Source organism: Vulpes lagopus, chromosome 17 (genome assembly GCF_018345385.1).
Source record: "Vulpes lagopus strain Blue_001 chromosome 17, ASM1834538v1, whole genome shotgun sequence".
NCBI lineage: Eukaryota > Metazoa > Chordata > Mammalia > Carnivora > Canidae > Vulpes > Vulpes lagopus.
The window spans coordinates 22,461,887-22,750,244 of NC_054840.1; the positions used below are offsets into that span (position 1 = coordinate 22,461,887).

Here is a 288,358-nt window from a genome sequence, read left to right on the forward strand (position 1 = left end):
ACCCCACCCCACACTTCATGGCACTCTTTGGATACTTAAAGGCAGCAGCTATTACAATCCTCGGAGCTTTCCCAACCCCATCTCAAGGCACAAGCCTCAGAAATGGCTTTATGACTAACTTCCATTAAACACAGGATGCTAAAGTTATAGGGTCTCCAGGGAACACCTCCATATCTGTAGCTTCCTGCCATCTTCGAGGTATTAATTCATGAAAACATCTCTGGGGAAAGGCCTCTTGGGCTTCTCTTCCACTCCATTCTATCCATTCTATGCTTTATTCCAAGTCCTTAAAAGACCTTTACTTTGAGAAATTGGCACTTCTTTATTCACAATAATCCGGGGCTTGAAGACCTGCACAGACTTTAAAGGACAGCTGAGGGGATCCCTGGGTGGCTCAGCGGTTTCGCGCCTGCCTTTGGCCCAGGGCGCGATCCTGGAGACCAGGGATCGAGTCCCGCGTCGGGCTCCTGGCATGGAGCCTGCTTCTCCCTCTGCCTGTCTCTCTCTCTATCATAAAATAAAAATAAATCTTTAAAAAAATAAAAATAAAAATAAAGTACAGCTGACCCCTGAACAACACAGGTTCAAACTGTGTAGGTCCACTTACGTGCAAATTGTTTAAAGATTTGTTTGAGGGATGCCTGGGTGGCTCAGTGGTTGAGCATTTGCCTTCAGCTCAGGGAGTGATCCCAGGGTCCCAGGATGGAGTCCCTCATCGGGCTCCCCACAGAGAGCCTGCTTCTCCCTCTCCCTATGTCTCTGCCTCCCTCTGTGTCTCTCACAATGAATAAATAAAATCTTTTTAAAAATTAAAATTGAAGATTTATTTATTTGAGAGAGAGAGAAAGTGTGCACACATAGGGTGGGAGGGGAAGGGCAGAGGGAGAAGGAGAGAGAATCTTGAGCAGACACACCAGTAAGCAGGGAGCCTGATGCAGGTCTTGATCTCAGGACCCTATGACCTGAGCTGAAATCAAGAGATTAACTGACTGGGCCATCCAGGCGCCCCACAATTTTTTTTGATAAATATAAGTATGCATTTTCTCTTCCTTGTGATTTTCTTATAACATTTTCTCTTCTCTAGTTTACTTTCTCATAAGAATACAGTATATTAAAACATATAACATACAAAATATGTGTTAACTGACCGTTATCAGTAATGCTTCTGGCCAATGGTAGTCTATCAGGAGCTAAGTTCTGAAGGAGTCAAAAGTTATATATGAATTTTTGACTGGGCAGGGGATCAGCACCCTGAGCCCCCCTACTGTCCAAGGGTGAACTGTACTTCCTAATGACTCCCTCTGTCTACATTCTTGCTGCCCTATACCTCACATCTACCTATCAAATCTGGTCTCTCCCAGGCCCAGTTCAAAGCTACCTGCACCCCTGGAGAGACTTCCCAGATCCTCCTCTGAGGACGATGTCTCCCTTCTTAATTGTTTTCTTGATCCCTCTTTATTTTGGTCATTATTACTTTGTACCTTGTATGAAAAGCAAATCCATGTTTAACCCTCTGTCTCATTCGTCTCTATGGCTAGAGAATGGAGTGTATTGAGGGGATGGTTCTAAAATGTCTCCCCTTTTTTTTAAGTAGGCCCCATACCCAATGTGGGGCTTGAACTCAAGAGACCAAGACCTGAGCTGAGATCAAGAGTCAGACACTTAATCAACTGAGCCACCAGGTGCTCCTAAAACAACCATAATAGGTACATCCCCAGATATGACTCTAGTCCTCCCACCCCAGATTCTCCCCCTTTCTGTGGATGCTCCCATCTCTCAGCTGAAGATATTAAAAATGTTGATGGCTCACTGGGAATTGTCCTTCACAGTAGACTCCCCAATGCCAATGACTGCCTGATTCAAGGATCCAAAGTCTTGCCCTCCTTGCTTGATTTGTGACAACTCTGAAAGGCTATCTCAGGTCCCGAGCTCCCCTTAGGATCAGCCGAGTCTCATTTGCAACGACATGGTATAACAGTATCTTGTCTATCCAATCCCGCCTTCCTCACCTCCCAACAGGGTTAACTTCCAAGAGCACTTCCCCGTAAACTCTGCCTGCAGCTCTCCCATCTCTGAGCCTGTTTCCAGGAAACTCAATCTGAGGCACCCTTAGACTCAATACAGAGTCACTGCTGCCCCACACCTGGTGCATCCTGCCTTCTTTAACAAGCCTCAACAGGTGAGCATGAATCCAAGGGAATCGGATGTAAAACATCAAGTAAATGCTGCCAAGAAAGGAGCTGCAGGAAGAGCTTTCCCCCAAAAGGCTCCAGGACAAAGAGGACCTAGAACTTCAGAACCCAACAGTCCCTCCATAACAGGAGATAGAGAACAAGGGGAAGAGATTTAAAGATGTCCACCATGTCATCCTCAGCAGGGGCTACATAAACTGAGAAGGGTAAGGGGAAGGAGGGAGAGTAAGATGCAGAGGGAGGGAGGGCAAGCAGAGGGGAAGAAAGAGGAGAGAGTATGGATCAGTGAAGGACTGAAGAGAGAGACAAAGGAGCCACAAGAAGAAAGCAAGAGTTGGAGAGAAAAGAAGGAAAGCACATTCTTCTAAAGCATGATTCTGATTCCTATAGTAACTTCTTTTGAAATGTATGCTCTTGGGATGCCTGGGTGGCTCAGTGGTTGAGCATTTGCCTTTGGCTCAGGTTGTGATCCTGGGGTCCTGGGTTCAAGTCCCACATCGGGCTCCCTCCACAGGGAGACTGCTTCTCCCTCTGCCTGTCTCTGCCTCTCTCTGTGTCTCTCATGAATAAATAAGTAAATAAAATCTTTTTTTAAAATAAAAAAAGATTATGCTTTTTTACATAAAAAGCATATGCTCTTTTTACATCTTTAGAATATTACTATGCTCTTTTTACATCTTTAGAATATTACTGTGATTTTTTTTTGTCTTTTTTTATAGATTCCATCAGGATTGGGCTTATATTTTCCTTTGGCTTAATTTGGTTGTTTTCCTCATTGCTTAAATTTGAAAGAAATCCATGAAGGTTCGATGTCTTCCATCAGGCAGGTGGCATGGATTCCCACCATTCAGATCATACCATGGATGGAGGTGATTACCCTATAGACATGCATCAGGGGGTGACTCACCCAGACTAAGAAGGACTCTTTCATTTCTTCCACTGCCTGCTTGGGAAGAGGAGATGAATTTGGATCACCTTATAATCATTCATTAAACAGAGCCACAGTAAAAAGATGCACCGTTAAGAAAGGCATTGAAAGTTAATGTCTATTTTCATTGACATCTTTCTGAGAGGTGCCAGATGGGGAATTATTTTGTCACACAAAACAAACACACCACCATTCACTTCCCACTATCATAACAGCTATTTCTCTAAAACCTTTTTCTTTTTATTTCTCACAAACCACACGGAAACCCACCCCTTTGGGTAGACTGGCTTTCCTAAGTACCTCCCCCCAAAACCTGTTGACTTGCTAATTCTCCCTATCCTTTATTCACATTGGTACAACTAAAGCAAGGTGTAGGAGGGAGGAGTAGGGCAGAGCTGTCTCAGGAAACCAAGCCCAGGAGTGCACTGCCTCTAGGCTTCGATTTTCTGTCTGGCTGATTTTATATCTTGTACCAGGAAAAAACAGCACAAACTCTTCCACTATTTTCCTCCTCCCCACCGCCTCCCCATTCCCTCAGAGAATTGCTGTGGTCATGGATGTGGTAACTTAGGGATGGCAAGTTTGTGTGGCCTGGAGAGAGGAATTGGATATAGGAGTGTCAAACCTGCTCTCTGGCATCATTATGACTCACTTCACTGTCGTTTCAGAGGTCAAAGTGAAAAGTTTGTCATTTTAAGTCCTTCACATCTCTCTCCATTGGATATTTCCCAGACACTGGCAAATGGTGAATCACCATCCTTAATTCCCAGTGCTATGGCAGTTGTGTCCTTTGTGTTTTATTGGCACATTTTGGTAGGTAGTAGGGGGATGTCATATCAGGGATGGGTAGACTGATGCTATCTTAGACAGCAATATTTTAGGAGGTGTAGTTTGAAATGAGAAACAACGGAGTGGCCAATGGTTAAGAACAGGGTGGCCAAAACACAATGGTTAAGAGCATACACCTTAGAATCAGAGACAAGGCTGAAATCAAGGTTCTACTGCTTATTAGGAGTATAACTTTGGAGAGGTTTGTATCCTCCAAAGCCTTGTTTCCTCATTTGGCTGATTTGGGGTGGGGACAAGAGGAATAAGTGTTCCTGCTTCACAAGGCACTGGTAAGGATGAATGACATTAATACAGTGGGCACTTGAATGATGCAAGGGATAGAGGCACTAATGTCTGCATGGTCAAAAATTTGCATATAATTTTGACTCCCCTAAAACTTAACTACTAATAGCCTACTGTTGATTGGAAGTCTTGCCAATAACTTAAACATGTCAGTTAACACATATTTGGTATGTTACATGTACTATACATTGTGTCCTGACAATCAAGTAAGGTAGAGAAAAGAAAATATTAAGAAAATCATAAGGAAGAGAAAATATATTTACAATACTGTGCTCTATTTATCAAAAACAAAAATTCTGCCTGTAGGTAGAAGTTCAAACTTCACACAGTTCAAACCCATGTCACTTAAGGGTCCACTGTATATGGAAGTTCTACATTTACCTTTAAAACCTTGAGGTGACAGAGGAGTCCAAGATGGCAGAGAAGTAGGAGATCTTAGTTTTGTCTGGTCCTAGGAATTCAGCTAGATAGCTATCAAATCATTCTGAATACTTGCGAACTCAACAGAAGCTCTAAGAAAAGAATAGTCGCAGTTCTACAAATAGAAAAGTGACCACTTTCTGCAAGAATGACAATACAGAAAAACTCACCTCAAAAAAAGAGAAAAACAGGCAGTACTGACTGCCACGAACCTAATCAGTATGGATATAAATAAAATGTCAGAACTAGAGCTCAGAATAACAATTATGAAGACACTAGCTGGTCTTGAAAAAAGAACAGAAGACACTAGAGAATCCCTTTTAGGAGAAATAAAAAAACTAAAATCTAATCAAGTCAAAATAAAAAAAGGCTATTAATGAGATTCTATAAAAAATGGAGGCTCTAATTGCAAGGATAAATGAAGCAGAAGAAAGAATTAGTGATATGGGAAAAATGATGGAGAATAAAGAAGCGAGAAAAAGAGATGAACAACTACTGGATCATGAGGGGAGAATTCAAGAGTTAAGTGATACCATAAAATGAAATAATATTAGAATAATTGGGTTCGGGGCAGCCCTGGTGGCACAGCGGTTTAGCACCGTCTGCAGCCGGGGGTGTGATCCTGGAGACTCGGGATCGAATCCCACATCGGGCTTCCTGCATGGAGCCTGCTTCTCCCTCTGCCTGTGTCTCTGCCTCTCTCGCGCTCTCTATGAATAAATAAATAAATCTTTAAAAAAAAAAAAGAATAATTGGGTTCCCAGAAGAAGAGGAAAGGTGGGGTGGGCAGAAAGTATATTGGAGCAAATTATACTGGAGAATTTCCTTAATCTGGGGAAGGAAAAAGGTATTCAGTCCAGGAGGTACAGAGAACCCCTCCTCAAAATCAATAAAAATAGGTCAACACCTCAACATATAATAGTGAAACTTGCAAATCTCAGAGACAAAGAGAAAATCCTGAAAGCAGCTCGAGAAAGGAGGTTCATAACCTACAAAGTCCATAACCTCTAATAGAAATATTAGAGACACCTGGGTGATTCAGTGGTTGAGAAACTGCCTTTGACTCAGGTCATAATCCCAGGGTCCTGAGATTGAGTCCTGCATCAGGCTCCTCTGCCTCTATCTCTGCCTCTGTCTCTGTGTCTCTCATGAATAAATAAATAAAATCTAAAAAAAAATAAGAGTAGAAATATTAAACTGGCAGCAAACCTAGCCACAGAGACCTAGCAGGCCATAAAGGACTGACATGATATATTCAGGGTACTAAATGAGAAAAATATGCAGCCAAGAATACTTTATCCAGCAAGGCTGTTTTTCAAAATAGAAGGAAGAATAACAAGCTTCCAGGACAAACAGAAACTAAAAGAATTTGTGATCACTAAACTAACCCTTCCAAAAATATTAAAGAGAATCCTTTAAGCAAAGAGAGAGTCCAAAGGTAACAGAGACCAGAAAGGAACAGAGATAATATATAGAAACAGGGACTTTATAGGTACCACAATAGCACTAAATTCATATCTTTCTCTTTTTTTAAGATTTTATTTATTTATTTGAAAGAGAGAGAGAGCCCAAGCAGGGGGAGCAGCAGAGAGAATGAGAGAAACAGGCTCCTCTCTGAGCAGAGAGCCTGAAAGGGGCTTGATCTAGGACCAAAGGATAATGACCTGAGCCAAGGGTGGCCACTTAACCAACTAAACCACCCCAGCACCATAAATTCATATCTTTCAATAGTCACTCTGAACGTAAAAAGGCTAAATGCCCCAATCAAAAGAGACAGGGTATCAGGATAGACAAAAAAAAGCAAGACCCATCAATATGCTGTCTGCAAGAGACTCATTTTAGACCCAAAGACGCCTCCAGATTTAAAGTGAAAAAGTGGAAAACCATTTATCACGTTAATGGACATCAAAAGAAAGCTGGGTGGCAATCCTTATATCAGACAAATTAGATTTTAAACCAAAGACTGTAGTAAGAGATGAGGAAGGACACTATATCATAATTAAAGAGTCTATCCAACAAGATCTAACAATTGTAAATAGTTATGCCCCTAACATGGGAGCAGCCAAATATATAAACCAATTAATAATGAAATTAAAGAAACACATCAATAATAATATAATAATAGTAGGGGACTTTAACACCCCACTCACTGCACTGGACAGATCACCTAAGCAGATCAACAAGGAAACAAAGACTTTGAATGACACACTGGACCAGATGGACTTCACAGATATATTCAGAGCATTCCATCCTAAAGCAACAAAATGTACATTCTTCTCTAGTATACATGGAATGTTCTCCAGAACAGATCACATACTGGGTCACAAATCAGGTCTCAACCAGTACCAAAAGACTGGGATCATTCCCTGTATATTTTCAGATCACAATGCTTTAAAACTTGAACTCAATCAAAAGAGGAAATTTGGATAAAACTCAAATACATGGAGACTAGAGAACATCCTACTAAAGAATGAATGGATCAACCAGGAAATTAAAGAAGAATGTTAAAAATTCATGGAAACAGATGAATGTCACAACACAACTGTTCAAAACCTTTGGGATGCTGCAAAGGCAGCCTTGAGAGGGAAGTATATAGCAATACAAGCCTTTCTCAAGAAACAAGAAAGGTTTCAAATATATAAGCTAAAGGAGATGGAGAAAGAACAGCAAATAAATCCTAAACCCAGCAGGAGAAGAGAAATAATAAAGATTAGTGCAGAAATCAACAAATAGAAACCAAAAGAATAGTACAACAGATCAAAAAAACTAAGAACTGGTTCTTTGGAAAAATTAATAAGATTGATAAACTGCTGGCCAGATTATCAAAAAGAAAAGAGAAAGGACCCAAATAAATAAAATCATGAATGAAAGAGGAGATCACAACCAACACCAAAGAAATACAAGCAAATATAAGAACATATTATGAGCAACTATATGCCAACAAATTAGGCAATCTGAAAGAAATGGATGCATTCCTAGAAATGTATAAACTACCAAAACTGAAACAGGAAGAAATAGAAAATCTGAACAGACCCATAACCAGCAGGAAAATTGAAGCAGTCATCAAAAGTCTCCCAACAAACAAGAGTCCAGGGCCAGATGGCTTCCCAGGGGAATTCGCCAAATGTTTAAAGAAGAAGTAATACCTATTCTTCTGAAGCTATTTCAAAAAATAGAAATGGAAGGAAAACTTCCAAACTCTTTCTCAGAGGCCAGTATTACCTTGATCCCAAAACCAGACAAAGACACCACCAAAAAGGAGAATTACAGACCAAGATCCGTGATGAACATGAATGTCAAAATTCTCACCAAAAACTAGCCAATAGATTAAAAAGACTATTCACTATGACCAAGTGGGATTTATTCCTGGGCTGCAAGGGTGGTTCAACATCTGCAAATCAATCAACGTGATACAAGACATTAATAAAAGAAAGGACAAGAACCATATGATCCTCTCAATAGATGCAGAAAACGCATTTTACAAAGTACAGCATCCTTTCTTGATTAAAATTCTTCACATGAGGGGCATCTAGGTGGCATCTGCCTTTGGCTCAGGGCATGATCCCGGGGTCCTGGAATCGAGTCCCACACTGGGCTCCCCACAGGGAGCCTGCTTCTCCCTCTACCTATGACTCTGCCTCCCTCTCTCTGTGTCTCTCATGAATAAATAAATAAAATATTTTAAAAAGTGAATAAATAAATAAGGTGGATCCAAAGCTGGAGTTCATGCACAAATGAATCCCATGTGCTCCTATTACACGTGTTACAGGAGTGGCCACAAAAGTGGTAGCCCCCAGTGTGAAAAAGGAAAGAGTGGGGAGAAGGTTCTCAGTGTCTGTACAGCAAAAACAAACAAGACTTTCAGGTGCAGCACCACTGCCGAGGCCGAGTCCTAAGCAAAGCCTCTCCTATGGGTCTTCATTAGAGAGCCACTGAGAGGTGCCCTGAAAAGCACCGTCCTCAACAACACGTTCAAAACAAACCCAGGAAGGCTTCCCTGGGGCCGTGACTGACCTCCCGGGCCTGCACTTCACCATCTAGCTCTCTGTTCTCTGACACTCTGCCCCTCAGGACAGCGTCCAGCTCAGGCCAGGGAAGCAGTGTAGACTTATCTCCCACTCATTCCCCTCCCTGTGCTCTGAAATGCTCTGGACTGAGGATTACTCTGTTTGTTCTTCTCCACTGGGAAGTCCTTGCAGAGCTCATAGCTAGTCCTCTGCACATCCTCTGAAAGAATACAGGAGGGCCGCATTACTATGGTGCCCCAAGAGGGGCTCCACTGCTCCGTGCTATTGATTTGCTAGTGGTTTCCACACTGAGCTCTGTTTGAAATCAGTTGAACAGGCTCCTACCTCCAGTAACTTGACCAGCCAGATTTTTCTATCTTTGAAAATAAAATTAAGATTTTTATTTGTCATTAAGGAATTCAAATCGAAATGCATACATTTTCACCCAACTTGGATGGTATGTTTGGAACAGTCTGATCTGAGTCAGAAGCTGAGTGGTATATATAAAAGTTACAAAGGGCCCTGAGTGATAGAGGGAAGGAATAATCATCCTTCAGGGTGGCTGGAGCAGGAGTACAGTGACATTGAAAGGCCACGATGAATATTAATCTGGAGAGACATGCCATACATGCAAAGACTCCAACAGAGAAAGCAGAGGCTTCACTCAAAACTACAAGAGCAACGTGGGAGCAAGGATATGTTTGCTTCAGGACAACGCTGGAGAAGGCAGCTGGATCCACTTCCTGAATCTGACCTCCATGCCCACACCATGCCTTTGACTCCTTCATTGTTTTCTTAGACGTAGAAACTGGCATCCTGACAGGTAGAGTGACCAGACAATGTCACAGCCACTACTGGGCAGAACTGGGATGCAGGATGCAGACCCTGTTTCTTGGACTTTAAACAGGGTTTCATACCCTGCATGAAACCAAGACAGTGCTGGGAAGAGAGGGCATGCAAATCAATAAAAGTCAGGAGAGGAAAAAGGCTGTACAAGGTAGAAGAAGAGGCTGGGGACATCCTATACTTTGCCAAGTGCCAAGCTGTGAAAAAGCCTCACAACATTCCCCCATGAATTGGGATCAGGGATGCTCCAGAGGGGGTAGGGAAAGGCTAGAAAGAAGAGTAGGCATAAGGTAAGGCTACTCCAACTCCCTAATTTGGACCCAATAATGCCACCTGCCTTGCCTCTTTCCCCCATATCAGTCCTGAATCCACCTGTCATTGGCATTCTGCGGGATGGATGGGCTAAGGCAGCTGAGGGCTTGGCACTTTTGTATATCCAGCCACCACAGAATCCATCCAAGCATTCTCATCTCTAGTAGTTGACTGAGGGCTCTGACAGTGTATACCAGGAGACAGACCCAGCAGGGGATAATCACAGTCCTCTGCCACAGTCCTTGTGAGATCCCTGGTCATCCTCACTCTGAGCAGATTTTAGATGCATTACACATATGACAGACAAAGAGAAAATCCTGAAAGCAGCTCGAGAAAGGAGGTTCATAACCTACAAAGTCCATAACCTCTAATAGAAATATTAGAGACACCTGGGTGATTCAGTGGTTGAGAAACTGCCTTTGACTCAGGTCATAATCCCAGGGTCCTGAGATTGAGTCCTGCATCAGGCTCCTCTGCCTCTATCTCTGCCTCTGTCTCTGTGTCTCTCATGAATAAATAAATAAAATCTAAAAAAAAATAAGAGTAGAAATATTAAACTGGCAGCAAACCTAGCCACAGAGACCTAGCAGGCCATAAAGGACTGACATGATATATTCAGGGTACTAAATGAGAAAAATATGCAGCCAAGAATACTTTATCCAGCAAGGCTGTTTTTCAAAATAGAAGGAAGAATAACAAGCTTCCAGGACAAACAGAAACTAAAAGAATTTGTGATCACTAAACTAACCCTTCCAAAAATATTAAAGAGAATCCTTTAAGCAAAGAGAGAGTCCAAAGGTAACAGAGACCAGAAAGGAACAGAGATAATATATAGAAACAGGGACTTTATAGGTACCACAATAGCACTAAATTCATATCTTTCTCTTTTTTTAAGATTTTATTTATTTATTTGAAAGAGAGAGAGAGCCCAAGCAGGGGGAGCAGCAGAGAGAATGAGAGAAACAGGCTCCTCTCTGAGCAGAGAGCCTGAAAGGGGCTTGATCTAGGACCAAAGGATAATGACCTGAGCCAAGGGTGGCCACTTAACCAACTAAACCACCCCAGCACCATAAATTCATATCTTTCAATAGTCACTATGAACGTAAAAAGGCTAAATGCCCCAATCAAAAGAGACAGGGTATCAGGATAGACAAAAAAAAGCAAGACCCATCAATATGCTGTCTGCAAGAGACTCATTTTAGACCCAAAGACGCCTCCAGATTTAAAGTGAAAAAGTGGAAAACCATTTATCACGTTAATGGACATCAAAAGAAAGCTGGGTGGCAATCCTTATATCAGACAAATTAGATTTTAAACCAAAGACTGTAGTAAGAGATGAGGAAGGACACTATATCATAATTAAAGAGTCTATCCAACAAGATCTAACAATTGTAAATAGTTATGCCCCTAACATGGGAGCAGCCAAATATATAAACCAATTAATAATGAAATTAAAGAAACACATCAATAATAATATAATAATAGTAGGGGACTTTAACACCCCACTCACTGCACTGGACAGATCACCTAAGCAGATCAACAAGGAAACAAAGACTTTGAATGACACACTGGACCAGATGGACTTCACAGATATATTCAGAGCATTCCATCCTAAAGCAACAAAATGTACATTCTTCTCTAGTATACATGGAATGTTCTCCAGAACAGATCACATACTGGGTCACAAATCAGGTCTCAACCAGTACCAAAAGACTGGGATCATTCCCTGTATATTTTCAGATCACAATGCTTTAAAACTTGAACTCAATCAAAAGAGGAAATTTGGATAAAACTCAAATACATGGAGACTAGAGAACATCCTACTAAAGAATGAATGGATCAACCAGGAAATTAAAGAAGAATGTTAAAAATTCATGGAAACAGATGAATGTCACAACACAACTGTTCAAAACCTTTGGGATGCTGCAAAGGCAGCCTTGAGAGGGAAGTATATAGCAATACAAGCCTTTCTCAAGAAACAAGAAAGGTTTCAAATATATAAGCTAAAGGAGATGGAGAAAGAACAGCAAATAAATCCTAAACCCAGCAGGAGAAGAGAAATAATAAAGATTAGTGCAGAAATCAACAAATAGAAACCAAAAGAATAGTACAACAGATCAAAAAAACTAAGAACTGGTTCTTTGGAAAAATTAATAAGATTGATAAACTGCTGGCCAGATTATCAAAAAGAAAAGAGAAAGGACCCAAATAAATAAAATCATGAATGAAAGAGGAGATCACAACCAACACCAAAGAAATACAAGCAAATATAAGAACATATTATGAGCAACTATATGCCAACAAATTAGGCAATCTGAAAGAAATGGATGCATTCCTAGAAATGTATAAACTACCAAAACTGAAACAGGAAGAAATAGAAAATCTGAACAGACCCATAACCAGCAGGAAAATTGAAGCAGTCATCAAAAGTCTCCCAACAAACAAGAGTCCAGGGCCAGATGGCTTCCCAGGGGAATTCGCCAAATGTTTAAAGAAGAAGTAATACCTATTCTTCTGAAGCTATTTCAAAAAATAGAAATGGAAGGAAAACTTCCAAACTCTTTCTCAGAGGCCAGTATTACCTTGATCCCAAAACCAGACAAAGACACCACCAAAAAGGAGAATTACAGACCAAGATCCGTGATGAACATGAATGTCAAAATTCTCACCAAAAACTAGCCAATAGATTAAAAAGACTATTCACTATGACCAAGTGGGATTTATTCCTGGGCTGCAAGGGTGGTTCAACATCTGCAAATCAATCAACGTGATACAAGACATTAATAAAAGAAAGGACAAGAACCATATGATCCTCTCAATAGATGCAGAAAACGCATTTTACAAAGTACAGCATCCTTTCTTGATTAAAATTCTTCACATGAGGGGCATCTAGGTGGCATCTGCCTTTGGCTCAGGGCATGATCCCGGGGTCCTGGAATCGAGTCCCACACTGGGCTCCCCACAGGGAGCCTGCTTCTCCCTCTACCTATGACTCTGCCTCCCTCTCTCTGTGTCTCTCATGAATAAATAAATAAAATATTTTAAAAAGTGAATAAATAAATAAGGTGGATCCGAAGCTGGAGTTCATGCACAAATGAATCCCATGTGCTCCTATTACACGTGTTACAGGAGTGGCCACAAAAGTGGTAGCCCCCAGTGTGAAAAAGGAAAGAGTGGGGAGAAGGTTCTCAGTGTCTGTACAGCAAAAACAAACAAGACTTTCAGGTGCAGCACCACTGCCGAGGCCGAGTCCTAAGCAAAGCCTCTCCTATGGGTCTTCATTAGAGAGCCACTGAGAGGTGCCCTGAAAAGCACCGTCCTCAACAACACGTTCAAAACAAACCCAGGAAGGCTTCCCTGGGGCCGTGACTGACCTCCCGGGCCTGCACTTCACCATCTAGCTCTCTGTTCTCTGACACTCTGCCCCTCAGGACAGCGTCCAGCTCAGGCCAGGGAAGCAGTGTAGACTTATCTCCCACTCATTCCCCTCCCTGTGCTCTGAAATGCTCTGGACTGAGGATTACTCTGTTTGTTCTTCTCCACTGGGAAGTCCTTGCAGAGCTCATAGCTAGTCCTCTGCACATCCTCTGAAAGAATACAGGAGGGCCGCATTACTATGGTGCCCAAAGAGGGGCTCCACTGCTCCGTGCTATTGATTTGCTAGTGGTTTCCACACTGAGCTCTGTTTGAAATCAGTTGAACAGGCTCCTACCTCCAGTAACTTGACCAGCCAGATTTTTCTATCTTTGAAAATAAAATTAAGATTTTTATTTGTCATTAAGGAATTCAAATCGAAATGCATACATTTTCACCCAACTTGGATGGTATGTTTGGAACAGTCTGATCTGAGTCAGAAGCTGAGTGGTATATATAAAAGTTACAAAGGGCCCTGAGTGATAGAGGGAAGGAATAATCATCCTTCAGGGTGGCTGGAGCAGGAGTACAGTGACATTGAAAGGCCACGATGAATATTAATCTGGAAAGACATGTCATACATGCAAAGACTCCAACAGAGAAAGCAGAGGCTTCACTCAAAACTACAAGAGCAACGTGGGAGCAAGGATATGTTTGCTTCAGGACAACGCTGGAGAAGGCAGCTGGATCCACTTCCTGAATCTGACCTCCATGCCCACACCATGCCTTTGACTCCTTCATTGTTTTCTTAGACGTAGAAACTGGCATCCTGACAGGTAGAGTGACCAGACAATGTCACAGCCACTACTGGGCAGAACTGGGATGCAGGATGCAGACCCTGTTTCTTGGACTTTAAACAGGGTTTCATACCCTGCATGAAACCAAGACAGTGCTGGGAAGAGAGGGCATGCAAATCAATAAAAGTCAGGAGAGGGAAAAAGGCTGTACAAGGTAGAAGAAGAGGCTGGGGACATCCTATACTTTGCCAAGTGCCAAGCTGTGAAAAAGCCTCAGCAACATTCCCCATGAATTGGGATCAGGGATGCTCCAGAGGGGGTAGGGAAAGGGCTAGAAAGAAGAGTAGCATAAGGTAAGGCTACTCCAACTCCCTAATTTGGACCCAATAATGCCACCTGCCTTGCCTACTTTCCCCCATATCAGTCCTGAATCCACCTGTCATTGGCATTCTGCGGGATGGATGGGCTGAGGCAGCTGAGGGCTTGGCACTTTTGTATATCCAGCACCACAGAATCCATCCAGAGCATTCTCATTCTCTAGAGTTGACTGAGGGCTCTGGACAGTGTATACCAGGAGACAGACCAGCAGGGGATAATCAGCAGTCTCTGCCACAGTCCTCGAGTGAGATCCCAGGTCATCCTCACTCTGATCAGATTTTAGATGCAGTTACACATATGACTGAACAATGCACTTAGAAATCCCTAGCCTGGGGCACCTGGGTGGTTCAGTTGGCTAAGCATCTGCCTTCGACTCAGGTCATGATCCTGGGGTCTGGGATCGAGCCCCATGTCTGGCTCTCTGCTCAGCAGGGAGCCTGCTTCTCCCTCTCCCTGTGCTGCTCCCCCTGCTTATACTATCTCTCTGTTGAATAAATAAATAAAATATTTTTTTAAAAAAAAGAAAGAAGGGATCCCTGGGTGGCGCAGCGGTTTGGTGCCTGCCTTTGGCCCAGGGCGCGATCCTGGAGACCCGGGATCGAATCCCATGTCGGGCTCCCAGTGCATGGAGCCTGCTTCTCCCTCTGCCTATGTCTCTGCCTCTCTCTCTGTCTCTCTGTGACTATCATAAATAAATAAAAATTTAAAAAAAAAAAAAAGAAAGAAAGAAGTCCTTAGCCCTGCTTATACTATCTCTCTGTTGAATAAATAAATAAAATATGTTTTTTTTAAAAAAGAAAGAAATCCTTAGCCTATTGTATTTATTTAGGGAATTGGGCACAAATATTCAAAAGCCTTCATCATTTCCAGGGCCACTTATATATTACAGCCTGCATCAACTAAATAGTTTCATCATCCTCAACCTCAACACCCTAAAATAAAATGGCATTATTTATGTGACAGTTAATTTTTTGTTAATTATTTAAGTGACAGTTAATTTACTGCAATGGTTAGCTGAATCTCTAAATATTTGGTCAAATATTATTCTGGAGATTTCTGTGAAGGTGCTTTTGGATGACACCAACATTTAAATCAGTAGACTCAGTAAAGCAGACTGCTCTCCCTCATGTCGGTGGGCCTCATCCAATTAGTTGAAGGTCTGAAAGAAAAAAAGGCAGACCCTCCCCTGAATGAGAAACTTCTTCCTGCCAAACAGCATTCAAACTAAGACAGGCTTTTTCCCACCTTCAAATCCATTAACCCTTCATGGATTTTGGACCTACTAGTCTTCAGTCCAGAACAACACCAGTGGCTCTCCTGGGTCTCCAGCTTTCTAACTCACCCTGATGGGGGACTTGCTGGCCTCCATAACTGTACGATCCAACTCCTTATAATAAATCTTATATATATATATATATATATATATATATATATAAATGTGCATATATTCTATTCCTCTGGAGTACCTGACTAATAAAGTCTGTAATTAAGGAGTATCTATTCATTGCTTTATAACATGAAGCTATAAACATTCATATGAAGCTTATTTATAATGTTGGAGTCCATAGGATGTGGGATAATGTTTTCTATATATCAGTTATTTCTGAAATGCCATTTGTTTTTTTAGTTTTTTCTTTTTTTTTTTTTTTTAAGTAGGCTCCACACCCAGTACAGAGCCTAACACAGGGCTCAAACCCACAACAATGAGATCAAACTTGAGCCAAGATCAAGAGCCAGCACATAACTGACTGAGCCACTCAGGCATCCCTCTGAATTCAATTTGGATGAAAATCTACAAACATTTCGATAACTACACTGGTCAGCTAAGCCTCATTCCAAAACATAGTAAAGCAGTTTCTAAGAATAAATAATTCAATAATTAAACAGGAAAAAAGTTACATCAAATAGGTGAGACAATGTGGTCAAAGAGTAATTAAGAATGAAAAGATGGGACACCTGGGTGGCTCAGCAGTTGGGCGTCTGCCTTCGGCTCAGGGCATGGTCCTGGAGTCCTGGGATCAAGTCCCACGTCAGGCTCCTTGCATGGAGCCTGCTCTCTGCCTCTCTCTTTCTGCGTCTCTCATGAGTAAATAAATAAAAATAAATAAATAAATAAAATCATTTTAAAAATAAAAAAAATAAAAGAATGAAAAATGGATCTGTAAGGTTAGTAACTTTGTTTTAAAAAGGAGATTGTGCACAAAATCGCAGCCATTGGTATAGTCTCCTTGAGCCAAGCCAGCACTCTGGATGATACTGTATACCTGGTTAGTACTCCATCTTCTAATGGTGCATAATCTTGGGGGGTTTGGTGTTTTTATTTAACTTTTAAGCCATTTTGATGCAACACAGATTCCTTTAAAACTTTTCAATGATTTCCTCCCAGGAAACCACAGAGGCATTTTTAAATCTTTTGAGGAGGTCTATCTTCGGTGTTGGCAGATATAAACTCAAAAGGCACAGAAGCCCCCTGAAATATTAATTAATCAATCTTTAGTGAAATCAGCTTCCTGCGAGCATGGATTACATTTCTTGACCGTCTTTAGTCACAATTTCTACATCTCCCCTCCCTGTTTTTTTTTTTTAATTTTTATTTATTTACTTATGATAGTCACAGAGAGAGAGAGAGAGAGAGAGAGAGGCAGAGACATAGGCAGAGGGAGAAGCAGGCTCCATGCACCGGGAGCCCGATATGGGATTCGATCTCGGGTCTCCAGGATCACGCCCTGGGCCAAAGGCAGGCACCAAACCACTGCGCCACCCAGGGATCCCTCCCCTCCCTGTTCTTAATGCAGTCGTTCCCAACCAAACTTCCATCCCATCATCCCTACTAAGATCGTTCTTGCCAAGGTCCTCAATAACTTCCAACCAGGAAAAGCCAGTGGTTAATTCTCAATTCTCATTTTATGTGGCTTCTCAATAGCATTTTTGGGGGAAGTTTATTACTTTTCTTCTTTTTTTAAAGATTTATTTATTTGAGAGAGAGGGAGAGCATATGAGTGAGCACTAGAGGGAGAGGGCAGGGGAGAGAAGGAGAAAAAATCTGAAGCCAACTCTGCACTGAGCACGGAGCCCTATGCAGGGCTGGATCTCATGACCCTGAGATGAAGATCTTGGCCAAAACCAAGAGTCAGATGCTTAACTGACTGAGCCACCCAGGCGCCCCTTTAATTATTTTTTAAAATAGTCTTCTGAGAACTAAACTTTCTTGGTTTCTCTTCCACCACAATGATCCTTCCTGCTATTTCCTTTGCTGGCTCCCCCTCCTCTTCCAGCTGTCTAAATGGTGAGTGTCCCAGAGCAGGCCTCAGCCTTCTCTTCTACTCTCTCCTTATGCAATCTTGCTCAGTTCGATTTCTTCCATGATGATTCCCACATGGATACCACCAGCCTCAATCTCACTTCAAGACTTATATACCCCCATCCACTGATCAGTTAGATGTGCATGATCACATCCAGTTAGATGGACTTGATCAGTTAGATGTGCAATAAGCATCTCCAAGTTAATGTACCCCAGTAGAACTTGAGAGGTGTTCCTTCCCTCACTACTCTGACCTCCACTCCTCCACTTCAAGTTAAGCCCAAGCCAGGAGTCTTCCTGAACTCCTATCTCCCTCATTCTACATCCACATGTCCTGGAGGCTCTGTCATCAAAATACAGTTTGCATATGATCACTTCTCACAATCCCCACCATTGCACCCAGTCCAAAGCTATACCATTTCTGGCTGGGATTTTTGTAGTGTTTTCTGTTTTACCACCTTGCTTCTATGTTCATCCCACTAGAATCAGTTTTCTGCCCAGCAGGCAAACTGACAATTTCAAAATATAAATTACATCATAGCACTCAAACTTTCCAATGGATTCCCAACCCCCTCAGAGGGAAGTCCAGTTTTCTTACCACACCTACAATGCCCTACCAATGTCTCCATCTCGCCTCCTGATGCTCTCGTCTTTCTCCTCTGCTCTTGTCACACCCACCTCCTCACTGCTTCAAACACACCAAACTCTTCTCCACCTCAACATTTCTGCCCCTGCTCCTTTCTTTCCCCATGCTCTTCCCCTGGACCTTCACATAGCTTGCTCTGTTACTTCATACATGTCTTTCTTTGCCTGTCACCGGCTCTCGGTGGCTTTCCATGGGCCATCCCCATTTCCCTCTATTTCTTTACCTTTCATTTATCTTCTTTTTAGTGTTTATCTCTAACTGCCAGTGTATACAATAGTTATTTCATTATTTGTTTATTGGATTTATTTAGTTTTGTGATCTAGTGCCTAGAACAATCTGGGGCTCAGCAAACATCAGGTAAATAAAAGAATGAAACACCCATTGAAATGAATTTCCCCAGCCTGTTTTCACAGTAGGACTTGATGTCTGAATAATAATATTGTAAAAGATATTCTTTTATTCTTTTTTATTTTTTTGCATATTTTTTATTGGAGTTCGATTTGCCAACATATAGTATAACACCCAGTGCTCATCCTGTCAAGTGCCCCCTCAGTGCCCGTCACCCAGTCACCCCAACCCCCTGCCCACCTCCCCTTCCACTACCCCTTGTTCGTTTCCAAGAGTTAGGAGTCTCTCATGTTCTGTCTCCCTCTCTGATATTTCCTACTAGATATTTTAAAAACCATTCTTTTAGGCCTTCTGAGCCCTTCCAAGTCTATTGTGACACAAATCTCAAGTCAGAGCTCACCCTGGTGCAGGTAAGAAAAGCCTCTCCCTCATTAGAGCTCTTTGCAACTGAGATGAGTGGTCTCCTCAGCCCCCAGGTGTAATTTGAGCAAGCTGGTCTGGTGAAACTCCAGCTGGTTTTTGGAGCCCCTTGATGGATTCCAAAGAGTAAGAAAGGGGATACCTGATGATCCTGTGATGCTGGCAGTAAGACACCAGGGGGCAGCAAATCCAGCTCTTAGTTCTAAAGGAGAAACAGGTGTTCTGATGATAACTACAATTTGTTGTTCAACAGATAAGGACAAATGTCAGCACGTGCCTACACTGAGTGCTAGGCAGCAATGAAAATGAATAAGCATGGATGAATCTTACAAACATGATACTCTGTGAAAGAAGCAAGACACAGAAAAATATAGATGGCCTGATTCCATGTACTTAACACTCAAAAATAGGCAAAACTAAGCCACATTGTTTAGGAAGCATACATGGACGGTCCAGCTGTAAAAAAAAAAAAAAAAAAAAAATCAAGGAAATTATAGTCACAAAAGTGAGACTGAGGATAGATGCCCATGGTCAGAGCAGCACATACTGGAGGCTCCTGGTCCTGGCAACAATTTGTTTCTTTCACCTTTGCAGGAGTTGCATTGGTGCCCAATTTGTAATTGTTTGCTAAGCTTTACATTAATGGTTGGTGCTTTCTTTGAACATATGTTTACATTTCATATTAAAGGTGTTTTCAAGAAAAGGAAAGGGAAAGAAAGCTAGGGAAAAAAGGGGAAAGAGAGAGATGACAGCGATGGGGCACAAATGGAGAGATTAAGAGATAGAGCAGCAAAGAAAAGTTTGGTTAGATAAGAAGAGATATGCCCAGAAGGGGGAGGGGAAGAGAAAGAGGGAGAGATGGGGAGAAAGAGAAAGAACGAGGTACATCCAGAAAGAAATATTTAAAGGAAGACACGTGAGGGAGAATAAGGAAGTAATGAAGGTCAGAAAGGGGGAAGAGGGAAAAAAGAAAGAGATCAAAGATGAGGGGAGAAACAGGCAGTGAAGAGGGTTACAGACAGAAAAAGGGAAAAGATGCAGAAAGAATTATAGGGAGGGGGCACCTGGGTGGCTCAGTGGTTGAGCATCTGCCTTCGGCTCAAATGGTGAACCCCAGGTCCTGGGATCAAGTCCCACATCGAGCTCCCTGCAAGGAGCCTGCTTCTCCCTCTGCCTGTATCTCTCTGTCTCTCTATATATGTCTCTCATGAATAAATAAATAAAATCTTTTTAAAAGAGTTATGGAGAGGACAATCAAGCAGTCTATCAGGAAGGAAAGGGGACACACACTCTGGCCAGGTTAGAGGTTGGCATTGGCCCCGGGACCTTAGGGAAGCCCCATCTTGCATAGACAGCAACTAGAACACAATGATGCCCAAGAAAGATGCCAGGAGACCCTCAGTGTCAGGAAGAGTTCCTCATCACGTCTCAAAGGGAACATGAAAGGCAGGGCCGGCATCCAAGCAGGAACCTGATCTTCGATGACCATCAAAAGTATGGACTCAAGACTTCAAAGTACTCCTTACTGGGACTTCTATGTAAGCTCCACCAGTACTCTCTTTGCCTATTTTCAGATTTCATCTGTAACCTCACTTCCCCTGTCCCTGCTTACAGGAGACCTGGACCTCAACGAACATGTTGGACGCACTGCTGATACTCTAGAGACACCCATGGTCTCCGTGTTGGGGTAACAGGTGGGACAGGCCATGGCACATTCCATCCGACTGCTCAAAGAAAGAAGTTCACTCAAAATTATACCATGAGTAGGTAAACTGATGAGTTAAGCAGGAACTTCAGTAACCCTCCTCAGCACCTTAGCCCTATTTGCTTTCTCAGCAACAAAGACCTCTCTGGTTTGGAAAAATTCAAGTGTTCTCAGGAATTGGAGTCTAAAACTGCCATTTTTACTTCTTATCTAACCCTGCCTCCTCTTCTTAGCTGAATCGTGCCTTCCCCATACAGGGAATTTAACTAAAGGCACAATTCTGGGTACCCAAATCCCAACTCTGATTTGTTTGGAGAGGCCTTTCTCCTAGAGGAATCTAATTATAATTCTAGCTGAAATTCAAACCTTGGCTTCAGTCGTGAAGGAACAGATTGGCCAAGGAGTGAGAGCATAGGTACTCCCAGAGGGAGACAGCCTATGTGCTCTCTAGGGCCATCTGGAGCTTTGTGAGATGCCAGAGGAGGACGTACTGTCCTGAGCAGGAAGTGGGGCTTCTGTTGGAACCAGAATTGGGAGAAACTTGAACCCAACTACCATCTGCTGAGGCCTACACACAGGACTGGGAATCCTGGCCGAGTACTCTTTGGGGTCCACACTCTTAGCATCCCTCCCACTCCAACTTCACAGAAACACAGGAAGGTATATAAAGATCAAGTTATCATCTGTAACAGCCCTGGGCCACAAGGCATGGCATTGTCAGCAGAGCAGAAACCTGAAGATATTTTTTTCAGGGGATGGCACGGGCAGGATGAGATCAAGAAACATCTCAACCAGCCAGTCAGCTGTGAGAATCTGGAAATGCTAGGGAAAAGTGAATAAGTTGCAACCCTGCCAAGATCTGCAAAGTCACCAAGTGCAGGGGGGCCGCTGGGGGTCTGACGCGGAAAGATGAAATAGGAAAGAAGTCATGGCAAGCAAAGAGCTCCTCACTGCAAACATGGTTATAAAACACCGTAAGTTCATTTAATAATTCTTGGGAGATAAAGTACACAATGCAAAAAAATTAATAATCTGTATAATTTAACGATCCCAGATGAGCTTTACTGAGTAACATCTACAGACTCTGTGCGAGGGGCTTTTCATGCATTATCTCATTCAATCCTGATATAACACCAACATAGCAGATCTCAGACTTCTATGAATTTAAAGGATAAAGAAACCAAAGCTTAAAGAGAACCTGACCAAAACTATATGGCACCAAAATGTTACCCAGGCTGGTCTGACGCTGTAGCCCAGGATTTAAATCACTACAGAATGTTTCCTCTCATGCAATTCCAATAAAAACGAGAGAGGACATGACATGGGCAGAGTATATGGTAGGAGACCTGTGTTTTATTAACGACCTTGACTGAAACGCACCGTGTGATATTGTTCTTGGTTTTTCTACATGAAAACCTGGTGTGACTAGAGCACAGGTTCTTTAAAACCCCCTCCATCTCGAACAATTTGTGGCCGCCTGGAGACTCTTTCAGGTGCAATATTACAGGTTTTTGTTTTGTTGCTTTTTTAAAGGTTCACAGTTGGATGATGGTGAACAAGAAAGCGCTATTAGATCACGACCACAGATTATTCTCAATTAGGTCTTTTCCATTTGGAGCCTTTCAGAGCCAGCATGCAAGTACAGCTAGAAAAGTGTCCTTGGAGGGGCACCTGGATGACTCAGTGGATGAGTATCTGCCTTTGGCTCAGGTTGTGATCCCGGGATCCTGGGATCGAGTCCCAACATCTGGCTTTCCACAGAGAGCCTGTTTCTCCCTCTGCCTATGTCTCTGCCTGTCTCTCTGTGCCTCTCATGAATAAATAAATGAAATCTTTAAAAAAAAAAACAAAACTTTTTTTTTCCCCCAAACGTCCTTGGAAAGTGTTACCCTCACATCCAACAGTTTCAGATAAAGCTCCATCCCCTACATTGGCATCTCCCTAGTGTCTCAGTCAAAGGGAAAGATGAAGGGACAAGATGCAAGTCAGGTGACAAAGCCCTTGAAAGCTCTCCACCCCAGGACCAGGACGGCCCTTGGAGTGAGCCAAGCCCAGGGCTGTGTACTCCAAGCTAGGAGGCAGCCAGGGACTCAGAGGGCTTATAGACAAGGCACAGCCTCACCAGTGAGTGGCAAGCACTATAGACTGCTCACACCAAGTCATAAGCCCAGAGAACGCCCTTGTACTTCATCCCCACCTCATTCTGCAGCACCTGTTTCATTTCAGGGATCTGGATCTTCTACCCACTAAGGCATTTGATCGTGAAGCTTAGAGTCTACTGAGCAGCTTTAAAGTTATCTCCAAAAGAACTTCACTGCTGCTCTATCTTTACCTATCAAAGCAAATCCATTCTGCAGGGCCTCCCTCAGATGTTACCTTTTCGAGAAGCTTTCCATCATTCTCCCAGTCACAGTTTCTCTATCCTCTGACCCCAAGGGTCACTTCATGGTTTTCTCCTGTAGCCCTCATTGATAGGGGCATAGTATCCCATGATGCCAGCAGCATGCACAGAGCCTATTGGGGAAAGCTGGATCTAGGTGCATGCCCGGCTCCATCTGGTTCCGACCTCAGCACTCTGCCCATACTAATGGGCTCACATTAATAATCATAACACATATTCCCTGGCTCATTAATATGCACTCTTTCAGGTGCAATATTACAGGTTTTTGTTTTGTTGCTTTTTTAAAGGTTCACAAAGGTACCCAAGAAGCAGATATCCCCTCATCTGTGACATGGTCAAGTGGGACACACAAAAGAGGACCCACCCAGTGCAGAGCCTTGGCTCAGCCTCAGTGGAGGGTGCATTCTGAATGCAAGACACCCACTGGGCACATGTGTAGTCCATTCTCCAGAAGAAGGTGCAAACAAGGGTAAAGAGGGACCACTGCAGAAGGCATGTACAGGCAGGCTCAAGTCTTAATGCTTTCATAAAGCCAGACTGAAGGTTTCTGAGAGGCTGCCCCATCATTGCCAGGACCAGGTAACACAAAGTTCCAGAGCCCCAAGAGGGCATGACTGGGGCAACTGCCTCTCACAGAATTCACCAATACCATGACTGCTCATGGGGGTGTTCTGAGCACATGAATAGGACAAGAGGGGAGTGGTCAAGGAAAAGAAGCTTGCTGCTCCATATTGACCCTATAACCTCACCCAGCATTCAGGTCCCATTCTGGATGCTCCAAAAAATGATGCTTCTCCCTGGGAATGGGGTTCTGACTCCTTTAGCCTCTCTCAGCATTGTAAATCTGGTAGCCAAGGTCATGCCCCTGCTAGCCAGAGACCTCTCAACACTGCCCAGAGGGGGCAGCAGGAGGGAGATCCTCCAGGCCAGGAGGAAGCCCCAGCTTCACCAACCCACAGCCAAAGGGAGAGAGAGACCAGCCACAAGGCTTCCTTCTGCCCCTAAGCTAGGACAACTGGGAGAAAAACAGGGCCATAGCAAGGGAGAGAATAAGAAAAGAAAATGAAAAGCTGAGAGTGGATAGAAAGGAAGAAAAAAATGTAGTAGTGATAAATGGGCAGCACAGAGGAAGGAGAATGAAAGAAGACGGAGGAAGGAGGAAGGACAAAGAAAGGAGGGTAAAAAGGAGTCTTTAGAAAAAGTTAATCAGAGACTCCAAGGGAGAGATAGCAACAAACATAGATGATGAGGAAGAGAAGCAAAGGAAAGAGTCAGAGACAAGAATAACAGGAGAAAACAGAGGAGGGAGGACAAAAAGAACAAAGATTGGACAAGAAAGACCAAGGGGTGGAACAGCAAGAAGGAAACTAGGGAAGCAGAGGTAGGAAGGGCACACAGGGCCTGAGAGGCAGAGACAGGAGGAAGGGGGAGGGGAGCCCTGAGAGGCAGAGATGATGAAGGGAGCAGAGAATGAAGGAAGGCAGCATCAGAATGGCCGGAAGGCACCAGAGAGAGCGAGGGAGAAGAGCAGATGAGGAAAAAGAGCAAACTAGGAGGGGAACTGGACCAGGAAGAGGAAAGGTTGAGGAAGAGCAATAGCACAGAACTGGGGAGGGAAGCAAAGTATAGCTAGGAAGGCAAGAAGCAGAAGAAGGAAGTGAAGGGTGACATAAATAGAAGGACAATGGGAGCAAAGAGAAAGGGTTGAATCAGAAAGAGAACACAGATATTTAACTTAAATCATGTCTGTCTCAGTTTTCTCAACTGTAAAATGGAATGCTCACTTGACTAATTTTTATGACAACTGAACACGATGATGTGTATAAGCTACCTGAAATACTGTAGTCACTTAATGATTTTTTTTAATTTTGTGGGTGACAGTTCTAATGCCAACAATGAACCAAGTTTCAGAAAAACTCACCTGGTTTCACTCATCTTTGTATCCTTACCACCTAACACATGCCTTGGCACATAGCCTACTTGTTGTATGCATTCAAATAAACCGAACAAAGACTGCCAGAGAAAGAAAGGTATGGAATTCTTGGAAGCAAAGAAGATAGATACAGGAAAAGAAAAATGGGGACAAGAAAGAAACAAAAGCAAGGAAATAAAACCAAAAAGAAAAAATTGGAGGAAGAGAATCAATGTGGAGGAAGGAGAAAGAGAAAGCAAAGAACTTACCTTGATGACAACTGGGCAACTCAGGCCAGCAGCTGCCGCCCAGCAGTGAGACTGGCAGTTCCATGGACCTCAGAAGCTATAAACTGCCAGGCTAAGTCATGGTTGAGACATGGCACTACAGTGAGTGATGAGGCAGGAGGCAACTTTGAGAAGGATCACAGGGGCGTGTTGTGGACTGAAGAGCTCATGAACATCTATCACCTTTGGGAACTTAATAAAAACCCTCCTGAGCCCACCCTAACGTCTTTGAGCTGCATCTAATTTCAGGGTGTTATTCCTAGTCAATAAACTCTGCTTGTCACAGCCATACCATCACACTGCTTGGGCATCAGAGATCTCAGCCCTGGCTCCCTTGAGTAGATTGTGAAATACAGGATTAGTGAAGGCTCAGTAACCACCCATTGGATAGAGAAGTTTGCCTCAAGGTACAGTTTAAGTAGGTAGGATTGATTAATGAATGCATCAACCAACCATGAAGGGCATCATCCAACCATGAAGGGCAATCCCTTTCATGCCCTTCCTGCTGCACATCTGGATATTATCTCCTTCCAAGGGAACCTTTGGGAGCCCACTGCCTTGATGAACTAAATGTGGGGTTTGACTTTAGAACCTAAACTTTGGATTAATAGATATCCAGGCAAATGGCGAATGGGCTAAACTAGCTCATTAAAAGCAATGAGCATGGAAAATGGGGAAAAGTTTGGACAGAACAACCTGATTACCAGCGGCATCAGGTAGGGAAGGACCATTCTGAGTACAACTATTTGTCATGCGTCCTGGGGAAATGGGATGGAATGGAAGGTGGAATGAAAATAAAAACATTGTTTCACTAGGTATCATGTTAAATTCTGGGCAAAGCATCACAGTCATGGTATCCAATGACCAAATGTAACACACAAAGGAGAGGGGTGCTGTCCCCCATGGTATGCCATAGAGCTTTGGCACATGAGCGCTCCACTGCATCATAATGGGTAAGGGACAGGCAGGACTAGATAGGGAGAGATAGATGGGGGGCTATGTGATCAGGCTCACAGAAATCCCAAAAAATGCAGAGGTGTAAGGAAACCAGAAATAAGGGAACATACCAGACCACCCTGTCCTAGGTGTCCAAAGCTGGGGGAGGGGGGCATTTATGACAGTCTCCTGTGGTCAACAGAAAATAAACAGACCCTAAAAAGAAGTAAGCCACTAAAGATGTTATCACCAGTCTTGCTTACACAAAGTTACTGTCAGTAGAGAAATTAAAAAGATTTAAGTTCCCTGGTTAGCTTCCAATAAAAGACCAACCCTAAAAGCCCTCAGTGGCAACCCTGTCAGGACCCATCTCACTCCTGAAAGCTTTTTCTATATCCTTGCTCAATAAAACTCTATGCTTTACTCATTCTCCTTTGTCCACGAGATTCATTCTTCAACTCCATGAGACAAGAATCTAGCTCTTGCTTCAATAATTACCAATCCTAGGGGTAGCTAATAGGTAGTAGTGTCCAGAAGAAAGCAAGTAGCTAAGGTATCCAGCAAGGAGTATGGTGCGCCACTGATTCTGGTGTGAGGTAATGCAGAATCATGAATTTAATGAAATGAACACAACTAAAATGAGTGTCAGCAGAGCCTGTGGTTGGCAGACAGAGCATTGCCCCACCGCAGAGAACCAGGACAGAAGCAGGAAAAAAACAGCTGCCCTGACAGTTCCCAGAGATGACTGTCAGGACGCGGTTCCCTTATTAAGACAATACTAGAATCCCCAGAATGGCCAGGGGGAGGACAGTCTTTGGGAGACACGGCTGCCCCTGCCTGTGCTTATCACTTCTTGAGATCCACCCTCTGCGTTGGTCAGGAGTTGAAGCCAACCTGCAACCATAAAGTAAAGGCCAAAAACATAAGACAGCTGCTTACCCTGACATGACTGAGCCATGGCTTCTATGTAAGAAAATTAATTCCAGTTTCTTTAAGCCTGTGCTGAACTAGTTTACATTACAATTAAAAGCATGTTATTTTCACCCTTGAAAATAACTGAATTATACCTTAGAAGATATAGCTACTACACGTACCCCTTCTTAGACCCCACAAACCTCAACCCATCTTCATGCTTCTTTTTACTGGGTCCTCTGTCAGCTGTTGACCCTGTTGGTATCAGTGACCATCTATCACCCTCCATCCCAAAATACCTCAAGCATAAGACTCCCTAGAGTTCAGACCCAAGAGAGAAGGAGCTAAAATAAGAAAGAAGTAGACCTACATTCCAGGGATAATTTGTTGGGGGAGGGGGAGGGTTTTTTTTTTAAATTTATTTACTATATATAGATGAGCAAGACATGCATAAGCTTCCACCACCCATAGAGAGGGAGCAGTTGAAAACAGAATTCTAAGGGAGTGACTGATGGTATAAAATAAAGGGATTTTTTTGAACAGGAGAATAAGATCTTTGTCCTAGAAAAAAAGGAGGTGATAACTAAAGTTTCAGATAGCCAGGAAATTAAAGTTTGAGTTAAGCTTATGAGAAAGTTCTACGGAAAGGGAGGATGGAAGTTTGGGGAGAAGTAATGATGTTTGGAAAGAACCTTGTCGGGAATGAAGGAATAGCCATCTGGGAAAGGGTGAGGAGGCCACCAGCAGGACATGTCCCAAGCTTCCATATAATCAAATTAGACTTCTGGTTTGAAAAGGCAGCAGTCTGAATACTTGCTTTTATTTCCACTTCCTGCCCACACCACAGAAATAGAAGACAAAGTAGCTTTTAAAAATATGTAAATCCATAAGGACAGACAGAATGGGAAGTGAGACTACAGATGGCAGGAGATTTTAATACAGTTTGGGAAAATAGAATTAGTTGGATGAATATTAAAAGAAATTAAATTGTCTGAAGGTAAAATGCCTGCAGATAAAAGCAGACTGCATCACTCACCTGAGGTAGCAGCATCTCCTGGGAGTTTGTCAGAAATGCAAATTGTTTGGCCCCACCACAGACCTACCACAGAGGAGGCTCTGGGGGTGGGCCCCAGGTATCTGTGATTCAGTAGGTCTTTCAGGTGATTTTTATACATGCTGAGCCTGAAAGGCACTGCAATAAGCAGGGTGGTAAAACCCAGAGTTTGAGGAACTATAAGCACTTGCTATCGCTTATAGGACAGGGTTTCAGCGGCTAAACCTCAAAAGAATAACCTAAAGTCTGCTGGAAGAGAGGTCAGAACCCCCAACTTTTTCTTTCAGTTCAATCAGCCAGATGACCATACAAACAAGAGGCTTGCTTTTGGAATGATGTAGCCGGTAGGCTTGAAGCAGATGGATCAGGAATGGCTCAGAGTAAGAATGAGTCCATATAGTCCAAACAAGGAGATTATTAAAAAGCCTACTTATTGAAATAGCTCCTTCTGCTTCTTGGCTTCCAAAGCGTTGGAAATCAAGATTGTCATTATCTCCCTGCCCACACATTTGGGAGTACTCCTCTGTAGGTAGACTGAGTAGCCTACAGACATTGATATTGATGTAGTTTGGGAATATAGATGAGGTTGGGTGGGGTGAGGTCCAGAGCCGAAGGCCAAGAAAGAATTCTTGGGACATCTTTGGTGCAAAATGGTTGTTTTATTAACACATGGAGACAGGACCCATGGACAGGAAGACAGGCTGCCCGGGGCCTATGAGGGGCAGCCCATTATATACTTGGGAGTTGGGAGGAGGTAAGGAAAAAGGAGGTTTCAAAAAAACTTTCCTTTGCTGTAGAGGACAAGGTACTGAAGACCTTGCCTCTCTTAAGCTAAGGTGTTTTCCCCTCTAGCAAGGCATTAACAAGAAGACAGTTGGGAGCTTCCTGGAGCAATGTCACACCTAGCCCACCCAGGAGTGGGGGATGGGGTGGGGTTTATAGAGTGTCATCTTCTGCTTTGTCCTCAGCTAGCCTTCTGCTTCCTCTTCAACAGGGTGGGGTAACCCCCTCTCCCACCTTAAAAAATGATCGGGTCCCTTGCTGCCCATCTACCCTCCAGTGAAGGCCACCATCACTGGGTTTCACTGACATTTGAAGAAAGACATTTGAAGAAAGAATATAATGGTAATGTAACATTGTATGTCTACTGTACTTCGATTAAAAAAAAGAAGAAGAATATAATGCCAAAGAAACAAAAGCAGACCAAAAAGAAAAAGAAAAGGAACTCTAAGTGATGAGGGGGAGCAGAAGGCAAACTGAGACTGAAGCATAACTTAAAGATATCACAGTCCTGCAAGAGCAGAGTCTCCCTAGGTCTATAAATATCTTGGTGATTTACAGGAAAAACCATTCTCATCAATGACCTGACTTCCAGAAGGAAATGTAGATACAATTAAACATCTTTATAATCAGCCCACTGACAAATACTTGAGGCAGGCAGAGTATAATGTTCCTCCAGGAAGCTCCCAACTGTGTTCATGTTAATACGCCTCACTAGAGAGAAAAACAACCAGACCACCAGACCACCACCTCCTGGCAGACAGATTCTCCCTCCCATCCTGCTCTCAGCTCCCTTGCAGCATATTCAACAAACTTCTATCTCCCTTGTTCTGCCTTGGGTGAATCCCTTCACCACCTCTACCTATGAGGTTGGCCCACAATTAATGCCCTGTGAAAACTAAGAAAAACTACTCCATACATGAAACAAAAAAAAACTGTAAAAAGAGTACCCAGAAGAAAAAGAAGAAAAATTTAAGTCATTAGGAGAAATAAAAATAGGAAGAAAAGAACTGAAAGGTAAAGTTGAGATTTCTAAGAAATCAGACCAACAACAACAAACAGGCAAAGAGAACACAGAAAAGACAAAGAAATCGGGGGATCAATCCAAAAGATTCAATTTCTTGAGGAACAAATGAAGCGGGGGGAGCGAGGTTCTTGTCTCACAGAGTCAAAGAATGAATCTCACGGACAAAGGAGAGTGAGTAAAGCCATGGAAGTTTATTAAGCAAGAATGAGGAGAAAGCTCTCAGCAGTGAGAGAGGTCCCAAAAGGGTTGCCTCTGGGGTTTGAAGGGTTGGTCTTTTATTGAAAGCCAACCAGGAAACTTAAGTCCTTTTAACATATCTATTAATATCACCATTGAGTAAGGACCAGTGAAAACACCTTTGATGGCTTACTTCCTCTCTGGGTTTGGTAATTCTTTGTTGGTCACAAGTAACTGTTAGAACAAGACAGAACCTCTGATAACTAGGACAGGATGTCTGGTTTGTTTATCTCCGGTTTCCCTTCGTTTCCATATTTTTGGGATTTTTGTGAGCCTGATTCCATGGTTCCCTACCTAGCCTGTCCCTAACTCACCTCCATACTGTTTTTCATACCAGCTATACCATTTTGCATTTCCACCAACAGTATGCAAGGACTCTGATTTCTCGCCAACGCTTGTCGCCTCTTTTTTTTTTTTTTTAATAACCGCCATCCCAATAAGTTTAAAATAGTGTCACGTTGTGTTTTTAATTTGCATTTCCCAGATAATTAATGATGCTAAACTTTTTAAAAAATATATTTGTTGGCCAACTTTGTCTTCTTTGGCAAAATATCTATTCAAGACCTCAGCCTATATTTGATCAGATTAAATTCAGAGGCAAACTTGTATCAGGGAAATACAAATCAAAATCACAAGGAGATACCACCTCACGCCAGTGAGAATGACTAAAATGAACAAGACAGGAAACAACAAATGTTGCAGAGGATATGGAGAAAGGGGAACGCTCTTGCACTGTTGGTGGGAATGCAAGCTGGTACAGCCATTCTGGAAAACCGTGTGGAGGTTCCTCAAGAAGTTAAAAATAGAGCTACCCTACAACCCAGCAATTGCAATACTGGATATTTACCCCAAAGATACAGATGTAGTGATCTGAAGGGGCAGCTGCACCCCAATGTTCATAGCAGCAATGTCCACAATAGCCAAACTGTGGAAGGAGCCTCGGTGTCCATCGAAAGATGAATGGATAAAGAAGACGTGGCCTATATATACAATAGAATATGACTCAGCCATCAGAAAGGACGAATACCCACCATTTGCTTCAACGTGGATGGAACTGGAGGGTATTATGCTGAGTGAAGTAAGTCAATTGGAGAAAAACAATCATCATATCGTTTCACTCATAGGGGGAATATAAGAAATAGTGAAAGGGATTATAAGAGAAAAGAAGGGAACTGAGTGGAGTAAAATTAGAGAGGAGAATAAACCATGAGAGACTCCCAACTCTGGGACAAATAAAGGGTTGCATAAGGGGAAGTGAGTGAGGGGTTGGGGTGACCGGGTGATGGGCACTAAGGAGGGCACTTGACGGGATGAACACCAGGTTTTATATGTTGGCAAAGTGAATTTAAATTTTTTTAAAATAAAGTACTTGACAGTTAAAAAAAAATTACTAGGGGCATTTTGCTAACTGAAATATAGGAGTTCCTTATATAGTTTAAAGATTCACCCCTTAATTACCATGTGATCCACCAGCTCCACTTCTGAGTATTTATTCAAAAGAATTGAAATCAGGATCTTGGGATGCCCTGGGTGGCTCAGTGGTTAAACATCTGCCTTTGGCTCAGGATGTGATCCCGGCGTCCTGGGATTGAGTCCCGCATCAGGCTTCCCAGTGGGAACCTGCTTCTCCCTCTGTCTATGTCTCTGCCTTTCTCTCTGTGTCTCTCATGAATAAATAAATAAAATCTTAAAAAAAAAAAAAAGAAAGAAAGAAAAGAAAGAAATCAGGATCTCAAAGACATTAGCACTTCTACGTTCACTGCCACACTATTTACGATAGCCAAGAAGTGGAAATGACCTTAAAGTCCACTGGTAGATGAATGAACAAAGAAAATGTGGTGTATGAATACCACTCAACCTTAAAAAAAATGGAAAATCTGCAATATGCGACATGGATGAATCTTAGGAACATCATGATAAAAGAAATAAACCCATTACAGAAAAACAAACACTGTCTGGTTCCACTTATTTGAAGTATCTAAAATAGTCAAATTCATAGAATCAAAGAGGGAATGGTGGTTGCCAGGAGCTGGGAGGGGGAAATGGGGAGTTACTAATCAAAAGGCAAAAAGTTTCAGTTAAGCAAGATGAATAAGCTCCAGTGTTCTAATGTTGTGTTCTTACCACAGTAAAATCAATTTAATTCAAAAGATTCAATATTCAATTAATAAAAATTCCCTAAAGAGAAAATTATAAAAAGAAATAATTTCCCAGAGCTGAAAAACACGAATTTCTTAATTTAAGCAACCCACCAAATTGTGGCTCGTTAACTATAAAAGGAACCACAATGAGACCTTGTTGTGAAATTTCAGAACAGCTATAATAAAGAAAAGATAATAAAATTTCCCAGAGATGGGGAAAGGAAGGTTACATACACAAGTTCAAGAATCAAATAGGCATCAGATTTCTCCACAACAGCTCTAAAAGCTAGCAGATGCGGGAAGGCCATCAACATTCTGAAATAAAATTATTTCCAACCTAGATGTGTTTACCCAGCCAATATTCTAATTAAAATAAGGGAAGAATAGAGATATTTTCAGGCATATAATGTCTCAAAATACTGCTTTCCTCTCCTGCACTCATTCTTAGCAAGCTACTAGGGGAAGTGTTGTTACACCAAAATAAAATAATAAATCAAAGAGGAAAGTCTGAGCACATGGTAAACAGAGGATCTGACACAGAAGAAAGAGGAAGAGAATTCTTAAGCTTGATGACACAGGAAAATCCGTTGCCCTAAAAAGCAGCCAAGGAAGGATTCTGAAGAGGATAAATCTCTTCAGAATAAGCAGATTGTGGGGTTTTGCTTCCTATGTCAGAATCTAAAGTGCCCTTTTATGATTTCTGGGGCTCCTGAGTGGCTCAGTTGGTTAAGTGTCTGCCTTTGGTTCAGATAATGATCTCAGGGTCCTGAGATCCAGTCCTGAAACAGTCTCCCTGCTCAGTGGGGAGTCTGCTTCCCCTTCATCCTCTGTCTGCTGCTTCCCCTGCTAGTGCTCACTCTATCAAATAAATAAATAAAATCTTATACATACATACATAAAGTGCCTTTCAAGGTTTCATTTCAGGTATTTTCAGGAGGTAGAAGATTTGGGTACACCAAATGCATTTCTGACAACGGGGAATTTTAAGGGGGTTCACAAAGGAGATGGGGAGACAATAAAGGTTGAGATGTATCACATACAGAGGAGGGGACCTGAGAAAAATCACCTTCTATCTAGTTAGGCTAGGACTATGACTATTTATCTGGCTAGAAGGGCTCATTGCTAGAACAAAGGTCAAAGAAGTGTCACCATACCAGATATTCAAGAGGCAATATTCAGTAAGATAAATATCCACTGCTGGAAATTCTCTCTGGCCACATCTCCCCCACATACTTCTGTCTCTACATGCATCCAAAAAAAAAAAAAAAAAAAAAAAAGCTCCGGCAAGTTCTCATGGCTGGAAGATGGAAACCACAATTGACAAAACTCCAGCCAATTAAAAATTTAGTTAGAGGATCTCTAGCTTGAAGATGGGGCTTGAGGTTTCCATTTCTCTCTTTTCTTGGAAATCATTCTGCAGCAACCAGCAGAATGAGAAGAAGAAATGCAAACTCTTCCTTCAAAGAAACAAGGAGATTGCTGAAAAGTCTGGTCACAAAACTGGAAAAAGCAGGAAAGGTTAGGAAAAGCAATGGAACTGTATGAAGGCAGACAGTGGAAAGGAGGCTACACAGCTCAGAAAGAGATCATCAAGTGTATTTTCCGAGGACAAGAGCGCTCAGTACAAAACCAAAATCTTTTGTTTGTAACCAAGAGATATAGTGTACACACAATGGCAGGTTCCCTGGCCCCGGTTTTGATGTGAAAAGTGGATGAGGCGAGGTTGAATTACACAGACAAGAAATAATTTTAGGTAATAGTCTACCCATGTGGTTGGGGGAGAAGAGACACATGCAAAGTGAAAAGCCTTATAGCAGCCATTTTCCATTACTGGGGAGAACGAAAGCCTATGAAAACTCATATCTAAAACCCAGATTCTGGGACACCTGAGTGGCTCAGCCGTGGCTCAGCCATTGAGTGCCTGCCTTTGGCTCAGGGCATGATCCCGGATTCTAGGGTTCGAGTCCTGCATCCAGCTCCCTGCATGGAGCCTGCTTCTTCCTCTGCCTGTGTCTCTGCCTCTCTCTGTGTGTCTCTCATGAATAAATAAATAAAATCTTATAAATAAATAAATAAATAAATAAATAAATAAATAAATAAATCCCAGATGCAAAAGAAAATTTCTGCTCACTTAAAACACAGGTGTGGCCTCACCTCCATGTGAACTTCCTGAAAATATCTGATATAGGAAAAACTTACCACCAACTCAAAAATGAGGTCACCAATAGGAACTGCAAAAGATCTGTGCAAAGATCTTGGAAAAACAAATGTGGAAAAGAAAAACAAACAATATGGAAAACATTTATCAGGAAAAGAAAAGTGGCTTTGAACAACTTGAAACTATTTAATTTTTTAAAAATCCTTTATAAGAAGATTTGATTTGGAAAGTTGAAAGGACACACAATGTCCCAGGACAAAATAGTACAGAGACATACTGTGTCACAAAGCTACTAGACTTCAAAGACAAAGAATCCTTTGAGGAGCTAAGCACAAATATTAATTCCTTTACAAGGGGGAAAAATAAAGCTGACGTCAGATTTCCCCAAGGCAAATTCCCGTACCAAAAAAATAGTGGAGCAGTGTTCATAACATGCTCAGGAAGATAAGTTGTAACCAAGGAATATTTTCCTCACTCAAAATACCATTCCAGTTGAAAGCAAGAAATGAACATTTTGAATATCTGATGAGCCTTTCTTGTAGAAAACACTGGAAGATGAGGCTCCCTCAGGATAAATGAAAAAAAACAACAGCCTTACCACTGAGATTGAAGATAGTTTGCTGTAGGATAAAGATGAGGGTAAATGCAGGGATTATGGTAAAAACGCAGAATGTGGAGAACTGACCTCTGTGCTTCTGAGCCAAAATACATGATGTGAAGACAGAGTTTGAGTATAAAAAAGGAAGATAGTTTATTACTTTGCCAGGCAAAGGAGGCCGCAGCAGGCTGCTTGCCTCCAAGACTACAAGCCCATGTAGGGTGAAAGGCTGAGGAATTTTACAGGAAAATGCAGACCTGAGTGGCCTCAGTAGGAATCTGGTAGTGGGCCAGCCCGGTCTGTCATTTCTTCAAAGGTGGTCTCAGGACTAGGACCAGAGTCAGCCACCTGAGTCTCCCAACTGACTATACGTTGGGGTCAGCAAGATGTCATTATCAACACTGAGCTCCAGAAACAAAGGATTCTACAGAAAAACAGGTGAAGCTGGGCAGGGGAGCCTTCCAGAATGAGGAAGAGAGAAATGTGCTCACTTTAAAGTCAGTTGCTAAAGCACTAGTGCGTCCACCTTCATTTCCATCTATCTTTACATTTCTATAGCGGTTTCGGTAATTCTTACCAGATGGAAAGGACATATCAGATTTGAGATAAGAATATGGAGAGTAAGTGGGTACTCGTGAACACTGAGTTCATTCATCCTTTATAGTAGGGGGTCAAAAGATATCACTGGAAACTGAGAAATCAAGTAAAAAATAATGGAAATGTATCTAGCAATAGAAAGATAAATGCTAAGAGAGATAGCAATTAAAGTTGAATGGAAGGGTGAAAGGGAAGAAAAAGCAAATATACTAATTTGTGACTGCTCACGGTGGGGAGTTAATAGACTCTGTCTAGGCAGATGTAGGATTAAAAGTTTTTTTCCCGCCGGGACACCTGCACCCCAATGTTTCTAGCAACAATGTCCACAATAGCCAAACTGTGGAAGGAGCCTCGGTGTCATCGACAGATGAATGGATAAAGAAGCTGTGGTCTATGTATACAATGGAATATTCCTCAGCCATTAGAAACGACTGAATACCCACCATTTGCTTCAACGTGGATGGAACTGGAGGGTATTATGCTGAGTGAAGTAAGTCAATCGGAGAAGGACAAACATTATATGGTCTCATTCATTTGGGGAGTATAAAAAATAGTGAAAGGGAATAAAGGGGAAAGGAGGAAAATGAGTGGGAAATATCAGAAAGGGAGACAGAACATGAGACACTCCTAACTCTGGGAAATGAACAAGGGGTAGTGGAAGGGGAGGTGGGCGGGGGGGGGGGTGAGGGTGACTGGGTGACGGGCACTGAGGGGGGCACTTGATGGGATGAGCACTGGGTGTTATGCTATATGTTGGCAAATTGAACTCCAATGGAAAAAAAAAGAAAAACAAATAAAATAAAAGTTTTTTTTCCCTAAATTATGTTTATAAACAATAATCTTTAGATCAAAGATACTTTCCAAAGTATTAGAATAAACAGGCATACTCCAAAAAAGTACAAAACATATTGCATAATAGATATAAAACACAAAACACAAGGTAAAATAGGATGACAGACTCAAGCTAAACGTATCACTGAGAGCCAGCGGTGTGCTAGCAAGGACTTAACAACTATCCTTGGGAAAACACAGCAAAACACGTAACTTGTAGCTTTTGCTGATTTCCATGGTGTGCACACTCCCACCGCTACAGAAGGGAGAGTCTGCATTGTATGAATGGAGGTCTCGGGTTCCCTCACTTGTGTTCCCTGTGAGAAGATTTACATGGGGACCCAAACTGGAATAAAAACAGCCAGAAGGAAAGTAGAAACACAAAGCAATTTATTAAAGTGAAAGTATCCTCTCAAGGAGACAGCAGCAGGCACATTCCCAGAGGTTGTTTGGGGATTGGATATTTGCTGCGTCTCTCTGGGCTGAGAGGAGCTGTGACATACAGTGAGTGGAGTGGTCTCTAATTGGAGGCTGCTTCCAATCATTTGGGGGACGCTTCTACAGGTTGGGAGGGGAGTTTTTGACCTTACAAGGTTTGTCCCTGAGCCAACCTGGATGAAATATATAATGTACTAATAAAATTAGTTTTATTAAAATGTAACTCACCAAAATTGGTCTAAATAGATCAGTTATTATGGAATATACTTATTTATTACTTATTTACTTATTTATTTTTAGAGACAGGGAGAAGAGGGGGAAGGGGCAGAAGGAGAGAGAATCCCAAGCAGGCTCCCCACTGGGCGGGGCTGGATCTCACAACCCTGAGATCATGACCTGAGCTGAAATCAAGAGTTAGATGCTTAACCGATTGAGCCACTCAGGTGCCCCACTATGGAATATATTTAAAAATTGTCAAAGATCTGTCTTCTCCAAAATACTGTCAAGACAGTTTCACATGGGACTTTTAAACCCACACTTGATCCCAGTGTTATTTGTAATGTTCTAGAATATTAAAAAAAAAAAAAAGAGGGGGTTTCCATTTTGGAACTATTTTCCTTAAGAAAAGACACCATAGAGAAAAAAAAACCCTCTAGAATAATCTCACACATCAATAGGCATAAATTCTAAACAAAATGGTAGCAAACAAAGCAGCATATTAAGAGACCAACATGACATGACCAAACATGGTTCATTCTAGGAATAAAAGACTGGTTCAATATTAGAAAATCTGCTTAAATAAATTGCCACATCATATTTCAGTATATAAATATATTGTCACTCCCTTAGACACTGACAAGTGTTAGAAAAAGTTCAATACCTGGTCTGGACAAAAACTTTTAAACTGTAAGCAGTAGGTACATCATTAACACAAAAAAGCACATTTATCTCCATCTCCAAACCAACCTTTATGTGAAATGAAGGTAGCTTAGAAACATCTTCATTAAAATCAATAAGATACAAATGTAAATCCCATAGTACTGGATAAAATTTCATCTTACAATCTGTACAGTAGTATATCAGGGTAACAATGAAAAGAATATGACTATTTTATTGTATTGTCTTGAGTAATTATATTTTTTGAGAAGAACCCATGATAGGGTGAGAGATGTCCACAAATAAACTGGAGTCAAACTAATTTTCATTACCATGCATGAATGCATCCTGAATGATAATACATGACAATGAAGCTTTGCTGCTCACCCTTTAAGTGTGTAAGGCATTCAAAGATGATAGATTATATGAAACTAATACAATGTTACATGTCATTATGTCTCAGTAAAAATAAACATTTTACATGACTCATGTTGCTATAGAAATTCCACATATACTCCTTTTAATAATTGCATAAAATAGCAGAGAAGATATCTAAAATGTTACACTTTGGGAATAAGGATAAGGATATATAAGTTCATTAGGATAAATAATGCTATCGAGGCAGCTCAGTTGGTTAAGCATCTGACTTGATTATCATGATCTCAGGGTTGTGAGATCAAGCCCCATGTTGGGCTCCATGCTCAGTAGGAAATCTGCTGAGATTCTCTCTCCCTCCGCCTTCCCCTGCTTTCACATGCACGCTCTCTCTCTCTCTCTCAAATGAATAAATAAATGTCTAAAAAAATAATGTTATAAAGAGCATCCTCTTCCTTTTGGATTAATTACAAAGGATACATTGTAATTGTCTCAAAGAAATCTTGATTTTTATTGAAGAAAATAAGTCTTCTGTTGGCAAAAGGAGTATTGCTTTTTCTACAGCTAAATACTGTTTTCTTAATAAAATTTAATTTCCAAATCTTCAGCTAATCTTGTAGTTTTGCCAAATTTACAATTTTTCCTTTTTTTATTTATTTTTTTTAAACCTTTAAAATACAAAACCTTGTGTCGAGGGCTGACTTTCAATAGATCGCAGCGAGGGAGCTGCTCTGCTACTTACGAAACCCCGACCCAGAAGCAGGTCGTCTACGAATGGTTTAGCACCAGGTTCCCCACGAACAATTTTTCCTTTTGAAGTTTTTTAAAAAAGATGACAGGAGTCTAATTGCTGCTGGAGTAATTTCATATCCATAAACAAACAAAAATGAATACTAAGTCTTATATCTTAAACAGAAATTAGCTCAAATAGGTCAAAAACTTAAATGAAACTATAAAACAACTCAGCTCAGGTCACTATCTCAGGGTGGTGGGATCTAGTCCAACATTGGGCTCCATGCTCAATGGGGAGTCTGCTTGAGAGTCTCTCTCCTTCTGCTGCTCCCCCAGCTCACATACTCTCTCTCTAAATTAAATCTTCTAAAAAAATATTCTTAAAAATCACCATTTGAATACGTTCGCTATTTGAAATGACTGGGGAGAGCTTGCTTCCATCAAAGAAGTAAAAAGTGTAAATGCTGTGAAATTAACATATTTCAAATATATTTGAAAGCTAAAGCCCTTCTTAAATTGATACTTACAATGGATATAGCAGAGCTGATAAGAACTGACAATGGATATAGGGGAAGAAAATAAAATCAATCTCCCTATGGTGATATTTATCAACAAATTTGTATTGTGTTAACCCCAGGTACCAACACCTTTCAAAATTTCCATCTTTGCATGAGTTAAATAACACAGGCTTAAAGACAGATTTGGAAATCTACTGACACTGAGTATGATGGTTAGGTTTAAAGATCTTTACGATTAATTCATTTGTGATTATGTAAAACAGCACCAGGATAATGTAAGGTTTCACTGTTGCATGATTTAATCGGTATAAATAGGAAACATTTTAGACCCAATTCAAACATTTAGATCCACTTATTTGGAAAGAAGGACCAGGGGGATCCCTGGGTGGCGCAGCGGTTTGGAGCCTGCCTTTAGCCCAGGGCGCGATCCTGGAGACCGGGATCGAGTCCCACGTCGGGCTCCCGGTGCATGGAGCCTGCTTCTCCCTCTGCCTGTGTCTCTGCCTCTCTCTCTCTCTCTCTCTCTCTCTCTCTCTCTCTGTGACTATCATAAATAAATAAAAATTTAAAAGAAAGAAGGACCACTTCTATTACAGTATCTCCAACTACATATTTGTTTTGAGACAGATTTCAAATGCAGTTACTGCAAAGGTGAAGTAAACTGCTAATATGTTACAGGAGATTTGACATTCTTTTCAATTTAGAACTAGATTAGCATAGATGTTACATTCACAGGAATCTTCTTGCCAATATTATTTTCAAGAGGGCGCCTGGGTGGCTCGGTGGTTGAGCATCTGCCTTTGTCCCCGGCGTGACCCAAAGGTCCTGGCATCGGGTCCCCCGCTCGGCTCCTCGTGGGGAGCCCGTCTGTCCTGCTGTGTCTCTGCTTCTTTCTGTGTCTCTCATGAATGAATGAATGAATGAATGAATGAATAAAATCTTTAAAATATACATTTTTTTTCAAATCAAGTGAGTCATTTAGAGTTTTGCTGCGCAAGAAATCTGTGACCTGAAACTGGCATCTTGACTCTGGGTTGGGACATCAGTGAATGGAGAGCAAGGAAGAAAGGGGGCCACAGGACAGCCGCTCGAGAACCCGAGAACGCGGCGGGTGTTCGGGGGATGCGCCCCCTGGAGGCGGCGGCCGCCCTCGCCCGGCGGCGCCCAGGAGCCTGAGCTGCCGGTCGGGGCCTCCACCCGCCAAGGACCGCGCATCTTGCTCTCGTTTATCCACCACGACTACGACGCCCTGCGGCGCGCCAGGCTCCAGCTGCGCGCCGCGGCAGCACAGGGTGCTAAGGGAGCGTCCAGACCCCAAAGCGGGAGCAGGCACACGCCAGCCCGGGGTCCGCCCTAACCCGCGGCTCCCCGCGCCGCTCCTCCAGGAGCATCTCCCCCGGGGCGCGGCCAGGGGGCGGGGCCTGTCGCCAGGGGCGGGGCCTGTCGCGGGGGCGGGGCCTGTCGCCGGGGGCGGGGCCTGTCGCGGGGGCGGGGCCTGTCGCCGGGGAAACCACCACCTGCGGAGCCCCGCGCGCTGCCCCCGGGTTTCCGTTAAGCTGCTGGTAGACGCCCCGACCGGTTGCGGCTCCCGGACGCCAGCGGCGGGCGAGGGGTCTCTGAGGCTCAGGGCACCGAGGCCCCTGCGACCTCGGTTGCGGCCGCGGCCACTGTCAGTGGCGAGCCCCTGGCCACCCTTTGCAGCGGCGCCGCGGCTCCAGCGACGGTGGCGGTGGCGGCGGGTCCCGGGTCCCGGGGGCCGTGGGTCCCGGGGCCGAGCGCCCCGCCCCGCCCCGCCCCGCCCCGCCCTGCAGCTGGCCGTGTGCGTCCGCGCCGCGCTCCCGCCGGGCAGCTCCGGAGGTCCCTGCCGGCAGCGCCCCTTCGTGGCTCGGAGAGCGCAGCGTCGACCCTGGAGCCGCCGGGAAGGGGCCCCTGCTCAGGCCCGCGAGTCCCGCTGCAGGTGTCAGCCCGTGGTCGCCCAGCCCGCGGTCACAGCAGCTTGACCTTGGGGTGCCCGGGATACCCAGTGGTTGAATCAGCAAAGGCGAGTCTTACCCACCTCCTTCGACTCCTCGCTTAGTTTTCTCCAAAGCGTTCCCACTGGCCTCAAAACCTCTTCCTCGGGGAGTTCTAGCACACATGATTTTGGGGAGTCTCCTCGAAGGTAGGGGTCCTCGAGGATAGTCCAGGTCGTCTCACCACTTCCTGGCTTCCTCGGGGAACATAAGCCTCAACTGGGACCAGCTGCACAGAGGTCCAACCTGTGTAGTCACACAAGTCTCCATGCTCAGGAGGAGGGCCTTGCACTTTTTTTTCTTTTTAAGATTTGATTTATTCATGACAGAGAGAGATGCAGAGACACAGGCAGAGGGAGAAGCAGGCTCCATGCAGGGAGCCCCATGCAGGACTCCACCCCGGTCTCCAGGATCACGCCCTGGGCCGCAGGCCGTGCTAAACCACTGAGCCACCCGGCTGCCACTTGCACTTGTTTTAGTGCTCTGCAGTCACAGTTCAAAGTTCTTAATTTTTGAACAAAAGGCCCCATATTTTCTCTTTTCCACTGGGCCCAGCAAATTGTCAACCTGTGGTACCGGCCCCAGCTCTCCTCTTTTCTTGAAGGCCTTCTTTGATAAAGGTCAATTGTATAAAAATGGAGTTAAAAAGGATACTTCTCTAGACCTCTTAGCAGCTACTAAGACATCAAGAGACACAGAAGGGATGGTTCTATTGATTAAATATACCGTTGTTGGAATCATGACGACCTTTCTGTTCCAGAGCTCACCTCCCACCCCTCATTATATTTCAGGGCCTTTGAAGAATACACAGAATGTGAAAGTGCCACACTTCTGAAGGCAACAATGTTTGGTTTCTTGCCCAAGGTGGAGGCAGGTGAGAAATGAGATGTGTTAATGGGTGCTCTGGGACTACTTTCACAGATGTCCTGGAAGGGCTGGTGCAGGTGTGTGTGTGTGAAGCGGGGAGGGGAGGACACTTCAGGAAGGAAACTGAGAGGCTCTACAGCTGGGCTGTCCAACACATAGTCACAAACTACAAGTGGCTGTTGCACACTTAAAATGAGGCAAGTCTAAAATAAGATTTGCATCACTCGTCATCAGAAAATGCAAATCAGAACTATAATGAGATACCACCTCGCACCTGTCAGAATAGCTAAAATCAACAACACAAGAAACAACAGGTGTTGGTGAGGTTGTGCAGAAAGGAGAACCCTCTTGCATTGTTGGTAGGAATGCAAACTGTTACACTGTGGAAAATAGTATGGAGGTGCCTGAAAAAGTCAAAAGTAGAATTACTCTATGACCCAGCCATTGCACTACTATGTATTTACCCAAAGAATACAAAAATACTAATTCAAAGGGATACATGCACCCCAATGTTTATAGCAGCGTTATCTAAAATAAATTATGTAAACAGCCTAGGTGTCCATCAACTGATGAATGTATAAGGAAGATATGGCATATATGTACAATGGAATATTATTCAGCTATAAAAAGTATGAAGTCTCACCATTTGCAACAATATGGAAAGAACTAGAGAGTATTTTGCTAAGCGAAATAAGTCAGAGAAAGACAAATATATGATTTCACTCACATGTGGAATTTAGGAAACGAGCTAAGGGGGAAAAAAGGCAAACCAAGAAACAGGCTTTTTTTTTAAGATTTTATTTATTCACGAGAGACACAGACACAGGCAGAGGGAGAAGCAGGCTCCATGCAGGGAGACTGATGTGGGACTTGATCCCAGGACCCTGGGATCACGCCCTTAGCCAAAGGCAGACACACTCAACTGCTGAGCCACCCAGGCGTCCAAAGAAACAGACTCTTTTTTTTTTTTAATTTTTTTTTTAATTTATTTATGATAGTCATACAGAGAGAAAGAGAGAGAGGCAGAGACACAGGCAGAGGGAGAAGCAGGCTCCATGCACCGGGAGCCCGATGTGGGATTCGATCCCGGGTCTCCAGGATCGCGCCCTGGGCCAAAGGCAGGCGCCAAACCGCTGCGCCACCCAGGGATCCCCAAAGAAACAGACTCTTAACTATAGAGAACAAACTGATGGTTACCAGAGGGGAGGTGGGTGCGGGGATGGGTGAAATAGATGATGGGGTTTAAGGAATGCACTTGTCATGAGCACCAGGTAATGTATGGAAGTGTTGAATTACTATATCATATACCCGAAACTAATATTACACTGTATATTAAATAACAAATTTAAATAAGACTTAAAAAATAGATGTTAACAGTTTTAAAAAATAAAATGTGTTATAAGTGTAAAATGTCCACCAGATTTTAATGTCTGGTTACAGGAAAATATTTTTATAGTGATTACATGTGAAATATTTTGGATATATTGGGTTAAATAAAATATTAAAATTAGTTTCACTTGTTAATTTTTACTTTTTAATGGAACTACTAGAAAATTGTATATATGTAGTTCACATCATTTCTTTTGGAGAGCACTGTTCTAAAGATTTCTGAGTATTGAAAACTACTTAACTTAAAAAATGTTCAGAAAACCTGCCTCTCCCCAAAAATCTCACATTGCCCTTCTTCAAAAGTACTCTGGTGTAGTCTAGAATGGAAGACTTATAGTCACTCATAAAGGAAAGTCTCAAATTTTGGTCACCAATTGCCACTAAAACCAATTCAGATGCCAGCAGGACTGTTTCTACTGTCTAGTTTTGTAGAAGTAACCTATAGAGAATATAGATAAGGGAAGGAAGAATTAAGCAAGGGAAGGTCACTTCACCAACCTTAGCTCTAAATTATTGTGTTATTACAAATTATGGGATTATGACAGCCTTGGCCTGACTCCCCTTTTTTCAGTCATGCTATCTTAAAAAGTAATTAGCTGTAGTGAAGAAATTGCCTGGTGCACTGCTCAGAAGTATAGATGCAGCAGAAAATTATATTTACGCTCTCACTTAAGCAGCTTCTTTTCGTTATGGAAAATAACAATGGGTGGGCTCCACTCTCTTAATATTCAGTGTTTTGAATGTCTCTTAAAAACAATGTGTTAGGGAAGCCTAGGTGGCTCAGTGGTTTAGTGCTGCCTTCAGCCCAGGTCATGATCCTGAGGGCCTGGGATCGAGTCCCACATCGGGCTCTCTGCATGGAGCCTGCTTCTCCCTCTGCCTGTGTCTCTGCCCCCCTCTCTCTCTCTCTCTCTGTGTGTTTCATAAACTAAAATCTTTAAAAAAAAAAAGCAATGTGGTAAGTGAAGAGGTCCGCTGTTTATTGGAACGTAGTCCTAACCCAGTCCTTCTAGAGCCTCTAGTTTCCTAGAGGAAAGTGGCCCTAGTGTGGGAATGTGGGTGGAGGCTGGGGGGGGGGGGGTGGCAGGGAGGAGGGAGGACTGGTGCCTTGGAATAACTTGGAATTCTAGACTTTCTGCAATTGCCAGTAGGTTGAAGCTCAAGCATTTCTCCTGGGACCTAATAAGACATATATCAAATAGATGTATACTAAGAAGAGCTAGCTTGGTCTTGTCCTGATCTTGACTTTTGGTAGTGAAGGCATCTTGACCTATAGTCTTCCTTGTTAGAAATTTTTTTTTAAATTTTTTTTTTATTTATTTATGATAGTTATACAGAGAGAGAGAGAGGCAGAGACACAGGCAGAGGGAGAAGCAGGCTCCATGCACCGGGAGCCCGATGTGGGATTCGATCCCGGGTCTCCAGGATCGCGCCCTGGGCCAAAGGCAGGCGCCAAACCGCTGCGCCACCCAGGGATCCCATAACTACAAATTCAATATCTTAATAGACCTAGGACTATTCAAGTTATGTACTTAAGTGAGTCTTAGTCGTTTGTGTGTAGAAAGGAATTCATCTATTTCATCTAAGTTTCAAATTTATGGGCATACAGTTGCTTATGATACTGTCCTATTATTTTAATGTCCAAGACCTGTAGTAATGTCCCCTTTTTCATTTCGTTGCTTTGGTATTTTATGTCTTTTTCTCTTTTTTATCAGGCAGGCTACAATAGTCTGGTACTGTTGACATTTTGGGCTGAATACTTTTTTATTGTATAGGGCTCACCTTTCTAGGATGTAGGATGTCTAGCAACATTCCTGACCTCTATACCCATCAGATGCCAGTAGCACTGCCTCTCCATCCTTACCCCCACCTCAACTGCAATAGTCAAAAATGTCTCAACATTGACAAATGTCTCCTGAGAAGCAGAATTGCTCCTAGCTGAGAACCACTGCTTTAAGCTACCAATTATCTTTTAGAGCAATTCAAAAAATAAGAGAAAATATATCTTTTGTATTTTACTTTCATTTTAACTATTTCTGGAAATCTTCATTTTTTTGTATAGATGCAAATTCTGTTTAGTATCATGTTCTTTCTGTTGGAGGAAGTTGTTTTGACCTTTATTTTATTGCAGGTCTGTTGATAATAAATTTTCTTGGTTTGGTTGGTTTTTTGTCTGTCTTTTGAAGTCAGTTTTTCCATCATATCTGAAAGATACTTTCCCTGGGCACAATATTCTGGGCTTACAGTATTTTTCCTTTAGTGTTTTATAGTTATTACTCCACTATATTCTGGGTTACCTATTCGTTTCCTGTCCCTCCTTATCCAGGGATTGAAGCTCTTCGTCTTCTCTTATTGCTGTTCTTACCCAATACTGAGAGCCCTTTACCCGAGCCCTGGAGACAACAGAGTTTGCTGCCCCTTTCCCAGTGGCTTGAAGCCTTATCATTCATAGAAAGGGTATGACAACCAGACTTTTGTTCTTTCCATAGTGGGAGGTTACTCTCCTCCAGCAAGGCCTTCACCTCCAAAGGAGGCACTCACTCTCTGGTGTCCTGCTTTGTTCCCAGTTTTCCTCATCAGCACCCAGTGAGAACATGGAGAAGTGGAAGCAAGCTCCTTTTTTTGTCTGAGGCTTACAGAGATTGTGAACTTTCCTCCTGGTCCATATTTGGCCTTTAGCATCTGTTAACAATTTTAGCTGAATTCTTAGCATTCTGTATGGTACCTGATGTCTCCTCTTCAGTGCTCACATCCTATCTCTTCTTGGTGGGGCCAGCCTTTCCTTGGATCTCAAGTTACTTGCTGGGTCTGCGACCCTTGCTGTGATGTCCAACTATCCCAACTTGTGTGGTACTGAGGAGTTTCCCAGGACATGGGACTTAAAAAACTAAAACTGGGAAAAGTCCAGTAGGTCACCCTAGCCTCAGCTCTCCAACAGGTTCAAGAGAAGCTTTTCTATAGTTTTTCTAGTTGTTTAGGTGAGAGTGATGTTCTTTCTAGGTTTCTACATCCTAGGTAGAAGCCAAATTGGTGAAATAATTACGCATGTTGAAAGTGAACAAAAATGGTTCTTGAGATAGTAAAAAGCCATATTTGGTAAACATCTGTTTCTTACTAAGGCAGATGGGTTTTTTGTGAAATCCCTAAAATAGAGAATAAGCAAAATTAGTTTAGTCTCTTCCATTCTTTTGTCTGTCAACGACAGATATATCTCATTACGTAAATAAACTCTAGATGAAGAGATAGATTCTCACTTATTCTTCCTATAACTCTATTCAATATTCAGCTAGCACCAGATTTGGACTTTACTTCTAGCATGGGAGCAACTCCTATACATTTTTTAGTGAAATAAAAAAAATTAAAGCCCTTTTGTGGAATAAGAAGTCTGAGTAAAGCAATATGCTTTCGACAAGAATATTGACCACCTCTGGGTAAATGTGTATGTATATGTACACGTGTGTATAATTTTGCTATCAACTGTCTGGGAACATACTTGATTTATATTGCCACTGGTGATACATCTGGTCTTATGCTTTTTATTTCAGATGTCATGGGAGCCTGGGAGAGTTTGTGACCCCTCCAGGCAACACTAAGCGTAATGAGGTAGGCAGCCTCAAGGCAATGCTTTATATTTTGTGTGATGATGAAGGCTCTATCATTTGCCCAGTTATTCATTGGAGTATCTTTTTTTTTAATCTTATGTATTTATTCATGACAGACACAGAGAGAGAGAGAGGCAGAGACACAGGCAAAAGGAGAAGCAGGCTTCATGCAGGGAGCCTGACATGGGACTCGATCCTGGGTCTCCAGGATCATATCCCAGGCTGAAGGTGGCACTAAACTGCTGGGCCACTGCGGCTGCCCTCCTTGGAGTATCTTTGAGCAACCAAGAGAAATACTTACAGCCGTTCAATGAGCTTGTAGGCTCTGTATATGATATCTTCCTTCTAAAATTGTCAGTATTTGATTAATAGAATAAATAAGAACGGAAATTGTAAGACAGGAGCATGTATAATCTCAACAGCTGTGGGATTTATATCGCTGTAGATATAATAACTAAGATGTATAGTGTTGATCATGTGTCCAGCATTTTCCTAAGAGTTTTACATCTATTAACATATTGAATCCTTACACATAGAAACTTCATAACAATCCTATGACATTTAAATAAAGTTGGGACATTTTAGAGTCCTTAAAAAAAAATCCTATGACATTAGGTATTATCCACATATTACAGATTAGGAAAATGAAGGACAAAGAGTTTTGGTAATGTGTTCAAGGTCACACTGAACAAATGATGCTAATGTAGTCTGTTTAAATAAAGCTCATGTAGTCTGTTTCTAGAGTTCTTTTAACCACTATGACAAGGATAAAGAAGAGGCAATGATTTCAACTTTCAGGAGGGTTGATAGTAGTAGGAGTTGTGTATATGTGAACAAAAAAAGCCTTTCAAATAACCTTTTGATTTTAGGTTGTGTATCAAACATTGATGAAAGGAAAGCTAAAAGAGGACATGCTAAGGAAGAGGATTCAAAAAATGATAAAAGTGATGTTATGTACTCACTACAAGTCAACAAAGTATGAATTACACTGACAAGTTTGGTCAAATATTTGATTTAAACTTCATGTAACACAGATAACCCAGTAATGGCAGAAATGCTGCAAAAACAACTTGCAAGAAGATCTCTACTTCTCTTCAGGAGATACTTGAATACTTTCAGTTTCAAAATTGAAGATTACTTAAAGGCTACTTGCCACACAGAAGAAATTAAGGCTGAAAAGTTTTATCAGTTCCATGTATGATTTCGTGGTTGAGAATAAAACCAGTGAATGGTATGTAAAAGAACTTTGGTTTAAAGGTAACAATATGGACATTATCAACCCACATGAAACATAGATTTACAAATGACTAGAAAATTCAACAACTCTCCCAACCAATCCTTGTAATCAGACGACATATGGGGGACAGGACAGTCAACAGGTACGCCCACAATTTTGATGAAGTCTATTGGCAGGGACTCTTTCTTGAAAAAGTAGGATACTTTGAGGGCTTGTGATTGGTTTTTCAAGTCAAGTGGTTATTATAAGAAAATATTGTCTATAACTATGCATGGGATGAAATCTGTAACCCAACCTGAGAGCAATCACCAAAATCCTATTACCTACTAGATAACCCCCTACATGACTTTATACAGCTCTTAGACTGACACTCATTTACATGTGAATTTGATATTCTCATAAAGGCGAAAACAATCTGGGCATAAGGAGAGAGTACTCCGATTGTGTTGAAGGGTGTAATAATGTGGAAGTTCTGGAGGATGTTTTCTTAAAGCTAATCTTGACCAGAGTCTAAAACGTTTAGAGTATTGGTAATCCAGTATAGCTTGTGGTCCTTAATAAAAGGATGCTGTATTTGCTTTACTATAGTACTTGTCCTCAAGACAAGTGCAAGAACTTAATATACCAAGCTCAGCTACACATGATAATCCAGAATTTTCTGCTCAAAAGAATTGAAGGATGATGGCCTTTTGAAGGGCCAATTCAGTATTTAAGGCAATATCAATAATGAGTAGAAATGGGAGCGTTGCTTTACTAGGATCAGCTCTACTCCAAAACTATGTTTATGCCTTTTTTTTTTATGAGAATTACTTTTTAAATTGAAATGACCTCACAAAATAATTGGTTCGAGGCTTAGTGAAAGATGCCTTGTAGATAATGGGCACAAAGGATAATGGGTTGGAGTGTTTAGCGAATGTGGCTTTTCAAGTCTCACCAACTCCTCCCAGGACAGGTATTAAGGCTGGTAATACTCAGGTCTGCCTGCCCAGGATGGAGAAGCTTTCCAAGCCTACATTGTCCTGAAATTCTAGCATATTATATGATTACAAAAACTGCCTTTCAGAAGCCAGATCATCTGGATCTAACCTTCAGGATCCAGGAACGATCCTTGCTAAGCTACCAACATTATCTTGCTACATTGCCTACAATTGATATAATAATGATTAGACATTATTCTAGAGGAAGCTGTGAGGGGCATATTAATTTGGGTCTGCAGTGGTCAAATGTATAGTGGGAGCTAAGCCAAGCACTCTGGTCAGTTCCTACCACATAAATGGGAAGGTATGTCTGGGTGTTGAAGGTGTCTGTAACCACTCTCATGGTGCTTCTGGACATAACAAAACCCAACTGTATGTGTTTTTGCCATAGCCTTAGTAGTTTGCCGAAGATAAGGTACTATCTCCAGACCTAGCTGTAGGAACCACTTGGTTGTTCCGATACCTGTCTGGAACACACAAGGTGTTAGACAGCTACTGAGTAGTTGCCAGAGTCAGAAACTATAATCGCTGTTATCATTGTTTCCTCACAGAGTAATTGGCGAGGGCTGGTGTAATAGATATGTTGGTACTATGAATCAAAAATGCCAAGTATTAACTGTTTTTTGAAGTGTACCGAAGAATGTACTCCAGAAAAAAGTATTTTGTATAAATATGTAAAGTGCAAACTCATAAGTACAATTTGCACTGATCAATTTAATATGGTGCTCTTCGATCTTTTTTTTTTTTTTATTACTCCCCTCCCCACAAAGAGACTTTCAGTATTTTCTCTTACAGAGTTTACAGATTTAAGGCCACTTGATGAATATAGCTTTGCTCCATAGGGGAGGATTAATGAAAAGAGTAGGATCATATGGTTACTACAAGTGGTACTAGGTATTTTATTTTTGGGTTGTATTTGGAGAGAAGCATCTTTGGAATATTAAGTTCAGACTGGTAAAAGGTAGGGTCTTCTCCCTTTATTTTAACTTGGGAGAAAAATTGACTTTGGGTACTTTTTCTTGTTAAAAGTTTAAGGTGATTATTTACTTTTGCAGGTATTTTTACATTGGGGTCAAAGAACTATGACTATAAATAGTATCATATCTCTGGGTTTTTTAAAAAGATTTTATTCATTTATTCATGAGAGACATGGAGGGGTGGGCAGGGACACAGACAGAGGGAGAAGCAGGCTCCATGCAAGGAGCCTCATGTGGGACTCGATCCCAGGACTCCAGGATCACACCCTGGGCCAAAGGCAGGCGCCAAACCACTGAGCCACCCAGGGATCTCTCATATCTCTGGATTTTAAATAGGGTTTTTAGAAACTTAGACTAAATTTTTCTTGTCTTGAGTTATAAAGCTATTTGATTTTGTGAGCTAACTACATTAGGAACAAAAGTGATGGAAGCTATATCTTGGAACTTTGCAATCTTTTACACTTTCTGCTTTGGGAGTTGATGATAAATGAGGGTGGTGGGATGGTGGTAGATAGGATTAGTGCAGTGGCATTTGACTTATATGATTGAATGGAAAAAGGACAACAACCATTGATCTCATTATGCATTCAAATATAAACCTATAATATAATGATTACAGTGTGTAACCACCACTGAGATCAAGGAAGGGAAGGTTGCCAACCTTCCACATGTTACTTCCAAATTGCAGCCCTCTCCCCACAGGTAACCAGTATTCTGATCTGTAGAGTAGTCCTTTTTGAATACTAGTGTTCCTCAAAGTATGGTCTGGCATGAGCATGATCTGGGAACTTGTTAGAAATGCAAATTCTTGGGCCCTTCCCAAGACTTGACACACTTATACATTTTTGTGTGGGGGATGTATACTTATGTGATTAAAGTATAAAGCAGTGATTCTCAAGCTTCAACATGTATGAGAATGACTTGGATGACCTATTAAAACAGAGATGCTGGGGCCTACACCTAGAGTTTTTGATTATCTCTTTCCGGTTGTTTTATTCACTGATTTTAATTTTCTTATGTGCTGGGTATGTTTGACTTGTGCTAGTCATTGGACTTGAAATGTTATTTTGCTGGAATAACTGTGAGGCCTATAATGAAAGTACTTTGTTCCAAAGAGTATTTGCATTTGCTTCTGCCAGGCACCGGAGGGCACTATCAGTCTGGGATTCCCTGTTCAAAGTTTGATATTTCCTGGACAACTCAAGGGATTCTTACTGTTTTAATTCTCTTTAGATTATTCCAACTCTTGTTCCCTTCACTCTTAGATCCTAGAACCCAGACTGTTGTAGGGGAGGGCCTCCTGTCAGGTTCCCCAACTTGAATGGATCCAGAGTTTGTCCACTGCTTTACTCTGAAAGGCCATGAAAATGGAGTCTTACATTTCTGGGGTTAGCTAGTACTATCAGGGAAAAAGTAGCTTCAAGCTTGTTCTCGTCTCTAGATTCTTGACTTCTCTTTTGTCCTGATGATTCCAGACTATTTTATAATCTCTTTGATGCTTTTGAAAAGATCATTTTAAATATATTTTATCCAGTTTTTTTAGTTGTCTTGTTATAGGACTGATATGAACAACCTGAACCACCTTTACCAGAAAGGAAATCTGGAAAATAAATTATTAATGCACAACGTTTTTTCAAAATACTGTGGTTTTTCAAAACATTAAAAATCTATGGATATTTATATCCTTAAAAAAATTTTTGTTTTTAGCTTATAACTTCACCCAAACATGGGGGAAACAATATGGTTTTGTTATACAAACTCTCCTTATGAAAAGATTCCTAGGGTTGCATATTTATGACCTTTAACCATGCCAAAATGCTTTGATATTTCTGGTGGGTTCCAAGGAATGCTTCCCACGACTTCAGAAAGCCTCACAAAATGCAGAGATGTGCCTAGTCAGTATCCATTTTGCAGCTTATGGCACTTTCTATAAGGTTTATTTTTGCCCATAGCTTTAACCAGTCTGGACACACCAAATTTAGGAAGCATAGATGGCTTACACTTTTATCCCTAAGATGGTTTCTGTCTGAGATAGCATGTGGAATGCCCCAAATTTTATTTACTGTCAGGTTCTAAGAGCTTGATAGATGATATTTTGACTACCTCCTCCTCCCCCACCCCCAAATAGTATGTCATATCATCTTTTTTCCTGTTTGACTCCTGTCTCATGTTGCTCCTTTGAGATAGGCAAGATTCTCAAAGAGAAAATACCCCTTCCCAACCTTGCTGATAAATCAAAATTCATCGTTTCTGGATAGAAATGAGTCTGTTAATATTTATCTTTAGGTATCTTTTGAAGGGGATTGGAGATGGAAATACATTAATGCTACATATGTGCATTTGGAAGGTAATCTGATACACTTTCTAGATGTCAGAGATTGTTAGGAATTTGGTGAGACACTTTATCTTAAATACTCTCACTGATGCTTGATAATTAAGATATGTAGCAATCTGTGTAGGCTGGGCTAGGGGTAGGAGTGAGCTATCTGTAGAGTCCTTTAAGGATTCTTGACAGTCATTTGATGAATGACCGGATCCCCTGAAGGTGTGGTAAGGGTCGGTTGTAGTGGAGCCCACGACCCCCGTATGTTGTGTGTCAGGATAAATGCCAGAATTTCTCCTGATGGTAGCAATCATTAGTTTATCTCAAATAAAGGCTATGACTCAACTAGTTAGAGCATAGAAAGCCTTAAGACAGTGAAGTGCATGCTGCTCCCCAGTACCTTTCTTTACCTTTATTTTTTCTCATGAAATGTGCCCACAATCCGTGGGCTATGTCACTAGTGCAGGATGGGAGTCAGAGTCCTACCAGGTCAGAGGAACACTAAGTCTCCACAGTCTGTTTTTTTCTTTATCAGTCAAGAGGATGTCATCATCAATATCTAAATCAGTAAACCTGGAATTCTAGCTACCTTGTTTCTGGATCTAAAGTTCATGGTTTGAATATAGACTTTCAAACTGTACCCCAGGATGTAGGAACTCTCCATTTTAGAGTAACAAATAACGGGTGTGGGGGTGGGAGGAGGGTGCTTTCCGTATAACACAGGGGCTTTCCAACCATGACGTTTCTTAGGTTACAATACTTAAAAAGTCCTGACCCAGCACAATCCACCCCTTAGTTGGTAACTTTTGTGTGGACCAACACACTGATCTCCAGACCAACATGATGCCATCATTATTTTCACAGAATTCATCCCTTAATAGAAATAGCACTTTCACAAATAATAAACTTCCTTATTATAAATTCCTACTTTACTAAAAGGTGTGGAGAACTAGGATCACATGAAGTCCACTCAGTTTAACCATTTCCATATGAACATAACTTACTGAATCCCATGTGTTCAGGGAGTTGTCCGAAATGTAGGCATTTTTCCTTTTTAATAGCACATGGTCCTCCTTCCTTTCCAGCTAGAGTATAATCTTAAGGACATGCGGTGGGAGACTACCATATATCTTATGGCTACAATTTCTTCAGCAATAATGTTGTATAGCTGGTCATCTGTAGCTGTATCACAGATCTTTGAAGTATCCCTGTCATTCTGACCTTGGAAATTATATAGTAAATTCTGTTCCTGAGCCCAATAGGGACTTTGGGGAGCCATTGGATGGCTCTCAGTGCTGGTCTAGTTAGTTCCAAATAGCGTCTCCCCCTATATTCCTCAGGCAGTCAGTCACTGGTATACATTTGGTCCTCATATCCAGTAGGTGGGAGAATTAGGAGTGGACCTACACTTTTTACCAAAACTCAGAGTTCAATTTTTGGTACTTAATATGGGTGTTATAATATAGGACTTTTATGAGCATTCTTGATGTTACTAGTGCCTATTCCCTTTAGCTCAGACTCAGAGAAAACATATTTAGATAGGGTTGGGACTATGTCTTAGGACAACAGGAGCCAGGCTGTCTCAGGGTTTGAAAATGGACCATCTCTCATGGGTCCACTCAAATGGTCAGGTACAATCAACCCTGTTCCAGCCGTTAGATATTTGGTAAGTCTAATGTTGCCCATCCCCACATATATTTTCTCTCTTAACTGCATTATTACTTTTAAGCTTAGCTTTTGCATAGGCTATCCAAGTTCTGAATTTTGCATGGTTTTTTACTGGGTACCATGATTTCTCATCCCTCAATTGTTCTAGAGGAAAGTATGTATCTCCAACAATTGGGATATGTATGACTCTGTATCTGCAGCCTCTAGACTATTTAGGTAACTTGGCATAGATCCAAACAAATAATTTAGTATTTTCCTGAGTCAATTACTGCAGGTGCTGTGAATCACCTGAGATGTCTAGGGCAATGTCTGTGATCATTCCTTCAAGGTAAAACACATTATCAGTATTTTTTGTACTAAAATGAGGACTATTGGCTTATTGACTGTAAGCTAGTCCTTCCATAATTCATCTTCAGTGTAGGTAGGAGAGACCTCTTTGAGTTTCTTTCAAAAAGTTTCTTCTTGGGCAGCCCCGGTGCCTCAGTGGTTTAGCGCTGCTTTCACCTGGGGTGTGATCCTGGAGACCTGGGATCGAGTCCCACGTCGGGGTCCCTGCATGGAGCCTGCTTCTCTCTCTCTCTCTGTCTCTTTAATAAATAAAATTTTTAAAAAAAGTTTCTTCTTTCAAAAAGCAGAGTTACCTCCAGCTATAGCAATATGTGATTGGCATTGAACTTTTGGGCAATGCCAGCTCCAAGTCAAAGATTTCCCCCCCCCCCCCCCCCGCCCACAAGAGAGCACTCTACATACCTTCCTTACCTTATTAGGGGAACTAGTACCTGGAATAGTATAATATACATCTTTGGCTTACTGAACTTCTTTGTTTTACTACAATAACGTTTTCTTTGAGAAGACTTTCAATGAAGATGACTTCATGAATGTAGCCAGTACAACAGTCTATACCTCAAGGGAGATTGGTTTGGCAGCAACCCAGTCCAGTTCTTCCCCTGCATCTTCCCAAGCTTGTTTCTGGAGTAGTTGGAGCCAAATAGCCCCTGGTAGAAATTGTTATAGAAAGAATGGTGAAGCCCTATATATAGAGTAGAACAGGGTCAGCTAGATGCTTTCTGTAGGTAGCTAAAGTTATCATTTAGTCAACCTAGGATGAACTGTAATAGGTGGCTAAAGGTTCTTTTTTGTATGAGGAGGAAAGAAACGAGAGGATGGGGCAGAGATAACGTATCCTCCCTATTTTTTTAACCTATTCAGTTGTTTTTAGTCCTGTTACCTCTGTTGGCCTATAGATTCCTGCAAGGGTACTTGTGACTTGGTGTTCGTGAAACATTTGTGTCTCAGCCACACCCCAATCTACCCCACCCTCCAGACCCACAGGTCTATTACTTGCACAAAAAGCCTCCTGTTTCCATGTGTTCCCAGTGGAGGAAGTGTCCTCATTTGGGGTCATGGGCCTCTCCTCTAGGGGCATTTGTCTCAATTGTCTGAAGCTTGGATATAGGATTGAAGGGCAGACATTATGGTTGACAAGCTCTATTATTTCTCTTGGTATTTCCTTACTGTGACCATTAATGGGTTGCCCATCAATTTGGGTTTTTTTTCAAGTTAGACCAATAGGTCTTTCTACTGAGAGCCTCTCCTTTTTCCTCTTTTTACATTTCATTCTGCCCCCCACCCCCGCCTTTTTTTTTTGTTTGTTTGTTTTTTGGGGTGGGGGAGCTGAAATTCCCAGAAGTCTTTCTAAGCATGTTTTCCAAAATTGTGCATAGGAAAGATTGCTAGTTATCTACCCCTTTCTTCATTCTTCTTTTCTTCTTTATTAACAGAACCCTGATTTTAATAGAGCACATTTGCAATGCGCTCAGCTAAAAAAAAAACAAAAAAACAACACTGTCCATCCTCTGCTACCAGTAAGGATGACACAGTGTGACACAGTTGAGGGGTGACTGAATGTGTTGAGAAGGGTTTCTCATAAAGCTTCTTAAAAGGGGGTAACTTCAGGGCATATGCCCTTTTGCTTTTCTTTCTTACCCTTCTTCCTGCATGTATCTTAGGGGAGATGATGACATAGAACTGGCATCTTGCAACAATATGACCATGTGAGAATGGGGCATGCCAGAGTGGCTCAGTGGTTGAGCATCTGCCTTCGGCCCAGGGCGTAATCCCAGAGTCCTGAGATCGAGTCCCACCCACATTGGGGTCCCTGCAGGGAGCCTGCTTCTCCCTCTGCCTGTGTCTTTTGTCTCTCTTGTTCTGTGTCATAAATAAATAAATAAATAAATAAATAAATAAATAAATAAATAAATCTTTAAAAAAACAAAAACAATATGACCATGTGAGAAAAGCCAAGTGAAAAGCCTGCATTACGTTTGAAAAGGCGGGGTTATATGGCAGATAGGTGCTGTATGTGAACTCACACTGCATAAATTTTGCACACTACCACCATCCCTGCCACCTTAGGTTGTAAAAAATCCCTTTGTCACACGGACCTATACTGCTCGTATATATCTGTTTGCAGAAGAACTGCACTGCTATTAGTTACTCTCACCATCTGAGACTTAGACACTTTTTTACACCTAAATCCTTTAAAAATAACTGTTCATACCTGTTTGCCCCCAGTTCAAAACTTGACATTTTTTATGAATGGAAGACCTAAAATCCTCCAATGGAGTAATGGCTAGATGATACAATTTGAAAACTGCAGATTCAGTTGACAGCAAGTTGGTTAATTTTGACAATTAGATTTTAAAAATTAATATCCACAGAAACTGGCTTTTGAAAGAGTAGTAATATAAACATACCGTGATATGGTTTACAACACATTACCCATTTTAAATGTTTAGATCCATATTTTAAGTTTTGTGGAGATTAATACTCTTTTTTCAGATTCCTATTTATTTTCAGCCAGTCATTCCAGCTTTGTATTGTTTGTAATAATAGTGTATTATTTGTAACAGAACAGGTTTAAGGCCTACAAATACAAATGGTTATTTACAACAACTTAACAAAGTTCCAAAAAAGTTATGTATTACTTCCATGTGGTCCACAAAATAGACTCTACAAATGCCTTAATTTATAAAAATATCATTTCTGTATGTATGTGTATATATATATGTATATATATATATATATATTTAAAATATCAAGATTATTTTTTTTCCTAGATAAATGGGATAATAGAATCTTTTAGGGTTCTATTTTTTTCTGTAATGAGCTGGTATTAACTTTTTCATAAGAACATTTTTTTAGGGCAGCCCGGGTGGCTGAGCGGTTTAGCGCCGCCTTCAGCCCAGGGCGTGATCCTGGAGACCTGGGATCGAGTCCCATGTCAGGCTCCCTGTATGGGGCCTGCTTGTCCCTCTGCCTGTGTCTCTGCCTCTCTCTCTCTCCTCTCTGTGTTTCTCATGAGTAAATAAATAAAATCTTTAAAAACAAAACAAAACATTTTTTTTTAATGAAAAGACATCCTCTTGATGGACATTTAACAAAAGAAATGGAAGACTGTTGCTGAGAAATGAAGAGCATTCAGGAGCAGCAGGAACCAAGGGATGCATGCTATTGCTACTGAGACACCACGGTCAACAATCCAGACTGCTCATGAGCTGCTCCTTGACCTCTTGCAGGACCTGAGGGGCCATGAGCCCTGGCTATAATGCCAGAGATGCTCTCTCTCATCTGCCTTTACTTCCTCGTGGTGCCTTGCCCCCTCCCATGTTAACATGTCTCTCTGATGCTTAAAAAGTGTGCTTTCATTTACAAAATAAACAACAGAATTTGAGTTATATGCCAAACCCCTGAGTAATGCTGAGAACATACCAGTGAAGCCAAACAGACCTTCATGGAATTAGTCTATAGTAGGGGGGATAGATGCTAGTCAGATCATACCAACATATGGAATGGGATAAGGACTATGAAAGAATAGGCTTCTAGGAGGTCAAGTTTTTGGGCAAATGGGGAGACCCTCATTACACTGAGCATTCAGAACTCCCACCTACAATGAGAACTGCAGGGGAAGAGCAGATACATGACAGTTACAGTGAGGGGAACAAGTATTTTGGGCAGAGGAAACAGCACACTTGAAGACCCCAAGACACTATGGACCTTATTGTTCTGGGGAAGGGGAGAAGATGGTGGCTAGAGAAAGCAGAGAATGGCTAGATAAGTTTGCAGAGCTAAGCAGAGGCCATATCACACAGGGCTTTGGGACTTAGGATAGAATTTTGTCTTTTTTTCCTAAGTCACAACACTGAAAGGTTTTGAGCTGAAAATAGCTGAATCAGATTAGTTTTCACACTGGCTCTGGTACAGGAAATGGATTGGAGGAAGAGACGAGAAGGACTGGAAAGAACAATGATCAGGAAGGGACCAGTCATTTCTATAGCTACCTTATGTAAATGAGGCAATTTTGGACTTTGGCTGAGAGTTTGTAACCTTGGCTAACTACTAGTTAGCATTTTCTGCTTTTGAGATGGTTGCCCATCTTCATTCTTCCCTATATGGGTTCCCACGTTTGCCATAGATAAACTTTTGGGTAGTGGTCATGTCTGAGTTATGAGATAAATTCTTTGCTCTTCTCAATGTATTGAAGCCACAATTATGAAAAGGACTGAACAAATAATGGGTGCTTAGTATGAGGCAGGCAGTGTAGTAGGCACTGGCATATAGAGTAAAAAGAGTCCTTACTCTCATGGAACTTACTGGATTGGGAGCACAAATTAAATCTTACAAATGTGATTACAAACTATGAGATGATCATGTCTACCTGTCTTGTTCGCCACTAACAAAAGGTAGCACACTTCATGATTCCCAGACCCAAGGCTACCTGATATAATTGTGCAGTTTGAGTGTTGCACAGAGATGCCTGGCCAAGGGAGCTAACAGGGTCAATAACTGCCAGAATTCGCCTTGTCTACCCATACCCTTGTGCAAGGCTACAACTGCCCAGAGGAAGGAAAGGTACCTACCTTTTTCTTTTGCAGCAACGTGTCCTATAGGTCAGCACTTCTCTTCCTGTAATATTAGAAGGGAATTCCTTATTCTTAAGATGGAATGGCAGGTCAAGCTTGTAAATGTGTAGCTGCCGTAAGCACAGAAACGTATCCAAGGTGAATGTCCTAAGCATGAGTGGATATAATTTTAAGCTAAGAAAAATGGAGTATAAAGAAGGCCTAGGACATAGATATTTTTAGGGCATAATTTTTCAAAACAGGTTCTGCATCTGCAGGACTTAGAGCAATGTTACACAGAGCTAAGACAGAATGGATAAAGACAACCTAGCAGCAGGACAGTGGAGGAAATCCCTGGTTGTGCATGAGGAAAGGTGGTTGTACGGGGTGATAGGATGTGTGGCATCACACTGGGGAATGCTGTGGTGGAGGAAGGGGATCCATCTATAAAATCATGTATTGGTTTCTGGATGCTGAGCCTGGCTAGTTAAACAGAACTTTACTCCTATAATATTAACATTTTAGTCTCCATTTTGAAATCACAGACTCTTAGCTTTTGGGAGTGGCTCTGCTTCTGGGAAGAATCCTGCCAGAATAAAACCAGAAAGAAAAGGCAAAAGACCAGGAGCCAGGTATCTTTAAGTCCTGACTCTTCCTAGTAGTTGTATGATCTTGGACAGGTGGAGTAAACTTCTCTGAGGCTTAATTGTTTCATGTGAAAACAGGAAGCTGCCTTCCTCATTGGGTTACAGGTCTTAGAAGATATTGAGATAAAACTTTGTAAACTGAAAAGCAAACTGAAAGCATGCTTTTTGTCATGAAATGCCAAGTTTCAAAGTGTCAGAGGCCTGACCCTGAGTTGGGTTTAGCTGACCGGGTTGGCTGAACTTCTGCTTTGGAGTGATCCATTTCTGAAGGTGAGTCTGGGCTCATCTGTCTTCTGGACGTGTCAAAGGTGTTGATTACACTCTAGCATTGATGATTGAAAACATTTAAATTTGTCATACAGACCCAATACAATAGGTAGTTTCCTGATTCGGACAAGTTGTGTTCTGACCACAGGACATCTGTCTTTTAATGGAATCTGTGGTCAAGATCTTTTCTCCTTTAATGGGTGTTGTAAAATTGAGGTTAACTTTCAGGCACCAGCACCACCCTTAACAGATGCATTAGAGAGCTCCTCTCCCCTCGGTTGCTAGTTTGTTGGGCATTGCAGCCTACAGGACTATTTCACTGCTTCCCCTTCCCAGGCTCAGGCCTTCACTTGCCCTCTTTCTCTGACAGTTATTTTGAGCTACTGAGGATCATAGAAAACAGTGGCAAAGGTAAGTAAAATATCTATATCAGCCTTTTTTCTCTCTCTCTCTGGTGATCATTACTGAATAGCAGCCAAAATGCAGTTTACTCCCAACTTCTGAAAAGTTGGGGGGCTCAGACCAACTAGAACAAGAACCCTAAAAGGCATTTCAGTGCATCTTACCACATATATAGGAAAATTGCCTTCCCCTCTTTCCAAGTTAAGACAGAAGTCCAGTGTTCAATCCACACCCATCCAAAAGGGTGTTGAGTTCAGTTTGTGTGAGGACATTACAAAGGTCAGCAAATTGGCAGAATGAGAGGAAACGTGTCCTCCACAATGAACAAGTATAGCAGAAGGCTAGTGACACCACTGCACGTGGGCATTCATGTAGCAAGGTGGCTATCACAAGGCCAGAACTGGACCATAACTACAAAAAGATCCTTGAAAGCAATGCCAAATGGAAAATGTATCTGTGTCTTTGTGAGGACACACAGGGAGGTTTCTTTGTCTCCAAACCAAAAACGATCTTGAGTCTCATGAATGACAGCTTTCTCTATTTCGTGGAGACCTTCTTCTTGTATCAGATCAAGTTCCTCATTTTCACAGGCTTCTTTGATGCCCAGAGCACACATATGACAAAAAAAATATGCAAAAGGTGTGAACAGATCACAAACACAAAAGATGTAAAAGCAGTCCATAAACATATGAAAAGATATCCAATCTTACTCAGAGAAATGAAAATTAAAATCACAATGAAATACCATTTCTTAGCTTTCAGACTGGGAAAAATTGCATAGTATAATATTCTGATGCAACGTTATAAGGAGACCCCTAACCCTCATATGTTGTGGGTAAAACTGCAAACGAATAAAATCATTGTGGAGGAAATATAACAGTATTTCACAAAATGACATAATCATTTACCTTTTGGTACAGCAATTCCATTTCTGGGAATGTACCCACTTGTGGGACTCTATACCTCTAATCATATGACAATGTGTGTCATGAGAATATTCACTGTGGCACTGTTTGTAATTGCAGTACTGACAACAACCATCAACCCAGGAAATTTAAAATGATTATGATTAATATGACAAGGGCTCTAAGGGGGAAACTAGCATGCAAGAAGATATGGGCAATGTAAGCAGAGAGATGGAAATCCTAAGAATCAAAAAGAAATACTGGCAATCAAAAACACTATAACAGAAATGAACAAATGCCTTTGATAGGCTTATTAGTAGATTGGACACAGATGAAGTTTCCCTGAGCTTGAGGATATACCAATAGAAATATCTAAAACTGCAAAGCAAAGAGAACAAAAAGAATAGAAAAAATAGAAAAAAGAATAGAATATCCAAGAACTATGGGTTAGTACAAAAGTTGGAACATACATGTAACAGACATGTCAGGAAAAAATAGAAACAAAAGGAATATATGAAATAATGACTGAGAATTTCCCTCAAATAAATATCAGACACTAAACACAGATCCACAAAGTCTAGAGAATACTAAGTAGAATACATTTTTTAAAAATACTATGCCTAGAGATATCATTTTCAAATTACAGAAAATCAAAGATAAAAAATCCTGAAAGAAGCCAGAGGACAGTCTACAAAATCACAACTTGAACTAATTAGGTAAGGTTACAGGATAGCTGGTTATCCTAACTCTAATGAAATATAGAGGTCTCTAAAAAGAGACCAGACACAAAAACTGACTCACTTGTAGAAAAGCACAGGAAGACTATAGGGTCAGATCAGAAGTAGGGAAGAAGGTTTCAGCTAACACATTTCTTTCTTTTTTTTTTTTTTTTTAAGATTTTATTTATTCATGAGAGGCAGAGACACAGACAGAGGGAGAAGCAGGCTCCATGCAGGGAGCCTGATGTGGGACTTGATCCCAGGACTCCAAGATCATGTCCTAGGCCAAAGGCAGGCACTAAACCGCTGAGCCACCCAGGGATCCCCAGCTAACACATTTCTTCAGCTGCTAAAGTCTGGATATGAAGTGGTATAATCTGAAAGAACAGGATCCCCAAGGAGCCACAGAAATAAGGGATTTCATACTTGCAGGCTTTTCTCCATGGACCCCACAAGGTATTCATTCACAAATAAGTCTGATTGGCAGAGCAGGGGGCTAGAGGAGAAAACATCCGTGAGGCACAGGCCTAGGGGAGGGGAGCAGGCTCCGTTGCAGGAAAGGCAGGAAGCCTTGTCTGGAAATGTAGCCACTGAACCAAGGGCAGCAATCCCTGTTACTCTCAGGGCATAGGTGAAGACTGATTATGGCTGGGAGGAGCAGAAAGAAAAAAAAGTTCTCATGGGCTCAGACCAACAAAGGTGGTCTGCTGGGGAAGGACAGGGTCACTGAGGTCTTACCCCTGAAATTCAGGGATATAGGGCCTGCCTAAGACCGGTGGGATCAAGGCATCCTGTCCCAACTAGGCAAGCAAATACTGGTAGTAAGAAGCACTTGCAACCTACCTCTAGGAGAGGATCAAGAGGGTGGAGAGACATCCTCTCTGAAACACAGGCAAAGGTAAACAGTAAAGGCCTAAAGCTGAAAGTGGAGCAGGAACATGGAGAAAAAGGTAAACCTGTCCCACCATAAGTAGAGGGAAGCACTAGAATTGGAAGCTATTGGTGAACTGAAAGTAAATATAGAAAAAAAAAAAAAAAAACATCTTAGTTCCTGCCTAAATTGACTCAACCTCCCACGTACTTACGGCCTAGCAGAAAAGTGCCCAATTCGGGCATAAATACTATTTACCTCAGTCCTTACTGTCCTACACACAATGTCTGCCTTTCAACCAAAATAAAAAATACACAGAAAAAAAAAAGGAAGAGATAAAAATATATGCCAAAGTAAGCAGCAGAACTAGACTCTTATATGATTCACATGTTGGAACTATAACTTAAATATTTAACTATAATATGCTAAAGGCTCTGGTGGAAACGGTGGACAATATACATGAACGAGGGAATTTTAGCAGAGATATGGAAACTATAAAAAAGTGCCAAATAGAAATAATATGATAATAGACAAAATGCACTTGTGGTAATAATATTGCAAGGTAGGTAGAGAAGAATGCTATTTCTTCTGTGATAAAGATATCTACAGAAAATCCATAGCATCATACTTAACTGGTGAAAGATGGACTGCTTTGCTTGTAAGTCAGAAACAAAGGATGTTTACTCCCAAAACCCTATTCAACATCAAACTGAGTTCAGTAAGATAAGAAAAAGTGATTTTATACTTATTGGAAAGGAAGAAATAAAACTGTTTCTATTCATAGATGAATGATCTTCTATGTAGAAAACCCCCAAATTCTACAAAACAGATACTGAGACTCATAAGTGAAGTTATCAGCCACAAAATATACGGTCAATGTAAAAAAAAATCAATTGAAAACAAAATTGAGTTCTACATTGTAAAAGTCAGTGATTGGAAATTTTTGTAAATAATACCATTTATAATACACTAAAAAACATGAAATACTTGAGTATAAATCTAACAAAATATGCATAGGATTATATGCTGAAAACTACAAAATAGATTTAAAAAAGTAAAACCCTAAGCAAATGGAAAGATATGCAATGTTCTTAGATTGGAAAACTCAATGTTGCTGAAATGTCTTTGCTCTACAAATTGATCTAAAGGTTGAACACAATTCTAATCAGAAACATTATAGGCTTTGTTGTACAAATAGAAAAGCTTCCATATAAACTTTATATGGAAATGCACAGGACCCAGAATCCCCAGAACAATTCTGAAAAAGAACAACAGTGTTGAAGCCCTCGTACTGCCTGATTTTGATGCTTACTGTGAAGCCATAGGAATTAAGCTGTTGTGGGCTCAGTGAAAGAACAGACATGTAAAGGGTAGGAACGAGATAGTTTTATTAGCTTATTTTGAAGTTGATCATTTCAGATTCATCTTTTTTAGCTGATTGATCCTTTCAATTTGTAGATTGGTGTTTATTTCTTCAGGTATAGATGTTCCATATATATTTTAAATTTTTTAATACTTTATTTAAATTCAATTTGCCGACATATAGTATAACACCTAGTGCTCATCCCATCAAGTGCCCTCCTTAGAGCCCATCACCCAGTCACCCCATCCCCCCACTCTCCTCCCCTTCTGCAACCCTAGCTGTTCCATATTTTATGTTTCTTCTTTAAGGACTCCAAGTTTACCCATGTTGCTTTGCTTGTCTTCGGTGTCAACCGTTTCCTTCCTGACCCTTTTTACTTTGCTATCTCATTTCTTAGCTGTTTGCTTACCTTTCTTTAGTGCCAGGTACTAAATTTACATTTGAGGCTGTTCTGCCTCGGGTGCTGTAGTGGATCGAATGGCAGTTCCCCAATAGATATGTCCACTCAAAAACTGTCAGTGTGACCTTTTTTGGAAAGGGAGTTTTTGCAGATGTAATTACATTGTGGATCTTGAGATGAGATCATCCCAGATACCCGGGTGGGCCCTAATTCCAATGGCAAGTGTCCTTAGCAAAGAAGGCGAGCAGATGTAGAAAAGAAGGGAATGTGAAGTTGGAGGGAGAGATTACAGTCCTGCAGATACAAACCAAAAAGCCCAGGAATTGCTGGCAGCCACCAGAAGCAAGGAGGGAGTCCCCAGAGGAAGCTACTCTGCTGACACCTTGATGGCAGACCTCCAGCCTCTAGAACTGCCAGAGAATCCATTTCTGTTATTTCTAGTCACTCAGCCTGTGGTGCTTTGTTGGGGCAGCCCTAGCAAACCAATGCATTTAACTTCTTAAAATTGACTCTTCAGGGATGCCTGGGTGGCCCAGTCCATTAAGTGTCTGACTCTAGATTTTGGCTCAGGTCATATCAGGGTCATGAGATCCAGCCCTGCGTCCAGCCCCATGTCCAGCCCCACCCACATCAAGCTCCACACTGGACATGAAGCCAGCTGGAAGATTCCTTCTCCCTCTGCCCCTACCCCCACTTTCTCTTTTTCTAAAAAAAAAAAAAAAAAAAAAAAAAAAAAAAATTTTACTCTTCAGTCCCGAGATGATTTTTCTTTTGTTCTATTTATTTCTTGAGTCCAAGCAACTCTTTTATTTTTTTTTAAGATTTTATTTATTTATTTGAGAGAGAGAGAGAGAGAGAGAGAGAACATGAGTGGGGGGGCAGAGGCAGAGGGAGAAGCAGATTCCCCACCGAGCAGGGAGCCTGACGTGGGGCTCCATCCCAGGACCACAGGATCCTGACCTGAGCAGAAGGCAGATGCTTAACCAACTGACTGCCCAGGCACCCTTTGGCAACTGTCTTTTAATCTCTTCCTGTTCTTTTTCCAAATCCACCTTTGTTTTTAATTTCTGATTATAGGCAGTTTTTTATATAATACTTTTTGAAGTTATTTAGTTCAATCTAGAATGTTGTCATTTAGTTTTCTTCTGCTTCAGGGTGGTTTTATGTTGTTTGGATTTGTTTTGTTTTGTTTTGTTTCTTTCCTATCTCCCTTAGAATAGTGGAGGATTTTATCACTTGAGGTGTATTGATTCTCTCTTTCTTTACCTTTAGGTAAATTTGCCTAGATTTATTTCATTTTCTTCAATCCTTTCTGTGGATTTGGAGTGGTTTAGAAGATTCTTAGTTTAATGGTGCCATCTTCTGTCAGTATGTGGCAAAGTACAGCTTTTTTTTTTTTTAATATTTTATTTAAGTTCAATTTAAGTACAGTTTTTTTAATATTTGTTTTTGGTGGTTGGGGAGGGATTGTCCTCCATATAAGATCCAAGCCTGTGATGTGGGCTGAAGAATATAATTTTATCTGTAGGCACTCACCTTTCCAATTCTGTATGGTTGAAACCTGTTGCCTTCTCAGGAAGAGCTTCCAAAAGCATAAGGCATCCTTGCTCACTTCACATTTCCTTATATGGGACGCTTTTTTGGCACCATCCCCACCTTCACTACTTGCTTCCCTTTCTTTGTGTGCCCTCTCTTTCTAGTAACCACTGTTTGGGTACTTCCCACAAAAACAAGGAAATGTAAACCAAGGAGGAACCAGCTGGGGGCAAGAAGGAGGAACAGAATTCAAAGAGGAGAGGGGCAAAGGGAGTTCCTGAAAGGAAACAATATTGTTTGGTGTAGGATTAGAGATGGCCAGCTCTGGAGGTACAGTTCCCCTACAGCCTCCCTCAAAACATGAAGGTAGGATCTAATATTTATAAGTAAGTATATCGAGAAATTTTTTTTATAGTTCCCTCAGAATTTGGGGATAAATTATGGATGTTACCAAAGAACACTAAGCAAGCAACAATAACGATAACAAAAAAAATGTGGGGCACCTGGGTGGCTCAGTTGCTTAAGCATCCAACTCTTGATCTCAGCGCAGGTCTTGATTTCGGGGATGTGAGTTCAAACCCCACATTGGGCTCCATGCTGGGCATGGAGCCTTCTTAAAAAAAAAAAATCATTAACTCTGTCTGGGGTAGGAAGAATTTAAAAGAAAATGTAACCATGAAATATGGCTCACCTAATAACATTTATATAGTAAAAAATACAATGATTGAATATTGATTTAACCAAACATAATATTATTAGGATTGAATTAGGAGTGGAATATAGAAGTGTGTGTGGGTGAAGGGTGAATTGTAAGATAGCTAAGTTTTCATCTTCCATTGTAGAAAATAATTTCCAAAAACTGAAAAATAAAAATCTGGATCAAGCTTAGGAAGCACAAAGGTCACATTCTCCCTGCCCTGTCCTCCATACTAGATGCCTTCGCTCATACACCTCAACTCCCTTGAAGGCAATTCCCCTCACCTTCTCTACATCACACTGTACTCTAAAGCTCAAATCAGGTCCCATATTCTTCTGCAAGTCACCCCTGTTTACTTGAACAAAATTGGGCCTCGAGCTCTCATATTCATAATTGATTACACTTTTCTGGCATCTCATATTTTTATAATAAATTTATTTTTTATTGGTGTTCAATTTGCCAACATACAGAATAACACCCAGTGCTCATCCCGTCAAGTGCCCCCCTCAGTGCCCATCACCCATTCACCCCCACCCCCGCCCTCCTCCCCTTCCACCACCCCTAGTTCGTTTCCCAGAGTTAGGAGTCTTCATGTTCTGTCTCCCTTCCTGATATTTCCCACCCATTTCTTCTTCCTTCCCTTCTATTCCCTTTCACTATTATTTATATTCCCCAAATGAATGAGACCATATAATGTTTGTCCTTCTCCGATTGACTTATTTCACTCAGCATAATACCCTCCAGTTCCATCCACGTTGAAGCAAATGGTGGGTATTTGTCATTTCTAGTGGCTGAGGAATATTCCATTGTATACATAAACCACATCTTCTTTATCTATTCATCTTTCGATGGACACCAAGGCTCCTTCCACAGTTTGGCTATTGTGGACATTGCTGCTAGAAACATCGGGGTGCAGGTGTCCCGGCGTTTCACTGCATCTGTATCTTTGGGGTAAATCCCCAACAATGCAATTGCTGGGTCGTAGGGCAGATCTATTTTTAACTCTTTGAGGAACCTCCACACAGTTTTCCAGAGTGGCTGCACCAGTTCACATTCCCACCAACAGTGTAAGAGGGTTCCCTTTTCTCCACATCCTCTCCAACATTTGTGGTTTCCTGCCTTGTTAATTTTCCCCATTGTCACTGGTGTGAGGTGGTATCTCATTGTGGTTTTGATTTGTATTTTCCTGATGGCAAGTGATGTAGAGCATGTTCTTATGTGCATGTTGGCCATGTCTATGTCTTCCTCTGTGAGATTTCTCTTCATGTCTTTTGCCCATTTCATGATTGGATTGTTTGTTTCTTTGCTGTTGAGTTTAATAAGTTCTTTATAGATCTTGGAAACTAGCCCTTTATCTGATACGTCATTTGCAAATATCTTCTCCCATTCTGTAGGTTGTCTTTTAGTTTTGTTGACTGTATCCTTTGCTGTGCAAAAGCTTCTTATCTTGATGAAGTCCCAATAGTTCATTTTTGCTTTTGTTTCTTTTGCCTTCGTGGATATATCTTGCAAGAAGTTACTGTGGCTGAGTTCAAAAAGGATGTTGCCTGTGTTCTCCTGTAGGATTTTGATGGAATCTTGTCTCACATTTAGATCTTTCATCCATTTTGAGTTTATCTTTGTGTGTGGTGAAAGAGAGTGGTCCAGTTTCATTCTTCTGCATGTGGATGTCCAATTTTCCCAGCACCATTTATTGAAGAGACTGTCTTTCTTCCAGTGGATAGTCTTTCCTCCTTTAGCGAATATTAGTTGACCATAAAGTTCAGGGTCCACTTCTGGGTTCTCTATTCTGTTCCATTGATCTATGTGTCTGTTTTTGCGTTCGCATTTTGTTTTATATTAGTAGATAGCAGTGATTTGCAATTTGCAGCAAATGCTGAGCCCTCAGAGGAGGCAGGAGAATAATAAATGTTCAATACGTACAGACATCCAAGAGAGGATGCAGCATCTTACTTACCATACTTACTATACTCACTTGCCTACTTAGAATAGAATGAGGCAGGGGAGAAAAGGTGCTGATAAGGGCTGGGGAGCAGAGAAATAAGGCCAAGGTGTTTGGCATCACCCCTTCAAAATAAGTTTCCTAGAAGAGGCCTTGAAACAGACATGGAGAGAGGAGTGAGCAAGAATTGATATTTGAGATATTTGTGTTTTTGCTATGTATTTTTTTTTCTCCAGACGAACAACGGTTCTAGAGAAAATTACTAAAGAATCTCAACAGCAACTACAGTGTTAATGTAATTTGTCTAATCTACAGTACTAATCTAATTTGTTGGGGCCTTCTGTGTGTCAGGCACTACTGATAGCCCCACGAAATGTAATGGCGATGCCCTTGTTAATACAATAATTGGATTCACAAGTTTACTTCCCCTTCATAAGCTTACTCAAAGTCTGACCTCATGCAGCCCCTCCATCTCACTCATGATCTCTTGATTTTCTGACCTCAGAGCATTTCTTTCTGGATCACCTTGGAGTAGACAGAAGGAGATCCCGGCCCAGATGCCCTCCGAGGCCCTTTATCGCAGCGTGTCTCCATCCTCCCAGCTTCTGCCTGCTTTGTAGTTAACAGCCAACACCTGTGGCCTTCGCAGGCTTTCTCTCCTAGGCAGTAGGGCTGCTCATCCTTATTGAGAGTGGGAGGTGCCTGTGTGTTTTACATCTACCTTCTACCCCTCGCTGCTCCCCAACCCCCGCCCCCCCCACACACACAGACACATAGCTCCTATGTTATCAAACAAACAGGTGAAACAAACTTTCAGGAGTCAGTTACTCCCAGAGGTATCTACAATTCAGGTGGAAGCTGACACTTCATCAGAAACTGCAGCCTTGCTTAGCCTTTCTCCCCTATCCTGCTGCTGTGTTTCCTTACTAGTTTCTTCCTTAATGTATCACTAGCACCTGAATCCTTGACTCAGGATCTGATTCTGGGAGGATCCAATTTAAGATAGTTGGTACCAGAAATGGTCCTAGGAAGTACCCTCTAAGGATGAGATTCTGGAGTTGGATTGTAGGTTGGCCAGAAGGAAATGACTCCCTGCTAGTGGTAATAGGCCCTGACACACTAGCGTTGCAATTACTAAAACTTTCACTGAGACAGTACGGAGGTAGATGGGAATGCATGAACTTATTCATTATCAGCAGCATTTGAGAGATACAAGGGAACTCATAATTATGACTACCACAGAATTTGGTAACTTTCACTGGGTCTCCTTGATACATCAAGAAAGGCCTGCCATCTGCAGCATAGAATTATACACTATTAAAACAAAGACAAAACAAAAAACGGCTCCTAGCATGATACTGAGCCCTGATAGAGACAGAGAATCCGATCTTAGGAACTCAAGTAACTGGGACCAGAGCTGCCCCATCTTGAGCTGAGAGCTGTCTGAATTCCTAAGTCATAATGTTGGGCAGGCCCAACAAGAAGCCATCCAGAAGTGGTATATTCTGGATGTGGCTGGAGCTGGTGCAGAGGACACAGATAATCTGTGTGGAAGGTCAGCTCTGTTTTCACTCATTACTCATCACCCATGCACCAGTAACTTCTCTGCTAGCATGAAGTGAACTCTCCCCTCTCATGGCGGAGTTCCTTTGATCTACCAACAAAGGAGGAAAATAACCAGGTCTGATTCATGGATGGATTGAATATGTTGGTATAAGCCCCAAATCAACCATGGACTATATATATATCCTCACTCAGGGGTGGCCCTGAAAGACAGTGGAGAAGTTCCCCAGCTGGACAGAGTTTGGACATTGCATCTGGTCATTTACCTTATATGGGGAGAGAAGTGGCCTGTGGTAAGGATGTGCGTATAGAGATTCATGGACAGCAGTGAATGTCTTGGGTGATTGATTAGGGACCTGGAAGGAGAAGGATTAAAGCCATCTGGAGAAGAAGCATACAGATGAACCTATGAGAGTGGGCTCAAAGTGTGAATATGTTTCATGCCCACCAGTACCACGTGTTTCATGCCCACCAGTAAGTATTCCTGCAGAAGAGACATACCACAAGCCGGACATTCCAATGGATGTCAGTTTGCCTCATTCTTGGCCATATCACTGTCCAGCAGGCCCATGAACAAAGCCAGCCATGAAGGCAGAGATGAAGACACACTATTTGTGAGCCCATAGCTCCCTTTCACCCAGGTGAACCTAACTGCTGGTATTGCTGAACATCTGACCCATCAGAAACAGAAACCAACACTGAGTCCAAATATAGCGTTAGCCCTTAAGAACAATGAGTCACTTTTCACTAAGTGAAAAGTTGATTACATTGGACCCTGTTCACTCTGAAAAGGAAAGCATTTTTCCTGATTGGAGTTTGATGTATATTCCAGGAACAGGCTTGCCTTTCCTTCCCACAGCCTCATTTCACTAGCCAAGACCCACAGAGCATCTGATTTACCAGCATGAAATGTTGCACAACAATGCTTTGAATGTGCGTCCGTGGGCACAAAACTCTAGGATCTATTAGTCCTACCACATACTAGATCATCCAGAGGCTGGTGGCCTAATAGAGTGTTGAATCAGCCTCTTAAAGGCACAGCTGAAGTGCCAGCTTGGAGGTGATACCCTGTGAGGATGGAATCTGTGTAATCAATGGATAGAACATAGAAATCTGGCAATCAACCAGCAGAAGTAGGAAATGACCCCATTACCTTCACTCCCACTTGAATAATTTGTACTTCTTGTTCCTGCAAACTTAGGCTCTGTGGGTCTGAAGGTCCTGGTACCCAGGGGAGGTATGCTTCCACCAGAGGATATATTAAGAATTCAATTAAACTTAAAGCTATGGCTACCATCTGGTTACTGCCAGTAAACCAAAAGATACAGAAAGGGGTTGCCATACTATCAGAGGAATTGACTCTGAGGAAGTAGAACTGTGCTTCATAATGAAGGTGGGGGGGGGGGGGAGTATGTTTAGTGCTCAGGTGGCTCACTGGGATATTTCTTGGTACTCCTATGGCCAATATTAAGTGTGAATGGGTAGCTGCAGAGCCATGGCCTAATAAAGGCATGGTAACCAGGAGCTCAGAACCCTGAGATTGAAGGTCTAGGTCATCTCACCAGGCTAGCCACGTAGCCTACCAGAAATGGTAGTCAAGGGCAAGAGCGGAATCTAGAACAGGTAGTAGCAGAGAAAAATGACAAACATTACAATCTCAGGACTAACTGCAGTAGTGAGGGCTATGGCTTCTCTCATGAACATACCTCTCATAAGCTTACCCCCAGAAACTTGGGCCAAAGGTTCCTTTTTCTCCACATCCTTGCCAAAGGTTCCTTTTTCTCCACATCCTTGCCAACACTTGCTAACAAGTGTATCATCTTTTTGATGATAGCCTTTCTAAGTTTCTGTGAAATAGTGTCTTTTTTCCTTTGATTTGCATTTCCTGATGATTAGTGATGTTGAGCACTTCTTGATGTACCTGTTGGCCATTTGTATGTTTTCATTAGAAACTGTCTATTTGGTTCCTTCTCCCTCTGACCAGTTTTTAATTGGATTATCTGTTTGTTTGCTATTGAGTTGTAGGAGTTCTTTATGTATCTTTGATTTATAACTATCAGATATAAGATTTGCATCCTATATCTACCCTATAGGTTGCCTTTTTATTTTGTTGATTGTTTCTTTGCTATGCAGAAGCTTTTTAGTTTGATATAGTTCTACGTCTTTTTTTTTTTTTTTTTTTTGGCTTTTGATGTTGTGCTTTTGGTATCATATCTAAAGATATCATTCCCAAGACCAATGTGAAAGAGTTTTATTCATATGGGTTTCTTCCTATGAGTTTTGTGATTTCAGTTCTTATGTTTAAGTCTGTGGTCCATTTCAAGTTAGTTTTGTGAGTGGTGTAAGGCAGGGGTCCAATTTCATTCTTCTCCATGTGATAATCCAGTTTTCCCTGCTCCTTTATTGAAGACTATCCTTTCCCTATTGGATACCTTCTAGGTAGCATGTAGTTGTTTGTTTGTTTGTTTGTTTCTTTTTACCCATCCACCACTTGATATCTTTTGATTGAAGAATTCAGTCCATTTACCTTTAGAATGATGGTAGATAAGGACTTACTAATGTCGTTGTATTCTTTTTTGGCTGGTTTTGTAGTTCTTTTGTCCCTTTCTTCATTTCTGCCTTCCTTTGTGAATTATTGATTTTCCTTAATGGCTCTGATTTTCTTCCCTTTATCTTTTGTGATTCTACTCTAGGTTTTTGTTTTGCAGTTCCTGTGAGGCATTTATAAAAATTTTTATATGAATAACACTCTATTTTATGCTGATAAAAGTTTAACTCAAATCACATTCAAAAACTCTAAACTTTGACTTCCTGCTTTTATGTTTTTGATGTCATAATTTACATCTTTTTATATTGTGTATCCATTAACAAACTTGTAGCTATAGTTATTTTTAATATTTTGTCTTTTAACCCCGATGCCAGAATTAAGTAGTTAACACACTACATTAGTATTAGAGTATTCTGAATCTATGTTTGTATCTACCTTGGTGTATATTTTCTCATTACTAATTAGCGTCCTTTTGTTTAAGCTTAAAGAACTTATTTTATCATTTCTTGTAAAGCAGGTTCAGCAGTGATGAATTCCTTCAGCTTTTACTTATTGAGCAAGGTCTTTATTTCACCTTCATTTCTAAAGGACAGTTTTGCTGGATAGAGTATTCTTGGTTGACAGTTTTTTCATTTAGTCCTGGGAATGTATCATCCCATTCTTGCCCAGCCAGCGAGATCTCTACTGAAAGGTTCACCAAGAGTGTTATGGGGATTTCCTTGTTGAGGGAATGTTTTTTCCTTTTACTTCTTTTTAAATTCTTTGCCTTTGAGTTTAGACTGTTTTATTATATTATGTCGAGGGTAAGACCTCCTTGGCCTGACATTTTGGGGTGACCTATTAGCTTCCTGAAATTGCATGTTTAAATATCTCCTCAGATTTGGGAAATTCTCAGCCAGTACTTCTTTAAATAAGTTATCTACCACACTTCTCTCTCTTCTAGTGGGACTCCAATGATGTGCATTATTTCCCTTAGTGGTTTCCCATAGTCCCATGAGCTCTTTTCATGTTTTTTTCCTTTTGTTCCTCTGATTGATACTTCAATTGCTCTGCCTTCTAGCACACTGATTCTTTCTTTTGCTCAGTCAAGTCTATCGTTGAAGCTCTCTATTGAATTCTTCAGTTATTGTATTCTTCAAATCCATGTTTCTTTGTTTTTTCATATTTTCTCTCTTTGTTGAACTTATTTTTGTATTGTTTTCCTGATATCATTAAATTGTTTATTTGTGTTCACTTTCAGCTCTTTGAGCATTTTTAGAACAATTATTTTGAATTCTTTGTCAGACAGTTCTTGGATATCCATTCTTTTGGACCAGTTACTAACAGCTTAATGTCTGTATTCCTTAAGTGGAGTTATGTTCCCCTTAATGATTCCTGAGGCCCATGTAGGTGCCTGTGCATTAGAAGAAGCAGTCACCTCTTCTAGACTTTAGGAACTGACTTTGGTAAGGGAAGACATTCACTTGCAGGTGGGGGCATGCTGGAGTGTGCTGTGACTCCAGGTCTAGTAGTAGAGGGCTCCAACTATGGGAGCATGTGGCAATACCAGGTCCGGGGGAGGCATGATATCTCTTCGGCTCAGGCCGCTGGAGTCCCCAGCATCAACAACTATGTGTGCATGGTGAGGATGGGGAGAGGAGTTAGCAATGGTTGTAACAGCTGTTGTGATATTCAGTGGTACCTCCAGGTCCAGCAGCTAGGGGCCAGAGCTGGTGGTGTGTACACTCTGAGCTGTGGGAGCCAGCTGCAGGTGCCTATGTAATGGCAGGAACCAGTTGCAGATACACATATCCAGGGCAGGCAGCAAGGGCCAGGGACAACTCTGGGTTCACTGACAGCTACAGAGGCCCTAGGTGTCAATAGGATTTTCTGTAGTACAATCTCCCACTGCATGTGTGTACTTCTGTAGAGGCTGGTATCAGGAGTTGGGTCAGGGTATTACAGATCACAGATGGAGGGGCTAGCTATACATTAGTACAGTGGCCCTGGTACAGGGCCAGTTATAAAATGCAAGGCCTGATCTGGGCCCATAAGCAGCTATGGGGGCCCATGGCTGCACAGTCTCTGTGGTGTGTGCACTGGGGGTGTGTGCACTACAGTAAAGGCTTGTGATGGCTGTCTGGTCAGCAGCATGCAAGGGAACAGCTGGAGGGTCTAGCCCTGAGTACACACATAGCAATCAGTGGGGGGGACGGTCAGCAGTGAAGATCTAGGCTGATGCAGTCACAGAGGTCCAAGTTAGCTGCCGGTGTGGATCCCAGGCTCTGGCAGGGGCAGAGAGGGGGTGGTGATGGAGCAAGAGGGACTCAGGTGGCTGGCATCAGTGAACACAGATACCCATAGAGCCAAAGCTGGTGAACCATGCAAGGGGGTCTGGCAGCTGTGCTGGCCATTTGTTCTTTCTTTAGGGTGAAGGCTGCTGAGTCTGTCTGTGTAGCAGGTCACTGTGAGCCACAATTGGTCCTGCTGCATGGCTGCTCTCAGTAGCCGCTGCTTTCCTTTTTGTTCCTAGCTGTCTCTATACATCTCAGTTTTGCCTGTCCGGGTGGGGCAGAACTGAAGCAAGTGTTTTCTGTGGTGCCATGACAGGCTGCAAAAGCTGGTTGCTTAGCCTGCTTTTCCTTTCCTGAGCAGAGGAGCTCTTTCTAACTGGGAAGTTCCCGCTTGGCCCTGAGCATACCACTTGGCAAGGCAGGGTGATGCAGACAGAATGAAGCTGTTCTCCTTCTCATGCAGTTATGCTGAGGTTTTTTTTTGTTGTTGTTGCACTGTGTTGCTAAAATTTCTTAAGTGGACCCCAGAGCTGTTTTTGTTCATAGCTAGCTATCTAATTATTGCTCTTTATGTGGGGACAGGAGCTGGGGTCTCCTTTGTCACCATTTTGATGATATCACTCTCCTCGTCATTATCATTATCATTATCATTATCATTATCATTATCATTATCATTATAGTCTTTGTAACTTCATCACATGGCACCAGGATTGGGCAAAATGTATATACATCAGCATTTATCAGTTGGATGAACACCTGGTTGGATAGGTGAATGGAGGAACAAATTTACTTAAACAAAGTTAAACAAATATTTTTTAGAAGTTCTAAAAGAAAAAGTTGCAAAGAAAGGGCTGGCAGGATTAGTGCACACTAGATTCAGAGTTTACAGTGAACTTTAACGTCTGCACTAGAGAGTCTGTCCTAAGTGAAGATTGCTGAGTTAGGCAATAGTAGAAACTTCAGCATAAGGATAAACTTAGAAAGTGTTCCTACTCTTGAGTAGTGGCCCGGCAGTGCTGGTGTCCTTCCAGCTGGTAAACATGGAATATTGCTATGTGGCTTCTGATGGAATTTACCATGGTCTGATAGGAAATAATTCACATGAGCGAAACCGAAGGGAAAAAAGCTGAGATTACTAACTGCTGGCCAAGTAGAGCAGACAGTGAGATCAGCATGGTCACCACAGGCCAAACCACTAACTCCCTTCCCTTGGTAAGTAAGCACTGCCTGGAGCATTAGAATCAACTATGGTTGGATTATTTTATTGTAAAAGTGGCTACTCAGGGTTTCTCCATGTTTTTACTTTCATCTAGAACTCTCAGTTGAATATTACTGTATTACTCAGTTCCCAGGGCCATACACTTTCCCTGTGCAATATGTTCCAGGAATAGGAGGTTTCCTATTTGGAAAAGAGGTATTCGTGAAAAGACCTAGCGGATACTTCCCCTTTGCTCTCCCTCCGCAGAGATTCATACGGGCTTACAGCCTCTGTGTCAGCGTGAGCTGCAGGGTTTAAGACATGCAGCCATGTTCATGTCTGCGCCTGAGACTGGTCCTTTCCATTCATCTAATCATGCCTCCGATAGACCTTGGGCAAGTGGGTTTCAGAGCGTCCCAATAAAGAAACTTGTGTAACTTTCCCCCACTTATTTTTAGGTTCCTTCTGTCTGTCTTTGGAAAGAGGTAGAAACAAACCTCTGAGGCAGCACAGTGAGAGCTCTGGGCAGTGCCAGGGTCTGAGGCTGCAGTTCTGGCTGTTTGTTCAGCTGCGCGGCCCACCTGTAGGCTGCCCCAGAGCAGAGATGTTGTCATTAGAGACACACACACCTCCTCGCCACAGAAGGGCAGACCAGATCTCATGTCTGGAAAGAGCGGGTCACTTCTGTAGCGAAAGACTTGACCGATTCAGTTACTCAAAGCAACCACACTACTGTGTCGCCTCCGCTATCTTGCTGCCTCTACTCCCCTTCCTGGCTGACCTAGCTACACGCGTGCGCCCCCTCCACGAGGGACTTCTCTGTCAGAGGCCATCTTGTTTCCCCAGACCTTGCTTCATGCTTTGGCCTTGGCCCTTTACTGGAAGCTCCAGCTCCCTCGAACCTTGACCCGAATAGGACAGCGAGGCCTTGGTGTGAAGTGGACCTGCCTCCATGGCAGCCATCACTGTCTTCCTCTTCTTGTTTCTTCTTTGGACACCAGTGCCAGGCACCAGCCACTCTCACTGCCTCTCCTTACCACCATCCTCACTGCTGCAAGAGCCACAGGCTGCTCCTGCCACACTGGATTCTCAGTCTTCCGTAAGTGTTGCAGAGAATCTGAATTTAGAGACTTTCCTCAGACTTGCCCCACAGTTCCTCTCGTCCTAATTCTATAACAGAGCAATAGAACAATCTGTGTCCCTTTCCTCTCCTGTTGTGACCCCCTAAACTTGAGCCAGGCCTGCTAAGCCTAGAAGGGCAGACTGCTCCCCTAGCCTGGGCCTTTGGCAGCAATCTGTATGACTGTATAAAATAATTTATGGTTTGCCTAGTAGAGTCCACTTTCAATCTGTTTGGCTAGCAGATGTTGGGCCTCCACTGCTTTAGGGAAAGGGGGACTTGAGCCAAAAGCAAAGAAAGACACAGAAGATAATCTTGGACTTTTGTATTTTCAGGGGTCCAGATCTGGGGTTAGGGTGCTTTAAAAAAATTTTAGGAGAAGTTTTCACTATGTGTGCTTTTTGCCTTCGTTTGTTTTTTGTCTTTTGTTTGTTTTTTGCTTTTTGCCTTCTATATTGACTTTTTTTTTAAGGTTTTATTTATTCATTCATGAGAGACACACAGAGAGGCAGAGACACAGGCAGAGGGAGAAGCAGGCTCCATGTGGGGAGCCCAATGTGAGGGACTTGATCTCAGGACCCTGGGATCATGACCTGAGCCGAAGGCAGACGCTCAACTGCTGAGCCATCCAGGCGCCCCTATACTGACTTTTGAACCTTACAACTAGATAGGAATATGATTCCACTGTGCAGTCTTATAAAGAAACTAGAATTTTATAGCCAGGCAATTTGTTTTTCATGAAAACAGAAAGACATTTTCAGATATGTAAGGACTTGTGTACCCTTGAAACAAGTTTTTGAACATGTATTGCAACAGAATGATAAATGGAGCAAATTAAGAGCATCAAGATTGATATTACAGTATAAAATGATTATTGCTGAGTAATTAATCTATTTAAAATAGAAATATTCCTTAAAATATGCTGTAACTGGTTATTAAACTGAACAATACCATCCAAAATTATTCTCCATACAATATTCTGAATCTAAAATCCTCTAATTAAAAAAAATATATAAATTCAATTAATTAACATGTAATATATCATTAGTTTCAGAGGTGGAGTTCAGTGATTCATCAGTTGTATATAACACCCAGTGCTCATTATATCAGGTGCCCTCTTTAATGCCCATCACCCAGTTACCCTATTCCCCTTCCTCTCCAGCAACCCTCAGTTTGTTTCCTAGTGTTAATAGTATCTTATGGTTTGTCTCCCTCTTTGATTTCATTTTATTTTTCCCTCCTTTCCCCTACATTCATTTGCTTTGTTTCTTTAATTCCATATATGAGTGAAATCACATGATAATTATCTTTCTCTGAGTGACTTCTCTCGCTTAGCATAATATTTCACTCTAGTTTCATCCACATCATTGAAAATGGTACAATTTTGTTTTTTTTGGGCTAATACTCCATTGTTTATATATACTACATCTTCTTTATCCATTCATCTGTCAATGGACATCTGGGCTCTTTCCATACTTTGGCTATTGTGGACATTACTGCTATAAGTATTGGGGTACAGGTGCCCCTTTGGATCACCGCATTTGTATCTTTTGGGTAAATGCCTAGTAGTGCAACTGCTGGGTCATAGGACTAAAATCCTAATAGTAACAAAGGTTAAGGATAGGGAATAGAGAATAAAAGTTTGTCAAACTTACTTTGTTTATATAGAAATATAAGATATCATTTCATTTCTGACTCTGACAAGGAGTGAAATATAGGTTAAAGTACTTTTGCAAAGCTGTGAGTAGAATGACATATGGGATATATATATATTATGCTACATCAAATGTATATTATACAAAGCTCTGAAAATGATAAAAGGAAAACCTATATAATAAAAGGAGAAAACAAAAAATAGTTGGAAGTATAAAACAGAATGAAAAAAGGTAACAGTTAAAGATAATTATGATGGTACATTAAAATGATTTTAAAATAAATTAAAATCTCCCTATTAAAAGCCACCTGGGTGGCTCAGTTGGTTAAGCATCTGACTTCAGCTCAGGTCATGATCTCAGCATCCTGAGATCGAGCCCTGCATCAGGCTGCACACTCACTGGGGAATCTGTTTCTCCCTCTCCCTCAGCCCCTCCTCCTGCTTGTGTTCTCTCTCTCAAATAAATAAAGACTTTAAAAAAATAAAAATAAATAAAAGGCTAGGATTCTGAGTCAGAAAAGAAAATCTAATAATGTATTGGTTTTAAGAAATACACTTAAAACCAAATGAGACTCCAAAAAGCCTTATATGCAAAAGGATGGTCATGAGTATATCACATCTTCTTAACAAACAGTACTGAGGCAACTGAATATCCACATACTCCAAAAAATAAAATTGGACTCCTTGTCTTATACCTACCCAAGAACTAATTCAAAATGGATCATTGACCCAAATATGAGAATAAAGCTATAAAGATCTTACAAGAAAACAGAAATAAGGGATCCCTGGGTGGCGCAGCGGTTTGGCGCTGGCCTTTGGCCCAGGGCGCGATCCTGGAGACCCCGGATCGAATCCCACATCAGGCTCCCGGTGCATGGAGCCTGCCTTCTCCCTCTGCCTGTGTCTCTGCCTCTCTCTCTCTCTGTGACTATCATAAATAAAAAATTTAAAAAAATAAATAAATAAAAATAAAAAAAAAACAGAAATAATTTTAATGACCTTAGGCAAAGTTTTATTAGATATGATACCAAAAGAATAAGGAACAAAAGAAAAATAAACTTCATAAAAATTAAAAATTTGTGTGCTTTGAATGATACCATCGAAAAGGTGAAAGCCCACAGAATGGGAGAAATATTGGCAAATCGTATGTCCAAAAAGGGACTTATATCCAGAATTTATAAAGGACTCCTAAAAAATTCAATTATAAAAAGACATATTAACCCATTTTTTTTTAATGGGCAAAAGTTTTGAATAGATAATTCTCCAAAAGGATATACAAATGGCTGAGAAGCACTTGAAAAGATATACTGGGTGATATCATTATGATGGCAGCATAGGTCATTCCTTATTTCAGCCCCGCTCACAAGAACACCAACTAGCAACTATTCACAGACAAGATACTATTGTGAAAATCCCATAACCCAGGGGTGAGACTGAGGAACTCCTTGGGGCCACAGAGACCAAGACGGACGACTACATTAGAAGGGTTAGAAGAGTTGGGGCACCTGGGTGGCTCAGTTGGCTGTGTCAAACTCTTGGATTGGGCTCAGGTCATGATCTCATGATCTTTGGATCAAGCCCCAAGTTGGACTCTGTGTTGAGCTTTATATTCTTTCTCCCTCTTTCTCCTTCCAGCTCATGCTCTCTCTTTTTCTCTCTCTCAAATTAAAAAAAATATTTAAAAAGAAGTGAAGAGAGGGATGCCTGGTTGGCTCAGTGGTTGAATGTCTGCCTTGGCTCAGGGCATGATCCTGGAGTCCTGGGATCGAGTCCCATGTCAGGCTCCCTGCATGGAGCCTGCTTCTCCCTCTGCCTGTGTCTCTGCCTCTCTCTATATATCTCTCATGAGTAAATAGATAAAATCCTTTTAATAAGAAATAAAAAGAGAAAAGGCAGCTTGCATGTTTCATTCCACTATCCACCTGGACAGACACTTTGGCGATGAAAATGTCAGCAGGCCTCCTGGCAAGTGGCAGACCAGCGGGCTGGTGGTGCAGATCACCTTGAACGATATGGCAGGGAGCACAGGACACAGCAGAAGCCCCGAGAAGTCTTCCCCATGTGGAGAGGCCATTGGTAATAGCAGTGAGGTTTGGTTCTACTCCAGGAAACATTTTCAAAAGGTAGGAATTTACCCTGAGGGTTCTTTTGCTTCCTCATTGTATTAAACACGAAACTCACCTTTCAGTCTTGGTGATTGGTCCTTTGGATTTCCCCAGTTACATATGCCTACTTGAAAAATCCAGAAACGTGTGGAAAGCTTTGATGTGCATAGTGCTTTCGAGCGTGGGCTCCAGAGCTGGACTGTACCCTGCTCGTACCACTAGAGCAGGCTCTACCACTAATACCCTACTTGTTACTTCCGTTCGTACCCGACCTATTCAGGCCTCTGTTGCCTCGTCCGTAAAATGGGAATAACAAAATTGTCGATCTCCTTGTTGTGAGGATTACATGAGTTAATACTCATCGAACCCTCAGAACAGAGCCTGACACATCCTACAGCCCTGATTAGGCAGAGAGCCACACCAGCCCCCCTGTCCAACTGTTAAGCATAACCTCTGCAAAACCTGCAAAAACAGGGAGCCTGAACAGTGACCCTGGCAGGCTCGGAGCCCAGCCTGTGATCCTGCCTGCTTGCTGAACACAACCTTTGACCTTGCACAGGCAGGGATCCCTGATGGTGACTGGACTCAACTGCAGAGTATAGTGGGCCCAACCTGATGAAGGAACCCAGATGTCAGCACTGCCTGGCCGGAGAGCACAGTCTCTAGTCCCACCCAACTGCAGGATACAACTGGAGGCCCCTTCTGACCACAGGACCTGGCCAGCAACCTTGCTTTTACATGGCTGGCAAGTTTCTGTTGGCTGTTGACAAGAGGCTTCAGTTCTCAGGACTTTTCTGCAGGACTGCTGGAGTGTCCTCATGACATGGTGGTTGGCTTGCCCTAGAGCAAGTGATCCAGATGAGAGCAAGGTGGAAGCTACAATGTCTTTGTGACCTAACCTCAGAAGTAATAAACTGTCATTTCCTCAATATCCTACTGGTAACACTGATCGGTACACTCCAGCATGGGAAGGGATTTTCATAAAGACATGAATACCAGGAGGTGAGGGTCAGTGGGGGTCATTTTGAAGCCTGGCTACAACAATCTGCCTTATTGACCCTAACCCTGCCACATGCAAAATATATTCACTGCTTCCAAATCCTTCTTGCTCCTCCCACCCCACATGTTCATCCCTTTACCGTGTCAGAGGAGCACGGCATAGCCAGCAGCTGCCAGACCACAGAGCCTAGTCTACAGCCCTGACTGATCCCAAAGCACAACCGGAGGCCCTGCCCAGAGTCTGCTTGAACACAGAGTAAAGCCCGCAGAACCATCCTGTCAGGGAGCACAGCCTGATACCCCAACCAACCAGGAGAGATAATGGAGTGCAGCCTGCAGCCCTGCCCAATCACAGAGTCCAGTGAATGACACCACCCTGCCGGGGGAGACTCACCCAACCGGAGGTGATTGCAGAGCCCAGCTGGTGGCACCACCCCCACCTCAGAGCCATGTAAGAGCTGTCTTGAAAGGAGACCAGTCAGCCCCCAGTTAAGACCTCAGATGGTGGGGGATCCCTGGGTGGCTCAGCAGTTTGGCGCCTGCCTTTGGCCCAGGGCACGGTCCTGGAGTCCCGGGATCGAGTCCCGCATCAGGCTCTTGGCATGGAGCCTGCTTCTCCCTCCGCCTGTGTCGCTGCCTCTCTCTCTCTGTCCATCGTGAATAAATAAATAAATCTTAAAAAAAAAAAAAAAAAAAAAGACCTCAGATGGCTGAAGCCCTGGCTGCCATGTTAACTGTGATCTGTGAGAGATCCCAAGCCAGAAGCACTTACCTAAGCTACTCCCCAATTCCTGATTCACACTGTGAGAATTAATGTCTACTAAGCTGCTAAGCCTTTTTTAAAAAAAAATTATTTATTTATTCATGAGAGACACAAAGAGAGAGAGAGAGAGAGAGAGAGGCAGAGACACAGGCAGAGGGAGAAGCAGGCTCCATGCCAGGAGCCTGACGTGGGACTAGATCCCAGATTCCGGGATCAGGCCCTGGGCTGAAGGCAACGCTAAACTGCTGAGCCACTCAGGCTGCCCCTTAAAGATTTTATTTATTCATGAGAGACACAGAGAGAGGCAGAAACATAGGGAGAGGGAGAAGCAGGCTCCTTGCGGGGAGCCCAATGTGGGACTCGATCCCAGGATCCCAGGATCACAACCTGAGCCAAAGGCAGACGCTTAACCACTGAGCCACCCAGGCGCCCCTAAGCTGCTAAGTCTTGAGGCCACTTGTTAGATAGCTAATATAACTAATACATACTCTTCATTTTCTAGCTTTTTACTAACTTCTATGGAAAAACAGAAAGGAATAACAAAATAATAAACCAGAAAAAGTCACAAAGTTTCTAGCAGTCTTATAGTACTGCCTTTGGTTTATTCCTTGGACTATCTTTTCTGATTTTTCTAGGATCATTCCAGAAGTTCCTCTAAGATGATTCTGAGAGCTTCCCAGCCACAATTCCCGAGAGAAGAAGACCACTTCTCCTACCCACCTCCCACCTCAGGATATAGTCAGAGATGATGACATACACTTATATGTGCAGTTATTTGTGGGGGGAAACAAGTGTAAAAAACCGCATCTCCAATTCTAAGGAAAATTGTATAAATTATAACATATTTTTTGGTAGAATATCATGCACCCATTACAAAGCGTAATTACAAAGACATCCCTACTGTTCTGGAGACATTTTTATGATGTATTTTTAAATTTTAAAAAGTGGGATGTGATCTTATGTACGTGTGCGTATGTATGGATATATAGTATTTTAAAATAGAATTGGGAACGGCTAGCAGAGATTATCTTTGGATGATAGGATGCAGATGACTTTTTCCCCTTTATGATTTCATGCTTTCAACAGTGAAGATGTACTATTATCATCAGAAAAAGCATTTAAAAAAAAAAATGGGATCCTGCCCATCCCTCAAGACTGTCACCCATTAAGACTACCCAAATCCCTGTCAAGTCAATCTCTTTTTTTCTATAATTTCATTATCATTCTTTTCCTTGTACAATCCCATTTCTTCTTATTTGGCATTTGTATGATACTCTTCTCCCGTGCAAATGCATGCCTAACAGCGTGAGTGTACCACCTAGGTCTGGCGCTCCAGAAAATGGCCTTGCTGCTGCTCTCACCTAAGCCTGACACGGCACACAGGCAAGGCAGGCCCGTTCTCCCAGGCTCTGATTTCTTGGAGGGCAGGCACTGTGGCCATTTGTCACTGTCTCCCAGTACCACCCATTGGACTGAAGTCCTCTTCCTATTAGAAACTTGTTATCCAGTCAGTGCTGAAAAGGACTGGCTGGTGGTATAAATGAGTCAGGAGGTGAGATTTTATGGGTGCCCCAGGACTTTTCCTCTTTCCTGCAACTGATGTCATTATCCCGGCCACGGGGAGGAATTTTCTGGCCTGGAAAAGTGGAAAGTGACCCTGGACAATAATGCACTCCCTATTAAATCGCAGCACATCCCAGAGGGCTGCCCAGCGCATCACAAGGAAAGAGGAAACCAAGATCACACAGGAGGCCAGAGCTAGGACTGTTGGGGGTGGCAGTTGGGGCGTCCAGGTGTGCCCCTCTCCCCTCCCATTTTGGCTACAGAACTGGTACCCGTAGGGGTGTGGGCTCAGCACGCTGTCAGGGTGCAAAGGTTTCTGTAAGAACAAAGAGCCTAAGAGTTGGGCTTTGGTCAGTGAGGAGAGCTACTGGGGTGGCCGACGAATCTCTCGCTGGAATGGCCTTTCCCTCCCAAGTGGTTGGTGAGGTGAGGAGGAGCCAGGGTCTCGTTCTTTCTCATGTCCAACATAAACACCTTTTTAAAAAGCAGCAGATTAACTAGAGTAGAAGTAGGGGAAAGGCAGCCTGAGGAGGTTGCAGAGTTCCCCTCCAGACGCAGATAGAGGGGCCCAGCCCACCTAGCTCACCAGCTAAGAGGAACTGACAGATTTAGGGCCACTGTAAATGTGGTGAGAACAAACCTCAGTTCCCAGAAGTCTATTTTTCTGTCACTTCTATCCTGAGCTCCCTTTCCACTGGGGTCTGGACAGAAACCCAGTCTGTGTTGATAGGGCATTTCAGCTGAGTTCCAGGAAGCCTACAGCACTAAAGCGCTGGGTGCAGGTGCCAGAAGTAAATACGGGCATATCTTGTTTTGTTGTACTCCACTTTATTGCACTTTGTGGATACTGCATTTTTTAAGAATTGAAGGTTTGTGGCAACCCTGTGTCAAGCGAGCCTACTGGCATGCTTTGTCCAACAGCACTTGCTCAGTTCCTCTGTCACATTTTAATAATTGCCATATATCCAAGTTTTTCATTATTATCATATTTGAATTGCTGCAATTTCAGATAAAACTTGAATGGATGAGGAGTTGCTTCTCACGGAGGAGCAAAGAAAGTGGTTTCTTGAGATGGAACTCTCCTGGTAAAGATGCTGTAAAAATTGTTGAAATGACAACAAAGGATTTAGAATATTATATCAATTTAGTTGATTAAGCAGTGGCAGGAGGGACGCCTGGGTGGCTCAGCCGTTAAGCATCTGCCTTTGGTCAGGGCGTGATCCCAGGGTCCTGGGATGGAGTTCCTCATCGGGCTCCCTGCATGGAGCCTGCTTCTCCCTCTGCCTGTGTCTCTGCCTCTCTCTGTGTGTCTCTCATGAATAAATTAAAAAAAAAAAAAAGCGGTGGCAGGGTTTGAGAAGACTGATCCCCAATTTGTTTTTTTTTTTTTTTTTTTTTTTTTTTTTTTTAATTTTTATTTATTATTTATGATAGTCACAGAGAGAGAGAGAGGCAGAGACACAGACGGAGGAAGAAGCAGGCTCCATGCACCGGGAGCCTGATGTGGGATTCGATCCTGGGTCTCCAGGATCGCGCCCCGGGCCAAAGGCAGGCGCCAAACCGCTGCGCCACCCAGGGATCCCTGATCCCCAATTTGAAAGAAGTTCCACTGTGGGTAAAATATATCAATTTTGCATGCTACAGAGAAATTGTTCATGAAAGGAAGAGTCAATGTGGCAAACTTCGTTGTTCTTTTTTTTTTTTTTTTTTTTTTTTGAGGGAGAGAGAGAGAGTGTACAAGTGAGGGGCGGTGAGGGGCAGAGGCGGAGGGAGAGAATCTTAATTAGATTCCCATGCTGAGTGTGAGTGCAGAGCCTGATGCAGGGCTGGATCCCATGATGCTGAGATCATGACCTGAGCCAAAATCAAGAGTCAGACACTCGATAAACTGAGCCACCAAGGCACCCCATATCGTTCTCTTAAGAAATCACCACAGCGACCCAAGCCTTCGGCAACCACCACCCTGATCAGTCAGCAGCCAGCAACATCTGGGCAAGACCCTCTACTTATGACTCATTGGAAGCTCAGATGATGGGTAGTATTTTTTTTTTTTACCAATAAGAAATTTTTTTTATTAAGGTCTGTGCATAGTTTTTGTAGACACAATGCCCTTGCACACTTTTTTTTTAAAAAGATTTTATTTATTCATGAGAGACACACAGAGAGAGAGGCAGAGACATAGGCAGAGGGAGAAGCAGGCTCCCTGTGGGAAGCCTGATGCGGGACTCGATCCCAGGATCCCAGGATCATAACCTGAGCCAAAGGCAGACGTTCAACCACTGAGCCACCCAGGTGTCCCTGCTCTTGCACACTTAAACAGACTGCAATGGAGTGTGGTTTAGGGGGACACATTCAAGCCAGAATGGCAGGTGTATGCAGTTCACAGAGAAAAGGAACTTTCCTTTCTCTCCTATTCCTGCTTCTCATGGTTTTTATTCAAACATTTTAGCTATCTCCTTGAGACATCATTCCCTTAGGGTCCTTAGGCCTTTGGAAACCAAGGTGAACACCTTCCTTCTCTTTCTGTCCTCCTTCATCCCTTCCCTGGGGGCAGACAACTCAGTCATCTGAATCCAAGCAAGAGCAAAAGAGAGAAAAACCAATCAAGCTGCCACATAAAGAGACCATTCTTCCTCCTGGAGTACTGAAGAGAAACTAGTGGGGGAGGCTTCATGGCTTTGGGATTCCAGTCATGTCCTCCTTGGAGACAAAAGGTGATAAGCAGCAGTGGTTCCCTTAGCGAGTAAGAAGAGAGGGAGAAGCTTTTTAAAAACATGTTTATTTTAAAATTTTACATAATCTTTGGGTAATTCAGAATGAGATTAGGCATGTTTCAGACACTTCTGAGATGGAGGTCTCCAAACCAAAGTGAATAGCTTACGTGATTGAAGGACTGGGGGAACACATGACAAAGGATGAAGAGACACCTACTGACAAAGACACAATCCCCTTGGGATGGGGACTTCCCTGCAGCACACAGTCACCATTTTTAAATTACCTGTCGCAAATATTAAACATCTCACCAGACCAACAATAATACCCCTGTCTTATTTGCATTTTACTAGTTTCCATAGAGAGAGAACACAGAATTAAAAGTTCCATAGACCCAGAATCACACTTAAATTAATTTGATCCCTTATATTAATAATAACAATTAAAAGCTAGCATCTACCCAGTGTAGTCTCAGTGTCCACACCAACGCCTATCTCCCACTGGTGGAATGCCACCTTCCTCTCACTGTTTATGATTCAAAGATTGCAATGAGTGCATCGAAAGAGAACCTAAAGCAAGCTGAGAATTCCTGGGTGCACAGAGGTGAAGACTCCCTCTACACTGCAAGAAGCAGCCCAAATGCTCTGCCTATTCCCAAGCCAAAAGACCAGAGCTGCAAGGAGGGAGCAGGAGGAGGAGGGACACTTCTGCACTTGCACCCCCTCTGCCTTGGATGGTTTCCTGGGTGCTCCAGCAAGGGCAGTTGTCATCTCCCAGTAGCATAGTTAATTCCCTGATGATGGGGTTCCCTCTCTGGCTTCCCTCAAGGCAAAGGGAGGCCTTGCTTCCCTCAAAGCAAGGTCCTGCCCAGGTGTGAGCCTGGAGCAGGTTCTTATTGGAGGAAGGAGGGAGAGAGGCAAAGAAGCCACTATGTACTAAGCACCTGCTATGTGCCAAGTACAGACCCGGGACAGGTGTTTCATGTAACCTTAACAACAACCCTGTGAGGTAGGCTCATTACCTCCATTTAGCAAATGTGGAAACAGAGCCTCAGGAGAATTAGCCCATGGTGGCATGGCTAGTAAACAGGGGAACATCAATTTGAAAACCCAGGGCTTCTCTCCAGGACTCCTTCTACTGCCCATATAACCCAAGGGTCTGGCAGCACGAGAGCACTCCAGCTCCCAGACCGCTGGTCTAGAACTCAAGCTGAAGAGGCCCTTGAGCACATGGAGCCAGGAGTCCACAAGCCTGGGTCTAGGAGCCCTGGCTCTACAGCATTACTTTGTAACCCTGAGTGAGTCCTTTACCTTCTCCTCACCGGGGCCAGACCAGTCCAGTGTGGTTCTTCACCTGGGAAGGGGGTATCAAAACTCCCCAGGAAGCTTATTTGCACACCACGGTGGGAGGGGCTCTATCTGGAGACTCTGACGTTGCCCCTCGCTGGAGAGGTGGAGGGCATAGCCGTTTGATAAACCGTTATCTCTAAGGTTCTGTCTTTTTTTTTTTTTTTAAGATTTTTTTTTAAATTTATTTGAGACAGAGAGCAAGAGAGAGAGGCAGAGACACAGGCAGAGGGAGAAGCAGGCTCCATGCAGGGAGCCCAATGTGGGACTCGATCCTGGGTCTCCAGGATCACACCCTGGACTGAAGGCAGCACTAAACCGCTGAGCCACCCGGGCTGCCCTAAGGTTCTGACTTCTGAGAGCAACTTTAAATTCTAGGGAACCACATCCCTAACTCCCTGAGACACATTCTGCAAAAAAGCCCATGAAGGTCAAAGAAATCATCGGATCAGGATGCTTTTAAAGTACAAAATGCCTAAAAGTAATTTGAGAGAGGGAAACAATCTACTGTTTTAAAGGAGAAAAACAAGGTGGCAGGCAGGAGGGGGTGGGGCAGGCATTGACAGGGAAGCAGCGGACATGGTGTGTGAACCCAGCTGCAGCGAAGGGTCAGGCCAGGCCGAGCGTGGACAAGTCAGTTTTTTGGCATTTGGCTTGCCAGGTGTCTGCCATGGGGCTGCACTCAGCGGGAGCAGTTTCATTAAAAAAAATAACTTGAGCCTTGAAGTTTGGGCAGACCTTAGAGAATAAACATGGGCAGTAAAGGCAGAAGGGAAAATACAATTCAAATGACTCAAACATCTGCTTGACGTGTTTCTCCACTTCCTCTAAAAGCTCCTCCAATGCGCAGCTCAGCGAAGCCCTCTCCGACCACAGTCACGGCAAATGCGTGGCCCCTCTGAGCACGAGAGCGGACAGCACGGAGTTGGCCTCGCCACGAACACCCTGAGCACTGAGCACACTGAATCCTCCCTGTCTCTCTCCCACTGAACTGTGGACAGCCGGAGGATGGAGACCGTGCCCTTCTGTGCCTCTCTTCTCCATATGGAGAAGATGTGGGTTCATCAAGACCCTCTGCTCAGAAGCACCCAGGCTAAGGACCCACCAAACCAGCCAGAGAGATAGGAATGCCACCTCTCCCAGGGGCATGGGCTTTGGGAGAAACTTTGTTCTGGAGGAATCGACATGTTTCCTATGCCCAGTACCACTCATTGGCCCCCAGAGCCACTTTATACTGGGCCCAATCATAATTTGGGAGAATTTCTTTAAAATGTGACATCGGTGTAAAGGTGCAGGTTTGAAGCAATGGAGAGTGCTGGTTTGTGAAAATAAGGAGAAAACAACCCAGCTTTGGCAGCCCTGGTGGGAAGGTGGTATGGAAAGAATGCGAGGTGTGTGTGTACATGTGTGTGGCAGGAGGCTTTGGGCTCGCACACCTCTGCAGCTACGGGGCAGAGTGGACCTGGCTGCTTGCTGTTGGGACTCCTACAGCCTGAGGTTCTCGCTCACAGAAGGCCCACAGTGTGGGCTGCGATTGTTTAGGAGCGTTGATCTGCCCAGACTTGGTGGAGAATGGCGAGGGGGACCTGACCAGGGAGCCCATGCTCAGCAGCGAATCCTCCGGAAGCCAGGCAGTGTGGCTTTTCCCAGCAGGTAGATGTCCTCGTCTGTGCCCTGGTTGAGGTGCTTCACCAGATTCTTCTCGAAGAGGAGTGGGTGGTAGGCGCCCATCGTGCAGGCACTGTCAAAGAACTTCTGGTAGTAGTAGCACACATCAGTCTTACGCTTGGATGGGAGGAACTCGTAAATATCCACCTGGTCACACAGTGTCATCATGATGATGATACCTGAAGAGGAGAGCAGAGGTAAGTCCTGCCCGACAACCCACTCCGGCACCCTAGAGGTCTGCCCCGTGAGTCCAGCAGCTCAGAAACCCAAGCCTGGGGAGATGTCGATCTAGAGTTTCTGTTGACAACTCTGATTCCCAGCCCGAGCTCTGCCAGTAAGCCAGTCCAGCAGGCTACCTCGGGGTGCAGGCTGCTGAGCTTATGACCTGTGAATCCCTAGCACCCACGTCAGGGGCTGGGCAGGGCAGCCTCTCCCTAAACACTAGAGGACTGAAGTGCTCCGTTCATCAGTCACTGAGTGTATCGGTGTGAACATGAAGAGGGAGGACAAGAGGACAGAGGAGACAGTACCATCACACGTAGATAGTACTTTCTAGCACTTGTGTATCCAGCAGGAGCCTCGCACGTGGTGCTGACTGTGGGGAGTTGTTTCTTAACGGTACTTCAGAGAAAGAGTGTGGGTGTGGAGGCTGTCCTTCCCTCAGCTGCCAGGGGGGTGGTGGGAACAGGAGCTTGCGTGGCCCATATTGATGGGCTCCGTTCATTCCGACGGGAGATGGAGCGGAGGGGGTGAGGCCAGGTTGGCGCTCTCGGGGAGGTGGCACAGAACACTGTGCTAGAGACACAACCCAATGAGAGGCAGGAGACTCCTGCTACACCCACGCTCGTCCCCACCTGGCTCAAGCATCTCATGCAGGACACGTCTCTCCCTGGGCCTCAGGGTCTCCATCTGCCCCGAGGGGTGATCCAACCGCTTCTCCTACCACACAGGTTGTTGCTAGCATACAGTGAGATCATGGCTCTCAGACTCCTTCTAACAACCCCTTCTGACTCCTTAGGATGAAGCAGTTCTCACTAATAGCCAAACTGTGAACTGCTAGCAGCAACTATGTTCCAGAGGAATCAGATATGGGAAAAGCCCTCTCTGGCTGCCCCTGGTCCAGTGGGGGAGAAAAGATACTTCTGCAACCAAGCTGGGGAAGGCGCAACAGAAGTGGCTTCTGGAAATTATGGGAGGGAGCACATCCTATGGGTCTCAAGTAAATCTCCTGGCAGCAGTGGTATGGGGCCCGGTAGGGGCCATGACCAGGAGGGATGGATGAGGGCAGGGCTGGCGATGGAGGGGACTGCATGGATAAACGCCAGCCACTGGGGCGATGGGAGAGTGTTCCCCAGATGCTTTTCCAACTATTCCTGCTCATAAGGTCTCCCAGAAGAGCCCCAAATGCATACATACAGAAGTTGAAGAAAAAGGGTATGAAGATATGGTCCTGAGATGGCCCCCATCCCTTTCTCCAAGGAGTGCCTGTGACATTGAACACTCAGTTGTTCATGAGCTCAGAGGACAGTTCCCATGGGGCTACCCTGTGCTGCACCCAGAAGAACCCATCAAACTAAGAGACTCTTAAAGACAGAGAACTGAGGGTTGCTGGAGGGGAGGTGGGCAGGGGAAGGGCTGGAAGGGTGGTGGGGATTAGGAGGGCACTGGTGATGAGGAGCACGGGGGCTTGTATGTAAGTGATGAATCACTGAATTCTACTCCTGACACCGATTTTATACCATGTATTAACTAACTAGAATCTAAAGTTTTGAGGGAAAAAATGTAAAATTTAAAAAAAAAAAAAAAAAAAAGAATGCTTCAGTCTCACGTCCCACCCTGAGGGAGTCTGCATTCCAAGAGAGCAAGCACATCACACAGGGTGGTGTCCCGGAGCCATCTGGAGGAGAAGAGCCATCCTGCGGGGAGGGGGCGGGGCAGAGGAAAGAGATGCCCTTCCATGTGTCCAAGAAGAAAGTCTGAAGCCTGCATTTAGGACCCTCTGGCCTTAGACCGCAGCCCACCTACACCAGCTCCCTCAGCTCCATTCACAACCCTCAAACCCCATAAAGCTTTGCCTCTCATTCTTCTTCTCAGGGCCATGACTAGGGTATTCACCGGTTAAGGCCGATTTTTAAAATTTTGAATAAAATATTATTGATTCTTGTTTGTCCTCGGATTCCAGTATGGCTCAGCATAACATGATCACTGATCCTGTCCTTATTTAAAATGTTGATATTTCACTCAGCTTAAAATCTTACATTAATTGTGATTTTTAAAAGATATTATATGCATAGTATTTACCCAGTCACTGAATTTTTGGTGCCCCCTTAAATTGGGAGGCCAATGCCTGCCTCCCCTCCTCTTCCAAATCCCAGTGCTGCCCTTCCTGTTTTCCTGCCCCCTCCCCACACCAAATCCACCCCTCACCCGGCCTGGCCCAATGCCACTCCTTCACCAAGCTCGCTGACAAAGGGGTGCTCCCTCCTGGCTTTCTGACCCCTGATTGAACTCCCCCACAAACACCCTAAAGAAAAGGGATTCTCTCTTATTGGTCTCTGGATCTTACGTAGAACTTAGCACAGCCTACACATACAGCAAAAACCTAGCAATTGTTTAGTAAGCAATGAATTGGATGAATGAATGAATGAATGAATGAGATCTCATTTTCTAATCTCTTCTAGAAACAAACATGAGATGTCTTTCCCCAGATACGGACTCACCGAGCATCCCGGAGGACGGGGGGTTGGGCTGGATCTCCTCTGGGGAGACTTCTTGAATGATGTCCCATAGCTCCCAAGGCATCTGGGGCTTGAGAATGTAAAAAGGCTGGTCGGGATGCAGCTTGCGATAGCTCTTGTAGTTCTCAAAGAAGCTGTAGTCGGGGCTCTGGTACCACTGAAAGGGAAGGAGAGGGTCTTCTCAAGAAGAGGGATGTGCCTCAGAGCTCCTTCCTTGGAGCAGACTCCAGACTTCTCCGCATCACAGCTCTCGCTTGACAGCACAGCAGACTCAGCACACAGCCGGTGCTCACAGGGAGTTTTGAGCTTGGCCACCCCGGAACAGCCTCAGACTTCGGGATCATGACTCAGGGAATGCCATCAGGGCCCAAAGGGGCCCTTGGCACCATCTAATCCCACTTCTTATTTTTAAAGGGGTGAAAACTGGGGCACAGCTTGCCACATCTGTGGGTCTGGAGCCCCTGTCCCGCCCCAGGCAAACTTCAGTTCTAAGTGAGACCAGAGCAAGACTGTGGAGGCTGAGGTGGCGAGGGCACCGGGAACGGATGACCAGAGCCCAGGGGGTCTGACTTCAGAATCCAGTGTCCCCAGGACAGCAGCCTCCGGACTTGCGCCCTGACACCGTTGTCTTGTGGCACTACGGCACGTAGGGAGAGGCTGGTTGACACGCCCGACGGACAGCAAGTGTGCCACTGTGGAGGAGCTGCAGAGCAAGGGGGCCTGAGACTCCCAACCCCCGAAACAGAGCCCTCCGCTTGGTAAACAAAGTCCTGGGCCAGGCGACTTCCCCTCTCCATACTCTAGTCTCCTCACCTGTACAAGGGAAACAGCCATGCCCCTATCTACTTCCCTCTGTTGTTATGAGTGAAATGGGAAGAATTCTGGAAAGCGGAATGGTGATTCTGTCCCAGGAATGTATAATCACTGTCTACTCCTGCTGATCCGCACCCGAAATGACTGTACTGGACGGCCCCACCCAACAGTGAGAAATCCAGCCACCCCGACTCCTGACCCGCGCCAGAGTTAAGAGAGAAACACGGCCCTGTGGGGCCGAGCACAGCAGCAAGGCTGCAGGACAGGAATACTTCTGCGCTGCTCGTCCGGATGACGAAGGAGCCAGTCTTCAGGGCTGGCCCAGGTCAGCCGTGACTTTCAAAACCCAGGAACTTGGGAGCATCTCTGAGTCTTCTGTTGAAGACTCAATCTCTTTTTCCCACGGATGCCCACCTACCTTTGGGATATCTGAATGGTAAACAGACGGGTCCCACACAATTAGGATTCCTTCGTTGTACAGACTGTCCTTGAGGAAGCGCCCTTCGGTGGTGACCAGCTGCAAGGAAGAAACAGACCAACTGTCACCTGGATGCTGACATGTAAACGCTTGGCTTGACAAGCACCACCGGAGGCCCCAGGGCCCGCGACGCTTCTGTCTTGGTGTAGCACTTAATTTCAGTGATCTGTGAGATCAGCCATTGGACGTTCACCTTCAAAAGCACACATGCCCCAGGTGGAAACTGAGAGGAACAAGTGGCAGAAATCAAATCAAGAGCTGCTCTGAAACGAAGAGCAAGAATCACCACAATCCCTCTGCACCCCGATCGCTCACCATCATGAGGCAGAGAGCTAATCAGTGTCACTGTAATAGCCCAAGAATGACTATGGGAAGGTGTCAACCCAGAGAGCGGCAACTTGCCAGGAGCCTCTGAAGTCATTCAGCTACCTCGTCCCCCCCCAAAGGTAAGAATGGCCTGGAAGCCTGAAGACTACAATCCCACTTCCTCAGTATATCTTTGAGATAAGAACTATTAGCAGTAGGCCCACCTTGGCTGGGTTCTACTGGGTGCTAAGGAGTCCCCAGGGAGGGGTGGCTCAGTCGGTTAAGCGTCTGCCTTTGGCTTAGGTTATGATCTCAGGGTCCTGGGACTGGATCCTGCATCAGGTTCCCTGCATCTCTGTCTCTCTCTGCCTCCCGCTCCCCTTGCTTGTGCACTCTCTCTCTCTTAAATAAAATCTTTATGGGGATCCCTGGGTGGCTCAGCGATTTGGTGCCTGCCTTTGGCCCAGGGCACGGTCCTAGAGTCCCAGGATCGAGTCCTGAGTCGGGATCCTAGCATGGAGCCTGATTTTCCCTCTGCCTATGTCTCTGCCCCTCTCTCTTTCTATGTCTATCATGAATAAATAAATAAAATCTTTAAAATAAATAAATAAAATCTTTCAAAAAAAAAAAAGGAGTCCCCAGGGGGTTACAGGGTGCCAGCGTGAGTCTGGCCATGAGGTGAGTGAGTGTTTAGGGACAAATCATAGCCAGCCAAGCCAGGGGAGTGGGGAGGGAGGAGACAGGATGTCCCAGCTGTGACATGTGGCAGAGACTGCTAGGTATCACCCAATATCCATTCTTTCTTTCTTCCTTGGAAACAAACATTTCTGTTTACCTCAACACATGGCCACCTAAAATAAAGATGACCTGAAATAAAAATTTCCCAACTTAAAAAAAAAAAAAAAATTTCCCAACTTCTCTTACAGCTAAGTCTGGCCCCGTGATAAAATTCTGGCGAAGGGTATGTGAGCAAGTGTGACTTCCAGAAAGTGTCCTTAGAGGCAAATTCATGCCTTTCTTTGTTCATTCCTCCTTCCTGCCAGCTGAGAGTGGATGTGATGGCTGGAGCTGGAGCAGTCATCTTGGACCATGAAGCTGAAGTCCCATGACTGAAGGGCAAAAGCACAAGGTAGCAGGAGCCTGGGTTTCTGACACACTGGAACACCATAGCAGTTCTGGAATGTCCACCCTTGGCCTTCTTTTACATGACATAGAAATACATTTTTATCTTGTTAACCTAGTGTTGAGGGGTGGACAGCGTGTTCCTGTCACTAACAGACAAACCTAATTCTACTCACTACCATGAGGAGCTTATCTGGGAATACGCAGGTTGTCCAGTGCAGCTAGGATACAAGGGGAGAGCTAGAAGGTATTAGAAAAACATAGGCAGGGGCCACGCCTATGTGGGTTTCTTCAGTAGATTATGGAACTGGTGAAGGCTTTTCAGTGAGAAGGATGTAAATTGACTAGTGTTCTGGAGTCTCAAGAATTTGAGAGAAGGGGAGACCAGGTTTCAGCCAAAAAAAAATGATGGGGAAGGACAAGGAGCTACAACTTGCAGCTGGAGACTTGTAGACTCACTGCATGCTGAGAGTGAAGGAAAGCGGTTCAAGGGGACTCCTAGACCTCAGGCCGTTTCCTACAATGAGAATGTGGAAAGAAAAGCAACTGGTATGTGCCAGGGGTGGGTGAGGTGGGGGTCTGAAGTTCAAGGATGAGGCAGTTGGGCTCAAGTCCCACAGCGAGGGGCCACTGGATCAAGGAATGTCTTCTGACTTTAAGTGCAGTCCTGTGTCCCCGGGAAGCATTGTAACCCCCGGCACAGGCATGCAGTGCTGTGGTCCAAAGGCGGGCCAGGCATCCTGGCAGGCCCTTGCTTTGCAAGGCAGACACCATGGAGCTGGCGACAGGGAGGCCCAGGGAGCAGTGGGCGACCTCCCACTATTCTATACTTCGGGGACAGAATTCCACAACTTCATTCCTATTCCCACCCCACTCCGCCCCCCTCGGAGAGGCTGGTGTATTGAGAGCCCAGGTCTTTTCCTGAGCCCCGCTTCTTTCTCTGCCATCAGCCAGGTGATGCAGGTGTGCTCAGGAGGATAGAGGCAACTGGGATTCTTAAAACGTCCCTGCTCCTCCCAGTAATCTCTGCACAAGGAGGAGGCCACTGGCAGCCGGTTCTGGCATCCTAAAGCTTTCCTGGGATCTGGGGCTTCGCGGGCCTCAAGTCCCAAGGGAGCTGCTCAAAAGTCTCTTCTCCTTTACCACAAAGGCGAACAACGGTAGCAACCGATGCCATCCGGTGCCGTTCATCCCAAGCCACGTACTTCCATACACTGTCTCAGTTCATCTTCGCAACAGCCCCAGGAGGTATTATTATTAATACGCTCGTTTTATAAATGAGATAAAGTGAGAGGTGCCAAGAAACTCGCCCCAGCTTACAGCTAGTAGCAGGGGGTCTGGACGGGAGCCCTGCTGCCTGGCTCCAGGGTCCGCCCCGCTGACCGACCCGCACTGCCTCCCGCAAGGGCGGGGGGTCGGCGGGGGTTTGGGAGGAGACAGACACGGCGCGAGAATGTTGCTTCGTCTGAGTCGTAGCAAGTCAAAGCTGGAAGATCCTCGAGGGGCTGGACCCAATCCGTCACGTTTAGATGGGTAAACTGAGGTCCAGAGAGCAGAGAGACCTGTGGGCGAGCTGGGCACAGAGCCAGAAGGGGAGCCCAGAGGCTGCCCCCCCCCCAGTGCGCATGCGCATAAGGAGCGCCCTGGCGCCACCGCCTCGGTCCTCACGCGCATGCGCACGCTGGGGGACCCCCCGCCCCCTCCAGCTGCTGCGCGGGGAAGCGCTGAGCAAGAAACTGAGAAGAGAGGAAGGTAAGGGCTCGTTTTCCAGAGCAGGAGCAGAGGAGACCGCAGCCAGGCCCCGGGGGGGACGGGGAGCGGCTGGCAAGCACCTCGCAAGTGGAAACGGACCTGGCCCTGACCTGCCCGCGCGCATTCTCGCATTCGGCGGCCCTAACGTGACGCTGAGAGATGTCCCCCTACCCGAGGGGCCTCCGCGCGGCTCCGGGAGGCGGGCAGTGCTCCGGGGCCGGGGAGGGCCATTTCCCCTCGCGGGGCTCAGGTGCGGGGGGACCAGCCGGGGCACCAGCCGTGCCAGGAGCATCTCGGCCAGCCAAGGCGCTGGGGACAGAATGCGCATCTTCTCAGGTGCCCCTGCCCTTAGCCTGGTGGAGAGTCCGACTGGGGTCCGGGATCCCAGGAGCCTCGTGACGAGGGACGTGAGTCATCGCCACAGCAACAGAGCCCCCAGGGACACCTGCCAGGAAAAGGCCACGCAGGGAGACGGAGAGGTGCTATTATGGAAACCTGTTTGTTTATTTTTATTTTTTAAAAAGAGTTTATTTATTTATTCACGAGAGACAGAGAGAGAGAGAGAGAGGCAGAGACACAGGCAGAGGGAGAAGCAGGCTCCATGCACCGGAAGCCCGACGTGGGACTCGATCCCGGGTCTCCAGGATCGGGCCCTGGGCTGCAAGCGGCGCTAAACCGCTGTGCCACCCGGGCTGCCCATGGAAACCTGTTTAAAGTCATCTCTCCAGTCACAAAGTAAGAAATGCTCACTGCAGAAAGTGAGAGAAGAATACACACGACTGCATAAGAGTAAGAAAACAATAGACAATATCTGTATGAATATGTTGGCCTTTTTTCTCCCCAAATCTTTTTTCCCCTCAGTTATAGACTGAACTACGTCTTCCCACCCCCCACCAAAATTCTTATGTTGAAACCCTAACCCTCGATGTGACTATATTGGAGATGGGGCCTTCGAGGAGATAATTAAGGTTTAATGAGGTCACAAGGATGGGTCCTTCATCTGATAAGACTGATATCCTTATAAGAAAAGGAAGAGACCCTAAGATCTCTCTCTCTCTCTCTCTCCACATGTGCACCAAGGAAAGGCCACGTGAAGAGGCAGAGAGGTGGCCCTCCACAAGCCACGAAGAGAGCCCTTATCAGAGACCAAGCTTTATGGCACCCTGATCTTGTACCTCTGACCTCCAGAATTGTGAGAAAATAAATCTCTGTTGTACAAGCACTCCCATCTGTGGTATTTTGATGGCAGGCCTAGGACACTGATAGACTGTGTGTGTGTGTGTGTGTGTGTGTGTGTAGATACTGATATCTTAACTATTGAGTCTAGACTTACTGTCTTGTTAAACTCATACAACAATCAAAGTCCATGTCTTCTTAATCCTCCCTCACAGTATTTCTCAGCCCCAAACAGGGCCTGAAAAGGAAGCTGTCAGAGGTCATATAACTGGCCCAGGATTGCACAGCTAAGAAAGGCTGGAGCTAGGGTACAAATTAAGGACTGTCTCATCTTTTCCCACTGTACCAGACAACCTTCATTCAAGACAGTAAAAAGTCTGTGTTCCAGCTGCCAAACTGGCAACTTTGCCAGAGTTACAGAAGTAGTCAGCGCTCCAGGAAGACACATGGAGCGGTGGTAGAGGTCCTGAGCAGATACGAAAACTGAAGGCCTGACCATGGTAAACTGGACCTGGACAAGAAGCAGGTGCTCTCACAGAGAGAAGGGCACCTCAAGTGGAAGACCACTGCAAACCCCAAATCAGAGGTGCCTATAATTCCCCCTGGCATCCCAGAAAGTCATCAAAAGAATCAGCAAGTATAAGAAGAATTGATGTTGGAAAGTACTTCACTGTCCAAGCTGGAGAGGTTACAAGAATAAAGCTACAAAATTCAGCCACAAAGGACTACTATGCCACTATAACAAAGGAAGAGGAAAATTTCTACAAGCTAATGGAGTGATTTCGAGAAGACACTCGGAGAGAAGCAGTGTAAAAGAGCACACAGAGCCCACTGCACTATCTTCTGTGTAAGAGCCACGGGGACCTCAGAAACCCTATACACTGTTTGTCTTGACAAACACAAACGCAGAAGGACACATCTAAACACAGTACAGTTGGCTGCCAACAAAGGGTGGGGGTAGAGCAGGGCGGGAGGAATGTTATAGGGGTGGTTAACACTTCTCTGTAGCTTTTCGGATAGTTTTGAATTTGGAGAGCATGTTAATATTGTGCATGATTTAAAAAGAAGGAAAAGAAAACCCCAAAACTGAAACAAAATGGATACAACAGAATTTCAAAAGAATTCGACAATCGCAGTGAAGAGAAACACTTCGGAGGGAGGAATCCAGGTGACTTAGGTATAAGATACATCATGTGACTGTGCGACCCCAGGCTTGGGCAGCATGTGGAGGAAAACTGCAAATCCATCCTGAACTCCCTCTGGTAGATTTGGAGTACGGAGAGATGTGCAAAGTAATTTTCAAACTATCTTAGGGGTATTACCAATGCGAGCAAATAAATAAATGGGCACATGTGTTAGATGCAGGATCCTCACTGTGAAAGGAGGGGGAAATGCAAATATAGAATGCAGAAGGCAAGGGATACTTTATGTGGATAGACTGAATTCAGTCGGGGTCTATCATTTCTAAAACAGGCATATCTGCGTGAACATGCATGTGTCTATGCAGATGTGTCCATGCACACACGCAGGTCCGTATATGCCAGTAAATACATGAATGCGTGTATACATGTACTATTTCCTAGTTCTTTGTGCTATAAGAGCCAAGAAGCAAAGATACTTCAGTAGGCATGAACCACCTAGCACCCAGATCTTGGTTTCTAATATCAATGTTTACTTAAAAGAGCCAAGATTCCTTGGAAAAAATGACATATTCCAGAGCTAAGGTAGGTTAGTATGAGGAAATAAAACTTTCCTCAATATCTCAGTGCTCCTGCTACAAGCCCTAGATGCCTATACTCTTCTATACCATCAGAATGAACTCTATAGCTATTTGTCTAATTAGTTGGTCTGCTCTGGTTCAAAACATAATTAAATCTCTTATCTCCCCAAGAAGGCAAATGGTTATAGCTCAGACGATATATCTAGGTTAATACAGAGATATGCTAAGAGGCCAGGAAGCCTGGTGCAAGAGGAAAGAGGTCCAGGAACTTATAGACGTCTCTGGTTTCACATCTGAGCCGGTTTATATTCTAAAGGACTGGATTAAGAAGGGTTCCCTTTGAGGGAGGGGACAGCTACCTCCTGCCTCTTACAAGTGGCGTGTTAGAGAGAGGGGAGAACCACCCACTTTTTGTGCCTTGCCTATGAAGTACCTTGCTAGTCATGTAGGACAACTGATGTGGCTCTCATTGCATTGCCCTAGAAGTCAGAGCTTGAGCAAGGAAGAACTAGTACGTTCATTATCTGTTGTACAGTATTAGATCAGAAATCTATCTCTGATCCAGAATACACGTGTATATATACATTCAGCATAAAACTAATAAAGATGAAACATTTAAAACACAACAGATAAGTACAAAATTAATTGGACTACCTTGTTATGCCAGAAGATACCGAACTTAAAAAAAAAAAAAAAAAAAAAAAAAACTAAGGAGAGCATGCATGTCACAGGGAAATAGGGGCCAGCTTCAAGGAATTCCCACTGGCCAAATCTAAGACTATTTGAACGCCAAAGTAATTCAGAACAATGATGAATTACAAACCACCGGAAAAAGAGGAATCCATGAGTTCTTACCAATCATAAATAGAGAAAGGAGAGGAGAGAGGGAGAAGATACATGGAGGAGGAGAAGGGAGGGCTCTCACTCACAGAATTCCAAGTGCCAACCTAATGATGCAGAACAGAGAGAGCTATAGTTAGAAGATTACCATTTTGCAAGCATCAAAGGAAAGACTGGTTCAGGCAAAAGTGAGCCAGGTATGCTAAATATAGGAGGAAATTTTGATGAGGAGAAGAATAGTGGCACAGTGGTAAAGTGTTCAGCCATAGACTATAAGGGAAAGGTAATAGCTATACAGTGGAGAAATCAGACAATACCTTATCCAGGTGATCAGAATTAAAATCAGCTGAAGGGCAGATAGACTTTGGATGCCTCCTGGTGTGATGCTCTTAGGAGGACCCAACATCATGTGTGTGCTTTTCCAGCCAGGAATGTATGAACCGAATCTAAGATAGAGAAGGCATCGGAAAAACCTCAAATAATTTATTTTTTTGAAGAAGGACTTCATTCTTCAAAAATGTCAGTGCCTTAAATGAAGAAGAAAGGCTATGGAAATATTCCAGACGAAAGGAGACTGAAGAGGCACAACAACTAAATGCACTACCAGATCATGGACAGGATCCTGTACCAAAATAAATTAATATATGCCATAAAAGACAGTATTAGGTCAATCAGCAAACAAACCTATCTGGAACTCAGATTAAAGTGTATCATCAGTGTAAACATAAAAAGTTGATAACTGTGCTTTGATTGCATAAAACAATAATCTCGTTCTTAGGAAACAAAGCCTAAGGTGGTGTATTAACTTAGTCCATTCAGGAACTACTATAATAAAATACCAGAAGCTGAGTGCCTTAAAGAGCAGACATTTAGTTCTCGTAATTCCAGAGGCTGGGAAGTCCAAGGTCAAGGTGCCAGCATATCTGGTTCCCCAGTGGGAGCCCACCTCCTGGCTTGCAGATGGCTGCCTTCTCCATGTCCTCATGTAGTAGAGATTTCTCTCTTCTTCTGAGGGCATTAATCCCATCATAGAGGCCCCACCCTCAAGACTTCTTTTTCATCTGGTCATCTTCCAAAGGCCCCATAGCCAAGCACCATTGCACTGGAGGTTAGGGCTTCAACATATAAATTCAAGAGAGACACATTCAGTCTAGAACACTCTGCCCCTGGATCCTCCAAAATCACATCCTTCTCACATGCAAAATAGATGAATTCCACCCAACCTCCTAGATGTCTCAATTCATTCCTATACCAACTCTAAAGTCTGAAGTCTCATGTGAATATTATGCAAATCAGATAAGGGTGAGACAGTTCATCCTGAAGCAAAACTCTTCCCCAGCTGTGAACCTATGAAACCAGAAAAGTCATGTACAAAGTACAGTGGTGGGATGGCACAGGATAGACATTCCCATTCCAAAAGGGAGAAATCAGAAGGAAAAAAGAGGTGACAGGTCCCAAGAAAGTCCAAAACCTAGCAAAGGAAATACCACTAGATGTTAAGGCTTGAGAAGAACCCTCTTTGGTTCAGTGCTGTGCCCTACGGACCCACGAGGGCAGCGGTCCCATCTGTGTGGCTCTGCCAGGCCACAATCTCACAGCCAGGGCTCTGAGCAGCTACCATCTGGCCTATTAAAACCAAGGCCTCCCTCCCACCTTTGAAACCAAGGATGCAACCTTGATGATTTCTGCATCACCTTTGGGATCATGCTTTTCCTTTCATGAAGAACAATGCCCATTCGCAGCCCAAGAATATAGTTCTGGCTCGTAGGACCTAAGAGGCCCACAGCCTTCCTCCACTTTGTCCCGTCTCCTTCAGCTCAAGCTGGCAGAGTTTCTGCTGTGGTGCTGAGTAGGTCTGTGGTTCACACCCTTGCTGATCTCCTTATCAAATGGTTTTGGGGCCACCCCTTCATTTTCTCTTTAGAACAATTTTTTCTTTTTCTTTCTTTTGCCATACAGATATGCCAAGAATTTTCCAAACCTTTAAGCTCTGTTTCATTTTTGCTAAACAATTCCTTTTTTAATTCATTTCTCTCTTCTCACATTTCACTAAATGAAGTCAGGGGAAACCAAGCCAGTCCTTCAACACTTTGCTTGGAAATCACCTCAAGTAAATCATCCAATTTCTTTGCTCACAAGTTCTACCTTCCACAAAACACTAGAACTCAGTTCAGCCAAAATCTCTGCCACTTTCTAACAAGGATCACTCTTTCTCCATTGTTCGAGAACATGTTCCTTATTTCCATCTGAGACCTCACCAGAAGGGCCTCTGTTATCTGTATTTCCTCCAACATTCTGTTTGTGATTATTTACATCTTCTTTTAAAAGATGGAAACTCTCTCTCCTGCCCTCCTCTCCTCTTTTTGAACCCTCACCAGAATTTCCCTTAGTATCTATATTTCTAGCATGCCCTTCAAAACTCCTCCAGCTTCTACCAATTACCCAGTTCCAGAGCCACTCTATATTGTTAGGTTTTTGTAATAGCAAAATTCTACCGCTCGGCACCAAAAACTCTTAGCTCAGGCTGCTATGACAAAATACCATAGACTGGGAGGCTTAAACAACAGACATTTACTTCTCATGGTTCTGGATGATGGGAAGTCCAAGGTCAAGGTGCTAGTAGATTTGGTTCTTAGTGAGGATGCTCATCTTGACTTGTAAATGGCCGCCTTCCTCACATGGCATATTATGGCGGGAGTGGGGGCCCACGCTCAAGAACCCATCTAAATAGATTTGTCTCCCAAAGACCCCATTTCTGGATATAATCACACTGAAGATTAGAGCTTCACTATATGAATGGGGGAGGGCATAAACTTTCTGCCCACACCAAGTATTTAGGGATTGATGTCTACAATATATACAACTTCCTCTCAAATGAAAAAATATTACAAAGAATGAACAGAGCAGATGATGCAGCAATGAGGTAAAACAAAGAAATAGTGAGTGCCTCTGGATTAACAGTATACAGGCATTCTTCCTATTAGATATATTATTGCAACTTTTTTTGCAAGTTTTAAAGTACTTCCAAATAACAAGTCCAAAAAAAATTTTTTTAAGAACTTAGAGAAGTTTGGAGGCAGTCCATTGAGTGAGCCGAAGGTTCTCTAGACTATGCTTCATTCAACAAATATTTATTGCATGCCTACCACGTATTGGGCACTGGTCCTGGTACTTGGGTATATACAGTGAACAAAACAGACAAACACATCTCCTCTCGGAGACAGAACATCATGGTGGGAGAGCCAGGCCACGGGTGAGATGGGTAACTCCAAGGAGGGAGTGAGAGGCGTGGACTGGGAAGGTTCCAGAAGAGAGCCAGTGAGGAGTCTGACCCAGCTGTGAGGAGGCCTTCATCCTGTCCAGGCCTGCCATTACCTTCTGTGTTGTGCAGGCCACCTTCTCTTCCCGGGCCTGGGTCATCTTGTTTGGAAAATGAAATGACCCAGTAAGACCCTGAGCTCCACAAGGGCAGGGAGCATGTCTGTCTGTTTTACTGCTATTGTGGGCTGCTCAATTCCAGCTCCCTTCACAGAGGCTGGCACAGGGCAGGTGATCAAATAAGAACTTCTGGAATGAATTCATGGCTCGTTGATCTTCAAAGTCCTTTTAAGCTCTGTGAATTCCAATACTGCTTGAATCACCCCAAAGGATGTCTCCTATCACATCAGACATCACATCATTTTCTACAGACATTAAAAGGATAATGAGAGAAATACAGTAAATCTTTTACAAGAGGATAATGAGGAATTATTATGAACAACTTCATGCCAATAAATTCAATAACTTAGAAGAAATGAACAAATTTCTTGAAAGATACAAACTTCCAAAGGTTAGTCAAGAAGGAACAGGTAACAATGAATAGCCCTAAATCTTTTCCTTTTTTTTTAAGATTATATTTATTTATTTGACAGAGAGAGTGAGAGAACACAAGCAGGGGAAGAGGCAGGCAGAAGGTGAAGGAGGCTCCCTGCTGAGCAAGGAGCCTGATGTGGGGCTCAATCCCAGGACCCCAGGATCAGGATCTGAGCTGAACCCAGACGCTTAACTGACTGAGCCACTCAGAAGCCCCGAATAGCCCTAAATCTATTAAAGAAATTGAGTTTATAGCTAAAAACTTCCCACAAGGTAAATTAGGCTTTACTGACAAACTCTACAACATGCAAAAAAAAAAAAAGAAAAAGAAAAAGAAAAAGAAAAGAAAGAAACATACCAACTCTACACAAACTCTTCCAGAAAACTGGCAAACAAACTTTGATCCAAATCCCTCCTCTATCACATCTTTTCTGCCCTCCCCTGAGCAATTCACTCAGACTCTTTGAACCTAGGTATCCTCACATAAAATAGTGGTTGGTGATCACGCTTCACAGCACTGATCCCAAGATCAAGTGAGATAAGATATGTATGGGCCTCAGACAGAAGAAGTATTAAAGAAGTGGCACCAGCTGTGGTCTCAGGCTAAGCCTCAGTAAGTGATCTGGGAATGTCCCGGTTGAAGTCCAATCAGGACGCCCTGTTGCCACATACGACATAGGCTTTCTCTCCCTAACCTGGAAGAGGGCTTCTTAGGCAAACCTACCACAGCTTTAAAGGAAATCTTCGCAGGATGGATACTTACCTCTCCATTAACCACCTGGAAGAAATGCCTAAGGAGGGGCAGCCTCCCAAATCCAAGAGAATTTCAGGGCTCCTCCAAGCTCCCTCTTCTTGATCGCTGCCCCTACAGATCTGGAGATCATACCCATTCTCTCTGAAGTCACAGTCTCCAGCTCCAAAGTGGCCAGCATGGCCTGGAAATCCTGCTCCATTCCTCTGTCTGGCTCCTTCCTCTGCTCGCTTCAGGCCTTCTTTGCTCAAACCTCCTCTACTGAAACCTCACTTCCCCTCAGTCTCCTTACAAAAAAAAAACCAAAAACCAAAACAAACAACAACTTCCCTTTCTCTACATCCTACTTTTTTGGAGAAAATAGCAGCCCTTTCATCCTTCCACTCCAAATGGTCTCTTGCTACATCTTTCCTAGCCTTCTTCTCTTCTGACTCCCTCCTGTGGGGGGCTTGATTCTCAGCTGGGCTTTGGATCAATCCCTCTACCCCATCACTTAGGTATTATCCCCTCTTTTTAGTATATTCAGTTTCTCCCTCCATCATTTGGTTTCTCCTCATTGACCTAAAAGAAAATTATGGTGGCAAAATATACCTACCATAAAATGTACCATTTCCACCATTTTTAAGTGTACCGCTCAGTGGCATTAAGTGCATCCATGCTCTCATACAACCATTACACCATCCGTCTCTAGAACTTCTTCATTGTCCCAAAACAAAACTTTCTACCTATTAAACAATAATTCCTCGCCACCCCCAGAAACCACCATTCAACACTCTGTCTTTATGAATCTGATGACTCTGGGAAGCTCATGTAAGTGCACCCACACAGCACATGCTCTCTTGTGACTGTCTTCCCAGTGACTTGTAACCTTACTCAGTTCTCTCCAATCTAAAAAAAAAAAAAAGAAAAGAACAGAAACTGGTGCTGGAACTCTCGACTCTCTCGGACTCCCTGCCCTGCTTCTCTTCTGCCCTACAGAGCTAGCCTTCCTGAAAGAACTATCCACATTGGCCTTCCCCACTCACTCCTGACCCTAGGCTCCAAAATGGCATATGGCATCCCTGCTCTCCCAAACAGCTGCTGACAAAGGTCACCAGTGGCCTCCCTTTGGCCAGAGAGAAAACAATGCTTTTCAGGCCTCACCTCAGTGGGCCTTGGTAGCATCGGACATTGCTGACTACCCTCTCTTTTTGTTTTCATTACCCAAAGCCCCTGCATAGAACTTCTGTCTACACCCTGTCCCTCATGCTTTCATTTGGCCCCACTGTTTCATTGCCTCACATATAAAAATGACTGGCAAAGGAACACCTGTGGCTCAGTGGCTGAGCATCTGCCTTCGCCTCAGGGTGTGATCCCGGGGTCCTGGAATCGAGTCCCACATCAGGCTCCCCCCAGGCAGCCTGCTTCTCCCTCTGCCTGTGTCTCTGCCCCTCTCTCTGTATCTCTCATGAATAAGTAAATAAAATCTTTTTTTTTAAAAAAAAAAAAGCAAATTCTCACCTCCAGCCCAGAGGTCACCATTGAGCTCCAACCCCCTCTGTAGAGCTTCCTACTTGACATCTCTTCACAGGTCTCTATGAGGCAGCTCAGATTAACCCCATCCAGAACCACAGTTTTTAATCCTACCCTCCTCTCTGACCCTAGCCCACACAACCCAAAATGTCTTCAAGCACTTGCAATCCCAGTGACTTCCAGCCGGCCAACAACACAAGCCAGAAATCCAGTAGCACCTGCAGCCCCTCTCCCTTCACCCCCCACTGCTGACCCACTAATGCCTCAGGACCACACATGCCAATCCATCTCAAATCCATTCCATTCCATTCTCATGCTTACCCTCATTTCTCCTCTGCAGCAACTGTTAGCATTGCCCTGCAAGAGCCTCCTAACTGTGTCTCCATGCACCGCAGGGCTCTGATCAGATGGATGCCAGCAACCTTTGCAGAGAGTACGTCTGGTCATGCCACAGAGATTAGCCCTGGCTGCAGCACCAGGGCATGGCTCCCCCTTACCTTCAGCCTCAGTGCTCACCACACCCCCACACATGCTCCCCACCCCCTGGGCCCTTATCTTCCCTTGCCCTGTCCATACATGGCCTCACATAGGCCGTTGTCTTGTTAGGCAAGACCCTCGCTCTTCTCAACTTCTATACCCACACAGCTGACTCACGTCCTCACGACTCCTGATGTCCCTGACCAGGGAGAGTTTCCCCTGAATGGGCTCTGGGAGCACCTTGATCCTGTCCTTTGTAGTTCTCTGTTGCAACCGTCTGTCTCTGCATAGCAACTGATTGCAGCCGTAGGTGGCAGGTGAAGGCACCCAGCCTTCTGGGCTCACCACTGTATCCCCCAAACCCATCTCAGCGCCACCCCACATGAATGTAAGAGTAGCTATCATCCACTGACGTATATGCCAGGTACTAGGGGCTCTCCGTGGTCTTCTCACTTATTCCTCCTAACAACCTTGTGCCATGAAGAAGGTACTGCTATTCTCCCCTCCACGCCTGAACAGATGGAGGCATAAGTAACTTATGCACGATCATTTAGCTATTAAGAAGTAGAGCCAGGTCTCAGCCCTAGGCAGGCTGACTGCAGACCGATGTGCTGACTACTGCATTTCACTCGGTACTGTCCATATTTGTGAAAGGGGGAAGGGAGGGACAGAGGGAGGCAAAGGTGGATCTTTGGATACCACCTTATACAGAAGTAGAGGTCAAGCTGTAGCACTTCCTGAGCTCTCCCACTCCAGGATTTCTTTGACTGGGGCATGAGAAGGAAAAGGAGAAAGAAGGGAAAGCTCATCCCACCTTCTCTGCCTGATTTTCTAGACTTGCCAGGTCCAAAAGCAGCCATGAAGCTCCAGCCTCATCTCCTCTCAAGGGCAACACAAAGCCATCCCCACCCCCTTGCCAGTGAGACCTATTTGGATGTCTCCTTCATTGCCTATGTATCTCTGTCCTGCCGATACCACTTTTAAGAATGCCTATTACTCTTTCTCCAAATCCTACCCATCTTTCAAAGCCTACTCTGGTGCCACATGCTCCGGAGCTCCATAGTCTCTTGCTCACCAATCTAGTTCTTTTATTCTGCCCTCTTCTAGTTTATAATACAAGTCATATAAAACCCAAATATGAGGTTAAATAATAAATAGGAACTGAAAACACATAGAGTCTACCGAGGATATTACAGTGACAAAGAGTGACATTATCACCAAGGGATTTGAGAAAGAACAGAAAACAAAATGGCAGCCACTTGCAAAGAAGTTAAGTTCGTCAATCCCAGTCCCTTCATAGAAAGGTTCCTATGACTGTGGGCCTCAAATGGAAAGTGGGCCATGCAAGAGGCAGTTTCTGCCCAGCTGGTGAGTTCCTGAGGGTCAAACAGTGAAGAGACTGTTGTCTGAGGGAAACAGAGGTAGGGCCTTGTGCCAGAGGGGTGAAGAACTGGAACAGTTCAAAGGGCACTTATGATCACTCCCAGGATGTGCTCCCCAGCCACAGAGTCCCAGGCAACATAGAGTCTACACACTGACATAAAAACACCCAAGGTTTATGTGCTTACACAGAGAACAACAAACATTGATAGTTGTGAGCAAGGTGAATGTGTTTGTAGACCTCTCACGCTAGTTTTGATATATGGGTCGTTTTGTTTTTTTGTTTTTGTTTTTGTTTTTGTTTTTTACCACTCATTAAATTTATTAACAGAACTTTGTGGCAAGAGTATTTCTCAAGTCCCCATTAGTTTTGAGAAATCAGTATGTGCTACCTGGAAACACTTCAGGAAACTAATTCTCTTGCAGAATTCATGAGGGCAATGCAACACTTCTAGTGCCATAAAACACATCATCATCTGGTGCTGATGTCTTATGATACTTGTAAACTATTTTATAGCTTATCAAACACACCCACATTTATTGCTCCCCTTACGTTTCACAGTATCCCTCACTCTGATATTCTCTGCCACGTTGTCCCTCATGCAATACTCACATACAACCTGGCAGCTATGGAGACAGCAGAACTCTGCTTTCTCGGGGCACTGGACACCTCTGTTAATGCCATCTGATGCCTTCGGGGCTTTTTCATGAACACATCACCAGGCTGGGTCTTAGAATGACCTCAGGAAGGTCATGGGACTTAATTTGGCAGTTCTGCTATGCTCCCAGTAGGTGGGTTCTACATTAGGATCTATACTGTGATCCTTCTCTTACTCCAGATCCACACAGAAGAAATTTTACCTGAGAGTTCATCAGGCGAATGGTGGTTTTCGTGCCCACATCTTGTTGGAAACTGGCTGTGGGTGCCCCATTAAACCTCAGGACTGCGTCATGATCATCTATAAACCACAAGGAAAGAGAAAAGAGGTGATGAGCACCAGCAACATGCAGAAACAGAGGAAGGTCTGGAGGGAGAGAGGGGAGGAAGAAGGGGAGGGGCAAGAGAATACTACTTCCTAATCTTTATCCCATCATGATCCCCATCACAAGAGAAAAGGATCATATTTATATGGGGCATTCTGGTACAGTTTGTAGACAGAGATGACCACCCACCTGCCTGGCAAAACCTAACGAGGCTCGTATTGTTGCATCCCTGAAATCCATTCCATGACTCCAGTATGCCTGGGCACGACAGAAAGGTGAATAGGGCCAGCGTGCTACCTCAGATGTAATCACTATTCCAGTTACCAAAGGAGCAAACCAGATATTCTCTTGGTGTTACCAGTAGGTCACACTTCCACCTCCATCAGAAAAATGAAGACGCTTCCCTAAGCTCAGTGTAACCCACAAGTGCAAAGTCCGCATAGCACTCTGAAAAGCTTGCAATGCTCAGTAAATTGGAGAGATTTACTATGGTATCCAAGACAACTCCCTGAGTGTTCCATTATGAACCTGAGGCCCAGGAAGGCTCAAAAACCTGAGTGGTGGTAGGGATGGAATAGAAGGTCAGAGATCGAAACTAAATCCCACATTTTCTATTTCTTTGTCAGAAATAGTGTCCTAAATCCAGGCAAAATCAGACAGATCATGTTTTTAAAAATTCATTCACTCCCTGGCTCTAGTTCCCTGTCCCTTGTAGCTGTTTCAGCAGAGATTGGAAGACTTGGAGAATTTTTTCTATTTGGCTTTGACCCATCTTCTTAGGGAGAGGACTAATGACTTTTAAGCTCTATCCCAATCCTGAGCCAACCTCCCATGAGCTCATCCTAACCTTACTTGATTCAAGCAAGTTTAGGGTTCACCACTGCAATCTGCACAAGGTTTGGAGGCCAACCCAATTTTCTGTCGTTTTATTTCCCTCCTCGTGGGAAATTTATTTGGGGTGGTTCTTCATCCACAAAGGTGACACCAGAAGGTGAGGGGCGGGGAGGAACTTGGCTCAACACAAAATGATCTGTAAAAACAATGCCCATGGAATTAAGAGATGAAAGCCTCCCTATTTACTTCAATTCTAACATAGTTTTTAAGCCTCAGGGGTCTAGACATATCATCTAGTCACAAAAACAACCCTATCTCCATCCTGGGACAAAACTCATCAAAACGGTTTGAAAATTCCATGAGATGTACATAGTCCAAACTTTATCAGCCTCCAGGGCAGACCCCCTGAACTGCAAATAGGGCAGAAGGCACACCTTTACACAACTCAGGTTGCAACACGCTTGTCAGTATCAGCCACTGGCTTCGAAAATGACTGGCAGTAATCACACCAGAAAAGCAGATCCATCAGAAGCTTCACTTGGTCAGCTTCTCCATTTCACAGGTGAGCAAATGACTAATCTGAGCATCCCAGTACCCAAACAGGACCAACTCCGACGGAGTCACTGAGAACCGGATAAAAGGATTATTTACAAAGTTGTAGGCAGAATTTAAAGAAATCCACAGGGAACGGCCAATACCCCAGGGTTGGCTGCAGCAGGGGCCACTACTGGCCTGCCCCAGATGTGGCAAGAAGAGCAGAGGCCCCGAGCTGAAGAAGGCCACTTGTGCATAATGGTGGCCCGTAGGGAAACACGGCTATAACTGATGTCCAGCCAGCGAGGATGGAATCGGTACCCCAACCTCTCTCTCCTCCTTCCCTTGGCTTCTTGGCCTGAGGGAAAAGAGAGAGAGACTCAGAGACAGAGAGGCACTTGAAAGGGGCCAGACTGTAAGCTGAGAAAGAAGCAGCCTGTGAGCATTCTGCAGTGAGAGAGCTGGGGGGGGGGGGGGTGGAGGGAGTGAGGGACAGACACCCCAACTTCACTCTCTTCCTTCTCAGTTTTGGAGCAGGACTTCTACTGTCTGATCCCAAATAAAACCCAGAGAGCATGGAAGCCCAAGTGACACAATCCCAAATTTAACCTCTCAGGGCCCAAAATGAGCCAAAAAAGGGAAGAGCATGGGGCCGAGGGGTAAATGGAGAGCATCCAGCATAGAGGAGGCTTAGGAGCCATCCCTGGTACTGACCATAAGAAAAGAAAAATGTATTTGTTCACTTAACAAATACTGATTAAGCACCTACTCCCGTCAGGCACAGTTCTAGGCACTGGAGACAATGGCTGTGAGCAAGAAAGACAAGGTCCTTGCCCTCAGAGCTCTTGCCATCCACAGCAAGGAGGGAGCCAACAAAGAAGCACAACCAGCTACACGCAAGACGGTTACAGTCTGTGATTAATACCACGGCACAAATAAACTAGGTGGTATGACAGAGATCCTGCGGGAATCTCCTGTGGACAGAGGGAGGATTCAGGAGCATGCCTTCAAGCTGAACCCAAAGAAGGGCCACCCACGGGGAGGGTCCCGGGAAGCACGTTCCAGCCAGAGGAGGCAGTGTCGTCGGGGCCCCAAGGACAGTAAGGACTTGGCTGGAGACGAGTGAGTGAGGGGAAGAAAAAAAAAATGCAGCTAAAGAAGCTGGCAGGAACCAGGTCACACAGGGTGTGGAGGCCAGGTACGAAGTCTGGATTTTATTCTAAGGAGAAAAAAAAAAATATCAGTCAAAGAAGATAACTCTAAAATTGACTACTAAATTGGGCTCCTAAAGAAAGAGGACAGCGGCCTTGTTCACCAAACTATCTTTTGCTATCGGAGGCTGAAGAAGTCCTCAAGTCAGACAGGCCTCTAGGAAATCACCAGCAGAGAAATCCACAGCCACCGGGACCCCCGCAAATGAGCCTTTGCCAGGGGGAGGCTGCAGAACACAGCGGCCACCACTGCTGTTGAGCTTAGAATGAGAGGACAGAAAAAGACACAAATTAGAAAATGCGGAAATAAATGCACCACCGTGTGCATGTCTAGAATATTCAACAGAGTCAGCTCCTTAGTAAATTCATCAATACACCAAAATCCACGGTCTGCAGGTATAGTAGCTCTAAATAGCTGGGAATTGGAATGGAAGGGATTTTATCACAATTTAGACCAAGCTTTTTTTAGATTTTCAAATTGGCTTCATGAATCAGGTAATCACATTTGGGAGGCTATATTCTGCTCCCGGTTAGGAAAATTAGATATAATACACATCAGGGCCGGACAATTATGGCCTTTGAAGGCAAAAATCTAGCCTGTTCTCCGTTTTGGTTAATAAAGTTTTACTGGAACATAGCCAGGCCCGTTCGTTTACTACTGTCTAGTTTGCTTTTGCACTATGACAGCAGAGTTGAGTAGCTGCGAGAGACACTGTATAACCTCAACACCAAAAATATTTGCCATCCGGCCCTTTACAGGAAGTGTTTGCTGACTCCTGATAGAAGCAATCCTATTTTCTGAGCTACACAATCCAAGGATGTCTTCTCAGACCTCACTCTGCACAGAACCCCATCTGCCCCAAATCTACCCAAACTCTGCTCCCCTTGCCTCCCATCGTAAGGCATACACCTGCTTCTCCCTGTTCCTTCTCTCTGGCCTTCAGAAAGCCTGCCTTCCCTGTTCTTTCCCTTACATCTTGTCCCTTACATCTCTACACTTTCCAGAGGCTTTCTCCTGAGCCCTCTCTCCTGACTACAACTACCGCCTAGGGACAAATGACCCCTGCCTGAATCTGATCTCCCTGCCCACAATGCCCCCCCCCCACCTGACCCTTCCCCCAGAATCAAAAGCCTAACCACATAGATATCTACTCAGAGAAATCCACAAACACTTCTGATTCAGGCCCTCCCAGACAGCACCTACCCTCCTCCAAAAGCATGCTCCCCTATGATTCGAGATACCCTCCCAAGCTAGAGACTCTGGCTCCCATCTGTCCCTCAAGGTCATTTCTAGTTAAATAATTTCTGTCTCTTCTCAAATCAGACCTGTTCTTTCCACCACCACCACGATCACTGCTCCAGCAGGCCTGGCACTTCTCATCCGGAAGTGGCAATAATCCCTGAGAATAGATTACATAGCACTCCCCATAGACAAGGGGGTTCAGAGAAATGAGAAATCCCTCCAAAATGCACATGATCTCATCACTAGCTTGCTGAAAACCCTTCTAGGACTCTATGGCTTAAAGAACAAAACCCAGAGTCTTTTCTGTGACCGTCAACATCCTGTGGGGGCAGTCCCTTGCCTATCTTTCTGGCCTGGCTCCTCAGCCCCTTCACCCTACAGGGCCCCCCAACATGCTCTGCATTTTGTCCCAGGCAGCCTTTGCCTCTTGCTTTTGCCTCAACTCAGAGTGTACTTCTCCTTCCCGCGGGAGAGAAGTAAGCAAGAATATCACGGGATTGCTTTTTTTCACCTGACAAGGGATTCATCACACCAAAAACTTTATTATAAAGCTACAACTGGGGCACCTGCGTCACTCAGTGGTTTAGCATCTGCCCTCAGTTCAGGGAGTGATCCCTGGGGCCATGGGATTGAGTCCTGCATCAGGCTCCCCACAGGGAACCTGCTTCTCCCTCTGCCTCTCTCTGTGTGTCTCTTGTGAATAAATAAAATCTAAAAAGAATAATAAAATAAATAAAATAAAATAAAATATAAAAAATAAAATAAAATAAAATAAAATAAAATAAAATAAAATAAAATAAAATAAAATAAAATAAAATAAAATAAATAAAGCTACAACCCCTGCAGGCACAAGAGCAGAGCGAGTGAGCATGCAGGCCTTGGAGTCGAAGGACCCGGTTTCAAGTCCCAGTCCACTATTTATCCGTTACACAATCTCTTTGAGCCTCAATAGTCAGCTAGTAAGTTAAAAGGGAACAATAATCATCAGTTAAATGGGAACAATAATCATCCCTACATCACAGGATTACCGAGGAGGATTAGAAAGCAAAACATGCTGGGTGCACAGCAGGTGCACAATAAGCGTTACTCCGATTGGTTACAATGTTTGAGAAATATGCTTATTGTTTGAAATGAAAACTCAAACAAATCTAAGTCACCTTACATGTACATGTAACAAAAATAATTGAAAATGACTGTGCCCACCACGGTTGGCTGGTTTCAGGGGCTACTGGAGATAATAGTACATTATTACAATCCCTCTGGTAAACAATTTTGCAATGGACGAAAAAAGAGCCATAAAACTTATCTTACTTTGGTCTTCTAGCCCCATGACTGTGGATATTTTCCCTTTGGTCACTTAAGTTACCTGCACAAAAACCCTGTCAACAGTACAATTTGTAAGAGCAAACAATTCAAAACCATTCGGTACACTCAATACCCGGCAATAAGCAGAACAAATTCCAGGTATAGTGGGAAGGCCATGGGCCTGACACACTGTCTGATACTCCCAGGCCTTCAGCAAAGAGCTTTCCCCTTTGTCTTCTGAGACCCGCTCTGTGTTGTTGAAAGATCCACAAATGAATAAAAGAATGAATGAATTCCTTAAAACATTTGTTAGACTAAATGCCCAGGGGATTGCCCTAAGAAAAGGGAGGAGGCTGGAAGTCCAACATGCAATGTTTGTTACATCCCAAGAGCAAAGTCTTCCCAGGGTAATTCATACCTGAAATTATAACTGTAGTCTACAGAAAAAAAAATTATTTTACTGTGTATGTAAGTCACTTGCAAACTTTCATGGAGTGCATAAAGACTGTAGTTCCAATTCATAGAAGTATCAGGCTCTGCCTCAAACTCAGCCAGTTCCAGCCAGGCCGTCAGTGATGAGCTAACACAGAGAGGAGGATCAGTTAGCACCTGGGATATTGGAGACATTACCATTGTAGAGCAAAAGTCAGGAAGAAAGAAAGGAATTTAGTTCCATTATGGGTGAACAAAAAGCAATCACACGGAGCTTCTAGAAAACAAAACCCAGAGGAAATCAAAAAGGCAAACGCCAAAGTTGGGGTGGGGCGGATTATCCTGGCAGCCTTGATTAGTGAGTGCTGCCTGTTTGGGGAGGCACAAGATGTGACCTCATCACTTCTCTCTGCTCCAGGGAATCCAATTTGGGTCTACTTTTCTGCCTTTGAGAGCTGTGGTTTCAGACCATTTTTCCTGGCAGTCTTAAGGAGGGAATAAAAAAGGAGACATATGACCTCACCTGCTCCAGTACCTTCCAGAGCCGGACAGAAGAGCAAGGCTTCCTGTGCTTTTTGCTTCCTTTAGCCTGATTCATTTCACAATAATGGAAAACACAACTAGGGAGCCTTAAGCAAGGCCATTGCTTTGTGCTGTACACATGTTTACAAACATGGACAGACTCTCCATCTTTATGAAACTGTGAGGATTTCAGAAAGAAAGAAAGAAAAAGCAAGTTGATATATTCTGACCAGTGGCTTTTAGCCAAGTCACAGAGAACTCTCAGAAAAATCGATGGGAAGTTATGGACTTTCTCTCTGGAACAATGTACGGACTGACTTAACACACACACACACACACACACACACACACACACACACACACTTTATACACACCTAATCCACAGGTATTTTCCACACAATTTTAGGGACTCGTGAACCCCCTAAGTTTGTCCATAGCCCCCAAGTTAAGAATTCCCACTCTAATTAGTGATTTTCAAACAGAAAGGCTGAAAATTACTCAGACAGCTGAGGCCAAAAGAGGCAATTAGTCCCCGACTAGCCAGTACAAGTACAGAACTTCAGAACCTGAAGATACAGGAGAAATCAGTGCTTCTACTGTTTTCAAGTCAATTATAGGGTTGTGCTTATCACTCAGGGCAGATTTCACTTTTCCAATGGTATCGTCTGTAGAACAGCAATATTATACACAGAAATGCTGGGTGCAATCGTCTAGGCTCTGGCATGTTGGTTTTCTCTTTTTCTCTTCTCCCTTGACTATATAAGAGCTACTTCATTTTAACTTATAATGGTGATCATGTAAGTAAGACAAAAAGGAAAGAAAAATGTACCTCTTTTACTGGAATAATGTTTATGATTACAAGTGAAATAAGGCATTTTTTATCAACATAAAGGCAACCTTGGCTTATACAACCTCTTCTCGATCATGAATACTGACATCTTTACTGCACTCACTACCAATAATAAATATATTTTCCAAAGGGGGGAAAAAAACCCCAGAGAAAACAGAGAAAAGCAAAGCTGTTCCCATTGATAAGGGTGCTGGGGGCCCGGATGGATCCTCACCCTTTCGGCTGCCCCCCTGCTCCCTCTGAGTCCACGAGAAGGCCAGAGGACACCGCGGGGAGCGCAGCACTAGCTCACGGGCCAGAGTGGGGCCTTGCCAGTCCCGTCCACACACCCCGCTCCATAGGAGGAGTCTTCACACTCCAGAACCCACCTATTTCTCGGCCCAGCTGGGAGGACTTCAGGGATCCGGCTGAGGAGACAACAGCGCACCTGCCCCAAGGCCCAGCCTTGGTCCTAATGTTCTCCTTGGGTAGGAAACCCTCCCATTCAGAGGTGTTGAAGGGAAAATCTGTGGCCTCTACCATGGAGACGTTCACGTGGTCCCGGAGATGGCAGTGCAGGGCCTCCGCACTGAGCTTGACCCCCGGCCCTGGCCCCTTGTAGGACACTTTATACTTATTCATGTTCAGATAATTTCTCCAGATCTTCTGCAGCCTGGGGATGAGGTTTTTGGAAGAGCTGTCCTTGTTCCACACCTGGAAGGAGGCCTCTGACTTGGCCTTGACTGGGCCCCGGGGACTGCTGAGGGCCTGGCTGGCCCTGGGGAGGTTCTGAGTGCTGCTCAAAGTCGCAGCCTGTTTCTCCAGCCCTCTCACCACCTGGAATTCCTTGGTTTGCAACTTGAGGGAATCATAGAAGCTCCCTTTCTTCTTCTCCTTCCACACACAGATGACTGCAAACAGGAGAAAGGCCAACACGCAGCAGCTGAACTTTTTCTTCAGGTTGGTGTGAATCATAATGAAAGATGTGTTCAGGGCAGCCACTCTGTGCTGAGTAGAAAACGAGCCTAAAAAAGGTAAGAGGAGGCAAAAAAAAAAAAAAAAAAAAAAGATGTGAACAAAATCTAGTGACCGGCAGGAGGTGGGGCAATGAGCTGGGCAATGGATTCAGAATGAAGGGACTCATTTCCAGCCTGTCTACCTTCCACCAGGCTCGCAGCCTGCAGCTCCTTGGAGCCAACATTCAGCCTCAGTCTGAGCTTTGAATGTAGGCCGTGGGCCTCAGACGCTCCCTTTTTCCTCTCTAAGCCATAAACACTTTCTGTATTCTCCGACCATTCCTTCTCACACACTAGCTCCCTGACTACCTGAGCTTGGTGAGGTCAGGAACCATCTATGCATCGCTGGTCTCCTGGGGCCTTATGCTATCTGTTCAACAAAGGCACATATGCTTGGAAAACAGAAGGAAAAAAAAGGAAGAGCAGGATGACTGGTCTACCTGACAAGAATCCAAACTCCCAAAAATGCGTAGAGGCCCACCATCCTTTTAAAATTGCCAGAAAAAGGGGATCCCTGGGTGGCTCCGTGGTTCAGCGCCTGCCTTTGGCCCAGGGCGTGATCCTGGAGTCCTGGGATGGAGTCCCATGTCGGGCTCCCTGCATGGAGCCTCTTCTCCCTCTGCCTGTGTCTCTGCCTCTCTCTCTCTCTCTATGTCTATCATGAATAAATAAAATCTTTTAAAAAAAGTAAGTAAAATAAAAAATAAAATTGCCAGAAAGAGGGATGCCTGGGTGGCTCAGTGGTTGAGCATCTGCTTTTGGCTCAGGTCGTGATCCCAGAGTCCCGGGATCAAGTTCCGCATTGGGCTCCCTGCAGGGAGCCTGCTTCTCCCTCTGCCTGTGTCTCTGTCTCTGTCTCTCTCTCATGAATAAATAAAATCTTTAAAAAAAATTTTTTAAATAAAGTAAATAAATAAAATTGCAAAAAAGAGACCTCTGTCCAGAGACAGTGCCAGAGACCTGGGACGCATCTCTTTAGGGGTTGCGGTGTTGGACTCCTGCTTGAGAAGAAGACCACCAGTTAGCTTACAATGTAAACTCAGCTTCATGGAGTGCCCTGCGAGAGCACTATCAAGTGGCAAGGAAGCAGCCTCACCTCATGGTAAAGGAGAGGACATCCTGGGAAGACAGCAGGCACATAACCAATTAAAGAGATAAAAAGAGAGGTGCCTCAAGCACGTCAGGTGTTCTTTCATGTTATTTCGCCATAAACCAGGGCTCTGTCATGTACGGCTCCAGCCAGCACCACGCACATGACAGTCCAGCAGGAAGGGCATCCTCTGTGCTGTGCGGAGAGGCCCTGACCATCCCTGGCCAGGAGGGTGTCATAATCTCCGTATTTATAGATTAGAAGCCTGAGGCTCTGGGAGGTTAAGAGAAGTGCCTACCATCACAAAGCTGAGTAAATGGTAGTGATGAAGTTCAAATCCAAGTGCACTTGATTCCATAATCCATGTCCTTTTCAGCATAAACATGCACGAAACTGCTGAAAGTTCTGGCAAATGGATTTTCTTTATACAAATAGAGCCTAATGGTCCCTTTCATATCTGGGTAAAGCCCTACTTTGTTTTCCCAGAATTTATTGTGTAACTGAACGGAAGATGGAAGTACTTTGAACTCAAACAATGTCTGTATCTTTTGGAAAACATTAAGTTCTTTCCTAAATAACTGAGTCTATTTACCGTAATGAGTCTAAGTAATCACCTGTGGGGTTTTGCTAACCCACTAGGGATCCATAGTTTCTTCTCTTGGAGCCCAGTGCTAAGGATATCCAGGACAAGGGGTAGGAGTCCTAGACTAGATATTCACAAAACCAGAGTTCTCTCCCCATTATTGGTGACTTTGGGCAAGTCACTAAACCTGTCTCTACCTGGGTTTTCTGTGAGTAATCTCTCTCTCACTCAGGTGTGCTGGGAGGACCAGCAGAAATGGTGTTTAATCTAGATCATCATTGCACAGGAAGTGTTCTGAACACAGACCAGAGGGCAGCCCCTTGGCTGAGGGCCACATGGAGGCCATGTGGGACCCGGAAAGATGGCAGAGTAGAACACTGGCCATGATTCCTCAATCTGAGTTTCAGGTCCTCCTCTGGACTCTTTAATGTAAGTGACACCCAGGCTGCTTCTGGAATCCATGGGCAGTACCGGTGATACCGTGCTTCCCATCACCCCAGACCTCAAGAGCCAGTGGATCTGGGGAGAATGGGTGCTTGCCTGGAGCCGTGGAAGTCTGAGAAGTGATACAATGTACATAGAGGAAAAAAACCGCAAACATGGGATCAAGAAATGGGTTGAGGGGGGTGCTGCTTACAGGTCAGAAAACTAAGGAACTCAATTTCCTCAGACACTCGCTCAGCTGATCACATGGCTAGGGTAGCTAAGGAGCTCAAGAAGAAGGAAATGGAACTCAAGAAGAAAGAGAAGGGTGCTTTCCATATGGTAGGCACTTTAGTTGCAAGGTCTAATTTAATATTTACTGTGACACAATGGAATAGATATTCACGGCCCCCCTGGAGAAGATGAAAACACTGAGGCTTAGTAAAGCTCCAGGGCTTCTCCAAAGTCAACAGGTGGTCGGAGCCAGAACCGGAATTCCAACCCAGGTCTGTCTGACTCTAAAAGTTCACGGTCTGTGCGCTCAAAGACAGGCATCTATATTAAAAGACAGAGAAAAGTGTTGACCAAACAGGACTCAGAAATCAGGGGCTCTAAGAGGGACAAGCCAATCTGTCAGATGATCACAGGAAAACCACCTCTGCCATAGCATGTCCCAGCCCTGACCCGCCTGCATGCACCAGGTTACCCTCAGGCAGCTCCTTCACAGTAATTAGGCTTTTGAGACCCAGAATAACCCTGTCATGTAAGCAGAGCAAATCATCTTGGCTCCATTTAGAGTTGAAAAAGCTGCAGTTTTATATATCCACGTTTATTATTTATTTAATCTCCACAGTTGCATGAGTGATTTGGAAGTGGCACAGTTGAGAGCTGGGATTTAACTTTTATGTGTATAAGGAAAGTGAGACAAGAGGTAGGGAGGCAGGCCCCGATTCACTGCATAGGAACTCAGGCTCGGAAGGAGCCGGTGGTCACCTTCCTGCTAAGACTGACTCTAGAAGGTTGAGGGTCTCAGAAGAGCTCCTCCAAAATGCCAGGCATAATAGTCCTGCAACTTTGAGACAGCCCGAGGCTTCAGGGTCACGGCACCAGGACACTCATCTGAAAGCTCACCTCAGGGCTCCCTAGGTGTCCTGACACCACCCTCTCTTGGGGCTCCCAGTCCAACGGCTGGCTGGAGCTTCTGCTCATAAGACACAGAGAGCTTCAAGACCCTTGTTTCCCTCTCTAGCTGCTCTAAAGAAACACGATGGAAGCAGTTTCCTTTAGCCGAAGCTGAAGGAAAGGAGTAGTATATTTTTTTCCCCTAATTCTTTGGGAAAACACATCAAGCTTTGGATTTTCCAGATGTCTTAGCCTCTGGGCCTTTTCACTGCTGTAGTCTCTCCCTGTCCATTTGCCTGGCAACTAGACAGTGTTACCTTTCTATTTCTGACCTCCCATGAAGCCCCCTCCCACTCGTTTTTAGTGTTTAGCAATGCTCACTATTCCTGCTGACCGCCAGCTAGAGGGGAAACCCCCCTGGCTCATTCCTGAAACCCCAGTGTCCAGCACAGTACCTGAAACTGACTGGGTACTCAATAAAGGATTACTCAACTGATGGGACTATATCAATAAATCCTTAACCATCCCCACCAGGCTTCTAGAAGAATATGGTAAGAGCCCACATTGTCACCTACAGAGAACAAGCCAACACTGAACCAAGAGAAAATCTCAAAGTAAGGTTCCTGCTCTGATTTACTCATCACTACATGAGTACCAAAGGTGGGCTTGGCACAAAGTAGGTGCTCAAAAATGGTGGACTGAACCCCAGAATAACTTCAAGTCTAATACTTGCCAGTTATAGACACAGGAAAACCATCGATCCCCACCCCTCACCGAATCAGAACTAAAAAAAAAAAAAAAAAAAAAAGATGAAGAAAACAGCAAAGCCATAGTCAGACATTGAGACTCTGACTTCCGGCCACACACTCCATTGCCCCATTCTTCAATTAGGAATGTACCCCTTTGCTGCTCCCATAGCCCATGCCTTCCTTACCTGCTTTTGGCTAATCCCCCTGGGGCTGCAGGCCCTGCAGGTCCTCAGGAATCAGTGCTCTTCTCCATGGGAGGAATGTATGCTTTATTGGATCTGGAGGCCAAGGCTCATTTTTCTCTGGATGATCAAAAAACATCTGCAAAGGCCAAAATGAAAAAAAAGAAAAGAAAAGGGAAAAAACAACAAAGAGGAGGTTAGGGGCTGGTTTCCAGCAGGGTCAGGGTTAAATATTAACAAGGTGGACAGGCCCCTCAGCTAGTTTCCTGGCCTCCACTACAGCTTGATCCAGGAAGCCTGGAGAGCTCAGAAAAAGAAACACAGAGACAAGAGCCCATTATAGGTGCTGTGCTCAGAGTCGTGAGTAGCAGAGAAGGCCTAGAAATAGACTGATACTAGATAAGAACATGCTAGAAGGATAAAGCAGTCCCCACAGACCAATGTAGGAAGGAAGGATTATTCAGTCACTGGTTTGGGGATACATAAATAGTAATTTGGTGAGAGAAGATTCGGATCATCCCTAAATACACTCTAGACAGATTTTCTTTTATTTATTATCAAAGAACACTTTCTTTGAAATTTCGATCAGTATAATGCTAACTAGAAAAAAGAGATTGTAAAACTGTATATCATATTCTAATCAAATCCATGAAAATTGTTCTTTAAGGTACCTGTAAAAAGAGAAAGGACTAGAAACAGAACAAGATAAGATAACCCTGGACGGTAGAATAACGAATGGGTTTTAATGTTTTACAATTTTTTGTATATTCCAAAATTTCTAAAATGTACATGCATTACTCTTAGAGTTGGAAAAAATATTATAAAAATATAATTTGAAAATGCTAAAAACAGACTTCTATATTTGTCAGCTCTTTCTTCTGACAGAATATAGAAAAATAATAAAAGACAACTTTAATAGTCACTTGCATGAAAACTCTCACTTGTCTCCAAGAAAATGCTGTAATTAAAAGGAAATAAAGAGTCCAGCTGTGCAAAGGGTAAAGAGAGTCAAAGCTCCTCAAAATAAACAGGCACTCCACATGAATGGACAAATCACAAAACAGGAAACATAATTAACAAGCATATAAAATGATGATGAATCTTGATAGAAACCCAAAAGCGACAACTGGCATGTTAAGATGCTGGTTTATAAAAATAAAAAAATAAAAATGCTGGTTTATAGAATTTATATCAGACAGTTTTCAAAATGATTAATATCATTACTGAACAGGTTGTAATAAAATTGGTATATTCTGAGGGAGCAGTAAAAATTAGAAGGTACCAGGTCATAGAATTAAGAGCTTATGACCATCAACCAAGTTACCATACTTGTAGGAAATAAGACAACAAATGATTGAAAGAAGATCAAGACGACATATTCTGGTTTCCTTGCACATAAATGACTCCCTACCTTCCACAGTAGTGGTGAGATTTAGAAGAGGATCAGTGGGATAAATAAAGAGTTTTATAAAGCAATATGTACATGCAAGAAAAAAAGCAGTTTTCAATTACAAAGTGATTTCTAATGGTGAAAATCTAAGGCTAACAACTAAGCTTTCAGCAAAAGGGAAATAGTTAAACCAGGGTACCTCTACCTGATAGACTATACACATATATATTATGTATTAGCAATATTAATTTAAAATATATAAGGTAATATGTGATAATATATATAATTGCATGTGAATTTCTGTAGCAATAAGGGGGGAAATTCTTCATATATTAAAACAAAAAAAGTAAAACAGAGAATGTTATCTCTGCAAAAATCATTGTGATGAAAAGTTACTCATGTTCAAATAACTAGAAGAAAGGTACAAGATAATGACCTGAAAACAGCTGAGGAGCAAGCTGAGCAAGGAGTCCTCTCTCAGTTTGACTTCTTTTATTACGCTAATTATGTTACCAGAATAATTAGGCAAAACAACATGTTAGGAACAATATTGAAAATACACTTGGACCCTGTATATCAACTCCATACCCACTCCTGGGCTGATCTCAAAGCCCGTCCTAGGAGACGCAGTACGAAGAGATCAGAGGAAGTCACAGTGGCCACAAGTGGCTCCATCCCATGACCTAAGGGGAAGCCCCCACCTGGCAGGCCTGGGGTTCAGACTGGCAGGTGGGCAGGTGTGGGCACCGGGCAGGTCTGACGGGGCAAAAGTGAGAGGTGTTGGGGTGATCTTGTCAAAAACCCAGGGCTCTCATTAGTTCAAAGAACTGGCTCCTGGGTAGACTCCTGGTTGAGTCCTAGAATATCTCTGATAGCTCTACCTCTTTTCATGTCACATATGTGTCCTTCGTGGTGCGAGTCTGTAATTATGCATGCATTCATATTATTATATGATTACCATCTGGCTCCGCTACTAAAAATGTAAACTCCTTCGGTAGAAACCTTGCCAGCCTTCATTGCTACTATCTTCAATGCCTAGACGAGTGTCTGGCACATGGTAAATACTCAATCAGTATTTGTTGAACGAAGGATCACCAGCTCTTAAGAGGTCTACGCTTTCCTCAGGCATCACTGATGGAAAATATTCTTTCTTGGCACCCTCCTGAGGAACACTGCAGGTAGGCCCCCTGCCCTTTAGATGATGCCTCTAGCTTATGAATGTGGTTTGCTGCCATTCCCCTAAGCTGTGGGGCAGGTGACTTCAGTTTGAATTCAGGACACAGACAGCAGAAGAGTGCAGCTAACACAGATCTTCCTCCCCTTATCAATCACATCTGCTCAGAACAACTTCGTCTCTTAGGAGATAACAACCACTTCCTGCGCTTGATTTCTAAAAACTGACTAACTGAAACAAAGTAGAGCAATTGTTGATGTACATCTATCATACGTGATGGGAGTCTTCCAGAAATTTCACTGCTGTTCATGAGATTGCAGCTGTGGTGAACTTCAACCAGCCTCAGAAGTTCTACAGAGGCCTCAATTCTCCAGGTGAGAAATTAGAGCAATCAATGACAATAACAGTTACCACTTACTTAGCACCAGCTATGTGCTCAGCACTGACTAGGGGTTAAGGGTTAGAACTCTGGGCTGGGGGTGTTGGTGGTGTTGGTGGTGGTGGTGGTTAGAAAGATCAGGGCAAGAGTTCAAACCATCTTGCACTAGTTATATGACCTCCGGCAAGCTACTCAACCCTCAAAGACTCAGCTTCTTTATCTATAAAATGAGAATACTAATAAAAGAGCCAGATGCACCTGAGTAGCTCTGGTTGGGCGTCGGTCTTTGGCTGGGGTCGTGGTCCCAGGGTCCTGGGATCGAGTCCCACATCGGGCTCCCTGTGGGGAGCCTGCTTCTCCCTCTACCTATGTCTCTGCCTCTCTCTGTGTGTCTCATGAATAAAAAATATAAAATAAAATCTTAAAAAAATTAAAAAGCCACTCTCATAGCATTATTTAAATAAACAAGTAAGGGATTACACTCAAAGGGATTACAATAGGGCACGTGACAGAGATTATACACATTATTTCATTGACTCCTCACCAGGCCCTACCCAGTGCAAACCATTACTGTCCCAACTACAAATAGGGAAACTAAAATAAGGAAGAGGCGTAATTTTCTCAGACTAACTCACTTGTGACCCTCCAAATGTCCTACTCTTTCGTCCTTTGTCCTTGGTTGCCTCACAAGGCAAGTTCCTTCTGATGAAATGTCCTTTCCTACCCTGTTCACACGAGGCCACAGCCACTCAGCCCCATCTCCCACTCCCTTCCCACCCCCCCATACCAGCTTAGGTGCCCCTGGACCCTGAAGAGTTTCTTAACCCCACAGAGATCAAGACTCCATGGTGCCTGTTCTGGCGCTCCAGAGACTACATGACATTTATCTGGTAGCAGGTCTATCCCACCCAGACTGAGGTTCCCTTAAAGGTTTATTTCTGGCCCCTCCACTTCTAGCCAGGTCTGAGCCATAAGTGGGACGTGTTCAGTCATGTCTGAATGAAAGAATGAAGCTGGCTCCAATACCACCCTTCCCCATTTCCCATGTCCTTCGACTGCTAGACCGGCACTTGCTCAGCCACCCATCACTGCCAGTGGCTAGAATCACCTTGGCAGCATTGTCACCGCAGAAGTCCATTTTGTCTATTGGAGACACGAGTGACAGGGAATTTACACCCCCCCCGGGGGGGGGGGGCACTCAGAGTGATGTGAACAGCTCTGCCCCTTAGAAGGTCTTAAAATGAAGAGAAATCAACTCCTTGTAAGAACTAATCCAGTGGGTTCAGCTCTGCCTTTTGGAGCCACTGAGGCGTGTAGAGCCTGTGCCTGGTGCTGAGAACTTCACACAAACTTGTTTCATCCTCAGACAAACCCATGCAGGCCAGGCTGCCTGCGACCCACTTTGGTGAAGTCATTTCCCCTCCACCAGGACACTCTTCTTCGTTCCTTGAATATTTTTGCACTTGGCCCACCATAATCCTCCCCGCACTACTTCTGTCCTTCTTTTTGGGGATATAAACGTCTACCTACAGAACCATTCTAGCTCCCTGGTCTCACAGTTCTTTGAGCTCCTCTACTCCAAAGACTGTGACTTTAGCCACTCACCCCCAAGGTCATATCTCTGATCTTATCATTTTCAAAAAATGAAATAAGTATTTCAATCACCCCAATCACCACTCCTATCTTTGTAGCTTAGTCCAACTAAGCTGAGTACCAGCTGGTACTGAGTACCAGTACCGACCCTCGACTATCTTCTCTGGCTATTCCTACCACCTTCTCACTATCTCTCACTTCATTCATATTCTCACTTCCCTTTCTACCCAGCTTCAACTCCGTGGTCAGGCATTAAACTGGCCTCTCTCGTCACACAACGTTGGATAAACCCCAATTCTGGTTAAATCCAATTCTCTGTCTTCCTCCACACCTGCCGGAGTGCAGCTGCAGGGCTAAAGAAAATCACAAAGTAAAACTTAGGGATTTCACCTCAAGTTCATGATCACTAACTTCAAGTAGCACCTTCATCCTTCCTAGCAACCACATGTTACTTTTTTGGTCAATTCACCCGCCACTCTCCAAGAGAACTATCTGACTTCCTCCCCATGAAAAGTCCCCTCATCTTCCACTTCCCTTGATGAATTTGCTACTTATTCATAGAGAGAAAGGAAGCTATCAGAATAGAATTACCACAGACACAACACACCTTTGTACCACAGCTCCTCACCTTACTTGCATTTACGCCCAAATGATCTCGTGTTGCTATGGATGAATTGGTGGCACCCAACCCTTGGAATACCCAACATCTGTTCCAATAGATCCTGTATATTCTTGTCTACTTAAGGATATTCTTCTACAAAATCTCCCTTTTCTTCTGCATCATTTGTAGCCCTCTCTCAAAGATCATGCTTATCAGCACATAGACATGCTATTGCTTCTCCTATCTTAAAAAAACAAAACAAAACAAAAGTCTCTTGATTAAGGCAGCCACCACCTGACCCTGATCAGTCTTAGCATCACTAAGAGTAGGGCACCTCAACAGTATGTGCCTTCTGGTGTGAAGCAACAGGAAGCACACGGTGCCACCTCTGAAAAATTCTCACCCGAAATGTTTAGTTGGTATATACTCAAGCCTTTATATGTAATTCCAGGTTTTAGAAAACACAGGAGCAAGAAGAACAAGGTACCTGACACAAGAGAGAAGTTATCAGACAGACCCAGAAAGCAGGGCATTCTACAGAACAACTGAACAAGCTTCATCAACAGGTCAATGGGTGGGAAAAACAAATGGCTAAAAGACAAAAACATCATGCAGACTTGGCTTGAATCCTGATTTGAACAAAACACCGTTGGGGGCAAATAGGGATATTTGCATATAGATTTGCTATTATATGATATTAAGAAATCATCCTTACTTTTGTTAGGCATATAACAGTAAGTATTCCTTTATTATGATTACATAATGTGCTTATGTTTTTTTTTTAAGTCTTATTCAGGTGATATAGTTAGAGATGAAATCTCCTTTAGAACACTTCAGCCAAAAAATAGAGGAGGAAAACACCAAAAAAATGCAATGTCATATGAAAAAATGTGTTCAAATTAAGCCATGTAAGGAGTAAGAGTTATTTGCAGACTCTTTCCGAACACTATCATTTGGGAGTGGGAGAGTTTGAAAGAGCTTGAAAGGAGAATATGGGAGACAATCTTTCTGTTTTACTGAAGGAATTCGCTGAAAAAGATATTGGACTTGACAATAGTCACATATTTAGCCCTGGCACGAGTTCTAAATAACCTCCATTTCCCTGTTCCACCTGTGTAACTTCTTGACCTCATCTCACCTCCCACCTCCTACCTGCTTTCTTTTGCGGTAAAACTCCTTGAAAGAACTGTGTAGAGTCAGTGTTTCCGATTTCCCTCTTTCCATTCTCATTTGAATGCCCCCCAGCAGGCCTCCCCCATCTCCAGGAAACTGTTCTTGTCACCAAAGACCTTCATGACCACTGTGTTGCTAAGTAAATGAATGGTCAGGGCTCAGTCTTCATCGCGTTCGGCTCAGCAGCAGCATTTTCCAAAGTTGGTCATTTCCCCCTTCTGGCTTCTCTAATCTACAACTCGCTGTTCTGGTTTTTCTTCACTTTACTGATCATCTCTCAGAAGTCTCCAATGCTAGATCCTTCTCATCCTCTTCCCCCACCTCTGCACACTGAAGCACCCCTTGATTCTGTACTCAATCAACAACACTTGTCCACTGGTTGTGAGCACCTCCTGGTCTGTTTCCCCTCTACCCGGCCTGTAGTTTGCACCCAATACACATTTGCTGACCTGCACTAAGATGAATTGAGAAAGCAGGTTCTGTCGGTGAGTTTCTACGGAAAGGAACTTCTTAAGAACTTAAAAACTACAACAATTACAAAGCCAGGTGGGAATAGGGGTGAGAATAAAACATCTATACTCACTTGACCATTTCCCTATCATCTATTAACCACAAGGGGAAGCAGCACCACGCAGAGCACGGATGGTCAAACTCTGAGCACCTTGCAATTATCAAATGACTTGTTGAAATGCAGATTTCTGAATTCTTCCTCAGTCATTCTGATCCAAGCAGTCTGGGAAGGAGCTCAGAGATGGGCATTTAACAAGCACCCAAGCAACTCTGACATGAGTGGTCCCACCTGCCCACCATGCTCTGAGAAGCAGAGGGCACCATTACTCCAGTGAGATTTGCACATAAGGAAGGGCTAGTTTGAGAAAGCTTTCTCCAGATCCAGGATGAGAAGAGTACAGATAGCGAATGTAATCATTTCTTATACTAATTTGGAAGAGGAAATTTATGCCTATTGAATCTAACAGTAACTTGAAAAATAAGGCTTGTATTTTAAATGTCCTTCTTTGAATTATTCCAATAAATCCTCTTCATTGTATTTTAGAAACTACTGATGTGTGTGACAGGTTGGGGTTGGGAGGGAAACCTGATCCTTCAGGGACAGTTTGAGAGAAGCCCTGGCTTCAGAGAAAGAGTTCACGCTCTGTCATTTCAAAAGCCCAGATTCAAATCCCAACTTTTCTATCTGTCCATTGTGGGAGGATAGGCCAGTTGGTCAACTTTTACAAACCTGGTGTCTTTATCTGTAAAGGATGGCTAATAAAATTTTAAAATTTGCCCCTGCAGGGTGGTGGCAACAATTTAATGACAGACTTTAGGACTTTGTTGCAGCAAATAATTATTGAACTTTTACCATGTGCTAAAGCTCCTGTAAGTCAGTGAAGCTCATTTAATTCCTGCAGCAACGACTGCCTGAGGCAGGTACTGCTGTCACTTGCTTCCAGAGTCCCCAGAGTCCCCAGAGATGTGGGCCTGGCTGCTGACTCACTCCCAGTCCCTGGTCCCCCGAGTTTCATCAGTGGGCACTGGCACAGGTCAAAAAAGGGAATAGTTAATGTCAAAATATTTCTGACAAGTTACAATTTTGTTCAGATCACAAACACATTAAGCAACAGGAAACCAACCTGCAGTGAGTAAATCTGAGAAGAGAGTAAAAGGAAAAAGGAAGCCACAAGAGATTTCATGGGGTGTCTGAGTAGCAGTGTTTGCCAATGTTTACCTGAGGGCAAGCCCGGCCTCCGAGCTAATGGTGGGGAGAGGGATATCCTGCCCAGATCAAAGCCCTGAAGATAAAGGGGCTTTCATCCCAGCTTGCCCCAACTGTTCCAGACCCAGGTGGCAAAAAGTGTCTCTTAACAGAAATTAGATCTTTTCCCAGCCAGGCAGCCACTGATAGAGAAGAAACACCTGCATACATTTCCCTGAGGTTTCTGGAAAGCCTGAGGACAGGACTTTGTGGGGGTACTGAGTGCCCACCATGGACAGAGCAGCCCCTCTGGGGTTTCTGCCCAGAGCCAGCCACTTGGACCAGGTGGGGAGAGCTCTGAACACAGGATTTCCAGAACCACAGCAAAGGGAAATCACAGGCCATTTGCTACGGTCTTCAACCTCGTGCCTTCCCCAGTTGTATATTTGAAGAAATATGTACCTTCCCATTTGACAGGTATCGGCTGAATAAGGAACTTTGCCCCCATTGGCTCCCTCTCTGGCTGATGCCCACCACCCAGTCCCAGCCGGCGTCTTGCCCGATCTTACCACACTGTGAACCACTGCGCACTCCACTGCATCAGTCAGAGTAGAGCCAAGGAAGAAGGAGCAAAGGGCCTATAAGGAGGGGTGAATAAGCACGACATGCCTCCAGGGCAGCAGGCCCATCCCCTTTGCCTCCACACTTCAACCCACACCCAACAGAGGAGCAGAGAAAAGAAAATGGGCCTCCCTCCCCATCAGGAAGTGGGACTGTTTCACCTCCTCCCAATATTTAAAAAAGAATTTCATTTATACGATAGAAGTTTTTACACATACAAATAGGTACGGAAGTAACACAATGAGCCTGTTTTTAGAACCCAGCTCCAAAGAGTACCAACATCTTGCCAACTTTATCTTTTTTTTTTAAGATTTTATTTATTTATGCATAAGAGACACACAGAGAGAGGAAGAGACACAGGTGGAGGGAGAAGCCAGCTCCCTGAGGGGAGCCCAATGCGGAACTCAATCCCAGGACCCCAGGATCATGACCTGAGGCAAAGGCAGATGCTCAACCACTGACCCACCCAGGTGCCCTTTGCCAACTTCATCTATTTCACCTTCCCTTTTTTCCTCTGAAGTAATTTAAAGCAAATGTCAGCCCTCGGACCAGTCTCTGCCACCATCTCTTCTCCATTGGCGTTCCTTGGGAAAATTAAGCCCTAATGTCTTCCAACACCCATTTATGTCATAAATGAACTCACCTTGCTGGCATCTAGGATGGTATTAGCTATGTGCCATCCTTGGGAGATGTAGGACCAGAGCCCCTCAAATAATTTTCTAGGGAGTTTCTTTCTCTAGAATATGCCACACACACACACAGTCGGTTCTGCCAGAGAATATATGAGGATATATATATATAGAACCACAGTGCCATCGATACTCAATTTCAAATTTTCACCAGTTCTCTTAAAAGTGTCTTTTGCACTAATTCCTTAAAGAGGATCCAAATGTCATGTGTGGATAATATACCATTCTAAACTCTCTTTTAATTTATAATAGAGCCCTTATTTTCCTTTTTTAGGACTTCTGTTTGTGGGAGAAACTAAGTCCTCTGACCCATGGAATGTTCCTAGTACTGAATCTGGCAGAGGACCTCCTTATGATTTGTTTAACTTACTCCTCTCTGCTCTGTGCTTCCTGTAAATGGAGTGTTAGATTTCAAGGCTTGTTGAGATTCGATGGTCTCAATTTTGATGGTTCCCCCAAGTGTTTTATACATAGGAGGGTCTCAGTCGTGGTTGGTTAGGGGAGTTCAGGGTGAGAGACATGAGCAGAGAGGCCGGAGCTTCTCCACTCTGCAGCAGTCCCAGAGTCCATGAGGACAACACACACACGTACTTACAGATAGGTGCGCTCATTCTGCCAATGCTCATTGCCTACTGTGATCCACCTGGAGATACGGCAGTGCAGAAACCAGCCAGAAATCCCACACCCCACCCCCACCCCGGAACTTGCCTTCCAGGGAGGGGATAAGGGAAGAGTAAGACAAAATACATATGTATGTGATGCTTTGGAAATGGATAACTGCCAGGTGGAAAATTAAAGCAGGGAAGACAGGCTACAAACAGCAGGTGTATGGGGGAAGGGTGGAGCTCAGGGTCACACTGGATAGTCAGCCTCACTGAGAAGGCATTTGAGCAGAGACTGGAGGGAGGTGAAAGAGGGGTCATGCAGATTTCTGAAGGAGGAGGGTTCCAGATGGATGCAAAAGCAAAATATCTGGGCAGGGGCAGGCCTGACCTGTTTCAAGAATAGCATCAAGGCCAGGAGAAGAGCAGGTGAGGAGAAGGGTAGCAGAGGGTGAGGTTGGGAAGCTTTAGAGCCAGATCACCTTGGGCCTTAGACTGGTGTAGGATTCTCGCTTTCGCTCTAAAGAAGACCCAGCTGACTTAGGTTTGAAATGATCATTCTGGCTGCCGCACTGAGAATCAAGTGTTGTTCATGGCAGGTTGAAGGAGGTTAAAAAAAAAAAAAAAAGAAGAAGAAGGAAGACCTTTCAAAAGGCTATTGCAACAATTCAGATGAAAAGAGGCCTGTGAGCCATCTACTAAGCTTCTTCCTGGGTGCTAGCAATTTAGAGATGTTACCAAATTTAATCATTATCAGCACCTTATGGGGTGGGCTTTTAATTATCTTCTTTTATAAACAAAAAGGAAGCTCCAAGAGTTTAAGCCATTTGCTCAAGATGTCATTGCCAATGGTCAAACTAGACTATCCTAACTGCCCCCCACCGCCCAAAGTGCTCATGCTATCCAACATATGTCTGTCTACTCAGAGTCCTTCAAAGGGCTTTACCAGGTCCAATGCAGTGGCTGGTCACCATCTTTGACCTTCTGGTGACATCTCTTTACTCTGCCCTGATCACCACCTCCTTAACCCCTCGGTGTGGAAACCCCATCGTTCGTCTGTATCTTAGAACCTACATTTTCTGTGCCTAGAGACCCTGATCCCCAACTATCCCCAAAGGATACTTTAACCATAATGCCTTTGAGAAACAGTCCACTTGCCCTGACTTCCAGAAACCTTCACCACGATGGGCTCACCTTTCCTAACTTGTGCCAGCTGAGCTGCCACTTAATCCCATAATGACTCCTCTTCCTGTTTCTCATGTCAAGGATGACAGGCTGCCCCACCAAAACTGTGATCCTTCTGTCATTACAGAGTTCTGGCTGAAAGGGTGGGCTCATCCAGGGATGACATTTTCCAGCAAGTACGCACGCACACACATACACACCCTGCATCTACATGAGACCAGTAGACCATCAAAGCTGAGCAAAAATAACAAGTGTCACTTCTAGACCAAGACCACTAGGAAGTGCAGCTAGCATTATATCAACAGGGTTCTTAGTAGAAACTTCCTGAATTTCTATTTGTACCAGTCTAGGAATTTCTGCAGAATTCTCAGCGGTAGAGTCTTCCATCATCTGCACAGATCTCTCCTTATCTCAGTACTTCCCTAGCACAGGGAAATAATAGGAGCTCCCCTTAATTTAGTCAAAGCCAGAGGTTCCTAAATTCTTCGGCACCAAATACCTGTTGTATTTGTTTCCCCCTGCTACGACTGCCAGGTTCTAAAAGATGCTATCAGCCAGATTTAATTAAGAATTTGAGTTCTTATTTGTTCTCAAATGAACAGAGATACTGCTGCCAATAAGAGACTCTGATCAGCATGAGATTGTCATTGTTATCACAATCTGTTGGTAACATTCCAGCATGACACAAAGAAACTGGATAATTTCCTTGGCCCATGCAGGGCTTTTTTTGTGAATAAATGTGCTTCTGCCATCTGGTTTTTTTGAAATACTCTGAGTGTCTGGTGGGTCTCTGGAAACCCTGGGCAAGGCATTCTGGTTTGTATGGCCTGAAACTTACCCCCAATAAAAATCATAATTTTCTGATCCCAGCTGGCCTCCTGAAAACAGGTTTTACTGGTTGGCTAGATATGTAGGGTACTTAAAAAAAAAAAAAAACTACACACAACTGCCCCCAACGAGGCAGAAATAAGGCATTCTGTGCTTATCTGGAAGAATCTGGCCCCCCAAGTGCATAAAGCTCAAGGGCACAGCAATGTAAAAACCAGAATTTTATTGACAGCCAGATCAAACAGACACAGGTGCCCCACCCATCATCTCAGAGCTCAGCAGCTGAGGCGGGCAGCAGTTATATCAGAAAGATGCCCCCTCCAGGACAGCACAGCAGAGCTCCTACAGCCCAGCAGAGTAACGAGGCGGTCCAGAATTTTCGCTGAAGAACAGAGGAAGACCAAATAACAACCCAAGAGGAAAAGAGTTCGGATGAAAGATGGAAGATTAAGACTTTTCTTTTAAATCCTAATAATGAGGGCCTGACGACCTACGTTTCTCTTCAAATCCAGTTTAACTATGTCTTTAGTGAGAACAATGATGTTGTCTTAAACATAAATTTTCTCCAGAAATTCCTGGGCCAGAGATCATGCCAAGGACTGTTTGTTCTTCCCTCGCATCTTGGTTTTACCCGACTGGACGGGAGGATGCCAGGACCAGAGTTCTTAATATCGCCCAAAGGTCAGAGTCACTGACCACTCCTTATGGCCACCAAAGTGACAACTGTTTACTTCGCTCACTTAGCAAATTGACCTCTTTCCTAAGTCCAACCCAAGCCCAACTGGGCCACCATCCAAAGAGAAAAGTGAAGAGAATGTAGAGGAGAAAAGGTTCAATCAAGTCTGTTCTCGGAGGAGCATCCTACCCCTAGTCCCATAGCCATTAAGGTCAGTGTAGGTGAAAGGAACCACTTCTCTATATTACCTGGGCATTAACATCACCTAGGAACCATGGAAAAATATAGATGCCCAATACTGTCCTCAGTAGATTCTGATCTAATTGGTCTGGACCAGGGATCCCTGGGTGGCGCAGCGGTTTGGCGCCTGCCTTTGGCCCAGGGCGCGATCCTGGAGACCCGGGATCGAATCCCATGTCAGGCTCCCGGTGCATGGAGCCTGCTTCTCCCTCTGCCTATGTCTCTGCCTCTCTCTCTGTATGACTATCATAAATAAATAATAAAAAAAAAAAATTAAAAAAAAAAAAGCTTTAATTGGTCTGGACCAATCAACAATAGAGTCCTTGAAGAATGTGAACATCCACAGGAGGGTGGCCTCAGGCAGAGTGGGAGGGTCCATGCTGGCTCAGCATAGTGTGAACATGGTCAGTCAATAACGTGACCTCAAGCACGTGAAGTCCTTGCTTAGCACAGGCTCCTCCACTACCCGGGGAGTCTGTGCCTCTTCATGACCCAGAGTTCCTGAGGAGGTGGCAGGGCCTCCACCTCAGTCCAGGTCTTTGAGAATTTCAGGCCCAACTGTTGTCAATTCTGGGCTGCCCACTCCAAGGGGAGATGTGGATAATTCATGTCGGTTATAAGGTCAGGGGAGTCAGGACTACCAGAGAGAGTGCTAACTGCCCTTGCATCAAGGGGTGTCTTTCAGCTTTCTCTCTCCCCTTGGTTGTGATCCGGATTTCAGTCGCCAGCTGACAGAGGCAGAAATGGGACTAAAGACTAATCTCATGGGCGCAGGAGTGTGCTCCATTCTGGGCAGTCTCAGATGAGGGCTCGCACATAACTTCCACTCCTGGTGAATGGTCCTTCTCCCCTAGATGGCAAGGGCTGGTTTTCTGAAGTGTTCTACATTTACTTGCCTCGCCATCACCCATACACAAAGACCACTTTATATCGCACCTAGCTGGTGCTTAATGGAGCATGTTGACCAGTGGAAGGCTTAGATATTTTATTTAGGGGCCAGATCCACACATCTCAGCATTTACTAGTTAACCCTCAAGTATCCCTACTCATCATTCCCTCCTTTCATTTCAGGGATCCAAGGGCATCCCCATTACCAGCCCATCTCCACAGAGGAAGCTCCCTAGATCCCCCAGGGTGGGGTCCTCCTCCTATGAGGAGTCCCACCACACTCCTGGCCTAAGTGAATGTTCTCTAATATGCTCCTCCAGGGGCTGTGGAAGGAGTGGGGATCTTATTTTTCCCATCTGATAGGGTTCCATGTGGACAGAGTTCACCAATACCCATTCTGCTGCTTCAGCACTGCCAAACACAAAGTATACAAGTGGTACTCAATATCAGAGAGGGCCCATTGCCAGGGCTTGTAATGTGAATGTTGGGGGTGTAAGGTGGTTACTTTTTATTTATTTTATTTCTTTAAAAAATATTTTATTTATTTAGTTACGAGAGACACAGAGAGAAGGCAGAGACATAGGGAGAGGGAGAAGCAGGTGCCTCCCAGGAAGTCTGATGTGGGACTCGATCCCGGAACTCTGGGATCATGCCCTGAGCCAAAGACAGATGCTCAACCGCTGAACCACCCAGGAGTCCCGGTGGTTAATTTTTAAATAGGAAAATGATTTCAGACTTCATCAACAAACATGAAGCACCTACTGGGTGTGTATCCCTGTAGAGAGAGAGAGGGAGAGAGAAGTTACTGTGACTGCTTCTGGGGGCTTCCTACATACACACAGGAGAGTTCATTCAAATCTAAGAGCCATCCTCTGAGATTGGCATGGGTACTGCTTCCATTTCTCAGATAGAGCTTTGACTAGTAAATGGAAGTGCCCAAACTGGAATCCAGAACTGTCATGTCCAAAGGCCATGCTCTTAATCCCTGTACTCCAATGGTCATCTTGTTTGACCTGTGACTCTCTTGGCCACAGCCATGCCCACCAAACCGCAGAAGCAAATGGTTTCAGTTATAAGGGAACCAATAGTATTGAGTTCAAAGTCCAGAGCACAGTTAGGATGCTTGATATGGTGAACTGGATATTTCAGCAGCCCTGGAGGGCTTTGGCATGTTCAGAGTCAACTTTGAAATGTTGACTACTGGAGAACGACCCCAAAGGTCCTAAACCAAAAAGCAGCCTGATCTGTGCTCATGAATGAATACGAAGCATGTGCACCGAAAGCTAGTATATGGGAGAGCTCATCCCCAGGACAAAAGGGAAGAGAGGGTCTCTGTGCTCTCCATGCACCAGAACACGGTACAAATAACTCCTTGTGATCTACAGCTCCCAAAGAAATAAGACCGCTAGTCCATGTGAAGAAAAGTTTATACTCCATGATGAATTGCTGCTAACAGATTTATAAATGCCTATAGCCCTATATTCATACAATCAATAAGAGACAGAAGTTGCCTCAATTGTTCAATTATGCATGAATGCATATATGGGGAAATTGTGTGCTCTGGGAGCATGTGCATGAGGCGGGCAAGGACAGGGCACCAGAGAGAGGGTGGAGTCAGCCCAAATAGGTACACGAAGCTGAGCAGAGGGAGGGGTCATTTCAAGGGAGACTCGGACCTCAGCCTATGGCATTGTGAGTAGCCATGGAAGAGCCTGGCAATTTTCAAGCATGTAGCAGAGAGCAGATAGAAAGCTTCAGAGCAGGCGAGGGAAGTGATGAGCCAGCGGGGATAGTCCAAGGTCAGCAGCAGGAGGAGGGTGCTGCAGCTCACAACACCCTCCTCCATTCCCTGCAAGTAAGCAGCCTATAAACTAGCCACAGCAGGTACTTCTTAGCCACCTGCTATGTGCCAGGTCTGGGGCCGAACACCTACTGAATCTTCAAAATAACCTGCACTAAGGCAGAACCCAGAAACCAAGGCTCAGAGAGGCAGCGGGACATGCCCACAAGCATCCCACTGTCAGGAGGCAGAACCAGGATCTCAACTCAGATTCGACTCAGGGCACAGAGGCCAGGAAAACCTGGGTGCAACCCCCAGTGCAGACGAGATGAGGGCCTGAGATGAGGAAGATGCTCAGATGAGATCCACTTTGGGAGAGTGGTGCAAAACTTCATGGGAACCCAGTTTTGCAGTCAGATGAACCTAGCCTTGGGTCCCAGCTGCATTACTCAGCCCTGTGTGATCTTAGGCAAATGTGATAGGAACACCCTGGGTTTCAGCGTCCTCTTTGTAAATCGGAGGCAAAACAACCTACCTCGCAGGACTGCTGTAAGGGTTGGAAGTGAGGACCGTGTGGTGCTGGGCATGTGGCAAGTGCTTAGTAACTGGTGACTTATAAACCTGCACCTGGCAGGGGGAGGAAGAGGGCACAGGAGACGGGGGCCTGGCTTTGCTGCTGTGGGTCGAGGAAGTCTTCACTTGTGAGAGGAGATGAACTTTCTGGGAGTGTCATGAGTCAGTATTTGTCTTTGGCTAAATGCAGGACCTTTATATTCATCTCGACAAATCCAGTATCTGCTGCTTTCAGTGTTAACTCTTTCAAACACCTCTGCACAGTCAAGAGAAGCAGAATTTGGGACCCTCAGGAAGCCAGAGCCAAGGGAGTGGGACTAGGAAGCCCATAATTTCAGGAAAAGTCTGAAACCAGGTCCTAGCCGAGTGGTCCCTCTATCAAGACATCGGAAATAAAGCTGGTGGGTAAAGCACCTTCCCATTTCAGAGACGAAAAGAAACACTGTTTAAGGAACTCCTACTTAAGACATTGAAGATTTCTTCTTAAATCAAAGTATCCTTCTATTGTGAATTGAGGTGATTTATAACCATTAGAAGAATCCCTTCTTGGGGTGCCTGGGTGGCTCAGTGGTTGAGCGTCTGCCTTGGGCTCAGGGTGTGATCCTGGGGTCCTGGGATCAAGTACCACATTGGGCTCCCTGCAGGGAGCCTGCTTCTCCCTCTGCCTATGTCTCTGCCTCTGTGTGTCCCTCATGAATAAATAAAATATTTTAAAAAAAGAATCACTTCTCTGTGATCGTATGCATGAAAACATAAAGCTGTTCAGTTCCCTCAGAGTTTGTACCCTCTGAGAGCCCTCTGCAGACCCCAGAAGGGGGTGAGGGGGTAGTTCTCTCATTACCATGGAGCAGAGGGCTCACTGCCCAGAGCAGGAAAAGCTGGTAGATCCAAATTCTCACAGGAAAGCCCACTGTCCTTTCTCAGGATTTTCCCTTAATTTAGAAAACAGGCCAAACTCACTCCTCCTCCCAGCTTTATTAGGTCTCTTTGCAACTATCTGATGCCCTGAGAAAAAAACAGGAAGTCAGTGACGTGGTCCCAGAGTGTAAACAGGTTAAAGTGGGTAGCCCTGAGGTCTGGGCACCCAACCTTGATGTCAGAAGAAATGCTTCTCTACCCAGCCAACTGCATCCATGCTCTGAGCTGAGCATTGTAGGGTTTTCTGGCTTTCTTGCTTGGTGTTGAAATAACCTAAAGGGTTCTCACCACCTCCACCTCCCACCAATCAAAAGCTGTAAATAGAGGAAGAGTACTTTGGGTTCTCTCCTAGTCTGCAAGCAGCAGGTTATTTAGAGCCATAGTCCTCTTTTCTGTTTCAGGGGTTCAACCTTCTGGAAGGGGTGTGTGTGTGTGTGTGTGTGTTTGTGTGTGTAGTAAGAACAAGTCCAACGGAGGGGGTCTGGGCCTGGGCAGAGAGAAACAGTACAAGGAAGGTGAAGGGCCAGGGAAGGGCCCAGTGAGTTGAGGCAGCGATGCCTGCTTGGCTGGGCCACCGTGGAAAGATCACGTTCCAGGTGTGAATTCTGCTCCCAGGAATAAGGTGAGACACTGCCACACACAGCCCCCTGAAGCCCACCCCGGTCCTCTGGCCCAAGCATCACAACGCGCATTCCCACCGAGCCAGACAAATCCTGGGAGCAGGCAAATCTGAATCCCTTCCTCGATTCCTTCCTCAGGCTCACCCAGCTCCCCACGCTGGATTTCTCGGCTGAGGATACCTGCCTTCCTCTCTCAGCAACGGGAGGCTGAAAGGCTGGGGAGACTTCGAAGAATGAAGGGTGAAGGGACAGTGATACAAACAGGAGTAGGAATTCCTGCTCGGGCCTTCCCTGTTCAGGGAGTGGGGCAGGTGTAGTTAGGATCAGGGCTGGGGTTGGGCTTGGGGGAGACAATGACACCCAGTCTGGAGTTCCCTCCTGCCTGCGTGCAAGATAGCAGGAGGTCCTTCTGAGACACTCTAATCCTCAGCTTCCCAAGGGCAACAACAGCTACCATCCTGCGGTGGAGCGCTGTGCACCAGCTGGCCCCGGTGAGCCTCTGTCTCCTCGGCCTCATGAGGCCGGCATGACTGCCCTAGCTCTTCCCCGAAGACATCTGAGACAGGGAGAGGCTGACGGTGTACAGTCAGTAGCTGGTAGGTGACAGAGCCAGGATTTGAACCCAGGGCTCCCTGGGTCTGTTTGCCTCTCATCTTCAAAGTGGGGAATGGGGAAGGGGCAACAAATCTCTTCCCTTTTCCTACTCTTCTCCCCTGCTCCCTCCCTGAAAGGATGGGAACCAATTCAGTGTGAGGCTGGGGAAGTCAATGTCCCTGGAAACCAAGGCAAGTCACATAAAAACTATAAGATACCACCCTTCCCCTCTATCAAATTAACCGAGGCTGAAAATATATAGAACGTAGAGCTGATGAGAGCACTCTTAGATACCTCTCGTATGGAAACTACATACAACATGTCTTCTGAATGGTGATTTGGCAAAACACAGCCAAGCATTAAAATATCCATTCTCCCCCCATCCTTTTTTTTTTTTAAGTGCCATCTACTTTAGGAAACTTGGCACTTTTTACTTTTGTTTTTAAGATTTTATTTATTTATTCATAAGAGACACAGAGAGAGAGGCAGAGACACAGGCAGAGGGAGAAGCAGGCTCCATGCAGGGAGTCTGACGTGCGACTCGATCCCAGGACACTGGGATCAAGACCTGAGCCAAAGGCAGATGCTCAACCACTGAGCCACCCAGGTGCCCTTGTCCATTCTTCTTTAATTCAGTAATCACATCTCCAAAAAGTTAATAATCAAGGAAGCTCTCAAAGACTGCAGTCTCATCTCAGCCCACATATAACCTGAAACCACCTCAACTCACATCAACAGAGGAATACTTAAATATGGGATGTCCACAGGATGGGATATGATTAAATAATTAAAATCACATTCATGAAGATTTCTTAAAGCTTTTTAATGAAGAATTGCATACATATAGAATACTACAGAAAGAAGTACATTGAACCATCAAGTACCCATTACCCATTGTCTGCAATGATCAATTTATGGCCAATTTTTTTGTTTGTTTTTTTAAGATATAGTTATTCACTTGAGAGACAGCATGAGTTCGGGGAGGGGAAAAGGGAGAGAATCTTTAAGCCGACTCCCCACTGAGTGAGCAGCCTGCCACAGGGCTCGATCACACAACTCTGAGACATGACCTGAGCCAAAACTAAGAGTCAGGTACTTAACTAACTGAGCCACCCAGGTGCCCACGCCACTTTTTTAAAGATTTTATTTACTTACTCATGAGAGACACACAGGCAGAGAGTGAGAGGCAGAGACAGGAAAAGCAGGCTCCATGCAAGGAGCCCAATATGGGACTTGATACCAAGACTCCAGGATCCCACCCTGAGCTGAAGGCAAATGCTCAACCACTGAGCCACCCAAGGCGCCCCTTTTTATGGCCAATCTTAGCTCATCCATATCCAGCCAGCTCCCCACCTTGGGTATTTGAAGCAAATCACAGACACCATAGCATTGCATCCATAAATATGTCAGTGTGTGTTTCTAAAATGTATTCTTTTTAAAAACACAACAAAAATACCATTATCAAACCTAATAAAAACTGTCAGTAACTAAGGTTTCTAAACAAAAAAAGTATAATACAATGTGAACTGGTAAGGAATATTATAAAACCATATATGCTATATATAATCTTAATTGGAAGAGAGAGAGGGAAGAGAAAAAGAAATGCTATTCACAGAGAAAACAACTTGAAGGAATCATATCCAAAATATTGCCAGTTATCTATAGTTACCCCCATGTCATGGCATTAGAGAGGATGTTTGTTTACTTTTGTATTTTTGTCTGTAGGTTTACTAACAGGAATCTGCAGTGTTATATATTTATGTATCATTTTTCTTATTCTTTCATTCAAGTTCAGAGTTTCCCACTGAGGGGCACCTAGGTGGCTCAGTGGTTGAGCGTCTCTGCCTTTGGCTCAGGTCATGATCCCGGGGTACTGGGATCAAGTCCCACATCGGGCTCCCAGCAAGGGAGCCTGCTTCTCCCTCTGCCTATGTCTCTGTCTCTCTGTGTCTCTCATGAATGAATAAAATCTTTAGAATAAAAGCAGTTTCCCACTGGTATCACCTTCCTTCAGCCTGAAAAACCTCCATTAACAGTTCTAGAGCAGGGCTGCTAGAAATGAAATTTCTTGATTTTCCTTCATCTGAGATCTTTATTTTTCCTTCACTCCTAAAGGATATTTTTTCTGGATATAAAATTCTAAGTTGACACACCTTTTCTTTTCGTACATTCAAGATGTTATTTCACTGTCCCTGGCTCACATGGTTAGAAATGAGAAGTCTATGGTTGTTTTAATAGGTTTGCCTGATGTATGTGTCTTTTTCTGGTTGCTCCCAGATTTTTTATCTTTCATGTTTAGCAGTTTATGATGTGGCTGAGTAGCTGCCACTGAGTTTATCCTGTTTAGGATTTACTGAGATTCTTTTTATTTTTTTCCTTAAAGATTTGCTTATTTATTTGAGAGAGAATAATAGTGCACCCATGAGTTGGAGGAGGGGCATAGGGAGAGAAAGAATCTCAAGCAGACTCCCCACTGATCACAGAGCTGGACATGGGGCTCGATCCTAAGACCCTGAGATCATGACCTGAGCCAAAAGCAAGAGTCAGACACTTAACCAACTAAGCCACCCAGGTGCCCCACACTGAGATTCTTTAACTTGTTAGCTTATGTCTTTCCCCAAATTTGGGACATTTTTAGCCATTCTACCTTCAAATTTCTCTGTACCAATACCTTTTTTCCCCCCCACCTTCTGGGCTGGGACTCCAACCACATGAATTTTCAACTTGTTGATGTCCCATGGTATCCTAAGATGCTGTTCGTTTTTCCCCTGATAAAAACATATATTTACAAATATAAAATACTGTATGATTTCTATTGTTCTATCTTCAAATTCACAGATTTTTTTCCTCTGTTATCTCTTTTCTGTCACTAAGCCCACTGCAATGAATTTATTACTTTCTGATGTCATCATTTCAGTTCTAAAATTTCCATCAGGTTGTTTTGTATAGTTTCTATTTTTCTGCTGATAATTTCTATCTTGTTCATTTCAAGAGTGAAGAATGGTTATAATAGCTACTGTAAGTCTGTCTCATAATTCCACCATTGAGTCATTTCAGGGTTAGCACCTATTATGGTCTTTTCCCTTGAGTATCTTTCAGAATTTCCTGGCTCTTTTACATTGAGAAAATTTGGATTGTATCCTGGACTTTTGGATAACATGTTATGAGACTGAATCCTGCTTAAATTCTCTGGAAAAAATGTTGATATTTTTATTTATTTTATGTACAATTAACCCAGGTAGGTTCAGATTGAAAATTCTGTCTCAACTTTGGTGGCTTTATGCCAGTTTGGGTTTCAAAGCCTTCACTAGGCTAATTGGGTCTGCCTGTCATATAGGTAACTCTGGGTTTCTCCAGGACCTGGGTAGTGTTGATTTCATAGTTAAGTACTCCAAACCTTTGCCATGCTTCTTCGGGTCTATTCCATCCATACACACCTTGGAGCGTGCCCATGACTTATATTAGTCCATACACAGAGGGAGTATGGCCTTTTTCCCAGCTCTCTCCTCTCAGAGATTTCCTCCCACTCTCTGGAGGCTCCTTTGCCATGTTCCTCTGGCTGAAAGGTGGGGCTATCTCAGAGTTTTAGCCTCCCACACTATCGTGCAATTCTCTGTGACAAAGGCCATTTCGGGTCGTTGTCCAAATTTTGGGTCCCGTCTCCTTTCTGTCTGCTATCACTTCCTGGGGCTCTTGCGTAGTTACTTTTGCATTCTGTCCAGTTTTTTAGTTGTAAACAGAAGGAGGTTAAAGTTGAATGACATCATCTTGGCTGGCACTGCTGCCCTTCCTTCTCAGCAATTTTTACTTTGCAAAATTTCACTCATCTCTCCAAAGCTCCATCAAAACACCATCTCCTTCCAAGAAGCCATCATTTTTCTCCTAGCTAGAAAAACTTTTCCTTTTCCTCTATATTAGGGAAGAATCAGATTTGGCAATATTGAGACTCAAAGTCAAATCTTTTCATGAACATCTCTGTTCAAAGGTCCAGGTTTGAGGACACGGCAGAGATGAAATTGAACCCAAACAAGAAGACTTGTGGTGATTAGGAGAAGAGATTTCACCTAAAATGCAGCTTTGCTAATTGCTGGATGTGTGACTTTAGGTAGGTCACTTAATTCTAGGTACCTCAGTTTCCTTATCTATGGAATGGAAATAATAACACCACAAAGAATTGTTGTGAAGATTCATTGGGTCAATAGTCAGAAAGCATCTAGAATAATGCCATGTTGGAGATGTAGGAGGTTATCACTGTCTCACAGGTTCCCATGACTTTGCCTGACAGATGAGGCAAGCCTACACAGGGAATGAGGAAAAACAGACGGAGTGAGCTCACTCTCCACCCTGTACAATGTCCTGTAAGGGACTAGCATCTTTATTTTGGTAAATGGTTCAAAGAGCACAATTTATGTGTCTGGGTAGATCTTCTGAGAAGCCACATGAATGGAAGGATAACTGCATCAGTGGGTTAGAAGATCTGGCTTCCAGAACTGGGTCTCCTTTGGGTCTGGCTGTTCTGTTCAAAATCATGACCACACAGGGTAGAGACTCGTCTAATAAAATCTGAACTTTTTTTAGACTGTTGCAGGGGAGCTTTTATGATTTTTGTTCCTTCTGTTGTTATCTGTAACCTCACCTTCCACCACTCCCTCAGCCCTCACATTTCATCTGGACTAAATTAACTAGAGTACACCCATCCTACCTCACCATTTCCCACTCGCACCACTGCTGTCATCCTCAAGCTCAAATACCTCTCCCAACCCTCTTGTCAAATATGTTAAATGCTTCTTTTTCTATGCCAACTCTTCAAGGACTTCTGGGAGGCTTTCCCAGACTCTCCAGGACACTGCTTGGTTTGGCTCCCTACCCTTGTGTCCTAGAGCTCTCTGTACACATCTTGGTGGCACTTTCCAGTAGATGGTAATCACTTATTTTATAGGTCCTTCTCTCCCTAACTGCACCAGTGTTTATCAAAAATATGTACATTACAGGGGCTCCTGGGTGACTCAGTTGGTTAAGCAACTGCCTCCAACTCAGGCCATGATCCTGGATTCTTGGAATCCAGCCTTGCATGGGGCTCCCTGCTGCTTCTCCCTCTCGTGCTCCCCCTGCTTGTGCTTTTGCACTCTGTCTCTCTGTGTCAAATAAATTTTAAAAATATGTATTTTACATTATTGGTCTCAAAATCAACTCAGAGCATCACTACCAGCTTTCTTTTTTTTTTTTTTTAAGTGTATTTATTTATTCAAGAGAGAGAGAGAGGCAGAAACACAGGAGGAAGGAAAAGCAGACTCCATGCTGGGAGCCCAACGCGGGACTCGATCCTGGGATTCCAGGATCGCCCCCTAGGCCAAAGGCAGGCGCCAAACCGCTGAGCCACCCAGGGATCCCCACTACCAGCTTTCTAAAAATAGAATACACTGTGTCTGTGCATGCACACATCTGCGTGTGTGTGCATGAGAGAGAAAGTTCTACCTCTCTGGAGAACTCTTCCACATTGATACAGGCTCAATGCAATCTCAGTCAAAATTCCCAGTTATTTTGTAGACACTAACAAGCTAAGTCTAAAATTTATAAGGAAATACAAAGGACCTAGAATAGCAAAAGCAATATTAGAAGAACAAAGTTAAAGGACTTATGTTAACAATTTATTATAAAACCAAAGTAATCAAGACACTGTGTAATTGGTGTAGGGACAAACAAGTAGATCAAGGAAAAAAACCACAAAATCCCTAAATAGGCCCACACATATACAGTATCAATTTTTTACAGTGGTACCAATGAAATTCAATGGAGAAAGAAAAACCTTCTTAATAAACTGTTCCGAAATGTCTGGATATCAACACAGGAAAAAAAAAATGACCTTTGACCTCTACTTCACTTTATCCATACAATTAATTTGAGAAGGATTTGAGAAGGATCTTAAATCTGTGTGTGAAAGTTCAAACGATAACACTTCTAGAAGCAAATATAGGAGAGTATCTTCATGAACTTGGAGCAGGCAAAGATGTCTTAGGACACAAAAGGCACTAACCAACCAGTGGAAAAAACAACAGTTAAGTAGAAGTTCATCACATTTAAAGTCCAATTTATTTGGAAGTGGCCCTGACAACTAACCTCAGTTCGTAATGTGAGAAAGACTGAAGAGGCCCAGAAACAACCGTCTCAGGACAACACATACCCAAGATGTGCCAAGGCCTCACACAAGGGTAACAGAATCATATTTCACCAATGTGGTAGGCCCAGAGTTAAGCATTTAAGAGAACAAGATAAGGTCTTTGTCACTGGAAGATCAGAGTATCGCTAGGAGATAAGACTCACTCAGAGCACGTAGTACTACTAAAGAATGTAATTCTGACCTGCAATCTAAAATAACTCAGGCAAAGAAAAGAGCAGGTTGGGTTGGAGTGGATACATTGAGGACACGAAATGGGGAACTGAGAAATCTGATTGCTTCTCCCCATCCCATTTTCATACATAAGAAAGCAGGACCACTGGCAGAGAGAAGGCCACATCACTGGTTTCCAACAGAGCCAAACTAGAACTCCCAACTTCTTGGCTCCCTTTCAAATCCTTCTCTTAGCACTGTGTCATGCTGCTGACTTCAGTCTGGCCAGGCTTCCTGGAAGATGTAGGGGATTCACGTTGGTCCTTAAATGTGAGCATCTGAGATAATATCTGTGAAGCTCCCAGTACACTGCTCAGCATACAATATGTGTTCAGTAGAGAAGACGATTGTTAAGGTAGGTTGGACTTCCCAGGTGAGCAGTGACAAACCAGAGGCCCCACAGCCAACATTTCTAGAGCAAAGCGCATTTTACACCAACTTATTCCTACACCTTCCACCAGTTACTGCTGTTCAAGGAAAGCCAGTGAGGCTCTCTCTGGCTCTTGTCTAACTCACAAGGCATGAGGATTTTTTTTTCTAATTTTTATTTATTTATGATAGTCACACACAGAGAGAGAGAGAGAGAGAGAGGCAGAGACGCAGGCAGAGGGAGAAGCAGGCTCCATGCACCGGAAGCCCGACGTGGGATTCGATCCTGGGTCTCCAGGATCGGGCCCTGGGCCAAAGGCAGGCGCCAAACTGCTGCGCCACCCAGGGATCCCCCACAAGGCATGAGGATTAAAGGAAATATTCATCCTTTCTGTAACACACCCAGAGTTCAGGTTTTTCCCATAACACAGGGAGGCTAACAAATTGGACATGAACATGCCACGGAACTATCCTCACCCCAAATCTTAGGCACAGGTTGATGGCACAGTTGGGAACTGGTGAGAGGCTGAAAGAAAGAGGATGCTTAGGGATAAGAAACAGCTGGGCTGAGAGGACAGACAATGTCTCACAAGGTACAAAGGCAGCAGAAGCAAAGGGATGTCCTATGTGTTTTCCAAACAAACACTATCGTTTTCATTCATCCTCTGCCCATGCAGAAAATGGCATTTACCTTCCACTTGCCTTTCTTTTGCAAATCCACCTGTCATTGTCCTTCTAGCATGTACCTTCTAGCATCATGGGCAGATTTCTGCAAGTTCATCCATTAAGCCAACACACTTATGGAGTCCTATGCTGTTCAGGCCCCGGGCTAGGTAAGAAGGATACATGGGTGACTACAGCAGGTCTCTGCCTCCGGAGGGAGAAAGACTGGTACGAGAGAACCACAGTGGTCCAGTAGGCCACCATAGAGAAAGGCCAGTCATCCAGTCCAGATGGTCCGGGGAGGCAGCCTCGGGGAGACACCTCATCTCCAACAGGAAGATGAGGACGAGCTGGAGAGACAGGAGGAGGGGATGGGTATGCTGTGCTCTAGTGCCTCTTCCATTCTTTCTTTGCATTTCCAAAAGATTGTGCCCTTTATCTCTTCATTCAGACAAATATCATCGGAGCATAATGAAACACGTGATACCTTCCATACACCTGCCAGTTTCTTTTGATGCCAACTGGGAGGAGAAGCCACTAAATTACTAAGTATATGAAATATCACCCTCTCTCTGTGAAATTATGCACTTACTAACCTTCAAAACAAGATTTCACTAAAACCTGTCAACAGCTTCAGGGACACGAAAATGTTGCTTTGCTTCCCTCTTTGTTTCAGGATGGCCTCAAACCTACAACATAGAGACATACAAATACACCGTAACAAGTATGATCAAAACCTAAGAGCTCATTACAATAAAAGTGCTGCTCAGACCAGTGTAAAGGGACAAAGCTCTCCCTTCTGTAGAGTAGAAAATAAGAATTTTTAAAAACAATATTTTGGGTCGCCTGGGTGGTTCAGTCAGTTGGGCGTCCGCCTTTGGTTCAGGTCGTGATCCCAGGGTCCTGCGATCGAGCCTGTATAAGGTTCCTTGCTCAGTGGAGAGTCTGCTTCTCCATCTGCCTGCTGTTTCCCCTACTTGTCCTCTACGTCAAATAAATACGTAAAATCTTAAAAATAATAATAATAACAATGTTTCACTTTCGGCTCCCTTTATGCAGGGGCTTTGATGTGCAGCGCTTTGTGCTACACACCATCTCACTAAAACCCCCTAGCACCTTTGTGAGGCAGGTGTTATAATCCCATTTTACAGAAGAGGAAGCTCAAGAAGAGAAAGGTTAAGAGATTTGCACAAAGTAGCATCTAGGAAGTGTTGGGACTGAGATTCAGACCCACATTTATAAGCTCCATGGAGTACTAATTATGTGCCAAGCACTGTTCTTTCTACTTTTCAAGGATGAACACATTTCACCCTCCTGGAGACCTCACAAGGAGACTGCCGTTGTTCTCATTTTAGATGAAAAATGAGCCAACGAGAGACTAAATCACATGCCCACCACCACACATCTCTCTGCCTCCAAAGCCTGGGACAGATCCACATGCGATAGGAAATGTGGAAGGAAGCGGGAAAGTCATCCCTTTCACATGGGCTGTGTCCAGTTCAGGATGGAGTTCTATACTCCTTTTGTGCCACTGTGGAAAACTGAGGCTGAATTTCGGGGAGTGCTATGCCCAGACTTGAAGGCAGTGGGTATTGGGGCTTGGCCCTCACCATTAGGTAAGGAACTGTTGAACCACCCTTCCTCTAGGAAGGCACCCCAACACTGATGGTGGCCTCACCCATTCCTCTGGATGGTGACATCAGTGATGTCCCAAGAGGTATATGAGGAAGTAAGTACACACAAACACTTGGCATATCTTTACCTTTGTTAAGTTTAGCAAAACTTTGAATCTCATGATTTCTGTGGCAAAAACAGTGAGCTCGCATTAACACTTGATGCTGGGAAAGTGGAGGTATGTACTGTCTACCTTAAATTTATTATACAGTGCTGTATGTCAATTATATCTCAATAAAGCTGGTAGGGGTCAACAGCAGAAGCAATACATCAAGAAAATGAAAGCAAGATCTCAGAACAACCAACACATTTTAAAATGTTTGTAGCTTTCTGGCTTAGAATTCAAAGGCTGGGGTTTTTATTATAAAGAAATAATTTTAGAGACACCTAGAAGATTTAGGGACACCTTTTAGGGATGCAGCCCGTTAAGGGTCTGACTCTTGGTTTTGGCTCAGGTCATGATTTCAGAGTCCTGGGATCAAGCCCCGCATCAGGATCTGCACTCAGTGTGAAATTCTCTCTCTCCCTCCCTCTCTACCCGCTCCTGCTTGTATTTGCACTCACTTTCTCTCAAATAAATAAATAAATAAATAAATAAATAAATAAATCTTTTACAAATTAGTTTTTAATGTATAATTATAATTACATATTACTTATAAATACAATTATATTTAATTATATCCCATTTAAATGTAATTAAATTATATTTAAAAGTAATTAAAGTAATTCATAAATATATTTATAAATCTTAGTGACCTGATTTTATAATCTAATTACAAAAGATAGAAAAGAAACCTAGGCATGAGGTTGTAGACTGGAGTATTAACTATGTCAATTTTGAAACCATCTAAATATCCATCCATAGAAACAGAGAAATGTAGAATTCAGTGATATCCTCTGAGGCCATTAACATATCACACACACTATAAAAATAGAAAAATGTTTATGGTAAAGGCAGAAACAAAATAAACTCCATCCACGCTAAAATTATAATTCTAGCAAAAACCATTTTGCTCCCCACCACAAATGGAAAAATGGATGATTGCAAGAGAACGTTGTAAAATGAACACTAATGGGCCAGAATGCCAGGAATTTAAAGAGTTTATTGTTATTGCTATTGTGATGTTTGTGAATAAAACAAGAAAAACAAATTTAGAACCCACTTGGTTGCCCAAGAGGCAGGCACATGGTCCGCCTAAGCCAGTTTCCCCTCCAGGAAACTATCATCTTCTAGGAAAGGGATAAAATTCAGATAAACTGTAGGCTCTCCTGCCTTAGCATAGGGAGGGCAAACATGTGTACTTGGCCCTTACAACCTGGCCCTGGCTGAGCTCTCTCTGCGAGTTATAACCTGAACCTTCACATACATAACAGGCTCACCACGTAGTGAACGGGCTCCCTTAACTTCTGCTCTGACATTTGAAGACAAGCCTTCTCTTCACTCTCCTGTGATCCCTCAGCCATATCCTCAGAAGCAAAGTCTAACAATGGTTTGGAAACTGGCTACCCCTGCTCTGTCCCCGGACACCCCGCCCCTTGTCCACTGCACACAGTAGTATCAACACCAGCAGCAAGTCACACCCTCGGGGGTAATATCACAACCTCAAGGCCATTGCTCATTTCCACCTATTCAATTCCACCATCCTTCCAGGCTCAGATCAAGCACAGGGGAAGAGGAGGGACAGACTTGGGTCACAAACCAGCTCTCACTTTCCAGCTTTGTGATCTCAGGCAAGTTACGTAACCTCTCTGGTCTTCATTTCCTAAGCCATTAGGCAATATGATAATAAATGCTTCATGTAATGGCTGAAATATATAAAATCCATACAACCCAACTTCACCTGGTACAGGAGTCACTAGCCACAGGCGGCCATGGAGCCCTAGCAGTGTGACTAATCCATACCGAGATACTTTATAAATTTAAATTACACAGAAAAACAGAATGTAAGAATGTTGGACTGATAACTTTAATGTCAATTGCATAATAAAATAAATAATATTTTGTAGATACTGGGTTAAATAAAATATATTAAAAATCAATCATCTTTTTTTAAAATGGTTAACTTTTTTTGTTTTTAAGATTTTATTTATCTATTTGACAGAGACGGAGCACAGAAGGAGGAACAGCAGAAGGAGAGGGAGAAACAGACTCCATGCCAAGCAGGGAACTCAACATGGGGCTCGATCCCGAGACCCTGGGATTATGACCTGAGCTGAAGGCAGACGCTTAACCAACTGAGCTATCCAGGTGCCCCTTAACTCCATCTTCTATTTTTACTTTTGTAATGTGACTATTATCAAATTTAAAATTACAAACACAGCCCAAGCTTGTGTCTTGCTTTCTATTTCCACTGAACACTGTTCCATGTTTGTGCTCTCCCTACTTCTCCCTCCCCACTCACTGGCCACATAGAAGCTCACACCTGGCATCGTCTCAAGTCATTAATTACATGTGTGGTTCCAGGTGGAGTCCTTTCTCCTCCTCAGGTCCCAGGTTACCAACCTGAGACAAGTGACAAAAAGGAGAAAGGAAACTAGCCTTAGTATCAGAAAACTGCACTCCGGTCCTAGCTCTACCATTACTAATTAAGTAGCCCTTAGCATGCCATTTCACTCCACCGAGCCACAGTTTTGTCATTTACAAAACAGAGGTTAATGATATCATGTTCATGGCATGAGAGATTGCAGGTGGAAGGTGCTCGATAAACTGTCAAGGACTGTAGAGGTAAAGATTAAGTAGTATGATTTGCACAGCAGCAAGGAGGTGGGGTGGCCATACCCGCCTCCTCTGATATTCTCTGCCTTCCATCTTATACTATTACTTACCTATTTTCCACATCTCCTGTCTCTAAAAACAAGTATCCCCAAGAACACTCCTCCTCCTCCTCACAAGTCCCCCAACATAACCAACGCAGAGTGCTACAGGCAGACCCCTCAAACCTCCACACAAATGGGGTGTCCCCTTATGTACTAGGCATTAAGCTTAGTGGTAGGGGTGGTCTGGCAAGAAACCTGACAACACAGCATGGAACGTGCTTGTAACAGAGGAATTGAATACATGTAAGTGTACCAGGGGCCAAGAGCAGCATGCTCCTTACCTGGGAGAAGCAGAGAAGTGCGGTGGCAGGGAGAGGTAGGCAACGGCCAACAGGAAGGACTCTGACATGCACAAAACAGAACGGTATGAAAGCCTGAATGAGCATGGAATGCTGCGGCCCTCAATCCAAGGTAAACACTGGCATGTGATGTACAATGGGCCACCTAACAATATAAATCTTATCACGAGAGGTCCCTGGTTGAAAGGTCCTTCCTGCAGATGGAACATGACTGCCTTTTTGACTTTGCTACTTCAGCTTCTCCCTAGCTCACCCCGCAGTCCACTTAGGGACATGTGCAAAACCTGCCGTTATGAGCTGAACTACCACCTGTGGTAACTGCATTAACTGCAGCGTTGTGCACAGAGCCTTATGGGAGCAAAAGCCCCTGTCTCAAAACATCCTGTTCCTATTTTTAGCCAGGAAATACCTCCTCACCATCTATGCTCCATCTACCTCCTCCCAAGGCCAACAAGCATGAGAAGCACAAACCTACCCTATCACGTGCGTGGCTGGGTGGGCTTCTTTACATGCTCAAGTGTTTCTTCCTGGTTCCCAAATAGGATCCAGATTATTTCTAGGAAAGTTAGGCAGCAAGCTCTATCAAAAACACAGTGTTCCACTTGCATGGTCCAGTTAAAGCAAACACAGAAGGCTTCTTGGCTGAAGATCTAAAGGTGAAATTTCTGAAGCTGAACTTGTCCTTCAGCTTGGTCTTCAAACATATAAAGAAGTAAAATAATCTCAAATGATCATATTTTTGTTTAAGAATGAAAAGATGAAAGATCAGGAAGTGGGTGATTCTAAGAGGGACGGTTGAGCAGTGAGAGCAGATAAGCACCGTGAGGGGGAGGCATCTGTGTCCACCTCTGCTTATATGGAGAGTAAAGCCATGCCTTACCAATGGCTAGCTACAAAATCAGTACCAGGGCCGAAAATCCTCCTCCCTTGGGAAACTACTGATTACAAACATTCTAAGAATTCTAAAAGTCAGATCAACCTATGACAACGTAAGGACTGTAATTGGATCCTGATTGGAAAAAACAGCCTTTTTTTTTTTTTTTTTTCACAGTAATCTCTCCAGGGACACCTGGGTGGCTCAGTGGCTGAGCATCTCCCTTCGGCTTAAGTCATGATCCTGGGGTCCCGGGATCAAGTCCTGCATCGGGCTTCCCGTAGGGAGCCTGCTTCTCCCTCTGCCTATGTCTGTGCCTCTCTCTGTCTCTCACAAGTGAATGAAATATTTTTAAAATTAATTAATAAAATAAAATAATCTCTACAGCTAATATGGGGCTCAAACTCATGACCCTGAAATCAAGAGTCACAGTCTCTACCAACTGAGCCAGCCAGATGCCCTTCAAAAGTCCCTAGGATCTTTTAAACATACACTGAAACATTTATGTATACAGACAAAAATGAAAAAATAAGTGGCTGTATGAGAAGTCAGGCAAAATAAGATCTCATCTGGTATGGATAAGCACGTGCAGTAAAGGAAAGCTGAATGAAAAGTCCTCCTACCTTAAATCACCCATAGAATAGAACACACAGTCTGCTACAGAACACACAGTCTGATACAGCCCTGAATGCTCACACAAAAGTTCCTTCCATGAACCCAACTCTGCTGGGTTCTCATCCTGCCCTGGAGCAGATTACAATTTTTCCTCTGGGTAACAGAAGAAATAATTATCTTGACTTTAGCTCCAGGTAGCACAAAAGACACAAATGCTGGGATCAGGCCCTGCGAGAAGATGCTCAGCCTAACAGAGCCGGAGAGGATGTTAGAGTCGCGCTCCCGACCCTGCCCTTGTGCCGGCCGGACAGGAATATGACTGAGTGGCTATCAGAATGGTGGGCACTATTTCAATTATTCTTTCTTCTTGAATCCCTCCCCCCCACCGCCTTTTTATGAATGTGCTGAGTGGATGGAGTTAATGACATGCCAGTCTCCATGCTGTGTGTCGCTTCTCTGAGTCTGCCGCCAGCATTAGAACTGCTACTGGAGAAAAGATAATCACATTTGAACACACAGAAAGATACAGACAGTAGGGAACCATGCAGTGTTTGCGTGACGCAGACAGTCCCTGGTGAGGCAGCAGCACGGCAAGCAGAGAGCCTAGCATTCCGTTATTGTGATTAGCATGTCATTATTGTCCTTGTGAGCGTCCCTGAAGCCCTATTCTAGGTGCAGTGCTTTCCATTTAATCTTAAATCTTCTGAATAACTCTGTGGGTGGGTTATTTCACAGGTGAGGAAGCTGAAGCTCAGAGTGAGTGATTTCCCAAAGGCCACAGACAGCGAGAAGGGGACATAACCAAGATGCAAGTCTTGCTCCCCAGCCCAGCCCCTTCTAGCACAGTGCTACATGAGGCCTTTGAGCACAGTTACTTTAACTAGACCCCTTTATTTTCTAAAACACCTAAAAACGAAAAAACAAAAACAAAAGCAAAATCCTGTTGAGTCGTCCAACTGAAAAGTGGAGAAAACCCTACTCTGCGATCCACAGGATGACTTCTGCACATTTCCAGTCCCATTCTGTCTCACTTCGGATTTCTCTGGCTGCCATTATGATGGATCCACCTGACACACTTGAGAGAACAGAACAGGAAATAACTCTTCCGTTTGGAATGACAGATATTCAAGTGATCCCAGGATCCCATCCCCCACTCCCTCAAAATAAGATGTTCCTTAGGAGGATTTTTTTTTTCTTTAAACTTCAAATCCATTCAGTTGTCATGGCCACTTAATAGCTGAGTCAGACTGGCCATTCACGGAAGTGAACTGACAAAGGGCATGCTCTGTCCTAAAGGCCAGCCAAGTGGTGACTTAGGCACCCCACAGGGAGTCTGACCCCAGAATAGATCCCTTTATGTACTTGCTACTGCAATTCCTCATGCAGGAGTTTAAGTGCCTACAAAGGGAAGTGCCCATCCCGGGAGAAGGGTTGTGGGGTACATGGACACTCAAGTCACCATCCCAGGCCATAGGTAGCTCCAGGCATTGTGGGGAGTGGGTATGCAGCCAAACAGCCATCTGCTGCCACAGGAGCCTATCCTTTGCCATACCCAGATTAGAAGGAATGGGTGGTTTTGGAGGGGCTAGTAAAGGACTTGTCTCACAAGTACTGACCAGCAGTGAGAACCATCCAACAGAGAATAATAGTGGACTGTGGGTACTTTAAGGGCAAGGACCATGCCTAATTTGCATCTGTACTTTCACAAAGTAGGCCCCAAATATTTGTTGTGGGTTTTTTTTCCGATCATGGTCAGGTACTATATTTACAATTTTAAAAGATACCGAAACTGTTCTCAGGTGCCAGAACAGAATCTAAAGGGTTCAGTTTGAGGAACAAGATTCCTGCCCTCAGAGTCAATTTGGCCGTATCAGTGGTCAGCTGGAGATGAGGGAGATGATACCCACAGGCCTCTCAAAGGGTGGGAAGCACAGATATCCTAAAAGATTATGGGCAGGCCACCCTCTGTCCTCAGGAGGAAGGGGAGGTGGCTAGGGATGGAAGCCCCCTCTGGCTTCTATTATGAGTAAGAGGCCAAGCTCCGTGACTCAGTGGAATTAACTTCTTCCCATAAATTCAATGTCCCCCAGCGCTGGGAGCAGTGGAATCATGGGAGCAAAGGCAGCAAGTTGAGTATGGATCATCACAGAAGGCCCAGAGCAGCTCATACCCCTGTCCAGTATGGGATGAGGCCGTCAGGCAAGTAACTCCTGCTTCCAAGGGAGCCGGGTCACAAGAACACACATCTTCACAGGTAAGACCTGGGGAGGCCAGATGACATAATCCTTAAGTATCTATCAGGGCACCCCAGAGAGGACTCAAAGGTTTTCTTTGACTTAGCATGTGGGAAGAACCAGTGGGTCTGATGTAAAGAGCCTGTTGAATATGAGGCAACTGAGAACAGAAGCCATGTCTCCCTGCTCCCCAGTCTGAGTTAGGAGCTGCCCCCCCCAACCTTGTGTCCCACAGCATCCCTCTCACAGTTTCTGTCCATCTCCTCCACTAGGGTATGACCTTCTGGAGCACAGAAACCATTCAAGACTTTTCTACCATGCTGCTAGGTCCAGGCTGGGTCCTGGGCAATGACTTCTGCAGACTCTGAATGCATGAACTGTGAATGATTTACCTATAGAAGAATCACACTCTGCCTAAGAGAAAATAGAGGCCGGGCCTGACTGAAAAGCCAAATCAAAACAAGTCCAGGAGAGGGCAACTGACTGCATTCAACCTGCCTCCCCCGTATTATAAACTAACAGTTTCGATGGAAAGGTCTAGATCACACGAGAAAAAAAGTCAGTTACCACCAGGTGCGCGGGGTAGGAGCCTGGCGTGAAGATTCATACCAAGACTGTGAAACTCTGCCCAGCTATTTGCAGATGACGTAAAAGCAAGGGCGGAGAAGGTAGCGAGGCAGGCAACCATGACGGGCAGTGATGGAGAACTCGCTGGCTCAAGTTCCTGAGTCAGCTGGTGCCAGATAAAGCCAGAACCTGGTCTGTATTATTAATTGGAATTTTTAGAGGAAAGGACTGGTTTAACAGAGAGGGACTTGGTTCTTCATTCCAGGTAGCCACTCACGGGGTAGTTGAACACAGCGGTCAATCCTGATGCCAATCAATACATCATCATAGGGGCGCCTGGGTGGTTCAGTGGGTTGGGCAGCTGACTCTTGATTTCAGCTCAGGTCATCATCTCGGGATCCTGGGAATCGAGCTCTGTGTTGGGTTCCATGCTCAGTGTGGAGTCTACTTAAGTAAGATTCTCTCTCTTCCTCTGCCCCTTCCCCCATCCACATATACTCTCTCTCTCTAGTAAATAAATAAATCTTTAAAAAACTACAGCATCATAAATATCAACATCACTTACCTAACATGAATTATGTGCCAAGTGCTACGTGAGGCAGATTGTCTCTCTCCAATTATTGTAAATGCAAGTCACCCACATTTATAGATGAATATCTTAATAGGAAGACCCTTGCCCAAGGTCATGCATCCAGCTAGATCAAGGCTAGAATTCAAACCCAACTCCAAAGCCCATGTTTAGAGCACACAGAGGAAAGATCACCCCTACAAGTAAGGGTAGGGAAGGGAAAGGTTTCCTGTGAAGAAATAAGGCTGGACCTGGAAGGAGGTGTAGGATGTGGACACCTAGAACAGTACTGGAAGGACATCCAGGAGATCCTGACGGTGCCTGAGATCCTATGTGAGAAGAACCCTGCAGTCATGCCACTATTTTTCAAATAGCAAATGCTACCTGATGAGCATTTGGGGATTCCAACTTTTATTCATCACAGAGAAAGTCAAATACGTACAGGAAGACTTCAGTCGTTAGCTCTTCATCAAAAGCTCAAGCGTTCTGCATCAAAAGCTCAAGCATTCTGCACTGCACTTCCTATCAAATCATCACCATTAGGAACATAGTGCACGGGGCCTAAATGTTCTCTGTGGCCTACCGCACACCATCACAATTAGAAATGACCTCAGTGGACAGTCAGGTTGGCCAACCTGCCCCCTGATGAGCGAACTCCCCCCTCAATAGCAACAACAAATGCCTGGTCAGTGAGCACCTTCGTCCGTACCTGTAATAATGATAATCTCTTCTTCCAAGGCAGCCCAGCCACAGGTAGCCAAACATTAATTCTGAAAAACCTTTTACTTACATTGGACTGCAGTCCTCCCCGTACCCCTTACCTTCCACCTGCTTCTAATTCTACTCTCTAGAGGAAAACACATGTCTGTTCTTTTTTCCATAGGCCAATCCTTTAAGACCGTTACACTCCCCTAAACCTTCTCTTATTCAGGCTAAAGATTCCCCTTCTTTGAGCCATTCCTTCAATAACATGGTCTCTGAACTCTTCACCTTTCCACTTACTCATCTTTGGACTCATTCCCATTTGTTCACATCACCCTGACTAGAACTCAACAACTTCCAGGTGTGACCCAACTAGTATAGAACAGGAAGCTGACTATACCTCTACAATGCAAATGTTAAAAATTTCTGGTTAGTTTTTAGCAGTCTTATGCTAAAGACTCTCAGTTGAGTACTACTGAAATCAAGCTCACTCGCCTTTTTTCCAAGCCCTCCTCTCTAGCCACACCCAGCTGGGCTGCCTTACTGGTACCTTTGGTATTTGGAGCTCACATTTATTCTGGTGCATTCTTTCTTTCACACTTAGTCCCTCTCTTAGCCCGTGGACCTTATTCAGAACTTTGACCGTGGCACATACAGCATTTGCTACCACAAATGATGGCTGGAAATCATCCATAAATCAGTGAACCTTCTCTGTGTATTCGTGTAAAGCACAAGTTAAGAGCTGAAGACAGGCATTATCTCTGACACAAATGAGCATTCGTTAGTGATGATAATAGAAGCAGCACATCTGCGCCAACTGAAACACCATCCAATCCACATCTTCCATGTTGTTCCTCAGAAGGTAAACCCTCAGTTAATGAGGATACAAAGATGTCCATTGTCTGATAGAAGAGTTCTAAGTTAACGATCATCATAATCGGCGTGTCTTTTGATATGACATCACACGTCTGCCCTTGAGGGGTAAGGATACTTGGGATGGTCTTTAAAATATAGACTATGGGACCATACACAAGTTTCATGGTACAGACGCCACAAGGAGCAGCTAAACTAAGGCACAAGAGGTGGCACGGGACTGCCAACTGGGAAAGACATTATCATTTGCAATAAGATATTACGAATCGAGAGGAGCTATCATTTCCAATATGTGCCCCAAATTGAAAAGTCTCAAGTCATGGAACCCTATGCCTCATGTTCCAGAGTGAGGAGAAGCATGGGGATAGACTTAATAATTTGTAATGCCTTGAAGTATACAGTTATCATTTATCAAGTAGTACCACATGCTGTGCATGGACATAGGACATTTCAGTCATTGCCTGATGCTCATGGTTCATAATTATGCCTTTTGAAAATTTAAATTCTATTTCTCTCTCCCTTGATTCTTCCCAGTCTCTAGACTTCCAATAGCACTTCTGCAAAAATATTTACGAGTTTTCTCAGGGTCCTAGTAATTCATTCAACCACCCCTCTGATAAATATTTCTCAACATTTTCCTGACAATAAGACACTGGGCTGGGCACTAGGAACTCTGGCTGACTTCAAACAGAAGTTTCTTGGTCTCTTTTTAGCCACAGGCTTCAACTTTCTTTCCCTGGGGCTTGTTCTAGCCTCTCTCCTCTTTGTTGGCTGTGAGACCTTGGGTAGGTTACAGAAAAGACTGATTCAATGCCCTTCACCTAATAAGGATAGATGAAAGGTGCACACAGGCCTAGCATAGCTCCAGGCACATCGGATACTTAATAAATATTAGAGATTTCTTCTTTCTTTCATTCTTTTCTATGCAGCCTGCCAAGCTGTCTCTTTTCAGAGAAGATAGGAGTAAAAGAGGAAGGAGTAGACTCATCCTCCTCTCTCCCAGGACATCTCTGAACTTTATGGCATTTGCCACCACCAGGGAATTAAGCCGACATGCTTTGCATATCACATTTTTAAAAGGAAGAAAAAGCAGACAGACTTTGGCTCTGGATATATTTCAAGTCATGGTTCTTTTCCTGACACTATTCTTTTTATAAAATCCACAGGAAGCAAACTCGTAACATTAAAATCCAACTCCCAGGGCAGCCCAGGTGGCTTAGCAGTTTAGCGCCACCTTCAGTCCAGAGCCTGATCCTGGAGACCAGTGATGGAGTCCCACATTGGGCTCCCTGCATGGAACCTGCTTCTCCCTCTGCCTGTGTCTCTGCCCCTCTCTCTCTCTCTCTCTCTCTCTCTCTCTCTCTGTGTGTGTGTGTGTGTGTGTGTCTCATGAATAAAATCTTTTTTAAAAAACAATAAATAAATAAAATAAATAAATAAAATCCAACTCCCAGAGAGGTGGTACAACTTGGTATGAGAGGAAGCTGGCTCAATGCCAGGCTCTGCCCAACAATCAAGAGATCTGCCACCCTTAGCCAACCCTTTTGTTCCTCTTATTTCCCTGGAATTACTATCAGCGTTGGCCTGACTGTATGTATCCACCTCCCCCGCAACACTGGAATTCATATGTTGAAATCATAACCCCCAGAGGCAAAGGTATTAGGAGGTGATGAGGTCCTGAGGGTGAAGCCTTCATGAATGGGATTGGTATTCTTATAAAAGAGGCCCCAAGAGCTCCACTGTCCCCTCTGATGCGTGAGGACACAGTGAGAAGGCACCAGCTCCCAACCAGGAAGTGAGCGCTCACTGGAATGTCACGGAGCTGGCGCCTTGAGCTCAGACTTCCCGTCTCCAGGAACTGGGAAAAATAAATTTCTGTTGTTTAAGCTGGTATTTTGTTATAGCAGCCTGAATGGACAAAGACCCACCATATCCTTCACATCCATGTAAAACTGTTAACTAACTTGTCATTCTAGTTGCTCAACTGAGTCACCTGAAGATTAACCTCTTAAAAACACAGCCCCTGTGCAGTAAAGGAACCCAAAGTATAACCAAAGAGTGGGCTGCTCGAAGTGCTAAGACCTGTGTAGCTTAGAGGAGAGAAATGCCATGAACCAACACTCAGTGGGACACTCCTGTTATTTTGTTGTTGCTGTGGACACAGTGACTGGTCAGGAAGGTCTATAGTTGTTTCTACTGTATTCAAAAACTATTTACTATGGACCCACTGCGGGCCAGGCAGGGTGCTGGGGGTGGGGCTCAGATTGAGTAGCAGCTCTCTGGCAGGGACAAGATATAATCTGGACCATGTTCTTTCAGTCTGGATGGTATTAGCTTACTGTGTGTCACTTCCCCACCCACACCCAAAAGACTGGTTTTTAGAGCTAAAAACAAGTCCTTCAAACAAATCACTTCCTCATGCCACCACCTAATCTCGCCTTCCCCATCACAGGGCTTCTTGAGTTACTTACGCTTCCCCACTTTCTACTTGTTCCTCAAATAATTGAAGTTGGCACAGATCATCCAACTGAGATTGCATTTCTAATCGCAAAATCTGAAGATCCCTCTCCAGGCCTTGTGAGGCCTCTCTGGGTCTCCTTCTTCAAACTCCTCCTATTAAAGTCTAACAGGAGGGACACCTGGGTGGCTCAGTGGTTGAGCATCTGCCTTTGGCTCCTCCCTCTATGTCTCTGCCTCTCTGTGTGGCTCTCATAAAAAAAAAATAAAATCTTTAAAACTATAAAATAATAAAAAAAAAAAAAGTCTAACAAGCATACTTCCCGTTTCCCTCCTCCCTTTCCATCTCTGTATCCTCTGGTGGCCAGCTTCCAGAGCAGCCCTGACATCACCAGGGAAGCCAGCCTCAGCAAGAGCTCCGCTCACTCCCTACTGCCTTACACAGAGGCAGGTCCTGCATCCCTGTGGGCCACCCCCATTCTGGCATCTCCCTCAGACACCAGACCACATCTTTTTAAAAATATTTTTCAACTGAACTCCTGTCCAGAATCTTTGGACTCTACACTGACTCATTTTCTTAAATGCACGAGCCACGATGTCCTCAGCAAAAATCTTAGTGCTTAGGACACAAGAGTGAATAAACCAGATGAAGATCACTGCCCTTAAGAGGGCAGAGTGAAACACCAAAAAACCCATAAATGTAATAAATTATTTAGTTTCTCAGAGGATACTAAGTGCTATGGGAAACAAAGTAGAGCAGAGCATGGGAAGGGGAGGATCAGAAGTGCTGGGATGAGGCAAGTTTCCAGGTTTAAAAGGTCAGAAGAAGCCTCACTGAGAAGAGAACATTCCAGCAAATTACAGCTAGTGAAGGAGTAAGCCCCACAATATCTCAGGAAGAGCACTTGAGACAGAGGCCTGAGACAGGAGTGCCTGGGTGTGTATAGGCCAGAAGGCAAGGTACAAGCAAAGGGGACAGACAGAGGGGATCCCAGAGGGACAGAGACAACTGGGTGGGGGGGGGGGGGGGGAAGAGATGAGCTAGTACCTTACAGCTCATGGTAAGGACTCTGGCTGTTATTCTGAGTAAAAGTAAGAGCCACTGCAAGGGTTTGGCAAAAGAACAATGTGGTTAGACTCAATGTTGCCAGGATTGCTCAGGCTGCCATGTCGGGACAGGGAGAGGGGTCAAGGGTAAAATCAGGCAGAGCATCAGGAGATCACTGGAGAGATCCCAGTGCCAGATGCCTACAGCCTGGAGTGGGAAGTTGCAGTGGGGGGTGGTGAGAAGGAATGTGCTTCAGGTGTGCTTTGAAACTCAAGTTCGATGGCTTGGGTGTGGGTGTGAGAGAAAAGTCAAGGGTGATTCCAAGGTTTGGGGCCAAAGCAGCCGGAATGATGGTGCTACTCTGAGGAGAAAAGGGGAGAGAAGTGAAGAGCAGAAGTTCAGTTGGGGTTCAGTCTGAGTTCGAGATCAGACTTCAAGTGGCATGTAAATAGGGAGCCTGATGGCAAGTCAGAGGTCTGAAGAAAAGTCCAGGCTGGAGGTGTAAATGTGGGAGCTATGGGCAGTGAAGGCCTCTGGAGGCTCTGGAGCAGTTGGTGGAGTCATTCTAGGGTGTTTGCTCTGAAGCAAGAGTTCCTGGGTTTAAACCTGACTACTTTTCAGCTGTGTGATCTTAAATGAGCTCAAATGCTCTGAGGATGTCTCCTCCTCTGTAAAATGGAAAAAATGAAAGTATCTACCTCATTGGGGTTTTATGGATGAAAAACAAGCAATTCATGTTAACTACCTACCCCACACATGGTAATCGGCACACAATAAATGTTGACAGTTAAAACTGTCCCTCTCTCCAGCTCTTACTGTCTTGCTAAGCCTAGTATCTTCGACTTTTCCTTCTTTCTTACCCCATAGTCAACCCATTCCTCTCCCCAAGTGCTCCTGGATCACGTGTTCATCCTGCTACCTCACTGCCCCTAGAATGAGCCCTTAAATGATACTGAATCAAACTAAATAGGAAACAAAGTTCTATTTCTATTCTTAAAACATTTCTTAAATCTGTCTCCATCTCTCTTTTCTCATTATTTCTCATCTGAGCTCCCAAGAAATTTTACTAAACCTCAATTATAGCTCAAAATATAATTTTAATTTGCGTGCATGTCTCTCTTCCCTTAAAACCATAAGCATTTCAACCACCAAGTCATAATTAGCTCCATATCCCTAGTGCCTTGTGTCCAGTGCACAGACCGTGGTAAGTGTCCATCAGTTGATCAAATGACAAAAACAATTTTATTGGCCACTCTTACCTGCTAAACACAGAAATTAAAATAAAATCACCACTACTTCCACATAAACTAGAGTCCCTGCCTGTAAGGAGTTTTGAGAGGCAAACTTGGTACACCTGAGGCAGAAAATAAAATAGCTGAATAAATGGAATGAGACCACTATAATGAAAGGGCAAGCTGTACAATACTGACTTTACAAAAAAAAAAAGAAAAAAATACTGACTTTACATAAGGAACTCCAAGAAAAAGATACCATCTTGGCTAGATTAGAAATGAAGATAGACAGTAGTATTGGAATGGCTGGCTATGGCCTGAAGCCTTCAAAAAGGAATGATGGGAGCAAGGTTTTTAAACAGAAGGTGGGGACGGGAGGCTGGCCACTGGGGCTTCGTCAGGGGTCAGAGAGATAAAAGGAGAACAAAGTGGCAGTGTGTGAGAGCACTAACCTCAAGATGGAAGCCAAAGAAGGTGTTGGGGAAAAAGACGGCCAATAGGCAGTCAAAAAGGGGAGTGTGGTGGAGGACCCTCCATCTTGACATGAGTATGTACGTGATGTAGAGCCAAAAAGTAAAATCTGTTCAAGGAAAACAGCTTGAGTTGAAGAAAGCACTCAAATTCCCTCACCTTTCTTGGGGGATTTTTGTTTCTCTAACACATCAGATCTATATACTAGAAGAAGCCATCTCCTGGTGTTTGGCAGACAAACTTGGGGGCTCAGATGGTCTCCTTATTCAAGTTAATACACACAGGTATCCTTTGGTTTCAAGCTCCAGGTTGATTTTTTTTTTTAAGATTTTATTTATTTGAGAGAGAGAGAAGCAGACTCCCTGCTGAACAGAGTGCCTGACTCAGGGCCCAATCCCAGGACTCCAAGATCACAACCCGAGCCAAAGGCAGTTGCTCAACCAGCTGAGCCACCCAGGTACTCCACTGCAGACTGATTAAATGATGCACAACTCATGCTCTCTTGCTCTCATTTCATCTTCCAGCTGTCATCCTTCATGAGAAGTCAGATTTCTGGCCCTCAACATCCTTGCCTCAGAGCCCACCAAGGTGTAGACACATACTCTCCAACAGCCTTGGCAGGGATGGAGTCTTCCTCAGGGTCACAAGGGACTGGAAATCTTGCTGTGCTGCCATCACCAAGACATGACTAGAGGAAGATCATGGTTATCCACATTCACAAACGTTAGGGATAACTTCAAACGTAAATGTAGGAGTCAGTTATCCTTTTGATGCGCTCTGAATGTAGCTTTGAGCTCTATCACCAGTTTGGGGAACCTATCCCTAACTTTCCTCCTCATCGAGAGAAGCAAAACTTATCATTCCAATGAGACAAAATGTTATAAGCATAATAAGTTCTAATTTGTGCATCACACAGACATAGGTCTGAAGCCCCAGCCCATTTCTTACTAGCTCTGTCACCTAGGGCAACTGGGCTGAATTCTCTGAGCCTTATCATTCAACTGTAAAAGAGGGATAGTGTTACCTATATCACAAGACTGCTGCAAGGATTAAATAAGAGTAGATAATATAAAGCACCAACACACAACCAGGGTTTAAAGTGGCAGCACTTATCATGGATCTTAGAAATGAAAGTATCCACAGCAATTATTCGGTAGGTTTCCATCAGCTTTCAGCAAGGTCGTTTAGACGCTCTTGATCTCTAGGAAAGCCATCACCAAATTCTGTCATCAAGACTGAGGTTGAAAACGGGATAGAGGTCAAGCTTTTCTCCAGGCTCTGATGGGACAATATTCCCTATGTTCTATAATTTATAAGCCCATAAGATGGGCCTTAAGAACTTAAAAATAAAGGCAAGACCCAGACATATGAGAAGAGCGAGACATTGGCTCACCACCAATCCCCAAGGAAAATGTGTCCTCATGGCCAGGGAATGAGAGTCTGGAGACTCAGAAGCTACAGAGGAAAGTGCAGTACAGGCTTCCTGAGACACAAAGCAGGGAGTGATGGCCCTGAAATACCTACTCACCATCTCTGCCATGCCTACCTTCCGGCTTTCCCTGCCGGAGCTGGGATCCCTCCAGACTGCGCATAGCTGCACCACTCCACCTCCACCGGAATATCAAAATGCCAAACCCATGAACAGCTCCTCAGTGCATGCATTCACGGGACAGGCACTGACCGAGCACTGGGTCCTCTCGACCAGCACACCTGACACATGGTGTCACAGACTGCTTGATCACGAACAATAGGGACCTTTGTAGGCAGCTCATTCCACTGGCAGGTAGTTCTGAGTTTAGAGTTTCAGAATGCAGACTCCCTGATCCAGGATCTACTTCCCTTAACTTCTATCTTCAAGATCTAGTTGTAGGACTAATGAGCTTTTAAAAGATGAAACGCTTTTCACAGTAAGATGTCCTTTCAATCAGTTCAGGTCATAATACTCACAGCCAGTGTTTATTGAGGGCCAACCCAGTGCCACACTTTATAGGCAGGAACTTACAATACTATGTTGCCTAAACCTGTCCAATCCTGACATCATCCTGGGTACCTGTTACAGCCTCTGCTCCCCACGCCTGCTGCCTGCCCCCTGCCAATAAAGTGGGCTGAATGAAAATCTGATACAGAGCCTGGGAACTGCTCCTTCAGCAAGAGCCCCTGGCGATTCTTAGGATCATGCAGATTGGAGACTGGTGACGTAGTGGATCAGATGTAGGACACCTGAGTCCACTATCTGATTCTATCATTTACTCACAATGGGACCTTAGGCAGCTTGTGGAGCCTCTCTGAACCTCAAAGATCTGTGATTTCAGAAGGATAACAGCATGTATCTGCAGGGTATTCAGAGGAATAAATTAGATGTCTTAGTACACAGTCTCTCCATAGTGGCATCATCACTTGTCCTAATGACCCTATAAAATTGCAACCCTCATAGACCTAGAGGGCATTATGCTAAGTGAAATAAGTCAGTTGGAGAAAGATCAATACCATACAACTTCACTCATATGAGGAATTTAAGAAACAGAACAAAATAAAAAAAGAAACAAACTAAGAAACAGACTCTTAACCACAGAGAACAAGCTGATGGTTATCAGAGGGGAGGTGGGTGGGGGATTGGGGAAATAGGTGGAGGGGATTAAGAGTACACTTATGGTATTGAGCCCTGAGTAATGTAGAGAACTGTTGAATCACTATAAACCTAATATAATACTATGTTAACAGTACTGGAAGTAAATTTTTTTAAAAATTAAAAAATAAAAAATAGCAACCCTAGTATTTTTGCTCAGTGCTACACAATTCGCAGTTAAAGTATCTGCAATCAGGATTTAAACTCAGATCTTAACCATAGTTAAAGCCTAAGTGCCTACATCCAGCAGTGGGGGAAGGAGGAAGTAAACAGGCAGGAGGCCTAGGGGCACAGAATGACCTACATATCCAGGTCTGGCTCCAAATTCTTGCTTGGATCCAGCTCATACTGCATCCTCAAGAGCAGCCGTCAGGCAGGAGCTCTGGCCAGCAAGATGCCCCCGGCATCACAGTAAGGAAATAAGGTTTGCCTTGTACTTCCTCCTGCCTCTGCTTCTGCTCCTCTCCTGAGTAGCGCCCCCATTCCTCTTCCTTTTGGGACCATTCAGAATCCCTACTGTTGCTCCAGGTCTACACCCACCGAGCCCTAAGGAGCTCCGCTCTTGGGAGGCAGGCTGGGTGTAGAGTTTGAGAGGCTGGCCTGAGGAACAGGGCAGGCTATGCTTGACTCCACGACTTCGAGGTTTTGTAATGTCTCTTCACCCCTGGGAGACCCTGTCTCTGCTGCAGGGCTCATCTGCAATAGTGCTCTCAGCACAGCACCTGCGACCTTGTACTTAAAGTGGAGCCACCTGTGACTCACACTTTAGCACGTAATTCATTAATGAGCCCCCATTCATTTGCTCGCACAAATATACACCAAGTACAGGTGAGAGATAAAGGGTCCAGCCCCAGCCCCTTAGGCCCTTAGAGGAAGAGAAAGACCCATAAAATGGTGGGTGTAAACCCGTGTAAGGCATTCAGAACTAAAGGCTGGGCTGGTACCAACTCCACTACAGCAAGTCAGGAAAGGTAACATGCCTCCTGGGTTCCGAAGGGTGAATAGGAGTTTAACAGGCAGAAAAAGGCATACTTAACAGTAGCCCAAAGGTTTAGCCATGAAACGGGGCCCATAGTAGCCAGAGAACGGTGAGAAGTTATGAGAGGTGAGGGTATGAGGGCTGCAGTGATGGGAAATGAGATCCAACAGGATTATCTGCTCCAGACAAGTATTTCTAAGTCCCAATTCATCCTGTAAGAAACTGGGACTGGTGGAGGTTTTCTAAGCACGTGATATTATTTTCTCTAAATTTAGTGTTGAGCTCCTGCCACTAAAAAGGGCTTTGATGGGGTGTGAAGAGAAGCCATTTCCACTGACAGAGAAAGTGCCAGAGACCATCTTTTATCACCCCCGGCCTGTCCTTCAGTCCCACCAACCGCTGACCCAGCAGACCCCAAACTCCAGTCAGGTCCCCCAGGAACCCTCAGCTCCAGAAATCAGATTTCCATGTTTGCAGAGCGATGGGAAGAGAGGAGGGCAAGCGACCCAGCGGGGACGGGCTGCAGGTGTAACCCGCAGGTGCGCCGGGAAGATGTCCTTCCGGTGTGGTGGCCCTCGGCCTCCTGAAAGGAGCGCGACAGACCTGGGCTCAGATCCCAGCCGCCACCCGGTCCTGCCTGCGTGGCCTCGCGTCCTTCCCTCGGGCTCTCTGAGGCTGTTTGCTCATCCAGTAAGTGGAGATCAGCCCCCTTCGAGGGCGTTCTGAGGGTCTGTCTCCAGGGGCCAGCACAGCATCCTCTGTTGGCAACGAGGGACCCTCCGGACAGCACTACACTGAGTAACAGCCCCGCTTTACCTTGTGGAGGAGGGGGACGGGGACGGGGGCCAGCGTGGGGCCAGGCTGCGCCAGTCCCTAGAGGCGACGTCCTCCGGCTGCTTCTGTGGGAGCAGAGCGCCTCTGCCACCTGAGCCGGGCCTGGAGAGCTGCGGGCTTGCAGCCGGGGCTCAGGGGCTCACATGACAAGCTGGCAGGGCGCAGCTGTTCCGCGCCGACCTGGATAATACGGGCCTTGCTCGGCCAACTCTGCCAAACAGGCTGAAGTGACAGGTGAAAACACTGGGCCCCGACCCACCCTCACCCTCACCGGGGCTGAGGGCAGAAGAGGCCAAAATACCTCGCCTCTATCTGGGAAGTGAATCAGAGCTCGGCGGCCCGGTGGCAGCTGAAGGAAACTAGGGGTGATAGATGCCAAGAGAGGGAGGGGACCAGGGAGGGGACCCGGGAGGGGGAGGCGGGGCCGTCCAGCTCCGCGCAGGACAAACCGCCCCTCCTGCCCCAGGGCCGCCTCACTGGAAGGTTTCAGAACCCCAGGGGCACAGAGGAGGGGGCCCTGTGACCTGCTGGCTGGGGAGGGAATGGGGCCGCGGATTTCATCTCGGCAGTTGCCAGAAGTCACTGCGACCACCACAGGAGCCTTTTTTTTTTTTTTTTTTTTTTTAAGATTTTACTTATTTATTCATGAGAGACAGAGGCAGGAGCCCTTATGAAGAGCCAGCCCCCACCCCTCCAGAGCAGGGGACAAGTGGGTGGGCTTAACGGGATTTCATCTCCTTTGTACTCTGGCAGCACCAAACTCGGTGCCTGGTAGCCAGGCACAGTCTAGAAAACAGAGTAAAGGGCAGCCCGGGTGGCTCAGGTTTAGCGTCGCCTCCAGCCCAGGGCCTGATCCTGGAGACCCGGGATCGAGTCCCACGTCAGGCTCCCTGCATGGAGCCTGCTTCTCCCTCTGCCTGTGTGTGTGTGTGTGTGTGTCTCATGAATAAACAAATAAAATCTTTAAACAAAAAAACTGAGTAAAGCTGTGGTTGGAGGAAGAACACAGGCTTTGGACACAGGAGCACCTGTCAGCAACTCTGCAGACTTAAGCAAGCACTTGTTCCTCTGAGCCTCAGTCTCCTCATCAGGTAAATGGGATGATGACATGGACCTGGAAAGGTTCTTGTAAGAGTTAAAATGATGAATGTGAAAGCCCCTAAAACAGTGCTTGGTAGGTAGCAGGCACTCAATAAATGGACTTCTCAGACTGCAGTCTTCAAATATCTTAAGACCTTCAGTATCAACTGTTTCTAATTCTTCTGGAAGGGGGGATAATAAAAAGAAGCTATAAAACTGAAGATGATGAACCAAAGGAAAGTACAGGGAGACCTCTAGGGTCACACCTGTGGTCTCAGAACTGTGTGTGTTGGGGATTGGAGTTGATTGGTGTTCTTCAAACCGTGCTCCAGGAACCCTAGAGGGTCCGTGGAGCCCCTGAGGGGCTGTCTTAGAGTGGGGAGAGAGAGACACGTGGACTCGTGTGGCTTCGGGAAGCTTCCCACAGAAGGCTTCCTTCTGAAGAAACAGTTCCACACTCCATCCTGAGCCTGTTGAAAGTCACTGCTTTGTCCAAGGTCATCAGTGTCCTAAAGACCAGTTTTCTCCAGGCTCCTAACCTAGGACTAGGGTAAGGCAACGGAGGCACCTGGAGTGCAATACTTAAGGAAGCCCACCCCCCTCGGGGTCATGTGAGGACGGGGTTGGCATCCAAGTGGGAATGCCTCCTGAAATTCAGCACCTGAGGCACCTGGCTTGCCTGGCTGCTACCAGCCCTCAGTCCCCTTCTTGGGCATGTGGCACTTCTCTCTCTGGAAATCTCTCACCATTACCTTCTACGGCCCTGCCTTCTGTGGGTAGTGATCTGCTTTCTGGCTCCTCTCCTTGGGCGAGAAGAATGGGATAGAGCACTGGGGGGGGGGGGGGGGGGAGAAAAGGAGGGTGGGAGGCAAGGAGAGGACACTGTGGGGAGGGGCTGTTGAGTCTGGTTGTGAACAAGCTGAGTGTGAGGGGTTCGCTGAGGTGCAAGAGGCGGGTGGGCAGGGTAAGTCTGGCCCCCAAGAGAAGCCGGAACAGAGAGATTTCTCTCACCTGAGAGAATCTTCTCTCCCATCTACTTCTCTCTTCCTCACCTCACTGACCCACCCAAGGTCAGGCCTACACCACCTGATCTTAGAGCCCTGAAGGAGCCTCCTGAACCATACCTGCCTCCCATCTTTCCCCACATCTCCACAAGCAAGATTATGCCCCAAGTCCAGCTCTGGACAATTATGCCCCCATCCCCTTGGAGACAAAAATGGCATCTTCCATGTACACTCCACTAAGTCCTCACCCCCACCCCACCCTCAGGCCTCCAAGCAACACTCCACCATATGCAAATGCACCCTTAAGTTGTAGGTGACCTAATGCACCATGACTCCCTGAATTCACCTGAGCCTCCTGTCCTGACTTTGCTCCTGCTCCTATCTTCCTCTAGGCACTCTCGCCGCTCACCCTAATTCCACCTGTGGAATCTTTGCACAGTAAACAACACGCCCACTCTCCTCTCTTTGCAGGTCCTGCATCCAGGTTTGCCAAAGCCCAGAGCTGTTTGCAGATATTGGAGAGTACACTTTCCTCTTTCTGCTCGGCCAGTATTTTCAATATGTCAATATTGCAAAAGCAAGCAAGGCCCTTGCCTTGTCCTCAGTGAAGAGCCACTGGGTGGAAAGCAAACACCTGGCCTGCCCTGAGACCCATGGCTGCAGGCAGGCTACACTGAACAGCAGGTCTTCAGTAGAAAGCTTGTCGACCACAGAGAAACCGCCCTCTCCACTGTTTCTCTATTCTATTCCCCCTCTGCCCCTAGCCCGGCTGTGGGCTCCAGCGGGCACTTGGTAAATACTCGTTGAATTAATTCATGAGATATGCGGGAAGTGCAGAACTAAGTCCAGAAAATATAATTATGGAGCGATTTCCATACAAAAATAATTCTCTTGCCTTATCCATGTGAAGATGAACAACCCCTCCAATGATGAAAATGCTCTAAAACTGGATCATAAATAAATAAATAAATAAAAATAAAAAAAATAAAACTGGATTGTGGTGATGGTTGCACAACTTTTACTAAAGGTCACTGAATTTACACACAAAGGAAGTTCATGAAATATAAATTATACTTCAGTAAAGTTGTTTCAAAAAAGTCTGTGGGATTTGATGGTGGCAAACTACGCTCCGCTGAGTAATAAGCTGAGTCACAAGCACACTTAACAACAAAAACACAACCAGGCCCTGTAAGGTGTGGCTCTGAGCTCAGCCTTATCTCCCATGGGTCGGCATCAGCTGTCAACGGTGGGGTCTGGGGAACCTCCCAGAACAGTTGTGGTTTGTTGGGGTGGAGAGAACACCAGGGTGGCCAGGCTTCAGGGTCAAGTGAACTGATCCTACAGAACATTCTATGTGGGCTCCTTCGGTGGATTAGGCCTAAAGAATCTGACCCAGATCAGAATCACTCCCCCGAGGAAGTGTCCTCCGGCTCGCACAGTATCAGTGAACTTCCTCCACAGCAATCCCACAGGTCATGATGTCACACTCAGCTGTGCTATTATTTAATTAACATTTGTCTCTCTCTGTAGACCATATGCTACATGAGGTCAAGGATCTGGCTCATAGGCTCCCAGGGTCTATTATAGAAGCAAGCACATGGTAGAGGGTCATTTAGAAGTTAACTGAATGCTGAACGAGTGGATGGACACCTCTTCATCTTGCCATGCAGCTGGATATTTAAGACTGGGAAGGGCCCCATGGAGAGGAGAAGAGGGGACCAATGTTCCCTAGGGCAATGCACCACACTGTCCCCACTTCACCTCACCACAATCTAGACACCAGATATGGTTATTGGCCTGTCAATAGGTAGAAATGGGGGTTTAACAACCAGAATCCAGATCTGTCAGGCCAGGAAGGCCAAGTCACCTCTGGGGTGGGGAGTGCCCCTTTGGTGCAACCTCGAGGTTATTACTGCACAGGCAGGTGGCTGTGAGTCTGAGGGCCAATGAGGTTGCTACTTTTCCCAAGGTCGGGGCCTCTGCCCACAGTGTGCGTGAGCCAGTCCTGGGTGCACAGCAGGCTCATGGTACAGAATCATGTATTCACAAGACTGAGGTGCAGAGCCCGAGCCTCAGTCAGGCCTGGACAACGGCCCATGCCCAGTGCAGGCCTCCAAGGAACTCCCCTTTCTCCTGAGAAAGCACTTCCCACCTATTCTGTTTTCCACTGCCATCATGAAGTGCTGACGAGCCCCAGAGACCACCCATGGCATGCCCTCCCCCTCCCACTTGCTGCCAAAGGGAGAGCCTGAGGCCAGGCGTATACTGCATAAGGCGCACCCGTCCTCGCAGAGGGATAGTATAGCACACTGACGTTGGGGATGGACTTAGTGTCAGACCATCTGGGCTCCAGTCCCAACTTATTCACAGCTTACTAGCTATGAGACCTCCCAGACCCTAGTCTCCTCACGTGTCAAGTGGAGTATTAACAGTATTGACAACTCTTTGGGTTATTGTGGGCATCAAATGAGTTAATACATATAAAGCACGTAGTACCTGGTACATAATAAATGCTATAGAACTGTTAGCTGCCATGATGATTTTTCCCAGCACATTAAAGCTGCCTCTCTGTAAGTGAAAGGACAGAAGATGCTGAGCACAAGGAAGGCCTGAGGCCATGACAGATTCCCTTGGCATTTCAGGCCTCCAAACACTGAGAAAATAGCCATCCTGGCCTAACTCCAGAGGCTTCTTTATCTCAGCTGCCAGTAAGTACAGATGTTGGCATACTGGCACCAGGGAGGGACAGGGTGGAGAGAGAGAACTTACCTCACGGCACAGTAATAAATAATAAAAAAAATCAACACTCACAGGTTGTTTGCTCAAAGAAAAAAAAAACTTCCCTGGAAAAATACACAGCTCTAAAAAATATCACTTTCCTGGAGACACTCAGAACAATGAAAAAGGATCTCCTGTAAGTGCCTAACTGGGTCAAAGGACAGAGAAGTGAGACTTCAGGGCAGCTCCAGAAATGTGGGAGGGGGTGATCAGCATTAGGTCTTCTGGCTTCTCAGATTTAAAAAGTTCGGGCTGAGGTCTAGATTCATATGGCCAGGCCCGAAGGAGCAGAAAGGGTAAGAGCCACACAGCTAGAGAAATGCAAATTAAGGCCATAATGAGGGGTGCCTGGGTCAGTGGTCGAGCATCTGCCTTTGGCTCAATGCATGATCCCGGAGTCCTGGGATCCAGTCCCGCATCAGGCTCCATTTAGGGAGCCTACTTCTTCCTCTGCCTAGGTCTCTGCCTCTCATGAATAAATAAAATCTTTAAAAAAAAAAAAAAAACCATAATGAGACACCACTGCCTGCCGATCAGAAGAGCTAACATAAAAATATGACCCTACCCAATGCTGGCAAGGGAGTGGATCTCTCCCACACTTCTGGTAGGAATGTTAAATGGTACAGCCACTCTAAAAAACAGTTTGGCAGTTTCTTAAAAAATTAAAATTATGCTTGCCACACAACTCAGCAATTGCGCAGCTCGGCATTTATCCCGGAAAAACAAAAATGTACGTCTACACAAAAACCTGTACAAAATTGTTCATAGCAGCTTTATTTGTAAGAGTCAAAAACTGGAAACACGCAAAATGCCCTTCAAAAGGTCAATGGCGAAACTGGTGTACCCGTACCATGAAATACCTCTCAGCAACAAAAAAGAGCAAACTATCAATACATCCAACTCCCTGGACGGACCTGATGTGTATGATGATGACCAGAAACCAGTCTGTCTCAGAAGGTTGCATATTGCAGATCACTATTTACAGAACATTCTCAAAACGACAAAATTCTAGAGATGCAACGTGGTGGGGGGGGATGGGCACAGCATGGGACAATGAAAGGGTAGCATGCGGGAGATCTTTCTAGTGATGGAATAGTCTCTTGATTGCAGTGGTGGCTCTGCTAATGCTCTCGCATGAGAAAATAACCTAGAAGTATGCATACATTGTACCAATCTCACATCCCTGGTTTTGCCTCCACCAAACTAACTTTATTTTTTTTTAAGATTTTATTTATTTATTCATGAGAGATACGGCGGGGGGGGCGGGGTGGCAGGCAGAGACACAGGCAGAGGGAAAAGCAGGCTCCATGCAGGGAGCCCAACATGGGACTTGATCCCTGGTCCCCAGGATCAGGCCCTGGGCCTAAGGCAGCACTAAACCGCTGACCCACCCAGGCTGCCCCAAACTAACTTTAAATTTCCTTTACAACTCAATTCACATACCTTCACCACCTAGAAGTTTCCCTGACATCCTGACCTAAGATTACTGACCTTTCAGGGCACCCGGGTGGTGTAGTTGGTTGGGCATCCAACTCGTAGTTTTGGCTCAGGTGGTGATCTGGCCATGGTGAGACTGAGCCCCACATCTAGCTCCAGGTACAGAGTCTGCTTGGGATTCTCTCTTCCCTCTGCCCCTCCCTCTATACTTGCTTACACATGTGCTCTCTCTCATACTCTCTCTAAAAAATAAATAAACCTTTAAAAAAAAAAGATTACTGATCTTTCCTTGTATTTCCCTATATATATGCTTGCTCAGCTGAATTGTAATGATTAGTTTACGTGCTATTATCTCTCACCACATGCAAGCCTCCGAATCGGAAAATATATTTTCAAACCTCTCCGATAAAGGACTTGTTTATAGAATATATTAAAAAAACCCGCTTAATCATAAGAAGACAAACAAATCTTTTTTTTTTTTTATGTGAGCCTTTAAGGAAATTCAAATAAAACCACAAGATATCACCACATACCTATTAAAATAGCTAAAATGTAAAAGACCGACTATACCAAGTGTTGGCAAGGAACTGGGGCAACCAGAACTCTCATGTAGTGCTGGGGACAATGTAAAATGATACAACGACTCTAGAAAACAATTTGGCAAGCTTCTTAAAATGCTAAACATATGCCCACCATAAGACCCAGCCATTGCACTCTTAGGTGATGATGCAGGAAAAAGAATTCATAGGTCCTCACAAAAAAATTTTCACAAATGCTTAAATCGGCTTTTTGTTTGTTTGTTTGTTTTGTTTTGTTTTGTTTCAGCTTTATTTTAACAGCTAAAAACTGGGGACAACCCAAACGTCTGTTAATAGATAAAAGGATAAACAGATAGTGGCGTTTCCTTATTGTAAGATGCTATTCGGCAATAATGAGCTATTTATGCACACAACACGGATGAATATCAAATAATTAAGGAGTGCTCTTGTGATGAGCACCAGGTAACGTGTGGAAGTGTTGAATCACTGTATTGTGCACCTGAAACTAATATTACACTGCATGTTATCCAACTGGAATTTAAATTAAAAACTTAAACAAACAATACTTTAAAAAATTATGCTGAGAGTGAGAAGAGCATGTGCTGTATTATGCTATTTATAAAAAGTTCTAGAAAATGCAAACTTATCTATAATGATAGAAAGCAGATTAGGGAGTTGCCTGGGGATGGGAGGCAGGACCTAGAGAGGGGGAGGAGGGAAGGATAAGGCAAAGGAGGAAACCTAGAGGGGTAATGCTTATGTTCATTAACTTGACTGTAGAATTTCATGAGTGTATACATATGTCAAACTCATCAAGCTGTGAGGTTTAAATTGTGCAGGTGGTTGTCTGTCAATGATAGCTCAATACAGGTGTATGAAAAAAATTATGGGGGATGCCTGAGTGGTTCAGCAGTTGAGAGTCTGTCTTTGGCTCAGGTCATGATGCCAAGGTCCTGGGATTGAGTTCCGCATCCTGCAGGGAGCCTGCTTCTCCCTCTGCCTATGTCTCTGCTTCTCTCTGTGTGTCTCTCATGAATAAATAAATAAAAATCTTTAAAAAAAAGAAAGAAAAAATAAGGGGGACCATTCAATAGGCACCTATTTTGTGGGAAGAGCATCATATAAATAATTATTAGTCTTCACTCAGGGTAGAGGTTATTTAGCCTATTTTACATATGAGGAAACAGAGTCAGAAAGGCCAGGTAGTCGTGCAACTATGATCAAGCAAGGCTCAAACCCGCTTTAAATGTTCTCAAAGCTGGGGCACTTTCCTCTGTATTGTGAGGTCTTACGATAATGGTGAACTTCCGGGAAGAAGCCAGAAGGAAGGATACCCCTTGGCGTCAACAGACCTCTAAGAAGGATGTGAACAAAGGAGGAGGATGGGCTGGCATCACTGAGATGCCAGGGGATGTGTGGCATCACTGAGACGACACCCTCTCCCTTCTGGGTTGCCATGGCCACAAACTCCTCTGACAGCCAAACCCAGCCCATCACAGGCTTTGGGCCAGATAGGCCAAGGCAGGAAGTGGGCTGTACCTGGCTCTGGGAACATTCTTCCCTGGCGTGGGGGGAAGGACCTTGGCCAGACATTCAGAAGAGATTCCAGGTCCACTGGTGTCATAGACAAGGCCCTTCCCCTTTCTGGGCCTCCATTTCCTCAGATGGAAGATGTGAAAGCCAACCAAGCAGCTTTCCAAGGACCTCTTTCAGCCGGGACTCACATTCCAAATGCTCAGCTGAAATGAGCTTTTCCTCCTTCTGAAGCTGATGGGTGCCAGAGAGGAAAAGGATTCTTGATTATCTACAAAACCATACAGCCCACTACCGGCCCCCAGCCCCAGCTCCACAGGCAGAGGCACCTGCCCCACTTAGCAGTGCCTGCCCAAATCTCTCCCTCTGCCACTCTGTCTCCTCCCCTCAGCCCCACCCCTCTGCAAGAATCTTCCAAAGACCCCAACCCAGCCTTCGCTGATTTGCTCCCTAGTTATCAGGGTAAGCACTGAAAATTCTGTTTTTCAGGGCTCTGGGAGCTTTGGGACACACAGTCTCCCCATTAGAATTATTGGAGATGATGTATGGTTATGGGCTAATATATGTCATACACAGTCTCAATACTGGAGCGCACCTCCCCTTGTCCCTTGGCATACCTATATGCTCAAGAAAAAGCCAGGATCTCTTGCCCGAACATGCCAGGTTATGTGGCTGGGTACACAGCATCTGTGAAACTGAATTAAATCCCTCTTGCCAGAGGAACAATCACGAAAACCAAACAGGTCCATCTCGGTATCCCCCTGACAAGAACGCCGAGAGTCCAGAGGCTGAGGCTTCTGCTTCCAGATGACTCAGAGACCCGGGCCCAGCAGCATCCCAACTCACTATCCCCAGGTGTCACGCGAGTGAGGGGACTATGCTAAAGAACTTATGGATGCTCCCGGCTCTGACGCTATCTTACTGTAAAGTGAAGAGTCCTTGGTATCTGAAAGGAACAATGTGGCCTTTTGTGAAGGTCCAAGCACTACAGCTGCCACTGTTCACAGAGCTGCAGAGATAGAATGAGGTACCCCAAGGGAAGGGACCCTGCTGGCTGGAACTGCATTTGGGAACTCCCACCCGTGTAGGCGGTACTTGCTGTGAAGAGCATCCACTACCTCTGAGAAGCCAAGGAGTCACAGCCAGGCTCCGTTTACAGCTCTGTTGCCTGTGGGCTGTCCAATCTTGGACAAGTCTCTTTACCTCTGTGAGAGACCCCACTTCCACATCTGCCTCGTTAATAGAAAAACCTACCCCGTTAGGCCTTTGCAGAGTTCAAGGAGGTCCTGCAAACAGAGCACAAAGCACAGGGCCTAGAGCCATCACTGAGTCTTCCCTACCCTTCCCTGCCTTCCTTATACACACACCTAAAAGTCTTCAGAATTAGATCTGTCCAGCTGGTTTCACCGACCTGGAAAACTGAAGCCCCGATGAGGAAGGGGTCTTACTTGCAAGCAGGCCAGGGGACCAGGGCACGCATCACACTGGAGCTGTGGCTGCAGCTACTGGGGGAGCGTGGAGGCAGGGCCAGCCCCTGAGACCATCCACCAGGTCCCTGGGCCAGTCACATAAAGGGCTCCAGGATCCTGAGGCTTCCTGAGCAGCGTCCCACCCCACCAGCCTCATTCTTTGCCTCCCCGGGAGCATGTGCTTATTATCCCCTCAGCCACAGTTGTCACCAGTGGTGTGACCTGGGACCAAATGGCCTCCCTCCCACCTTTATCACCTTCTGAACTACAGTTCTACAAAGTGAGGGCGTGCTGAACTGATGATGCCCCACCTTCTCCCCATCCCCCTCTCCAGGATACAAAAAGGAGGGAGGGGTAGGGAACCCAAAGGTTCTGAAAGTGGAGGGGGAAGGGCAGAGGCTGGGGTTCCATTATGCTAATTTAATTAGCTCTAATCTGCCCACAGCAGGGCCTTGAAGAAAGAGGCTTTTGTTTAAATTTCACATTTGGCAGGAAGTGCTCCTTCCCTCCCCACCCCCCACACCCCCCAGGAGAGTTCCAGAGTCAAAAGCTCCCATTTCAGTCCTGGCTCTCCCATCCAGCAGCGCCGGGCTTCCTTTTCACACTTCTCTGACCGACTCCTCGATTTTTCCAGGAAGGAAACATGCCCCAGATGTCTGTCAGGAAAAGGAGAGTTTTTCTCTGCCCTTATAAAAGGGTGTCAGTAATTCACAGATTTCCCAAGAAGCGAGCGCCAAGGCGGGAAGGGCCAGCAGACCGTCTCCACTGACAAGCCTGGGGTTTGCCCATCTACCAAAGTCCACCCCCCCCCAAACCCCGCGGGCAGGGAGCCTCACAACCGTCTTACTGGATAAGAACGGAGGTGTCACTCCTGTTGGCCACGCGGCTAATGCTGACGGAGCCCCTGCTCCTCACAGAGGGAGAGGGGTGCGCAGGGGAAGCCACTTGCTTCAAGTGTCCCGGCCTGTCCCCGGCCTGTCCCTGTCGGTGGCAGAGGGAGCTGGTAACCTGAATCTCCCAAACCAAAGGCCCTGTTTGTAGCCCTGGCTAATTGCCCATGCTGTAAACTTCCCCACCGTGGCCAATTTCCGGCTGTCAACAATTTTTAACAAGCAGCTCGCAAAATTCCTGAAGATTACCCAAATCTGCTCTCTGAAAGCCCGCAGACTAGAAGCCGATTCTCCTGGCTCCTGGTTGGGGGGTTTTCCTGCCTCACCTCTCTACCTCCAGGCAGGAGGACGTTGACTGCTAACTGGGGGCTGACTGAGGAACCTTAATGAAACCCACCCTGAAGGATTGTTAACAGGGGTTGCATTTCAGACAGGTTTTATTTTCTTCCATGTCAGTATTTTTCCAAATATCCTGGAGCACATTTTACCTTTACAATCAGAACATATCTAGGTAATGAGTCATTTTTTAGGGAGCTTAGTGGAATGCTTTGCAATCACCGCCCTCCCCCCCCCCCCCCCACATAATTTCTGTCCTCCTGTCTCCCTTGGGTGTGAGAGTCTCCAAGGAGCTCAACTTCCCCCGGAGGACAGAGCAGGTGTTCACCTGAACCTGGTGCAGTCTGATGTGGAGGTTAAATTCAACCCCTTTGCAGTTCAAATTTCACAAGCGACTGAGGAAACACAACTCCCTGTTAAGGTTCCAAAAGTCGCACTCTGAAAAATCAAAGCCTCCTTGGCCATCAAATGGCCAAAGGTGGAAGCAGATGGTTTGTACCAGAAACAACTGCTCCTTCTCCCTTGAGCCTTTAGAGGAAGAGGTTTCCATGGATGAGAAGGCGTTTTCTGCCCTCTTGGTCCCCAAGCTGGCATTCGGGCGGTCTTACCTCAGGGCTGGGACAGAGGCCTGGCGCCAGGGCTTGGGCACGCTCAAGGAGGCCAGTTCATCTCAGCTGGGCTCCAGGACTTCACTGCTTCTCTCGGGGCCGCTTGCTGCAGAGCTCTGCACAGCTGGCTCTACCTCGCCTGCAGAGACGGGAAAAAAAAAAAAAAAACAACCACACATACAAACCAGAGTTGCCAACAGAGCCCCAGAAAGCACATCTGTTAATGCATGCAAGCGGGTTAGCACCCTGCCTCCTTCCCACTCCCGGCCCTGGTCACTCCTGACACTTCAGGGCCCCCTTCCAGAACGACAGCGCCACCTGAAAGAGGCGGCCCTCTCCCAGGACTCTAGCTGCCCATCTGTCCCGCCAGACCTACCCCTTCTGCAATTTTGGTGAGTTGTAGATGAAGCAAAGCAGACTCTGCCACAGTCACCTAATCCTGTGCTACTTGCTGCTATGAGTAAGAAATCCAAGAAAAAGTAAACGAGAGTTCTGGTCTCAAGTTTCGTGTTTAGAATAAGGCTTATGGAGAGCTGATTTCAGTGAACAAACATCACACTCGCTCAGTCTCCCTTTGACCTACGGTGTATTGTTTGTAATGTTACAAATGTGAATTCAATTCCTAATTTATTTTGGGAGCATTTTTAACGGAAACTGAATTTCCAACCCATATATTGTTATGGCTGTCTGGGTGGACAGCATTTGTTTTTAAAGTAACTGTTCTTTTTCCAAGTGTCAAATTTATGTTCATTCTAGAAATTTTAGAAAATATAATTAAGTCCACAGAAGGGGCAAAAAATTACCTATTCTTTTCTCCCCTAAGATAGCTACAGATAACACACCCTTCCTGGTTTTATTTGGTTATTGGATTTTTATTTTATTTTATTTTTCATTTTTTTACACAGATGCAGTAAAGCAAGGCATGGCTTAGTGCTGGGTCACCAGTGTTCTCCTGCAGTGGCTACATAAATTGCCCCTGTGTGGCCATACCAGAACAGTTACCCCATGGTAACTGGCCATTTCCAATGTTGCTTTTTGTTGTTGTTAATGACAAATAGTCCTTCAAACTAAATCTTTGGGAAAATCCATGGTTATTTCCTTAAGGCCCAGCAAGGAATTTCCAAATGTCTCAGTCTTGGCATGCTGCCTCCGGGGCCTCTGTGCCCTATCAACTGCTCCCAGCAATGGAGAGAGGTGCTTGGGGCCTCTACCCTTGCTCTGTGAGAGCACCCACATCCTTGCTCACCACGTGAAACATTTCTCTGCAAATGAGCGTGCAGAGCCAGCCGTCTGGGTTGTCACTTTTTATGTTCACATTCAGCTCAGCCCAAGTCTAAGACCTGATGATTAAATGAGCTTCCCTAGTCAAGTTTGGGGTGCAGGGCACGAGAAGGAGCTGGTTAGGAGGAATAGATAAGACGAGAGCAGTAATGCACAAGTGCAGTGTCCGGGAGGAAGACACTCTGAGATGCCAAGAGAAACAACAGCCAGGCCAGGAGAGTGCAGACACTGAGATGGAGAGTCACCAGATGAAAGTGAAGAGGTGGTGGAAATGTCAAGGTCTTGCAATGATTCAGGGCGAGCAGAGCAAAGGACAAAGGCATCTGGTGACATGGAAAACGAAAAAATCACTTGCAGCATCTGGGCACTTTGCTGCTGTCTATAATTAATAGTGACAAAATACCAGGAGCCAAAGTCACGGTGGGGAGACCGAGACAGGCTGGAAAGAGACGGCTACTCACAAATGCAGCTGAACTGGTGGCCACCTAGGAGCCTGCCAGCAAGCTGCCTTCTCCCGGAAGCAAGGTGCTCCTGGGTTTGGGGTTCTGGAGCCACTGACTCACTTGCCCCCCTAACGGGGGGGAGGCCCCCTCTCTCCATCTCTCTCTATCTAGCCTCTCTTCTCCCTCCTTTTGCTCCAGGCCAAACCTTCAGTGAGACATAGTTCACCGCATAATCTGTCTAAACAGACTTACTGGATTTCTGTGGCCCTGTGACCCAGGCAAAGACCCTGGGAAGCCAAGCCTTGTGCCCCTTCCCAGCTGACGAGTGCCCCCTGCCACTCCACCCCGTGCACCCTGCACTCCAGCCATAGCAATCTGCAGACTGGTGAGGAAAGGTGGGGTTCCACTTGTGCTTAACAAATCCTTTGGCAGATGGCTTGCAGACCTCCAATTGCTTCAATAGGCAAGTCATCCTACCTGTCTCCCTGCTACCCAACCCGCACTCACACCTGAGCCCTCTCTGATGGACAAAGGGTGGGACTTGCATTTAAAAGCAATTCACCTCAATGAGGGAGCTGGGCTAATTAGATACTCTGTAAATTGCAACTCTGAAGAAAGACTACAGTCAGCTAGTGGTAGACCCAGAGCTTAAAGGGAAGGTAGCCAGGGCTCTAGAAGAGGTGAATGGCTTGTGCAAGATCAAGTGATCGGGGCATGTGGCCCTGCAGGAGAGGAAGCTGCCTCACAAAGAAAACAGAGCTGAAGCAGACAGGAAACTGTGCAGCCCCAGAGAGAACAGATGCTTGGTGATATTCTAGAAAGTGCAAAGATCATCGGTACTTCCTCCTTTTTCTTCCTATAAGCATCCCCTGAATCCCTTCCAGAAGCCCTTGAAGAGCTGGGTGTAGACCGGCTCTGGGGTCCCAGATGGCTCCAGCTCACCAAAGTCTTCCAGGGCCTGGGCTGAGAGCAGAGAAGCTCTCCCACCAACACCCAGTGCATGGCTGTGCGGTTAGGCTTTAGTCATCCATTGTAGCTACTCAAAAGACTTTTTTTTTTTTAACTTCCTTCCCAAGTTTATGGCTGGATTTTTGCCAGATGAGGCAACCTGATGGGACAGTCTTGGATTGCAAGTACAACTTGTACTTTGCAGAAACATGGGAAATAAAAAATAATAGAGCAATAATAACAGACAGTAGATGTTTCTAGTATATGGTTTTACTATTAAGTGGCCTATCCTTACTCCTCCTGTCACCTTACCAGTGAGACCCATTCAGCTGACCACAGAATCCTCTTGCATTCCCTTGCCCCTGAGTCACCTATATAGACTCATGTGCTTCCTTGCAGTTTTAATATAGCACCCACCGAACTGAAGCCTCCCATAATCTGTGTGTCTTCAGCTCCAATTCCACAAGGGTCAATGGCTTGACATCTAGATTTGGCTTCACTACTTTTCTCCTGAGGGCTAATCAGCCAAAGTTTAACTCCGTGCCTTCCTCATGCTTGGGGCCTATTTGCCGCTCCTACCCTCACTCCTGCCTGCACTATTTCCCCACCTTACAGCCCCTGGCAGCTCCTCAGCTAAGGCCCTTAGTCAGCCCCAGGGGCAGTAGAAGATGATTCTTATTTTTTTTTAAGATTTTATTTATTTACCCATGAGAGACACACAGAGAGGCAGAGACATAGACAGAGGGAGGAGCAGGCTTCCTTCGGGGAGCCTGATGTAGGACTCCATCCCAGGACCCATCACGCCCTGAGCTAAAAGCGAAGCTCAACCACTGAGCCACCCAGGTGCCCACAGAAGATGATTCTTAGAATCATCTAAGGAAGAGAGCAGATAAATGAGAGGCTGCCTTGGCCTCATTAACTCCCTCATACCTCATGCAGGCATTACCTTCACGTATGCAATGTGTGCACGCTGACCACAGACCACAGCCAGGAGTTAGAGAGCCCACAAAGAACCAAAGAACCCAAAGAAGTTCATGAAATGAGCCAAGAACATAAGAATTTCAGAGCCCAGCACCTGCTGACAAGCATCCTCCAAACAAGGGCCATTACTAATGGGCTTGGTGAGAGAATGGGTTAGCTTGTCCCAGGGGTAGGGCCCAGGCCCCAGCTCCCTGGCTTAAATGAGCAATCACCATAAGGCACACAGGAGCCGTGGGTAAAAAATAGCCCTGTTAACCCTGCATCCATTATTCCACATTATCTGGAATATGAGCGACTTTTCTGATTGTTTAGATATGGAACCTAAATTAGCTAAGAGCTCTTATCGATCCTGGTACATAAAATTTTCCAGGATCTAGGTCTCCACAAATTTGCTGAGCTCTACAGTCAGATCAGAAGACACTGTACCCAAAATGCAATAAGAATTTCTGCTAAAATTGGATGACTTCCTGGATTATTTCTGCCTTCCCCTTCCCTCCAAGCTCTTGTTTCTTCTGGACGGTTCATCTGTAGGGCCCAGACCCAACATTATAGGGTTCCTGTGCTCGACCAAGGGCTAACCACAATGTTCCTTTGCATATTTTTTTTTAATTTAAATGTTTTGGGCAACTACTATGTGCCAGGCACTTAATATACTAAATTATTCATTTATTCCTCACACGATCCTATGAGGCAAGGAGTGTTTTCTCCATTTTCAGACAAGGAAAAGGACTTTAGTAACCAGCCAGGGCCCAAAGCTGACAGATAAATGACGAAGCCGGAATTCTCTACGCCGGCCTGCCTCCCCCAGGCCTTCTTCCCCCAGTGTTAGGACAGAGCTCCGCTAAGTGCTCTCAACAAAAGCTGAAATTAAAGATGAGTTCAACCCTGAATACAAAGGTTCGGACAAGAAAAGAAATGGTGTAAAGAATTTATTTCCAGACAACCAGAAAGAGGAAGCCCTTCTGCCTCGGCCGTATGCACAACACCCAAAATAAGGGAGCTCCGGTTCATTTCTTTGCGTCGTTAACATGTTGTTGTAGGCAAACAATCCCTCAGTTTTGACTGTGCCTGTGTGAGCTGCCAATGTGGATATGCTCGGAGACACATAAGCCCTTCCTAGAGTCCGAGCCATACACAGACATGGTTTCAGGCCCTGCCCCCGTCCTACAGACCTCTGATCTCTGCCGCCCAAATGCAACGACTTTCAGCTCTCTGGTCTAATTCTAGAATGATCTCAGCGTATCTAAATAGCATACTTATATGGCTTTTATTCATTACTTCCTACCACAGAAAATGAGCATTTAGCTTGCTTTTACCACCATCCCACGTCCCTCTTCTACTTCTGCTAACATAGTTAAACCATTTTTCTTTTTTTATTAAGTCAACACTAGATGTTACATCCACATAAGTGACGGTTCACAGCCAAACTCTGTGGTGTGCCACGGTTCATTCCTTTTGTGTATATTCCTTCGTTTTCATTTCTGGAGTCCATTAGTGTCTCTCTTGTTTATTTGCTTAATATGCTATATACCTACCACTAACTCAGCCCTCAACTTTCCAACTTGTCCTTTTTTTTTTTTTTTTTCTTGGAAGCTCTCCCTTCTGGAATCTTCTGTCCTCCTACTCCAACCTAAGCTGGTTGCTCTCTGGGCTTAAAGAAGACTTCTTTTCTTCCGTTAATTAACCCCTCTAATTTTGAAGGAACATATCTAGAGTAGCTTCCTCAGAAAGGACATACAGGGAATAGAATAATTGAGATTGGTCTTATCTGAAAATGCCATCATTCTTCCCTCAGATTTAATTAATAATTTGTTTGAATATAAATTCTCAGTTGGCAATAAGTCCCTCTCAGAACTTTAAAGGTATGGTTCCATTGCCTTCTTGCTTCCAGTGCTGCTGTAAAATCAGATTTCCATGTAATCAGTTTAGGATTTTTTTTTTCTCTTGTGTCTTCAAGCTTTGCTTCTGATTTGTGTGGGGTTTTTTACACAGTGATGTGCTTTGATGCGTATCTTTTTTCATTCATGGCATCGGGCACTCAAGTGAGTTTTTTCACCTAGAAGCCTATGTTCCTCAGTGCACAGAATTTTCCTTGTATTATTTCTCTGATAACTCTTCCCATTGTGTCTATTCTCTTTTTCTTTTTGTACATCCTCCTATTCAGATGTTGAACTTCTTAGAATGATCCTTTTTATTTTTTATTGCATAGCCCTTTTATTTCTTTTTTTTTTTCTTGGTTTCTAGTCTTTCTCCAAGATTTTTCCAATTTTATATTCCAAATCTTCTCTTGAGTCATTGATTTCTATCATACTTTTAATTTACAAGGGTTCTTTCTTATTCTTTGAATACCCCTTTTGTTGCACGTTGTCTTTATTTTATTACTGTGCTATCTTGTCTGGCCTCTAGGACACCAGTAATTATAGTTTTTGTGAAGTTTGCTTTTCTTCCCACACTGTCTCTATTTCTTGAGAGTTTCTTTTTATGTGGTGGTCGTTTGTCTCTTGGTTTCTGTGTTTTATGTTTCGAACTTTTCTCAAATATCTGGAGATACTTAGAGGTCTTTTAAAATTTAAAAGTGAGGGGTGCCTGGGTGGCCCAGTGGTTGAGTGTCTGCCTTCGGCTCAGGGCATGATCCTGGGGTCCCGGGATCCACTCCCACATCAGGCTCTCTGCATGGAGCCTGCTCCTCCCTCTGACTATGTCTCTGCCTCTCTCTCTTTGTCTCTCATGAATAAATAAACTAAATAAATAAAATAAAATTTAAAAGTGAGACAACAAAGGCTGACCAGAAGCTTGACGTACAGGGGCAGAGGCTGCTGGACCAGTGGATCTTAGGAGAGGAAGGTTGAGAGTAATCTCCCCATTTTATTTAAAGAACTCCAAATATCAATATCTATAGGCCTTTTCTTTTGGGCTGTTAAATTTATGCAGAGTCCCCTCTAATTTCACTACTAGGGAAAAGGGGATCTAACCCTAGCTCCCAGGATTGTAGGAACTGTCAAAAAAAGAAAGCTGGGGTGGTCTCACTGTTCAGTATGTTGAATTCTATTCATTCCCTCTGTTTTATTTTATTTTTTTCTATTTAAGTTCAATTTGCCAACATATAGTATAACACCCAGTGCTCATCCCCTCAAGTAGCCTCCTCAGTGCCGGTCACCCAGTCACCCCAACCCCCCATCCTCCTCACCTTCCACAGCCCTTTGTTTGTTTCCTGGAGTTAGAAGTCTCTCATGGTTTGTCTTCCTCTCTAATTTTTTCCACTCAGTTCCCCTCCTTTCCCTTATAATCCCTTTCACTATTTCTTACATTCCACGTATGAGTGAAACCATATAATGTTTGTCCTTCTCTGATTGACTTACTTCGCTCAGCATAATACCCTCTAGTTCCATCCACATCAAAGCAAATGGTAGGTATTCATCTATTCTGATGGCTGAGCAATATTACATTGTACATATATATATATATAGACCACAGCTTCTTTATCCATTCATCTGTCGATGGACACCAAGGCTCCTTCCACAGTTTGGCTATTGGGGACATTGCTGCTATGAACATTGGGGTGCAGGTGTCCCAGCGTTTTACTAAATCAGTATCTTTGGGGGTAAGTACCCAGTAGTGCAATTGTTGGGTCATAGGGCAGATCTATTTTTAACTTCTTGAGGAACCTCCACACAGTTTTCCAGAATGGCTGCACCAGTTCACATTCCCACCAACAGTGCAAGAGGGTTCCCCTTTCTCCACATCCTCTCCAACATTTGTTGTCTCCTGTCTTGCTAATTTACACCATTCTCACTGGTGTGAGGGGGTATCTCATCATGGTTTTGATTTGTATTTCCCTGATGGCCAGTGATGCAGAGCATTTTCTCATGTGCCTGTTGGCCATGTGTATGTATTCTTTGGAGAAATTTCTGTTCATGTCTTCTGCCCATTTCATAATTGGATTTTTGTTTCTCAGGTGTTGAGTTTTAATAAGTCACCCCAAGATTGCTAAAACTCATACGGCAATTCAGCAATGTGGCAGGATACAAAATCAATGCACAGAAATCTATACACTAACAATGAGACTGAAAAAAAGAGAAATTAAGGAGTCAATCCCATTTACAATTGCACCCAGAACCGTAAGATACCCAGGAATAAACCTAACCAAAGAGGTAAAGGATCTACACCCGAAAAACTACAGAACACTTCTAAAGAAATTGAGGAAGAAAAAAAAGAAATTGAGGAAGACGTAAAGAGATGGAAAAACATTCCATGCTTGTGGATTGGAAGAATAAATATTGTGAAAATGTCAATGCTACCCAGGGCAATTTATACATTCAGTGCAATCCCTATCAAAATACCATGGACTTTCTTCACAGAGTTGGAACAATCTTAAGATTTGTATGGAATCAGAAAAAAAAAAAAAAAACGAATAGCCAGAGGAATATTGAAAAAGAAAACCAGAGCCAGGGATTGAAAAAGAAAACCAGAGCTGGGGCATCACAATGCCGGATTTCAGGTTGTACTACAAAGCTGTGATCAAGACAGTGTAGAACTGTCACAAAAACAGACACATAGATCAATGGGACAGAATAGAGAATCCAGAAATGGGCCCTCAACTCTATGGTCAACTAATATTTGACAAAGCAGGAAAGACTATCCACTGGAAAAGGACAGTTTCTTCAATAAATGGTATTGGGAAAATTGGACAGCCACATGCAGAAGAATGAAACTAGACCACTCTCTTACACCATACACAAGGATAAACTCAAAATGGATGAAAGATCTAAATGTGAGACAAGATTCCATCAAAATCCTAGAGGAGAACACAGGCAACACCCTTTTTGAACTTGGCCACAGCAACTTCTTGCAAGATACATCCATGAAGGCAAGGGAAACAACAGCAAAAATGAATTATTGGGACTTAATCAAGATAAAACTTCTGCACAGCAAAAGAAACAGTCAACAAAACTAAAAGACAACCTACAGAATGGGAGAAGATATTTGCAAATGACCTATCAGATAAAGGGCTAGTAGCCAAGATCATTCCCTCTGTTTTAGAAAGGCATCTCATGCATGCCCTTCTCAGCACGCCTGCTGTGCCTGATCTTAATCAGGTCTTAAAATCGAGTTTGTTCCTGGAAAGATCCCTAAAAGAAGTTTTAGTTACCAGGAAAAGAAAAAAAAAGAAAAAAAAAACTTGCCTGGAAAGGCATAGTTTCAAAGGCCAGACATTTAGGAAAGCATTAACACAGGCTCAGGATCACTTATCAGGGATCGCCCAGGTCTGTTAAGTGTCAGAATTTAGAATACTTCATCTTTTGGAAAAGTGACATGTGGCCCAAACCATATATTGCATAACACCTGCAGCCGGCTCAAGGCAGCTCTTTCTAATGGTACGGATTAATATTTCTGCAGCAGGACAAATGAATGTTTATACTAAGTAGGTTAAAGATTTATAAATAGGCTCATTCTAGTCCAGGACAGGTTTTGCCACCAAGCAGGTTAAAAATAAAACTTGGTTTTCACAGATTTTTGGATTTGGAAATTGCAGATAAGAGATGGTACATGCATTTTTCCTAGGCACCTCCTACACCTCCAGTCACACTTGGGGCATTTTCACACGGATTTTGTCACTCTGTGGGTCTGCCTGCTTGCAATGAGATGTGGAACAAAATGAGGCAAGTTAGGATGTGGGGGTTGGGGGGAGGCCTGCTTCAACAGAAAGAGTGTCTAGGGGCATAGTCACTTAGAAAGTGTGTGTCCCACTTCTGTGCCAGCAAGCTCTGTGACTCTGAATAAGTTACTTAAGCTCCTTGAACCTCGATTTCCTCATCTATAAATTGAGGTAATTTCAACTAATTCTGAAGTGTTTTTGTGAGGATTAAGGTAAATTCAGCCAACAACTATGTATCCTGCCCACTATTCCTAAGGCATTGTTCTGGGTCCTAGGAAAATAATCATAACAAAAGAGATAAAGCCCCTGCCCTCATAGAAACAACTTCGTAGTGAGAAGAGACATAAAGTAAATAAACCAGATGGCCCTATATGCCACTAAAGACAATAGTCAGGATAAAGGGGAGAAAGCCAGGGGGATGAGGGAGGAGGCTGGGACCAGAATTATCTTACATAAAATGGTCAGAAAGGCCTTTCCAATAAGGTGATGTTTAGTTAGAAACCTGAAGGAAAAGACGGGGAACATAATGAAAGTGTAAGAAGGAAGGGTGTTCCAACTGAGTGGAATAGCAGTGCAAAGGCTCCGAGTAAAAAAAATATATAAATATGTGCTATATGTTTAAGGGACATGAAGTAACAGAATAAAGTGGCAGAAAATTGTAGAAGCTAAAGTCTGTGAGGACCTGAAGACCAGGTCATGTAGAACCTTGCAGACCCTTCTAAGAACTTTGGCTCTGAGTGAAATGGGAAGCCCTTGTTGGTTTCTGAGCAGAAGAGAAATGAAATGGTACATCTTTTAACGTAGTTGATCACTCTAGTTGCTATTTTGAGGAGACCATAGGAGCAGGAATGTAAGTAGAAGACCCAGTGACAAAGCTATTCTAAAAATTAAAAGCAGTGATTGATCTGTCCTGGACTGGTGTGAATTTAGAGGATCGAACAAGTAGTCAGCTCTTTGACTTACTTTGCAAGGACAGTTGACATGATTTGCTGATAGCCTGGATGCAGCATGAGAAAATGAGTCAAGACTGACTCCATAGTTTGGAGCCCTAGCAACTAGAAAGATGGAAGTTGTCGTCTCCTGAAGTGGGGATGGCAGTTTTGAAGGAAAAAGCAGTTTAGTCTTGGACCGGTCATCACTGTGATGTTTATTCGACACCCAAGGAAACGTGGTGAGTAGATGATTGAATATATGAATACATGAATATATTGAATATATGAATATTGAATATGAATATATGTGTAGGGAAAGGTCTGCAATGGAGTTGTAACTGGAGGATTGTTGGCATACGAATGGCAGGAGATCACCAGGGAATGAGGAGACAGAGAAGAGGTCAAGTCCAAGGGCTGTTCCCTGAGGTGCTGCAAAGTGAACAAGTGAAGATGAGCCAACAAAGGAAACTGAGAAGCCAGCGACAGAAGAGGAGAACCAAAGGGTGTGATAGTCCAGAAGCCAAGAGAAAACACATTTCCAAGGGAAATGGAATAACCAACCATATCGAATGCCGCTGGTAAATCAATATAAGGCCTGAGATTTAACCGTTGGAATTGACAACATGGACGTACTGGTGAACCTGACAGGTGTGGTTTCCGTGGAGCGATGGAGGCAAAGTACTGATTCGCGTGGGCTTAAGTCATGAGAGAAGAGGACTACAGGGAGCAAATGATTCTTTCAAGGAACAAAGAAATGAGGCAGCAGCTGGAGGGGTAGATGAGGTCAGGGGAAGAAGTGCATGTGCATATGCGTGTGGGTGGGTTTCAGTGGGAGAAAAACAACAGCCATAGATCGACAGATGGGGCAGGCAGATGGGAATGGTCCAGCAGAGAGACAGAAACATTGGGAAGAGAAGGGACTATTGCCGGAGTCGTGTCCTTAATTAAGTAAGGGAACAGGATGCAGCACACGAGTGGAGGGGTTGGTCGGAAATAGGAGCAGAAATAATTCATCATCCACAGTAACAGGCAGAAAGTAGAATTAATGGGCATGCATTTGGTGGCAGAAGGGTGTGAAAGTTCTCTGAGTACCATTACTTTCTCAGGTAAGTGGGAAACAAGATTCTGACGGTGAGTAAGGATGGGAGAGGAGGTGTTAAAGGTTTGCAGACAGAAAGAGGTGTGAACAGTCACCTGGATTAGAGAGAATGGCAGTGGTTCTCTGCCAAGACAGCCCATTGGAATCAATTTTTAAAGCTTGGCTTTAAAAAAGGGTACTAAAAAATAATAAATAAAATAAATAAAAAAGGACTAATGTCCAGGTCCACTCCATAAAGACTCTGGTTTCATTTGTTCTAGATGGAATTCAGGCAGCACTACCTTTTATGATCTCCCCAGGTAATGCTACTGGAAACCAGAGTTGAGAACCACTGGGCCCAGGGAATAGAGACAACACCGAAGTCCACTTAAGGATCATGGTCGTGAACTAGAGTGGGAGCAGTCAGGACAGCGGTTTGCTTCTCTACCGTCACACTGAGCTGTGGGGGGCAGGCATGGTGGGGAGAGTGAGCCTGTGTTAACCGGGATTACATGAGATTCCTGTAAAGTGCACATGGTTAGAGTCCAGTAAATGAAAGCTGCCGTATTTCTATCACCTGCTAGATGACATATACGCTCCTTGTAGCCAATATGAAATATAACTTTGTTTTTATCTCACCCAAATGATTCACTCCATTTGTGTCTATCACAGGGTTTCGAAGTCATTTGCAAGTAACTAAAATCACAAATGTCTATCCTTAAACATGAAAGTGTCCTGTGGTTCTCTTTTGTGACATTGAACACTACATATGGGATCACGGGAATTCACAGGTCATCTCTCCCACCCACCCTCCTCCAGTCCCAATTTGATAACAATAGTTCTGCGCCCAAGTTTTGTGAAGCCCGTCTCCAGGCCACAACACTGGGAGCCTGCACTTTCAGGGTTCCACATTTGCAATGCCTGTCTGGTGACCTGTACTACCCCCTCTGGGAACGTCCACCCCTGATCCCAGCCCTGAGCCTGGAGAGATCTCTGTGGTGGTAAGTGCCATCTCAAGACTCCCTCCCCGAGCCACTGTTGGCTAGGTCCCTGTCCACATCTACCCAACTGCCAGAGAAAGACTGCAGGTGCTATCCTGAGCCTAAACTGTGTGAGCTCGAATGCTAGCAGAGGGCAGAAGCCCTGTGGAGTCCCCTGCTGGCCCCCCAATGTCCCCTATGGTCAGCTCCTGCCCTCCCTTATCAGTGGATCTCATGCCAAATCCCACTTGTGAACTTCCTTCTACCCTACCCTAACTGCCCGGGCAAACGCCTCCACGAGGATCTCACCTCATCTTCTCTGACCCTACCCGGCCCCACCCCTGCCTTGTGCTCTAGCAGCAATTTGTGCAGCCCACGTTCATCTGCGTCCTGATTATAGACCCACCTCCCCTCCTAGACAGAGGCTCCTCCAGGGAGAGGCTGGACCTCACGTAACCTCATACCTACAGTGCCTCGCAGAGTGTCAGGCCCATCAGGTGGCCAATAACTGAAAATAACTATGATGTTAAAAATAGTTACCATTTTAAAAAAAATAGTTACCATTTATTATCACCAATTACATGCTGGCACTGGGTTAAGCACTGCACAGGACTCGTACCAATGCCACGAGGTAGCAATGATTAATTGCTACAGATGACAAATTGAGGGTCAGAGAAGATAAGTTCCCAAGTTCATACAGTGAAGAAGTGACCAACACAACAACAATAAGAACAAGAAGCGGCACATCTGGAATTAAACCCGAGTCTGTGTGGCTGCAAAGCATGTGGTGTTTTTCCCAGTATGATAGGCTCTCGGAGAAAGATGACCCTGCAGATGGTGAGGGGAAGCCAGGGAGTTGCCTCCCAGCCCCCACTCTGGGCGTCACCTGGAAGGCCTGGGGGACAAGAGTAGGACTCTCCAAATGCAGAAGCATGTCCCTGGGAGGTGCCTTTCATCCCTCTTCTGCTTACCTGATCTTTCCTCTCCTCCGGATTTATAGGCCAGAATAAAATGTTCATTGTGTAGAGCAAAAAAGGAACCGCCACAAGCCCTCTGGCAGGAAGCATCTTCTGGGGATTTATTCCTAACACTGTCATTAACCACCCCCAGCTCGGGCCCTGGGCCAGCATCCTCCCAACACCATACAATTGACAAAGGCTGTCCCAGCAGCGTGCTTGGGTAAGTGAAGGTCCAACCCCACTGCTTTTGTCAGAGTTCCCTTATTGCCCTGCTCCCTCTCTCACCTGGGACAAATTCCTATGACCCTGGTTCCCAATAGGAGAAGGAAAAGAAGAGCAAGGTCCTGAACCTGACTCTACCCACCCTAGGGCCCAGCTCCATGCATCAGCCCAGAGAACTTTCCCTACTCATCTTGCTGCTTGTGTCTCACCTCGAAGGCCAGAAGTGACGAGTGGAAAGGGACTGCCCTGAGCGTTCCCCACCCTGGGCTGCTGCATCTCCCACTGTGCTCTCACGCCTTGACCTTACCTGGAGAGCACCTGCTCATGCTCACTGGGAATGGCTGCATCCTGGTCTCAGGAGGCAGAGGGCAAGCATAGTGGGGGAGTGGAGGGCACTGTGCTGAGAACCGGTTCAGCATCCTGCCATCCAGGGGGCCGCTGTCTCACAGAGCTAACATAGCGGGAGTATGGTGTGTACGAGATGAAGGGTCTTCTCTTTGCTGTAGGTGCCAGCAATTTGAGGGGCCCATCCTGACTTAATGCTGAGCTATAAGGCCTGTCTCAGAATAGCAGAGAGACCAGCAGGATGAGAAACTGGTTCCTTCAGCGGTACAGAGTAGCTTGGCTCTCTAAAACCACCCCATCACCCCCACACACAACAGGGCTTTTGGAACCCCACCACCACCACCAACAACAACAACAACAACTGCCAATGGCATGCTAGGCCCCACTCCAGACCCTAGAACAATCCCAATCCTTCCTGGGGCAAATGAGAGTTGCCTCCAGACCACACTAGCAGAGTCCTGAGGTCTGGCTGCCAGCCCACCCTGGTGTGCTGTGTTAGAGACCGATGTCTTAGAGGCCAGGGCCCTGCCTTGTTCTCAGCAGCACTCCTGAAAAGTAAAGACCGCTCCGGAGGCCCCTGGCATCTGTCCTTCCTGTCCCTCCTCCAGACCGCGAGCCTCCACCAGACAGACATGGGGGGGGCCTGCTTGCCTGGCAGCTCCGACATTCCTTCCCGTAGCCTGGCACGTCTGGAACACCCTCCTCTGCCCTGTGTAACTCACCAAGCTGTTCACAGCTGTCCCTCCCGCCTCGACACTGGCCCAGACGTTGCCAGCAACCAGGAAGGCAGGGGCCTCCTCTCGCCCGCCCTGCGACGGGAGACACCCAGACCTGCCTCCCTCCCTCTCCGCTACCTCCCATCACAGCCTCCAGCTGCCTGTCTGAGTCAGGGCGGCACAGCTTCTTGCCTGGTGACCAAGTTGCATGTTGCAGGCCTGCAGGGAGCAAGTCCGGGACTGTGGCGGGTTTTATGGCCCCCTGTGGGTGCTCTAACACATGTCTCTAAGTTCTCAGAATGGCAAGGGGTGTGCCAGCAATAACAAACCCTTCTGTGTAGCTCTTTTATACTTTGTCATCTTTTCACATCAATGATCTAATTTGAACATAAAAACAAATCTGAGGGTAGGCAGCCCCACAATTATCATTTCCTTTTATGGATAAGGAAATTAGGGGTAGGATTAAGTAGCTTGAGGCTACACACAGCTACAGTCTGGACCACAATTAGGTTTTTATATTTACCTAAAATTTACATGTAAGACAGATTTATATTTCATCAGTCTGTATGTAGGTAAATTATGTATAGTTACCTAGAAAGTCTTTACCTATAAAAAATGTCTTTTATATCTATTTGTGTTTTTATATTTTATGTTTCACAAAGGTGGCCACTGAAGGTCTTCCGTGCGCCACAAATCACAGAGCAGTAGAAAACCGTGGCCTTTGGCGTGCTGGCAGCTCGGGGGATTCAAGCCGCAGTGCAGGTAAATAAATCTGTCTCTCAACCTCAGGTTCCCATCTGTACCAGAGGGATAATTATACCCATTCTCTAGGGTTGTTGGGCAGCCTGGAGATACAGTGTGTCACATCTGGCACACGGTGCACACTTAATGAACAGTGGCTACGCTTTCATCCATCCTTTGTTCTCCAACCATCGCAAAGTAGTACTCACGGCTACCCAGACATGCCAAACCTTCACTGCTCCAAGCTTGTGCTCCTGCTCCCCGGTAGGCCAGGGATGCCCTTCTCCCGTTCAAGACCTATCAGAACTCTTCCCGTTCTTCAGCACCCAGTTCAAACCCTATCTCTTTGGTGAAACCTTCCCCTTCATCCTCTGTGCCCCAGCACCCACTGGATCATCTGGTTTACAGCATCTCATCCTACCTAGAGTTCAGAGTTCACAGAACTGACTCACCAACTTCCCCATGAAAAGACAATGTTTTATTCATCTATTTTATCTCCCATATGCTTTCCATACCCTGAGCATCAGTACTTAACAATACTTTTTTTTTTATTTGTTTGAGAGGAAGAGAGGCAGCATGGGGTGTGGGGAGAGGGCCAGAGGGAGAGGGACAAGCAGACTCCGCAGTGAACGAGAAGCCCCACGCAGGGCTCCATCTCAACACCCTGAGATCACGACCAGAGCTGAAACCAAGAGTCGGACCTTTAACCAACTGAACCACCCAAGTGCCCCAACAACACCTTTTGACAACCTCATACAAAATTATACGGAACTAAAAGCCACCCAAGATCCCACCACCCAGAAAAAAAAAAATAGATGAGTATCATTCTTCACATGTCTCTACATTTGCATGTGGATAGAAAGGTGGAAGAGGGAAGACTGCAGGAAACAAGGATGGCTGGAACTACTAAATAAAATAGTTATTTTTTAGTTTTGAATATTATTTTATCTCCATTCTACATAAAGGTTAAGTTTTTAAAGAGCTGAACTTTTCATGAATATTTCTCCACCAAAACAGATATTATTTCCTTAAAGATGCCTCCGAGCTTAAGAAAAGAAGGAGTTGAAAGTTGGAACCATGACTTTTTCTCTTTAGACAGGACGGGAGCGGGAAAGTTAGCAACATCCGCATCCTCCCATGTCCTCCCCCAGTCTACCACTTCCCTGACCTTCTTGGTACTTCTCACATTCTATTCCTTAGCCTTCTTGCCCACCCTTGCTTCACTTCTATTTGAGTGGATTAAGGGCTCACCACTCTCTCTCTCTCAAATAAACAGATCTTTAAAGGAGGGGGTATTCACCAAATGACCCTTAACCCTGCCTTCCTAGGTACACCTTGGGTTCATCCTTTTCGTTGGCAAGTAGGTTTTCCCAAGAAGGGCTCCTCTGTCCTACCTTAGAATTCTTGCTCTCGTGACACCTGCCTTGTCCCTGCAGAGTGAGTCGCATCAGTGTCTAAGTCTTCGGTCACACTGCCTTTCCCTCAGAACCCTCTGAGTATTTCTTCTCTGCGTTCTCAAGTGTTCTCCTATTGCTGATCAAGCCTGAGGCCCAGGCTTCTGCTCTGGGCAGAGCTGAAGTGCTCTCAATAACCACCTTCCTCCTTTTCCTTTTTGTTATAGGAGGCCTTCCCCACCTGAGTTCTAAAAGGGTGCTCAGCCCCCCCAGCTGGAGATGCTCTCCCGGCCTCCTTTACAGTCAGGTGTGTCTGTGTTTTGGTCAGTTGCCGGTGCGCAGAAGTGACATGTGTCTCTACAGATGCCCCAATGGCCATTCTGAGAGATCACCTCTGCAGGCCTTTTAGATCTCTGATTTTCCCTGATTAATTTCCTTATCATTGTTCCCAGCATATAGTGTGATTCTCCTCGAGCCTTCCCTAACAACTTGGTTTTCAGTACGTACAGCTCTGTTCCTTTATTAACTTCTCCACGGTGATGTCCGTATCCTCATTTGTTTCCTTACTCTCTGTTTCATTCCACAGTTTGCTCATCTTGTCTCTGAGCTCTCCACTGATTATTTTTCAAAAAACTTTATTTGAATGCTCAAATGGATACTGTCTCTCCAACCCAAGAACCGACTCCAAACCTGAAATTAGCTTGGGAGATGGGGAGAACAGGCCAAAGGGATCCCACTTTTCATTGGGAAAGATGGAATAATTTTACTCATAGGTCATCTGTGGTCATCCACCATCCTGATCCTCATTCTTAAAGGAACAGCTCAAGACCCACCTGTTCAAATCTCTTCCAGCCCAGACTGATGGCACCCTCTCCAGCCCCCAACAGTTTCTCTGAACTAAACATTCACAGGTAACACATGGGCTTCTAAGTGACCCTGGAACTTAAGAGAAAGGGCAGGAGTCGTCTTCTCCCCTGTCACACATGGTTAGGCACATAAAGGTTTTCTCGGAAGGCCTCTGGAGTCCTGATTTTCTGAATGAAAAGGAGGGCGAAAACTAGAACCAATACTCAGAAGAGATGCCTTCAACACCAAACCCACTAATCCAATTTAACTCTATGTTGGAAGACACCATGATGCGGGTGGAAGGAAGAAAATTCAGTAGGATATTACCCTTAAAAGATCAAAAGGGAAGACACAAGCCCCTTAGCCAGCAAGCTAGACCTCCCACCCTGCCTCTGCAGGCACTGCTGTGGGATTAGTCCAAGCACAAGCACTGAAATTCATTTCCTGGCTGACTCTGAGCAAGTCAAGGAACCTGCTTCAGCCTTTGATGCCTTCCTTACCTGCTAAACGGAGGTGATAATAGTGTCTGCCACATGGGGAAGTTATGAAAATCATAGGGAATGCAAGTGATGGCCCAATGCAGGCCCACCACTTCCTGCCTTATGTGCTCTCCTCCAGGAACACCAACCTGCTAGTGGTCCCCCCACACCTTTGCTCCCACAGCTCCTTCTCCTCCAAATACCCTTTCCCTGGAGGGCTAAAAGCTACTGCCCTCCGAGACCCAGTTTAGGGGGTCACCTGCTCCAGAAAGCTTTCCCAAACATACTGTACCTTCTTCCTTGCTTCATGATATTTTTCATACAGTATTGTAACTAACATCTGCATGCCCTCCTCCAACTAAGCTCCTGAAGAACAGAACTGTGGGAATGTCTGGGTCTCTGTTCTAAAAATGCACATTGTACAAGGGCTATGGCAGGCATTCAATGTTTGTTGAATGAACGAACAAAGCAAGGCCTCCGAAAAGAGGAAGAGGGTGACATGGGAGGTCTGTCTGCCACTAATTTCCAAGGCCCTGCTTGTTACGCTGAATACATGTGGGCACGTTATCTACAACACATGCTCTTTATGTAAATATTCCCAATGCCTAGCACAACAACTAGCACATAATAGGCACTCAAAAAATATTTGATGAATAAATTAATGTTGAATAAACTTTAAAAGAGAAGAAATTGTTTAAGAGCCTAGAACAACAGGTGCAAGATAAGCCCTTAACAATGTCTTTATTGAGTTGCATTTAAAAGCTAAAAGCATGTAAGGCACCCACCAATCTGTGGCCATACTCACCACTAGTGTGTTTATTCCCAGTCATAACAGATAATGAATCAGGTGGGTATCCTAGCTTTAAAAGGCAAGCAAAAAATAAATAAATAAAGGCCAAACCAGGCTTGACGCAAACAACTTTTACCAAAAAGGGGAATGAGCAAATGCTATCCACACATGACTGTCCCACGAATTCTTTCCCTCAAATGTTCTCAGGGGAATGATAGAAAACTTCTATCAGCCCCTCTAGGGAGAATTTCAGCCAAGCTCCCAGTGAAACTAAGGGTGAGACCACTTCTCAGATTCAAAGGACTTAGAATTATTAGCAGTAGAAAAATCCTGTAACTTAACACAGAGAAAAAGCTATGCCCCATGCCAGCCTCAGTCCTTAGCAGCAGTGAACCTTCAGGTGAGTCTCTACCCCTCTCTGAAGCTCAGTCTTCTCATCTGCAAAATGGAGCTACTGATACCCAGACACGGAGTGTGGCTGTGAGAACTGCATGTATGAGAGAACACATAGTGTTTCATCAGGGCCAAGAGCACAGCAAAAGCCCAGGACACGGTGAACTTCCCAGGTCGCCCTCACAAGACTCCACTAAAGCTTAACTCCAAGAGGCTCTTCCTTTTCCACCGACAGAAAAGGACGAAGAGCATTATATATGGCTGGTACTGTCAACTCTAGCCCGGAGGACCTTCAAGAGGTTGCAAAGGGTAGAGTGTTGCTAAAATTAAAGCTGAATGACGTCTCAGAACTGCTAGGGAAACCAGGAGATGGCTGCAAATTTAGAAAGACTGTAATAAAAAAAAAATTTACAATCCCCCTCCTGGGACATGTAGTTCTTTTCTGGTTGCCAGATTTCCTGGTCATCTAAAGTGTATGTGATATATTTATTACTGTGGAAATAATTTATGAATATAAAGTCAGGTAGAGCTGCAACCAAGGACAGAACAGGAGGAGGGTTGCCAAGATCCAGGGGAAACAATGTTTAAGCCTCCCTGGAAGGCGTCTGTTCGATGCCACCTGAACAAAGCAGGTGAGACCTGCTCCGGGTCCTTCCTACGGAACTTGCCCCAACCCTGCAGCCCTACTTTGCCTCTTTCTGCTTCTTGCCCCAAGGTCCTAGACTGCCAAGATTGGAAGGGGCTTCACAGGCATCTAGGTCAACTCACCAGCCAAGCCCCAGTCCTCTGATGGCCAACAAGGTCACGTGCAACGTTGGCTCCAATACTCCCACGACCTGCCCCGGGACATTGCCTGCTCCACAGCTGGCCAAGTGGGCTCTGTAGGGTCCTTCCAGTCTGCCACCCTGCAACATCTGCCCCAACCTGCGCTGGTCCTCCCCTCCCCCACAACCGCTCCTCATGCTTGGTAGCCTTTTTCCATAGGAAGAAGGTGCCTTTTATTATCTCCTGCAGCCAAGAACATCCAGTTTCCACATTTATCCCACCTCCGATACAGAAGACACCTCTGTCTTCTAAGTGGCCCGTCTCCGGGTGCGCTGCATTTTCCCACATTCTGCATCAGAGCCAAGGAACACTCCAGAAGGGTCTGATCAAGCAGAAAGGGCAGAGAGCCCCGGTGCACTCCCTCCTCTAGGCCTGGCATCAAATGCCCCTTCCTTCCCTCTCCCCCTTCCATCCCCATCCCTCCAGTTCTAGTCGCCCTCCTCACTCCCTGCATGCCCCCACCCCCTACACACACACACACACACACACACACACACACACACACACACACACACACGGGGTCTCCTCGGGCCCTGGGAATAGAAACAAACTTGGCAGTGCCAGGGACAGTGCAAGGAGGAGGAGACGGTGATGACGCAGCTCAGTGTCTTGCCCTTGCAGCCTAGGGCACCCAAGCAGCCAGGCTATCTCCAAAAATAACCCCGTCCAAACAGTCAACCTCTTAGTAATTTCCCGGGAGCCCTTCGTTCCAGCTTTCCAGGGTGTGGTCCCCAGTATCCCTGTGCCATTTCCCTTTCCAGAGCTTAATGGATTGGCTTCATTTAACCACTGACATCTCCAACCTTCGTTCCATAAGTTGAGGGTCTAAATACAGTTCGAAATACGTTTTTATGGAACATTTTTATGGTTAAGTAAACATCCCAATATAGAGCATAATGCAGCTATGAAAAAGAAAAAGTATCTGTATACGCTGATAGGGAAAGATCTCCAATACGTATAGTACAGTGGAAAAGGCAGGTTTGTCATGGATGGGTGGAATGAGATGGAATCTATTCACTGATTCTTTTTTTCTTTTAAGATTTTATTTATTTATTCATGAGAGGCACACACACACAGAGAGAGAGAGAGAGAGAGAGAGAGAGAGAGAAACAGACTCCACACAGGGAGCTTGATGTGGGATTTGATCCCAGGACTCCAGGGTCATACCCTGGGCCAAAGGCAGGCACTAAACCACTGAGCCACCCAGGGATCCCCCTCACGGATTCTATTCATAACCATGAATACACACATAAATGTACATACCAAAGGGTCTGAAGGACCCACAAAGTACAAAGAGTAGTCACTTCAGAGAGAAGTGGGATTGTGGAATATGGCAAAAGGTGAGGTTAATGTTTTACCCTGTTTGAATATTCTAAGAGGAAACAGGTTTCATTTACTGTGTGTATGAAGAAGCCCCCTGACCTTAGGGATACATTTCTCCCTTTGTCATTGAGCATCTCAGAGCTGGAAGTGGCCTGGAGAGCTCAGACTTGGGTCCCTCAGGCGGGGTGACATGCACCTTGCCTAACATACAGCTAGCTAGCAACAGCCAGAGACCACAAGCCAAAGCGCTAGGCATAGTGCTGACATAGTGGCACCCCCAGAGGATTAAAGAGAGGGCTTCAACTTAATTACTAAAACAAATCAATTTCCTTCTTTTAGTTGAGTCAGAAATTCCTACTTGGAGGAACAGCCAGATAGAAGAAACCAAGCTCATCACACCTGGAGGAAAAGGGGTCCCAGAAAGGGCCCGTCACTCAGGCACAGCCAGCAGGCCCTACCTTTCCCGGGCCTCCGTGCACCCATCTATGAGTCCAGAGGGAAAGGCTGAGCGGAAGGGAACAAGGAGAGATTCACGGGCATGGGGTGCAGTGTACAGCAGGGGCTCCCCTGAAGCAGTCGCCACCTCCTCAGGATGAGACTGGCAGCAACACTCCCTGGATGCCTCTCTGGTGGTGGGGCCACCAGTCTGTGACCTCGGTGCCACAGGGAAACTCTGCCTCTCAGGAAGGGAAGGCTGGTTCAAGCCTGACTCCATGACCTAACGTGGAGCTGCTTGGGCTATCATATGGATTACCTCATTCAGTACTTGCCAAACGTTTGTGAGTGTGCCCGAGGAAATTCACAAGTCACATGCCAAGCACAAACAATTGGCAAAAGTTGGGGACACTCTGGAAAATTAGGCCTCCCGACTCTAAATTCAGCGTTCTTTCTATCCTGTCAGTTTGGGATGAAGCAGCCAGGGCATCCTCACTTGAGCAGTAAAACTCCAGAAGTTCTCCAGTTGACACCCTCCCTCTCCCTCTCCCTCTGTCACACACACACACACACACACACACACACACACTCACACAGAGTCCCATAGCAGTCACAGCAGAGACTGGCTCTAAGAGCAGCACCACTCAATGCCTCATATATGCATCATGCTGATAAGATATCTGCGATGTGCTTCAAAGTCATGTGGGGCTATAGATCAGCTCTAAGTTGTGATAATTGTTGAAGATAAGTGATTGTTTACAGGGGTTTATTACACCATTCTTTCTACTTTGGCATATTTGAAATTGTCCATAAGAAGACTTTTTGGGGTGCCCGGGTGGCTCAGTCCGTTAAGTGTCTGACTCTTGATCTCCGGGTCATGAGTTTAAACTTCAAATTGGGCTTCACATTGGGCATAGTGCCTACTTAAAAAAAAAAAAAAAAAAAAAAAAGAAGAAAAAGAAGAAGAAGAAGAGGAAGAAGGAGACTTTTTTATAATGCATCATGCACGTGATCATTTCCTTCTCAATTTGTCACCTAGTAGGCGGTTCCATTTCAATGAACTTTCTGCTTCCCTCAGCACAGAAAACCACACAATGGCCTGCTCTCACGTTAGGAAAAAATATTACGGCCACAGTTTCTGCAGGTTGTGAAAAATCTCGACAATAATAGCCATCACTTAGTGAGTCCTTCCTGTGTACCTGTCACTGCACTGGACCCTTTAGCTATGATTTCATTTAATCCTTACAGCGGCCCAGTGAAGTAAGGGCTGTGCTGCCCATTTTATAGAGAAGGACACTGAAGTTCAGTGAGCTTAACTAGCTTGTCCAGATATACACCTGTGATAAATGATGAGCAAGAATTCAAATCCTTCATCACAAGAAAAAAAAATTCTATACGTGTGGTGGTGGATTTTTTTTTTTTAAGATTTTTAAATTTAGGGCAGCCCAGGTGGCTCAGAGGTTTAGCACCGCCTTCGGCCGGGGGCCTGATCCTGGAGGCTGGGAATTGAGTCCCACGTCAGGCTCCATGCGTGGAGCCTGCTTCTCCCTCTGCCTGTGTTTCTGTCCCTCTCTCTCTCTCTCTCTCTCTCTCTCTGTGTGTGTCAGGAATAAATAAATAAAATCTTTAAAAAAAAAGATTTTTAAATTTATGTATGAGAGAGAGTGGGGGAGGGGGAGAAGCAGAGGGAAAGGGACAAACAGAGTCTGTGCTGAGCATAGAACCTGACTCCAGCCTCGATCTCATGACCTTGCGATCATGACCTGAGCTGAGACCAAGAGTCAGATGCTTAGCCGACGGAGTCACCCAGGTACTCTTTAACTAGACTTATTGTGATGATCATCTCACAATATACACAAATATCAAATCACTAAGTTGTATGCATGAAACGAATACAATGTTGTATGTCAGTTACACCTCAGTAAAAACGAATCAAATCCTGAATTACTTGTGCTCTAAACTTCTACTGCTCCCCCAATACGTAATACTTTAGCACTTGGAAGACTTCATATGTAATTGGGACTGAACCTATGAAGGGTTTTTTTTTTTAAGATTTTATTTGTTTGAGGGGATAGGGGCAGAAGGACAAGTAGACTCCTCACCAAGCAGGGAGCCTGGAGCTGAGCTCTTTTGATCTCAGGGTCCTGACATCAAGACCTGAGGCCAAAGTCAGATGCTTAACCAACTGAACCACGTAGCCATCCCTATAAAGTTTTTAAATGATCATACCCTTTAAAATGTGACCCAGTTATTTTAACCTTAGCATTCTATCCTATGGAAAGTACCTTGGAATATAAACAGAGATTGATTCACAAGCATGTTAATCACAGCATCAATTACCATATGGCAAATTAGAAGTGGCTGGGGTACCCCCATCCCAGAAACCTTCCTAATGCTTCCTCTGTGCTCCCATAGTACCCTGTACCAGTCTCTTGCTCGCCAGTGTCCTCCCCTGGACCATGAGCTTCTTTAAAGCTGAGTTCTTCTCATATATCTTTGGTTTAAAGTGAGCACTAGAATACATGAGGACTGAATTAGTGAATGACCATGGAGTTGCTTACTTAATACCCACAGAAACTGTTCAAGTTGTTTGGAGGTCACAAGAGTAGGACTAGAACCCAAGGTCACACACAGGGCCCTTCTCCCTCCACCTTAGACTTTATAAACTTTTTCTAAAATAACAAGTAAAAAATAAAAAATAAAAAATAAATTTAAAAATTTAAAAAAATAAAATAACAAGTAACATAAAAATGGCTGGAGTTTGGGGGCGCCTGGGTGGCCCAGTCAGTTAATTGGCCGACTCTTGGTTTGGGCTCAGGTCATGATTTCAGGGTGGTGCCCACATCAGGCTCTGCGCTGGATGTGAATGAAGCCTGCTTAAGATTCTCTCTCCCTCGGGATCCCTGGGTGGTGCAGCGGTTTAGCGCCTGCCTTTGGCCCAGGGCGCGATCCTGGAGACCCGGGATCGAATCCCACGTCAGGCTCCCGGTGCATGGAGCCTGCTTCTCCCTCTGTCTGTGTCTCTGCCTCTCTCTCTCTCTCTCACTGTGCGCCTATCATAAATAAATAAAAATTAAAAAAAAAATTAAAAAAAAAAAAAGATTCTCTCTCCCTCTACCCCCACATGTGCTCGCTCGCTCTCTTAAAAAAAAAAAAATAGCTGGAGTTTGAATGCTCGAAGCAGGTTGAGATAGAAGGAGGATGTTGGAGGCTCCTCCCTCCACAGGCCCTCACTGAAATATCACTGAAGTGATCAGAGCCCTTGGGCCACGTGACCTCAGATGTGCTGAGCAGCGGATACGGGTGATGAATGAGAGATGTAGTTTTGATGCTGATGTCAACCACGACATGTGTATCTGAGAAGGTTAAGCAAGAAAGGCAAGTGATAATGCGCATACAGCATGTTCTCAACCATTTAGAGAAAACAAATCCATTAGGAGAAAAAAAAAGGAACAGAGGGAAAATTGCCAAATGTTAACAGTGGTTACCTTTGAATAATGGAATCTTTTTCTGTTTCTCTATACTTTTTTGTACTTTCCAAATTGTCCTCCATGGGCATACCTGAGTTTCATAATCAGAACAATAAATAAAATTTAAGTCACCAAATGGATTCTGAAGGCTACCCTGAACCCTACCCATTACCGTAGTAATGACTTTGAAACTGAATCGCTTATTATGTTACTGTTACAGCTAAGATTAGAAAGAATCCATCAATTGGAACCAGAACGACATCATGTAGTTTCAGTATACATGCATACAAGCGAGAAAAAGGTGTTTTTCCCCAACTCGGTTTTTACTGAACAAATCACTGATACCAGGTCTAAGCAAATTCTCAGTATTATAATGTTCCAGAAGATTACTATAAATGTCACTAATGAACTATTCTTGTCATTTTTTAATGAAACCACATCCTCACACTGGTAGAGAAGTTACATTCTCTTTGAAGCCTTCCCTCTCTACTGGCTCATTTACCACGTGCTCTTGGTTTGACTCATGAAGAAAAGGGCAACCCCTCCCCACCCCCACAGGTCAATATTGAGATGAATTAGATCTATTTTCTGTGGGTTTCTGAGGACAATTTCTAAAAGGGAGATCCAAATGTGTTCTGAGCAAGAGTGACAGGGCACAGAATGGATCTGCCTCTTTGTAACTCCGGGTCAGCAAAGGACCCCACCCCTAGCCTGCCTGCTTACCAGTAAATACGAAATGGATGAATGGAATCACTTCAGATTGCACAACCTGGGCACGAACGTTATAGATTCCCTTTTTGTTTGTTTTTTTACTAGGTTTATTTACCTTAGAATCGCATATGCCTCACAACCACTCATGGCCCCTTTACAATTTGGCAGACATTCACACCTCTTTGCTAACTAGGTAGGGCCTCCTATTTTAAGCAGGGTCTCCTATTTTACCCTGTGGGGTTACTCTCCCACCAACATTCTCTACCACCTACAAAGCGGGTGAGTACCCAAGTCTGTCAAGAGGTCTGAGCGGTCATAAGCTTGCGTCACATGACTTGATACCCAAAACAAGTCCAGGAGACACAGACCCAATCTTCCCCTCACATTATCCAATCATATCCTCACAGAACACAGGAGAGAAGGGTTGACTCAAACCCGCTCCTCTGATTCTAAGGCGTAAGCATCTTCCATCCCACTAGCACAGTCTGTGCAGAGACTGGGCAGGAAGGACGATCAGTGCACTTCCTAAGAAAGGAAACTGCAGCCGCTAAGTGGGGTCTCTGTTTTCTGGCTTCTTGTTGCCTTTTGCTTTAGGATTATGCTCAAGGCAGCTCCCTGCTGGGCAAGCAAGCACTAGACAGGGAAACACGGAGGAGGCCAGGACCAGGGTAAAGTAAATGCTAACTATGATGATAACGTGATGATAACCATAATTTTCTTTACCATAGCTACCACGGGGATCCAGGGCTTTGTTTAATAACCAATACCTATTTAAATCCTTAAGGAACTCATTCTCTGACTTAGAGGGTGTTGTTATAGCAACCATCATAACTTTGACTTTACTCTGGGGTGCCAACAACTCATTTGATGCAACGGTTTTCCTTTTACACAAAAAGAAACACTAAAAGCAGACACCTGGCTGCATGTCCTGGGGCAAGTGATTTCCCCTCTTTGGGGCTCACTTTTCCCATCTGGAAAAGAAAAGGGTCTGGCCAAATGATTTCTGAAGTTCCTTATAAGGCGAGCATCCTGATAAGAAAACTATACTCCCAGGCCCTGTGGAATGACCACAAACACGAAATCCTCTAGAACCCCTAAGAAAAGAAACAAGTGTAACCGGGAGATAACAGGGACAGGACATGAGCTCTGGGGAAACCCGGAGCGGTTTTTTGGTTTGGGGTTTTTTTTTTCTTTCTTTCTTTTTTTTTTTTTTTTGGTTTTCCAACTTTCCCACTGCCAAATATAAAAATAGGCAGCTAACTTCCACAGAACTCTCAAAAAGAATTTAATTAAATAAAATCAATGAAAACAATGCTTTGTTCTCCCACAAGTGGCTCAGGAGTAGCCCGCTTAAGAGACACTTTCTTGCCTGCAGGGCTGATGTCAACAGCCCCATGCTTAAGCCCAAACAAAGACCTCCTGGCACAGGGATGAGAGGCGAAAACATCTAAGTCTCCACAGTTGGCCCCATTCCAATCTGAGGGCAAAGGGGCAGCGGGTAGAGAAAAATAACTAACCTTATGAAAGGCTAGGAGGAGAGTCAAGAATTACTAAATCTATTTTTTCTCAAATGAATAAAGCACTCTTGAAAGGGATAATGGAAGGGTGCAGCTTTCAATCTGAATTACTTTCTTTGTTTAACTCTGTTCTGCCTATGGCCACTGACTTTTGACCACAGAATCCTGGTTTTGCCTTCCGTGGCTGGCAAGGCTGGGAGGGGCAGTATGGGAGTTGGGAGACCCATACTCAAACCCTGTTTCCGATTTCACTTGTCTTGAACTCAGATAAGCGGCTGCACCTTGCAGGTCTCCATTTCCTGCTTGTAAAACAAGAGGGTTCACCAGATGCCCCTCTAGATCTGCAGGAACAGTGGGTTAGGGCTGACGGCCCTCGGGTTCTCCCCAGGGCCGGGCTGAACCCCCATAGGTACCGGCAGCCCCGCTGCTCAGCGAGCACCGAGCACCGTCTGCCAGGGGCGCCCCCACTCCCGCACACCCACCACCCACTCCCACAACCCGAGGGGCTCACCTCTGCACCAACACCCTCCCCTAAGAGGCCAATTCGCCCTCCCTCCCACGTCCCCACTGCCAGAACAGGTCTGATGAACTAAACCTGCCAAGCTGAGCAGAGCATGTGTGTAAGCAAAGAAAAAGCCAAACCAACAAGAGCCCTCTCTTATCAGGACCTCAGAATTTCGCTCAAACTGATAGAACTGAAAGATACGAGCGTCCCTACCCAGCACTGGAGGCCTCGCGAGCCTCGCTCGTAAAAACACCTAAGAAGCCCCAAGCCTAAAGGGGCCGAGCACACCCGGGCTGGCTCTTGGCAAGGAAGGGACCAACGAGGCACAGCGCAAGGCAAGGCCGAGACCGAGCCCGCGCCCTGCCTCCCGGGGCGCTCCCTCCGCAGGCCGGAGGCTCGCGGTCTCCCACGGGGCCGTCGCCCGAGGGCAGGGCCAAGGGTGCTGGGCTCGTCCTGCCTCGCTCAGCGCGGGACCCGCGGGCCCTTGATTCCACCCTGGTCTCCGACGTGCGGTGGGCGCGACGGGCTGTCCTGGTCACTTCAAGGACGCATCGCGGCCGGGCAGGTCTTGGCCTGGGGTAAGCTCTTCTGTAACTGCTCCCGCGCTTCGTTTCCCCTTTGGCCGGGCAGTCCGGCCGGAGGCCCGAGGGTGCCTCTCCGGGGTCTCCGCGGTCCTGCGGCGAGCGGCGTCCCCAGCGCGGCCCGCGGCCCCCGGCTCCGCAGGGCCCGCGGGGCGCGGGGGTCCCCGGCCGGGGCGCACGTGCGTGTTGGGGCGCCTGAGCCCACCCCCGCCGCAGGCCTCAGTTTCCCGGTCCGTAAGGCCAGAGCCGGAGGCCGCGGGGGGCGGAGTCTGCGAGGCGTCCCACACCCGACCCGGGCGCGGTGGAGAAGCGGGGCTCCCGGGGGCCGAGCGCACGTGGGTTTGTTGTGGGTCCGCAGCTCGCGGAGCCCGGGGGAGCAGGGCGGTCCCGGCCCGGACACGCGCGCGCGCGCACACCCCGGCCCGCCCGCGAGACCGCTCAGGCAGGAGGCGCAGGGCACCGGCTCCGAGCGCCCCCCCCGCCCCGCGCCCCCCCTCCCCGCTCCCCTCCCGCCCTCCCGCGCCCCGGGCTCCGCTCCCCCCCGCGCCCCGCGCCCCGCTCCCCCCCGCTCCCCTCCCGCCCTCCCGCGCCCCGGGCTCCGCTCCCCCCCGCCCTCCCGCGCCCCGCTGCCCCCCCGCCCTCCCGCGCCCCGGGCTCCGCTCCCCCCCGCGCCCCGCTGCCCCCCCGCCCTCCCGCGCCCCGGGCTCCGCTCCCCCCCGCGCCCCGCGCCCCGCTCCCCCCCCGCCCTCCCGCGCCCCGGGCTCCGCTCCCCCCCGCCCTCCCGCGCCCCGCGCCCCGCTGCCCCCCCGCCCTCCCGCGCCCCGGGCTCCGCTCCCCCCCGCGCCCCGCTCCCCTCTCCCCTCCCGCCCTCCCGCGCCCCGGGCTCCGCGCCCCCCCCGCGCCCCGCGCCCCGCCGCCCGCCCCCGCCGGCCCGGGCCCCCCGCCGCCCCGCGCACCCCGACTCACCCGCGGCGGCCGCTCCGCCCGCTCCGCGCCCTCGCCCGCCGGCGGCCGCTCCTTTTGTTAGCGCCGGGCAGTGCCCCAGGCGCCCTCGCCAGCCCGGCCCGGCCCCGCGCTCCCCTCCCCCAGGTGCCGCCGACTCCGCGCCCCACGGCCGCAGGGGAGCCGGGCAGCTGCGAGCCGGGCGCCGGGTCCGGCAGGAGGGGCTGCTGGGACGAGGGGGGCCGGGGCTGAGGGTGGCGGGGGGGCCCGCGAGGGAGGGGAAGCGCGGCGGAGGGCGGGGGAAGCGGCGGGCTCCGTTATGCAAATAGTCGGGCCGACGGGTGGGTCCCGGCCACACGGCGCCCAAGCCCCTGGCGTGGCCCTGGGGCGCTGGGAAGCGGGGCTGGGGCCGGGGGTGCCGGGTGAGCGCGGCGCGCGGTGCCAGACCCTGCCCCGCGCTGGGGAGGTCCGCAGGGACGGGGGAGGGGCGAGGCCTGCGCGGGGATCCCGGGCTCGCTGCGCTCGCAGCCCGCAGGTCCCCGACGGGCTTGTGCTAACCGGCGGGAGCTATGAATCCTGCTCTGCTGCCGACCGACCGCGCGACCCGGAGCAAGTCCCTCAGCCTCTCGGAACTATTGTCACGTAGAGTATGAAGCCACGAGATCCCTTTCACGGGGTTTGACAAGCACCTGCCAACCTCGGGCGTGGCACGTCCTAGGTGCTGCCGAGCACCGCAGACACAGAAGGGGAACGTGGGCCCGGAGCTGCCTGCGGGCGGGGGTGAAGGCCGCGGGCGCTTTCCTTTCACCGAGGCTGACCTGGGGCTGCGCGGGGAAGGCCAGAGGAAACCGCAGGCTGAGCAAGCGTCGCCGCTCTATACTTACTAACCACCCCTGCCGCCTCTCCAGTCCCCTAGAAAGAAGGATGTGACTACCAACAGCAGCAGCATCACCCAAGGGGATTCTGGGCACCCACTTGGCGCCAGGCTCCGTGCTGGAGGGAAGGGAGGAGTGGAAGGGAGGCTGGGTCCCCTGGGGACACGATGTACCGTGGGTGAAGCCCGGACACAGAACTCCCCCCCCCTCTCTCCAGATCGAGGTGACCACTCCCCACCACCAGCTTGAGAAAGGGGAGCTCACATCCTCATCTCAACCCCATCACCCTTCTTCCAAATCCTGCTTCCCCCTTTCCCAGATCCCTGCCCCCTCTCGGCTGCTGAGGAGCCTTACTGCTCAGTACAGAGCTCCAGGTGGAGGAGGTGTCAAGCAGGGTGAATTCAAATCTCTATGGCCCACTCGCTGTGCGTTGGTTGGAGTCCCTCAACCTCTGAATCCCTTTGGACCCCTTTCCTCTTCTGTATCATGGAGATACTAATGACAGTGTTGTTCTCACGATTATGTGAAACCACCTCTAGGAAGCATTTAGCCCAGTATCTGGCATATAGAAGGTGCTCATAACAGTATAATGTATGAGTGAGTAAGTGCAAATAGGCAAACTCAGAAGACTGTTTCTGGGAGGATGCCATATTGAAGATTTCAGACTTTATTCTCAGAAAATTGGAAACTCTTAAAAAGATTTTATGCAGGGGCATGGCATGCATCCTTGTGTTTTATGCTGATTTTTCTGACAGCTTACTGGAAAATGGATGGCAGGAGCAGAGACTGCGAGCACAGAGCACAGGGACCAGCTTGCAAGCTGCCATCAGGGGAGACATAATAGGAGCTGAGGCAATGACAGCAGGAATGAACAAAAGACATGCAAATAATACCCGCCATTTGGGGAGTAAAAGCACTTTGCCTTATTATATCGTCTCTCCTTGTTGTAAGATATGCGATGGTGTTAGCCCCATTGTATGCATGAGAAAATTGAAGTCCAAGAAAAATGGAAGAGCTAGACTTTGAGTCCTCTTCCACATCAATGGAAAGCCTTAATCGTTTCCTTCCTCCGTATCACTTTTGTGTCAACACGACTTAAGTACCAAGAACAACTGAGCCCTTCATAGTCTCAGTCAAAAGAACATGCGACTCTTGAGCTGGGAGCTGGTGAGTTTGAGCCCCCACGAGTATAGACTGTAGAGATTACTAAAAATAAATAAATAAACTTAAAAAAAAAAGAAACGAAAAACAAGAAACAGGGGAGAGGCTTTTTTCTAGAAGGTTCTCCAGGGCCCACCCCCACAGTACTCTTTACAAGGAGAATTACAGCCAAATGATGGAAGAAGCTCACTCTGGATTCTTACAGAACCCTGGTGACCAGAAAGGACATGAAAAGCCCAAGAAGTTTCTGGGGCTATGAGGCAGATGGGCAGGCAGGTGGGGAGGTAGCTCTGGGAGATGTCCAGGGTGGGAGCATCTGTGGAGCCATTCCCCTTGGGGGCCACTCCCTCCAGGTTGCAGCTGGGGCCTTCCAACGTGTCAGCGAGAGGCAGGAGGCACGTGGTCCTGTCTGGAAGGCTTCCCCAGGTATTGTCTCTGGGGCTCCTACCTTGACAGACTATTTTTCTTTAAAGTACAGGAACCTGACTTCCCTCTGGACACTATCTCCAGCTCCCTCGCCACCCCCCACCCCATGAACTCAGTCTCTGCTCATGAATAATACTTTAGGTAATGCCTTTCTTGGTCACTGTTTTAGGCAGATGACCAGCTAAAACAACGCCCTACTTTATAACCTTCATTTGCAACAATCCACTCACAGACAGTATTTTCATAGCGCTCTCGAATTGGAGGTGGTGCTATTACACAGTCTTGTAGAGACGAAAGGAAGCACAGGCAGTTGAAAATATCCTCCCAAACCCTTCTTCCTCGTCCCACTCTAGATGTTCACACAGAACCTTCGACGGCCCCCATGTGCTGAAGGTGCTGCACACCTTCAGCACCCATTGTCCAAGATAAGGGTGGGCTCAGGGTGACAGGAACTGCCCTGTGGTCTGTCTGCACCCCCTACCTTGGGTCTCAGTGCCCTCAGCTTCAAGGATAAAGATACCAAACGCAAGCCAAGTCTATGGAACCCAAGTCAGAAAACAGGAATAGAGCAGCACCACCTCTAAAAGAACCACACCAGGGGGCAGAGGCTGGACACTAGAGAGAGGCCTCCTGGGAGGACCACAGCCACAAGGTGGCAGGGAAATGGCTGCCCCAACCGCGCCTGGTACAGCAAGCAGTGACCTTGTGGCCCCAAGACCTCAGAGTATGATCCGGGCATAGTGTGAGCAGGCCATGGTCAGAGAAATGGACGTATGTGTGGGCACAGGTGTCGTTGGACTGCACTTCACCCAAACAACTTCACTGTCCAGCCCTGTCCTAGGAGATATGAGGAGAAACCAAGTCTCAATTCACAAATCATTTCTGTTTTGGTAAAATATCTTTTGGCTCATAAATAGTTAATAATTGCCATGTACTGAACATCTACTATGTGCAAGACAATCTATGTGCGTGTTCTCATTTAATCCTCACTTGGGGAAGGGGGTATCATTCTAGAACCCTGGTGCACCTAAGTCCTCTTATGCTACTCCTCTTGTTCTTGCCTCAAGGCCAATCTTAGCATGAAATTAATGTACGGGAGGCAAAGGGATGGCTACAAATCTCACTGTAAGAACCTTAAAAAGTGAGAGAGGTCTTTCCTGCAGGTTTCTTAAGGAGACAGCATGGTGTCACACCAAACGTCAAGACGCAAGGCTTCCTAGATATCTGCTTACAACGTCCCTTTCTCTGATGTTCTATTCCCGACATCACCTTCTCAGAGTTCTCCACCTGCCTCCTCAGCATCCCTCACCCTCCCGTTGTTTCTCCAGCTCCCTCCCACCTCTCAAGTCCTACCCTCTGGAGGTCTCCCTTAGTTTGAACCAGCCTCTCTCAGTGATTCCAAAAGGTATGAAAAAAAAGAGTGGGAAGCTGCAAAACAATAAGACAATGCACATGAATATAGATCTTTACATTTACAAGTGGCTTGCATAGGCATTACCCCACTCGAGGTCTTTTCGGACTCACAGCAGCCTGTGAGGTGTGGGTATGGCTCCTTATCATCCCCACCCACAGATGACAAAACTGAGACTCAAAGGTAAAGCAAGTTGCCTAACATCCATCACTGGGTATTGAGCCATGCCCTGAAACCAAGGCCTCCTCCATACCACGTGTGGCTCAAGGCTGCAAAAGCCTGAAGGAGCACATCAAGCTGTCAGTAATAGTTCACAGGCTGCTGGGAACTGCTGCCCTGGTGCTCCGGGGCAGGACTCAGAAGCTGTGCCCAGGAGACCACATTCCCCAGCAATGCAAGGAAGTGCAGGGGCAAAAGGACTCAGAAACCAAAGATGCTTGTCATAAATTCTCTCAAAAAGATCTAGGAAATTGGCTTCTCTCGAGGGACTCCTATCAGAACCAAAGTGGAAGCTGCCTCCTGAGTATTTATTACTTGAGGATGACCTTCAGAACCACCCACAGTGATGGTCAGGCTTTGTGCAAGACACTGTGTGGGCCAAGGAAAGGTCTCTGAAACGAACAAATGTTTTGAGGGGAAAAGAATCAGTGTCTGATGCCTGTTGGTGATTTTGCCCAAACCTGCCTCCGTAGGGCCTCTGGTTTTTAAAAGGCTATTTTTAATAGTTGTTTTCTAATTTTACAGATTGAGTTTGCCTTAGGAAATTTAGGAAAGTCAGACCAGTCTAAAGAAGCAAGGGGGAAATACCGTCAGCCCAGCTGCTACAGGTAGAATTAACCTTTGGCCTATTTTCTTCTAGTTATTTGCTATATGTTTTCCTACAATTTTCCGTAGTGGAGATCATAAGATGTTTAATGATACCCAGCTTCTCTCCCCCATGCAGAGGATAGCATAAGCATTTCCTATATGTATGTCATAATAAATTTTTTCATTCACGTCAGCCCTTATTAGATGCCAGGCAGACATTCTCAGGCAAGTTGTTACGGTTTGTTGCACCATTTGTTGGCTGTCGGAGGGACAAGTTAGGGACTCAGAGTAGTTACTGACTCTGGAGTCAGGTTGCCTGGGTTTGAATCCTGATTCTGCTACATCCTAGTTGCGTGGCCTCGGACAGGTTCGTTAACCTCTCTGGCTCCACCTCCTAACATATAAAATGAGGATAGTGGTATCTACCTCACCAAGTGGTTCTAAAGATGAAATGAGTTAATTACATGAAAAGTACTTAGAATAAGAGATGTCACAGTAAGCACTAAGTAGGAGCTATTAGCAATATATGCTGTATGTGGTAGCGTCATAAATTATTCAACTCTTCTCCTGCAGCTGGACATTAAGGCTGCTTTCAATTTTTCCACTATTATAAATAGTCCTATAAACCATTGACTGCATGCATCAGGGAAGAAAAGGCAGATTGAAAGTCTGCTGTGAAAATATTTGAATGCCAAGATAAGGCATTACAAATTAAGAAATTCGGGATAGGGATCCCTGGGTGGCCCAACAGTTTAGCGCCTGCATTCGGCCCAGGGCATGATTCTGGAGTCCTGGGATCGAGTCCCACATCGCATGGGGTCTCCCCCTGCATGGAGCCTGCTTCTCCCTCTGCCTGTGTCTCTGCCTGTCTCTCTCTCTCTCTCTCTCTCTCCTCTCTGTGTGTCTCATGGATAAATAAATAAAATATTAAGAAAGAAAGAAAGAAAGAAAGAAAGAAAGAAAGAAAGAAAGAAAGAAAGAAAGAAAAGAAAAGAAAAGAAAAGAAAAGAAAAGAAAAGAAAAGAAAAGAAAAGAAAAGAAAAGAAAAGAAAAGAAAAGAAAAGAAGGAAATTCGGGATTAACAACCCAGGAGAAAAACTCACCTCGGAAGGAAGCCTCCAGTCAACTCGAAGAGATGACATTTAATTCTATGTATGAACATTTGTTGAGCTCTATGGACCAGGAGGGGTCTAGGCCACACCAGGAAACATGGAGATGAACAGCAGACAAACAAGAGACAGGCCCGACTCTCCAGGACCTTCAGACCTTCAGGCAGTTACAAACATGTCGCAACTGTTAGGTCCAGGAGTAAATTGTCACCGTGACATACTTCTACCTTGTCACCTGTGTGGACAAGGATCACAAAACACCACATTTCAAATGACCAAGACAGCAGAAAGTATGAATTCGGCCAGTCTTTCCTTCACGCCCTCATTGAGAAGGCTTGATCAAGAATGCCTGTTTCTCAGAAGTGTTGTGACACTAGAGATGGCATTCATAAAGCTCTTAATATAGTGTCTGGTACGTGGTAAAGGCTCCAGAAACTAATAGCTGGGGCACCTGGATGGCTCGGTGGTTGAGTGTCTGCCTTTGGCTCAGGGCATGATCCTGGCATGGAGTCCTACATCGGCCTCCTCAAAGGGAGCTTGCTTCTCCCTCGGCCTATGTCTCTGCCTCTCTATGTCTGTGTCTCTCATAAATAAATAAATAAATAAATAAATAAATAAATAAATAAATCTTAAAAACAAAAAAAGTAATAGCTGTTCGTTCCTGAGCACTTGCCAAGTGCCAGGCACTGCGTTAAGTATTCTCCAAACATTCCATCACGGAACACTTACCACAACCCCATTAGGCAGAGACTACCAATTTTATTGCTCATATTTTATAGATGAGGAAACAAATAAGTTAGGGACCTAATCAGGGTCACACAAGGAAAAAGTGGTGAAGCTGGATCCTTAACCAAGGTATTTGGTTAAATTAGGGCAAGCTAATAGCCAGGGCTAATTCTGGTGGTTAAGGCATTCAAAGGATCATGCCATTGCTTACTGTGCTTTGCCTATGTGTATTTTACACGTCTCCCCAAAGAGAGCTGACATTTCATGAGGGAAGCTGCACAGCACAGAGTGCCCCAACCTGTCAGTCAGCTGGCCTGAATTCTCTCTTCAACATTCACGTTCCAGACTGCAGAAACCAGACAAAGCACTTCCTCTTTGCTACTTTGTGAAATGAGGACAGTTGGACTAAATTAGTTGTTTCCCAGCCCAGTGGACCTTTCAAATCACATGCAGAAATCATTTAAAATACAAGTTCTATTCTCCACCCAACATTTCAGGGGTTCCGGGGTTGGACCTTGGGTATCTGTAGCTGTTAACATGGGTCCCCAGGCAGTGTTGATGAACAGTGGGATTGGCAGATGAGTCAACGAGGTTTCACCCAAGGCTCTTTCCAACTTTTCCCAGAGAAGTTCCTCCAACAGGATAAAAAGCCACCAACAATGCCTAAGCATGGCAGCACCCCATGACCAGAAGAGCCCTCTCTCCCAATATCCTGAGTGAGGGACCCTTTGCCAAGGGATTGTGAACTTTGAATGCTTTAGACATGACTGCAGCCTCAGCCACATTCTTGTTGACCATCGTCCCCAATAGTTAATGGGCCTCCAACAGCTGGACGATAACCTTTGGAAAAGGTCATATTTTCCCATCACTGGCATAGCTCCTCAAGGTCAAATGTCTCCCGGAGAGCTGCATCAACTTCCCAGACCTTCGTGTGTAGGGTACAACACAAAACCTTTGGTAGCTTCCCAGGAGAACCCTGAATGTACAGCTGCTGCATTACCCTGTCATGAGTTGGTGCAGGGATTGGTGATTAAATTTAATCTATAACCAGCTCCGCTAAGGTCTAAGTATGTGCACAATCAGATAGGCATTTGAGGAGCACCGACAAGCCTCATACAGGAAGTAGCCCCTGAACAATGCCACATTATCCATTACAGTCTTCCTTCGCTAATATCATAAAACACTCAACTGTCAAGTTCAATTAGCAAGTAGGTGGTCTATAATGAGAATAACAGTCTGTATCTCTCAACCTAAATGGCTCAGAGCACTACAGAGTCATGACCTGAAGGCCTCAGAATAACTCCATCCAGAAAGCAGGGACATCAGGGCAGGGCCACTTAGCCCAAAGATTTTTGTGTTCCTGAGGGAGAAGTGGGAGTGCAGGCGTTTGTGTTAAATATATACCATTGTATTAGAAGGGTTATATCAAGTTGGCCTGGGGTCCTATCAAATGAGCTGTAATTCCAGGGTGCTTGGGATACCATCTATCATATACCTCTTTGGCCAGTTCCTCTGTGAGGCCTTTCTCAAACTCACAGAAAGGATAGAGGGTAGGAAACTCATTTCCTTGCCCTTGCCCTTTACAGATCCAAAGCTCCTAAGTCCACACCAAGAGTGAACTATACAGGAGAGATTTTTATTTGTAGAATCTGAAACTCATCTGATGGTTGGGTTAAGAAGGGGGCACAGTGCACCCACTTCATTTTAATCTATCCCCTTTAAAATGTGTTCCTCAATAAATAAAATCTCTTTTTAAAAAAAAAGGGAGGGGGCACCTGGGTGGCTCAGTGGTTGAGCGTCTGCCTTTGGCTCAGGTCATGATCCCGGGGTCCTGGGATCGAATCTCACACTGGGCTCTCCACAGAGAGCCTGCTTCTCCCTCTGCCTATATCTCTGCCTCTCTCTGTGTGTCTCTCATGAATAAATAAATAAAATATTTTTTAAATAAATAAATTAATTAAAATAAAATAAAATGTATTCCTCACTTAGAGGACTCCCACCCAAGGCGCTTTCCTATACATCTTTCAATTTTACAGATAAATCCACTGAGGCCTAGAAACTCAAATGGCCTGCCATAGATTACCTAGCTAATAAGTGGCAAAGTTTGGACTACAACCTCCATCTTCTGACTCTGTTATAAATGTTAATAAGGGGCTGCAGGGCAGCCCAGAAAGTAGAGAGAGAACCAGAGACTTAAAAAGCAGAAACTGTTGTGGGCTAGCCTCCCATAATGAGACCCTTGAGAGAAATCAGGCCCTGCTCATTATTTTCTGACTTTACAGAGTGGTCAGGGATCATTAGGCTGGGTTTTCAGCCTGTCTCTTCAAAGGGCTAAGAAAAACATAGAAAGTGATAAATGGAGATGGTAGAGAATAGCCAGATGCCTGGTGGAATGTTATTGTTTCTGCTGGAAAGGAGGAAGTCACTCCATCTGAGATAGCTTTGTGTGAGCCTAGACCCCTGATGGTTCATTTCCTTCACCTCAGCGTTTTTGGCACAGAAGATGAGGCAGCGTTATTGCTTCTGAGATCTGGTGAGCTGGAAGAAATAATAATTCTCAGTTATTGATTACTGAGGTGAAATAGAGCAGGTTAAGATTAGGATCTGGATATTCCAGAATGATCTGAGAGATAAGAATCACTTCCGCAAATTACTGAACTGGCAACTGAACTGTGCCATAGTTAATCCTCGCAGAGACCCTGTACGTGTGCGTCATTAAAGCATTTACAGAGGCACTAACTAAGGCTTAAGGAGTTTGAAAAATTGACCAAAGGCCACAGGTCTTGTAACCAGCAGAGCTGGGGATTGAACCAACCTGTGCATGACTTCAAAGCCATTCTTTAACAACTGTGCTCATCTTCAGTTTTTCCTTGGAGGCAAAGTGATGTGAGATTGGTCTGACTCATCTCCCCATTATCTCTGCCACTGGGCCTTGCTTATGCTTTTTCAGTTCTCTGAACTGCCCTCTTCACCTCACTCTGCCTGCATGGACACAAGCCCTCCTCTAATGTCTAATTCAACCCTGAGCTTCTGCAGGAAGCCTTGGGTCCAAAATCATTTCTTCCTTCTCTAAAGTCTTAGAAACACTTGCAGAATTTCTCAGGACTGTATTTTTTTTTCATTCATTAAATGTATAACTAAATGAGATTTGGGTTTTTATATATTTTCAAATAAATATGCATTAGATATTTTATGGAAATATCTATTTATATAAATAAATCCACAAAATAGGACAAAATTTGCTTTAACAGATTCAGAGATGTGAATTGATTCAGTTCAGAATCTTCTTCTAAGCTTTTCCCCAAATTTGGACCCAGAACCACAGAGGTGTGAAAGTGGGGGTCCCTTCTGGCTTCATCCATGGCCAGGAAACAGACTTACTCCGCTTAGTTGACAGTTTCCTCTCTGATCCTCTCCAAGGTCTTTAATAAAATTCCAGGAAGGCCATGCCTCTGCAGTGTGCCTCTCCAGCAGGCTACTGCCTCAGCTCATTCCCTAAATAACTAATGAGACAGGAGCAAACTGTTTGGTAATGGCACTTCAGCAGGCTTTGGGGTCAAGCAAAATGGAGTATGACCCCTGCATTGCTTTTTACTAGTCGGGTGGCTTCAGGAAAGACCCTTAACCACGCTGAATCTATAAATTGGGAGCACTATAGCATTGGAAAGATCAGAGTCAGGATCAGTAATAATACGATTATGTGCATCAAACGGGTACTCAAAATATGGCAGCTATTATGATTATTAGATGTGACCCCAATCAAATGGAGAGAAACAACTAATTTCCCTAGGGCCAATCCAGAAAAAAACATAAATGTTTTTGGTCTTACCTAAAATGCTTCCTTCTTCTCTTCTAATCCCACTGAAAATTAAACCCTGTCACTGCAATTACCTACTGTTTGTGTCTCTCCAAAATTCACGTGTTGAAAACTTAATGCCCCAGGTGATGGTATTTGGAGGTGGGCCCTTGAGAGGTAATGAGGTCATGAGGTTGAAGCCCTCATGAACAGGATACGTGCCCTTATAAAAGCTGCCTGAGGAAGCTCCCTTGCCCCTTCTACTTTGTGAGGACACAGCAAAAAAGATGACCCATCTATCAACCGGGAGGCTGGCCCTTGCTGACACTGAGCCTGCTGTCGCCTTAGTTGTGGACTTTTCTGTCTCCGGAACTGTGATAAATACATTTCTGTTCTTTATAAGCCACCCAGCCTCTGGTATTTTAGTTATAGCAGCCTGAACAGATTAAGATACCTACTTTATGAGATGGACACATGTCCATGAGAGAATTAGCATTACTTTTTAGTTTCTAAAAGATTGCTGCTCATTGCTCATATCTGACATATTGAAAAAAACAATATGGAGACAACATTCTCATGTTCAACCCTACAATGATAGGCCTTGGACTGAATCAGAGAGCTAGAGGCCACAGGAACTCTTGTGCTAGTAGTTGCTCATCATCATGTGAGAAAAACCTCAGGTATTACTGGAGATTTTACTACATTCATAGAATGTCAAGGATTATCTCATTTTTCTTTTTTCTTTTTTCTAAGATTTTATCTATTTATGCATGAGAAACACAGAGAGAAAGAGAGGCAGAGACACAGGCAGAGGGAGAAGCAGCCTCCATGCAGGGAGCCCGACTTGGGATTCGATCCTGGGTCTCCAAGAACACCCTGGGCTGAAGGCGGTGCTAAAACCCTGAGCCACCCAGGCTGCCCTCTCATTTTTCTCATGAGGAAACAAGCACCAGCGTGGTAGAGAAACCTCTCCTGTGTTGCACAGTGACAGAGCCCCAAGCAAAATCAGATTTCTTTCACCCTTCCAACCATCGGTTTGAAGACATTACTGAGTACTCCTTGCACACTAGCTCTTAGGGGTGCCAGGCAGCAGGGGCCAGGACTCCAGCCCTGTATGAGCTCACAGGATGAAGAAAAAAGAGTCACGGCCATAAGGGAACAGCTCAAGACTTTTATGATCGAGAGCTAAGTGGAGCACCCAGGCCTAAGCAAACTCCATGGTGCAGGAAGCATATTTGTTTTGTTCACTGTTCCATCCCTAGTCCCTAGAATAGTTCAACTGAGGCAGCACATATAATTGTTAATGCAGTTAATGGACTCTGGAGCCGCGGGAGCTGGAGTTGATTCCCACATCACCCAAGGAATAGCTGAGCAATCTTGGGTGAGTGACTTAATCTCTCTGAGCCTCAACTTTCCCAAAGTAAAGCATTGATAGTACTATAAAGATGAAATGCAATAATCTACATAAAGTACTTTTAAAAGTGCCAGGACAGGTGGAGCGCCTGGGTGGCTCAGCTGGTTAAGCATCTTGGATGCTTCAGCTTGGATCCTGATCCCAGGGTCCTGGGCCCGAGCCCCATGTTGGACTCCCTGCTGAGCTTCTCCTTCTCTCTCTGCCCATCCCCTACCCTACCACACCCCCATGCTTGCGCTCAATCTTTCTCTCTCAAATAAATAAATAAATAATTTAAAAATATATATAAATAAATAAGTGCCAGCAAAGGGTAAATATTCAAAGGATATTAACTATAATTATTATTCTAAGCAATCACATTATTAGGGAAGATCTATATATAAGCATACTTGTGATATCAAGTGATACTTGATGAATAAATGAATGAATGATGGGATGAAGTGAATGAATGCAATTGGAGTCAGAGAAGGAAGGAATTTTTGCAGACTGAAGTGCTTGGGGAAGGTGTCCTAGCAGAAGCCTGACCTGAGCCAGGCATTTAAGAAAGTGTAGGATCTGGGCAGGATGAAACAGAAAGAGAAGAAAAACTCTTACATTTCCAGAAGATCTCTTAGGCAAAGACTTAACATCTAAAGATGTTTACTAAAGTGTTAATTTTTTTTCTATAAAGTTTGGAAACAGCCTAAATAGGCACAGAGAAAAATAAAATTTGATAAGCCTATAAAATAAATTACTTTTAATCCATTAAAATATTTTCAAATAGTGAATAACAAATATGTTCAGATTATAAAACAAAAAAAAAACCCACCACACACTATACACAGTATAATCTCAACTAAATAAAAATATACATTTGCATATAAAAGGAAAGACAGATAATTATCAAAATGTTAGAAGAGAGGAATATGGATAATTTTGTTAAATCTTTCCTAGCTTTTCAAACTGCCTACAATAAGCAGGTATTATTTTAGTAATTGTGTTTAGTTTTAGTTGTGGTAAAATACAAAATTTGCCATTTTAACCATTTTTATGTGTCCAGTTCAATTAATAATATTTTTGAAGACTTGTATTTTTCCCAGGTGAACAAGAGTCCCAGGCCCAGGGCCATGTTCACACTGCCATCACGTCAGAGTGGCCTCCCCAGATGCCAAGGGAAAAACATGGCCAGCGCTCGTGCCCCAACACCCCAACGGACCCCTTTGCCCTGGAAAACAACATTATGATTCTGGAACATGTAACTGCCTGCTGAGAGTTGGCACTTTGGGTCTCCTGTGTGGGGAATTATTCCTCCCTAAAGTCAGGGTGTTCACAGGCTGGTCATGTCTGGACAACAAGCGGCCTCCCTCATCCCCAGGCCTCTTCATTTTGTCTCTGATACTGCTCCACACGAATGCAACTTTCAGCCATTTCCTCCAACGCTCCCAAATGGGGTGGGGGGAGGTTCCCCTCAGGCTCCAGAATCCCCAAAAGTTCCTTTGTGTCTCCTGGAAAGTATACAAGGTGGAGATATGGAGCCTCTTCGCCTACTTCTCAAGGGTTGGCCTCATGCTGCAGCTTGCATAATGAATCACCACCTGAGTTAGAATACCTTGGGAAATAGAAGCCTGGCCAGAGGGAAGAGCTTCCTGGCCTCAGGCCTGTGTGTCGGCGACGTGCCCACGTCCAACGGGAAAATGCTTGTCTTGAAATTGCTCCTCGGTTTCCCTATAATGCCACCACCTTTTACATCCATTCTCTTCCTCTGCTGTTTTCATGAGTCTAATTCATTTATTCAACAATCATTATTCACCTCTTTCATACACCAGGGACTATGTTAGGCATGAGATACTGCTAACAAAGGTAATGGCGATAATCTTATAAACTGCCAAGCACTGTGCTTAAAGTCTTTACCTGCATGATCCCGTTTAACCCTGATAACAACTCCACAAGGAAGGGACTGTTCCCCCATTTTACAGATTACAGAGCTGAGGCTCAAGAAGAATAAGACACTTGCACAGAAGAACTTCTGGGTAAAGGTGGTAAAATAACTGTAGATGAGAACATCTCTCTCTCCCAACAGTTAACACAATGAACAACAAAAGTCAAAACAGCAAAATAGCAAAAGAAATTATCAGTAATAAGCACCTGCCAGACCATGCTCTCCCACAGATAACGGCTGTATGCTCCGGATAAACTATGAATAACAACAACCTGAAGGCATAAGAGAATGAACAGCCTGCAAACAGGCTGAAATCAGCACCACATGCAGCAGCTAAAACTTGAGTTTTAAAAAGTCCACACTCTTTCTGGCCTAAGAAACCAGAGGCCAGAATATGCTGGAAAGCAAGGAGAAAGGAGGAAATATGGGAAAGGAATGATCCAAAGACACAGAGCCCCAAAGTCTGTGTGTAAACTCTGACCAGGCTGCTGTGAGATCCCAAACCTCTCAAGCACAAAGCAGACTGAAAGTAACCATGCCAAGGGGAGAGGAACTGGGTTGAGCTGCTTCCCCAAAGGGCAGCTTTGCAGTTTGGATCCACCTGAGTTTATTTGCTTCCTAAACCAAAGCATCAATTCTCTCAGAGAACTACAATAGGGCCTAGACTCTCCATAACATCAAATTCATAATGTCTAAGATATAATTCAAAATGAGTCAACATACAAAGAACCAGGGAATATAATTCAAGCTGAAAGGAAAAGACCACCAACTGACACCAACCCCAATATGATCCAGATGTTGCAATTAGATAAGGAGTGTCAAGCAGCTATTACCATTATGCTCAGTGAAATCAAGGAAAATATATCTTTTTTTTTTTTTTTAAGAGAGACAGTGTGTGTTTGTGCAAGCAGGGTATGAGGAAAGGGCAGAGGGAGAGGGAAGGAAAGAGACAATCTTAAGCAGGCTCCATGCTCAACACAGAGATCCATAGGGCCAGGAGGCAGCGTGGAAGGGGAGGGTGGGCTCTATCTCATAATCTTGAGATCACGACCTAATCCAAAATCAAGAGTCAGACACTTAACTGACTGAGCCACCCAGGCGCTGCACTCCCAGGAGAATACACTTAATGAATGAAAGGCAGGAAATCACAGATGAGAATTAGAAACTATATTTTAAAAGAACCAATGGAAATGCTAGAACTGAACAATACAATGTTTGAAATTTAAAATTTCTGGATAAACTTTACAAAAAGTCAAAGAACTTGAAGTTAGCTCGATAGAAATGTTCTAAGCTGAAGAACAGAAAGAAAAAAACATTGAAAAATATGAACAGACCCTCAGGGACCTGTAGAATAATGTAAAAATGTCTACATATGTGTAATTTTAATTCTAAAAGTGGAAGAAAGAGAGAATGAGGGCAAAAAATACATATTTGAGGAAATAATGGTTTCCATTTTTCCCAATTTGTAGAAAGACATACATTTATAGATTCAGTGAACCCCAAACAGCATTAAGTGTAAATAAAGACACACAGAGGAGTATCCTAGTCCAATTGCTGGAGAAACTAAAGTTTTTGAAAGCAGCCAGAGCAAGGGGGAAAGATACATCCCATAGTGGAAGAATCATGTGAGCCCCTGTTGAATTCATGTTATAAATACTGGAGACCAGAAAGACAGTGGAGCATCGAGGGGAAAGAGAAAAGCAGCCCGTAGCAACCAAGAATTCTATATTCATTGAAAATATCCTTCCAAAACAGAGGCAAAATAAAGGCATTTTTATTTTCTTATTTTTTTTAAAGATTTTATTTATTCATGAGAGACACACAGAGAGAGAGAGGCAGAGACACAGACAGAGGGAGAAGCAGGCTCCATGCAGGGAGCCTGATGTGGGACTCAATCCCGGGTCCCCAGGATCACACCCTAGGCCTAAGGCAGCGCCAAACCACTGAGCCACCTGGGCTGCCCAAAATAAAGGCATTTAAAAAAAAAAAAAATCCACCAGCAACAACAAGGAAAGAGGTTCACGTTGATCCCCGGATGTTGAAAAGAAAGAACAAAGGAAGGAGTTTGGAGGTGGTGCCTCATGCATCGCGATCTCTTACTTCCCTCCCAAGAAGCAGTATGGAGGGAAACAGGTGAGAGGGCAAAATCCTGATAACGTTTAGGCACTGGCGCACCCCTGTATCCATCGGGAGAGAATAGGACTGAGCAAATGAAAAGTCAGCTTGGAGAAACATGGCAAGAAAACACTTGGGAGCAGAAGCCCCTGTATTCCACTGCAGGACCATGAGGGAGTGAGGACAGGTGCCCCGGGCTCGACAGTTCCCAGATCATGGTGCTAGGTTGGAGGCATGCCCACAGGAGTGGTAGACACAGCCAGAGGGCTGGCATGCATCCTGCAACTGGACATTCTAATGGGTCTCAGAACAGCACAGGTCCCCGGCCCTGCAGCAGGGCCACATGCAGCCCCGTCCACTCCCCAGGTCCTGCAACTACAGAAAAGTAGATGCAGCAGGCAACTCGCTGCAGCCCTCAAGCCAGAGCTCTGATGGCAAAGCAACTGAGTTTTAAATAACAGAGGAAGAGTTTTAAGAACTCACCCATATTTTTATATCGAACCAAATAATCCATGTTAGTTCTCAGGCTAAATAAAAAAGAAACAGGACAGAAACTGAAAATATTCCATATAGAGAAAAAAAAATCAATCCAGTCTGCAAGAAAACCTAGCCAAAACCAAGCAACAGAATACTCTGTGGATTCATCACTCTTCAGACATACATATTCTTTTTTTTTTTAAGATTTTATTTATTTATTCATGAGAGACACAGAGAGAGGCAGAGACATAAGTAGAGGGAGAAGCAGGCTCCCTGCAGGGAGCTCGATGTGATACTCGATCCCAGGACCCAGGGATCATGACCTGAGCCCAAGGTAGATGCTCAACCGCTGAGCCACCTGGGTGCCCCCAGACGTACATATTCTAATAAAGAATATGATTTTATTTTCTTTAAGGTTTTATTTATTTATTTATTTATTTATTTATTTATTTATTTATGAGAGAAAGAGGGAGGGAGCACATGCACGCACATGCACATGGGCCAGGGAAGAGGCAGAGAGGGAGAGAGAATCTCGAACCGATTCTCTGTTGAGCATTAAGCCAAACTCAGGACTCCAGCCCAGGACCTGAGCCAAAACCAAGAGTCAGAGGCTTAACAGACTGAGCCACCCACGTGCCCCAAGAATATGACTATAACAAAATCAGAGCACAAAGACAAAAGGATTAAGTAACAGTGGGAGATTAAAAAAGAGATTATAGTGCTACAGAGGTAAAGTGTATAGCCAAATCTGCATTCGGCTCTAACAAATATTAATAATAATAATAATAATAAACATATAGCAGAAGAGATACAGCAGGATAGCAAATTATTTTAGTAGACAGAAGACTTGAGATAATCATAGTGAATACTGAGGGAAAGGACATGAAATTTGAAGCAATTAAAGAATAGGTGACAAAGACAATCTAACATAAAAATTACTGATGTTCCAGAGGTGAAGATTTACAATAATTAAGGGAAGAAACTGTAATATAGGAAAGTGTGATGGAGAGAAATTTCTCCAAAGTGTAAGAATTTAGGTTTTTAATCAAAAAGATATACCGTGGGGACAGCTGGGTGGCTCAGCAGTTGAGCGTCTGCCTTTGGCTCAGGGCATGATCCTAGAGTCCGGGAATCAAGTCCCGCATCTGGCTCCTTGCATGGAGCCTGCTTCTCCCTTTGCCTGCATCTCTGCCTCTCTCTCTCTGTGTCTCTCATGAATACATAAGTAAAATTTTAAAAAAGATATACTGTGTTCCAATAACTTGGAAAAAAAGAGATTTTTTAGATATATGCTTGTTAAGTTGAAGGATTTTAAAAAAAGAATTATTTAGATATCCAGGAAAAAAATCCAATCACCTAGAAGGGTGAAATTTCAGATTTTCCACGACAGTGTTCAATGGAAGAGGACAGTGGAATAACATCTGCAAACTTCCAAGGGAAAGAAGTATCCCCAAAATATTACATCCCATTGAAGTGTCATTCAACTATAAACGCAAAAGGCACACATTCTCAAACATGCAAGAACTCAAGGAAAGAAGCATGCATGCTTGAGCCCTTCTTGGAAACACAAGCTTTACCTAATCAAGAGTTGAATAAGCATTAAACAACTTGGGGCGGGGGGTGGGTGGCAAAAACCCTGGTGGTGAGCAAGAAATCCATTTTTTAAAGATTTTGTTTATTTATTCATGAGAGACACACACAGAGAGAGGTAGAGACACAGGCAGAGGGAGAAGCAGGCTCCATGCAGGGAGCCCGACGTGGGACTCGATCCCAGGACCCCGGGATCATGACCTGCACTAAAGGCAGATGCTCAACCACTGAGCCATCCAGGTGCCCCATGAAATCCATTTAGATATAAAAGCGAAGTTAAATAACAGAGAAGTGATAGAACAGAATTGAATGGAACAGAATGGTCATAACCTTTACAAAGAAATAATACGGACAAGCAAGACCTAGTAGGAGGGGAAAAAGAGGCAGGAAGAAGTGCTATGCTGCTGGTCTCATATCTTCTAGGAAGCCATCAGTTGGTGGTATCTAAAATTAAAATATGACAGTTTTGAAAGCATAAAAACTCCAGCTTCTAATGGTTTTTATCATCCTCTTTTCCCCCTAATCTGAGCACAGGAGCCAGATAGCAAGTAAAAATAGCAAACATTTATTGATGTTCACCATATGCTTATTGCCCTAAACTCTTTAGAGATTAATTTATTTAATCCTGTCCATAGGGTTAAGTCTATTACTAGCCTCATCTTACATAAGAGGAAATAGGACACAGAGAAGTTAACTAACCACCCAAAGCTAACAAGTCATGGAATCAGAATTTAAACCCTGATAGACTGGCTCCCCAGCCCATGTACTTACTGCCCAGTGAGCATGTGAGGTGGCCAGGCCAAGATATTCAGCTTCTATTTCTCTAAATAAACTGAGTGTATGCAAGCAGAGCACCTGTGTGGGTCAGTGCGCAGCTTGCTGGGCCCAGGAGAGGGTTCTGCTCTATGAGGGGTTTAAAGGAACTCCCTGTACCCCAGTATTCCTTGTGGCAAAGAATCACTTATCTGAATTTCATCAATCCCTTGAATTTCTTTTTTTTTCTTTAAGATTTTATTTATTTATTCATGAGAGAGACACAGAGAGAGAGAGAGAGAGAGACAGGCAGAGGGAGAAGCAGGCTCCATACGGGAAGCCCAACGTGGGACTCGATCCCCGGTCTCCAGGATCAGGCCCTGGGCTGAAGGCGGCGCTAAACCACTGAGCCACCTGGGCTGCCCCAATACCTTGAATTTCACTAGTCTGTTGTTGTTTGTTGTATTTTTCCTCTTCAAAACAACAGAATATGGACTATCATCCAATGGTTATCATTTTTTGTTTGTTGATGTATCATCCTAACATCCTGATCCACTTGGAAATATCTATAACCATGCTTACAAATAATAATTTTATTTCCGAATGGTGAGATCTGGGGGTCATCTTTGCTTTCTCACTTGTGCTTTTCTGTATAACCTATATCACTTTGGTAAAAACAAAGATTTTTCGAGAAAAAAAATGAGAAACTTGTTTCAGTTCACATAGCTTGAAGCTGCGATATGAACTCAAGTCTCATAGACTTTAAGAACCATGCACTTGGAGTTGGATGGCTCTGTAGGTTAAGTGTCTGCCTTCGGCTCAGGTCATGATCCTGGGGTCCCAGATCCAGCCCCATGTGGACTCCCTACTCAGCAGGGAGCCCGCTTCTCTCTCTCCTTGCTTGTGATCTCTTGTGCACATGCTCTCTCTCAAATAAATAAATAAATAAAATCTTAAAAAAAAAAAAAAAAGATGCACATACCCACTTTACTCTCTTACCTCCTATACCCTGGGTATAATGAACTCCAAGTCTTAATGTGAGTAATAGCTGCATATGCTAGAAATTATGGTGCCTTTAAAGTGCCAACATCATATCCAGCAAATATAAGTAGGAAATAAGTATTTGTGATTAAAAAAACAGTATTATTATTCACTGATACTACAGTATATTATTAGAAATGTTACCATAGAACTAAGTATATGATGGCATGGGAACATAGAGGAGAAAATCCTGCTAATTCAAACAAACAGTCAAAGAAGGCTTCCTGGAAGAGGGGAGAGAAGTTGACTTTTTAAAGAATAAAGTTTAGCCAGGTAAGAGGCAAGAAGAGTAGGGCATTCCAGGCAAAAGAAAGCATGATGGATTAAAATAACTAGATTGAATGCCATATGGAAATGCGGCTGGGGAAGAGGGGGGAAAGGTAAGTCATTGTTAGATCTGAGATTACCTCCTGTGCCATGCTGTGCTATACATGGAATTGGCTCTTTAAAGTCAATGGGAACCCACTGAAGGGTTCGTTTGAAGCACCGAGTGTCCCGGGAACGTAGTCCTTTTGAGAGCCCACTGGCTGCTATGTGGAGAACTGGTTGGAAGGAATGACTCTGGAGATGGCCTACCCGTTCTGGTTATTGTCATAGTCCTCCCAAGAACTGATGGGCCCTAAGACAAAGAGAGTCTCAGTGGAGAGCTGACTAGTATTGTGGTTCTCAAAGTGTGCTCCACAGACCCCGAGGGGTCCCTGAAGTTCTTTCAGGTAGGCTGCAAGGTCAAAATTATTTTTGCAATAATATTAAGGCGGATAGAACTGCTGGTGCCTTAGCTCAATTAAGAAGCCACTAAAGTCCATTAATAGTCTTACATTCTTCACCTCCATCCATTCATTAAAAAAAAAAAAAAATCAATTCCTTTTCAAAACGTCCTTGATAAAGGAATAAAGAGGATTAATTTCATTGAAACTTGGCCTTGAAAACACCTCTTTTTAATGCTCTGTATGAAAGATACATAAAGCATTTTACTCACAGAGAGAAGTACAATTGTTGTCTCAAAGAAAAATACATTTGCAATGAGTTATGAGCTGCACTGACCACTTTTTTCGCAGAACACCATCTTTACCTTAAAAAAAAGGACTGATTAAGGTTATTCACATCTGAATATTTAGGAGACATTTTCTTAAAAATGAACAAACTGAATCTGCCACTTGAAGGAAAACAACTTTTTCTTATTTTTGTTGTGGTATTTGTTACGAGTTATATCTGTTACCAGTAATGAAATTTGAGTTTTCAGGCAAAAATTAGAATTTGAGGGGTGCCTGGCTGGCTTAGTTGATAAAACATGTGACTCTTGATCTCAGGGTTGTGAGTTCAAGCCCCATATTAGGTGTAGAGATTCTTTAAAAAATAAAATCTTTATTTTTTTTAAGATTTTATTTTATTTATTCAGAGAGGCACAGAGAGAGAGAGGGGCAGAAGGAGAAGTAGGCTGCATGCAGGGAGCCCAATGTGGGACTCAATCCTGGGTCTCCAGGATCACACCCTGGGCTGAAGGTGGCGTTAAACCGCTGGGCCACCGGGGCTGCCCTAAAAATAAAATCTTTAAAAGAATTAGAATTTTGGGGGATGCCTGGTTACAGTTGATTAAAACATCTTACTATTGGCTTCGACTCAGGTCATGATCTCAGGGTCATGAGATCAAGCCCCACATTGGGCTCTGAGCTCAGCATGGAGTCTACTTGAGAATCTCTCCCCCGCCCTCTGCCCCTTTCCTCTGCATTCACACACACACTCTCTCTCTAAAAATAGATGAATATTTTAAAAATTAAAAAAAATAGAATTTTGGAAAATTTGCCCACCACTGTACTTACTGATTTTTTTTTGTAGGTCTACACCCAATGTGGGGCTCAAACTCATGATACCAAAATCAAGAGTCACATGCTCTACCAACTGAGCCAGCCAGGTGCCCCTATATTTATCAGTTCTTACAGATTTCTCAGATGAGGTCATAGCTATGGGTTGAATCATGTCCCCAGAAAAGACATGTTGAAGTCTTGATGCCTGGTGTCTGTAAATATAACCTTACTTGAAAATAGGCTCTTTGTAAATGTAATCAACTTGAAAGAGATCATGCTGGATTAGATTGGGCCCCAACTCTAATCACTGGTGTTCTTATAAGTAAAAAGAGTTTTATATACATAAACACAACCACACACAGGGAATGGTGTCATGTAAAGATGGCATTGACACTGAGGTCAAGTCAAGTCAAGAAATGTCGAGGATTGCTGGCAACTACCAAAAGCTGGGAGATGGGCATGAAAGAGAATCCCCCTCAGTGCCCTAAGAAAAAAACCAACTCTGCCAAAACCTTAACTTCAGACTTCGAGCCTCCAGAGAGATGAGAGAATAAGTTTCTGTATAAGATATATCACCTTGGTAAAAACAAAGATTTTAAGCTGTGCTGTGGGTGGTGCTTTGTTAGAACAGCCCTAGGAAACTAATACAGTGATAATAACCCCACATGTAGCTACTTGATACTGTAAAGGAAAGTGTGTCAGCATTTGAAAGATATGCAGTGAACCAGTATTTCCAAAAGCCCAATGTATGTCCTAAAATCATGCATGAAAGAGAGCCATTCGAAGCGTGAAGTAGACTGATACATCGCAATATATCAGAATACAAAGAATTCAGTGTCAGGTTTCAGAATTCATGTTGCAGCTAACCTTTAAGAAACTATCACTTGTGCTTTGATGTAGCATCAAAGGAAACCATCTACAATTAGTTGGAAAGGCTGCTGAAACCTCCCTCCTTCTTCCAACTACTTACCAGTCTAAGGCTGGATTTTCCTAATATAGTTCAACCAAAATAATATATTGCAGCTGATTGAGTGCAGAAACAGATATGATAATTACCTGTCTTCCAGTAAGCTAGTCATTAGATTCGCAAAAAGATGTAAAACGATGCAACTCTTCTCTCTCTCTCTCTCTCTCTCTCTCTCTTTTTTTTTTTTACTTTGGAAATGGAATAATTTTCACAAAATATTGTATTCATACTAATATGTGATGGGTCTGTTATTATTTTAAATATTTCAAAAATCTCTTAATTTCAAATTGAATAGATATCGTTAAATATAGCTCATATAGATAGAAGCTTTGAGGGATCCACGATGAGTTTTAAGAGTCTCAAAGAATCCAGAGACCCCCAAACTTTATTAGTTTACAAGGAAAAAACAGCAGGATTTAGCAAATGTTTGGGGGAGATGAAGTGAGCAGTCTTGGTCCAGTTCCAGAACTATCCTCCTGATGGGGATTATGTCAAGAATAGGCTTTAAAGGAGAGAAGGTGTTTCAGTCGGGCAAATGTTGAGTGTAGGTTGTCTAAGGAATGCCACCAGAATGCTACTGTGAAGGGAGAGAATTGTCCTAAGAAGAGGACTCTAGGGTTACACCTACATGAAGGCAGAGCAGGAGCGCAGGCTAGAGACCAGTCTGACTCAGAAAAAGGGTATGGGGGAGGTGGGGAGAGAAACTTTGCAGGGAAGGATGTCACAGAAGCCAAGCAAGGTAGAATTTTCAAGAAGGGAAGGGGTCAGTAGCAGCAAAAGCTCTAAAGGAATTCAGCAGCGTCATTCCTGATGAGCTGAGAACAGTTCTAGAGAAATAAGGGAAGTCAAGGAAGCAGCTGGGACGGTCTGCTCATAAGTGACAAGCCAGAAATCAGCCAAAAGTAAAAAGAGCCATAGCTTATGGTGAGTGAGGAGAAGGCCAGAGGACATGTAGCAATTCAAAGTTCAGAAAAGGGAAGCATTGACAGTAGTACAAGATTCCCCAGGAAGTCCAGAGGATGGGACTTTCTAGGAGACAGTGGGGTGGAGCAGGCAAGCCCAGGAGGGCTTCTGAACCAGACTATCTGATTCAGGTCTTACAGGCGAGGGCCTGGATGTCTGTGACCTCCCAAGAGGCGTGCCTGGAAACTCTGACTCCTTCCAGTCCCCAGTGGGATAGTATTTGGGGATGGGCCTTTAGGGGAGAATTAGATGGTGAGTGAGAGCGAAACCTTCTTGAATGGGACTAGTGGCTTTTCAAGAAGAGACCAGGGAGTTGGCTTCTCTCTCTCTTTCCCTATCACTCCCGCCACCAGGTGAAGATACAATGAAAAGACCAGCTGTCTGCAAACCAAGAAACAGGTTCTCACCAGACACCGAATCTTCCAGTACGCTGCTCCTGGCCTTCTTAGCCTCAGGTTGGCAAGAAATAGACATTTGTTTATGTAAGCCACCCAGTCTATGGCATTTTGTTCTAGCAGGAGGGGCTGAGCCACTAGATAAGAGATCAACAAGCTGCTTAACTTCTCTGTGCCTTAATTTCCTCTACCAGAAATATAGAAAGCAATAGTATATACCTCAAAGAGCTGTTTACAAAGCAGCATGAGTTAACACACATCAAGAGTTTAAAATTCGGGGTGCCTGGGTGGCTCAGCGGTTAAGCACCTGCCTTTGGCTCAGGTCGTGATCCCGGGGTCCTGGGATCTAGTCTCACATCAGGCTCCCTGTGTGGAGCCTGCTTCTCCCTCTGCCTCTGTTTCTCATGAATAAATAAACAAAATCTTAAAAAAAAAAAAAAGTTTAAAATCCTGCTTACCAAATGGAATTTACTTAACCAATCACTGCTACTGGTGAGACAGAGGGGGTGAGGCAATGACCATGTCCGTGGTCCGTCAAAGTCCATAGGTTGGAGGGTGGGAGCAGAGATGGCTCCTGCCCCATAACTCTCCTCATTTCTGGAGTACTTAGGAGGCAGCAGATGGTCTAGTCCGAGTGTAAGGAGGGCGGCAGAGTTCTGAAATATGATTCAAAGGGACATAAACACAAAATTGCTTTCTTTTTCAATTACTGTCTTCAACCACAGTCTTTCAAATCCTCCTTTCCGGTTTCTTAAAAGGTAGTTTAAAACTTCAACCTCACCAGGGCTCCTGGGTGGCTCAGTGGCTGAGCAGCTGCCTTCGGTTCAGGTCATGATCCCGAGGTCCAGGGATCGAGTCCCGTGTCAGGCTCCCTGCATGGAGCCTGCTTCTCCCTCTGCCTTTGTCTCTGCCTCACTCCCTCTCACTCTCTCTGTGTGTGTGTGTGTCTCTCATGAACAAATAAATAAATAAAATCTTAAAAAAAATACTTGAAACTTGCCTGTATAGACTGGAGCTGGGATTGCGACGATGGGCAGCACTTCCAATGAGGGGCGTCCAGGAGGGAGGAAAGGGAATGTCATTCTCCCCATCCCACCCTTGTCTTGATCCTCTCCAGCGGTAGCTGCGTCTCTGGCTAACACTGGCCGGCCTACTTGTCCTTTTCGGCCTATGTCCAAGTGCTGAGTCAGCCACAGGCTCATGTGGGAACTTCTGAGGGACCCCAGCTCGGAGCTTGTTCGACTTCTCCACGCCTCCAGCCTGCCCCTCTGCTGGGTGACCTGGCCCTACACTCAGCCCTCCAAGGCCAGGTGTCAGCAAGGTGCATCCCCTTGACCATCACCATCAGGAGCAGGATACTCTGCTGTTTGCCTGTGACAATCCCCCGAGGTCCCCACTGCCCTCCCTCCTCCGCAGGCATGGGCAAGTGTCTAGGGGATGGTGGTGATCGCTGGGGGGGGGGGTGGAGCTGGCTCTGTAGGGAGGTGGCTATACCCACACTGGTGGCTCTCTTTACAAGGGGAGATTCTACTGCCTGTTGTTCTCAGTTCTGGGCCCTGGGGCCTGAAGCAGCAGGGAAGCCCCCTCAGCCTGGTGGGAAGTAGGGGAGGTGCTGGCTCAGCTGGGAGCTACGCTAGATGAGCCTAGGGAGGCCCACCGGGCCAGACCTCCAAGCACTGCTGATTCAAGTGATCCTGGTGCTGAGGTGGATGGAGAGCCTTTGAAGAGTTTCATGCAAGGAACTAGCATGATCAGATATAGGGTTCAGAGCAATCAATCTGGTGGGAGGTCAGGAATTAGGAGCCCACACAAGGAATCCGGGGAGAAATGGCAAGAGTGTGTCCTCAGAGTGATGGTGAAAGGAATTGCACTCATGGAGTAAAGATGTGGGAGGGACAGGCCTTGGGGGCTCAGGGCACTGAGGCCATGTCTGTGTACCATTGCTATGCTCTGCCCACCAGTTGGAACACCCCTTCCTCAGAGAAGGGCACCAAAGCCAATGGTGGACTCACCTGGTCATGAACCTTCCTCTGTCTGTGTCTGCAGCTGGGCCTACCCCCATCCTCTGACGCATCATCACAGCTTGGGTTTTCTAGTAGACACCGTAACGGAGTTGGCGGGTGCATTGTGTTTCTTAGGAATCAACACCTATAAGACAGTGCATCTCCATGACAGCCCCCCTCACTGCCCTCTGGCTTTGGGGCTTCAGGGCTTTGGGTCAGGCTGCCACCTTCCAGCTGGCCTTTCCCACCTCTGCAGAATCTGACAGCCCAGGAAGTTTGCCAGCAAGGCTTTGCAGAAGGAAGCAAGAAGGACTCTAAGTTCTGGAAAGGCTCTTTACCTGTACCTGTAGCCCCAGGCACCCGTAGTTAGGAAGGCAAACTTACTTCTATAGAAATGGATTGGCAGTTCCTTGGTAAGAGGTATTTTAGGGATTTTTCTGCTGTGCTAAATCGTATCTGACCCCCACCCTCACCTAAGATAATCTAAAACCAGGAGTGCTGAGCATCAGGAAGATGGCAGCTTCTGGAGCCTTGGACATGCCCTTGCTCATGTGGATTTGGGACTTGAACTGACCAGGTGTGCCCTTGCCCAGGAAACTGCATTAAACTAGAGACAGGGTCTGAGGAGCAATTTGTATGATTACCTGCAAGTCACTTTGAGGGTCATTTTAAGAATCCAGAGGCTGGCATGTTGCCGGGTGCCAGGCAGGAGCCCCAGGATGTTTGTGGGAGGGAACTTCTTCACGAATGTGTCTACCGTGAAGTGTATTTGGGATGGACACAGCTCTCAGTCAACTGTTCTGCTGCCCTCACTCATTAAATTCCTGTTAAAGGGGAAAGCAGATTCTATTTTCAGGAAGATGGATAGAAGACCAATTGGTAACTGAGAGAGGACGGGGGAAGAACAGAGGCGTTTCCAGAAAGATAGCTTCTGATCTCACTTTATGACAGAAAGGCTTACGTAGAAGCTCTGGGGCTCTTGTTTCTTGTTGATAACCCTGAGCTAGTGACTTATCATTTATAAGTGTGCAAAAGGAGCACGTTCTTTTCTTTTAAGATTTTATTTATTCATTCATGAGAGACCCAGAGAGAGAGCCTGAGACATAGGCAGGGGGAGAAGCAGGCTTCCTGTGGGGAGTCAGATAGGGGACTCGATCCCAAGACCTCAGGATCATGCCCTGAGCCAAAGGGAGACACTCAACCCACTGAGCCACCCGAGCACGTTCTTAATACCTAAATTACAAAGTGTGGTAAGGATCGAGGTGATAGGTGAAGTGCCTGGACAGCCTGACCCTCGAGGTGAGGTGGCTCTAGTTGTTCATCAGAACAGAGGTTGGTGTTTCTCCACAGAGGAGGAAAGGCAGGGGAGGAGGGGCAAGGAGTCTAGAACAGAGAGGTCCTTTCCTCAGGCACAAAAGAAAGGCACGTGGTTACCAGTCACTTATTCAGTCATTCCTTCACGACAGTTACTAAGTGCCAACAGATTCCAGGTGCTTGGGATTCATTTGTGAACAAGACAGGCAAAGATTCTAGTCCTCCTGAAGCTTACATTCCTGCAGAGAAGGCAGACCATAAATAAATTTAAAAAAAAAAAAAGAGTATATAAAGAGCTGATGAATGCTCTAGAAGAAAAAGAATCAAGCATGATGGGAAATCAGGACTGAGGAGTAGAGGGAGGGAAGCAGGTTGTGAAGGTAAATACAATGGGCAAGGTAGGCGGGATGCTGGAGGAAGTGGGCCAGAGGGAAACCTTCGAAGGCCAGGACCCCTGGAGGTCCTGGGGATAGAGCCTTCCAGAGCAGGGCCGGGGAGCAAGGGGCAGAGAGCACGGAGGGGCCACTTTGAAGGATGAGACGCAGAGCTCACTGGCTTTGCAGCTGCTCTCAGGACTTGGCTGTTGCTCCAAGTGAAACGGGAGCCTTTGCAGGGTTTTGAACAGAAGAGTGACAGTATCTAACTTTAGAGGGGTTATACCGGCTGTGGTGGGAGAGCCATAGAGGAATTTCTACAACAACAGTTCTATAGGGTTGATGTAAAGGAATCGGTTTCCAGATAGATTACGTAGTTTATGTAGGACAAGTCCCAGCAGGTGGTGGCTGAGACTGCACAAAGCTAGTGCTTCCCTCGGTTCCAGAAACTCCAAAGGACGCAGATCCAGACTTTTCAGGCTTATTTTAATGCATGAACTATTCATCTTCAGCAAAGAAAAGAAAATGCAGATAAGAAATATTGAGAGGCAAACTTTTCCTTTATTGTTACCTAATTAAATTTTTAAATAGGTATTACCTGCATAGGATGCTTCAAAGTTAAAAAGGATGGAAGTGTCTTTTCCTTTACCTGTTGTCTGTCCAACACTTCCTTCCCACAGAAGCAAACACAATCACCGTTGGCTGCATAGCCTCCTAGAGGTACCTGCATGTACCTCATTGTTAGGGACCGAACTGGGGCATCCTCCCTCCCCGATTTCATATGTTAGAGTCCTAACCCCAGTACCGCAGGACATGATCGCATTTGGAGATAGGATCTTTAAGAGGTAACCAAGATTAAATGAGGTCATTAGGGTGGGCCCTAATGCACTCCTATTGGTGACCTTATAAGAACAGGAGATTGGGACACAGATAGACAGGCAGAAAGACCAGGAAAAAACATAGGGGAAAGGTGGCCATCAGCAAGCCAAGGAGAGAGGCCTCCGGGGAAACTAATCCTGTGACACCTTGACCTCACACTTGGAGCCTCCAGAACTGTGAGAAACAAATTCCTACTGTTTAGGTAGTCAGTTTATGGTAATTTTTACCATAGCCCTAGCAAAATAATACACTTCTGTATATCTTGGGGAGACACATATATATATAGTTTCTCCCCAAATTTTGTATGTTGAAATCTAACCCCCAAGGTGATGGTAATAGGAAGAGGTGGAGCCTTTGGAAGGTGATTGGTCAAAAATGAGGGTGGAGCCCTCATGAATGGGATCAGTGTCCTTATAAGAAGAGACCAGAGAGCTAGCTCACTCTTTTTGACCATGTGAGGACACAATGAGAGGCCAGCAGTCTGCAACTTGGAACAGTGTTCTTAGAACATGACCATGCTGGCACCCTGATATCAGACTTCTAGCCTCCAGAACTGTGAATCACACATTTCTGTTTCTTTTTTTTTTTTAAGGTTTTATTTTATTCATGAGAGACACAGAGAGAAGGCAGAGACATAGGCAGAGGGAGAAGCAGGCTCCTCACAGGGAGACTGATGTGGGACCCTATCCCAGAACTCCGGGATCACGCCCTGGGCTAAAGGTAGGCACTCAACCACTGAGCCAGCCAGGCATCCCACACATTTCTGTTTCTTATAAGCCTCCCAATCTATGGTGCTTTGTTATAGCAGCCCAAATTGACTAAACTATGTATTTTTTCCACAATTTTAAGAGATTATGTATACTATTATGCACTTTGCTTTTTTTCACTTAAAGCTACATCTTAGGGACACCTGGGTGGCTCAGTCAGTTGAGTGTCTGACTCTCGATTTCAGCTCAAGTCATGATCTCAGGGTAGTGGGATAAGGACCCACATTAGGTTCTGCTCAGCCCAGAGTCTGAGATTATCTCTCTCCCTCTCTTTCTGACCCTCCCCCCATCATTCGTGTGTGTGTGTGTGTGTGTGTGAGACACGTGTGCATGCACTCTCTCAGTAGATAGATAAAATCTTTTAAAAAATAAAACTTCATCTTAGAGATCACTCCAGACCAGTATATGTAGAACTGCTTTATTCTTTTTAAAGACTCCAAAGTTTTCCACCACATGGATTTTTTTTTAAGTAGGCTCTAATCCCAATGTAGGGTTTGAACTCACAGCCCTGAGATCAAGAGTCACATGCTCTACCAACTGAGCCAGCCAGGTGCCCAAGCATAGATTAATTTAACCATTTTTTATAAATAGACATTCAAATTGTTTAAAAACTTTTGCTCTTACAAAAAATGCCACAATGAGTAACTTTGTATACAATGTCATTTTATACTTGTATATAATGTAAGTAGGATAGATTCTTAGAAGTAGAACCACTTGGCTGAAAATAAATGAATTTAAAATTTTGGCAGATATTGCCAAATTATCTTCCAAAATTATGAATGTGCCCTCCAATCAGCAAACGTTTCTGTTTCTCCATATCACCATCCATATGTGGTGTCATAAAACTATTTGATTGTTGCCAACGTAATGGATGAAAAACAGTATCTTGTACTTATTATAGAACAAGTTAAATGACTTTTCACATGTTTAGATATTTTATTTAACTTAAGAATTGAACATTTCAGCATTTTTCTTCTCCCACTCTGCATGGAAGTCTGGGTACCATAACCACTAATCTGGCCCCAGGTGTTTATGACTCTGGTATTTCAAAGCCTGTTTCCCTGTAGCATTTACCATTCTTAATACCACAGGGCACATCACAAAGGATGATCACTATCACCGTGGTTGTCACTAGATACCCGCAATCTAGCTCAGTCAGATGACATATAAACAAATATTTACAATTCCATAGCTACCTGGAGGAACCCAGGACAGTTTCAAAGTGGAGGTGATACTTGAAGGACTTACGAAAGTCAGCCATGTAGGAAGCCTTCTAGGTTGGGACACCTGGGCTGCTCAGTGATTGAGCGTTTTTGCCTTTGGCTCAGGTTGTGATCCCTGGGTCCTGGGACTGAGTTCTGCACCAGGCTCCCTGCGTGGAGCCTGCTTCTCCCTCTGCCTGTGTCTCTGCCTCTCTCTCTCTCTCTGTGTCTCATCAATAAATAATTTTTTTTAAAAAAGCCATTCTAGGCAAATAAAGAGGCTGCATACTTGGAACATCAAGTATTCTGGTAGGACATCTAACACAAAGTAAGGAAGAACATGGTTGAATGGCCTCCTCTCCCTTGTGCAGGTTTGTGAATGCGAATAACCACACCTACCATGGTTTAGAGCTGAGGCTGCTCACTGGCATCCACAGGAGCCTCTAATTCCACTCCACTCCACTTCCTCTCCTGAGTTTCCTCTCTCCAAGCAACCTGCTCTCATGATTTTAAAATACCTGTGTCATTTTTTCTGATTACAGTAGAAAATCTTACGTAGCCAATTCAAGGAATACAGAACAATATGAAAAAAAAATTTTAAAGGACAAAAATACTGGGCAGCATGGATGGCTCAGCAGTTTAGCATCTGCCTTCAGCCCAGGGCCTGATCCTGGAGACCCCAGATTGAGTCCCATGTTGGGCTCCCTGCATGGAGCCTGCTTCTCCCTCTGCCTGTGTCTCTGCCTCTCTCTCTCAATCTCTCTCTCTCTTTCTCTCTCTCTCTTTCTCTCTCTCTCTCTGTTTCTCATGAATAAATAAATAAAATATTTTTAAAAAAGAACAAAAATACTAACTCCCAGAAGTTTTGTGGGACATCTTTGTAGAGGTCTCCCTAAACACAGATACACATACAGACACACACAAACACACACACATCCCACACACACATATAAGGTTGACTATATATATTTCATGTAAATTATATAACATCTTTCACTAAATGATTATGGAAATTTTTCATGCCAATGAACATAGAACTACATCTTCCTGATTACTGCCTGCACAGTATTTTATTCTATTACAGCTACCAGAATTCATCGACTAATTTTCTTTTATGGGCACTTAAGCTATTATACAAACTTTGCTACATTGAACAACCTTGTCTATTTATGTACATCAAGATTATTATATTTTTGGTGTAATGATATTTTTGCTTGATCAGTTGCTGTTGGACTGACCTCAGGCTGACCAGGTCTTCTCGCAAAAGGACAATTTTTAGTCATTGCCTTAAACCCATTTGCCTCCCTCCTTTCTGGCATGATTTTCAATTTAAGGAACTTATTCCTCATATCATCCTCATCCCCAAATCTCCCAGGTTTGTCTCATGCAGAATGGACAGCACCCCCCACTCCCCAGTGGGTAAAAATGGGGACGTTGCTAAGAGGATCGTTGCTAATGTTTCCTGGCCTCTCTGAGTTTATGTGAAGTTAGGGTCTGAAAGGTTTCCCTTGGGCTCTTTCTTTGAAATGTAGACCTTTCCTCTTGAGTCCCCAAAGACTTAAGGCTTCCCTCCAGGTTTGGTGCACATTATAAAACACCCCTTTCATCTGCTACTCCACGTAAGTGACTGCAGTGTGTATGTGAAGTTACTCTGTTGTCCTGTAGATTCTTGTCACTGGAAAAAGTTACATTGATTATTTCATCTAGTCAATAAGGACATTGAGTCTACTCGATGTCATCAGTAATTGACGTTTTGCAGAGTACCAGATCTACCCCTGTAGCCCCTACTGTATGTCATTATAAATTGAGCCTCAACTTCCTTATTTGTAAAGTAAGAAGGCTAGGCAAGAAGATTTCTGAAGTGTCTACTGCCCTTAAGGCTGTACTGATGAATGGACTAAGCCAAATGAATGAATGAGCATATTCCTGGAAGGCAATCTTCTTATGACTTAGTGGGATATCAAAGCAACAATTTATTACCTCAACAACAGCTCAGGACCACAGTGGCAGGAGTATTCCAAGGACATCTTGAGTAATCATGACAATAAGCACAGTAGATAGAATATCTAAGGAGATAGATGTTAAAGAGGTCAGAGGTAGCCAGAGAAAGGAAGCCTCAGCCTATTTACGAGGAGGAAATTTTACCCTGAATCCTGTCTCTGGTTACATCTGCAAGGTTTCAGGTTCCCCAGACTCTTCTCTTCAGCACCCTGTCCTCGGATCACCCTGTCCATATCTTAATTGCCAGTCTCTTTCCACCCTTCCCTCTACTCAGCAGACCTCCCTACCTTGATTGGGCTAGAATTCACCTTCTCCTTTGTACCTCATATTATAATCATACAAAGACTTCAGGAAGGTGGGCTTAGGAAAAATGAGAGACTACCAAGGGATATGCAATTCTGATTCTCATGACATCTGATTCTCAAGGTTTCATGTACAGCCACCCTTCTCAAAGTGTCAGTCACTTCAAAAAAACTCCTAAGAGTCAGTTCTGACCTACAAGGAACAAAAGGTAGTTTCTGCCTTGGCTTGATTTCCCCATACTCTAGAGACCCTTCTGTTCACTTTCACAGACTGCCTCTCCTATTGGACCAGCTCTCCACTGGATTTGCATGGAGTCCCACCATGGAAATCTAGCAGTCATTTGTTGTATTAAATCTCTTGCAGGCCGGATGGTTGTTCAAGTTAGCCAGTGCTGTATAACATACCTCCCCAAAGCTTAGTGGCTGGCATAAAACATTTTATTACGCTCGCAGATGCTGTAGATCATGAGTTTAAAATGGGTGCATAGCCAGAAGGGCTCTGCTCTGCTCCACAAGGTCTAGGGCTTCAGCTGAGATGACTTGGACATCTGGGAGTGACTCAAATGGCTGAGCACTGCAACAGATTGGGTTGGAGAATTCATTTGCAGTATGGTTTCTCAACATATATGTCTAGCCAGTTGGCTGGGATAGCTAGAAAGCTGGGCTTAGCTGGGACTGTCTACCAGAAGCCCTACACCTGGCCTCGCCAGCATGGCAGTGCCATGTCAGACTTGAAAAGATACTTGGTTCCACCAATTTCTAACCCACTGGGAGCACATAGTCAAATGCTCCTTTGTGTTCTCCACCAGCTTAAGAGTAAATTTTCCAGTTTGATAAATCAGTTACCATTCTTTTTATGCCTTATGGATTTTATTGCTACTGTCTACACTCCTACTTGTCCTTGTGCAAACTTGGCTTTAAAAATGTTCACTAGGAAAAAATAAATAAATAAATAAATAAATAAATAAATAATAAAAATGTTAGCTAGGGATGCCTGGGTGGCTCAGTGGCTGAGCGTCTGCCTTCGGCTCAGGGTGTGATCCTGGAGTCCCAGGATCGAGTGCCGCATTGGGCTCCCTGCTTCTTCCTCTGCCTATGTCTCTGCCTCTCTCTCTCTGTATCTCTCATGAATAAATAAATAAAATATTTTCAAAAAATGTTTGCTATTGTTTTAATGGATTTTGGAGAAATAGCAGAGATAAATATATGTGCTAATCTACCACCTTTAATAAAAAGTACTGCGTGTTTTCTGCGAAAATGTGTGTGTTTGTGTGTATGTGTGTGTAATGATTGTGAGATACATCAGACTGATACTCATAGCATTAGGTGATTCATTATCACTGTTTGATGCTACTCTATTCTTTGACTATGCAATGCTTTATTTATCCATTCTTTTTTAATGAATGTTTGGATTGCTCCCAAGTTTTGCTGTTACAGAACAATACAACTGTGGAAAGTCTTGCATATGTCTCTTTGTACACCAAGATAAGGATTTCTCCTAAGAAAGACAAACAGGAAAAGAGTATAGTTTATAAATCATCAACCTCTTCAGCTTTATCAGATAATGCCAACTTGATTTCTAAAGTGGTTAAATCAATGTGGATACTCCCTCCCATCAAGAGTGGGTAAGAGCGCCAGTGCCTTTGCACTCCCACTAACCTTTGGCAATACCAGATTTTTAAATTTTGCCAATATAATGGATTTCAAATAGTATCATACCCCAAAAGTAACAATTGAATCATCAGAGATCATTAGTGCATACTAAAACCACTCCTTGTAAATTGTAAAAAGAAAAAACACGTCTTTACAATGGAGGATTTGGCTGTCACTGCCTTAGCTAAGTGACCAAATTTGGCATCACTAATAGCAGTACCATCTGATATTATGAGTCCCATGATACAATGCAGTATTAACTATATATAAATTTATCTATAAATAATTCTCATCAAAGATATTAACCTGAATCTAATCAAGCCCTTGGCAAAGCTTCCACCTTACAAGAAGTAAAGGGAATTGAATGACAAAGGGAGTGATACTCTGAAGAAATAGACAAATCCAGAATATGGGACTCTCCCTATCTGGCTGGGTGCCTTTAGCGAGTCAGTATCATGGAAGAGGAAGAAAACCATTTTTAATTAAATGAGACTAAAGTTACATACCAAAACATACACCTTGATTAAATCTTAATTGGGACAAAAGAGAAATTTGGGGATGAATTTTGGAATGATTGGGAAAATTTGAAACTCGACTAGATGAAAAATGATATTAATGAATTCTTGTTAATTTACTCAGGTATAATAAATATAATATTAATAAATATAATAATGATGTGATTATAAATCTAAGCTTACTCTAGGGTGTTTATATATAAACAAATGTAGCTAAAATTTGCCATATTTGCTTTATTTTCTTTTTCAAAGACTTTATATATTTATGAGAGACACCCAGAGAGAGGCAGAGACATAGGCAGAGGGAGAAGCAAGCTCCCTGTGGGGAGCCTGATGTGGATTGAGTTCTGCATCATCCCAGGACCCTGGATCACCACCTGAGCCAAAGACAGATGCTCAACCACTGAGCCACCCAAATGCCCTAAAATCTGCCATATTTGCGGTAATAATGGTTATATCTAGATAATGCACAAAGGAAATAGAGGGAATGATTATACTGTTCTATTTTGTGTGTGTTTGAAATTTTAAATATTATAATTTTAGAAAAAATATACCTTGTACTATTTAATTTGGAAAAATATATATAACATAAAAGTGACCATTTTTATCATTTTTAAGTGATACAATTAAGTGGCATTAAGTACCTTCACAGTGTTTATTGAAGTATAACATTTTTAATCAAGCTTAATGAGGTATAACTTATATGCAACAAAATGCACACAAGTTTTATAATTTTAAAGATTTATTTACTTATTTTATATAAATATTTGCTATTTATATAAATGAGAGAGCATGTGTCCACACACACGAGTTGGAGAGGGGCAGAGAGAGAGAATCTTTCAAGTAGACTCCCCACTGAGTGCGGTCCAACATGGGGCTTGAACCCATGACCCATGAGATCATAACCTGAGCCAAAACCAAGAGTCTCTCACTTAACTGACTGAGCCACCCAGGCGCTCCAATATGTTTTATGATTTTAAACATAGAGACTTTAAATAGCTTGATGTATTACAAATTGTATTTTTAAAATGGAATCTTATTGTGATTTTAGTTTAATCTCCTAGATTATTAATAAAAATAATTCTAATATATTAATAATTTTATATTTTTATATAATAAGCTAATTTTATTAATGCAAATAATTAATAATATAATTTATTAATAATTTTCATATATTAACCAACAATGTATTCTTTCATACTTTTGTTTAATTTTATAGGACTCTTTTTTAGTTCTTTGTATCTTCTGAATACTAATTCTTTGTCATCGGAGATATGTGGTGTAAGTTCTTCCAATATGTGGCTAGTCCCTTTCACTTTCTTTAGGGGTATTTTCTAATTAATACAAGATTTTTATGCTACTATAATAAGATTAGAAATATTTTTCTTCATTGTTTATGCCTTTTGAGTTTTGTTTATACAATCCTTTTTTTATCCATATATTTTTTCTAAAAATTTGAAGTTTTCTCTTTCATATTTAAGTCTTTAACTTTGTTGCAATAAGTTTATGTGCATGATGCAAGGAAGGGATTCAATGTCATGGTTTTTAAAATATATATAACCCAGTATCCCAGCATCACTTATTGAATTATCTATTATTATCCCATTGATCTGTGAAGCAGCCTTCATTATGAATGAAATTTTCATATATGCATGGGTTCATATCTGATTCTATTTCTTTGTTCCTAAATTAAACCTTATTGTCTTAATTACTATAGCTTTATAATAAGTATTATTATCTGGAAGGACAAATTCTCCAACCATGTTCTTTTTTCAGAGAATTCTGACTCTTCTCAGCCCTTTGCTCTTCCATAAAAATGTTAGAATCAGCCTGTCAAGTTCCCTGAAAACCTTACTGGGATTGAAATAGCCTTGATTCTATACATCAATTTGAGACCTTATAAATAAATTTTTTATAATTTTGATCTTCATAATACTATCTTTCTGTGCATGAGCCATTTCTTATTTTGAATCTCGTCTTTTGATTTCTATCAAGCAACCCAATGTCAGACCCAGAGGAGAAATTCAATATTTTTTAAAGGTTTTATTTATTTATTCATGAAAGACACAGAGAGAGAGGCAGAAACATAAGCAGAGAGAGAAGCTGGTTCCCTGTGGGGAACTCGATGCAGAACTCGATCCCAGGATCCTGGGATCGTGCACACCCTGAGCCAAAGGCAGATGCTCAAACACTGAGCCATCCAGGTGTCCCAAAACTCAATATATTTTGTTGAATAGATTGATTATTAAAGAATGGAGGTAAATATGCCCAAAATCTCTGATTGGTCTTCACCACTGCATTGCTACCCGGTGGTTTGCAGTGCAACATCTCCAGGATTCCCAACAAGGGTATATAGTAGCTCAGTGAGCAGATAGAGAGCATGAAAAAAGGGTAAAGGTTTCCAGATGATGCCCACAGGAGCTTCTTGCAACACAAGAAGGCATTTATGTTGCCTACACTAGCCAGCCTTTTTGCATTACCCATGTAACAAGCCTGTCTCAGCAAGCAGACCAGTTCAGTTACTGTGTCTTATAGGAATTGAGGAAAGAATGGTTTGTGGGCTGTCAAAACAATTTAAACAAAACAAAGGTTTTCCATTGTATATAATATTCAGGGAAGCTACCAGAATCACTTTTGTTTCCCCTGTTAGAAGGTGACCAAGTAAAGTATTCATCTGAACCCTATGACAAATTGAGCTTTTACAGGCTTTAATACATGGCAGCTTTAAGAAAGGGTTAGTAAAGTTATCCCGTAGCATTTTACATAGATGAATATAGTGTGAATTCATCATCAGTTTTCCTACTAGACACTGATTTGTGGCATAATAATATAAACAATGTAACAAAAGCATTCAAAAATAAAGACTTTTTTGCATATCAGAAAAATAAGCTATCAAATTTATGATCACTTAGGAGAAGGTTCTTTCCCCTAATAACATTGTTAATGGCTCAGAAAAAATTACCACAGCATAAAGAAGGCAACAAAAAGGGGCCCCTGGGTGGCTCAGCTGTTGGGCATCTGCCTTTGGCTCAGGGCGTGATCCCAGAATCTCGGGATCCCACATCCGGCTTCCTGTGGGAAGCCTGCTTCTCCCTCTGCCTCTGTCTCTGCTTCTCTCTCTGTGTCTCTCATGAATAAATAAATAAAATGTTTAAAAAAGGAGGAGGCAACAGAAATATATTCCCTTCCAGGCATTTTTAACCTTCAACCTTAGAGATAAGCACTACACTAATTAGAAGCTGCGGGACATTGTTCAGTGAGAAACATTTATTTCTCACTTAATCCTTTTACATTAAGAGAGGCTTAAGGGGCTCAGTCTGTTAAGCGTCTGTCTTTGGCTTGGGTCGTGATCCTGGGGCCTTGGGTTGGAGTCCCATGATCTTGGGGTCCCTGGATACAGCCTCACATCGGCCTCCCTGCTTAGTGGGGAGTCTGCTTCTCCCTCTGCCTCTGCCCCTTCCCCAATTCATGTTCACTCACTTGCTCTTTCTCAAATAAATAAAATCTTAAAAAAAAAAAAAAAAAAAGAGGGGCTTAAATGCTGTTTTACCACAGAGCTACATAAGGAAGCTTTCATAGGGAGCCCTGGGTCCCTCAGTGCCTTCTATCACAGCAAACAGCCCCTTGGGAAGGGCAGGGAAAGCAGGCTGAGGACCCCAAACATTCCACCCTCTAATTCTTGAACATCCTATAACCCAGACAAATTCTAGGACTTCAAATTCTCTCATCATGACAGGCTTACCAATTTTTTTCTGCTTGATTCCATGTTTGATTTCAGGAAGATTATTTTGCTCAGAAACAGGAAATCATGAAGCAAGTGCTGACTTGGAGGGAAAACAGGGATATAAAAAGGACGTTGACCCAACAGAGAAGGAAACCAGGCTCAGTGATTAACGGACAAAGGGAAGTGGTGCCTCTGGTTAATCTGGCCAACTGACTCTATCATAAATACTTCCTGTTCCTTTCTGAGAAACTAAAAGTCACCTGAAATTTTACTTGGATAGACTAAAAAGCAAATCGGAAATCTCCTTATAATGGAAAAATCAGGCTCGTATCAACTGTGATCCACTCCCTAAATGCTCCTCACAAACAGGCACCTATCAGCCTTAGAAGATATTTTTTAAAGATCTTATTTATTTATTTGAGAGAGAGAGAGCTAGCATGAGCAAGGTGAGGAGTAGAGGAAGAAGCAGACTCCCCGCTGAGGCCCGATGAGGGCTCAATCCTAGGCATGACCTGAGTCGAAGGCAGATGCTTAACCAACTGAGGCACCTAGAACATATTTTCTGGGTGCTCCTAGAACATATTTTCATAAGGCTCATACTTATATAAATTCCAGATACCTCACCACCCACTAACCATAACATCATCCCTCAATATATAGATAACCCTGTGTTAAAATAACTCAGAGTACATTATGGAAATACAAGCTGACAAAATAAATTCATTAAAAGGCAACAATTTTCAATATGGAGGTAACATTCAGAGTCCCTTCAATGAAACAGATTTCATAGGGAGAAGTGAGCTTCTGATAACTTCAAGTGTCCAATTGTGAAGAAGGTCACAAATGATTTTCTCTATTGAAGAAATAGAGCCTTAATGTGATAGGATAGAGACGCGTGTTAACCCTATGTCTGTTTATTCTCTGTGAGCAGGGGCTGAGACACCCACCTAACACACACTCCCACTTCTCCTTTTACCTGGCCCATTATATACTCCAACTGAATGAAATAGCAAAAATTAGGTTATGATTATATCCTAAATTTATAATTCTAATGTAGAAATATCTCTAGAATTGAGTCTTTGCTCCTCAACACAATCACTACTGCTTTTGCCTTTACTTGCTGGGCCTCATAACAAAGAGCCTCTAATGTAGTCTTTGGACAGCAATAATGCCAGCAAGTGACCTTAATACAGTGCCAATCTGATCATGTTATGCTGTTGCTTAAAAGACTTTTGCTGGCTTCCCATCGCCAAAGATAAAGTCCAAACCCTTTCTACCCTACTAGTCTCTTTTCCTGAGTTTGCTATACTCAACCTCATCTCTGGTCTTTTCTCTTACGTATGTTTCTTTCCAGTCATATTGAATTTCTCATCTTGCCTTATCAGCCTATTTATGCTTTTTTGGCTTTGTATCTGCTCTTCACTTTTCTTGGAATTTGTCCTCCCTTGTTCCTCAATTTAGTAGATTCCTATTCATTATTTAAGACCTAGTTCAAATGTTATCCCCAATGCACAGACTTCCTGACCTTTCTGGAGGTCTAAAGCATATTCTTTCTTAACCTGGAACCATATTTTATTATTTTTTATGGAAACAATTATTAAGATAAAGGGAAATTATTAGCTTACATGTCTATCTTCCCTCTAGGTAAGTGCTCTCCAGTAAAACTTTCTGGATGATGGTAATGTTCTTTCATTTTGTCCAATAAGGTAACTATGAGCTACATGTTAGCTATTGGGTACTTGAAATGTGGTTAGTGTGACAGAAGAACAAAACTATTTTATTTTTTTACATTAATTTGAATTTAAATTTAAAAAGCCACATGTGGCTAGTGGCTACAAAATTGGACAACATAGTTCTACTCTACCCACCACAGATCCTGCCTAACAGTAGGTGATCAATACCTTTTTGTTGAATGGCTAAATGAATGGATGGAAACAATATCAATATTTTACATTTCAAGGCCATCTCATTATTATATATTCCTTGTAGCTTAGAAGTATATAAGGTTTCCCAAATGTATCTAGGAGCACCTTAAAGTCATAGTACTCATTTCAGAACCCAGTGAAATGGCTGTATTTAATTTAACTATATAACTCAAGAACTAGGAAATGTTATCATATTATATCCCCAACTCATACATGAAGTATTTTAAAGATCACTTTTTAGCAGGATAAACCCTCTTACCAAAATTATGAAAAACTTGAAACTGAGTTTGAATGAAAAAGCTTGATATCAGATGTATTTTTCAACAAACACATATTTATTGCAAGGACTGCTGTGCTCTGTCCTAAGAAAACCTGCGTAGAGAACTGAGTTCATCTGACAGTGACAGTGGAGGTGGGAAGATGGCTTCTAAAGGGTAAGAAATGCTAGCAGCAATAATAAATGACCCCAGACATTGCATAACACAATAAACTTAACAAAACAAAGGCTTAATTCTTGCACATGTTATATAGTCTGATGTCAGTTGGGGAGTTCCCTAAGGAAGCTCTCCTCCAAAGGTGGCTCAGGGATGCAGGGTCCTTTCATCCTTTGACTCTCATTGCCCATCATTAACATTTGGCTTCCCACGTGGAAGGAGAGTACAGTGTGTGGGAAGGCACATCAGATATTTCATTACTTCAGCCTGGAAGTGATACCCATCTCTGCTCTTTTGGCCAGACCTAGTTATGGGGCCAACTTAACTACAGGGAAATATAGAGGAGCATGCAAATAGCAGCGAGTTCCAGTAGTCTATGTCACAATACTTAAGGCAATAGAATCCATTAGAATTTATTAGAATTGCCCTTAACAATCCTTCTTAAGAATTTTGAGCATACACAAAACAGTTGCCATTAGTAGATATGTTGAATGAAAAATATCTATTTTTATGGAATGGATAATACTCAGCCTTGGGAGAAACCCACATCTAAGAAAGATAAGTGAACAGTGAAGGAAACAACAGGTTCACATTTCAGTTCTCGTGTTCACTGCAGGGACCATGATTCCCTACACATTCTGAAAACATCTCTCTCAGTAAATGTGGATTTTATTTTGTGACTACTCTATTGTAGGAAAAGATGGGGTGGAATGATAGGTTCTTTTGTTAAATATGGGAAATCAGGGGGGATCCCTGGGTGGCGCAGCGGTTTGGCGCCTGCCTTTGGCCCAGGGCGCGATCCTGGAGACCCGGGATCGAATCCCACATCGGGCTCCCGGTGCATGGAGCCTGCTTCTTCCTCCGCCTGTGTCTCTGCCTCTCTCTCTCTATCTGTGACTATCATAAATAAATAAAAAAATTAAAAAAAATAAATAAAGTCTTTAAAAAATAAAAAAAAATAAATATGGGAAATCAAGACATATCTTTATCTTTTTTTAAAGATGTTTTTATTTATTTATTCATGAAAAACACAGAGAGAGGCAGAGACATAGGCAGAGGGAGAAGCAGGCTCCCTGTGGGGAGCCCAATGCGGGACTAGATCCCAGGATCCCAGAATCAGGCCCTGAGCTGAAGGCAGATGCTCAACCACTGAGTCACTCAGGCAACCTAACATATATTTATCTTATTTTTGATCAGGTTACTACTTATAAATATCTTAAATCTCTGTTATACCTGAGATCCCCTCAATGCTCCTTCTCTTTATTACTGAAGACAGGGAGTATGCTCTTGACTGGGATGCATCACAATTTCCAGTTTCCAGAGAAAACAGTCACTTGTTGAAAGCAGTTTGGCATGTGGACATTTCCAGCATTGTATCATTCCTCACAGAATTACCCATCATGAAATTATTCTCAGAGAGAAAGTTTTCCAGGGTGGGAAAGCAGCTGAATAGAACTTTTCTTCATTTGAATACCAGGATTCATTCTTCCTTTTTTGTGGCTATGATTGTGTCATGAGTAAGGAAGACAGTAAGATCTTTGTCTTCAGGATTCAGATGTAATGGATTCCTATTTACCAAAATAAATGTGCCAAGGAAACAAGACTATGAACCAGATGATATCTTACTGCCAATAAGTCAAAAGGAATGTGTGAATCTGAGAAAGAGCTGCTACTTCAACTTTTTTTTTTTCTACTTCACCTTTTAACTGAGCCCTGGCTTACCCTTTGCTAGACCTCAGCACCCAGGACTGGTATATTAAAAAGTTTTCTACAAACTCAAATTATAGAAAACAATTATGCTTTCAAAAGCCTGGGTTTTACCCTGTTAGCAACATTGTTCAAACTCATGTGTGAGTCTGTGAGGCCTTCTCATCTCCATCCTCCAGCCATCATTAATACTCAGCCAACTAGCCCAGCGTGGAGATTTCCAAGTTTCCTGGGCTCTGACACCATTCTCCAAAATAGTCCAGTAGTCAGGCATTTCTTTCGCCCTGTCTTTATATATATCTGCCAACATGTTTCATTTCTAGGTGTAAACATTATTGAAACAAATCACCATAACACCCGGCTGTATCCCCTCCTCAAACTTCATTCATTATTTTTTAAATATTTTATTTAGATTCAATTTGCTGACATATAGTATAACACCCAGTACTCATCCCATCAAGTGCCCTCCTTAGTCCCCATCACCCAGTGACCCCATCCCCCTACACAACCCTTTGTTTCCCAGTCAGGAGTCTCTCATGGTTTGTCTCCCTCTCTAAGTTTTACCCACTCAGTTTCTCCCCCCCTTCCCTTATGGTCCCTTTCACTATTTCTTATATTCTGTATATGAGTGAAACCATGTGATAATTGTCTTTCCCCGATTGATTGATTTATTTCACTCAGAAATTTCATTTATTATTGAAGCCTAATGGCTAATGTGTTGGTATTTGGAGGTGAGGCCTTTGGAAGATAATTAGAGCCCTCGTGAATGGGATCGGTGCCCTTATAAGAAGAGACCCAAGGGAGATGATCACTCTCTGTCCAAGTAAGACCCAGCCAGAAGAGGCCATCTGCAAACTAGGAAGAGGGTCCTCACCAGAACCCGACTGTGCTGGCACCCTGACCTAAGAATTCCCTGCCTCCAGAATTGGGAAATAAATCTCTATTGTGGTAGTCACCCAGTCTATGGTATTCTAGTAGAGCAGCCCAGATTGACAAAGGAACATCCATATTACAGAATATTATGCATCCATATGAAAATCACATTTACAGGGGTGCCTGGGTGGCTCAGTCATTTAAGTGACCAATTCTTGATTTCTGCTTAGGTCATGATCTCAGGGTAATTGAGATTGAATCCCACTCAGCACGGAGCCCACTTAGAATTCTCTCCTTCTCCCTCTACCCCGCCCCCACCCCTCGTGCTCTGGCCGTCTCTAAGGAAAAAATTGCACTTATGAACTATATTTTATGACATTCAGTTTATCCGAAAAAGCAGGGCAAACACTGAATATGGATTTTAATATTGGTATCATTATGATACCAATTTTTTAACAAATGTGTTGTGTATCCCAACTTTCTATTCCTCCTCTCTCTTTTTTTATTTTATTTTATTTACTTATTCATGAGAGACACACAAAGAGAGAGGCAGAAACACAGGGAGAGGGAAAAGAAGGCTCCAAGTGGGGAGCCTGATGTGAGACTCCCAGGACCCCAGGATCCTGACCTCATTCAAAAGCAGATGCTCAACCCCTGAGCTACCCAGATGCCCCTCCTCCTATCTCTTTTAGAGTGTCTCTTTCTTCCAGTATTCTGCAAAATCAAAGGTTCTGTCTTTGGTCACTCCGGGTGGCCCTTGTATGAGTGGAGCAGCTCTACAGCTTCTCCCAGCTTTGCCACAGACCACCTGTTTCCTACCAGACTCTGCTGAAAACCATTCCCACAGTTCCCTGTTTCCTCTCCACGAACACCAGTGGTTGATGTGGGGCAAGCCTTGCCTTATTTGATTGTCCTATTCCTTTCTTGATCCCCATCCCCACCACAAAAGACTGTAACGAAGGGCTCAAGAAATTTAAGGAAATTATAACACTGTAGGAAGAACAAACCTAAAGAAATGCTCAAAATACGGCTTTTGCCAGAGTCCAAAAGCAAGCCTCCAAAGTTAATCCCAGCACAGGAATCCCTTTGCAGGAATAACTCCATTCTTAACCTGACTCCCTTGTCCTAAAGTTCTCCCTTTTGTCTCTGCTGTAAAAATTATGCATTTTGGAAAATACCACTGCCTAACCAAAGATCCATTTACTGGAAACTATATGTGAGAGCAAAGTCATGGAACTCAGAGTTCTCAAACTGTCAAACAGTGTGGAAGGTAACCAAATAACTAGCATGCTACCCAAGGTGCTTTCATACACAGTGGAAGCCACTCTTTTTTATTTATTTATTTATTTATTTACTTATTTATTTATTTACTTATTTACTTGTTTGTTTGTTTGTTTGTTTGTTTATTTTTGGGAGGCACTCTTACTGCAGGAGCTTTCTGACTTGTTTATCAAGCCCTTCTGGAGTGCTGCCAAATTCCCAGAATAAAACATATGTGATAAATCCAAAAACGTTGAGAACACAGCCTAGGGTGCAGTTCCTTTTTGCCATCTTAATGTGAATTTCTTTTATTATTAGATGTGCTGACATTCAATTCAGAGGGATGAAGCTCACTATAAAAAGAATCAGCTATCTTTTCAGCACACGTAGTTAAATTTCTTGAGAACAAAGAGAGCCCACAATTATTTCCGTTTTTGAGCAAGTGAACCAATGAAAACTCAACGTGTCCTTAGGAAAGATTATCAACCTAAATAAAAGCTAACACTCATTCTTCTATTGCAATGTTCTATTTTAATCGAAATATAACTGACATATGACATTATACTAGTTTCACGAGTACAACCTGATTTGCTATATGTGTAGGTTGCATAGGTTGTTTAAATGTTAAATACACTTCAAACCAAATTATTTTACCTCCAAACTATATTCTAAAATATTCTGACAATTTTTGTTTAAATTATAATTTGGAGGTTATCTGTGACACCCTACCCTGTTCCCCAGAACTGGAGCTTAAGAGATCACTATCAACTTATATATACACACACACACACACAAAATTACTGGTAGAATCATATTTACTGTAATAGTCTCTGAGAACTGGAACTATGATTTTTTTTTCTTTAAGCTGTTTTGTGCTTTTCAATTTTTTTGCAATGAAAATTCATTGTCTTTGTAATCAGGAAGAAAAACTTCCAAATATGTTGTTAAATGCTTTGGCCACTGATAAATGATCAGCAACTTACATAAAAGCAAGTGCCTTTATACTTCCTTAACAAAGAAATACCAAATATATAATAACATTACTAACCTTTTAAAGTCTTCTGATTTTTAAAAAGATTTTATTTATTTATGCATGAAAGACACACAGAGAGAGGCAGAGACACAGGCAGAGGGAGAAGCAAGCTCTCCACAGGGAAGCCCAATGTGGGACTCGATCCCAGGACTCCAGGATCACTACCCGAGCCCAAGCAGACACTCAACCACTGAGCCACCCAGGTGCCCCAAAGTCTGCTGATTCATAAAACAGAGAAGACAAAAGAGCCCCAAATTTATAAGCTGGAACTGTAACTGATAATTCTCCAGTATCATTAAACTCTGGGGTTGTATTTCCAGCCATGCCAGAGTAATTGGAGTCTGCAATTATCTTCCCACCACAAGCAACTAGAGAATTGGAGGAAATGTAGGAAAAACAAATTTTGGATATTGGACAATAGGTAGTTCAGGCTCATGATTTTTGAGAAAATGGGAAAAAAATGATGTGAGCCCTACACTTTTCCAACCTTTCTGCCTAGATGCAGTGTCCAAGCTATGGGACAGATGGGGGCATACAAACTGAGCTGAGGAGATGAAGACTGGATTTGAAGAATACTAAGGAGGCTGAATTTATAGGGCATAATTCCTGAAAAGGAGAACAGAGCAAAGAAGGAATTCCAGAAATCTGAATATGGATCCCTTTTCATGTTTGACTAAAAACCAGTCTGTACATGGCAGGCTGAAATCCCACAATATGAAAGAATGATTTCCAGAGGCAGAAACCAAAAAATTCAGAGAGCACCAGGAATTGTTCAAATCCCAGCTAGTCAGAGTAGAGAGGCAGTATTGTACACACAGAACCTTTATGAGAGACTCCAGAAAGTCCAGGCTTAACAGTGGGGATAAATTAACCTCACAGTATAGCCTACTCTAGACTCTCCCTAGGAGATGAGTCCACAAACTTAACTGCACAGCAAAAACAAACAAAAACAAAACACGCACACATACACACAAACCCATAAAAAGCACAAGGAACCATTCTTTAAAGACACATGACAAAAGCCAAAGCTCAACAATCTAAAATTTAGAATGTCCAGTATTCAACCAAGCATTAGTAGGTCTATGAAGAAGAAGGAAAACATGATTCATAACCAGAGGAAAAATTAGTCAATATAAAATGATGCTGAAATGCCAGAGATGGTGGAGCAAGATGACAAGGACATGAAAACAGCCATTATACATAAGCTTTATATTCTCAAGGACATAAAGGAAAACAACACAATGAGATAGGAACTGCAAAGTATAAAAAGCAAATGAATATCTAGAAATTGGAAAACACAATATCTGAAATGAAAATTTGGTCGTAGGTATTTTTGCCACAAGCATCTTTGCCACAGACATTTTTGCTGCAAGCATTTTCGCCACATAACTAATGGCCATAAGGCAATTTTGCAATAAAGGATAAAAAAGTAACTGGTTAACGGTTTGCGAATTATTAAGTAGAAGAAGCCAATCTGAGATGGCTGCCTGATACTGTATGATTCCAGCTATATGGCGTTCTGGACATGGTAAAATGATGGAGACAGTAGAACAGTGACTGCCAGGATTCAAGTGAAGGGATGGATAGGTGGAGCACAGAGGATTTTCAAGGTAGTGAAAACACTCTGTAGGATACTATAATGACACATAACAAATATGACTTGTGTTTTGTTTTCTTTTGTTTTTAAGATTTTATTTATTTATTCATGAGAGACACAGAGAGAGAGGCAGAGACACAGGCAGAGGGAGAAGCAGGCTCCCTATAGGGAAGCCCAATGTGGGACTCGATTCTGGAACTCCAGGATCACGACCTGAGCCCAAGGCAGATGTTCAACCACTGAGCCAGCCAGTTCAACCACCCAGACATCCCAAATGTGACTTGTTTTTAAAAGGATTATAACAAATATAGTTATAGATTTGTTATCCAAACCCACAGAATATGCAACACCAAGAGTGAGCCCTAACCTGATATATCAGGTACATCAATTGTAACAAATGTACCATCTGGTGGAGGATGTTGATAATGTGGGAAGCCGTGTAATATTGTGGCAGGGAGTACATGGAAATTCTCTGCACCTTCCTCTCAATTTTTTTTAACGAACAAAAGATTTGAGCAGGAACTTCACAAAGGAATATATAGAAATACTCATTAAAGGGACACCTTGGAGGCCCAGTGGTTGAGCCTCTGCCTTCGGCTCAGGACTTGACCTCAGGGTCCTGAGATCCAGTCCTACATCCGGCTCCATTCAGGGAGCCTGCTCCTCTCTCAATTTTTTTTAACGAACAAAAGATTTGGGCAGAACTTCACAAAGGAATATATAGAAATACTCATTAAAGGGACACCTTGGAGGCCCAATGGTTGAGCCTCTGCCTTCGGCTCAGGACTTGACCTCAGGGTCCTGAGATCCAGTCCTACATCCGGCTCCATTCAGGGAGCCTGCTTCTCCCTCTGCCTTTGTGTCTGCCTCTCACTCTGTGTCTGTCATGAATAAATAAATAAAATCTTTGGGGAGGGGGGGAGAAAGAACCATTAAAAAAATTTAACCTCATTTGTCATCAGAGAAATAGACATCAAAACCAGCATGACATCTCACTTCACATGCACTAAAATAGCTAAAAGTAAAAAGGATTGAAAATAATAAGTGTTGGCAAGGATGTGAAGCATCTGGAACTCTCATATGCTGCCAGTGGAAATATAAAATGGTACAGTTACTTTGGAAAGGAGTTTGACAGCTTCTTTTAAATTTTACCATTTGGCCCGTAAATTCTACTTCTAGGTATTGATTCAAGAAAAATAACAACATATGCCCACAAAAAAGAGCTGTACAAAATGCTCATGGCAGATTTTTTCATAATAGCCAAGTACTGGAAAATCCCCAAATGTCCATCAATGGCTAAACAAATCGTGTTCCAAATCGTGTTCCATCGATACAATGGGGTATTACTGAGCCATGAAGACAAGCTGCCGATGCACAAAACAACATTTTGTAAGATTGTCCTGAGTCGTAGCCTCAGCTCTGCTTATTTCCCTAAGAAGCCCTCAGTTATTGTTCCCATGAGAACAGTTCCCTTTGCAAGAAAATGTTATGAGGAAAGCCTTATGAGTGGGATGGTCATCGAATTCTCACTGTAGTCTCTAACTCTTTGCAGCTAGAGAGAAGCCCATTCTCATGTCTTTATTAGTTTTGTTTTACTTGTTTTTTTTTGGTTTTGATTTTTGGGGTCTTTGGAGGGATGGGTCAACATTTTAACTCAAAACTTGATTTTCGATGTCATAACTCAGGACTTAATATGTTTCTCCAATAGTATGAGCTTCCTCTCAAAATAGCTTTTCACTTTATTCCTAGGTTTGATGTTTCTAATAATTTATAACTGTGTATCACCTTCAATTTTAAGAATTATTTCTTTTTGGTTATTTAATTCATTGGTTTAGTTTCTAAATGAAATGACACACTTTAACCAGTCAAATTTGAAGAATGCTGGGTTTTTTCCTTTCTTGGTGAAGGGTTGGGGAGAGGTGGGTTGATGGTAGCAATTTGCTCTTAAAAATAAGGTTTGGTCTTGTAAAGAATCTATTTCCCTGATGGCCCCATCATCCACATACATCACACACCATTAATAATTACATGTCGCCACCAAATATTTGGCAAACCTAACACTTAACAGGCATTACTATTGCTAGCAAAATAATGTATTTTTCTTAACAAATGGTTGTGGGGGGGCCTGGGTGGCTCAGTCTATAGAGCATGTGATGCTTCATCTCAGGGTTGTGACTTCAAGCCCCACACTGAGGGTAGAGATTACTTAAAAAATAAAATCTTCAAAAAATAATACGGTTTGGAAGGGGCACCTGGGGAACTCAGTTAAGTGTCTGGCACTTGATTTCGGCTCAGATCATGATCTCAGGGTCCTGAGATCGAGCCCCAAGCTAAGTGGGCAATCTGTTTGAGGATTCTTCTCTTCCTTTCCCTCTGCCTCTCCCCCTGCTTGCATCCTCCCTAAAATAAATAAATTAATAATAATAATAATAATAATAATAATAATAAGGTTTGTGCCCCTGCGGGGCTCAGTCATTTAAGCATCTGACTTGATTTCAGCCCAAGTCATGATCTCAGGGTTGTAAGATTAAGCCCTGGGTCAGGCTCCACACTGGGCGTGGAGCCTGCTTAAGATTCTCTCTCTTCCTCAGTCCTTTCCCTTCCCCTTAAAAAAAAATAAGGTTTGTTTTTTTCCGTTTATATGCAATACCTGTTTGTTATAGAAGATTGCTGTATTTCCCTCTTTCTCCACATTTTGGAAGCATGCTTTCCTGCAGATTTCCCATCAAAAGTGATTCAGGTAGGACTAACTCCATGCATGCATTTCCCCCACCCCTTAATAACTAGCAACAGAACGGGGGGGGGGGTGCTTATTAGATCAAGGTCACCACGTGACCTGACAAGGTTAACCACAGACTGTCAGACTTTCTGGGTGTTTTGTTTTGTTTTGTTTTAAGATTTTATTTATTTATTTATTTGAGAGAGAGAGAGAGAGAGAGAAAGCAACAGAGACAGTGAGAGCATGAGTGGGGAGGAGAGGGAGAAGCAGACTCCCCACGGAGAAGGGAGCCTGACACAGGGCTTGATCCCAGGACCCCAAGATCATGACCTGAACTGAAGGCAGATGCTTAACTGACTGAGCTACCCAGGAGCTCCCCGACTGTTTTTGTTTTAAATGAAATCTAGTTGGCACACAATGTTACATTAATTTGAGGTGTAACGCATAGTGATTCCACAACTCTATGTTATGCTGTGCTCACCACAAGTGTAGCTACCATCTGTCACCATACAACAGTATTACAATATAGTTGACTATATCCCTTGCGCTGTGCCTTTCATCCCATGACTTATTCATTCCATAACTGGAAGGCTCTACCTCCCACCCCTTTCCCTCATTTTGCCCATCCTTCCACCCCCTTCCCTCTGGCAACCACCAGTTTGTCCTCAGGAGGGTTTGAAATACAGACATCAGAAGAGTGAAAATTTCTTCAGTTCTGGGATACAGAGCTATGAGAATGACAGAAGTAGAAGTCTTTTTCAGCCGCCTTCTCTGGTCTCACAAAAGAAGCCATCTGTATCAAGGAAAAATGTTATTGATGCACTAAAAGCAGCAGGGATGAGCGATGAAATAATAGGACAGTTAGACTCATCACCATGTCATTGGAGCCTCTGGATCTAGACTGAAATGTGCTATCCCTGGGATTTTTGATTACTTGACTGATAACTTTTATTTTTGTTCATACTGTTTGGGGTTGGGTTTCTGTTACTTGTAACTGAGAGTTGACAATAAAACAGAAGTATAAAAGGGAAAAACAACTACTGTTAATTCCACCCCCCCAAAGACAACTGGATTTTTGTAGCATTTTTGTAAGTTTTTATTCCAGTTGTTTTCTCTGCATACTTACAATCATATACCACAATTCTATACCCTTTTTTAAATTTAAATTTTATTTTTTTAAAAGATGTTATTTATTTATTCATATGAGACACAGAGAGAGACAGAGGCAGAGGCAGAGGGAGAAGCAGCCTCCCCACAGGGAGCCTGATGCGGAACTTGATCCCAGGATCTTGGGATCATGCCCTGAGCTGAAGGCAGATGCTCAACCACTGAGTCACCCAGGCACCCTTATATCCTTTTTTTTAAAAAACTTAATGTAATTATGTAAGCTTTGCTCAGGTAATTCAAAATTATTTGCAAATATCATTGTTCATAGGTATCTTATCATGCAACCATGCTATAACTATAACCATCCCTCCATTATTGGATACTTAACTTGTTTCCAATGTTTCTCCATTATGGATTATACTATAATAAATATCTTGGTACCCAGAGATTCTTTTCCCCTTGAATTTAGGACTATTTCCTTCATATTTAATCTCAGGAATTCAATTCCTGGGCAAAACATGTGAACATCCTAAATGTCCACGATAAAATGTGACAAATTTATATCCAAAGAGTTGTATAATTTATAACCTCAGCAAAGGTGCATGAAGATGCTAAATTTATGACCACATTAAGTGCTACCACTTAAGACAATCTTTCCTTAGTTATATGGCTGAAAATAACATGGCATGACTTTGTTGTTTTAATTTGTACTTATTAGAGAGAATTGCATTGCATAAACTTAAGTCATTTATTTTTTCCTTTCTGTTGCTTGTCTCTTCACATCCCTACCGAAATGTCTACTGGGGACATTGTGTTTTTCTTATAAGTTTGACCTCTCTCTCTTTTAAAAATTTGTTTATTTATGTATGTATTTATTTATAATCTCTACACCCAACATGGGACTTTAACTCACAACCCAGGGATCAAGAGTCCAGCAGTCTGCTGACTGAGCCAACCAGGCACCCCTGTTCCTCTCATTTTAAACTCAAGAGTCTCCTCTCTCCCATTTAGAGACTTGGTAGTCACTTTTGTAGACTTTTAGAGTATCTTTAATAGTTTTTACTTTCTACTTTAAGTTCATTTAACTATCTAATCTGTGTGCAATCTTTTTCAAGCACGTATGAAGAAAAGGCCAGGATTTCTCTTTTGTTCTAAACAACTGAAATGCATAAAGCTTCTTTGATCACATGTTAAACTTTCACATATCTTAAGGTCTAATTCTGAGCAATCTTATCTTCCATTAATCTGTCTCTTCTTATGCCAGGAATACTCTGCTTTAATTGCTATGATTTTGTAATGTGCTCCAACAACCAGTAAGGCTAGCTGCCATTCCCACTTGTAAGTTTTTATTTTTAAAGTTTTATTCTTATATCATCTCATCTGTCTGCTCTTTCAGATGATCACCACAAAAGGAAAAAACTGACACCTCTGAAAATTCACCAGCAGCCACAGAATAAGAAAAGGGGTATAACTACAAGTCATAAGCTTCAAAATGTGGCTATTGAGGAAAGAAACGAAACATTCTATCAGAGCAAAGCCTGGCTTCTAGTCCCACTGCAGCCTGCTACCCACCATGATGGTACTGAGGAGGGAGGGGATTGGACACTAATCCTGAGAATTCTCACTAATGCTGCCCAACCCAGAGAAAAACAGACTCAGAGGTAAGTAAGCAGCCCAAGGAAACACTCATCAGAGTAAAGGCCCCAACTCCAGCTCTCACTGGATACAGGAAACCATCAGGAACACAGAGGTATCCTACCATGAGGACAGCACGCATGGCCAACGTGACAGATTAATTCCTGGTACCAGATATTTAACATCATTTCAGAAAAGAGACTAAAACCCAGATTACTTAACAAAGGGTGCATGCAGCCGCGGCAGAACGCTATTTCTACCCTTTCTGTCCTCAATCTCAGAAGAGTGGATAGAACCCAAAACTTTAGCTCCGCCCTGTAGCCTGAAGGTGAGACATGCATGTCAGGGATGGAGGTCACAGAGAACTCATCCTCACTGTCTCAGGGAGAGCTGAAGGTCTGGAAAGAGCTGCCCACATTCAACACGAACAAGCTACAATTAATCAGATATACTTTGGAAGAACAAAAAGAAACTGGTAAACATGCCAAGGAGGAGCCAAGGACCCAGGCTGGGGGAAAACAATATAAGCCGAGCAAAAAGTAAAAACAAAATAAGACTTCCCAAGAGTATGTGTTCTATGGAAGAGTGTGATGAAAACCTGAATAAAATAGGAGGGAGCTCAATGACAAAAAGATAGAGCAACAGAACTTCCAGAACATTGTTAAGTAAGACTGGAAAAAGTGGTTGTCCTTGTTTTGCACCCAATTTTGATAAGGACATATTTGGTGTGCATTATTTATTATAGTGTAGACACTATTTCGAGCGTGTTATTCTTTATCATGTTAAGGAAATAGCATTCTATTTCTAATTCACAAAATGTTTCAGTAACCGATGGTTGAACGCTGACTCAACCTATTTCAGCTGGCATAAAGAAGCTATTTTGCAAGGTGCTTTTTTTCTTGCACCACACTTACAAAGAACCTCAGTGCAGTCCTCAGAACTTGTCCATATAAATGATGAGTGAGACATTTCATCATCTTTCCTTTTAACAACCAGACTTTCTGTCATACAGCAAATTTAATGACTCATTTTACAAAGGCAAGTTTTTCCACCATTAGTATTTACAGGATTGCTGACGTCAGGGATACAGGTTGTATAAACGCCCTATCCCCCAAACATCTTGAAACTAGAAAGATGGAAAAGCTGGTGGGATTGGGGTTCGTTCCTTCTGTAAATGTGAGCTTTGGAGTTCAGCAGCTCTGAGTATAAACCCCTGCCCTGCAATTTACTAGTCATGGCTTTGAACCACAATTTAGCTTTCAGAAAAAGCACCAATTTTCTCACGTAATGGTTGGGTCTATGATACTTAATTTACAGGGTGTTGCAAAAATTAAATAAAATGATGCATTTCAAGCAGGTACCTCAAAATGATTATTTATGCTATTATCATTGCTATTTTTTTAAAAAAATTATTACATGCCTGGCACATAATAGATATTCAGTAAATATTTATTGAGTGAATAAATGATCTCTATAAAAAATTCAGAGATAGGGCAGCCCCAGTGGCCCAGAGGTTTAGCGACGCCTTTGGCCCAGGGTGTGATCCTGGAGACCTGGGATCGAGGCCCATGTCGGGCTCCCTGTGGGGAGCCTGCTTCTCCCTCTGCCTATGTCTCTGCCTCTCTCTCTCTCTCTCTCTCTTTCTCTCTGTGTGTCTCTCATGAATAAATAAACAAAATTTTGAAAACTTCAGAGATGAAATAGAAAGTCTATGCCCACAGGAGATTTGCCAGCTAGGAAATTCATTGCAAATAAAATAAATCTAAATAAAGCTGGACTTCTAAGTTTGATTTCATGGGGCCTAATGACTTTTTTATCTGAAAAAAATATTATTTTAAATTCCAGTCTTGTGACTTAATTCTGTTACTAAGTATTCTTCCTAAGTTGATCTCAGCCTGGTCCCTGAGCACACTCACAAACCAATTCTTGACCCCTTGTACTCTTTGGATGCAAGTAGTGGAAACTAACTCGAGCTAGTTTAAGTTAAAAGAGAAATTGTACAAAGATCTAGGAACTGGTGTCTCAGGGGACCCAAGGGCAGGGATATATCTGAGTGTTGAGAAGGAATGGAACCAAAAAGTGGCAAGATTTTGGAAGTAGAGTTCTCTTTCTCCTTCCTTTTGACTTTCAGTTCTATTTCTCTCCGTTTCTTTCTCCAAGGTGAGTCTCTTCTCTCTCTGGACTGCACGGCAGAAGGTCACCTGTGAGTCTTGAATCTCTGTGTTTTGCATCCATCCTAACTCATATTCCTGGAAGGACTCTGGTTGGCTCAGCTTAGATCAAGCACTTACACTCATCCATTCAGTAGCCTCCAGGAGAAAGGGGTCAGAATGCACCATAGAATGGACCACCTTCACTGCTTGAAGTGAAGGGCCAGGGGTAACCCACCTTGAATGGAGAAATAGCAGAACATCCACTAGGTGTCCCCAACACCTAGCACCTACCACACACTGACCCTTAACATCTCGCAACCCTAACTCAAACCACAAACTGAACTGCACATTAACCTTATTCTTGGTCCATGAATTCTGCTTACACTGAGCTTGTGACACACACATAACTGATAAAGTGAAGAGAGCTTGCTTCACTTACTTTTGGGAAAATGTGGTTTTTATATAATAGATTTTATTCAAAATCATGTTTACTTACTGTAAAATACCTGAGTGAAAACTAAAAAATTAAAAGAAAAAAATCTAGTTCTTTCTAAATGTTCTTAAAAGCTTGGATATTTCCAAACATTCCTAAGTAAACCACTATATGTAGAATAAAATTTCTGAATTTGGAGGTAAATATTTCTGCTTTGGTCCCTGTTGCTGGAGTCACGCTGACTTCTTTAGTGTCTGCACATCATTTAAAGTATTCTTATCAACCACTCCATGTACAGTAAAATTCAGAGACTCGGGTTATAATCAAGACTTTACTTGGCCCCAAGGAATTTTTGGTACCTTTCAAGATTCTCCCTCTAACAAGAGTCTGTCTCAAGATTGGACTTTTTCTTTGACTTCCATCAACTTCAGAGTAAATTACATGCCTTCCTGGAGTTCCTGCAATCTCTCAATGCCTTCTCCTTTTCCTTCCTCAGGAGTATCATGGGACATAAGATATTCAGTGCCAGCCAAGATGCAATGAGTCAACAACAGTCTATCTTTCCCACTGATTACAACCAAAACTTCTAGGCAAAATGCAAAAAACAAATATCTAAAATACCCTAGTTATACACATGCATGGCAGACCCAAAGAAGTGTAGTAAAGCTTCAAGAACGGAACTACCAAAGTCCGAGGCTAAACTCAGAGCTATGCATGTGATAGATAGACCCAAATACCATAGCAAAGGTTTGAAAACTGAACTGACATTGGAATCATAACCCACAAAAGGTGAGACACAACTTGTAGTCTGAACCTAAGCCAACGGATTACCTGCTAACAAAAGCAAACAAATCAACATTCTCTAGAGGATTTTAACAGAAGCCAGAATCTCATAATATAATATTAAAAATATTCTGGATACAAGTCAAAATTACTGAATGTATAAAGAATCAGAAAAATCTGACCAGAATTCAGAATAACTTGGAAGAAAAGATAATCAACAGATGACCCCAGTTAAATTACCAGACACAGACTTTATAATACCCACTGTAGCAATGAGGTAAAGATGAACACTCTTGAAATAAATGAGAGGATAGAGTTCTTAGCAGAGAAAGAAAAATAAATTTTAACCTAAATGGAAAAATTTTAACTAGAAGATACAATATCTGGAATTCACAGTTCTACCAAATGCACTCAATAGCAGAATGGAGATGACAGAGGAAAGAAAACCTGAAGATAGATCAAGAGAAATAAGAAGATCAAAGAGAAAAAGATAGAATAAAATTAGTGCAACCTTAGGTGCTTATCAATCTAACATTCATGTCATTGGGATCTCAGAAAAAGAGAAAGATTACTCAGAATATATATTTGAAAAATAATGGCATAAAACATTCCATATTTGATGAAAAGCACCTATTTACAGTCTCAAGAAGCTCAATGAATCCCATCAGCTTAGGTTAAAAATATATATATACCCAGATATATCATAAACTATTCAAAGCCAAAGTAAAGAAAATACCTTAAAAGCACCTGGAAACAAAAGGTGATAAGTTACAAGTAAGGGAAATTATGACTACAGGCTTCTTATCAAAAACCTCAGAGCCTGAAGACAGAGAGAGAATATTTTTAAAGTGTTGGAAGAAAAAATAATAAATAAGTAATCATAAAAAGTCCTGGCTGGATCTGTCAGTAGAGCATGTGACTCTTGAGCTTAGTGTTGTGAGGTCAAGCCTCCATTGGATATAGAGATTACTTAAAAATAAAAAGTGCTGGGAGGAAAGAACTGCCAACTCGGAATTCTATAGCCAACAAAAATATCCTGCAAGAATGTAGGCAGGATAAAGGTATTCTCAGATGAGGGAAACTAAGAGAATTCATGACTTGCAGACTTGTTCTGAAAGAAATGGCAAGGAAAGTTCTTCATGATGAGGGGAGACTATACCAGAGGGAAACATAAAACTTTAGGAATGAAGAAAGAACAAGAGAAATGATGAATATCATTTCAGCTAAATAGAGTATTTGGGGCCTCTTAAATTCTTTAAAATATGGAAGACTGTTTAAAGCAAAAATTATAGCATTATCTGTAATGTTTCAATGGATATAGATATAAGATACACAGCAACCACAACATAAAAGGATCAGGACACAGAATCCTATTTGGTTATAAGGCATGCATATTTTATTTGAAGTGGTAAAATATTAATTCTAAGTATACTCTGAAAAGTTAGGTATACACATTGAAATTCCTAGAGCAACTGCTAAAAAATACTAAAAATACCACAGCCAAAATCCAATAAATAAATTAAGATGAAATATTATGGAATATTCAAGTAATACAAAAGAGAATAAAATATATTTAAATATAAATGTGATATAAATGATAGAATATTATATAATATTTATATGAATATATTATAAAATATATAATACATGTAATATACAAAGTTCATATTAGTTGACTATGTTATCATTCAGGATTCCACTCAACAGTAGAAAAGTTTTTGGAGAGTCAAAAGTTATACACAGATTTTTGACTAGGTGTGTGCCCCTAAACCCCACATTGTTCAAGAGTCAACTATATAGATAGATTTAAAGCAACGCAGTGGGAAAAGATATACGATGCAAACAGTAATCAAAGGAAAGTTAGACTGCCTATATAAACTTCAGACAAAGTAGGCTTCAGAATAAGGAAAATGACCAGGGATAAAGAAAGACATTAGGTAATGATGAAAGAGTAAAATCATTGAGAAGACATAATATTAAATGAGTATGTACTTAACAGGAGAACTCCAAAATACAGGAAGCAAAAGCTGGCAGAACTAAAAAAAAATAAATCCATACTTATGTTTGAAGATATGATGTGACCATGAAGATGTCATGGGACCATTAATCTTAAAATCTTGGCCACAATTCCTCTCAGGAGGGGCTATGCAGTTTGGGTCTCTCTGTTTCCACAAAGAATTGGCCATGCTCCAGAGAGCTTAAAGTGAGAGTGACTCCATGTCCAGTGCGGTGAAGATCCTCCCACCCCCACCCAGACGTGGGACTGTGAGCATGACCAGATATCAACCACTTGTTGAAATTTTAGAGAAAACCAATAGTAATCTTCCAGCAATATCTAAGAAACCTAAGAAAATTCAAACATAACATTAAGAGTTTATGGTGAACAGGTGCTTTCGCATCCATCATCCACTCCCCCACTTCTGGCAAATGTGTCCAGTTTTGCCTTAGAGAAAATACCCTTTCTCCAGCTTGAGCCATAATCAACTTAAGTCGATAAGTACACTCCACCCTCCTGACTGAAGTAATTGGTCAGAGACAGCCAAACAACCCAGTGAGAGCCAATGAGATGCAAGAACATACTTGCTGGGGCTTCTAGAAAAGAGAACTTCCTCCCGCCTCCGTGGGAATCACCAGAAAAGAGAATGTCCCTTTAGCCACATGATGTGGTGGGCGGGTGCCAGAGCTGGCAGGCTGCCAGTCAGTCTATTTAATATCGTGAGGAAAGGCCTAGAAGTGTACTGTGTAGAGCCTGAGAGTTAAGTCCACACTGCTGACGGCAGAGAAGGACAGATAGAAAAGGGTCTTGGATATCACTTGAGCCTCTGGTTCAAGCCTTACCCAATGAAAAAATAGCTGCTCTGGTAGTTTCTATCATGCAAAGGAATCCTTTTTTCCCCCCATCTTGACTGAGAGTTGTTTTCCATCATTTATAACACAGAGGCCTAACATGCAATGTCCCCTTACGCCTTCACCCCCCTCTGAGCCCCATGTCTTTCTCCAAAAATGAAAACAAAAGCCATATGATTCAAGTGCTTCTACTTTTAATGCTAAACATTATTTTTATTTGTATAACATGATGATGTGAAAACATTTTATTTTTTTACTTTATTTTTAAAAAATATTTTATTTATTCATGAGACAGAGAGAGGCAGAGGCACAGGCAGAGGGAGAAGCAGGCTCCCTGCGGGGAGCCCGATGTGGAACTCAAACCCAGGACCCCGGGATCATGCCCTGAGCCAAAGGCAGATGTTCAACCACTGAGCCACCCAGGTGCCCCGATGCACAAACATTTTTAAAAATGAAGCTTTGTATGTAGAAATAATAATCCCTAATGATAAGCAATACACAAACAAAAAGGAATCATTCAGAATGATAAAACTGGGAGGAGAATAAAAAAAAAGCTTCCCCTGTCTGTTTATACAGAATGCTACTAACTCTGCTTTTGCTAAAGACTTTGAAAAATGTTACTCAAGCTGTTGTCTCCTGGGAGGATATTTATCATTATCGACTACTTATATACTTCTTTATTTTTTGAGAAATATTTGACAACTAAAAATTGTATATAATGAGATGTACAATGTGATGATGTATTATAGATAAACATGGTAAAATGATCACCGCAATCAAGCTAGTTCACATACCCATCACCTCAGATAGTTCTTTTCTTTACTCTTCTTCCTTTTATAATTCTTAAAGAACAAGAATAGATTCAGAAGGCCCAGGTCTTTCCAGACCTTGTTGGTACTCAAGGAAAGAATCGTCTCCAAATTCTTTTGTGGGTTTTGCATTGCAGGCTCAAGCTACCCCCTTGAGGGAGAATTCTTTAAGTATTCTGGAAAACACACCCAAACCTTAGTGGAAAAAATTCAAACTACTCAGTGGAAAGGATTGAATTCAGGGAGTTCCTAAAATGAAAATGTTTTTGTAGATAAGGATCAGTTATATGAAGAGACTAAACTGGAGTTAATTCTGGGTAGAGGTGAGATTTGAGAGATTGGTCTTCATGAGGCATTTATCAAGGACCTGTAAAGGGACTCAGAGGTGAAAGAAGCACAGTCCTTTCCAGGCAGTTGTCTCCAGGCTGGTAGAAAATGTCAACCCAGGATTCTCATCCAGCTTAATATGTAGAGGGACACAGGGGCACGGTGTTGTGAGGAAAATTTGCAAGAAAGAGCTATCACATCAGAGAAGCTTCCTGACTAGGTGGTTTGGAGGAACAGGGAGGATTTCACCATGTGGAGACGGAAGTAGCTTTCTGAGCTAGAGAGAAGAGCATGAGGAAAGACACAGAAGCAGAAGTACAGAGTAATTAGTGGTCCGGCTGGGATGGGACCTAGTCATAGAATCACCTTCTCTGAGGGAGCTCTACTGGGGAAAGGCTTAACTCACCATGAAGACCAACTTAGAGGCCCTCAGGTGAGGTGGGTGATAGACCCCCTACCAACCCTCTCAAGAGGCCGTATACTCCTAAAAAAGGCCAGGGTCTAGTGGAGAAGGCCTACAGACCTGGGTTTGGTTACTAACTCTGCCACTTAATACCTGTGTGAGCTTAGGCATTCCCTTACTCTCTCAGGCTCAGGACCCAAGAGTAAAATGAGAAGAATAATATCTTTCCTGTGCACCTCCCAGGATTGGCACGAACGTGAGGAAAAAGGGTGGACACAGAATAGCACTGCCAAATACTTTCTGGTAGTCCACTATCTCACCATATATGTGAAGCACCCCCAGAAATATTTTTAACTTTTCATTGCTACTACATAACAGATCCTTGAGGCCAAGAACTATGTTTTCTTTAGGACAGGGAACATAGTATGTGATTTTTTTTGAAAAGGTACTTGCTGAATGAATGAGTAAATAATGAGTAATGTTCAGAGCTCTCCAACTAGACACCAAAATTAATCTTCTTCTTCTTCTTCTTCTTCTTCTTCTTCTTCTTCTTCTTCTTCTTCTTCTTCTTCTTCTTCTTCTTCTTCCTCTTTCAAAATTAGTCTTCTAACTCCACTGAACACCTGTTGACTGTTTTTTTCACTTTGGGGTTGTTTGGCCAGGTGGAGGCTCTAAGTTAGTTGTGGTCAGTTGGTGTCATGGTAGAGAAGGAAGCCCGTAAAGGTGGAGTCATTGACGTTATCTGCATAGATCCCATAGGAGTCCCCATCCCCGTACACCTGGAGCCAGACTTGGTCACCCACTTCCAGATGAAGGAGCACAGAGCCAGAGGCCTGGTCCACGTTCTTCTCCTGGTACTGGTCGTAGGTGAAGAGCATAGCCTTGTCTTTCTTGTAGAGGCTGACCTTGACATCCTTCAAGTAGACTGTGATGTGGTAGGAGAAGTAGTACAGCCCAGGAATGTTGCAGTGAAATTTTCCAGTGGTGCCATCGTAGTGGTTTTGCAGATTGTAGAAGATTTTGGTAAAGCGAATGGGAACATTGGGGACAGTGATCCGGCTCTCCAACCCCACACTGAATGCCGAACGGTGTACATAGGCACTTTCCCCAGGTTCTCCTTTCCTTCCTGGGGTTCCTGGAAAGCCTCGGGGACCTTCAACCCCAGTTATTCCAGTTTCACCAGTGTCACCCTTAGGACCAACAAGACCTAGAGAATGAGAAGACCTCAGTGACCATAAGGAACAGAACACTCCTGCCTAGGTGAGTTCTAGACTGAAACACTGTCCCTTTGGCCCTTACCCACAGCCTGCCTGACTTACAGAGCAAGGGACCAATGGGAGCTCTCAAAGAGGTGAGTTAGGCCTTCTACATCCCCAAGCAGACTTCCATAAATTCATCTCCAGCCTTATTTCCTATAAGTTTGCATCCTAGACCCTCCACCCTGCAAACCCTTTATATGCTGGCTCAACCAACCATACATTTGCTCTTCTATCCCTTCTATCTGGGATGCACTCCCTCCTTTATTCTGTGTACCCATCCTTCAAGGCCTGACTCAAGCCCCGCCTCCTCCTGAAAGCCTTCCTTGTTAATCCAGATCTTCATTAAGAGCGTTGCATTTTCTCTCTGTTCCATACTTTGGGCATTTGTCCACATTCAATCTGGCATATTTGGAATAGACTTCCTTGTAGTAATCTTTAACAGCCTCATGCATTAGACTTTTTTTTTTTTTAAGATTTTGTTTATTTATTCATGAGAGACACACAGAGAGAGAGAGAGGCAGAGACACAGGCAGAGGGAGAAGCAGGCTCCACGCAGGAAGCCTGATATGGGACTCAGTCCCGGGACTCCAGAATCATGCCCTGGGACGAAGGCAGGCCCTAAACCACTGAGCCACCCAGGGATCCCTAAATTTATCTTCTTAACTGAAACAAGAGTTCCCCAGGAGCAGGACTAAGAGCTTTAAGAATGCATTAAGTGTGAATGCCACTGGGTGGAATGGGAATTAAGTAGAAATCAGTGGAATGAGAGTTAAGTGGAAATGAAGGGAGACACGAATGTGAACAGATTGGGAATAGTGATGGATGGTGTGGGGGTGGGAAAGTGTACAGGGAACGTGATGTGGGTAGAGCAGAGTCGGAGGTGCTGGTTTTATAGGTTGCTTATGGGTCACAGAAAAAATTGCTCCCTTCCTGTGTCTAAGGCTTTGTCAATAGCTAATGACTTTGTATAGTTCCAGAAGCCCTCTTCTACCCAGAAGTCTATGATGGAGGAAGCCAAAAAACTTGTTCTTACCTGGATCTCCTTTCTCACCCTTTTCACCAGGGGTGCCATCTCTGCCATCACGGCCTGGGGTCCCATTGTGGCCAGGATGCCCCGGGATGCCTGCCATCCAACCTGGGCAGGCCCCCTTCGGCAGGGGAAGCAGGACTCCAGGCCCTTCTGCCACGGAATCCTGGCCGTGAGCGGGCAGGACTAGTAGCAGTAGAACAGCTCGTAGCAACAGCATCCTGAGCCCTGGAACCCAGATCTGCATTGTCAGCCACGCAAGGAGACCCCATACAGCACACCCCATCAGGACCTAAGCAGGATTCGGGCCATCTCAGCAGTGTCCACTTCTGAGACCTGTTTTCTCAACACTCACCTCTTCTAGAAGACTTGTTTGACTATTTCCACCTAGCTTGATCTCTTTCTGCCCTGAAATTTGCAATATTTAGCATTATTCTTTGTGTGTAATCTCCTTTCCTCAAAAGATTGTGAGTTCAATGAGGGCAGAACGACACTCTTCCAATTGCCTCATAGGCACAGGGCCAGGCTCCTTGGACCAAGTTCCAAGAGTCCATTTGTCAAGAACAGAAACCTCTTGAGTTTTCCAAGAATGACGACTCTAACCAACTTCTCTCTCTCTTTCTGGCTCCTTCCTTTTTCTTCTCTACTTCTCTCCCTCATTTCTTTTGTTGTTGTTGTTGTTTTAAGATTTTATTTATTCATTCATGAAGGACACAGAGAGAAACAGAGAGAGGCAGAGACACAGGCAGAGGAAGAAGCAGGCTCCATGCAGAGACCCTGACATGGGACTGGATCCTGGGTCTCCAGGATCAGGCCCTGGGCCGAAGGTGGCGCTAAACCGCTGAGCCACCTGGGCTGCCCATCTCTCCCTCATTTCTATGTCTGTTCCTCCTCCTTTCTCTTTCTCTCTCTCTCTCTCTCTCTCTCTCTCTCTCTCTTTCTCTTCTGCCTCTGCTCATCTCCTGGATCACATATTAGACCATTTGGTTTATTGTACATGCGCCCGCACACGTGCACACACAGGCATCCATCCACATGCTTGCACACACATATACACAGTCACACAGTGCACACACACACACAGCCTTTCCCTATGTTAGTCAGACAACCAGAGCCACACTGTCCCATGAGGATGACCCTCCGCTGCTGACCCTTTGCCTGGGCCATTCTTAAATGCACCTCCTCACCTGCCGGATCCCTCTGCAGCCTTCAGGACACAGTTAGGATGTCTTCTCTTTCAGGAAGTCCTCCCTCCCAATCGGGGTTGTTCGTTCCTCCCCTGCACACACTCTGCCCTTGCTTACCGCTGGTATCGCACTTCCTGCACGATCCAGTGATTCCCCGATCTGCTCATTCATTTCACCCATTAAACTACAGGTACCAGGAGGCAAAGCCTAACACACTATCTACTTTTTAGTAGGGACTAAATAAATGTCTTTCTAAGGAAGAAAAAAGAGAGCAAGAGAGTCAGAGAAAGGAGGGAGTGAGGGAGGAGAAAGGAAGAGGGAAAGAAGGATGGAGAGGGGAGTATATTTGAAATATGTGTTCTGGGAGCCCTAGCAAAAAGCTCAAGTGGCACAGGTGGCCGGGGACATCCTGTCTCAACACCGTTCCTCCATATCCCGCCCCCACCGCAGAAGATGGTCCTTTATATATATACTGGTCCCCTCCCAGCTTCTGCCTCTGATGTTAGGGTGATCTTAGCCGCCCCCCCCATCAATAATAGCCAGGGTCTTAGTCTCCTCAGCCCTCTTTCACCAGGGAGTTGTAAGAAGGCACCACAGAAAGGGGAATAAGTCCTAGGATCCTGGATTAAGGCAGCCCTAAAATCTTCTGTGGAGTTTGAGAGGTGCTTAATCCCATGAACCTGATTCTGAGTCAAACACAGTCCACGTGTATTTTTTTACACCAAGGACTTACCAATTTTCATCAGTTTGCTTGTCTCTTAAGAGTTATCCAAAGTCTCCAGAATTGGGCTTGGGTTCAGGGGACAGCTCCTGTGTGCAGGAGGCAAGAAAGTCTCTGATTGACAATTTTACCCTCCAAGATATGCATGGTGTCTAGAATCGTACCTCTATGCCCCATCACCTAGGCTCTATAGTGCCCTCTCAACGCAACGCACCAACTCATCATTCATTCATTCATATAGATATGAATATCTATATATCTATATATATCTATATATATCTATATATCTATATATATGAATTCACCTTTCATATAGATAGATAGATGTAGATGTAGATGTAGATATAGACACACATACACGCACATGTATTCACTAAAAATTGGTAATATAAACACTTTGGAAACTACAGAAAACAAAAAGATCCCCAGTCCCAAGGCTTTCTCCATTTATTTTTAAACATAATGAAAAACACATTTTACATAAAAATTTTATTCCCCCATTTTTGCCTTGTCACTTTCTGGTTCTCATAATCACCATTTTTTAAAGGTTTTTATTTATTTATTATAGAGAGAGAAAGCATGAGCAGGAGGGAAGGGCAGTGGGAGAGGGAGAAGTAGACTCCCAGCTGAGCAAGAAGCCAGCCCAATGCAGGACTCAATCTGAGGACCCTGAGATCATGACCTGATCTGAGCCACCCAGGTGCCCATAATTTTATTTTTATTTTTTTTCATAATCTTCATTTTAAATGTGTGTGTGTGTTAGTTCATCAAATGAAAACAGTCAAAATATATTTAACCATTCCTATTTGGTTGAACTTTTACTACCATTTCAAAGTATTGTTTTAAAATCCATAACTAATATCCTTGGTCATATAGCTTATCCCCAAGTTATATAGTTATGACCTATTCCCAGAAGTAAAATTACTGGCCCAAATCTATGAACATTTTTAAGGCTCTTGATATGTATTTCCAAACTGCAGTTCGTTACACTGTTACTAGGTAATGTGTTAGTGTGTGATTAAGAAAGCCTATTAACTACTCTCACCAGCAAAATTTTAAAAATCTATTTCTGTTATTGCTAGTTTAATGAACAAAAGAAATGGCACCTTGCTACTTTGATCAATAGTGAGCTGCACATTTTATTAAAGGCCTATTTCCTAACTTAATTTCCTCATTCATGATACACCCTTTAGTGTTTTGGGTTACTTAATTTATTAGGGACACAATGTGCTTTTTTCTTTTTTCTTTTTTTTTTTAAGATTTTATTTATTTATTTGACAGAGAGAGAGTGCACACACAAGCAGTGGAAGCGGCAGGGGGAGAGGGAGAGGAAGAAAGAGAGCTCTGCAGGGAGCCCGATGTGGGACTTGATCCCAGGACCCTAGGACCATGACCAGAGCCAAAGGCAAATGCTTAACTAACTGAGCCACCCAAGCTCCCCACGCTGTGCTTTTGAATTTGTGTGACCTCTTTTTACAGACACTTTATCATATATGCCACACCTGTTTTTTCTGGTGATTATTCTGTAGATTATTCTTTTGTCTACCCTGATTTTTAAGTGATGGAAGTTTTCATTTTTAGAGTCAACTCTTATTTTTCTTTGCTTCTAAGTTGTAAACAGTTCTTAGCCCTTGTAGGTCATGGAAAATATTCTATTTTTTGTCTTCTATTGTTTGATATATTTTAATTTCACTCTTTAATTCATCTTCAATATTTTGTTTTGTGATCTAAAAAAACTCACATGATTTCTATTTGAAGACTAGCTGTTTAAAGACAACTTTAGTTCATCTTTCCACTCTTTATTAAGCTGCTGCATCATTTATTTAGTAAATATCAAGTTTTACTATGATCTTATAAGTAAGTGAGAATTGAGAAGGAGATGGATTGGTAGAAAAAGGGGCCGAGAGACCACACAGCAGCAGCCACTGACCTATGGTCCTCTGTAGCTGTGAATCTCTAGCCATCGCACCCCTTACCATCTATGTACATCTTTGTCGCCCTCTACTGGATTTCAAGGGCTCAGGCGAGTGTAGTCCATAGCTGCTGGAAATGAAATGAGATACAGCCTAGGCTTGGCTAGTCCCAAAATAAGAAGAGGTGAGTTAGATTAGAAGGCAAGGAGGAGAGACCAGCCAAGCCCGCTTTCGTATTTAGGAAGAACACTTCATATGAATAAGACTTAATATGCATTCAGTTTCCCACTATTTGTCACTTTCATCTTTTCTTCTTCTGGAATTAGCATTCCAAGTCCCGAGAAGACCTCTGAAAGGTTGTATGCTTGCTTTCTCCTGAAAAAAGGAGGCTGTGCTCTTTCCCACAAAGAGATAGGAAGAGAGAGCCCAGAACATGAGAACTGGTGGGGGACAGCTACAGAGGACCCAAAGATAGGAGGAGATTGGCTTTTCCAAACTGTTGGGGGGAATGTTCTCTGGTTTAAGATTCTCTTCTCTCAGCCCAAGGGAAGGCATTCTGTCCTCAACACTTCAGTATTATGGATGGATTTCTCCACTAACAGGGACAAGCAGTCCGGGTACCATGACAGTGGCAATGAGGAGGAGGTACTGAGAAGAGAAGTGGGGTGAAGATCGGTACGTGATCCTCAGAAATTTCTGATGCTAAGAACAGACTCTGATTGCAGAAGAAAGTTGTCTTCTAACCTTAGTTCTGGGTGGAAAAGTCAGCAGTTGATAACAATTGAAGGTCAGGGCAGAGACACTACTCTCAAAAAAAATGTATTCCAAAATTATTTGTGTTCTTTGTTTAGATATGGCAGTTGTTACACTTACATTTGGAAAGACTTCTAATTCTACAGGGGAAAACGTTAATTAATGAAACCATAATATAAGACCCAATGGTGCCTGTAAAGAAAACATTTATGTGTATCGTGAAGCTGGACCCCAAGTTCCACTTATAATTCTGTTTCTACAGAACTCCATGTGTCACTTAATGTCTCATTTAATCCTCACAACTATTTTGAGAAACAGTATGAAATAGAACAGGATCACACGCTCTATGATCTTGGGGCTTGGGTGAGAATGATTTGTTCTTACCTGTAACATGCATTAGTCATATATTTGTTGGAGGATTAAGGGCATAAAATCCATATAAAGTACCTAGAATGGCACATGGCACATGTCAGTGCTTAATAAATGTTAGCTATGACTGTACCCATTTTAGAGATGAGGAAAGTGAGTTTCAGGAAAGTTAAGTGACTTGTCCAAGATCTTAGAGCTTGTAAATGCGAAAAGAGCTGGAAATTGAATTCTGGTCTTCCAAACCCCCAAAATGGACCCCTGGGCATACTTCAGAGGAGAAAAAAAAAGCATCAGGATCACATTTCTGCCTTTTCATATTTCACTCCATGGGATGGAGGACATAAGAGAAAATAGATTGAAAAGCCCTCCAGATTATAATGCAAGCGCCCTGGCTTCTAGCCTAGGCTCCATCATTAACACACTGGGTGACCTCACCTCCCAGATCTCATGCTCGTTGCCTGCAAATGTGATCATTAATGATATTAATCCTTACCTATCCTATTTCACTATCTTATTGTATCAGTTGACTAAAAGTATGAGGTATTTTATAAGCTTCCACACATATAAGTGAAGAGAAGGGAAACTAGCAAATATTTACGGACCACCTGCTGTAGACCACCACTGTACGGCCACCTGTTCTTCATCTCTTTCCATCCCTACTACTCCAGGAGGTAGGACACAACTGCCACAAGAGAATTCCCAGGACCAGAGAGGATTAGTAACTTCTGCCCATGCATGAAAAGGGAAAGAGTGCAGGGGTGCAATTTAAAACCCAAAGCCTGGGTTCTTTCAGTGGCACTGTCTTTCACAGTATACCGTGTATAGGCATGGATCTCTTCATTTTTAAAACTATATTAGGGGATGGCCACGATGTTCTCTGGATCCTAAAGGGCCATATTATGATCTCTTCTTTTCATATTTAGAATATATAAGAAATTCCACTTTGACCTGCTGAAATTTCAATAACAACAGCAGAATCTTGTGAAATGCAGGATGGGGTTTCCTTTGGGACTGACAGGAAACAGTAGAGGGGAAAAGGCCACCAAATCTGGTGCCAATTCTTCCAGTAGGAAAGGGCACTAAAGCATAGATCACTGAGAGCCTAAATGAACCCCAGAATCATCTCACCCCTGTCCTCCTTTTACAAACGGGAGGTTAATGAGAAGAGAAAGGGTGCATTTATTAGATCTTCATAGAGGCCAGCTCCCACACTAGTAGCTTTTACCCATTATTTATTTTATCTATTATGTATTTTAATCTTTACAAGAGCTCCATGAAGCAAGGAAAATAATCCCAACTTTAGAGATGGGGAAACCAAGAGATTAAGGACATGATCCCTCAGACATTCCTGTTCTGACTTCCAAACCAGTGAGCTTCCCATCATGCTACAAGGCCTCTAAAAAGCCTTCTCAGACTCAGCTTCCTAACCTGCTAAAACGTGATCACATAAGATGAGGGACATGAGAATACTTTGAAATCGGCAAGGGTACATTGGAGTAGAAATTGGATAAGGCACTTTAACTTTTATTTCATGTAACTTTCCCCATAGCCCTGCTCTTGCTTCCACTATAGAGAAGAATCGGAGACTTGAAGAGACCAAGATGCTGCCTTTAAGATCACACAACTCTTAGTAGAAGTGCTGAACAGCTGGGAGGGGAAAAAAATAAAGAAAAAAGATCATGTGGGCAACTCTTGTGGGTTCTATGAAATTGCCATTTTTAGGGGAACCTGGGTGGCTCAGTGGTTGAGCATCTGCCCTTTGGCTTTTAGGTCATGATCCCAGGGTCCTGGGATTGAGTCCGCATCAGGTTCCCCGTGGGGAGCCTGCTTCTCCCTCTGCCCATGTCTCTACCTCTCCTTCTGCGTCTTTCATAGGTTAAAAAAAATCCAAAAGAAAAAAGAAACTTCCATTTTTAAAGGTTTAAAATGGTTTCGTCTGCTACAACCTAAGGATGAATGACAGAAGCAGGAACCAACTCGGTTCAGGCTGGCTCCCACGAGGATTACTTGGAAACTTTTGCATCTCCACACCCAACACACACACACACACACACACACACACACACACACACACACCCTCCAGGAACTAGCATAGCAGCACATCCCTCCAATGCATTTTTAGGATCCAGTCACTCTCCAAGTGAAAAAATTCCTGATTGAAAACGTCTGCTCTCCAAAGCTTCTTCCTCCTGACTTCAGCTAAGTGGGGACACTAATCTCCTGTCCTGACAAGGAGTCCATGGAAAGTCTGTCCCCTTAACCACCTTAGAAAGGACAAGAAGCAAGTCCTGTGTATCTCTTTACAACTCCTCAAGAATTAAGGGAGGGAGACTGCAAGGACTGCCCATTAAACTGCAGGGCTCTCTCTCTGCTTCTGTGTTTCCAGAACAAAGCTGACCCCCTCCTGGTCCTTTGGGCACATTCCTTTGGGCACATTCTACCAACAAGGGCCCCGCCACTCACCTACCTTGTGTGGAGGAGCCAGCCTTACACCTAATGGGAGGAGTCACCGGGAGTGAGGCGCTGCAGCCCCTCTGTGGTTGGATCTGAAACCAGAACCTCTCCAGACCAGGGACCTGCACCCACTGACACAAGAGGGCTGGGCTGATCTCTAAAATCCCTCCCGCTCTGACCTCTGCCTTGACATTGAAAACAACCAGATGCCTCAGATGCAGCGCTCGTGGGGGCCAGCAGGATTGGGCTTGGCAAAGGCCAGGCTGACCCACTGGTTTCTGTCAGAAAATGTCTTCTACAAGATTGTCATAGGTTTTCAGTATATACCAAGCTCACTGTATCTCATCTGAGTGTCTCAATCATCCTGTGAACTATCTCCACATCTGTGTAGGTATCTCCATATTTACAGATTCCCTCAAATCCAGAGAGTGATTATGTCTCACTCATCTTTGTACTTCACTAACTCTACCCGGTGTCTGGCCTTATAGAATCTGCTCAATCAATATCTGCTGAGAAGAATCAAGTGGCGGAGCTGGGTTCCAGACTCAGCCTGAGCGCTGGCTTTCCCCAAGCTGCCTTTCCATGTGCTTCTTTCTTTGCCTGCCTGGTCAACCTGAGAAGTTCGTCATTTCCTTCCCTTCTTATTTGACTGAACTCTATCACCGGGCCATCCCTCCCTCCTCATTGACCCCAACCTTTTCTCTGGGTAGGCATCTTGCCACAGAGTGAATTGGGCAAAATTCAAGATGGCCCCAGGCATTCTGATCAGAAGAACCGTTCCTTTTCTCTTACAGATGTGGGAGAACCAAGGAAGAAGCCCAAGGCCTATCTGCCTCCGCCAGTGCTGCCCTGGCCAGAGTTTTGCCTGTACCCATCTGTGCCCTGCTATGACAAGAGAGCCTGCGGAAACCCCAGCCAGAGGCTCCATTGCAAGGCAGCCCCCCTACACGCACCTCCCGACCCAGTTGGGAACTGTAATCGACTTGTTCTTACCCTCAGGTGTAGAATCAGACCCACAAACTGCAGTCGGGATGGAAATGAGGAAATGATCCAGCCTCAGCAGTCTGGTACTCAAGGGGGAAGGCAATCCCCACCCCAAAGTTGTCCCTTCCCATTGGCCAGCCCTGTCAGGGTAGAGGCCAATGGGAGGGCACCCTGCCCCCTGGCAACTGCTTCAGGTCTCCACTCTGGGGAACCTGCTGCAAACCTTCTCGGGTTTGGGAAGCCAAGTGGATCCTCAGTCACAGCACTCAGATTCTCTTGGCTCTTATGTTTGCTTCCTACAACCGCAACAGAAGGTAGGGCAAGGTTCAAGACCAGAAAAAGGAAAATAAGCTATCTCGACATCTGAGGGAGAAACTTCCTCCTGTAAAGTGAACTGCCCAGTGATCCAGGAGATGCCCCTTTCCCCCATCGATTTGCCGTAATAAGTCAGGGACACCAATTACCACCACCACACTCCTGCGCGCTGTGCATGACAAAGTGTGAGATTGTGTGGTGCACATGGAGCACTTCAGGAGGGGGAATAGTCAGAGGGTTACAATAAAGCAAGAAATAGAACACAGCCTCCCCTCTCTGGGCTGGACCCCAAATTTGGGGAAGACTTTGTGGGTTAATTCTGAGAACCGAGGTGAAGGGAAGTTTCTGGAGTGGTGTGGGGCAGAGCCAGAGTAAGCCCTTTAGAGGCTCCGCATTGCAAAAGGTTATAGAGCTCTGAACCTGATGTAACTCAAATTCAACATAACAGAAAACTTTCCTAAAATGTGATAATAGAATACAATCTCTCAAGATTTTCTGGTTCCAAAATTCTGAATAAATTTTGAAAACTAAGTTTTTGTGGGTATGTGAGCCCTTATTTTGCCAGTCCCTTAAGCATATTGCTGACTTTACCTATTGAAGAACCCAGCTCTAGGCTGGGAGCAGCCTGGAGGACCCCAGCTACCACGCATGTGGGTGTTCCTAGAAGGCTTAGGCTTGAAATGGCAACATTCATCACCTTGGACTCTTTCTTGGCAAACTCATGTTCTGTTTTTTGAAACTCAAGATCAGAGTGGTTCCTGCAAGCCACAAATTCTGGGGCAGTAAATCATGACCCCAGCAAGGGCTCAAGATCCCAGTAACAACTTCTACAAGACAGTCAGAAACAGGATGTTCTCAGGATATCTGGGTGCCTCAATGGTTGAGCATCTGCCTTTAGTTCAGGTCGTGGGATTGAATCCCGCATCGGGCTCCTCACAGGGAGCCTGCTTCTCCCTCTGTCTATGTCTCTGCCTCTTTCTCTGCGTCACTCATAAAAAAATAAATAAATAAAATCTTTAAAAGAAAAAAAGGAAACAATGTTCTCAGGCAGAGGCTGGGCAAGTGTCTGCCTGCCCCCAAACACCATCTCTGCTGGCCCCACAGAGCCTAAAAGTACACAGCAAAGTCAAGTAAAAGTCTGATCTCAGGCCTTTGCCTTTGGCTAATATACATATTTTCTGCAGAGGTCACTTTAGGCCATTGGGATTGGAGTCATGAATCCCTTTCCAAGGGCCCACTGGCTTAGATAGGGACCAGGGGAAACAAGGTTTAATAGAGTTTACCAGGTAGGTAGGACCAAGCAGAAAACAGAGAAGCTGCAGTTACTCTCAATTGAATCACTGTTTTTGTTTTTATTGTGGCATTTGCTTATTTACTTTTGGTTGTGTTACTATCTGTCTCTCTGTCTCTCACTACGTTGGGAACCTCATGAGAACAGGCGCTTTACCTGTCCAGTGTTGTATCCCCTGGCCCCTAGAATATGATCTGGTACAAGGTAGGCAATACAAAGTGTTGAATCAATGGATAGGTAAGTGATCATATTTAATCTCCCTTTAAAGATTGCTATGGCTGTCTCATATTTTACAAAAAAAGCCTCTGGAGTTCAGTGAGGTTACGTGACTTGTCCAAGGCACAGATCTAAGATCTGAACCCAGATCTGAGTCGAAAACCAGTATGCTTTCTAATAACTCATGTCCCTCACTCCTCCTGATGGACCGTGAGACCCTAAGATCCCCATTTGTACTTCAGTGTAGCTTTGGCAAAAAAAAAGTATTTTCTCCCGGCTTTATGGGAATGCAGCTGGTTACAGCAGGCTTTAACTGTTGCACAAGGTGGAATGCCTCTAGCCCCAAAAACACACCAGGACTGGGCTGGGTCTGGTTGTCAGCCAGTGACATTGTGAAAGCCTGTCATTTTGAAACCTCAGGGAAAACTGCCATCCACCACAAAGGTCACTGTGTGGAAAGAGGCAATTCTGTGGCATACTGGCTTAGAGACCGTAACTGAAAAGCATTCAGCCAGGAATGCCTCGAGGCTACTCTTTTTCCCAGGACGGAACTGTTACTACCTAGAGTGAAATAAATAAATGTGATCATTTCCTCTAGGGTATGATGTCTGCAGTTCAATCTCCCATCAGCTTGTGAATTGGGATATTGAAACAACAGGGCACATGATTAAGTTTCCCATAAGTATGGCTAAATATTGCCATACATTTTTTGCTTAATTGTGATTTTTAAAACATAATCTTAATTGAAATAATGAAGTAACATTACTGTGTTTTGAAAAAGAATCCAGAATGTTGGAGCATGACAGCAGAGTAAGCACACCCTGGAAACTTCTTCTCCATCCCCAAATCCCTAGAAATGGCAAGAAAGGAAAAAAAAATTCTTGGCTATAAAAGGAAAAAGACTTGGCTATAACTGCACTTCACCTAAGGCAACCTCAGATACTAATTTAAGTGTATGTTTTGCCACTCAGGCTGTGGACTAATAGTAATGCACTTCCATTGGCAAGGAGGCCAGTTCCAATAAGCAACCCTAGATTCGTATCTTTGAGAACCTGTGTCCTGGGACCACACCCAATATCAGTCAAAGAATTTCCCAAAATAATTTTGGAAATGCTGGAGAAGCAAAGGAAAGGAGATGGTGTCGCCCAGAGATCCAGAAGTGCCTCTGTCCATAGGCCATAGCCTATTAGCCTACACTCAGTCTGTAGTGCTAGAGCCTCCATGACTGTACTGAATGGCAGCCAGGACCACTGACACTGCCAGGGATATGGCCGGAAACACAATAGCTTCTCCCTTTTACCCCCTGTCAATTTTACACAACAGTCTTGCCTTTGCAGAATCTAATTGGAGCTCATCTGGCAAGGGAGACTAGAATATGTTATTTCAGACACACAGCTTCAGGAATAAAGGAGATTATTTAAAAGTGGATATGGGGCTAAGTACCAACAGACATAATCTGACATAGGCCACAATTTCAACAAATAGAAGAATTTACACCAAGGAATCAAAGCTAATTGCCTAAAAAAGGGGGCAAAACTTAAGAATAATTATTATATTTAGGAATAATCTATTCCTATGCCATGGCATAGATAAAAATAATTTAAATGAATATCCTCCCACAATAGGAGATGAAAATAATTTTCTCTTCCTCAAGTCATCAAGTTTGTGGTGATTTGTTATGGCAATGCTAGGAAAATAATACAGGGAATAGAGCTAGGGAAAGAGTTCTTACATATGACACCAAAGCCATGATCCATTAAAGAAAACAATGGAAATTGAGATGCCTCCAAAATTAAAACTTTTGCTCTGTTAAAGACCCTGTTCAGAGGATAAAAAAAAGCAAGCTGCAAACTGGGATGAAATATTTGCAAACCATATATCTGAAAAAGGATTTGTATCTAGATTGTATGAAGAACTCTCAAAATAAACCAAAAAACCCAGTTAGAGAGCAGCCTGGGTGGCTCAGGGGTTTAGTGCTGCCTTCAGCCCAGGGCGTGATCCTGGAGACGTGGGATCAAGTCCCACGTGAGGCTCTCCGCATGGAGCCTGCTTCTCCCTCTGCCTGTGTCTCTGCCTCTCTCTCTGTGTGTCTCTCATGAATAAATAAATAAAATCTTTTTTAAAAATCCAATTAGAAAATGGACAACATATATGAAAAATATTTCATAAAATAAGATATATGGATGGCAAATAAGCACATGCAAAGATGTTCAACATTATTAACCATTAAGAAAAAGCAAATTGAAACCACCAATGAGATATCACTACACACCAACTAGGATGGCTAAAATTAAAAATATTAAATATTATAATGGTGGATAGATATTATGCATTTATCAAAAACCATGAAAAAGTGGTTTCTCTTTGATAAAAAAACACAAGGAGTGAATTCTAATATAAGCTATGGACTTTGGATGATTTTTTTTAAAAATATATTTTTTTTATTTATCTTACAGAGAGAGCACAAACAGGGAGAGTGTCAGGCAGAGGGAGAGGGAGAAGCTAAGCATGGAGCCTGATGCAGGCCTTGATCCCAGGACTCTGGGATCATGACCTGAGCCAAAGGGAGATGCTTAACCAACTGAGCCACCTAAGTATCACTGAATGATTTTTTTTAAAGGCTGGAAAAATAAAGAGCACAAATTTTTTTAACATAAAAAAATAGTGAGAATACTAAATTTGGAAAAGAACATGATAAAAATAGATCACTCATAATCTGCCAGTAGAAATGGAAAATGGTACAGCCACTCTGGAAAATATTTAAGCAGTTTATTAAGAAATTAAACAGCAGCCACACTTGTACATATATATCTTTGCTCATTAGTGTAAGTAAATCCTTCTGATAAACACATAGATGTGGAATTGCAGGATCAAGATGTATGCACATCTTAACTCTCTCTCTTTCTCTCTCCCTCCTTAAAAAAATAAAAAATAAATAAATATTTGACATTCTAATAGATTTGTTAAGTATCTTATTTTAATTTGTATCTCTTGATTATGCATGAGGTTATATTTTTATATATTTATTAGTTATATGTATTTCTTTTACTGTGTACTGTGCTGTGTTCATTTTTGTCCATTTTTTTCTATTGAGTTATTTTTATTAACTTTTAAAAGTTTTTTGCATATCAAGGAGATTAGTCCTTCATTATATGTTTTGAAAATGTATTTTTGCCTTTTAAAAAGTATGTCATACAAAAATTTTTCGCTACCTGTTTAACCTAATTTTTAACATGTTCCTTTTGTTTTCTGGACTTTGTGTTTTGCCTAAAGATTCCGCCCATTCCAAAATTATTCTTTAAAATATTTTTTTTCTAGAATGTTTATGATTTCTTTTTCCTTTAATTCACTGTTGACCAACTTATAATTATTTTGTCAAATGAACAAAGATCACTTACACAGTTCATCAGAGGCTGTTTAGCCAAAGCTTACTATTCTAAGGGAGTCATTACTGTCACCTTTCATTCCAGTAGAGACTAGAAGGGGGTTGAAAGGACAGTGAACTTTTACATACTGAAAAGAAGAACTCTTAAGACAGTCCTTGGAAGAGTTTTTTTAGGTGGGATTTTCTGATTCTCATAGCGTGGGACTTTGGAAGTGAGAGAAGCTTTATGATTGACTTTCAGATACATTTGTCAGTCTTTGATTGGACCGTTACCTATCGGTATGTAAGTGGAGGCTCTCCAGCCTGGGTAGGGTCATCTGGGCTTTCCTGCTTCAACTGGAAGAAAATATGGTCCTCAGCTTTAGAATTTCACATAAGTAGTTCCTCATGTTTTAAAAAATGAAGTAAAATCCAGCTTCCTTTTCTATATATATACTTTTGGTGAACCCAAAACACATCTTAATGCATATTTATTTTTTTCAATTCTAATTTTCATACATTCACTTTTCAAATGCATTGGGGGGTATTTCAGGAATCTCTACTCTGCTGCTCACCGTATATATTTATTCATCAGGAATATGCATCCTCTTGACAACCAAGTGCAGCATGATCCAAAGCTATAAGACATGACTATTAAAGTCATACGTGAAAGTTTATTTATTTATAAAGCCTGATACTAAAGTAAATATGTAATTAGGAGACTGTGTTTCCTTTTTTTTTAAGATTTTATTTATTTATTCATGAGACACACACACACACACAGAGAGAGACAAGCAGAGACTCAGACAGAGGGAGAAGCAGGCTCTTCAAAGGGAGCCTGACATGGGACGCGATCCTGGGTCCCCAGGGTCACGCCCCAGGCCAAAGGCGGTGCTAAACCGCTGAGCCACCCAGGCTGCCCAAGACTGTGTTTTCTAAAACTTTCTATCCTTGTACTGTGACATGAAGCCTGACATACAAGAGGACTCCATATATGTGGGCTGAGTACAGAAATGCTGGTGTGGCAATGAGAACTGTGGATCAAGAGTTAGAAGACCTGGACTCTGGTCCCTGCTTCCCTGCGGCTTGTTGAGGGACCATGGCACAAATTAACAGACTGTTAGCCAGGAAATGGCCTCCATTATCAGTAACTGTAATTCCTGCCCTTCCTTGAAGCAAGGAGTTACCACATGACAAAGTTTTCACCTATAGAATATGAGAGAAGGTGACGTGTGCTACCTCCAGGCCGTGTGTTAAAATATTGCACGTGTGATTCTCCAATTTCTTCTCTACCTAGGTACTGGAATGCAGATATGCCTGTGACTCAGTGTTTTGGGGGAAGGGTTTGGGGATTGGTTGTTTTTCATAGAACTACATATTTCTTTCTTATTCCAAGTTTATTGAGAAATGACTGACAAATATATATTTTTAAGATTTATTTATTTATTGGAGGGAGAGAGAGAAAGAGAGACTAAGAGGGGTGAGGAGCAGAGGAAGAAGAGGATTCCCCGCTGA

The 288,358-nt window shown here is 44.0% G+C and overlaps 2 protein-coding genes and 1 long non-coding RNA gene across 6 annotated transcripts; all 3 read right to left on the reverse strand.

Moving 5' to 3' along the window:
- Positions 1-87,844: 87,844 nt before the first annotated feature.
- Positions 87,845-210,681, reverse strand: ST6GAL1 (ST6 beta-galactoside alpha-2,6-sialyltransferase 1). The gene is made up of 8 exons (XM_041731755.1): positions 210,487-210,681; positions 180,970-181,108; positions 122,789-122,924; positions 118,010-118,645; positions 110,588-110,685; positions 94,779-94,877; positions 93,530-93,704; positions 87,845-90,988 (listed from the first exon to the last, which is right to left on the reverse strand). The coding sequence occupies exons 4-8, from the start codon at positions 118,593-118,595 to the stop codon at positions 90,747-90,749; spliced, it is 1,200 nt and encodes a 399-aa protein (XP_041587689.1). The 5' UTR covers positions 118,596-118,645; positions 122,789-122,924; positions 180,970-181,108; positions 210,487-210,681; the 3' UTR covers positions 87,845-90,746.
- Positions 210,682-234,668: 23,987 nt separating this feature from the next.
- Positions 234,669-237,033, reverse strand: LOC121477450. The gene is made up of 3 exons (XR_005984233.1): positions 236,859-237,033; positions 236,224-236,359; positions 234,669-234,867 (listed from the first exon to the last, which is right to left on the reverse strand). It is a non-coding gene; the product is annotated as an uncharacterized LOC121477450 (long non-coding RNA).
- A 33,080-nt stretch (positions 237,034-270,113) lies between these two features.
- On the reverse strand, positions 270,114-281,808 carry ADIPOQ (adiponectin, C1Q and collagen domain containing). Of its 4 annotated transcripts, none has more exons than XM_041731756.1 (4): positions 281,667-281,749; positions 275,197-275,273; positions 273,283-273,504; positions 270,114-272,197 (listed from the first exon to the last, which is right to left on the reverse strand). In XM_041731756.1, the coding sequence occupies exons 2-4, from the start codon at positions 275,204-275,206 to the stop codon at positions 271,677-271,679; spliced, it is 753 nt and encodes a 250-aa protein (XP_041587690.1). In that variant the 5' UTR covers positions 275,207-275,273; positions 281,667-281,749; the 3' UTR covers positions 270,114-271,676. The 4 variants fall into 4 exon arrangements, with proteins under 4 accessions (XP_041587690.1, XP_041587691.1, XP_041587692.1 ...); XM_041731757.1 differs by lacking the exon at positions 281,667-281,749 and adding an exon at positions 280,687-280,835; XM_041731758.1 differs by lacking the exon at positions 281,667-281,749 and adding an exon at positions 280,683-280,706.
- Between the last annotated feature and the right edge of the window lie 6,550 nt (positions 281,809-288,358).

Bases quoted from the DNA above. Each gene is read 5' to 3' on its own strand.
- ST6GAL1 (XM_041731755.1), bottom strand. From the start codon at position 118,595: ATGATTCACACCAACCTGAAGAAAAAGTTCAGCTGCTGCGTGTTGGCC. The intron at 110,686-118,009 runs GTGGGTTCTGGA...TGTGGTTTATAG, and splicing joins CCAGCTGGGCCGAGAAATAG to ATGATCATGACGCAGTCCTG. The intron at 93,705-94,778 runs GTAGGTGGGCAT...CTTCCCTTTCAG, and splicing joins ACCATTCAGATATCCCAAAG to TGGTACCAGAGCCCCGACTA.
- ADIPOQ (XM_041731756.1), bottom strand. The intron at 272,198-273,282 runs GTAAGAACAAGT...CTCATTCTCTAG, and splicing joins GGGTGAGAAAGGAGATCCAG to GTCTTGTTGGTCCTAAGGGT.